The sequence below is a fragment of the Callospermophilus lateralis genome, chromosome 2 (assembly GCF_048772815.1).
Source record: "Callospermophilus lateralis isolate mCalLat2 chromosome 2, mCalLat2.hap1, whole genome shotgun sequence".
Classification (NCBI taxonomy): domain Eukaryota; kingdom Metazoa; phylum Chordata; class Mammalia; order Rodentia; family Sciuridae; genus Callospermophilus; species Callospermophilus lateralis.
Genome location: NC_135306.1, coordinates 63,277,162 through 63,565,519, shown reverse-complemented (window position 1 = coordinate 63,565,519; position 288,358 = coordinate 63,277,162). Strand labels below are relative to the sequence as shown.

The window sequence follows — 288,358 nt, the reverse complement described above, 5'->3', positions numbered from 1 at the left end:
AAAGAAAAAAGAAAAAAAAAAAGCGGCTCCAAAGATAGTCTTATACCATTCTTTAAAAAAGGAACTGTTCCTTTTAACTTTACACCCACCCCACACCCCAATTTCAAAACACATCATTTAATTGTCTTGGTCATGGACATGTCCAAGATGAGATTTTATGTTTCATTCCCATCGCTTCTGGTTATCAGAAAACCCGTGCTTTCCTTTATTGAAAGAGTTTGGTCCAACTGATGTTGGTGTATCCCTTCCAATATTCTACATCCTCATCTTTGCTCCTGGAGTCATTTCCTCTGGTTCACTATCTTCATCTTCATTAAAAGCTGCTGCTACTGGAAGGGTTTTTGGAGCAAGAGATGGAACAGTTTCTTTAGGCTTACTTGATCCAAGTTTGATGGATACGACTGACGCTTTCTTTGTTGTCTGACTACCTATGTCAAATCCAAACTTGGAGATCTTTGCAGACTTTTTTGGGAGGTCTACAGCTTCTTTTTCGACTGCAACTGGAACTTTTCCCTCCAACTCGCTGCGGCTTTTCAGGCTTCTCCTCTCCTGCCTTCCCATCTGCCATTTTCCCTGCCTAGGCCTCCCCTCAGCAAATTTTTAAATACCATGACAAGTTGAGAAAGAGATTTGGAAGAAATAATGGAACCCAGTGCCTTGCACATGGTAGGCAAGCACTCTACTGCTGAGCCACCACCCTAGTCCCTTGAGGACTGAGGCACTCTTTCCCTTTTGAACAAATGGCCCTGCATTTTCATTTTCCACTCTACCTGCAAATGATGTGAACAACTTTAGAGATAAAGGACATCATTTACTATCCTGTCACTGAACCCCTAAAATACACTGATAACAGTGGACATGAGGGAGAAAGTCTTATGGAGTGCCTAATATGAGATGTTTTGGTCATTGGAATTAAGAATAGGACTTGGTTAGAAAAGGGACTTCCTGTCCCTTGGCTTCCAGCAAGTTCATCACCCCCTGTTGAAGGACACATCCTGTTATCACAGGCTGCTCCATACCTAAGGGAGAGTAGCCGAAGACTCATGGAGAAGGTCACCCATGCACAGTAAAAATAAAACAAAATAAAAATCATGTGGCACTTGCACTAAATTCTAACTGGACATTCCTGGCACCATGATAAGCCTAGGGACACACAATATCGTTCTCAGGCATCATTGGTCACATTCTGCATTAAACATGGAGCGGGAGCAGTTAACAGTTTCCTGGCCTCAGACAGCTGACTGTATTTCAAAATCACCTAAGAAAGTTGAAGATTTTCAGGACCCACTTAACTGTTTAATGAGAATCTGGGAATATTGTGAATATTGTGGGAAGGTTTTTACAAAATTTTTTTCATGTGATTCTAATACAGTATTCCACAACCAGCATCTGGAATGACAAACTGTTGAAGCTACATATATTTTAGAACTATTCAATTTACACCAAGAATCAATTTCAATTATATAAACATTATGCAAAACCTGGTGAAATTCTCCTTTTAGAGTCTGATAGAGCTTGAATCTTAAATGTCCTCCAAATACCCATGTATGGTTGGTCCCTTAGTGGGAAGTGGTAACACCTTCAAGAAATGGAGCCTACGTCATCAGGAGCATGCCCTTAGAGGGGGACCTGGCCTTCCTCTTCCTCTCTTTTCCTCCCTGGTCATAAGGAGAATGGTTTTGTTCTACCATGTGCTCCCATCAGATACAAAGCAAGAGGGCCAACCAGTTGTGGATTGAAACCTCCAACCCTTTCAGTCAACACAAACCTTTTCTCATAAGTTAATTGTTATAAAGGCTTAAAAATACTTCCTAACACTGGAAATCAATGATTTTTATTTATCTGAGAGAAAAAAAAAAACATGAGATTTTCCAGCTGTGACTACTGAACCATTTGCACCATATTTGCAAAAAGGTGTGCACCCTTTTGACAGATACCTTTCACATCTCCCCAATAAATAGAACAGTTAATGGTAATGCTTTCATATAATACAAGAAAGCTCTCTATGTGCATTCTTCTGATATTTAATTTCGCTGCTGAAATGCAAAGAAGGACAGGCCTATTGAAACTGCCTCGGTATCATGCCTTCTAATTGGATGCCATCACTACCAGGTATTTCTACTCCAAAAGTTACAAAGTGCGTCAGTACAACATGGCTTCTCTGAAGAAATGGCTGTTAAAAGCAAGACCCTCTATGGCCACTTCTGTTCTACCCACTCTTCCAAAGCCAATAGATAGAAAGGGCTGGTGATCAACTTTGGGCTCTGTGTTCCTTGCTATCCTGAAACTTCCACCCCATAGCATATTTTTTGGGGGGGAAGGTGGTAATGGGGATTGAACTCAGGGATGCTTGACCACTGAGCCACATCCCCAGCCCTATTTTGTGTTTTATTTAGAGACAGGGTCTCACTAAGTTGTTTAGTTCCTTGCTTTTGCTGAGGTTGGCTTTGAACTCAATATCCTTCTGCCTCAGCTCCCACCCCCAACTGCTGGGATTATGGGTGAGTGCCACTGGGCTCAGGACATAGCATACTTTAAAATAACCAATATTAGGGTTAGTCTGGATAAGACTTCCGAACAATTATTAGCCAATCTCTAAAAAAGCATTTCACATAGGCCCAACTAAGGGCCTCAAGACAGCAAGGCCAGTCCAGGCAATGCTTACATATGGCAATTGTCTCCTCTCATTCCTTTCTTGGGGAACTATCCCTCTCCTAACTCTGTATGATTCTTATGAGTCTGTCAATCAAGGCATCTCAACTTCTCCACCAAAGAGAGAGGAGTGAGAGCTAAGTTGGCAGCAGAGCCCTCTCATCTCCTGGATGAGTGATCACATTCACAAGGCAGAAAATGCAGATACCACTCCAAAACAGTAAATCGGCTGCACTCAGGGAGAACTACTGTTACTCATTTATTGTGTATCCCTCCCATCAGCACACATACACACAATTGAATACACTGTTTTGCAATCTATCTTTTTTCACTTAATCCATATTGAATTTTTTTCCCATTTGGTAAAATATTCTTCTGCATCTTTTTAGTTATTATCTGCAACAGCATGCCTCTATATGGTTGTTCCAGCCTACCATGGGGCATTTGTGTTTTTCTGACTTTTCACTATTATAAATGACGCTCTAATGGCTCTCTGCTTAAATCCAAATCCTGTCTTTTCCTAATACAATACCCTGCTCTCAGTCATTTACCATTTTTCTAAAATGAATTTCAAATTTTTCTGGAGAGCTTACTTCTTTTAATTGGCTCTTTCTATAAGGAAGGGACACTCGAAGGCTTGGAGGGAAGAAGAATTTCAGTCAAGTCTAATCAACTCCCAAGGTTAGAATGATAAATTTCCTTCAGTAGACGTGAGGAGATCATAATGTTCTCGTAGAACAAACAAATCCTTGACATTTTTAGGGTGAGAGTGTGGGTGTACAGAAAAAGCTTAGATCAAATTATCATATATACAAGTTTCCATTACACTTTTAATGAAGAATGAAAGTAATATTTATCTATTTTAGAATATGAAAGTAATATTTATCTATTTCTTCTGTGTTTGTGTTGCATTTAACCTGGTATTAATTTCCTTCTGTTGAGTTCACTGCTGACTGATGCTCTCTCTAGGCTGTGCAATGGTACCATCTTGTGGCTGACACAAAAGATAATCAGAAGACACATGGCTTTCTAGTGTGTGAAGGTATGAGAAATATCAAGGACCCTAAAGTCCTTATGTAAAAAAAAATGCAAGCATATTTCTGCAGCAATACAATGTGTGCACGTTATTTATTGACTTTTTTGCAAGTGTGTATATTGAGCAATTGCTCAGAGAATTCAACTGATGTCAATCTGGCATGAGTGGAAAAGTTTCAGAACCTTCTAAAACACTATCAATTGACAGGAAAAATGATTATATGAATATTGAGCTCTCCTGCTGTGATAGTAAATCATTCATAAGAAACTTTGGAATAGTGAAGACATCATAAGAGCTGATGATGGAGTAATTGGGTTCCAGTGCCAGCTACCAGTTCCAGTGACCTTGGGCCACTCAGAGTACCTGAGCTATGATACTAAGGTCACATACAAGGAATGTGCTGAAATCTGCTAAAACATCAGGCAAAAATTTTAAAGTTTATTATTATTGTTCAAACAGCTGGATTAGCAATCTGATCTTTTTAAATAAAAAAAGAAGGTTTGTATATATTTACATGTTCTCAGGTGTGATCCCATAGATTGTCCCTGAAATAGGAGCAAAGGGTGCTCTGAAGGGAAGATGTTAGAAAGAAAATATGGTTAACAGCAAAAGGTTCAAAAAGAAAAATTAATCTATTCTTTCAAGTGTCAAACATTTCAAGCATTAGTAAGATCCATGAATAGCAATCAGAGGCTGAAGACTGTTTTTCTATGTAGAGCCTTTGAAAAACAATGGAGGACAAAACCCTATTTAAAAAAACACAAGAGCAAGGGAGAAATCACAAAAGAATACAAACAAATTTCTATTTATAATTAAAATTCATAAGCCAAAGATGAAAACACACAACTGAAAGGCAAGCATACTTGACTTTTACAAGTCATTTGCCACAAATGGAAATAATAATTGTTTAACACTAATAGGCCAAAGGGATACAAATGCACCTTAAAAAGAAGAAATATGATTTAAATCATATTAAAAAGAAAGTCCAACATGTTGCAACCAAATAAATGCAACTTAAAAACTAATTAGAATAAGTTATATTCCATGTATGTATGTCAAAATATACTCTATTGTCATGCATATCTAAAAAGAACAACTAAAAAATTTAAAAAATAAAACAAACTATTAGATATTATTTTCCACCTATCAAATATCAGGAAAAAAATCTTTAATGAGAAAACTCTGTGCTGGAGAGCTTCTGCTGAGACTATCAGGTGTTCCTGGTGGAACAATATGTAAATGTAGCCTCCTGACATCATACATCATGGTCCTTACAAATGTATATGCTTTTAAGAAACATCAGTTCCACTAATGGATGTTGAATATTGCAAGGATGGAGAATGCATGGTCTGAGCCACACACCTGAAATTGCTTCCCAGCTCCACAACTCACTAGGCAAAAAATTGGACAGGAAATTACTTGACCTTTATGTGCCTCAAGTCTCTTATTTGTAAAATGGGCTAATGCTATCCATTTCACGAGGTAGTAAAAATACATGTCTAAACATACATGTCTATACAGTAAAACATTTTAAAGCATATTGTGGACTACTCTGCAGCTAGTAAAACTTATGTTTATAAGGCTTGATTTCTTCATCTGGTAAAGGGAAGGGATATGGCAGAACTATTAAGAGAATAAGAATGACAGTGAATATGAGAGGGTTTTGGAAATGGTAAAGTCATATAAAAATTGCTATTTATTACTATTTGTTATGGTTTATAGGAAATCAAATATGAAAGGAATTATAATTTTAATGAACATTTGCTCCCTGCCAGAAACTGCACAAATTATCTTATTTAATCCTCAGTCTGAGTTGCCAGTTTTCAATCATAAAATCACACAATGCCAGTTAAATTTAAAGTTCAGATAAGCAATGATTAATTTGTTAGTATTCAATTATTCTATGTTTATCTGAAATACTTTGGATATACTCATACTAAAACCTTGTTTATCTGAAATTAACCGGGCATCCTATATTTTATTTGGCAACCTTACATCAACCTAAAATCAGGTACAATAATTATATATATAATAAGAAAAGAGAGAGTGAGGTTCAGTTTGGGCTGTATGATGGGAGATCCCCTTCCTAGTATGTTCTATGTAGAATAAAAAGTTTTAACCTAGAGACAGAATGAGAAAGCCAGATTATTATTATTTTCCGGTTCTCATGACTGTGTCATTGTTATTTAAAATATTCTAATTTCTCACAATACATGAATCCCAAACCCAAATACAAAATATAAGACTGTGTTGCAAAGCCAAATCTAAGTGATTTTGGAATTTTCAGCTATTTTGGAGATGGACAATATCAGCCCCTTCTCTTAGTGCAAATTATCTATAGAGATGGGAGAGTAACCATGTAAATACTCATAGGCCATTCCAAGCTGATAAGATGTCAGGGTCTGGGAACTAAATCTGGAGGTGCTTCATTTCCATTGGTTGGTGTCAGTTGACTTGTTTTTGCTGTTTTGGTGGACCCCGAAATGATCATGACTGTTTGCTTCACTTCAGTGTGCACCATCCCTCCCCATTTTTAATCAGTGCCACTCAGAGGATAAGATGTAGCCCTAGTGATGCAGTGGCATTTTCAATGCTTTTTTTTTTCTCCTGGAGAAAGGGTGTCACATTACTTTTGCAAAAGTTGGGTACAATATAAGACCAATATTCGATATTATACTGCAAAAGGGTGGAAGGTGTGTGTGTGTGTGTGTGTGTGTGTGTGTGTGAGAGAGAGAGAGAGAGAGAGAGAGAGAGAGAGAGAGAGAGAGAGAGAGAGAGACAGAGAGGAGGAGAAACAGAAAGAGAGAGAGGTTGGAAGGTATGAGTTAGAGAGAGAGAGAGAGAGAGAGAGAGAGATTTAAATTGGAGACAGACCTAGTAAGAGGGCCTTAGGAGACCTGGTTCCAATTTCAGCACTTCAATTAACTATTTGTGTGACCTCCCACAAGTCCCCCTATTCTTTCTGAGCCTCATTTTTACCATTTGAACAAATAAATACCTGTCTACTCTATTTGGGAACAAAGTTTCAAACCTAAAAGGCATGTTGATTGTATGTTACCAGGAGAAGAAAGATTATAATTGGTTTATGATTGACTCTCCCTTAAGAAGCTGTAATAGAATATATTTTGCCTTCTTGATGCATGCTAATTAGACAATTATTTAACTGTTTCTCTTTTAATGACTTTCTACTGTTTTTTGAAGACTTCTGTCTATTACATGTAATTAAAACCTCTATCTCTCTTACACATAAATATAATAATTGGTTCAAAGCAAAATAATTTCAGAAGTAAGGGGGCAAATTTCAAATCACCACTGCCCATCTGGAAAGTTTGGTTATAAGAGAGTATTCTGTTAAAGACAAAAATATTTCCAGAAACACCAAAGGAAATAAGAATGAAAAATGTCAGAGTTGAAGACAAAGGCCTTTATTAGTGCATCTCACTCTTCTGAGTGACCAGAATCACCTTGTGAGCTGGTTAAACTTTCAATTTTCTGGGGTCCCATACCAGAGATTCTGATTCAGGAGGACTGGAGTTGGTAAAAAGAAAAAATTGTGTATTTAACACAATATACAAACATCTAGGTGATTCTGATGGGAGTGATCTACTGTGGACATGTTGAGAGATGCTTGTCAGCACCAGTAAAATATAAGATTCTTAAATAAATTAAAGTAGAAAGAACTGGTAGAAGGCAGAATATGGACTTAATTCAATACGAAGTTCTGGAACAGGAAAGACAAGACCCTCCCAACAATGAGGGTGAGGAGAGAATTCACAGAAATAGCTTATCTGTCAAAATGTCTCTAAGGTTGATCTACAATAACCAGTTAGTGAAGACAAGGGCAGACAACAGACAGACTTAACAGCCAAATGGTCCATGTTAAGTTTGAAGAAAAATGTGAGAGGACAGATGACCCCAAGATAAAGAGTCTCTGAGATGGCAGAATTGTTAAAGCCTAACAATATTTGGAGCAAACCAGGAAAGTCACTGGCCAGATGGGGAAACCTATACATCAAAAATGAGAGTAATAAGAAACAAAAATGTGGGTGTTCTTATAGTTATTAGAAACAGGTATACCATGTTCATGGAAAGTTTTTTTGGTGGAAAAATAAATCAACATGTGTTTAGTATGAGAACATTCTTACAAATAATTTTTAAAAGATGTTCTGCAAGAACTATAGGATAGAACATAATAAAATATTTCATAGGCATAAAGAATGAATGATAAGGGCCTGGGGACATAGCTCAGTGATAAGGCACTTGCCTAGCATATACAACACCATGGGTTCAATCTCTAGTACCTCAAAATTTAAAAAAAGAAAGAATGAATGTTATGGTGATATTGTTTGGATCTGAAATGTCCCCCAAAGACTATTGTTAAAAGACTTGGTCCCAGAGTAGCACTACTTGGTGGGGTGGGAGTGGGGGTTAAAAGGTGAAGACTAGTTGATTTTAAGATAATTTAGGGCATGCCTTTCAAGGGGACTGTGAGACCCTGATGTCTTCCTCTTCCTCTCTTTTGCTTCTGACCATGAGGTGAGCAGTTTTGCTCTGATATATGCCCTCACCATGATTTGCCGCTTCACTGAAACCTTAAAGTAAAGTACTAGAGTCAATTGGACCATGGGCCATGAAACAGTGAATCAAATAATTTTATCATTATAAGTTGACTATCTCAGGTATTTGTTATAGTGATGGAAAGCTGACTCATAAATATGGTTATTACTTATAGTATTTTACAGTTAAGAAGGACTGTATGGCATTATCTTTGGACCTCAGCACCTAGCACAGTGCCTTTCTGTTAACCTACCTTTCAATTACATCCTGGCAAGAGAAAGACCTGTTATGTATTTCTCATACACTTTCTTTTGGATGATATCTGTGAAAGCATGTGTGTCTCTTCAGTGATCCAAGTTTCTGCTATAACTGCTTTCTTTGTTGATCCCAGCACCTAGCCAGGGAGACCATTCTCAACAGTCCTAGCACTGGTTGGGTGGAACACCTAAAGTCTGATATTATACTTTTTATAACAACTCCTCTTCCCATTTATTCCCCCAAGTCCCTAAGACTAGCAGCTGCTTCTTACAGATTCTAATCTCTGGGTTTCACTACATTTCCCTTTTCAAGCTCCTTTGCTTTTTATCTATAACCAACTATTCTGTCCCCTCTAGTACCCATAAGACCAAGATCTGTACTATGCTCCTAAATCTAGAGTGGTTTCTGTTCTTCTGGCCAGACCCTGTCTAATATATTTGGCAAAATCATAGGAAATATGATTACTAAGTTCTGAAAGCACAGGCCAAAGAACAGTCCATTTGTTTCAGAAGAATCCAGAATAAATGATCTAATAAATTAAATTGGAGAAGTAGATCCTTATTAATAGCATATTGTTATAGTTTGGATTTTTAAATGACCCCATGTGTTAAAGGTCTTGCTCTTCACTTCTTGACCACCATGAGTGAATAAGCCACATCTGTCACATGCTGCTGCATGTGAAAGATGTTCTGGAAGCCACAGGACCAAAGCAACAGGGCCAAGTGACCACGGACTGAAACCTTCTAAATCATGAGCCAAAATGAATCTCCCCTCCTTGTAAATTGATTATCTCATGTATTTTTGTCCCAGCAACAAAAAACATATATATATATATACACACACATACATACACACATATGTGTGTGTGTGTGTGTGTGTGTGTGTGTGTGTGTGTGAATGTGAATGCTTCCCCCATCCTGGAATAACTCCTTACATGTATTACCTTAACATGGTTGCTATTTTTGACTTCTCTGAATTTTTACATAGATCTCCAAGAATATCATAGAATCTTCACAGAAGTCTCTCCAATTAACACTGTTAACCTTGATCCCGAGTGTTCTGAATTCTAATACTTCTTTGTTTCCACAATTTTTTGAGTATTTTACCAGGTATGTTATCATTCAGAGCCTTCTCATGGATCACTCTCCAAATCTGAGTAGCCAACAGAATTCTTAGGAAAACATAAATGCCGGGAACCCACTTCCTCTCCTAATCTGAATCAAATTTTTTTTTTGTAGCGAGGAGAGACTGGTGTAGGGTAGGAAAAGCTTCTATGTATTTGTTATATTCTCCAGATGATAAATCCCTCAAGATTGGGGACTTTTTATTTCTTTTTTTCTTTTTTAATATTTTTTAGTTGTTGATGGACCTCTATTTTATTTACTTATTTATATGTGGTACCGAGAACTGAACCAGTGTCTCCCACATGCCAGGCAAGCCTTCTACCACTAAGCTTCGACTCCAGCCCCGACTTTTTATTTCTTTTATAGCTTTCACTGTGCTTTAACACAGTGTAAGCAGAAAACAAAATCTGTCCATTTTTCCAATGAATTGTATGAGGAAATATTCCCAAGAAGACCAGGTGGTGTCACTAGCGCCTAATTAATATATTTGGCCCAGTGAGCTGCATCTCACACAGCAGAATTTGAGCTTCCCTGGACTCACTGATTCTACACTTGAATTTGCCTTCCCATCTGTCATCTTTCCCAAGAGGTAGTTGCATAAACCTCACCATGAAAATAGCAAAACCTAAGCAGGGCTAATAATGTGGGTTCTCTGAAAGGAAAGGACGGCATGCCCTGAGGCCACTAGGTTTCATGACACAAACCAAAAACAAAAAAGTGCAAAAGTGGGCCTCCTGTTGGCCCAAGGCCCAAGATTTCATTGCACTGGATTCTTGGCATTAGTGTTCTGAAGAACAAGATTCAGAATGAAACTCTTAAGGAACTTGCAAGAAAAACTAACTCCATCTAGATTACATTTTATTAGCCTTTTGCAATCTCGTTAGTTTTCAATAACATTTGAAGTAGTTACTTGAAGTTTAGTTTTTTCTTTTTAAAAAAAATTTTTAGTTTTTTTTTAATATGCCTTCTGTTATCTCATTATTGACTTATATCTTTCCTGATTCCTAAATTAGTGAATTAATCTAGCTTTACCATGAGCTGTTTATTATGATACATCTAGGTGACATAGAACCCTTCATGTCTGGCAGAAGTTGTAATTACTTTTAATTACTAACAGCTTCAGAACAGCATGTGTTCCAAAAGCAGTTTCTATACAAGTTCAGACATGGCTATACTTAAACATTCCAGAACTCCAATTCTGTGGTTGCATTAAAAATTCATTACCATAGTTGAAAGGAAACAAAAATTAAGATTTATGGTACCTTAAAAGTACCTTAAAAGTACCTTAAAAGGTACCTTAAAAGTCCCTATTACCTTTCTTAGGCAACAACTATAACTTAATCTTCTCCATTTGAGTATCTACTTGGGAAAACAAGATTTTCTGGATAATCGCCTCCTTCATGTTAATTGACCACAAGTTCATCTGTGTTTAGAGTTTAAGTTTCAGTAAAGAGGGAGGCATTGAATGGTAAACAGATCTCTAGTATTAAGAGATCTGTCTGAGGGGCTGGGGATGTGGCTCAAGCGGTAGCGCACTCGCCTGGCATGCATAGGACGCTGGGTTCAATCCTCAGCACCACATAAAAAATAAAATAAAGATGTTGTGTCCACCAAAAAACATTTTTAAAAACTCACTCTCTCTCTCTCTCTCTCTCTTAAAAAAAAAAAAAAGAGAGAGAGAGAAAGAGATCTGTCTGAAATGAAGGCCTTTGCTAGCTGGTCCTGGAGAGAACCTCAGTCTCTACTCACCCCTACATTCCTCTCCTTCAAGACTTACACCCTTAAATATCCACTTGACTACCTCTGTCATCTCAATGAACATCCAGTCTCTACACACATTTCACAACAACCTGCTGGAGGAGTTTGTGTGTCGGCAGTTACTAAGCAATCATACTTCCTGGGCATTAAGACAGTCCCATCTGTTCCCTACTTGGTACAGAAGAAGTTTTGGTCTTCAAACATTAACCAGTCACTGCCCAGCACTCTATTCAAAGATCCTGTCAGAGAGGTTTACAAGTTCTTCTCCCACTCACTTTGTGGAACCACACTATGGTGAACTCAGGGTGCTGAACTTTGATGATGTGGATTTCCATCACATTCCATCACATTCTCTTGAAACAATAGCAATGCCACCAGGAAAAAGAAGAGGAGAGAAGAGAAAAGCTGCTTTTTAGGCAGTACACTTCATTTAGTCAGAATTCACCCTCATTGCAAATGACTTTCTAGAAATCCTAAGTGAAGATCAAAGATCATTTTCTAAATTGTCAATATCAGCTTTGTTTCTCTAACAGGGTCTCTTTTCCATGGTCAAGCATTTGCTAATGGCATTGAGATTCATTCCCCCTCTCTCTCTCTCTCTCTCTCTCTCTCTCTCTCTCTCTCTCTCCGCCTCTCTCCTCTCCCACTCCCTTGCCCTCTGTCTTAAAAACAATGTCACTCTCTCATTTCTTCTCTGCACAGTAAGATGCTATCCATTGCCTTGCCTCCAGACCTATGCCATGTTTTCCCAGCTTCCAGCATGTCCAAAGACTGGTTAGTAAAGTGTCATTCTGTGGGGAAATTTCTAACACTAGCAGGCTAAGATCCACAGGGTTGTGTGCCTTCCCCTCACTATCATCTACTGCCCCCACACTCCCTCCCACTCAACCTCTAGCTTCCAAGTGTATCTGAACTGTATTGATGTCCAAAACATATCAGCTAAAAGACTTCCCATTCCCCAACATCCAAAATGAGAAACTGGAACCTTGGGCCAGACACTGTGGCATAACATATTCACGATTTCGGTGCACCTGTCTCATTCACCTACTCCAATTTTATGATGTTTCCCTGCAAAGGATCAGTAACCAAAGGCAGATGCCGCAACCTTTTAGAAATTGCTTGTAAAATAATGATGGAGCAAGAGATTTTGAAGTGGGTTTCAAATTTCTACATAAATGAACATCTCCTGACATACATCAGGGACAGTTTACTGTACCCAGTGAACTGAGTGCAGCTAGGATGCCAGTTGTTGCAGTGTGACTGCAGGACAGTTTTTGCCATTTGTATTTTTCAGTTCTTCTTCAGCTTCACTCTACAAATAAAAATTTCAAGGATTTCCCAGACCATAAAGGTAAAGGTGATGCCGGATACCCAATTGCTGTATTTTCTAAGCCATGTAGATGTTAGACTCCTTCATGGACCTCAGAGTTAGCCTGGGATTCTAGAAAAGGCAGTTCTTTTTTCCTGTTCTTAAGATTCATCTTGTCCCTTAGCCCATTTTGAGAGAGATTCTTCTAATCTCCTGTAGCACCTCTCCCATACCATTTGTACCAACAATTTGACACTTAGAATTAAAATGCTTCAGGATACAAAGAAATACTTTAAGATTATCCACTGACAATCCCACCTATTGGTGGCATCTTCTCTATCTCACCCCCGTGGCCAATTAATGATGAGCCACACTTCTGTGGATGAGGAACTGACTCCTTCCTTACATAGTTTGTTTTCATTAATCTCTCTTTTTTAATTGATTAAAAAAAAAAAACAAATGACAGTGGAATGCATTACAATTCTTATTACACATATACAGCACAATTTTTCATATCTCTGGTTGTATATAAAGTAAATTCACACAATTCATGTCTTCATACATGTACTTTGGATAATGAGTCCATCACATTCCACCATCCTTGCTAACCCCCTGCCCTCTCCCTTTCCCTCCCACCCCTCTGCCCTATCAAGTGTTTGTTTATTCCTCCCATGCTCCCCCTCCCTACCCCACTATGAATCAGCCTCCTTATATCAGAGAAAACATTCGGCATTTGTTTTTTGGGGATTGGTTAACTTCACTAAGCATTATCGTCTCTAACTTCATCCATTTACCTGCAAACACTATGATTTTATTCTCTTTTATTGCTGAATAATATTCCATTGTGTATATATGCCACATTTTTAATCCATTCATCTACTGAAAGGCATCTAGGTTGGTTCCACAGTTTATCTATTATGAATTGTGCTGCTATAAACATTGATGTGGCTGTTTCCCTGTAGTATGCTGATTTTAAGTCCTTTGGGTATAGACCGAGGAGAGGGATAGCTGGGTCAAATGGTGGTTCCATTCCCAGATTTCCAAGGAATCTCCATACTGCCTTCCATATTGGCTGCACCAATTTGCAGTCCCACCAGCAATGTATGAGTGTACATTTCCCCCCACATCCTTGCCAACACTTCTTGTTGTTTGTCTTCATAATAGCTGCCATTCTGACTGGAGTGAGATGATATCTTAAAGGAGTTTTGATTTGCATTTCTCTATGAAATGGATTCAAACTAAAAATTTTCTTCTCAGCAAAAGGAACAATCTGTGAGGTGAATAGGGAGCCTATATCTTGGAAGCAAATCTTTATCCCTCACACATCAGATAGAGCACTAATCTCTAGGGTATATAAAGAACTCAAAAAGCTAAGCACCAAAAAAACAAATAACCCAATCAATAAATGGACCAAAGACCTGAACAGACACTTCTCAGAAGAAGATGTACAACCAATCAACAAATATATGAAAAAAAGTTTTCATTAATCTCTTTATTAAAATAACATATACCTATAGTAGAAATTTAAGAGGAAAATAAAACAGAATGAATAAAAATAAAATTTTCCCTAATCACTCCACTCAGAAGGAACTTTAGTTTTAAGCATCATTAGGGTGTTATCCTATTATAGTTAATAAAAATTATGTAACTAAACATAAATTTTAGGACTTCAATGAATACTTTAATCACTAGGTAGCCATGAATAGCTTAAAAACAAATTCTTAGAATTGAAAGATCAAAATTTTAAGTTGTCTAATAATAGTAATCTCAACAATACCTTTAATATTAATGACAAATAGCTCATGTGCACTAAGTGTGCTGTACACCAATTACTCTGTCCAATACTTTTTTATTTACAATAATCCTAGTATACATGGTATATCTTGTAGCACACAAAGACTGAGGCTTGGAATGTTACCTGTATTCTCAAAGGTATCTATGCTTCACTGATGCTTGGAAAGTTACCTATGTTCTCTCAGAAAGTATGTTAGAAAATAACAGATCAGGGTTCAAGCCCAGGTCTGTTTCCATAAACCCTTTTTTTTTCCATTAAACATATAAAGGAAGATTCCTTCACCATATATAATGAAAAAATGACTAGTGTCTTTACCAAGAGAACTCTAGCTCAGTATACCACAGGATGCCATATTGGGAAGAGACACAAAAATCTCTAAGTTCAACCTTCATCTGATTTGTGAATCATTCTTTCAAGAGTCCCATAATGAGCATTTTTAACCTTTACTTAGTTACTCACACTGAGAGCAAACTGTCTCTTACTACACCTTTCACCTTTGGACTACTGTAGCAATTAGAAAATGCTTTTTATTTTAAGCTAAAACCCATCTCCTTTTAGTCTCCATCCATGAGTGCTAGGCCTGGGCCCCACAGTCACAAAGATACCACTTCTCCCTCTGTGAGGTGACAGCCCTTCCCATGTGTCATCCATTTCCTGTGCCCTCTCTACTCAGGTCTTTTTCAAGCCCAGTGTTCCCTTAAATATTCTTCCTATCACAGACTGTTGAGTGTCCTCTACTGACCAGGCTTCAGGCTGTATCTCTTTTGGCAAGGCCAGACACCAGCTGAGACACCATCACGGCCATGCCTTTGAGTAAAGAGCATTATCCAGAGCAAGGCTCACTCTGGACTCACCCTAAAAAATGCTTGTATTCATTCTTGGCAAGATCCACAGAAGAGCTAGAGATTAGAAGTTGAGTCCTGCCAAGTTAGATGACTGTGGAAAACATCTTGGACTTTTAATATATCTTCTCTAACAAAGCCTAAGGACAACATCAAACATAAATTTACCATAAGAACTTCATAGAAGATAGAAGGTGGCAAATAAATCAGTGACCTTGAAGACAGATGTACAATAATCATCTTAAGAATAAGGTGGGGGAGATTGACAAAATATAAAAAAGTTTTCAACACCATGGGACAATATGAAATTGTCTCACAAATATATAATTGAAGTCCCAGAGTACAGAATGAGGAATAATGCAGAAAAAGCATTTGAGGAAAAAATGGGCAAAGTGTCATTAGGTAGCTTTGGATCTATGAGTCGCTCCAAGAAAAGAAGAGATGTCCCAGACAACACATTTGGAAGAAACAATTCCCAGATTTTCCAAGGAGGTAGAAGTAGAAAAGGGATTAGTGTAGGGGTACCAACAGATGTTAATTTAGAAAAGACTCATACATATGAAATTAAAGTAAGGTCACTTAAGCTCAGTGAAGTGCCAAAGCCTCATTCTGAACTTTAATAGAATGATCTAGCAGCTAATGAGTGTCTATTCTAGGCGGCATGTTTTATATACATTAACTCAATGAATCATTATGAAAACCCTATGACATAGATATTTTTTATTACCCTACCCCTCTCCCCACTTTTCAGATGTTATCTCTGAGGCAATGAGAGCTTCAGTAATTTTCCCACAACTGCACATATAATGTGGGATGGAGCTGAGATTCCATCCCAGGGCTGATTCCAAAATCTAGTCTCCTAATAGCTTTGCTATCCTGCCTCATCTGAATTGCTCATTCTCAATGTCTCTTCCAGTAAAAGGAAGCAATGGATTTCCCTCCTATACAAATGTGGCATGGGTGGGGAGGCATGACTCACAGCCCAGAACCTGTAGGCTCTGAGGGAAGAGGATTCAACCTACCTGGAGGTCCACTGTGCACAGAGGCACATGGGCCTTCCAAAGGCTGCTGAAACTCAAAAGCCTATGTTTGTGAAATATGTTAGATTCTGCTTTTCCAGAGGCTCTTTGGATTTTGAGCTAACTGAAAGTTTAGAGTTCAAGAGAAGGATCTAAATTATAATTTACCAGTTGATTATACTTCTTGATCCTAGACCCTAGTAATATGTTAATTTCTTCTCAGGACAATCACATTATGTGAAATCAGGAAGCCACGCCATGAAGACACCTGCATTTGAGGACAGATTCATAGACTGCACTAATGCCCAAATGTAGTGGATAATCAAATTTCCAAGTGCAAACAATGGTTCAAATCAATTCAATGAGAATTTGTTGAACATCTACTGTATTTCAGGTATTATTCTATTTATTCTGCCAGACAATAATAACAACCATTTAATCTGTCTACAGTAAAGATACAACCATACGTGAAATGACTGACATGTTAAAAGATAAAGATAAGGGAGAAATTAACTCCATGTGGAGATGAAGGAGCCATTCATTCATACAATTGTTCATTCATTCATTCATTCCATAAATACTCCCAGAACAAATACTATCCATTGCAGTTAATTAAAAATTAACTAAAAATTAATTAATTAAAAATTAATTAAAAATTTCCAGTAGAGAAGAAAAGAGAGACATTCTAGGTAGAGGAAACCAGATACATATATAGGTTCCTGAAAGATCATGGTTTGTTTAATAAGCTCTAATACATTCCAAATTGTAGAGAATAACATTTGAAGGGGGAAAGTAGACGATGTGGATGAAGTATGCAAAAATCTTCTATGTACTGTGTACAATAATTCATACCATGTGTGGGCTGTGATAACTCATACTATGTTCCAGAAACAGCATGAGTAGATTTTGTGGCAGTTTGAACCCCAGACCTGTATAGATTAGGCAATACATAGAAGTCCTAAACTGCTTGTCTGACCCTTCTGGCCTCAGTTAGATATTTCCAAGAGTCTCTGGAGAGGTGAACTGGGAAGTTAGGGGATCACCTTACTCTCCCTCAAACTACAGGATCCTTAGCTCATGATGGTTCTTACCCTCCCTGTAGTCAACTGTGACTCTGAGCAGGTGCCCATCAAATACATCAGTGCTACTTCTTCTTATCCTAACTTTCCTACCTTCTTATTACTCTTAATGGGAAAGATGAAGGTCATTGCCTTCCTGAAAGATTCACATATGACCCAAAGCAGTAAAGAATCAGGAGCAGGAAAAAGAATTATATCTTTTTTAAAAGTGACCATTCTTCTTTATATCCTCCTTGTCTGGGCCTTTGAGAAAGGATCTTCAGGAACATTCGCTTCCTGCCTGACTCTTCATCTATCTCTTTATCTTCCCTCTTCTCCTCTGTTCAGGCATCACCCTTTCCCTGTCTACCTCCCCACCCCATTTCTGTCTTGCCTACTCTCCTGCCAGGATATAGAGATTTGGGTCCAACCCCTTCCTGAGTCTGGAATATTCTGCCACCTCTGGTTTCAGCTGGATGCCCGTGGAGACTTCCTCTCTTTCCTCTCCCATAGAAGCTATCATATACCATGTTAGGAAGAGTGAGGGCTGAGGGCACTTCACCTTCAACAGAGCCTGCCTCAGGTTTGCTTTCACAAGTTCCTTACAGACAAACTTTGCAAGAGAAGCAATTTCTCCCAAAGACTGTCTTGTCTAGTCTACATAATGGTGTGTTCTGTTCTTAATATGGCTTGAACTCTGCCCTTTTTGAATTAATAACACTCGACTTCTTTCCCAACCCTGCTTTCCCTTCAGATTTTCCAAGTTAACTGAAAAATCACTTCACCTGGTCACTTGGCTCCATATTCAAGCAGTTTCTTCTTCATTGCCAGGTTTCTTACATGATAAGAGTGAGTGTGGGGGGGCCATGGGAGTGTTAGTAATTCTACCAGATATATAAAGATTTATTTGAAATCTGAAAAAAAAAAAAGAAAGAAAAGAAAAGAAAGAAAGAACACATTTTTCAACTCCAATGAGGGCAAGGAGTTCAGAAAGAGGCTCGCCCTATCAAAAGGGTTTTGGAAAAGAATTTGGCATCTAGTATGTTGTGACTATCACTATTCATAGAATAAGAATCTCCCCAGGGGACCTCAAGATGCACTGGTCTAGGCAGAATCTACCTCTCTCCACTTAGCTGAAGTCTGTACCCCTTTTGGAAGGGAAAACTAAAGTCAATTGTCCGTCAGTATTACCCCAAACTTTAGATTCTAATGGGGACTGTTACAGTTTTTTTTCTTCTTTATCTGGTCTAGGTTGTTAAAATGTCATCTTTTCTCTCTCGCAGAAACCCTACAAATACAACATTCTTTGAAGTATTGAAGCTGAGGGAGGAGGACACATTGGTTATGACAATCATTTGTTTCTGGATGAATTAATCATTTGCTTCTGCTACCATCCGAGAGAGCACCTCAAAGCAGCCCTTCTCTGAGTCAGTCCAGCGGTGCTTATAATATGAGTGAAAACACACAAGACTATGCATAGATGCCATCTGCAGAATGAAATGACCATAAAAAATCCAGAACTACTTCTTTTAGTCATTATTTTTCCTGAATTGTTGCTTCTATTATATTCCCTACAAATAAACTTCATTTGCTTTTTAAAGTAAAGGAGTTTTCCTTGATCCCTTAATCTCAACTTTGGGGACTTAGTAGAAAAAAATTATCTTTATATTATAGTATGTGTAAGAATTGTTTATTGTAATCAATTAATGGCAGCCTTCTAACATTATAAAATTTTATGTTTTGATAATAGTACCAAGGATTTCTGTACACCTTTACACAGATTAAACAATTGCTTATATTTTCCGTAATTGCTACACACACACACACACACACACACACACACACACTTCCCTCTATTTCTATTTCTAGCTCTAGCTCTAGCTATGATTCTCCCCTAGATCTGTCAAATATAAATCTGGAAACATTAAGCTTCTTTACTAAATAATTCAGTGTGTATCTCATAAGATAAAGGATATTGTATTATCATAGTATGATGATAAAAAACAGGAAATTTAGCATTAATACAATGCTATTATTACACACATTCCATACTCATTTTTCACCAATTGCCTAATAACACATTTTCTAATAATTTGCTTTTTTTTTTCCAGTCCAAGATCTAATCCTGTGTCACACATTGCATTCGTCTCCATGTCGTCTCATTAGTCTCCTTTGGTCTGCAATAGTTTCTCAGTCTTTCTTTCTGTTTTTGGCCTGAGTACTTTTTAAGACTACAAATTGACCACTTTTTAAAATGTCTGTCAGGTTGGGTTTGCCCATTGATTCTGCATGAGGTGATTCAGGTTATACATTTGATGCAGGAAAACTAAAGATATAATGCCATGTCCTCTGTACATCGCCCATCATATCAGGAGACACACAGTGTTAGCTTGTCCATTTCTAATGATATTCACTTTGATCGTGGAGGCAGTCTTTTTAAAAAGAACTGTTGTTAAACATGTGAGAGAGGATCTATTTTAGTGATTCTCTTTTTACTGCCAATAATATTATCATCTTTTCTGTGAGCTTCATGGCCCACTAGGTCTGAGTTTGAATTTTTCATACTAATCACAGAACTATCAAGTCTGGATGAACCAGTAGGGAGTGGAACATGGACTTGCTGGACTCAGTTCCATTAAAGGCCCAATCCCAGGAAAAATAGCTCTCCATTAAGAAAAAAAAATCTTTTTTTGACTCTGAGTTTATTTTTGATTGAATTTATCTCTGAATTTATTGTAATGGCCTTGGGCAGCTAACCCTGAGGCCCAAGGATTCTTCTCAAGGAACAACCAAAGCACAGAACAGCTTAAGATGGGGGTTGGGGCTTCCATATTTTTCTTCCAGGAGACTTCAATTTGATTAAGACATTTTTAAAAATTATTATTTCAGAACCCCTTTCTCAAGGACTAACGGAGCCATCTGGAGCTAGTCTAAGCCTTCAATTTATCAGGGGATGTCATGTTAGAATTTAGGATCTGTGCATCACATACAGAAGAATTCTTTATGGTCACAGTCATGGAACAGCAAGCAAAAGGAAACTATAACTTCCTAAGCTTCAGTTTGGTGGATCTGTATGCCATTGAGTGGGTAGAACAAAGATTCACCTTTTATTTTGATCAACAATATGTGAGAAACAAGTGATCTTCCAAAAAGTCGACCTTGTTGTATCTTATACCGAAGTTTTTCAGGAAGAGCAGCCCACTGCATTCATTTGATTTTTCTGAAGAAAATCTGATTTTGCACATTCAACACTACATTTGTTTTTACCAAGTACAGACTTTTGCAAGCACACTTTTCATTTCTTTTACCACTAATGAGAAAGATTACAACCTCATATAGCTCTCCCTGTATCACAGTGACAGCAAAACACTACCAAATATAGCCATGTCTAACTATTATGAATATCTTTAAGCTCAGAAACCATAGCTGCAACAGCTAGCACTATAATTAGCTACTTAATCAGTCTGGCTCAGGAAAACACACTGTGAGTACAATGCTTGCACTGAATATCCAGTAGATGACTAATTGCTGATTTAAAAATTCAGAACCACAACTTTCAAATGTCTATAACAGTATAAAATGCTTCCTAATTATTCATTAAGAATCAAATGGGCACCTATCCCATGTTTCCAACATACAAAAGGTTAATGTTCAGGGGTTTATGCCTACCATGTTGGTAAATTTACAAATTGTTCCAATGAATTTGAATTTTAGTAATGTAGCTCATTAAACTCCAATCACATCTTCTCCCTTTCAAAAGACACGATTTTACAAATAGAATATAAATGTATTCATTGACTTCATCATTATTTGTGTGACCTCCAAAAAAAGGTGAATCTCATGTGGTGTGATTATTTTGTTGAAATGTTAATATGGTTTTCTAGTTCCCCTTTATTACTTACAATATTTCAGTGTGAACATGTGACCCCTAAAGAGATTTCATTCCACTTTTCTTCTTTTGTTTTTTTCCTTTCTTTTTTTGTGCGGTATTGGGGATCCAACCCAGGGCCTCACACATGTTAGCAAGTGCTCTACCAATGAGCTTCCTTCCAGTCCTTTTATTTTATTTTGAGTTGCCCATAGTGGCTTTGAACTTATGATCCTCCTGACTCAGCCTCCTAACTAGCTGGGATTACAGGTGTGCACCACCACACCAGCCTTTCCTTTTTATGCTTCCCATAGGTGGCCAAGATATATGGGAGTTCCTGTTACCCAGGCCCAGATGTGACACTCTAACCAAAAGAAAAGGATCTCTATAGCCCCTTAGTCACTTTGGTAGTAGTGCCTGAGAAGATGACACCTCTCTTTCCAAAAAGGGGCTGGACCAACTCCACTGATTCTTGGAAAGGCTTATATAGAGGGTTCCTTATTAGGAATTGCTGCTGCTTTCCAACAGGCTCTTGCTGCCACTCTGGCTAAATTCCAGACCAGGGCAATTGCCTTCCTATCTAAATCTCTCTACAATTTCATTTTGATAAAATATGATTATCCCTCTACCAAGAAAAGCATTTGACCCCAGAGGCAGTTAAATTAGTGGCAAATCATTTTATTAGGAATATCTACAAAATGTTATTTATTCTACAAACACCTATGAAGTGTGTGCTACATTCTGGGAGCTGCAAGGATTATGTGAAGTTGAACAAATCTAGTCTCCTTTATCATGTCAACTTCTCCATAGTGCACCTCAACTTTGCTGAAAATTATGGTTGTTTTTTTTTTTTTTTTTTTTTTTTTTGCAAAGTAGGGGTGAGATTCTTCATCATTAAAAATCACATGGAAGGAAATTTGACAATTGCTAGGATGCTTATTTCAGTTATTCATACTCCTCACAGTCAGGAAGTCTGCACTTTCTCCCTCAATCTCAGCACTATTGACATTTTGAGCTGGACAATTCTGTGTTGTGGGGAAGCTGTCCCACCCATTGTTAGAATATTTAGCATCTTTCAAGGCCTCTATCTACTTGGTGCCAGTGGCATCTCCCTAGTAGAGGCAACCAAAAATACCTTCAGACATTCCTAAATTCTCTCTTGGAGACAAAACTTCTGATCTAATTTGAGTTTGTTTTGATAGAGTCTGATGTCATGTTTTATTTTTGTATTTTACCATGAATATGAAGAATAAATAGCCTCTATTTTCTGTTGAATATCAAGGGAGACTAATGACTTGTCTAAAAAGATATAAAAATTCATCATCCTTTGTTTGCATTATATAATTTTTAAATGAATGGCAGTGTAACACTGGACCAACAGTTTTTAATTTATATTGATAAGATTTCCTTGTTCTCTTCCACTTTTCATTATTTTCATAGGCAAGAATATCAAAGATAGATTTCTCACTAGCCTCATTTTTACTTCAGTGGTTCTGAATCACTTTTTATAACACCATGTGATATGCAATTCAGTGAGAGCCAAGCAGCTTCTCCCTAGAAAGATATGCATATGCATAGACATATAATTTTAGGAGATTCAAAAACGCTATCTCTCAAAGTCCTTTCATGGATCCCAGGCTAAAATTTTGTTTTAAAACTTGTACCATTTCCTGGAGTTATGGTTTCATGAGGTTATGAAATAAAGCAAGCTTGAAAATGGCTGATAAAGTTTGATTTCACAATGGCTTTGTTTCTTAGACTCCTCTCTTCTAGGTAAATGCTCCAGGCACTGCTAACATTTTCCAAGCATCCTAATTCTCTTGTCTCCCTTATCATTGTCTTTCTCTGTGGTTTTGCCAACCTATTATTGCTCTTTGCTTTAATTACTGATTTTGATAGCAGTAGAGTCAAATTACTCAGCGATAGAAGATGAGATGTGTTCCACCCTCGCCTCCTACCTACCCACCACTCGCCAGCTGCTAAAGAGAACCTAGCAGGGGCCTTCCAGGCGAGCATAATCCTGCTGTGAGCTGTCCCCTCATCCCTCATCGCCTCATCAAACCTGCTCCCTCTGTGAAGAATAAAAACTAGAAATTACCTACACAAAACCTTTGGTGAGCAAGTCAAAGGACTCCTTGAAAGGAATGAAGGGAAATGAGTATATTGTCAATCAAACAAATTCTAAATATCTATATGCACATTTATGTGTTCCTATTTCTGTGGTTCCTCATTCAGCCTCTTTTCCGTGGCTCCCTTTTCCTTCTGTGAAGAGTCATTCTGCTCTGCTCACAAACCCAGATAGCCCACTCATCCTGATGGATAGATAAAAAGGGCTTGGAGTCAGTGAGACCCTCAAACTTACTTATTATTACTTCAACTTGTATTTTGGTGAGTCAACTCCAAAGTGGCTTATTAGAGAATTTTTTTAAAAAAAAATTCACTGAGTACTCTTCCCCAAAATAATTGTGTCATTCTAGGAAATTAATGATTTTTCCATATCATTACACTAATAAGAAGGAAGATACATGATTATTTCTACATCCTTGCTATTCAAAATATGTTCAGAGAATCAGCAACATCAGCATTACCTGGGAACTTGTTAGAAATGCATATTCTCAGGCCCCACCCAGATCTACTGAATCAAAATTTCATTTTAAACAATATCCTCCTGTGGTTCATATGTCCGTTAAAATGTCCACTACCACTCTCTTTGCATCCTTTCCACCCATGGTGGAATTGCCTTGGGGTCCTGGACTTTGCATTAGGGTCATAAAGAGCACCACCTTCTTTCTCCTTCACCCTGAGCCCCAAACTGCACAGTGCATCAATTTAAAAACAAGGTTGGTCAGTTGATTTGTCTTTTGCTAAAAGTGATTCCCTAACCCATTCTTTTACCCCATATCCACTATCATCCTCTGGAATTTTACATAATTATTCAAATTCTTAGATTCTGTTGATTTTCTTCTATTTGTCCTCCATATCTCACATTTTAAAAGGGAGGGGAACCACCTCTTATAAGTAGTCTAATATGTATCAGCTATTGTGCTAAGTTTTTTTTTTTCTTTTCTCCTTTTTGTGGTTCTCGTGCATGGTAGGCAAGTGCTCTGCCATGGCTATATTTCCAGTTCTTGTGCTAAGTTCTTTATATCATTTTTATTTAACCTCTTATGACAATATTGAAAGTAGATAGCCTATCCCCACTTACAGATGAGAAAGCTAAAGCTCAGGAAGAGTAAATAACCTGTCCAAGATCTCATTCATAGCTGTTGAGGAGGTAGAGGCCAGATCAAGCCCAGTGCCTTTCTTTTACAATCACAATGCTAGGGAATTTGTTGCTGGGTGCTCAAGGTCAAGTTATCTATATTTTAATTTAAATATCAGAAAGGGTTTTCTTTTCCCTTCAAGACCTTATCCTTTTCCTCCAAACAGCCCACATCTGGAGGCCATTACTGATGAGTAGATTGTAACCGTGGTTTGCGCTACAGAGTGAGAGGCTATGAGCCCGGGTGGGAGGAGCATCTAGCCCCAACTTGGATACCAGAGGTGTAAACTTATTCCTAGTAGTGACACTGTGGCAGAGACCTGATGACCTGAAGGAAATGATGAGGAGAAAAGAATTTGAACAGAGGAAACAAATATCATGAGATCAGAGGTGAGAGGCCACATAGCTGTTTGAGGAATAGAGAAAAATACAGTGTGATTTGAGCAAAATGTAGGAGGCTGTAAAGGGGAAAGGGATGGAGGATAGGCAATGGGATAAGAAAAATCTAAAACAAGTAAGATTAATATTATGAAGACCATAGAAGTCACATAAAGAGTTTGCTCCTAAACCTGGAGATAAGGAATGTCATGAAAGTTTACAGCATAAGAAGGATTTAATCACAGTGTGTTGCAGAAAGATGACTCTTCCACGTGACTGTGGCTTGAAGAGGGCGTAAAAAGAATAATGAAGAAGAGTCAGAAAGCAGTTGAAATAATATGGACAAGAAATGATGGTGGCCTGAACTAGAATAGTAGCAGGAAGTATAGAGAATCAACAGGTAGAGCTTTTTAGGTGGTAAATCTTAGTAGGACTTGATTCGTGTTATGTGAGAAAGATGGGAACCTCAGGATGATGTGCTCAATTTTTGGTATGGATATTAGTACCATGTAGGTGGTTATGTTGTCAAATATTCCTACCAGTAATTTCCAAATTCAGACATGAATATCACTTTATCTACCAATGTACTTATGGCTCAATTTGCCTTTGTCACAATTATAGGAAGTCCCCTACATCATTTCCAGCAGGTAAACATGCCCTCTTGTGTAACTGGATCATCATGAGGCACACAGTGAGAACTGCCATCACAGTATAATATCTAAACAAAGATAATTTAGACAGGAAAAACACTGAAGACAGTCGAGTCATTTCTATCCAATCATGCTTCTAGCTAGAGTCATTTGGTTGGGGGATTATTAAATAGATGTTGAAGAAGCAAGGAACAAATGATAAAACAGAAGCTATCAATGTCAAAAAACTGGTGATAAAACTGGTTATAAAACATAAAGATTGTAAAATATATATTTTTATATAACTCTGCTTTGGTGATCATGGGATATATATATGCCACAGGGAAAACAAACCTGGAAGCTTACTATTAGAACTTGCATGTTATTGGCTAGTTCCAATTTCAGGAGCTCCTCAGTTCCCAAATGACTATAAGTGATTTTTAAAATCTCTTTTAACTGTGCACAGAAATAAATACAGGAAATTTCTCTAAAAACATGTGTATTAAAAATCTGAAGGATTGAATTCTATATTAGGGTTCATATATTAAGAAAAGGCTGGAACAGTAGAGAATCAGTTGCTTTTATCTTCAGCAGATGGAGAAAAGTCACTGTAATTTCTTTAGTATAGGTTTTGGGCCAAAAGTTTCAAATAAGTTATGGATATTAATATTGGGATTTTAAGTATGTACAAAGAATTAATGCATCTGTTGAAACTATGATTGAAAAATTCATAAAGATTTCATATAAGTTAGGTACGATTTTATTGAATTTATTTTAAAAAAATAAATTACAGTAGATGGGGTAGAGAGAGAAGTTGGGAGGGGAGGGGAGGGGGGATAGTAGAGGATAGGAAAGGTAGCAGAATACAACAGTTACTAATATGGCAGCATGTAAAAATGTGGATGTGTAACCGATGTGATTCTGCAATCTGTATTTGGGGTAAAAATGGGAGTTCATAACCCACTTGAATCTAATGTATGAAATATGATATGTCAAGAGCTTTGTAATGTTTTGAACAACCAATAAAAAAAAGGAAAAAAAAAGATCAGATGGTTGTACCTTTCCTTTGGTCCACCACCAAGTCATTTAATACCATGTGTCCTCCACTGTCTTCTATCAAAGGATGTTATAGAAATAGTCCTCTTCAACTCTGCTTTGGTGATCATGGGATATTGTCCAGGATGCTGAATTTGCATTGATCAGCATCAATTTGATAGCTACTCTGCAGCAAAATTTAGCTCATATTTAACGGCCAAACAAAGTTCTCCTCCTGAGCCAATGGGATATTTTAACTTACAGATAAGAAGAATCTTTAGATTATCTTTTTGTTTTACCCTCAAGGAAGGTTCAATGCAGATTTTACAGTTTGCCTTCAGTCATCATGTGGGACATAATTCTTAAAAACTCTTGAATTTTTCTTAAATTATGTACAAGTTTGAAAAGAGTCATACTTTTCTTATGTCTGGACTCCTTATATAATTGTAAGAACCAAAATCAATACATAAAATTTAATGCAAATAAAAGGACAGAATTCATGCAACTCATATTAATAGTCTTAGTAAACACAATGGATGAAGATACCTTGTCAAAACTGATCACCATTTGGTGCCCTCTTGACTTGTGTTTGACGTAAGGTATTTGCTGTGATCATTCTCTCACACTTTTTCCCCACTTGATAAAACTTTCACTTATACAGTGTGTTATAATGACTTCTGTCTTTTGGTGTTAACATGCCCTCTAGATTTTAGGTCCTTAGTCTATGCAACTACCCAATTTTAAACATAAACATCCCAGGAATGAATACTTCACAGCAGTCCTAGGTTATGAGATTGTCATGCAAATGACCCAGAAAGTTCTAATTTTTTTAGAGCAGACAAAATCATACACACAAGGAATTTGATTTCAGTCCCCATTCCCTCTGCATTCCTTCCGATTCTCCCTCCCCCTATTCTCCTTCCTCTATTGATCTTCCTTTCACTCTTTTATTTATGTATATATTTTGATTGGTACATTCTACATATATACAAAGGTGAAATCCCTTTGGTACATCTACATATGCATATAACATGGTTTTGTTAGATTCATTCCGTACTTTCTCCCCTCTCCCTTCCTCCTTCCCTCTTGATCTCCTTCTACTCCATTGATCTTCCCTATATATTTATGATATCCAGATCACCTCCCCTACCACCTTCTTTTCTTTATTTTGCTCTAGCTTCCACATATGAGAGAGAACATTTGATCTTCAATTTTCTGAGACTGGCTTATTTCACTTAGCATGATATGCTCCATTTTCATCCATTTATGGGCAAATGCTGTTATTTAATTCTTCTTTATGACTGAATAAAACTTCATTGTGTGTATATACATATGTGTGTGTATGTATTATATATTTATCTCACATTTTCTTATTCCATTCATCTATTGACAGACATCTTGGTTGATTTCATAATTTAGCTATTATGAATTGTGCTGTTATAAACATTGAAGTGGTTATATCTCTATAATATACTGATTTTAAGTTTTGGATAAATGCCAAGGAGTGGGATAACTGGATCCTATGGTGGTCCTAATGCTAAATTTTTTGAGGATTCTCCACACTGCTTTCCAGAGTGGCTGTACTAATTTGTACTCCCACCAACAATATATCAGTGTACCTTTTCCTTCACATCCTCACCAGCATTTATTATTATTTGTGTCTTTGATAATTGCCATTCTAACTGGAGTATGATGAAATCCTAGTGTAGCTTTGATTTACATTTCTATAATTGCTAAAGATGTTGAAACTTTTTTCCCATATACTTGTTAACCATTTGTGGCCAGAAAGTTCTTACATTATTTTTTTAAATTACCATGAAAATTAAACATAAAACAATTATTAAATGCTCACAGAAAACTAACATTCCCTGAAACTGTATTTGTGTATTCCATTTTGGGAAGCACTGATGTAGGGGCTAGTGGTATTTCCATTTTCTCCTTAGTTCTTGCTGGGAGCCATCAGCCAAGTAGGTATGACAAATTCCTTGCCAGCTTACTCCCATGCTGTCTAGTGGAAGGACTTCTGAAAGGTGACCTTGCTCAAGGACCAGGGCAGGATCTGTGTTTAGGGTGTTCCCCCTTTAGAATAGGGCGGTTTAGCATAATAGGAGATTAGGGTGTTCCCCCTTTAGAATAGGGCAGTTTAGCATAATAGGAGATTAGGGTGTTCCCCCTTTAGAATAGGGCGTATCCTGCTGCTGAGTTCCTCTTGAGTGCTTAGGGTCAGACAGTATATTTTGGGAGACAGAAGCCCATGCGGTGTGGATTTGGGCAGAGAACGTGGATTCCCCCAGAGCGTGTTTGTAGACGGCCAGTGTGAGTTCGGGAATAAAGAATTGCTGTTTGAATCTACAAGCTGTGTAGAGACTCGTGATTTGTGCGCAGCCAGAGACTGCGGCAAGTCCTCTCTTCCCATTCTACTTATATTTTCCACTTGACTTCATTTTTTAGAAAATTCATATTTTTTATTTACAGTGCTGTATGTTCTTTGGCAAACTACCTTAATTCCTCTTTTGAGGCACAGAAAATTAAAATTCCCACCATTTATGATTCCAGGGAAGGTGGGTCCTTTTGGAAGGTGCCACCTAACCTTTAGACCAGCTAGTAACTGGGCTGTGTGGGGAACAAGATGAGCAAGCTATTCTCAGAAAGCCTTTGAGGATGGGGGTATACTGTTTTGAGACTTAGACAATTTTGTGAGAGAAAAACTCTTCTTAATAACAGTACACAAATTATGTGCTGTCTCTTAAAAGAAATACTCTCAGTGTTTAAAACTCATCTGTTATTAAGCTAAGAAGAGTTTTTCTCTCACAAAATTGTCTAAGTCTCAAAACAGTATACCCCCATCCTCAAAGGCTTTCTGAGAATAGCTTGCTCATCTTGTTCCCCACACAGCCCAGTTACTAGCTGGTCTAAAGGTTAGGTGGCACCTTCCAAAAGGACCCACCTTCAGGCTTGGCAAGGAAGTCCTTTTATCCTACTAAAATACAGCTTCATAATGTGAAACGAAATTGTGGGAGGTACACAGTGTGATTTTCATGTTACACTAGGGTATCTACAAATGAGTTTTTCTAATTGGAGTTTTTCATTGGGGTAAAAGTTATCCTATATTGAGACCTAAGTTTAGATCCTGGAGCAGAAAATTCTAGGAACTCAAAAGGAGCCAAATTATTAATTCTGAATTATAGAGTATTCCACCATTTATACATGCAGCCTAAAAGAGAGTCTAGACAATAGTAAAAAAAACAGCATGGTATTGGCACCAAAACAGACTGGCAGACCAATGGTACAGAACAGAGGACACAGAGACTAATTCACAAAATTACAATTATATTAGACAAAGGTGCCAAAAATATGCACTGGAGAAAAGATAGCCTCTTCAACAAATGGTGCTGGGAAAACTGGAAATTCATATGCAACGAAATGAAATTAAACCCCTATCTCTCACCATGCACAAAACTCAACTCAAAATGGATCAAGGACTTAGGAATACAACCAGAGACCCTGCATCTAACAGAAGAAAAAGTAGGCCCTAATCTCCATAATATGGGATTAGGCCCCAACTTCCTTAATAAGACTCCTGTGGCACAATAATTAAAATCAAGAAAAAATAAATGGGATGGACTCAAACCAAAAAGTTTCTTTTCAGCAAAATAAAGAATCTGTGAGGTGAATAGAGAGCCTACATATTGGGAGCAAATCTTTACCCCTCACACGTCAGATAGAGCACTAATCACTAGGGTATATAAAGAATTCAAAAAACTAAGCACCAAAAAACCAAATAATCCAATAAATAAATGGGCTAAGGACTTGAAGAGACACTTCTCAGAAGATCATGTACAATTAATCAACAAATACATGAAAAAATGTTCATCATCACTAGTAATTAGAAAAATGCAAATCAAAATCACCCTAAGATTTCATAATTGATCTCAGTTCTATACTAAAGTCACTTTCCTCCATTGCAATAGTTATTAATAAAATCAGTTTTACCACCTCAACTATTATCCAGGACAATTGTTTTCTTGGACATGGTTAGAACGTGCATACATCTTCTGAAGGACCTCCTCACCTATCCAGGAGGCCTCCGAGACTATGATAGAAGATAAAAACCTTTGTTTGGATGGATTCAGGGATATGTGAGCATCTTTTCACCCCATGGACTCTCTCAGATCAAATCCTATTTGGCCATTCTGGGTCAGTGGCTTGTCCCCAGCCTTATCTCTATGGGAACTTTCATTCTCTCATGTCTAAGTCCTGGCATAAATGTACCAGTAACCTCAAAGTTACTTCTTCAAATGCTCCTCACTAGGTATTTGGCATTTGTTTGCCAGCCAGTGAACTTTCATGGCTGTGCACAAGGTCATACTTTTATTCAACCCTACTGCCTTCTAAACAGATGCATGTTAGTCACCAGACATTTTAGAGGCATTTTGTCTAGGGCATCTGTCTGCAAATTGCACTTGAACGTCACCATCAGCTGGACTTGTTCTTAAGCCAGTTCTCCCCACAGACAAATGAAATTAACAACTCAAATCATATTTATGCCTGAAAAAATTGCATATTTTACAATTTTTGTGCTTGGGAATAGTATAAAAGTGACCTTGTAGCAATGGATCTTCACTTTTTCGGTGTTATAAATCTTCTTGAAATTCTTAATAAAATCACAAACACAAATCATATTTATACATTTTTAAAATATATTATCTTTCTCTTTATATTTTTTCTTAAGGATTATGTTCTAAAGAAAAAAGTCAAAGAATTCATGAGGATATAAAATGAACATAAAATTTTTCTTTGCCTTCACTTTCCCTCAGCCCCACTCTTTAGAAGTAACCACTGTTAACAATTCCATGAATGACACTGTCATTTTTTATATGTGTGTGTGTGTGTGTGTGTGTGTGTGTGTGTATTTGTATTTTTATATTCAGGCAGTCCTCATGCTGCACATTAACATGGGATCAAATGATGGTGCAAACTGAAACCATAAAAAGAGATCCTAATATTCAATGGGGAAAATTACACTATTCCATTATCTTTAAAATTTTTTGTTGTAACATCAAAACCTCTCTTACGGCAGGTTATAAATGTAGGGGAAAACAAAACAAATAGTAGTACTATTGTTTAGTCCACTGTAATTTAAAACATTAGAAACGCTGGGAATTAAAATGTCTTATTGCTTTGTGAAAAAAAAATTATCAAGATGAATTTGAATAGTGTTTGCTTTCTTTTGTTGCATGCCTTTATGATATAGAGTATCTTTTTCAAGACTTGGTAAAAAAAAAATGTCCTATTTCTAAATTTAAGTCAGTTTCCAATACTGTATTCTGGCTGGCATCACTTCCTCTGGGGCACCACTGTCCTCCTTGTTACACCACTTTCCTCACCGTTGTGAATGGAATCATCTCCATTCCTCTGGCTGCATATCTAAGAGTGTCACACATGACAGCTATTTCTTCTATAACTCCATTTAAATTTATATTCCAGTGTTAGCCCTGTTTTTTCTATGTTCAGTTTAATTCCCTCTTTCAATTATCCATTTTTGTAACATTACATGGGTTTGTCGTTGGAGACAGAGGCAACACAACCATATACTTTGGAATTTGTGTGAACTGAATAACAAATGCTGTGGCCAATCTCCAACAGACTTGGAAGGAAATCTCAGTGACTGGTCACTGCTGATAAGAGGCATCTATTATTTATGTCCTGATTTGTAGACTGAAGAGCTGGGGGGAAAACTTGTACTTTAGCCAGTGGCTCATAGATACTGTGGTAAATGAATTTGAAGTATGTTTTGGGGGACCAATATTATTTAACTAAACCATAAATTTGTTTATATCAGAACTACATAAAACAAAAACAGTCTCTTGTGTAATGTGTAAATTTATGTATTTTGAAGCTAGATAGATCATATCATATACCTTTCCACTTAAAATATTTTGGTACTCTTTCCTTATAGTCACATATTACCATTCTATGGATATACCAAAACTGATCTTACCATTCTCCTTTTAATGGACACACAGATTGTCCTTTCTTTTTTGTGATGATAACTAATGTTGCAAAGAACATTCCTGTCCATACAATTTTGAGCTTTTAGGTAAATATACCTGTAGGATAAATGTCTAGCAGGGAAATTCCTAGATCAAAAGAAATGTGCATTTTATATATTGATAAGCATTCTTGTTACATTATGTAATATTCTCATCTATATGATATGAGATCTCCTGTTTCACCAACCAGATATCATCAGACTGTATTCTCTTTATCTATCTGATAATAAGCCTAGGGCATTTTGCTTATGACACAGAATGAATTTTAGGAGCTTCCTCTTTTTCTCTAAGTCAAATTTTTTTTAAAAAAAGTATTCTATGATGTGGATAGAATATGCCAGGGTGGATATAGAGGGTAAAGAAAATTGGTATTTTGAATAGGACAACCTTTGGGGGACACTTTGCAACATCCCTATCCTTCCCAGCTCCTGCTCACTAAATGTCAGTAACCCTGCTAGTCTCCATAATAACTGAAGCATTGCACATGTATTTCCAAAGCCATCTTAGGGAGGACTGCCCCATTGAGTGTCATTGTGGTAGACATCTCAATATTCTTACCAAGATGTAACACTCACTTGACAGCCATGCTAAATAAATACCAGATGGTCTTTGAAGAAGCTATTTAAACTTAACTGAAACTTAAAACATGCTAGAAAATACTGAGGTGATTTTTCTTAAAATCCAGAATATTTATTATAGGAAAAAAACTGGGCGTGAACTACTGAGGTCATTCCCCTCAGGTAAGATAGAATTGTAGCTTGTAAACTTACGCAAGTTATAACATTGCCCAAAGGAGCAGGTTGAAATGAAAATGTTACAGGGTTTGTACTCCCTATTGTAAATGCTTCTGAACTAAGTATTAGAAATGACTATGCAAGAATTTGCAAAGACTAGTATGGCAATTAAAGTGGTATTAAAAACTCATCGGAGGGGATGGGGTTGTGGCTCAGTGGTAGAGTGCTCGTCTGGCATGTGTGAGGCACTGAGTTCGATCCTCAGCACCACATAAAAATAAATAATATAAAGATGTTGTGTCCATCTACAACTAAAAAAATAAAACAAAATGAAAAATTGGAGAAAGATGCTGATTCGGTTCTTATAGGGAAAAAAGCCTCCGTGGGAAAAGGATGAGCAGGATTTCAAATGGTGGAGCTAGGAGAAAAGCATTGTTGATAGGGTCTTCTTCACTAAGTTCCTCTGGCTGCACAGTCTCACAAATGGAAGCACTGTCAACATCCCTGTGGTCAGCTATATGACTACAATGTAGAAGGAGCAATGTGAACCAGGACAAGGGGTGAAACCATTTAGACCCTCTTCAGGGAACAAGTTGTTGCCCCGCATGGCAGAATTATGAGTGTGGAGCACAGTCAACTCAGGGTAAGACTGAAGAGCAAGGTGAAGAGCAAATTGCAAATCTTTTGGGAATATGACATAAGCCCTGAAATCTGTCATTAAGCAATTAAACTATAATCCAGTAAATTGCAAGATACTCTCTCCATTGCTGAAGGAGGGGATTTAAAAGTCTCTTAGAAAGAATTAATTCATGAATATTGTTTTCTGGCTTCAAATAGGGAAAACTTAAGCTCACTTTCTCTCCAAACATTTAATCCCTCTGACTACATAAGGGAAGAACAGTTCATTATTGTTCATCTGGTTCTAACAACTGCTAATCTCTTTTGAACAAGGACTGTGAGCCTTAGGCTGGGAGTCATCTACAGAGATCTGAACAGGAAAAATCATGGCGAGTCAGAATTTAGGATTTAGAGCAATCATCCTGGAACCTGCTGGATGTTGCCCATAAACCTCCCAGTTTATTCTAATGGGCAACTTGGATGGAAAGCCATAGATTTCTGAAGAATTACTGAACAGAAGGCCACTGATGCCCCCCAACCCCCACGGAAAAGAAGCAATTTGAGAATCCACAAGCCCATTGATTGCTACATTTGCAGAAGTTTTGTGGAGTTTTAAGAAGGGATGGAATTTTCTTCCATCACTTAATCCATATTATAATACATTTCTTACAATATCTGAAATCATGCCAACCCCACAAACCTAAAGAAGAACAATTAGATGATAATATAGCCCCAAACCATTACCTGTAGTGCATTGTGATCTGAGAAATGTATAATTAGTCACCACTTAGTATCATGTTAAGCAAGCCAGTAAAGTAAGGGTAAGGCAGATGAAGAATACCAGAGCCTGTTTACTATTTGATCTGCATGATAATATTGATAAGTGGACTCTAGTGTGTGATCACAATAAAGCAGGTCTGTGTGTAACATCTAATTTTTACAGCCATCTTAAATTGCTGATGATTTCCCCAAGCTATCTATCTTCCCTCTATTAAGAAATGAAACATTCATTTTTGTAGCACTTGCATGAATATTTATTTATCCTTTACTGCCTTAGAAAACATTCCAAAATTTTAAAGAAGTGTTGGCTACCAAAAGATGTGTGCTGCCTTCTGCATAGCTGATATGTCAGGACTTTTTTGCAGGATTGAATTGTGAATTTGATCTCATCTCTACTAGCACTGAGTTTTCATGAGTCCTATCAGTGTTTGCTGACTCATAAGGCACCATGAGAGCAATAATCCACATAGGGTTGATCTTTCCAGTTGATATTCATGGGAGCCTAAGATAATCTCCTCCCTAACACAGGAACAGATTCCTGGTGAGTCTACTGCCTGCCCTCAGGGGTTTCTCTTCACACAGGACAGAAAAAGGAGTTCACTCAAGACCTTTCACCAAGAGCAGGTGGTAATAGTGAGACTGGTTCTAAATAAGAAGTGCTGTCATGGTGAAGGCTGTGACTGGCAAAAGCTGTCAATCTTCCTAATGGGAAGGGAGCCAAAGGCAGTCCAAGGAGAAAGCTGATTGATTGGTTTGAAGAAAGTCTCAAAGCTCTGATCCATCATTCCTGATTAATTACAGGTGGTTTTTGTCTATTTCCACTGAAGAGGTGTTTCATCATTTAAGTCTGTATTTTGTGTCGGTCGCAGGTAAGACCCTAGGGTTTCAGTAGAACACTAGGACCTCACTGGAGATGCAATCATTATTGGAACTGGTGGCGGGAGGGGTGTTCTCAACTTATTACTGACTAGCTCGCTAGTCAGTCTGCAGAACTCATTCATCCATTCAGCAAGCTTGTTCTGAAGACAGCTTCAGGCACAGAAAAATTCCTTTTTCCTCCTTTCACAAATATGTAAGCACTACTTTACTATATCTTAGGAGTTTAGTATTTAAAAAGCTAAGCAATATATTCTGTTGAGAGCCACAGCCGAGTTGGAATGGCCTCTGGCATTTTGCCAGAAGTAATGGTTGAGAGGGGAGCTATTAAGATGATGATAATTAAGTCAAGCTGTGTATAATTGCTGTGACTGGGTGATCTTGGATGGAAACAGGCTGTGTATTCAATTGTACATAGACCCCTACTGTCCGCCTCGGCGCCCACTACTTTGGAGTTCTCGCGGGGATTCCTGGGGAGTTCGCGTTGGTTGGTGAGGTTCCGGTGGAAGGAGTTCTGGTTGGTGTGTGGTGTCGCTGGAAGGACTGCGTGGGTAGCGTTTGGGGGAGTTTGGAAATAAAGTTTGTTCCTGCTTGAGTGGCTCATGATTTGTGCCCAGCCAGACTGCGGCAATATTCTGGTGCAGGAATTCTTAACCTGGGACCCAGAGACACCCTCTAGAAGCCGTGGGTAGGCTTCAGAATCATTACATGTGGATGGGGGAAAAAAATTATATCTCTTTTGAGATTTAACATTTGATCCCATCATGAATGTGGACAACAAATGACAGCAGTATTGACGGTATCTGTGCCTTCTGTTTTTAAAACACTGGGTGGATCACAAAGAAAATAAGGACATCTTCATATGAACTCACTTTTTTGCAGATAGCTCAAAAAATCAACTGTGCTCATCCCCACTCAAAATTTGTGATAGGTTTTAGTTCCACCACCAGATTTTGTTCTGTAATGTGTTAATGAAGAAGCACATATGTAACTATATCACAAATTTGTATCTTAACATTTTTGGATAATTTTTGGGTATGTGATGCAAGTAATCTAAACAAGGGCATCCAGCGTGCTGAGCACATCCTCCACCACTGAGCTGTATCTCCAGCATTGTATTTTAATATTTTGATTTTATTTTATTTATTTTATTTTATTTTTATTTTTTAATTGGTTGTTAAAAACATTACAAAGCTATTGACATATCATATTTCATACATTAGATTCAAGTGGGTTATGAACTCTCATTTTTACCCCAAATACAGATTGCAGAATCACATCGGTTACACATCCACAATTTTACATAATGCCCTATTAGTAACTATTGTATTCTGCTACCTTTCCTATCCTCTACTATCCCCCCTCCCCTCCCCTCCCATCTTCTCTCTCTACCCATCTACTGTAATTCATTTCTCTCCTTGTTTATTTTCCCATTTCCCTCAAAACCTCTTACATGTAATTTTGTTTAGCAATGAGGGTCTCACGCCATTTCCATGCAATTTCCCTTTTCTCTCCCTTTCCCTCCCACCTCATGTCTCTGTTTAATGCTAATCTTTTCTTCCTGCTCTTCCTCCCTGCTCTGTTCTTAGTTGCTCTCATTATATCAAAGAAGACATTTGGTATTTGTTTTTTAGGGATTGACTAGCTTCACTAAGCATAATCTGCTCTAGTGCCATTCATTTCCCTGCAAATTCCATGATTTTGTCATTTTTAAGTGCTGCGTAATACTCCATGGGATATAAATGCCACATTTTTTTATCCTTTCATCTATTGAAGGGCATCTGGGTTGGTTCCACAGTCTAGCTATTGTGAATTGTGCTGCTATGAACATCGATGTGGCAGTATCCCTGTAGTACGCTCTTTTAAGGTCTTCAGGGAATAGTCCAAGAAGGGCAATAGCTGGGTCAAATGGTGGTTCCATTCCCAGCTTTCCCAGGAATCTCCATACTGCTTTCCAAATTGACCACACCAATTTGCAGTCCCACCAGCAATGTACAAGAGTACCCTTTTCCCCACATCCTCGCCAGCACTTGTTGTTTGACTTCATAATGGCTGCCAATCTTACTGGAGTGAGATGGTATCTTAGGGTGGTTTTGATTTGCATTTCTCTGACTGCTAGAGATGGTGAGCATTTTTTCATGTACTTGTTGATTGACTGTATGTCCTCTTCTGAGAAGTGTCTGTTCAGGTCCTTGGCCCATTTGTTGATTGGGTTATTTGTTTTCTTATTGTTTAATTTTTTGAGTTCTTTGTATACTCTGGATATTAGGGCTCTATCTGAAGTGTGAGGAGCAAAAATTTGTTCCCATGATGTAGGCTCCCTATTTACCTCTCTTATTATTTCTCTTGCTGAGAAAAAACTTTTTAGTTTAAGTAATTCCCATTTGTTGATTCTTGTTATTAACTCTTGTGTTATGGGTGTCCTATTAAGGAATTTGGAGCCCGACCCCACAATATGTAGATCAGAGCCAACTTTTTCTTCTATCAGATGCAGAGTCTCTGATTTGATATCAAGCTCCTTGATCCATTTTGAGTTAACTTTTGTGCATGGCGAGAGGATGGGATTCAGTTTCATTTTGTTGCATATGGATTTCCAGTTTTCCCAGCACCATTTGTTGAAGATGCTATCCTTCCTCCATTGCATGCTTTTAGCCCCTTTATCAAATATAAGATAGTTGTAACTTTGTGGATTAGTCTCTGTGTCCTCTATCCTGTACCATTGGTCCACTCGCCTGTTTTGGTAACAGTACCATGCTGTTTTTGTTACAATTGCTCTGTAATATAGTTTGAAATCTGGTATCGCTATACCGCCTGATTCACACTTCCTGCTTAGAAGTGCTTTTGCTATTCTGGGTCTTTTATTTTCCCATATGAATTTCATGATTGCTTTCTCTATTTCTACAAGAAATGCCGTTGGGATTTTGATTGGCATTGCATTAAACCTATAGAAAACTTTTGGTGATATCGCCATTTTGATGATGTTAGTTCTGCCTATCCATGAACAGGGTATATTTTTCCATCTTCTAAGATCTTCTTCTACTTCTCTCTTTAGGGTTCTGTAGTTTTCATTGTATAAATCTTTCACCTCTTTTGTTAGGTTGATTCCCAAGTATTCTATTTATTTATTTATTTTTTTGAGGATATTGTGAATGGAGTGTTTTTCCTCATTTCCGTTTCAGAAGTTTTGTCGCTGATATACAGAAATGCCTTTTATTTATGCGTGTTGATATTATATTCTGCCACTTTGCTGAATTCATTTATTAGTTCTAGTAGTTTTTTGTAGACACTTTTGGGTCTTCTAGGTATAGAATCACGTCATCCACAAGTAGTGATAATTTAAGTTCTTCTTTTCCTATTTTTATGCCTTTAATTTCTTTCGTCTGTCTAATTGCTCTGGCCAGTGTTTCGAGAACTATATTGAATAGAAGTGGTGATAGAGGGCATCCCTCTCTTGTTCCAGATTTTAGAGGGAATGCCTTCAATTTTTCTCCATTCAGAATGATGCTAGCCTGAGGCTTAGCATAGATTGCTATTACAATGTTGAGGTAAGTTCCTGTTATCCCTAGTTTTTTTAATGTTTTGAACATAAAGGGATGCTGTGCTTTGTCAAATGCTTTTTCTGCGTCTATCAAGATGATCATATGGTTCTTATCTTTAAGTCTATTGATGTGGTGAATAACATTTATTGATTTCCATATATTGAACCATCCTTGCATCCCAGGGATGAATCCCACTTGATCATGGTGCACAATTTTTTTGATGTGCCTTTGTATCCGATTCGCCAGAATTTTATTGAGGATTTTTGCATCTAGGTTCATCAGAGATATTGATCTGTAGTTTTCTTTCTTTGAGGTGTCTTTGTCTGGTTTCGGAATCAGGGTGATGTTGGCCTCATAGAATGAACTTGGAAGAGCTCCCTCTTTTTCTATTTCCTGAAATAACTTGAAAAGTATTGGTATTAATTCTTCTTTAAGGGTTTTGTAAAACTCCGCTGTTTACCCATCCGGTCCTGGGCTTTTCTTGGTTGGTAGTCTTTTGATTGCTTCTTCTATTTCATCCATTGATATTGGTCTGTTCAAATTATGTGTATCATCCTGAGGCAGTCTGGGCAAATCATATGACTTAAGAAATTTATCCATGTCTTCACTATCTTCTATTTTATTGGAATATAGGTTTTCAAAATAATTTCTAATTGTCTTCTGTGTTTCTGTAGCATCTGTTGTGATATTGCCTTTTTCATCCCGTATGTTAGTAATTTGAGTTCTCTCTCTTCTTCTCTTCGTTAGCATGGCTAAGGGTCTGTCGATCTTATTTATTTTTTCGAAGAACCAACTTTTAGTTTTGTTAATTTTTTCAATAGTTTCTTTTGTTTCAATTTCGTTGATTTCTGCTCTGATTTTAATTATTTCTTGCCTTCTGCTACATTTGCTGTTGTTTTACTCTTCCTTTTCTAGGGCTTTGAGATGAAGTGTGAGCTCATTTATTTTTTGGTTTTTCCTTTTTTTGAGGAATGACCTCCAGGCGATGAATTTCCCTCTTAAAACTGCTTTCATTGTGTCCCATAGATTCCAATATGTTGTGTCTGTATTTTCATTTATCTCTAAGAATTTTTTGATTTCCTCCTTTATGTCTTCTGTAACCCATTGATCATTCAGTAACATATTGTTCATTTTCCATGTGATGTAGGATTTTTCCTTTCTTCTTTTATCATTGATTTCCAGTTTCATTCCATTATGATCAGATAAAATGCATGGTATTATCTCCACCCCTTTATATTTACTGAGGGTTGCCCTATGGCATAATATATGGTCTATTTTTGAGAAGGATCCATGTGCTGCTGAGAAAAAGTATATCCACTTGATGATGGTTGATATATTCTATATATGTCAGTTAAGTCTAGGTTATTGATTGTGATATTGAGTTCTATAGTTTTTTTATTCAACTTTTGTTTGGAGTATCTGTCCAATGGTGAGAGAGGTGTGTTGAAGTCACCCATAATTATTGTGTTGTGGTCTATTTGATTCTTGAACTTGAGGAGAATTTGTTTTATGAACATCGCAGCACCATTATTTGGTGCATAAATATTGATAATTGTTATGTCTTGTTGGTGAATCGTTCCTTTTAACAGTATATAATGTCCTTCCTTATCCCTTTTGATTAACTTAGTCTTGAAGTCGATTTTATTCGATATGAGGATGGCCACCCCTGCTTGCTTACGAGGACTGTGTGCGTGGTATATTTTTTCCCAACCTTTCACCTTCAGCCTATGTATGTCTTTTCCAATCAGATGTGTCTCCTGGAGGCAGCATATTGTTGGATTTGTTTTTTTAATCCATGTTACCAGCCTATGTCGCTTTATTGGAGAGTTTAAACCATTAACGTTTAGAGTTACTATTGATATATGGTTTGTACTTCCTGCCATGTTTGATTATTTATCTTTTTTTTCTAATTTAGTTTGTTTCACCATGATTAGCTTTCCCCCTACCCTCTGTCTTTACTGAGACTCTTCCCACTGATGGTTTTGGTTATTGTTTTTCATTTCTTCCTCGTGTAGTGTTTTGCTCAAGATGCTTTGCAATGCTGGTTTTCTGGCTGCAAATTCTTTTAGCTTTTGTTTATCATGAAAGGTTTTTATTTTGTTGTTGTACCTGAAGCTTAATTTTGCTGAATACAGAATTCTTGGTTGGCATTCATTGTCTTTCAGTGTTTGAAATATGTTGTTCCAGGATCTTCTTGCTTTCAGCGTCTGTGATGAAAAATCCGTTATTAACCTTATTGGTTTACCCCTGAATATAATCTGTCTCCTTTCTCTTGTATCTTTTAATATTTTCTTTTTGTTTTGAATATTGGATATCTTCATAACAATGTGTCTTGGCGTTGGTCTACTGTGATTTTGTGTGCTCAGTGTCCTGTATGCATCTACAATTTGTATATTTATTTTCTTTTTTATTTCTGGAAAGTTTACTGTAATTATTTTATTCAGCAGGTTACTCATTCCCTTGGTTTGAATCTCTATACCTTCCTCTATCCCAATGACTCTTAAATTTGGTTTTTTATGTTATCCCATATCTCTTGGATGTTTTTCTCGTGATTTTTTACCAGCCTTTCTGAGTTGGCTAGACTCTTTTCAATATGATATATTTTGTCTTCATTATCTGACGTTCTGGCTTCTACTTGCTCCACTCTGTTAGTGATACTCTCATTTGAGTTTTTAATTTGGTTTATCGTTTCCTTCATTTCTAGAATTATTGTTTGATTTTTTTTTATAATCTCCATCTCCTGATAAAGATGCTTAACTTCTTCTTTTATCTGTTTATGTAATTAATTTTCAATGTATTCTTTCACTGTTTGAATTTGCTGTCTTGTATCCTCTTTAAGGTTCCATTCCATCTGTCTAAGGTATTCCTTGAGTTCCTTATATGACCATTTTTCTGATGACTCTAGGTCCTCCTGAATATTTAGGTTGTACTTCATTGTTTGTACTCCTTTTCTTCCTTGCTTTTTCATGCTGCTCATGTTACTTCTTGTTCTGTTTGACTGCTGAGTTACTGTTTACTCCTATAAATTTATTTGATGCTTGGGAGGAAAGGTATTAGAAGGGAAGGGAAGAAGTCACTAACGAGAATGAGAGTAAGCAGGTAGAATTCAAGGAAGGGGGAATAAGAGAATTGAAAAGAAATGAAAAGACAAAAGAAAAAAAGAAAAAAATTTAAAAATAATAATAAAAAATTAAAATTAAAATTAAAAAAATAAAAAAAAAATTTAAAAATTTAAAAAAAATTTTAATAACAACAAAAAAAATGAAAATGAAGAAAAAAAATTAAGAAATGCAATCTTAGAGTTTGATTAACTTCTCTTCCAGTAGGTGGAGCTGTGCCCACTAGGCCAAGCTTCTCCTCTCAAAATGCAGGAACCAATCACTGTGCAGCAGCTCTTCCTCCCAGACTGGGTGGGTCTCCAATCCTGAGTGCCTAGGGCCTTCTCTTGTGTTTCCTCAAGCCAGGCCCTGCTCATTGGTGACGCTCACCACAATACTGGCTACACGCCAGGTCTGCTGCTCCTGGGAGCACTGTTTTCATGAACTCCTGGGCCACTCCTGATTCCCTCGGTTTGGCTATCGCGCTCACGGGAGAGCTTGGAGGGGCACGAAAGGTTTCCCCGCTGTGTGGAGAGGGAAGGCTAGGGGATTACACACCTGTTGCTGCTGGTTTCAATGAATTTATCTCCTCCACCACATTTTGGTGACGTCAGTTCTCTGCCATGGTGGTATCCCATGCAAATGGTGACAGTTTGTTCCCTTTGCCAGGTGACCAATGCAACAGGTGGGTCCTGACTGTCTCTCCCAAGCCCCGTTTCAATCCTGTGGCCACTGCCTATGAAGGCTTGGTTGGCGTTTACCTCCGTAGGATCAGAAGGGCCAACCAGTTGTTTCCGCAGGATCGTTAGTGCTGAGACACAGCGGTTTGGCTGCGAGAAGCAGGCGAACAGGAGCTTGAATGCAGCCGATCTGGGCTCGGTGTGTGTTCTGAGAGGCCCTGACTGTTCGCCCCAGATCCACGTCAGCTCAGCATTGCCTAGTGATCCTGAGCAAACAACATTTAGACAGTTTACGACTCCCTATGCCCGCGCAGCTGAGGAGGTCAGAGACTTGATCTCTCCGCGCCCACCGCCATGTTGGATCTCCCTTGATTTTATTTTAATATGGTGGGTTTCCTTTATAATCCTGTGTGTTTTATTTATGCATTTAAAAACCTTTTTCTGGGAAGGAGTCCACAGACATCACTAGATATCAGAGCAAACTCTCGCACAGTAGGAGTTCTTATCCTCATAAGAGAGATAGGACTTAAAGAGTAATTACAGACAATGATAAGAGCTCTAAAGAAAACGCCCAGATGTATGAGATGCCAAAAGAAGCAGACACGGGCCCCAGATGTAGCCTAGTGGGATCCATCTGGATTCTGCTTCCCCAGGAAAACTTCATACTCTTCTGCAGTGAGCATCTTTCCTGTGCCAAATCTGGAGTGAGCAATGGGAATATAGCATCCCTGCCTGCCAGCCTACGGGGACAAGTCAGAGCAAACCCCAAGGAAACACAGAACCCAGATCAGTTCAGTTAGAGATCAGAGCCCGGAAGAGAGCAAGCAGGTATAATTAGATAAAAAATGAATGCCAGGGCATGCTGTGAGACATCTGGGGGGACAGGATGGTCTCCCAGGGGAGGAGGTGACATTTTCACTGAGACCTAGAGGAGGAGATTTGGGAGATAAATTTAACAGGATGAAGATCCAAGATGCAAACAAGTAAAGTGCAGTCCCTTTCAATCTAGGGATCCAGATCTCTTACATCATGGTAACTTTTCTCCCAACTTTTAGAGAAATAAACAAATCACAAGAGTTAGAAGAGGAGTGATCTAAGAATTAAAGGGACACAATAGGCCAGAGGCAGGGCAAGGTCACTGATCAAGTGTCCAAGTACATGCCTATCTGGACCCTTCACATTTAGGGTTCCATCCTACTTCTGGGTGACCCCAAGCCTTTCCTAGCCCAAGGACCTTTCATACAATGCCTTCCTATTACCAGAGGATCCTCATTTTTCCCAGAGCCCATCCACAAATATTTATCACCTGAAATCAGGGAGCTCTGGATCCTTGATTTTCAGAGTGTGAGATAGTCAAATATCCTCTCCACAACAGAGAAAGGCAGCTATTTGTGCCCCATTCACAGCTCAGTCTCGCCTTCCAAGGCCTCCTTATGGGAACAAGAATTCTGCTCAACCTATCTTTTCCTAGCCAGATCCAGGGAAAGCTACTCACTTACCCCCCCCCCCACATTTGACCTCTAGGAAAATCACTGTTTCCTAATGAAAACTAATATCAACACTCTTATCTGGCAGCAGCCCATAAGACACCACTGTATTTTATTAAAATTTATAAAAATCCTACCCAGTGGCTACTAAACAAGCTCATATAAAGGATTTACTTTTTGAAAATCAATAATTTTAAAAGAACATCACAAAGTCACAGGATATTCCATCATTGTCCTATAATAAAAGTTATTGCACAAATGCCCTAAGAGAACATAGAATCATTTTTATTAGTAAATGGGTCAACTGTTTCTACTAGTCTTTTTTTTTCCTGATACTTATAAACTGTTGACTGCACCTGCACACACAGACATACATGTAATGTCAAGAAAATCAGTGGTTTGTCACCTCTTAAAAAACATTGCCTTTTTTCCAAATAGTCTGTATGCATACTTAGTTCATACTGAGATGTGAAATGTGAGCTATGGTGAGACAATGAACCTAATCCACTGCAAGACAGTGTAAACTGAAAGCAAATCATATCTGGTGCATGCCATTGAAAGAAGATGGGAAGGTGGATTAGTAAATGTTAGGAAATATTTTCTAAAATCTATGGTTAAGGCAGAAGAACTTTGGACAGAAATTTCAATCATAACAAGATCCACCAAATTTTTAGATTTCCATCAATGTAAAGCTTTTTTCCTTCTAAAGTGATAAAATAAAGAAAAGTGGGGAGGAAGGAAGAAACAAAATAAGGGAGGAGAATGGGGGAGGAGGGAAGAAGGTAAGAGAAGGAAAGAGGGGAAAAAGAAAACAAGGAAGACTAGAGTAGCAGAAAATCTGAGGTGGCAGAAAGAGCTTTAGACTCAGATTCAGTGGATGGAGGTTCCAGATCTAATTCTGCCACTAAATCTCTTTGTTAGTCAATCTGGGCTCTTCTCTATCTGTAAAATTATAGAGTTAGATTACCTCTTCTTCTCCCTCTTGTAACTCTAAAATTCAGCCTCTCTAATTAGAATAGGCCTCTAGGTACCAAGCAGCAGATTCCAGCCTAGATCCCAAAGAGGAATCTAACCCTAGAAAAAGAATTTTTGAACTTCCAGTGTGGTTTACTAGAGAGTGCTTGACCATTGCCACATATATATGGAAAGTTTAGACAATTGGCGGATTTTTTTAAAGCACAGATTTACTGATTAAAAGAACATCAGGCACTATATTTATGGCCAAAGTCCTCCAGATGATGGAATGCAAATAGAATTGTGAGTTGGGACCTCTAGGGAAGTGTTCTTAAAAGAAGGGAGCTCCTTCTTCCCTTTTTCTTCCATGCTCGAGGCTAATGTATCAACATAATGAGTAGAAGTTGAGGAGCTCTCTTGAATTGTGAAGTAGATCCTAAAGTTGGTGGAAGAACAAGGTAGGGGGAGCCTGGGTCCCTGCTGGTCTTGGAATTTCCAGACCAGCCCCACAGATTGCCCAGCTCCATATTTAGTTTCCATGGGACAGGTATAAATTTATAAGCCAATTTTGTATTGAGCTTTCTGTCATATGTAGACAGTTGTAATTCCAATGGATACACACAAGACCATTTCCATTTATTAAAGAGTATCATGATGCAAAACATACCACTAATGACTAAACCAGGCTCTATTACAGCTATTTCTGTAAATCAAATGATTTGCTTGGAAACCTTCCTTTCTTGCATCATTGACATTTCTTCCTTGGGTCATCGCAGCTAGAGTCAGGGATGGGAGGGCCTGCTGGGCAAGTTTTGAAATGACATGACAAAGAGGAGGAAATGAAGGATTTTTCTCACAGGCTTTGCCCATAAATTGCCTCATTCTCAATACTGATTTACGGCTCGGTGACTCTGGTGAATTGGGTTTCAAATGCCATGGGCAGTGATCCTTCCAGAGAGCTGTCATCTGCCTATAAGTTTCAACTTCCTATTGCCCTTGTAAACCTCCTATGGCAGAACCTGAATGTGACCCAGTTCCTACTGACAGTTTAGCAATGAGATTTGTCTTTGCCAAATACCAACCCTGTTGGAACTTCTAGCCCAAATAATCCATAGTCCTGGGATGAAGGCCCACACAAGATGGGCCTTTGCTGATGCACATTGATGAGGCTTCTGTGAAAAGGTTTGCTTGGGGTCTGGAATTTAAACTCAGTTTTGACTTCTGTAGAATCCCAAAATATTAATAGGACATTGGTTCCAGTCCTGGCTCCAAGGAAGGCCCCACTGAGATGGCTGCCACCTCTCTCTCCCTAGAACAGTGGTTTGCAATATTTATTTGGTCATGAGACCTTAGAAAAAGTGATGCACCTTATGGACTGTTAGGGGCCACAGACAAGTCAAGATGGCACCTGGCACTTTGCCAAAAGGAGTGGTTTGAGAAGTAAGCCAGTGAGCCATTAAGATGATAGAGATTCCTTAATGACTGACTGCTGTGTCTAGATTATGTCAATTACGTTAAGCTGTGTGTAATCATTAAGATGATGAGGAGTCCTTATTGGTTGACTGCTATATCTAGTTTATGAGTTTATGTTAATTAAGATAAGCTGTGTGTAATTAGTTAAGTATATATACCTCTGCTGTCCTGCAATAAAGAGGCTCCTGCTGTATCAATCTTCACAAGTTCCTTGTCACTCACCCCCCCACCCCCGTTATTTCGCCCAGTCAGACTGCGGCAATGGACAATCTCCCTAGTCAAGAAGTGAACATGTTAATGCAGCAAAAATCTTTGGACTCATGGATGGGTGTTGGGGTCCAGGAACTTCAGGGAATTGTGGGTAAAATCCCCAGGTTAGGAAGCCTTGCCTTTGAACCACAGAAAAGATTTGAAAGCCTTTAAAGTCATCTAATTTCCTCCCAGTACTGCCCCTGCACAGAAAGTAGATTTTTTTGATACCAGAGGCCTCAATTATTCCCTGACTTTGCTGTGATTTATGACCAGAGGTGAGAGAAAGGCCATATACCTCCTCCCCACTTCCTGCTCCAAAGTTCTTTATCCAAAATTTAAGCCCAAACCAACTCTCCTTTCTTGCCTTTTCTCACACAAAGAACCCACCCTCAGCCATGCTGGATTGTTTATTTGAAGTTTCTCAAACATGATGTGGTGCTTTCTTCTGCCTCCTGATTTTGCTCTTGCAATTTCCTACTCCTGGGACATTTCTTTGTCCATCACTGTCTGTCAGAATACCACTTAGATTCAAGACTCCATAAAGCTTTTTCTGAACCTTCCTTTGTGCTCTCCAACTGAGGTTTACCTATTGAGGGAACACATTACTTTCAGTCATGGGTTATTTGAGTGACCATGTGGCAGAGTATTTGAACCCTTGGGGTTGAGAATCAGAATGATTAGGCTTCCATTCTGACTCTGTGTCTCTCTGGCTTTGCGACCTTGTATATGCCCCTTAACCTTTCTGGGCTTTAGTGCCCTCATTGATATAGTGGAGATAATAATGGTTTCCACTTCATAGGGTGTGTGGTGATTAAATGAGCTAATTCATAAAAAATATAGCACAGCATCTGACACATCAAAAGTATTTGATAAGGAATAAGTACTTTTATTTTAATTGTGTACTTTTGCTCACACCCCATAAACTATAAAGTATAAAGTAGCTGCGTATAGAGCCTGTGTTAGTCATCATTTTATACCTCTGAGGACCTAGATAAAAAAACTGCATATAATAAACAGAATATGTTATTTGTATGAAAATGAATCATTCATAAATTTCTTACCTAAGAATATAGATTGTTGTCATCAATATTTTATGAATGGGTGAGAAATCATGACACAGTAAGATGGATGCTGTATTGACAGTACAAATTCTTTGGGTTCTTGAAAAAAACATCCTGATTAAAGCTCTCTTTTCTAATACCAAAAATTTCATACTATCATAAAGTACATGCAAAGAATTCTCATCATCTCCAATTATAATTTTTTTCATTTATTGTTTGATTATACAGATATTTATTTACTTAGCAACTATTAGGTGCCAAACATCATGAATAAAAGATAGAGATTAGAGATGTTCTTGGGTTCTTGCAAACTAGCTATCATCTGATATGGAACTTTAAGTTTAGGACTCAGGATATAATGCACATTTTTATATTCCATGGGCTTGAAGCCCAAAGCCGGGTGGACACTGGCTATAGGATTCTCCTCCCTTTCTAACTAGAAATGCATGCTATGTCAAATGGCAAAGTGGCATGTCATATTTTATTATAAAATAATTGTATAATAATTTTATAATATGTATAAAAATTTTACTAGACTCTTTCAGCCATTATAAAAAATATTTTCCACTGGACTAAATTTGATCAGTTAAAAATAATCCCTAGGTACCAGGAATAGCATGAAATAAAGTCAGAAAAATAAATATAAGCAGATTGTAGGAGCAGCCATCACAGTTTAGGTGGACATATCGATCTCTGGATCAAGGGACCTGAGTTTCTAATGCCCATTTAAGATTAAAAAGAGGTTCAGACCTTGAGGAAGGCAAGAATGTAATTGAGCTCCCTGAATAAATATAACTTCTGCCTGAGGTTTTAAGATGGTAAAAAGAAAACAAAATCACGAAAACTAGACTCTGAATCTACATCACACATTTGGAAGACCTTATCTTACAAAATGCCCATGATGGTAATTTAACTAGTACAGAGGTCATTCAAGCCTTCTAATTTTAAAACACTGGGTGGATCACATAAAACATATGTCTATAGGATGAATAGGGGTGCCAGTATGCAACCCCTCATCTGACAAATAGGAGGAGGTCAGCAGAAGAAGTGTACTATTGTCAGTACTCTTGTGTTATGCATGGAAAGCATCTGGGTGGGGATCTCATAAATAATCTCAGCAGTAGTTATCCAGCTTGAATTTGATGAACTTCCATGAAACTGAGAAGCTAGGTTTAGTTAATCTGTAACTAGCTTTATGGTTCCAAGATCATGATGTCCTATTAAAGCAAAGGAACAACAACTAACAGGAAGTAAAACATCTCCATTCCATGATCCCTGAGGAAGGCAAGTGGCAAAGAATCTTCAATGATCACCAACAGAGAATATATAGATTCCTGATTACCCTGTTGCCCTTACAAAGAATATACAGTTCAGACAATGACTGATCGTGGCCCTTAACTTTATTCAAACTCGGTTGGAAGTGTAGTCACTCCCAGTATGCCAAGGAAAAGTTCATCTTTTTCTCTGGGTTTCTTTCCCTAGTGGTTAGTGTTGAGGAATAAAAGGATATCACAAGCTGTTCTTCTAAGAGAGATGCTGTGATAAAGGGAGTCAGGATGGAAGCTTCAGTTCCCCTAACTCTAGGGGGCCTGAACCTATAAAATGTTTTCAGAGAATTTTTCAATTCATCCTTTCCCAATTGACCCCCAACCAAGTACAAGTACATGCCTCAGTAATAATTGGGATTTTTTTTCCTCTTTGTATTTACTTAGTTAAACCACTAGCAATTCAATCGCCATGGCTTTGATGAAAGTTGTTTTACAAAACATATTCCTGACTTGAGGTCTCAGAATTCCTCTAATCCATATCTGTAATTTATATTTAAAAAAAAACCAGAATCCAGTAGAACAACTGAACATCAACCTTCATTTATCCCTGGGTCATGGAAGGAGGACTTATTGGATTACTGTCCTGGAGAGTTAGCATACTTACATCACTCCTGCGTTAGTGAGACTAGGCTAACTATTGAAACAAATAACCAGAAAGTTTGGTATATAACAGAGAATTCATTTCTTGCTTCTATTACAGTTCAAGGCATATTGTTAAGGTTGGTGAAGCATCCTGTTCCATAAAGCCAAACAGGGACCCAGATCCTTCCATCCTGTGGTTCTACCACCTTCTCAGTCTAGGTATTGGCAAAATTTTTCCACAAAGGGCTTTTTAGTAAATAATTTAGGCTTTGTGGGCCATACCATCTCTGTTACAACAATTTAACCCTGCCATCATAACTCAAAGTAGTCATAGACTGTTGAGAGCCACAGCAGAAGGGGCACCAGCAAACTTTCAGACTACCAGCTGATGATTGGCTCACAGCGGTCCCAGCAACATCTAGCTGATTGGCTCCTCTATGGTGATGCTCATTGAGCTGTTTCCCTGCCCTTTCAGGCCACGGAGCTGCTCATTGGGGGACTTTTTTTGGCTCCGCCCATTCGACCCAGCCAATCGGCCTCAAAAGCAGGAGGATTGTGGGAGGTGGAGAGGCTGGTGGTTGGGGGAGTGGCTTGTGGGAAGCCGGTGGTGGCAGTTGGGCTCTGAGGGTTTTTCTTGGGGAGCTGTTTTGTTTGGCTTGTGTGATTCTAAAAATAAAGTTAGTTTCTTTTGACAAGTGGCTCCTGAATTGTGCCCAGCCAGACTGCGGCAATAGACAATTAGTAAATGAAAGGATGTGGTCATCTTCTAATAAAATTTTATCAAATCAATTTGGCTAATGGGCCATAGTTTGCCAAACCCTGCTCTAGGTCCTTGGTTTTCTCTGCATTCAGCCAGTGAGTAGAGAAAGAGGGAGCATCACAGAAGAGGAAACTTACAAAACTAGTACCTATCTCCATAAAACTGTCATGAGTATTATATTAAACAATATTCACGAGTACATCATGCAAAGGTAAGTATAGGAATTGCTCAATAAATGCAACTATCATCATTTTTAAAATATGGGAATAAGTAACTTTGATATCTATGGGAAGAAGTGATTGGATTTAGTTGAGGGGGATGGGGAAAGACTAAAGATAATTCTCAAAGGTAGATAAGAAGTTAAACAAAATGAAGTGGTGGGACTGCATGAGCAAAGACAAAGCAGGAAAGAATTGTATTTGGTAAATGCACATAGTTCAGTTTGGACCTATAAGTCTGTAAAGGTAGAAAGGCCTTGAATACCAGTTTTAAAGTTCAAGCGATCAGTGGCAACAGGGAGCCATGACTATTGTTGAGAAATATATACATAAACCCTGTCTTCCAAAAATCTATTTGTAAATCTGTTATTGAAACACGACTGTTTTCTAACAGCAAGGGAAGTTATCTCAGACTGATCCACAGAAGTCTGCTTCTCAGGTATTTGTAACTATCTATAAAGGCAAATTGTGTTATTCAATCAGCATGCCTGGATAGTCAGCTAGCTACAAAGCAACATAAATGTTGCTAAGACTATCATTGCCTTAACTAGTATAAGCTTTCCTAGCAAATGTGCGCCAGTTAACACATACCAAGATTAATAGCCAACGACTGAAATTCCTAGAAGGCTGTGCCATGATAAAATACAGATTCAATTTTTTTGCCACTCCTTTGGGCCCTGGGAAATTATTTACATAAAGGTAAAATCATGGAGTGGGAAGCATGTTTAGCTAGGCCTACTTTTCTAGATACTAAAAAGAATCACTTATCATTACTTGATGCAAACCTTATTTGTCAGAGCCTGTGTGAAAGCATTGACTTTGGCTTCCCTTGCCTAAAAATCCCTAATTCCACCAGCTGTTGTCCTGATATTCAACTATGTCTGATCTAAGTTGTAATTGAGTGGAAAGCCTCAAAACTGGGGGACCAGAGGCTGGTGCCTCATTCTGATATTTAACATGTATAGTTATTTATCTCTTCATTTATTCCACATCTGTATATAAGCACTTTCTGTGTATCAGATACTGAATTGGTGCTGAAGGTAGTAGAAATAGTTCATGAGAGCCAGAGCTGAAATAAATGTTTGCCCTTTCATTGTGTATTGTTTTATTAGTCTCCATTTTATTTGTTTCTGCTCTGATCTTTATTATTTCTTTCCTTCTACTTCCTTGGGCTTGGTTTGAACTAGTTTTTCTAGTTCCTTGAGTTGCAGTGATAGATTATTTGAGAGCTTTCTATTTTTTTTTTTTTTTTAATGTAGGCACGGATTGCTGTAAACTTCCCAGTTAGTGCTGCTTTTGCCATATCCCATAGATTTGGGTATGATGTGTCTTTATTTTCACTTGTTTCAAAAAAAAATTTTAATTTTCTTCTTGATTTCCTTCTTGAGCCACTGGTGATTCAGAGTAAGCTATTTGATTTCCAGGTATTTGTATAGTTTACAAAATTTTTCTTGTTATTGAGTTCTAAATTTATTGCATTTATTGAAAAGATGCTCAATATGGTTTAAATATTTTTAAATTTGTTGAGACTTGTTTTGTGACTTCTCATATGATATAACCCAGAGAATATTCCATGTGCTGAAGAGAAAAATATGTATTTGGTAGCTGGGGGATGGAATGTTCTATGGAAGTCTGTTAAATCCATCTGGTCTAGGGTACAATTTAACTCTGCATTTATTTGTTGATTTTCTGTCTGAATGATGTCCATTTCTGAAAATAGGGTATTAAAATGCCTAATTATTATTGTACTAGAGTCTATATATCCCTTTAAGCCTTTAAATATTTTCTTTATGTATTTGGATGCTCTGATATTGGGTACATATGTATATAGAGAATTATCTCCTCTTTCTGAATTGACTCCTTTGTCATTATATGACCTTCCTTGGGCCTTTTTACTACCTTTGATTCAAAGTCTACTTTATCTGATATAAATATGGTCACTCCTGCTTTCTTTTGGATTCTGTTTTCATGAGATATCTTTTTCCATCCCTTCATTTTCTGTCAATTTGTGTCATTAAAAGTGAAGTGAGATTTTTTTAAGTCCCTGACTTCATTTTCTCTGTATATATTTGTTTGTATATATTTCTCTGTATATATTTGAGTTTCCTATTATCCTTCATTGCTGACCTCATGTTTCTTTCCCAATATCTTTTTAAAAATGTATTTATTTTAATTAGGTATATATGACAGCAGAATGCATTTTGATTCATTGTACACAAATGCAGCATAACTTTCCATTTCTCTGTACATGATGTAGCATTGCACCATATGTACAGTCTTACATGTACCAAGAGCAATAATGTCCATCTCATTCCACCATCTTTCCTGCCCCCATACCTCCCCCTGCTTTGTCCAATTAAAGTTCCTCCATTTTTTCCCATGCCCCCCCCACCCCATTGTGGATCAGCATCTGCTTATCAGAGAGAACATTCAACCTTTGTTTTTTTAGGATTGGCTTACTTCGATTAGCATGATATTCTCAGACTTTATCCATTTACCTGCAAATGCCATAATTTTATTCTCTTTTAATGCTAAGTAATATTCCATTGTGTATATATACCACAGTTTCTTTACCCATTCATCTATTGAAGGGTAGGAAGTAAATTTTTTTTTAAGCAACTTAGAGTTGAGTCTTATGGATGTTTTTGTTTGTCTGGTTTTTTTTTTTTTTTTTTTTTTTTTTTTTGTGGTAATGGAGTTGAACCCAGGGCCTTTTGCATGCTAGGCAAGTGCTCCAGCTATATCCAATCTCAGCTCCAGGGTCTAGTCTTTTTGTGCTTTAATTTATTCAGTCACCTGATGTCTTTTAATTGAAGAATTTAATCCATTTAAATTCAAGGCAATTAGGTAAGATCTTACTATAGCTATCATGTAACTTGTTTTCTAATTTTATGGTATTCTTTTCTCTCCCCACCCCTATAGTCTTCCTTGGTGGGTAAATGAATTGTTCTAGTATTGTATTTTGATTCTTTGCTTATTATTTTGGTTTTGCCTATTATACACTTTTGCTCTGTGGTTATCATAGGCTTAGAAAGAACGTCTTTTACTTATAACAAGCTATTTTGAAATGACAGCAATGTAACATGATTGTAAAGATAAGAACAGAAACAAAAGAACAAGAGAAAATATACTAATAAGAAAACTCTTCAGTTGCACTCCAATCCTCCCCACAATTTTGAATTTATCTCCCATTAATATTCTTTCTATATTATCTCTTAACATATTGATGTAGTTATTATTGTTTTAAATTTTGTTTTTAGTCTTCATACTATAGATATGGTTTACACATCATGCTTAGAACATTAGAGCATTATTTTTACTCGTGAGTTTTATACCTTCCCATGTTTTCTTCTTACACATTAATGTCCCTTGCTCTCAATTTGAAGAGCTCCCTCTAGCAGTATTAACTCCTAGCAAATCTGAACCTGGGCACCACCCAGTGCTGAAATAGTGGAAGTTAACTAATGACTCAGAGGAAATAAACAGCCTGCTAAGAATTTCAGGAACGACAGACACAAACAAGGCCAGATTTGAAAGATCGGAATAAATAGTAGTCCTTTAAAGCCAAGATGATGTTTCACACTGACAAGCATCAATACTTAGTATTGGGCTGGAGAAACTGAACACTAGGCAGATCCTAATGGACCCTATCCCAGGCTTGCTTGTGAATGGAGCCTCCGGAACAGTTTCAGTGCTGGGGAAGACACATGATCTCAATTGATGGCACTTCTATTCCAGGTAGCATCACCTGTGCCTGGTTACAGCAGTCTTGGGCCAGGTGTTGCCTAAGGGATAGGAAGCCCACAGCAAGAAGAGTTTTGATTCTATCCCAGTGTTGTGCTGGTTTTGGTTAGCCATGAGCTCAGGGTGTGGCATGCTTGATGACATTGGGAGCCACAGCTGTGACCTAGGAGCCTGGAACTGGTCCATACATTGTTATGTCCCAGAGCCAGGCAGAATTATTCAGTGTCTGAACCCAGGCTGGTAACTGCAGATGAGGCACTTGGGCCTAACCTGGTCCCAGGCAAAGGCTTGTAGGGTCAGAATACTCTTTTTGGTTACTATCCTTTTTCTTTTTGAACAACATATCAGTGTATACTGAGGTCAAATCTGGCCTGGGATAGGGTCCATTAGGATCTACCTAGTGTTCAGTTTTTCCAGCCCAATACTAAGTTCCAGGGCAAAGTCTTCTTATTACCCTGTCCTATGCCTAGCAGATGGGCTCTTGTGCAATGTTATGCTGCCCAAGTTTCTAGTAGTGGTAAAGATAGTCCCTTGAGTACCTAGGATGATTCTAAACTGGGCTATGCCTACATCCCAAAAGGAGCTGCACAGTCTCCTGGGTGCACCAGATCCCACACCATAGCTAGTGGTGATGTAAATCAGAACACAGATCTGTCCCACTGGTGCCAGGGCAGTGCTAGAGCCTCAACTATGAGCACTGACCTGGTGATAGCCGCGCTGCCTGAGGTTGGGAGATGGATAGTAGAGAGAGTTCCTTGGCTAGCAAGGCTGAGTTCTCATAGGTACAGCAGCCTTCTGTCTTCAGAAGAAGGCAGATGTGTCCTGGGACCATTCCAAAGCTGGAAATGATACATGCCCACTGGCATATAGGCCTCACTGGCATACAGGCCTCTCTGCCTGATGCCAGGGCTGGGCCAGAGCCTCCATTTGTGAGTTCTGGCCTGTGCATTGGGGTCTTTAGTTTCTACCAGGTTCTGGGGTCTCACCGCGGAGGGCCTGGGACTGGACTCCAAGACAAAGATCCACACTAGCTTTCATGACCTATCCCCGGAGCACGGAGTCCTTCCACCAAATTTGGGGGAAGGCTGGTAGAGACAGTCAACCCCCTGGCCTAATACAGTTTCTGTGTTTACTCTACAGATATGGGCCTGGGAGTAGGATGGGGCTTTGACCAGCACTGAACTTCACAGTAGCATTTCTGATTTGGGGTTTCAACTCTAAGGCCTGGACTTAATTCTCTCTCATTCCCCACACTGGGAGGTATCTGTCTTTGTGCTGGGCTCCTTGGAGTTGGGGGACAGGTGACACGGGCAACTCTTTCCTCCCTGCCTTCTTAAATGCATCCTTTCATTTCCTTACACTAACCTTAGGCACTCTGAGCTCTCACCTGATATCCTTAGTTCTTGTGAAGTTAGTTTGGTGAACAGCTGTTTAACCAACTCTGTGGGGAGATGATTACTGGAAGATCTTACTCAGCCTCCATCTTTCTCCACCTCTCCTAAAGACACCTGTTCTACAGGTGATGGAGGTGTAGAGGGATTTGGAAATTTGCCCACAGCCATACAGCCAATAGTTGAGGTGTTAGGAAGTGACTCCAGGCAATCTGGCTGCATATCCAGTGCTCTGAACACTCATTCTAACTCCACGGCTTCTTTTTATTTTTTATTTCACAAATTTATTTGCAAATGAAATATTTCCATTCAACAAACAAGTATAGTAATGAAACACAAATGATGAATGTGCACGAATAAATCTGAACATTTTGCCATATTTTCTTTAGATATGTAATATTTAAGAAAATCCAGATATAGCTAATGTTTGGTAATGAAAACTATTAATACAAGCAATGAAAGGCCAGGTGAAAAATAGACTGTATTCATCTATGTCCCAGTGAAGCCTCCCTAATACATAACTATTTTTCTGCAAGAGGGTAGAATGAACAGAAAAAATATGAGAGGGTAGCAATATGACACTTTTTCAGCCTGACCCATTCTATTTTAGAAGAAACAGCTTTTCTTGAATTTGATATTTATTAGTCCTTGCAGACTTTGCATAATCCTACTACACATGTAGATCTTATTTAAATGTAGTATTCCTTTTAAGAATTATATACATAAGGGTCATAATGTGCCATCAAAATGTGCATAATGGTTGATGTTGGCCCTTTTCATCATACCATCTAATGTCTCTTCAGAGTGCATTCATGTTTTTATTCCCTTATCTTTCTGAGGTGCTTTCAGTACTACCTTCCAATTCATTAATTTCCCTTGCCAAGAATGAAATTTTGTATTTAAAAGATTATACATTTTTCTTTTTTCCCAAGTTTTCTAATTTAGTCTTTCAAGTTTCATTTTTGTTACTTTTGTCTTATAATTCTTTGTTTTTGATAAATATTGTGCCTTCATTTTTCTCCTCAAATATCTTAAACTCTTTTCCAAGTCTTTGTTAGACTAAATTAATAAAATTAAATTAGTCAAGGATGGGGTCAAGGTGAAACAATGTCACACTGCCACCATGGTTTATCAACCCATTTCGCCGGCCCTAGGGAAATGATTATGGGGTGGGAGGCTCACTGGGATATGGATCAAGGTAGTCAGTTTCATTGCTTTAATTAATATGATCTTCATTACTAAATCATACATTTACTTAAGATGTTGCATATACATATATATTTAAGATATTATATATCTAAAGAAAATATAGCAAAATGTTAACATTTATTAGAATGTTATGATGGGTAATTGAGCATTCATCATTACAATTTATTAGAAATTGATCCACCCGTAATAAATTATCATCTTTCCTATCACTGGATTCATTTATATGTTTATAGTTATTGATATGAAGACTTATTTTAAATTTCATAGATATTGTTTTTATTTTCCCTTTCTCCTTTTTTCCCACATTCCAGGAGTTCTGAAGTTGCCTCAGCCTGATGTCCTAGACTCTAGTTCAGAACACAGCCGCAGAGTGACAGTTTAGAAATACCCTGGGGGGTAATTGATATGCTGAGCTCTAATGCATTGAAGCTTTAACTGAGAAAACTGTGCCTGGTCCTCCAGCTTCCATGGAATATTCTATGTCCCTATGTCTAATATTCAACTACTGCCTTTTCAGTCCCAGAACTGAGTAACCCTGTAACTCCAATCCCACTGGTCCCTTTATTTCCATTATGAAAAAACATTTATCTATTTTTTTGTCCAGTTATATTAAAGTGAATTGGTTAAAATTCCTAAAAATTTTTACCATTTTAATCTATGAAAATCACAAAGAAGTGTTACCCAACTAAGGAGACGAAAATGGGAGAGAGCCTCCATGTACCTCAAGACTGTGTTACAGCATCCAACTTATAATATCTCCCATCCCAGTGGCATAGTTCACCAAGTCCCAGTGGGCATAAATCCCCGTCTGTTACCATCCCCAACCATTCATCAGACTCAATACAAACCAATCTTCCCACCACATTCTTACATTGCAGCATCACCTGCATATACTGGATTTCCATTGAGTCCAACAAAACTCAGTCAGTATCCATATATGTGAAAAAAAAAAGTATATTGAGGAAGCTCAATGATACAAACATATGATTAAAAATAAAAACATGGTATTTAATAAAAATTAGCCATGGCACAAGAAAATTATTTTTGAATCATGTAGACTTGGGTGCAATTTAAACAACTTTGAGCTTTAAAAATCTCACTTTTAATGTGTTTTGCACATTTGGTATAACTTGTCTTTGGTCATGTTATCTTCTTATGTAGTAACTCTAGACAGGTGACTTATGGGAGCAGAAGTCCAGTTTTGCTCCTGCTATTTTTTATAAAATTGCCTTCTAACTAGTGCAAGACACGTCCACATTTGGGAAGCCATTCTGTGTAGAGCAACAGATGCACATATGTCAGAATTACAGCATACAAGTGAATTGTATTATCTGTGCCTTAGTGTATAAATGTTGGGTCACTTAACCTGAGAAATTGAGCTATTGTTCTTTACATTTGCATGTGTCTTTTGCATGGGCAAAATGTTGCCTAGACTTTGCTCTTAATGTTGTTCTAATAATCTCAGCTGCATTGTAAATCGTTCCCACACATAGTGCCTTAAATATTTGAGGTTGGTAATGTTATTACCTATCTATAAATGTTGAGGACTGCAGCACTTAAAATTCAGACCTACTCTTTAGTTTTCTTTTGATAGAGTAGTGTTCATTTTTGGTTTTGTGTGGTATGATTTCAGATAGTAGCTGTTTTTTCCTTATTAAGAGGGCAGCATGTTTGCTATAGCTGAATTCTGCTGTCTGATTTTTCAGAATGATCTAGCTTCAAGAAAAGCAAGCAGTTAGTAGTGCTTAAGAAAAATTGATACAGTATCTAATGGATAGTTGATAACTGTCACAGCACAGCATTTTATATACTGTTAAGTGAAACTGCAATACAATCTAAGTTTATTTTGGAAGTGTTTGCTGTATAATTGGACTTAATAAAATGTTTAGAGGTGCAGTAGGCATGACATTGAGTAGATAATGAAAGAAAATGCAAAATGCTCATTGATTCATGATGTGGTTTCATCTTAGCTTGGGCAAACCATGCAGTATTTAATAAATAGTAGCAGAATATTTACTACTGAAGCTTGAAAAGATGTGAGTTCTTTGTGTGCAATTTTTCATTTATGCATGTGAGACGGTTTTTGTTTTGTTTTTTTTTTGTTGTTTTTTTTTATAGTATTTTTACATTGTAGTACTTGTTTTGCTTGTTGGTGGTGTTGCTTATTTAATACATTCCGTCAGGGACAGAAATTACATGCTTTTTTCCTAGGAAGTGTGTCTTGGGTCCCCTCCCCCTCTTTTCCCCCTTGGTGGTGATGGTGGTGATGTTTAAATGAAGTTGCTTTTATAGCACCAAAGACTTAATCATCCATTTCCTATATAAAAGGTAGCTACTTTTTGCATAGACCTCAAGTATATTGTAGTGTAGAGGTGGAATTTAAGGAAAGGTATTAAACTGAGGCTGTGTTTTAGCTTACAGACAAGTAATAAATTGTATCATTTATCTTGAATGTATCATAGATAAGCTGCTATATAACGATTGCCACTTCAGATAGCTGTGAAATTAGGTGATTAACTAGTTGTTATTTAGCCTTCTAATTTCTGTATAAGTCTAATTACATGAAATAGAAGTTGGGGTTTTGATTTTTTTACTTTGCTTTTCTGTTTGAAGTGTCATTGTAACTACTGTATTGTAAATGATGGAAAATAATTGCATATGTTATTTTGGGGTGTGTTATTTGCATCAGTATTTTATCTCTATTAATGTTTGTGCTCATCACTACATATAAAAAACTTGGATGTATCAATGTAACTTAATTTTTTATTTTCATACTGGCATTGTAGACACTTGAGAAAGCTGTATCTTGCAGGCTTGACTTAACTTTTCTTCCTTAAAAATCTGGAATATAATCTTATAACATTTACTGGAATAAACAGTACCAAGCAAAAAAAAAAAAAAAGAAAGAAAGAAAATAGGAGAGAGCAATGATGAAGAAGAAAATTACCTGGGTTGAAACAGGGAGCAAGATGGGATTAAAGGAATGCAGACCATATTGTTAAAGAAACCCCTGTGAAGCAACTTTCCAGAGGCCAGTCCAAGAAGTGGGTGTAGGGTCCAAGGAAAGGAATGATAAGATTATCTGTCAAGTGATTGCAAAGAAAGCAGCTTTTACCTAAACTCCAGATTGCCCTGAGAACTCAGAAAAGTCCTTGTTTTTCCCAAATCCAAGAGAAAATTCCTTAGCTGGACTTTAGTCAAAGACCTTGGCCCAAAGAAGTCAAAATTATGTTAATGTGTCTCAGGCTCACACTGCCTTTCTGCTGTGTGTGCCCTTGTTCACTGCCTGACTGTGGAGAGGTTATGCCGCAAACTTCTCTACAATACAGTCAAAGAGACTTTATTCCCCAGACTGTGTGATGTGTTGGTTCACCACAGAGGAGGAACCTCAGGAAGAAGGAAGGGATGGGACCATAGGCAAAAGAGGACAAAACTCTTGGTCCAGAGGTCCATCACTGGAGTAATGACTAGAGAAAGTGATGACAGCGAATTGTCTGAAATGTGATCTCAGGTTTTCATGCAACTCAGAATGCCCTTAGACCAATCAGCATCTCAGACAAACAAAGGATCTTCTGAAAAATAATATATACCACTTATCTTAATTCACAAGAGCATTATAATAATTATCATGCTTCTCACATACAGTAATATACACCTCAGCAATGTTATTCTGTTTCCCATTAGAGGTGATAGGTAATCACATGCTAAACTTATTTTATCCCCAGCCTTTCTGTCTGGGTTGATTAACATCATTATCTCAATTATCTTTCAGTTTACATACTTTTCTTGAATGAATAGGAAAAATAAGTTCTTGGCTCTAGTATATCTGTAACATGTGGATTACTAAAGCTTGACTTCTATAATCCCTTTGTAAAGCAGACCTTTCTCTCCAGCAAATTCAGATTCACCTGGATATAAAGCAAAACATTTGGTCATTGGACAAAATTGCATGACTTGCAATTCTGGTCTTCTAATTCTCTGTTGGTTTTCATAAAGAAAAGAGCCATTCCAACATCAAAAATCTGGCTTTGAGGCTTGCTCTCTCTTCAGATGTGTACAAAAGGAGAGTGAAAGCCCCCGCAATATACGAAACCAGTGACGTTTACATTCCCTGCAGACCCACACTTTAACTACTACAGGATTTACCGCATCTGGGTATTGAAAATTTATTTTCAGACCTGGTCACAAAAATAGCTGCAAAGATTTCATGTTCAGATCAATTATCTGGGAAAGGAAAAAACGGTGAGTGAAGCCCTTCTTACAGGCTGTGCAGTTCCTTCTTGTCTAGGATGCCAAAACATATTGCAAGAAATATGAGGATTAAAATCTATATAAAGCTACTTTGTGCTTTTCATATGAAATCTTTCTCATTTCTTTAGATTGCATCTCATACATGCTAGTTAGTTGAATTTCATTTTTTTAATCATTGTGTACCACAAAGCTGGAGAATATCAGCAAGATGGAAATTCAAGCATCCTGGTGTAGTGGTATAGTATGGTATGGAGAAAGGGTACAAAATTCATTTCTTAGCCTCTCTGGGGCTTAGTTTATTAACCTATTCAATCAAGAACATTATATTTATCTAAGAGGGACTATGAAAAATGTATATGAACTATTTTAAAAGTATGAATGACTGTAGCAGTTTTTATTACTGTTTTGATTATAGTAGAACCATAACTTGACAAAGCAGGAAGGAACCTTAGAAAGAGATTAGTCTGGATTTAAGAGCTAAGAAAACCAAGAACAAAAAGGAACAAATAACCTTCTCATGGACCTACAACATGTTGGGAGCAAGTCAAACTTTGAATGCTGGTATTTTAATCCTTCTCAGCTACTCTCACCATTACAAGGGCAGTACATAAAAGAGTGAGGAAGCTGCTGGCAGCTGAGTAGTGAGGACTGTGAGGAACTGGAAACTGGAAATGGACCTCCCCTGTCCAGAGAACACAGCTGATATTTGTCTCCAGTGTAATTTTGACCATATCCAACTTTAGACCTAGGATTGTCAGATTTTCTCATTTTTTCCGTAGAAAACCAGAAAATTAGAGTCTTTGATATGTGAAACTTCCAAAAAAACTTTAAATGGTTTTCAGTCTTTTAAATAATGTGTGTTAACGAAATAAATTACACAAGGCCAAAATCAGTTCATGGTTTTTCCTGTTTGTGACCTCTGATGTACCAGGTGTTATGCTCTGATATGTCCCTCCAAACTGCTCATTGAGACAAAATCCCCATTATGGGAACTGGAAGATGAGGCCTTTTGGAAAGTGATTTAAGTCAAAAGGGCTCTATTCTCATGGATTATATTAGTGCTCTTATTATAGGGATGGAAGTGAGCACCCTTTCCCCATTCCACCATGGGAGGATGTAGCCAGAAGCACCATCAATGAAGCAGAGAGAAAGCCTTCACCAGACACCAAATCTGCTGGCACCTTGACAGTGGACTTCCCAGCTCCAGAACTGTGAGAAATATATTTCTATTATTTATAAATTACCCAATCTAAAGCAGTGTATTGTAACAGCTTGAATGGACAAAGACAACAGGCAAACATCCAAATTCTTTCTCCTGGTGTCAAAGATGTTTCATGATCTAGTTCCTGCTTCCTTCCCCATCCAACTTTCTATCTCTTTCTACCTTGTACTTAGGTTACTGAATAGCTTATAATTCAAAAATTGAATTATAATACTCCCCAATTCATGCCCACTGGTGGTTTTTTTTTTTGTTTTTTTTTTTTTGGTCATTCTGCCACCTTTGCTGTTCACTCATGATGTGCTCTACACCTGCTGTGAACCTATTTACCATAAATCTTGTATTTCTTTTAAGATGGTTTGGATCTTATTGCCCACCCACCAGCAAATAATCCCTGAACATTTTTCCCATCACAACATCACCATCCAAATGTTCATCCATTGTATTCTCACAATATCTTGTACAACCTTTTCTTTTTGCCCTGTAGTCCTGCATGTACTTGTTTTATGTCTTTTGTCCCAACCAGAATCTTGATTGATGTTGAATTGAATAAACTCTTCATTCTTGCTCAGAAGTGACCACTGATGTCCCTTCCTGAACCTCTCTCTGCATCCAGACTGGTCTTTGACTCTAACTACTGCAGGTCTGTGGAAAAGATGTTGAAATCTTCTCTCCAATGAATGGCTCCACAGAGGGAACCTTCCCCAGGGTCCCGGGTGACTGTACCTCTTCATTTGACTCCAGGTTGGGGAAAGTAGCCAGCCTCCTGTGCCCAGCCCTTTGTTCAGTACCAGAGAACAGTCTGTTTCATGTGCAGATCCTTTGTTCCTGGCTCTTTTTTACACTATTTTTCACTGTTCATTTCTGTCCTGCTTGTGCTCTGTTGCAGTCTAGCTTTCCCTGACTGTTGCTAGTCATTAAAGTCAACTCCCTGGAGCTCTCATATGTTTCCTTGTTTCCTGTTCCAACCTAAAGCTGATTGTCTTTCAAGACCATCTCCTCAGCTGCAGATCTGATCTGATTCCCTACTAACTTCACATCCCATTTGTTTATCCATTAATCTGAGATCTTTCACCTAGATATTGAGAACCTAGTGGAAGATTCATTCCCAAAAATCTCAATACAAATTGAGTCAGCCAGCTTAGCTCCACAGATTGCCAGAGCCCACTCCACACCTGTGAGCACTGAGGCTGGGAGTGTCTACTAGGCTTCATCATCTTCTATTGGTAGAGAAGGAGCCACTTCTAAGCAGGCTATGAAAGTGACTTAAAAGCTGCCGAGTCTTTAAGTGGTCTCCCTATTTCAACTTAATGCTGTTTCTTTTGCATGTTATGGTTGTCCTCAGAGACACTTAGGGATATTTCCAGTCTCTTCTGGGCACATAGTGGGATGTACTTCTCCTCCTGCTTTGAAATAGTTGTGGCTTTATAACTTACTTTGGACAAAAACAAAACAAAACCTCTAAAAGTCAAAAGTAATTTAGATCACTCTAGAAGGGCCTGTGTGAGAATCATTGATACCCTTTTGATTCCTGACTCAACAATCACAGAATCAAACCATTCTGAACTGCAGTCTCCAATAGCTTGGATCTCTAAATGACTATGACAAATTTTGTTCTAGCCTACTTTGTACACGCAGTTTGAGATATAAATAGCTTTTTTTTTTTATAAAGACATAGATATTTTGAGATTTCTTGTCACTGTGGCCTATCCCATCTTGGTTATACACCCATAACTGTCGATTAGGGAGTCATATAACTTCTACATGAACCTCACCACAAGAGTGCATATTTTCCATATTCACATAAGAATTATTTGGAAGATTATTTTTAATGTGTTTTAAAAATCCCAAGTGGTTAAGGTTTTTAAAAAATTATCTATCATAACTTATTACTTAGAGAATGTAACCTGAAGCTTTCCACTTTTGAGAGTTTAATAAAGATTTCCTTTTTTTACATAATGCTTGATCAATTTTTATAAAATGGAAGACACATTCCATGAATAACACCTATACTCAGAGCAGAATAACTTTCCAACCTTGATAAAACTGCCTCCTGACAACTCTGCTGCAATGAAGAGGAACGTGTTACAGCTTTGATTTTAAAATGTCTTTTTTCCCCTTGTATTAATATGCAGAAGTTCAGAGTCAAAAGATCATACAAGTTTTTCATGAAATATGCATTCTGTAGCCATTGATGTCTTCAAGGGAAGGAAATTGAAAAAAAAATAAGAACTAGAAGTACCTCACCTATTTATAATTCACAGAGTATGCAAGATAGGGTACAGTTTAAATTTTACTTTTATGTGGCAGTGAAATTATTTTAAAAATAAAAAAAGTAAGGAAAAAATTTAAGACTCTATTATAACACATGAAAGAATTAAAAAGTATAGGAATATAATGTGTTCTTAGGAAGGAAAAAATATTTTTTTTGGTAAGTTAATTGATTTCTTGAATGTTTAAGTTTTTTATCTAAAATGAATTTAGTTGAATTTGACTTTAGAACTGATATAGTTGATTCATAGTAGGAAAATTATTTTTTAAAATAAGCTTGTTTCCTCAAATACACATAATATTTTAGGTATCTTGGCATTTTTTTCTTACAAATGTGCGATTATAATGTCTTTTTAAAAAAAAAAAAAATCCTGCTTTCAGGCCTGGTGGCACATTCCTACAATCCCAGCTACTCAGCGGAAGCAGAACTATCACAAATTTGAGACCAGCCTGGACAACTTAGGGAGACCTTAGAGAGTCTTAAAACAAAAATATAAAAGGAGCTGGGGATGTTGCTGAGTGGTAGAGCCCTTGCCCAGCACATGTGAAGCCCTGAGTCCAAACCTCAGCAACTCAATAAAAAAAAAAAAAATCCTGCAAAAAACTAAATCCCACTTTTACAAAGTGGTTACTATTCAAATAACTCACACCAAGAATTCAGTTTCTGACTTCTGAATTGTTGGTGAAGAGGAGGAATGTGATTATTTTTCCTTGACACTTCCAACATCCTATACCTAATCCTCTCAAGCTAAATGTAATCCTCTCTAACCTATGGGAGAAATGAGGCTCACCACAGTAAAGTATTCATACATTTAGTAAGTGGGGGAATTGGGGTGTAAAACTACAGTGGAAGTTCTTTCCAGCCTCTCTCTTTCCATTATGAATCACTGGCCCCCGCCTGTTGATCAGAGCCTAGATAAGGCAACAGAAGAAGTTACTGAAGCTTTGAGACCCATAGGGTCAGATATAAAAAATAACCAACAGAAAACCTGTATTAACCTTAAGTCTATGCAATGCTCTGTGCTAGCAATGTTGAAGTAGAGAGGTACAAACACAACTTTGTTCTTTGTCTCAAAAAACTTATACAGAGAGGATAACTAGAGATACAAAAACTAAAGTTAAAGGAAATATATGTGAGGAGGTTAAAGAAGCAGAATAGGGACAGAGAGAAACATGAATCACGGGTTAGGAGACTTGAGAAGACTCAACTGGCATTTGAGATGGCTCTTACAGGAAACAGATGTTAATAGGCAGAAATAGAAAAAAAGGAGTGTTTTATCTGGTGTAAGGAATAGCATCATGGCCCAATCCTCAGAAAACAGAAAATATAGACTATGCTGAAGAAATGAAGAGTAGCAAAACTTCTCTGGAGAAAAGGTGGTGAACGAGCCAATGGAATTAGGAAAGATCTTGAGTTCACTTCATACAGTAAACCAAGGAAAATAGGTAAGGGACCCACCCTGAGTTGTATAAAGATTGCCCTGGTAGAAGTTTGAATGTTAGATTGGAGTTTACACAGGCTAGAGACAGCAAGGAGGAACACTACAGCAAACTTGGTGTATGCACTAAGGGTTCTTTAATTGAATAATAATTAAAAAAAAAAAACCATTCTAGTTAGCTCACACCAAAATGAAAATGTTGGGAGGATATCAGGTGTTTTGGTGCAAATTAATTAAGCTATGTTGTGATAACAAATCAGCCTCCTTATCTCATGGTTTAAGATAGCAACTATTTCTATTTTGACCCCTATATTGTTGAAGATTGTGCTGCCAACTCTTTGGAATGATTCTTCTGCATTTGGTGACTTTGAGATCCAGGATCATCCAAGTAGCATAAGCCAGAGAATCCATAACCATTCTTTTTTTTAAATTGATTTTTAAAAAAAATAAATGACAGCAGAATGCATTACAGTTCTTATTATACATATATAGCACTATTTTTCATATCTCTGGTTGTATATAAAGTATGTTGACACCAACTCATGTGTTTATACATGAACTTTGGATAATTATGTCTGTCACATTCCACCATCCTTGCTAATTCCCTGCCCCCTCCTTTTCCCTCCCACCCCTCTGCCCTATCTAGAATTCATCTATTCCTCCCATGCTCCCCATCCCTACCCCATTATGAATCAGCCTCCTTATATGAGAGAAAACATTCAACATTTGGTTTTGGGGATTGGCTAACTTCACTTAGCATTATATTCTCCAACTTCATCCATTTTACCTGCAAAAGCTATGATTTTATTCTCTTTTATTGCTGAGTAAAATTCTATTGTATATGTATGAATATTTTTTTATCCATTCATCCACTGAAGGGCATCTAGGTTGGTTTTACATTTTAGTGATTGTAAGTAAATTGTCCTGCAGTAAACATTGATGTGGCTGTGTCCCTGTAGTATGCTGTTTTTAAGTCCTTTGGGTATAGACTGAGGAGTGGGATATCTGGGTCAAAAGGTGGTTCCATTCCCAGTTTTCTAAGGAATCTCCATACTGCTTTCCATATTGGCTGGACCAATTTGCAGTCCCACCAGCAATGTATGAGTGTACCTTTTCCCCCACATCCTCGCCAACACGCCAACACCTATTGTTGTTTGTCTTCACAACAGCTGCCATTCTGACTGGAGTGAGAGGATATTTTAGAGTATTTTTGATTTGTGTTTCTCTAATTGCTAGAGATGATGAACATTTTTTCATATATTTGTTGACTGATTGTATATCACCTTCTGAGAAGTGTCTGTTCAGGTCCTTGACCCATTTGTTAATTGGATTATTTGTTTTTTTGTTGCTTAGCTTTTGAGTTCTTTATATACCTTAGAGATTAGTGCCCTATCTGATTGTGTGAGGGGTAAAAATTTGTACCCAGGATATAGGCTCTCTTTTCACCTCACAGATTGTTTCTTTTGCTGAGAAGAAACTTTTTAGTTTGAGTCCATCCCATTTATTGATTCTTGATTTTAATTCTTATGCTATAAGAGTCTTATTGGGAAGTTGGGGCCTAATCCCAAGTGATGAAGATTAGGGCCTACTCTTTCTTCTATTAGATGCAGAGTCTCTGGTTTAATTTCTAAGTCCATGATCCACTTTGAGTTGAGTTTTGTGCATGATGAGAGATAGGGTTTTAATTTCATTTTGTTGCATATGGATTTCCAGTTTTCCCAGCACCATTTGTTGAAGAGGCTATCTTTTCTTCAATGCATGTTTTTGAAACCTTTGTCTAAAGATAATTGTAACTTTGTGGGTTAATCTCTGTGTCCTCTATTCTATACCATTTGTCTACCAGTCTGTTTTGGTGCCAATACCATGCTGTTTTTGCTATTATTGCTCTGTAGTATAGTTTAAGGTCTGGTATAGTAATGCCACCCGCTTCACTCTTCCTGCTAAAGATTGCTTTAGCTATTCTGGGTCTCTTATTTTTTCAGATGAATTTCCTGCTTGCTTTTCCTATTTCTATGAGGAATGCCTTTGGGATTTTGATTGGAATTGCATTAAATCTGTATAGTGCTTTTGGTAGTATAGTCACTTTGATGATATTAATTCTACCTATCCATACCCATTCTTAAATGCTATGTTACTTTCACTTATAACTCATTGGCCAAAACTAATAGTATAGTTCATCCTAGACATGAGGAAACTGGGAAATATATGTGTGCATACAGCATAAATAGTAAACACAGTATCTCTGCTATGCTGTGTTATTCAGTGATTCAAAGGAAATGTTGAACCATCAGGTCAAATGATATAGTGAGATATAGTAAGGTGAAATGGTCCTTTGAGTGTCTTAAATGGGATGTGTATTCCCTGTGTAAGAATTATAGATGATTTCTTTTAAAAAGAGAAATATAATGAAAATCTACCCATCCTTCCTATAATAAGGATTTCTGACATAAATAAACATGATTGTAAACACAAATGAAAACGAAGTTCAATCTAATACTAACTCAACTTATGCCTGTCATTCTAAAACTTCAATGTCATTTATCTTGATTTGCATGTCTCATTTAGAAGATGAGGATATCACAGAAAAAAATAATATATTCATGCTCTGAAACTTGTCAGAGAATTCCTAACTTAGTAAAATACAATAGGACATTTCTAAATTCAGTGAGACTGGTCATAGCAGTTCTTTTTTTTCTTTAAATTTCTTATTCTAATTTGTTTTGTATGACAGCAGAATGCATTACAATTCATATTACATATGTAGAGCACAATTTTTCATTTCTCTGCTTATATACAAAGTACATTCACAACATTTGTGTCTTTTTCATACATATACTTAGGGTAGTGATGTCCATCTCATTCCACCATCTTTTTTTACCTCCTTGCCCCCTCATTCCTCTCCTTCCCCTTTGCCCTATCTATAGTTTGTCTAATCTTCCCATGCTCCTCCTCCCAACCCCACTATGAATTAACCTCCTTATATCAGAGAAAACATTCAACATTTGGTTTTTGGGGATTGGCTAACTTCACTTAGCATTATATTCTCCAACTTCATCCATTTACCTCAAATGCCATGATTTTATTCTCTTTTATTGCTGCGTAATATTCCATTGTGTATATATACCACATTTTCTTTATCCATTCATCTACTGAAGGGCATCTAGGTTGGTTTTACACTTTAGCTATTGTGAATTGTGCTGCTATAAACAATGATATGGCTGTGTCCCTGTAGTATGCTGTTTTTAAGTCCTTTGGGTATAGACTGAGGAGTGGGATAGCTGGGTCAAATGGTGGTTCCATTCCCGGTTTTCCAAAAACTTTCCATACTGCTTTCCATATTGGCTGCACCAATTTTCAGTCCCACCAGCAATGTATGAGTATGACTTTCCCCCACATCCTCGCCAACACTTACTGTTGTTTGTAGTCTTTTTTTTATTGATTTTTTTAAAAATACATGACAGCAGGATGCATTACAATTCTTATTACATATATATACCACAATTTTTCATATCTCTGTTTGTATATAAAGTAGGTTGACACCCAATTCGTGTTCTTAATAGCTGCCATTCTGACTGGAGTGAGATGAAATCTTAAGAGTAATTTTGATTTGCATTTCTCTAATTGTTAGCGATGATGAACATTTTTTTGTATATTTGTTGATTGATTGTATATCACCTTCTGAGAAGTGTCTGTTCTGAGAAGGGTCCGTGGCCCATTTATTGTTTGGAATATTTGGATTTTTTTGGAGTTTAGCTTTTTGAGTTCTTTATAGATTATATCCCTAGAGATTAGTACTGTATCTGATATGTAAGTGGTAAAAATTTGCTCCCAAGCTGTAGGTTCTCTATTCACTTCACTATTTCTTTTACTGAGAAGAAGCTTTTTAGTTTGAATCCATTCCATTTATTAATTCTTGTTTTTAATTATTTCCCTATAGGAGTCTTGTTAAGGAAGTAGGGACCTAATCCAATATAATGGAGATTCAGGCCTACTTTTTCTTCTATTAGACACAGGGTCTCTGGTTTAATTCCTAGGTTCTTGATATACTTTGAGTTCAGTTTTGTGCATGGTGAGAGATAGGGGTTTAATTTCGTTTTGTTGAATATGAATTTCCAGTTTTCCCAGCACCATCTATTGAATAGGCTATCTTTCCTCCAATATATGCTTTTGGTGCCTTTGTCTAATATAAGATAACTTGAATTATGTGGGTTAGTCTCTATGTCCTCTATTCTGTACCATTGGTGTACCAGTCTATTTTGGTGCCAATACCATACTGTTTTTGTTACTATTGCTCCATAGTATAGTTTAAGGTCTGGTATAGTGATGCCACCTTCTCCACTTTTCTCACTAAGGATTGCTTTAGCTATTCTGGGTCTCTTATTTTTTAATAAGAGTTTCATGACTGCTTTTTCTATTTCTGTGAGGAATGTCATTGGTATTTTGATTGGAATTGCATTAAATCTGTATAATGCTTTTGGTAGTATGGTCATTTTGACAACATTAATTCTGCCTGTCCAGGAACAAGGAAGATCTTTCCATCTTCTAAGGTCTCCTTTAATTTCTTTCTTTAGCGTTCTGTAGTTTTTGTTGTAGAGATCTTTCACCTCTTATGTTAGGTTGATTCCCAAGGTCTTTTTTTGGTTTTTGAGGCTATTGTAAATGGAGGAATTTTCCTCATTTCCTTCTCAGAGGATTTGTCATGGATATACAGAAATGTCTTTGATTTAGGGGTGTTGATTTTGTATCCTGCTACTTTGCTGAATTCATTTACTAGTTCTAGAAGTTTTCTGGTGAAATTTTTTGGGTCTTCTAGTTATAGAATCAGACTGTTGGTAAACAGTGCTAATTTGAGTTCTTCTTTTCCTATGTGTATTCATTTCATTTCTTTTGTCTAATTGCTCTTGGTCAGCGGTTCTTAACAGTCTTGATTCTCTGTGGATAGGAACAAAATTCCCTCAGAGCTTTCTTCAAATAGGAATCAACTGTATCAAAGATTTAACAAGCCTTCTTAAGTATGTAACATCCAGCCAAGAAATAACTGGACTCAGTGGAGGTTAGAATTCTTCAAGATCTCCTTTTATTTATAAAAAAAATATCAGGTTTGAAATGCTTTGCTGGAGCTAGAAAGAAAGAATAAGTGAAAATCTTAAAGGCAGCAGATATACAGAAGGAAAAAAGCAAAAGAAACTTCTTTATTTGCCTCTTTCCTTTCTCTCCTTAATAGTGCTTTCTTATTTTTTCTTTTGATCCTTATCTTGTATTCCTTTTTAGTTGATATTGAGATACCTTTTTCTACTTTGTTTTGTGAGATATTAACAGCATGTTTTTCTAGAGCTCCCAAAATTTAAACTCAGGAGGGAAATTGTGCTTGTACTTACACTAGCTAGAATATGCAGCTGTACTTCTTTTCTATGCCTATGGCTTCTTTGTGGAGCACAGCGCAGGCGGAGAGTGAGGCTGGAGAAGGGCCAAATGGGTGTGGACTTCCATCTTGAAACATGATAGTAATTCCTATGCTTGTTATGAGAATCTATTATATTAAAGTTACAGTATATGCAGATGACCACATTTCCCATGTCCCCTGGTCTCTCTCTCTTTGAGATGAGCTCTCACTATAGTGCCCAGGTTGGCCTCAAATTTGTGGGCTCAAATAATCCTGCTGCCTCAGCCTCCTGAAGTGGTTAGGAATGCAGGCACAGCCACCATACCCAGCTCACACTCTCTCATTTGATCTTATTTTGACACCCAAAACTGGAATTTCCAGCTCCATCTTTTAATTTAAGGCTAAGTGACAGATTGAATGTGAAGGAAATCCATGGTGACCTCATCTTCCTCCTATTAAAATTGGCCTCCTCACTCCATCCACATATGTATCTAAGAAATGCCTGAGTTCTAACATGACATCCTGAGATCCCTTACTGTTGATCGAGAAACCAAACTGCTCTTCCATAAGGTTATAATTGCTTGGTCTAAATATGGATACCTGGCCTGAACCAGGTTAATTAGGGTCTGTCTTTGGGGTTGTGTAAGCTGGGACTAAAAATTAAGCACCTCTTCAGTGGTAAAAGCTTTTAGAGTCTTGGTCTCCACCATTCCACTGAAATGGTTTTTGTCAAGCATCACCAATGGCTTCCCTGTAGTCATATCCATTGGTCAATTTTCAGGTTTCATATTTCTTCAACATTCAGCAGCATTTAGCATGGTTGATCACTTCCTCCTCCATTTTCTCCAGGTGACTTCTACAAAACCACTCTCTTCTCGAGTCTTCTCCTACCTTGTTGGTTATTCCTTCTCAGTCCTCTTAGAAGATTTGTTCCCAAATCCCCAACATCTAAAGTTTGAAGAGCTGTAGAGCTCAGTCTTCAGATTGCTTATATCTTCAACCTACCTCAAGGTTTGATTCTGTTTTCCTTTTATATGTTAGTATGCAATACTTCAGAATATAATGTTGACAACCTTGAAAATATATTCAGTATATGGCCATTTTCGATAATTTTACTATCTGGACCAAGTCCATAATCTCTTACAATAATTATTCAAAACCCATTTTAAATAATCTCTCTGCCTCCACTCTTGACCTTCTATTCACTACAGCCTTCTATTCACTAGTAGCCATACTCTACTAAAATAAAACACTAGTCAGATCATGTTACTTCTCAGCTCAATACTTTCCAACCACTTGCCACTCCAAAGTGAAAGTCCAAATCTTAACAATTATCTTGGGTCTATATGGTCTGACCATTGCCGTTTCTGTTCTTGCCTCTTAGATCTTTCCCTTTCTCCTAAACTCATTCTAGCACGCTGGTTCCCATGATTGTCCTTAAACATGTCAAGCATGTTCCCATCTCAAGGTCTTTAATTTGCTTTCTCACCAAATGCATGCATTACTTGTTTCCAAACTTCTTCACTTGTTCAAATATCACCAAATGTTAAAAGCCTTTCCCTGATCAGCTTCTATAAAATAAGACATATGGCCCTCAGCCTGCACCATGGCCACCAACACTTGGCATTCACTAGTCCTCTGATTTTAGCCCTCTGGTTATTTTTTTTCCATAGTAGTTACCACTACCTGGCATATTGTCTTTACATTTGTTTATCATGTGACTGAGTGTCTCCTCCACTAGGACGTGATCTCCCCAAGGGCAGACTTTTACCTTGTCACTATTAAGTTGTTAATGCCTAGAATAGTACCTGCCATGTAGTTCAACTCAAAAGCAACAGGTGGTCGAGTGAATAAATTAGTCTGTTAATAAATTAATAAATAAATCTAAATCTGTAGCAACCACATTTCCTATCAAGTCAGGAGAAGTAGTCTGCAGTAAGTAAAAACAAAGCTGGTATGTCCGGAGCAGCAGAGACCAGGTGGAAGACGAGTCCTGGCTGAGCTTCAGTCCCTATTATTCCTTGTGCTCAGATGTGTTCTCTCCTGCAGCTTGATGGTTCAACCCTTCCATGGAGTCTACAGACCTTTGTCTTTAAGTAGCATGGGGGTGGGAGGTTTTGAATCTAGCAAGATTCTAACAAATATACCAAGGTCATTTATCTAGAAGGAGCTACAGGGAGGCCAAGAACCCAGGTCTTTGAAATTCAGTCTCACATCATCCTGCAGTTTCTACTATTCAAAGTTATTATCTGATTAAAGGGTCCAAAGATGTATGTGCCCAAAACTACCTGAAACAAGATCACAGAGGGTGTCAAGGATGAATGATGTTCTTCTAGAACTTGCTAAATATCTGCTTTTCTCCTTCCAGAGAGGTACAATCAATTCCCCTATAAATATATATTTTCAAGATCTTGAAAGGAACAACCAACATATTATCTTTGAGTGTCCCATTATTGATTATCTCATAAAGATATTAAAGATAGTTTTTCAAAAAATTAACTGCAAAAATGACCGAAGACTGATTTAGTAGACCAGTTCATTTACTGCATAGAAACTGGACTTGCTTTATGTTTTTAATGTACTTTCACTTTTCCTTAAGATATGAACTTATTCTCTTGAAACTGAACTTTCTTTTATTAGCTAAGTCATTTGTGTATATCTGGTAAATTATCACCAAATTTTTGTTAGATTGCATACAGTAAATTGAAATATACATTTGGTATATTATGGGGAAAAAAGTGACTGAGGAAGCTCTACATTAGGCTTGAGAGGAATGTTAGAGGCAACTCTATCTGCCCAGAGAAACTATATGATCTAGATAGAATAACTTGTTAGTGACATGCTAGAACTAGAATTCTAGGATCCTGAGTCTTTTAGACCTTTAAATACAGGCTCCTTTTACTACACAAGATACCTTTCTTCTTTGTCCTTTCACTCTCATCCTGTTCTCTGAGGTTATAGCCACACATACTCTATTAATAATCTAATGCTATTTAGTTGTCTACCCAGAGTGTGGTGATACATTCCAAATGAACTCAGGGTGACTGAAAACCACAAGATGGAAGTCAACCTCACAGCAGCTGTCAATTAAACATAAATCAATACAAACTTGGCAATTTATGGGCTCACTCATGTGAAAGAATAATAACTTTAGAATGTACCACAAAGGCTGGTTTAAGGCTCGTCACAAACAAAATTTTTATACCTCTATTTTAGAAGAAAAAATTGATTATTATCTTGGAGCTAAATTCTACTTTGTACTATCTGCCAAGACCTCTAGGGAAAAATATAAATTGTTTAGAAAAATTGAAAAATGCTAAAGACTTCTTAATTCTTGATACTTTGGGGGGAGAGGTTAATGGTATAAGAACAAGAAAAAATTATAATAAAAATTAAGAAAAATAAAATAAGGGAAATATATAATAACAAATGTATTTTGTGTATATACAGATATATGTGGGTAGGTATAAAGATAGACAGACAGACTCACACATGCAAATCCTAGGATATACCAAATCAAAATTTCTCCAAATTTTGAGATCTACCTGTTAAGGCTTCCAGTAAGGGATTGTATTGCCTCCAACTACATGTCCTTTCTTGAATAACCCCACTTACTTTGAATTCATGGGAGAGAAAACCTAATTAGCCTAGCCTAGAACATACCACACCCACTGACCAGAGCAGGGAATGGTATTCCCTGCAATAGAGAAAAGTATCTCCTCAAAAGAAAAAGTGGAGATTCACTTGCCAAAATCAGAGAAGATGCATGCTTGAAAGGGAAAAATACAGGTGTCTCCTACAGTTCCCTAGACTTACCCTTTCATCTTCTCTCCCACACTATCCTAATGTGTTGGGAAACAATGAGCAATAGGCAAAGGGACTTGGACTTGGATTTTAAAGACTCAGATTAGACTTTCAGCTCTCTATAACCTGGGGAAAATCATGTAACCTTTTTGAGGTTTTATTTTTCTTATCTGTAAAATTAATGTGTTTAAAATATTATTGCAAAAATTTCTTCGTGCTTCAGAAGAATTTTATCATGCAAACTTGGGTGCTGTCCATGGTTCTGCCAATTCACAGTAAAATTGTGATAACTGTAGTTCAACGACTTTAGAGTTTACCCTGGTTAAACTGTAAGACTCTGAAGGCAGGGACTTAAGTGGCCACTCCTTTGGGGATGACCAGGTGCCCCAGCAGATATCTTGGCCCGGGAATTAGAAGAGGTAGTGTAATGCTTATTTCAGTCGGAATTTTTTTTTTTTTTTTTTTTTTTTTTTTTTTGTCACTGTGATCAGAAGACCTGACAAGAAAAACAGAGGAGGAAAGGTTTATTGTGGCTCATGGTTTCAGAGGTCTCAGTCCATAGGTGGCCAAATGCATAGCTCTAGGCTGACAGTGAGGCAGAACCTCATGGCAGAAAGGCAGGGTGGAGGAAAGCAGCTCAGGACATGGCAACAGAAAACAGACAGAAAGCTCCACTCACCAGGGAAAAAATATAAATCCCAAAGGTAGCCCCCCCCCCGTGACCTACCGGCTCAAGACATATCTTACCTACCTACAGTTACCACCCAGTTAAACCATATCAGTGGATCAATCCACTGATTAGGTTCCAACTCTTATAATCGAATTATTTTACCCCTGAACATTCTTGTGTTGTCTCTCACATGAGTTTTTGAGGAGCATCACATATCCAAACCAAAATAATGCTCATTTGTGCTTTTGTCTGTGTCTGGTATTCATTTAACCTCTCCAGTTAATAACACCACCGTTTCCCTTATGTCAATCATCCTCCATAAGTCCTTGTGAATCAGGTAGGGAAGATCTCTTCCCCACTTCTCTGTACTCTCTTTCCCCTCACTGCTACTTTGGAATCTTTATATAATTCTATACAAGAGTCCAAATGGGGCTGACCAAATACTCTTTTAACTCTAAAAATGTCAGTATATACGTCTTTAAAACAAGGACATTCTCTTATGTAGCCATAGATAAACTATCAAAAATAAGAAATTAATATTTCTACAACACCCTCATGTAATCTACAGATCGTATTCATATTTTATCTGTTGTCTCAATGATATTCTTACATAGTTGCCTCATTCTGATGATTGTTCTGTAAAGAGACAAATCATTATGAGTTCTTTTTCTTTAAACTCTGGAGCTGCCCTGATTTAAAGTGAATATCCTTGTTTTGATATGAATAAATCTCAAATGAGAAATATAAGAAAGTAAAAAGAAAATGTTTAGAAAAAAAGACTAAAGTCAAGGTCAAGAAGGCAAATGATTTTTGTCTGAGTCACTGTTGCCCAAGTACTTCCTGCTTTTCAGCTTCCCCCGTTGCTATTTCTTACATAAAATTTCCATGTTTTTTTAACAGTGATATTCATCATTTAAAGGGGAGTTAGTCATTGGCAAAAAAGAGTCATTTGTAAATGAGGTGATAGTTGATAAAACTTGGATGAATGAAAACTGAAAGAAATACAAAATACCTCAGAGAAAAAAAAATATTTAGAGCACATAGATGTTGTAAGATGAAAAAGATCTTGGAGATGATCCAGCCCAGTCAGTGTATCCCCAGATGCAGTACATGAGATGTCTTTAGATGGTATGCTGGTAAATCATTAGATGAGATGAGATCACTTGATGAAGAAATCACCTCATTTTCAATTTTCTTTTGGGATTTCTTTTATTATATTAAAGGCAACAACTCAGCTTATGTGGGCTTTAGAACCTTTCTATTACATATTTTAATGAAGAGAGCAGGCCTGCAGCTCAGAGCCTTCAATAGGCAATAGTCTCTTTGTAACACTTAATAAAATGGTTTTTTTTTATTATTTTCACGATGACTTTGAATAATGTTACTGATTTCTAACTTACAGCAGTGATATTAGATTCTTTTAAAATGCATTCCTTTAAGAAAAATAAAGAGTGTTTAAAGAAAATCTTAGGTAAATAATATAAGTGGTACATATATGTGTATGTGAAATATTGAAGTGAACAAATACTGAACTAACCCAAATGAACTTCACACTTAAGTTTAAAACTGATGTAAGCAATTTGTATGAATATGGTGCAAAAAATGCAGAAATGGTCTAAAGATAAGACCCAGCTCTATCCTCTGTAGTTAATATAGTTAATTCCTCTGAACAGACAGATTTGCATAAATGAAAAGTGATGAAGTCGCAGAGTTAAAGATGGCAAGTGTCAGTGACACATCTCTTAGGAAACTCTGTTTACATTTGCACACCTAACCTACAACATTGCCAAAATCAGGGCATTTCCTCCTTGTTTCCTCCCATGTGACAGAACTTGAGGATTTCCCACCATTTGTAGAGATTTTCAGCACATTTTTCTGTTTGTGACCAAAGAGAGTATAATCTTGTAAGAATGCAATAAATTTGTACATAATGTTGCATACATTTTAGTTTAAGTAATGATAATAAATAACAATTCAGCATGTTCTTGATTAATTCAGATGTTATCAATAATCTGTGCACCTAGTATGCATTTACTCTGGAGTCAGTATGTGAGAATTATAACCATTAATGCATAAAGCTTTGGTTGAGCTTAACAAACATTTATTAAATACCACAATATGTTCCGGAAACTGCGATGTACTGTGGAAAGATAAAAAAGACACAGTCTCTCCTTTAAAGGCATTCACATTTTTTTAGAAATCAAATAAGCCATACTATATTTATAAAATTTGTCATAGCTCATAAAAAAGTCTCACTTTGAATTATTTTAACTTAATTCTTACAGAAATGTTGTGATATAAGATATTATTATCCCTACTTTATAGACAAGGAAGCTAAAGCTTGGTCAAGTTAGATGACTTGCCCAAGGTTATAAATAGCAATATTAAATAATAATGGAGAAATTCTTGAGCCTAGGAATCCTGCAATACCAGCCATCCAAGACTATTCTATTAGATTAGTGTGGCCAATTAGTGCTCCTGCTGAGAATAAACTGAAAAGCTAGAAAATACAGTAATAAAAATCTGTTTGAAGACTTTAGATCTATTTGAACTTGTTAGAAAATTGCCAGCATTTGAGAGTACATAACCACAGAGAAGAGGGAACTTTCAAAATGTGGCCCACCAAAATGAGAAATGTTACAGAAAATATCAGTGAACCCCAAAGTTGATTCTTTCAGAGGAAAAACGACAAAATCCCACAGACTCCCAGCTTGAGTGATAAAAAAGAAAAAAGAAAAAGAAAACACAAGTTACCAAAATCAAGAGTAAATAAGAAAGCCTCACTGAATAGCTAAAGGACAATAAGGATACAAGGGTATTTTATGAACAACTTTATGCTGTGAGTTTGCCAATTTAGATAAAATAGACAAATTCATTGGAAGATATGACTAATCAAAGCAGATCCAAGAAGAAACAGAAAATTCAAGCAGCTTAATACCAATGGAAGAAACTAAATCCATAGTCAACAACTTCTGACAAAGAAACACCAAACCCAGATGGCTTCTCTGGTGAATAGCACCCAGTATTTAAGGAAATAATAACAGTCCTACACACATTTTCATTTTTTTGGAAAATAGAGAAGGAAGAAATGCCAAATCATTTGATGAAGCCAGTATTACTCTACTTCCAAAATGAGACAGACTCATTATAGGAAAATAGAATTATAGAACATTAACCCTCAAGTTCTAAATGTAAACTCTAGCACAATTAAGTTTGGATTAAATTTGCATTTTATTTTTGATGTGGTTGTATTATGACCTATGGGTTTTATCATCCTGGGAATGCAGGTTGGCCTATCAGTCAGGACCCAATCAATAGAGAGAAATCACACAGTAATTTAAAGAGGAAAGTTTGATATAAAGAATTACTAATTCCAATAATGTAGTAATGACAAAACTATGAAGACATTGCTAAAGAATACACCAGCTCTGAGAAGAGTGCCTAATAATGGATAAACTTAGAAGGATTTCTCCTCAAGGCTAATATTCAGACCTAATTAGAGAAGTTGTGGTTGTAGATGAGGAAGAACCTCACTGAGTTGTTCAGGCAAGAACTGGTTTACTGGCAAAGCAAGAAGCACACTTCTGAAGCTCACACAGGCCAAAGCTGGCGGGTAGGTGGGCATTCAAGAGAGTCAGGCATCAGCAGTCCAGTCACTAGGTGGAGGAAGAACAAGACCTAGGGCATGAATTGTCTGTACTGGGAAGGCCAGATGAAATGTCTTCTCTGGCCAGAGCAGGGGATGAGAGGAGAGGAAATGCGTTCTTCAAACGTGAAATAAAGATATTTCCAAAGTACATTCATTACCATGAGTTTGTCCTGTAGGAAATGTTAAAAGGAACTTTTCAGGAAAAAGAACCATGATTCCATGTAGAAATGAAGAATGAAAAAAAGAATTACTTGCATCAGAAAAGGTAAATATGTGAGTAATGCTATATTTGTGTTGTACATTTGAAAATACCAGTACTACCACTACTAGTACTAATTCTATATTGTGGGTTTCAGATTTATGTAAAATTAAAATGCATGATGACATAAACATTAAAAGGAAATGGAGTTAATATGTTCTAAGTTCCTAATACTATTTGGGAAGTATTAATTTATATTAGACACTAATAATTAAGAAATGAATGCAATAATCCCCAGTACAACCACTAGGGGAATAAAGAAATGTCTAACCAACAAATTGATGAGGATAATAAAGGAGGCAAGTAATGGGATGGACAGCATAAAACAGGTGAGACAGATAAGTTGATATAAATTCAAATATATGAGCAATTGCATTAAACATAAATGAATCATGAATTAAATACCCAAATGGAAAAACTAAGATTTTCATCCTGAAAAATAAAATAAAAAACTACTATTTCTTGTTTTCAAGACACACACTTTAAGTAACAACACAGAAGTTTAAAAAGGTATATATCATGTAAACACTAATAAAAATAAAAGTGGTATAAATAAATGAATATTAAGACCAATGTGGTGGCACATGCCTATAATCCAAATAGATCAGGGAACAGAAGCAGGAGAATTGCAAGTTCAAAGCTAGATTCTGCAACTGAGCAAGGCCAAAAGCAACTTAGCAAGACCCTGTCTCAAAATAAAAAAAAATAAATAGGGCTGGGGATGTGGCTCAGTGGTTAAGCACCACTGGGTTCAATCCTCAGTACCAAAAATAAATAAATAAATATTAGACAAAAAAGACTTTTAGATAGGAAGCATATCTAGAGATTAAGAATAATATGATATCCATATGAAGAAAAAGTATAAGATAAATTTAGAACAAACCCAGAAAAGTGAAATAATAAAGTTTTTAGAATAAAACATATCATATCTTCATGGCTTTGGGGAAACAAGTATTTATTATGAAGAACCTGAAATTCTCCAAAACTTAAAGGAAATTTAAATAAATGAAACAGTGTTAAAATGTTTAAATTCATAAAATCTGAAGAAATCATTAAGAGAGTGAAATGACCAGCAAAAGTGAGAATAGATTTGAAAGACATATATCCAGAAAAGGGTTCATATCATATTGAGAAAAGATTAAGATGGACTAATGGAAATGTGAGAAGACACTTAACAGACTCTTAACCAAAGAAGAGATACCTAAATGCCTGTTAAGTATGTGAAAAGATGCTCAATCTCATGAGGTTTTTGAGAAATGGACATTAAACCACAATGAAACACCATCACATACCCTCCAGAATGGCCAAAATTAATTTTTAAAAAATCAGATAATACAATCTTAGACCAGGTTCTCTAGGAAATATGCTTTCCATGCTGTAAAATGTGTTCAAAGGAAGTTTGGGGAAGACTACTCTTGGGAAAACATTTATGGATGTGAGGAAAGCAGGATTGGATATGGGGAACGATCCTGCAATAGAAGCCTCAGTTACTCTTGCAGGGAGCATTTGAGTTGTAACAGCAATTGTTTCCACCCACCATAACGACATTCATCACCCCCACTCCGCCACCATCCCCACCACTGTCCAATGGGTACTATCACCACCACCACAGATGAGTCACTGTGAGTAGAGGCCAGGAGTAGAGGCATGACCTTGGGTATGGAATCATTCTCTGCTTGAGGTTAATTTACACAGAGGATGTCAGTGGCAAGCTGCTGGCCACCAACACTACCAGAAGTTATGTGAATGAGTACCTCAGTCCCAAAGCAGGGGCTAGGTGAAGTATCATAGAACAGCCTGCAAATATCAAATACTGAGAGGAATGGGGTGCAACTGAAGTGTCACTACAGGTGGGAGGGGAGCTTGGTACAGTCACTTTTTTTTTTTTTTGAAGTTTCTAGTAAAGTTGAACATATGCCCTGTGACCCAGCATGTCACAGTATATAACTTATAATTCCACATATATCCAACACATACATGTATGTGTACCAAAAGGCAGGTATAAGAATATGGCAGGACTATTTATCATAGTCAACAACTGGAAACAACTCATATGTCTGTCACCAGTACACAGATAAATAAATTTTGACATATTCACATATGAAAACTACTGCTGTACAAAATAGCATGGATAAAATTCATGAACAGTGAATGAAAAAAAGTCAGACTCAAAAGAGTCTGCATGATTTACTTTTTATAAATCTCAAGGATAAGCATAAGATGTCAGTAGTAGGTAGAATAATCGGTATGTACCTAGAGTCAGTCTGATGATGTGGAAATCTGACCCCAACTTAAGCTAAGATAAAACATTGACATCCCATTTCCTCAGGTTTCTGTTTACATTTAATCAGAGAAAGGAAGAAGTGATAAAAGAAAGGAAGGGAGGAAGGGATTGAGAGAAGAAGGGAGGGGAAAAGGATGTGTACACAGTAAACATTTCAATTTTTAGTCTTTCACCTGACTGTTTCTTTACTTCTCCCCAAAATACTGTGTAGGTACTACTATTCTCATTTTACATTAAAAAAATTGTAAGCTATAAGAGAAGCAAAAAATACAAACCTGTCCCATATTTATAATTGCAGATTAGTGAATTAGGAAGGGGAAGCCTGACATACACTTGAAACACCAAAAGAATAGTAGAAGAAATGATGTGATGTTGTGTGCAAAACAATTACTAGAGCACAAATGGGAAGAAATGTAGTTAGAAAATTTTTTGGAGGGATGGACTTGAAGGATTTAGTTAGGGGAAAGAGTCTACTAGTTCGCTACCCAATATTCATTTTCTATTTCTTATTCAAGAAAGATAGAATAAACACACACCCTGATTTTATTTGGGGGAAGCAATCTGCATATTGGCTCTATTTCCCAGCCACTTTACAGCTAGGTATAACCAAGGAGCTATGTGCTGTCTGGTTAATTATAAGCAAAAGTACTATATGGGGCCTCCGGGAAATATTCCAGAAGGTAGCAGAATCACTTAAGCAGTGCAAATTGTTTGCCTTTCCCTCTTTGTCTTTCCTATTCTCTGGCATATGCACATGATGTCTGTGTACCATCAGCCGCTTTGGGCCAAGAGGCTACTTACTTAGATGATAGAGCTAGAGAAGAAGAAGGAACCGGGGATGCTGACAGGGCAATTCCACACAGACTCCAGGCTATCCTTGAATTTCTTAAGGCAAAAATAGATCCTTATGCATTCCATGATATTCAGATGATGCTCATGCTAGCTAATTTAGGGAACAGAAGGAACTTCTATCCAGGTATTGAAGAATAGTGTAGAACAATGGTGTGTTGAACCAGTTTATCAGACTCAAATTTGTTAAGTTTTCAGAAATATCTGTAAGTTGGTTTTAAAACATTTCCATTTTTTAAAATAAAATCAAAACACAAAACAAAATAAATTATAGTTAAAACAAAGATAATAACAACTTAAACTCACTGCACCCTGATTATTTTGGTTGCAGTAAATATTTTCATTTCCTTGAGTTTGTTTGCATATTATCTGTATGTCAGAAATACTACATAATAGTATATTACTCTAAGTCTCTGACTCCACCTTCACTGATGTCACATTGGTAATCTGAAATTGACCATAATGAAAATAATTTGCTATGGTATTTGGCAGAGATTACATATCAGGGTTGTTTTTCTGTTGTTGTTTTGTTTTTGTCTTTTTTCCCCAGAGAGTTTGTCAGTAAACATTTAGCAGAGTACTACTAAGTAAGGTCAATGCTATTAGCTGTGGTATTATTTACAGCAAAGTATTAGAAAACCAAACAGCCATTGCTAGGGAGCTTGTTAAATAAACCATGGGTATATCCACACAGAATGGAATTCTGCTACAGTGCAAAGAAAACAGGAAGAATTCTTTATAATCATAGTCTAGAGGAGTGTTAAGGAGAAAAAGGAATGAGGAAGATTTCCGCATTGTGGTAGTGTGTGAGCACCAGGATGTGTTGTTCAGTGATAAAAGTGAGGCACAGAACAGGGTTTGTAAATGTCACCTTTGTGCAGTAAAGGGAGGGTGGAATATGGATTTTAAAAAATCGTCTATATATTTTTAAAACAAAGAAAATAGAAGGATAAACCAAACACTAATTGATACTTGACTTGTTACCTATGGTGGGAGGGAAAAGAGAAAAAGAAGAGAAGGGATGGTGATTTCAGGGAGAATTCTCTGATTATGCTGTTTTTTAGTTTTGACTGAACTATGTAAATATTTTATCTAATAAAAAATATTAAAGTTCTTAAGCCAACTTCTGAAAATTGAAAACAAATGGAAAAAAATCCTAACTCTATGTCAAATTGATGGAATAACCACAATAGAGAAAATAATTATCAAATCATTTTTTAAACAGTCATTTGATCATATGTCCCAATGGTGTAGACCCTGGAGCCATAAAAGCACAAAGATATCTTAAGCTGAGTCTTATTTTTTAAGGTAATATGGTCCTACTTTTTAAAAACTATTATGTGTATATTATAGGAAAAAGGTACTTGGATTAATGCCTTTAAGAACAAAGATTTTTAAAGTGAAGAGAAAAGAAATAGAAGAATAATAATTTTTAAATTCAATCAAAATCCTAAAACCTTACATTTTAATTGTTTCATTCACATTAGAATGGCTGTTATTTTTTATTATATAATTTTAAAAAAATAACAAATTTGGCAAGAATGTGGAGAAAATGGAACCTATGAATATCACTGATAAGAATAGTGGTCCAAGCACAGTTGCCCAACTTCTGTAAAAAACCAGTATGGCAGTTCCTCAAAAAATGAAATAAAGAATGACCATGTGCTCCAATAATTACACTTCTAGGTATATAATCCAGAGAATTTAAAGCAGCAACTCAACTAGATATTTGTACACTTCCATTCACAGCATCATAATTCATCACAGCCAAACAATGGAAGCAATCTAAATGGATATCAGTGAATGAATGGTTAAACAAAATGTGTGCTCACACACACAAGCATTATTCAGCTTTAAAATGGAAATTCTTGTACCTGCTTCAATATGGATGAACCTTAACAACATCAAGTTAAGTGAAACAAGCCAATCATAAAATGACAAATACTCATAGATACAGAAAGTAGAATTATGGTTGCTGGAAACTGGAGTTGGGGGCTTGATGGTGGGGAATAACAGTGTCCTAGTGTTTAATGGGCATAGAGTTTCAGTCTGAGAAGATAAAGTTCTGGAGACAGAGGGTGTTGATGGTTGCAGAGCAGTATGAAAATACATAATTTCACTAAGTGGTACACTTAAAAATGATTATGTGGGCTGGGGTTGTGGCTCAGCGGTAGAGAGTTCGCCTAGCATGTGCGAGGCACTGGGTTGGATCCTCAGCATCACATAATAATAAATAAATAAAATAAAGGTATTGTGTCCAACTACAACTAAAAAATAAATATTTTTAAAAAAATGATTATGTGTATTATACCACAATAAAAGATGAATTGGAAATAACAACATGAACTTGCTTTTCTCTCTCTTACGATTAAAGGCCCATTTTTTAACTCTGTCATCTGAAAAGGCCTAGAAGCAATGACAGTGTCAAAGCAACAACTTCCCTATCACCAAGACTATAGCTTTAAATACCATTCTCCACACACACACACCAAACACACACACACACACACACACACACACACACACACACAAAAACCAACCAACTAACCAAACAAAACAACAACAAAAAAAACCCTGAACTTTTTGAAGAAATAAATGCCTGATTTTGATTCCAGGGCAAGAAATACACAAAACAGTTTTGGGGAAATCTTGCTGAGCCAAAAAAGCAAAGATACTATTGGAGACAAATGATTGTCAAAAAGACACAGAAGCCAAAGTGAAGGGGCTTTTGTTGGCCAAACATGGGATGATTTGAGCATGTGCCTAGAACGTATAAATCCATCCAAAACTCATGAAAACAAAACCCTCAGCAGTCCCCATTGGAAGCTGCTAGGGTACCAATTCACTGTTGAGAAAACCAATAAGGAGAAACAATTAGGCACATATCCTGCTTTTTCTGTATAAACTCTACCTCTGGGTAACCAAGTAGTTGATTCCAGTGAGTGTATTCAGAAAGAATGAAAGAATTTGAATTCGTAAAATGAAATGGTCTTAAACAACCATCACCTACAGATGCTAAAACCATAGTTAAAGGTCAATGATGTGGGGCTGTGGATGTGGCTCAAGCGGTAGCGCGCTTGCCTAGCATGCGTGTGTTCCAGGGCTCGATCCTCAGCACCACATACAAACAAAGATGTTGTGTCCACCAAAAACTAAAAAAAAAAATAAATATTAAAATTCTCTCTCTCTCTCTCTCTCTCTCTCTCTAAAAAAAAAAAAAAAAAAAAAAAAAGGTCAATGATACATTTATCACAGGTTAATCAGGCTGACAACATCAGAATCCAATTGTTCAATCTTAGCACTGCCAAACCTTCAGATCTAAATATCAGCTAATTGTAGGGGATAGAGAAATTAATTGCCACCATGAAGAAACAATTAGTCAAATTTAGAATGTGGCAATTTTGTAAGATAAATAACCCATTATCTTTAACAAATATATGAGACAAGAAAGATTAGTTATAGAATATAAGAGACTTAAAAATTAAGAACAGAAAATAATATACAGACTTATCTAGATCCTGGTATCCATGTGGTTGCCCTTGGTGGTTCTGATTACAACTTGCCCTGTGGCCTTTGTGGTCGATATCTGCAGCTATGGAGATGTATTCTGTCCTGTCAGTCTGCTTGGTTAGGGCCCAGAGATGTTTACCAAACCCTCAGCCTCACCCCTGCTACTGCCTGTAACAAATATGCAAGTGTCTACAAAGGTTCAGTTCCCATGCGACACCCCCAGCACCAGGGTGACCCTGAGAAGGCTCAACTTACCCTGTCATGACCATCCTGAGGCTCTGTTTTAGTCAACTTCTTCACTGCTGTGACTAAATGACCCGACCAGCACAATTGTAGAGGAGGAAAAGTTTATTTAAGAGCTCACGGTTTCAGATGGCTCAGTCCATATATAGCCAGTTCCATCATGGTGGAAGAATATGGCAGAGGGAAGCAACTCACATGATAATCAGAAGGCAGAGAGAGTGAGTCTCCACTCTCCAGATACAAAATATATATTCCATAGCCATGTCCCCAGTAAACCACTTCCTCCAGCCACATCCCACCTGCCTCCAGTCACCACATAGTTAATCCCATCAAGGATTAATCCACTGATTAGGTAAAGGCTATAACCCACTCATTTCTCCTCCAAATCTTCTTACATTGTCTCACATGTAAGCTTTTGGGGGACACCTCACATCCAAACCACAACTTTGGGAAATGAAATCTCAGAGCTTCTCTCTGCCTGACCACTCTGCCCTGCCCCATTTGCATTAATGTGGGTGCACCCCAGGTTCAAAAGGGCTAGTGTAGAGGCAGCCTCCTATGTAGGAAGGGGGAGCGGAGCTGCCATCCTCTTTTCTCTAATGTCCAAATACTTCCTGGACAAGACCTAAAGAGTGAGAAGATAGACCACCATCTCTTCTTCTCCTTCTCTTTCTTCTTTCCACCAAGGCCTTGAGAATCCAGTGGTGAGTTTTTCTTCTCATTTCCCTGTGCTTTAACCACCTGCTGTGCAGGCCCACACCTGTTCTAAAAGGAGGGGTGTTTTTCCTGCACTGCAGAGAATGCTATGAGCTGGATCTTCTAGGCTGGGCTTCTGATATTCTAATAGGAAGACTAGAAAACAGGACTAGAAAACAGTCTGGCTTCCAATAGTAGTGTTTCCTGCTTGCTGTATGATCCTATATATTAGCAGAAGTGGAATGTTACCACATTTTTAAAATTCTTTCTGTAACAAATCCTAATCTCTCTCACACACAAATACCTTGGCGTGGCAGGGCAAACAGCATGTGCTCAGAAAAGCAAAAGAAAACCACACATTAATAATTTTCAAATAACCACTTTTACACACATTTAAGTATAATTATAGTGGGCATATTTTTGTTTTATATTTTCAAGACTACAAGTAGTAAGTGACTACATCCTCATGGCAAAAACCATCCTGACCACTGTTTTTTTTTTTTTCTTTTTTTTAATTGGTTGTTCAAAACATTACAAAGCTCTTGACATATCAAATTTCATACATTAGATTCAAGTGGGTTATGAACTCCCATTTTTACCCCAAATACAGATTGCAGAATCACATCGGTTACACATCCACATTTTTACATAATGCCATATTAGTAACTGTTGTATTCTGCTGCCTTTCCTATCCTCTACTATCCCCCTCCCCTCCCCTCCCATCTTCTCTCTCTACCCCATCTACTGTAATTCATTTCTCTCCTTGTTTTTTTTTCCCATTCCCCTCACAACCTCTTATATGTAATTTTGTATAACAATGAGGGTCTCCTTCTATTTCCATGCAATTTCCCTTTTCTCTCCCTTTCCCTCCCACCTCATGTCTCTGTTTAATGTTAATCTTTTCCTAATTTACTTTTGTCATTTCAAAACCGTCTTTGCCATTTTCCAGTGTAATTCAATTTCCCTTTGTAATTCCCATTTAATTCAATATTCTACTAAAATATGCTTTTCATTCCCTGATTGGTGTTCCATTGTCCAATGTACTTTTGCACATTTAATCTTTAGCCAGTGTACTTTATGAGATAGTTGTTTCCAACTGACTGGGGATGAACAGACTTTGTACACATTTTTGAGTACTCCGGGGGACATAAATGTCTAGAGGTGAAATGGTTGAGTTAAAAGAATACACATGGTTCTGGTAAAAGATGTTACAAATTACCTAACTATCCTCAGAAAAATCAGTATTTTCTAGTTCCATGAGCATTGTTCTCACCACTCCCCATCATATAAGGCAGGAAGCTGAGAAGATGGAGGAGACTCTGGTCCCCCTAGACCTTCTCCACCGCCATATTGTGAGACAAAGCAACCAACCGTGACTGCTTTATGAAGGAGACTATAACCAGCAGACTACTTCAAGAGATGCTCAGAAGCTGATGCTTCACTTTTTTTTTTTTTTGGTTCTGAATGTCTTTTTCATTTATTTCTCAATTGATATATAAGGCCCGACTGTCACATGATGGTTTAACCTTGTCAGATAAAGTCAAAGTCTCATTTCTTTAATAACTAACTGGAGAGTCCATAAGTCAACATGTAAAAAAGAAAAAAAAAAGGTGGTTGTAGAGGGGGAACAATAAAGGAAAACACCAGAATTACTTAAATGTTAGAAGAAGATGATGATGATGATGAGCAAGATGTAATCAATAAAAATCAGCCACAGGAAGGAATTCAAAAGACTTACAGGAAAAAAAGAAAAGAAAAAGAAGTTGTTAACATTTGTTGGAAGAAAAAAAAAATCCTAGCAATTTTTTCTACTTGGCTTCAAGTTCTCATCCTAGCAGAATGAACTCTTTCTTCCAGGAATTGGCGGCCAAATTCCCCCTAGGTGGAGCTTACAAGGGAAGTGCTTCTAACTCTCCTGCAATCTGGGATCATGTGTGTCCATGATTCTCACAAGCCAAGAAAGTTAAAAAGAATAGGAATCAGCAGTAGGGGTCTCCAACTTTCCCTTTCCCCAAAGAAACACTTCATACATTGCTTGTCTTAGGCAGAGAAATCCCACAGAATTAGGTACCAGCAACAGTGACAAAGGATTCAGGACTACCACTCCATAAAATGTATTCAATGTCTACTGGAGTGTGGCATATTAGAACACCAAAGTGTCTCCAAAATATGAACAGACCTTGCATAAAACATGTAATTCAAGAGTAATTTTCCTATTGCAATTCTGTATTTGTTCCTCATGAAAAAGGTGCTGGCTAAAAGCAGAAATTCTAGAAATACCTCATAGTTCAATCCTGATCCTCTTAGGAACAGAACTTAGATCTATTTGCTTAACCTCTTTGTGTCTCAGTTTACTCATCTGTAAGATGAAGATGATGACACACAATATCTCATTTGATTCTTCTAACAGTCCCAGAAGGTAACAACACTCCCTACTTCACTGAGTTGTTGCACTGACCAAGTGAATTAATGTGTGTAAAGTGTTCAGAACAGTGCTGGCACATGCATGCTTTGTGTTTGCTTATTAATTTTTATACTATCAGCTAAATTGGGGCTACTATGTAGCAACTGTATAAACAGTGTAAAATTTACTTGGCTCTGGGAGATTTTTATTAGTTCAAAATGTATGTAGTTAATGGGACTTCATTAATCTACACTGCATTATTTTAAACTTGCATAATGTAAATGAGTATGCACTATATAGGCTTTAAGTGCAATGGGTAATATTCAATTTCTTGTACTTTTAAACAGCAATTATTATTGATGAATATGTAAGGGCTCTGGTGGGTCAGATGAAAGGCAGGCTTCAAAGCATGGGGAATATGAAGATGCCTGTCCAGGTTGACCCCATGAGAAACCAGTGATAATACTGTGTGCCAGGCACTACTCTATGGCTTTCAGATATATTATCATATTCAATTCTTACTATAGCCCTACAAAGTAATGGTTATCAGAGCCCCATTTTACAGATGAAAAGACTGAGGCAAAAAACCTTAAGCAACTTGTCCAAGGTCACCCAGCTGGTAAGTGGTGGCATGGTATTTAAACTTAAGTATATTACCCAAAGAACTCAAGTGTAATTGTCTTATTACAATTCAGAAAGTTATGAAGTATGCCAAGTTCCTCTTAGGTTCTTCTATTTTTTTCTCCCTTCAGGGCTTATTTATTTTGTAAATACAGTCCTACCAGCAACTATTATGGCCATGGTATTCTTAAAGCAGACAATTTGAAAATACAGAAAAAAAGAAAGAGAAAAACTTCAAACATAATATTTTCACCCAAAGATGACCATTGTTTAAATTTGGGTGTATTTTCTTAATCTTTTCCTAAGCACATGGTTTTAAGTTTATTTTACATACGTGATAATTTTATATACACAATTTTAAATCTTTCTTTTCTCTCCTATCTTATATTAAAAACTTCATAAATTTCCTTTAAATAGACTTCATAATCTGCTGCATGGCAGTTCCAGAATATATTTATCATTTCTCTCATGTTGGATGTTGGAGTTTTTCAAGTTTGTTCCCCCCCCCCCCCCCCCCCCCCCCCCCGACAGTGGAATGAATCTTTGTCCCCTTTCTTGATAGTTCTCCTTTTCTGACAGTCTTCAGATCCCCCTCGGCCATCCAATGATCCTGATAAAACACTTTCCTTCCAACAGTCAAAGTTTACTTTCTAGAAGGGAGCTTATCAAACTCATTCATTCTAAAGTATACATGGCTGATAAAGCTTATCTTCTTTTTAATCCTGCTTTTATCAATCTAAGACAAGGGAATGAAGCTTGAATTGTTGGGTTATAGTCATCAGATAATGTAGTGAAAGATCTCTTCCCAACCCCCAACTAGAGAGTAGACTCCACACTGGCAAAAAGTTACAGGGCTCACCTTAATTTCAGTAAAGTTTATGAAAAGGCAGTTGAAAACTGAGGAGGTGGTAATGTGCTAAAAGAGATGAAAAGAATTTAAGTGAGAGTTTAAAAAAATGGGTAGAAGAATGAAAGATTTAGAAATTTCACTTAGCAGCACAAAGTATATTTGGCATCGCTAACCTAATTTCTCCAGCTCTCGGGTTTGTCTTTCTAACGTGCTTGGCCTTAAGAGATGGGCCTGCCCACCTTCCTAGAACAGTTGGATGGGTTCTCAGCCCTAATTACCAAGCGTTGCTGAGGAGCAAGTCACCAGGAGCAGAAAGTAGAGTTGTGACAGGGATCATCATCTGCAGGTGCAGGGAACACTTCCTAGTCTGTGTCCACAAGCAAATACTGTTGAAGCCTCGCCTCTTAAGTCTCAAAATTCAAAGTAATAATCTCTGCGGGGGATTAGCGGCCCTGTGTGAAAGTTCCGGAAGCCTTGTTCTACTGCCAGTGCTCTTTCCTTTGCTCACCCAGAGGCTTCAGGTTTTCCAGGCGTTTGCCAAATCACATCCTGCATGGAAAGCAAGAGGGACTCAAGGCAGAACCAGTGTCCCCCAACTCAAAGCCTCTCCAACTCTCAAGGGCAGCGCGTTCTCCCAGTGCCACCAGTGGGAAGGCTGGTGTGTGTGTCGTGGGGAGAGACACAGAGACCGAGAGGGAGGGAGGGCGGGGCAGTGACTCCGCCCCCTCTGGATAAGGGGCCAAAGGAACCCTAAATTCCAAGACCTAACACGAGGGGGGGGGGACGAGCGATAGCCACTCTAGCTGAAGGCCATGGGGCAGACCAGGTTCCTGGAGAAGCACCCCCAGTTCCAGCCGGTGCGCTGGGCGCCTTCCCACGCCTGCTCTGCGGGACCCCGGGCGCCCCACGCACGCACCCACCCGCCTCCCTAGGGCCGCCGCTCCTCCCTCCTTCTTCACTGGTTGGCCGGGTCGCTGCAGAGAGCAGCGGCAGCGGGAGGAGCCGGCGCGCCCGCCACGCAAAACCACCGCTCTAGCTGGGTGGCGAGCAGGCTGCGCGATCCCAGGTGGCAGCGGTGACAGTGACAGCGGCAGCGGCAGCAGTCTGTGCGCTTCCTCTCCCAGGAGCACCCGCATCCCGCCTCCGCGGTGCCACTGAGCTGCCGGCGATCCCGGGAGCCCCGGCCCACGCGCCCACGGCCGAGCCCCGCGCACAATAGCGGCGGTCGCAGCTGCGGCTCCGAACCTGGACGCCAGCCATGGGGAAGACGGCGAGGAAGGGATACGACTACAAGCGCTTCCTGAAGAATAACTGGTTGCTGCTCTCCACCGTGGCCGCGGTGGTGCTAGGTGAGCCGCGCGGCGGGTGGGCGATGCGCGCACCCTCACGCGTGCCCAGAGCCCAGGCCGCGTGCGGGGTGTGCGAGTGCAAGGGTGGGCATGGCGCGGGCGCAGTCTTTGCCGGGGCCACCCGCTCCCCTTGGACCTTGGCCTTGGACCCCAGACCGCCGTTTTCCCCCAAGCGCGCAATTTATGCAGGCGAAGAATAAAGCTACTCGGGGGACTCCGTTTTGGGTTGCTTTACCCAAAATGATCAAAGGGGATTTAAAGGTGCAAAGGGAAGCAAGTGGCTCTGTTTTCTGTCCCTTTGAAAGCAAGCGTGGCTTAATTTGTTTTTTCCATCCTATCTACCCCACCCCCCGCTTTTTTCCTCCCTGAACAGCGTTATCCCACCAGTTACCGGAACGGATTACAGTTCTTTGTAGGACTAGTAGAGACACCTTAGCCTGCGGGCTGGCCTAGCCTCCAGGGGAGATAAGGAGTGTTGCCGCCCCTCACCCTGGGCGGTGCACGGAAAGGTACCTTCCGAGGGAGTGAGCGCCTGCTTTCTGCACTGGGGCTCTGTAAAACTGCCAGATGCATGCCTGAATTCAGGGACGTGCAGATCACAGGGGAAAAGATAGAACTCGCATAGCCCAGTCTTCCTGTGCTACCTTGCTCTCCACGTTTTCTAATAAAAATAATGTTAAGCCAGTTTTACTTGTTTTTAAACATTTAAACTAGGGTGTATTTAAGTGATTCACTCCGGACAGATCACTGGACTAGGCTGTTGTCGGAGCTCGGAGGAACGGGTTATTCGTATTTTAGATCCTTAATTTCTGCCAAGGTCGTTTCTTTTCTCAGTTGGGCCCAGGGATACCCTTCTTTGAGCTTGCACAGGTGGAGAAATCCAGCTGGTGCACCCTCTGGAGAAAGTGGATTCCTTAACAGGCTCCACCCTCTGCTTGGAAACCTGCTGCCTTTAAGAAAGGCAGGTGGGGGCGGGGCACCCTGTCTCCCTTCTAACCTCATGCACCTTCCTCTCGGTCTGCTGCTTCTAAATCTGAGGGTTTGGTGCTGCCTGCCCCCTTCCAAAATCCACCCCATCAAAAAGCAACAACAGAGAAAAACCTCTGGATGTTAATGGGATACCTGGGGTCAGACAGGCTCCTCCTGAACCTTGTGCAAAGGAAAGTCATGTTTCTGGTAAATAAATAATATCCTGGAATTGCCTTAGCAGAGAACATCTGTGGGAGGAAAGAAGACAAGTGTTGACTTCTTACCTCTAGAAATTGCCAAGTGACTTTGGGCATTTTTAGAGACAAGTTTGTCCTGCCCTACCACATGTAAATAGCAATTCTACAAAGAACGATTTGATTTCCCTTCAGCCAAATAGAAGAGATGCCATGTTTGTTTTCCTAGTAAATAATTGGAATTATTAAATGCCTTTATAAAGACCTTAGGGATAACCCTAGTCAGTGTCTCCCTCCAAGTCCCTGTGCAAGTGCAGTGTAATGCTGCCTTTTCAGCCCTGAGCTCTCCAGACACTCATTTGTTAACCAAGTGATCACCACAGCCACTCACTAGAGGCCAGTTTGAAAGATTTTGAGTAGTTGCTCCCTGACCTTTGGACTCAGTTGCATAAATATATCTTCAGTGTCAAGAGTGATTTCGTGTACATTTGCAGGTGTCTTTTGGTATCAGGTGGACCTTTCTCCATAAAGACATTTCACTATTTAAAAATTGTAAGTGCCTGGCTAAAGTATTTAAAAATTGTAAGTGCCTGGCTAAAGTATTTACAAATTGTAAGTGCCTGGCTAAAGTATTTACAAATTGTAAGTGCCTGGACATTTGCTCCTCTAGACTGCAACCCTGGAAAGTCCCTCCACAAGTTTCTACTTCTAATCTGAGAAGTCTCAAGATTAGACCATCCCCAGTGTGCCCATCCTGGCACTTCCTGGGTTCCTCCTCTTTTCCTTCTTTTTGGAATGCAGTGGGCCTGAGTGAAAAATCATACCTCTTTTTGTGTGATTCATACCAGCTCACTTGCTTAACAAGCAGTGAAATTCTAGCCACTTGACAACAGTGGCACTGAGTATCCATTAGCCCTTTGCTAGGTTATGATACTAAGAGTTTATAACTGCCTTAATTGATTCAGAAGAATCACAGAACTCTTCTGCAACCATCTTTTCTGGACTTTTCTTCTTAAAGAAGAAAAAACTCTCAAATTTATTAACTACTCTGTTGAAATATCATCTTATTACAGTCATTGAAATGTTTGGTTCTTGCTGTATGTAGATCAGCAGCCCTGACTTTAAAGATCATCTTATTAAATGAGAAATTAACTCTTTTCATGGACAAGAAGATGCTAGGAACTAAACATTTCTCAAATTCTTATTCACAAAGTGAAGGAATTAAATAGTAATAGAAATAGTAGGAATTAAATATTAATAATAGGAATTAAATATTAAATATTAATTTCTGTGAAATCCTACAGGATCCTGAAAATAATATCTTGGATTTTCACATGAAAAGCCTTTCCTAAAATGCCATGAGGATCATTTCCATTGCTTCTATTATAATTGTTATAGGCTTTTCCCTGCTTCTCTAGTAAAAGAGAATCAGCACAGAACTTGGAGATAGGAGTCCTGGGCTTGAATTCTGGTACTGTCAAGCTCTACCATCTAGACAAATTGCTTACTTTCTGGGACCCTCAGTTGCCTTATCTGGAAAATGGGGATGTGTTATTAGGGTTAAGATAATGTAAAAATACTCAGTTTCGTGGCTGGTATATGATAGGCACTCAATAAATGTTATTTCAAGGTAAATCTGAATGATTTGATGATGAGAAAATTAATATTTTCTTATGAAATAAAGTCTCCCAAGCTATGTCACTGTCTTCTTTCCTCTTAGTGTTCAGCCTATTATTTGGAGCTCTAAACCAATACCTCTGTAACATTATTCCTTTTTTAAGGGAACTGGAAAGAATTAATCATTTTGCTTTGTGCCCTACAGCCTGATCCTCAATTCCTTTAACAAGCAGAAATTAAGAAGGAAGAGGTTTTGTGTTGTAAGTGGGAATGCTGTCCAAGCAGAATTACCGAGTGAGAGAATTCTGTGAGCACTCTGATCCCAGTTACCCCAAAGCAATGATATCACATGAGGTGTTGGTAGGCTATTGTGTTGCCCTTTAACCACCTCGCAGTATAAAGCCTCATCTTCCTTTCCAGACTGATTAAGTGTCATTTCACTCAATTGAAAAAATCTGTGATTTCCAGCTTAGGCATCTTGGGAGGAAGCAATAGGTATTGTTTACACAATGGCGCAAGAAGGTCTACTGTTGTAAATCATTTCCTTTGGAGCCCTGCGGAAGCAATCATTGATAGATTGCAATTTTCCATGGTCTAAAATAAAAAACAATTCCCTCACGTTCTTAGTAATACCCTTGCCTCACATCTCCTCCTCTGGAGTTTTTGTGACATATACCTGGCGGTGTTCATTTGAGACTTGGTGTCTGCTTTCTTTTGTCTGACTTTATGTCTGTCTGTGAAGTCCCTAAAGACAGGGCCAGCCGTAACTCATGGTGGTTCCAGGACCAGACCCTCACATCACAGAGCCTCGGCTCAGCAGGGTTGAGGAACCAACACTTACATCATTTGCTCAACAAATATGTAATGGGTACCCACTGTGTGCAGGATCTATTTTTAAAGCCAGGTCACACAGCAACTGTCAAAATTCCCTGCCCTTGTAGCACTTATGTTCCAGTAGAGAGAGGTAGAGGGTAAACAGTAAGTTGGCAAAATACAACATAGAGTATGTGACATGTTGATAGTGCTCTAGAACAACATAAAGCCAGGTAAGTGGTTAGGGAAGTTAGGGGCTACAATTTTAATAAGGTGACAGGGAAGGCCATACTGAGGGTGATGGTTGAATCAAGGCTGAAAAGAGGTGAAGGAACAAGTTTTCACAGATATCTGGGAAATACCACAACTCTGTCATTAAACAGCAAGGAAAGGAGTGAGGTGAGCATAGAGCGTAAGGAGATGAGGTGGAGGTGAGAAGGGGACAGACCAATAAGGTAGGTCAGGCACAAAGTCCAGGCAAGAAGAAAGGGTGCCTCAGTTGAGCAGCCTGCTGTGCAAGTGGAAGTGGAAGGGAAAAGGCAGGTGTTCAGTAGGTTAACCTGTGCGGGCTTGGAGGATTTGCTCTGAAAGAGAGGCAGTGGTCTCCAGCAGGAAAGGGAGTCCCAGAAGGTGACATCTTGGAAAAGAGTATGACACATTGTTGCAATGTGAACATTGAGAGGTGGAGGAGCCCAGGGGGCATTTGGTAAAAGTAGACAACAAGCAGTTGGATGAATGAATCTCCTGCTTAGGAGGCAGATTTGGAGTGGAATGTCAAATAGAGAGCATTTCAGGTACAGAAAGAAGTTAAAACTTTGGCAAGAACCTATCTGGGGAGAAGACCAAAGACAGTGCCCTGGCCACTAAGCATTAGAAGTATGAGTAGAGAAGGGGACTCAGAGAGGGGAAAACAAAGGAGTTAAAAACTGGAGGGAATATTGGGCAAGAGGCTTGGTGAGAAAGAGGAGGGTGCTTAACAGCATGGGAGTGAAAAAGGAGAAGTGACCTTTCTTTGGAACTACTTAGGTGTGATAGAATTGGGAGAAAATGGTAGTTAGTGTAAGATCCAGAGATGTTATTTTTTTGTTTTGTTTCACTTTTAGGAGACTTGATCCTGATTTAATCTGAAGAGAAACAATCATTACAAGTAAAGATACAGGGGCTAGGGTTGTGACTCAGTGATAGAGCCTTTGCTTAGCATGTGTGGGTCACTGGGTTCAATTCTCAGCACCACATATACATAAATAAATTAATGACCATCAACGACTAATAAAAACATTTTTTAAAAAGATAAAGATACAGACAGAGAAGGATGAATGATGGATGATGAGGCCCAAGAGAACAGAAGACACTGATCTGTGGGTGGAGTGGTCTGGTGAGGGCTTACCCTGGGCAGGGATGGGCTTCCACACTCCCAAGATGGAAGGTGAAGAGTTAATGTTGTATTCATTTCCTGTGACTACTGTAAGAGCTGTAAACAGGGTGGCTGAAAACAACAGAAATTTATTCTCACCAAGTTCTGGAGGCCAGAAGTCTGGAATCTGGCAAGGCCACACTCTCTCTGAGAGTTCTAGGGGCGGGGGAGGTATCTGCTTTTGGACTCTTCCACCTTCTGGTGGCAGTCCCAGCATTCCTGAGCTGGTGGCCATACCTCCTTTTCACACCACTTTCTTCTGTGTTTGTGTGTGTGTGGTCTCCCACTACTAGCTCTGTCTTCTGTGATGGCGTTTTGAGCTTGCTTGGAAAATTCTCCTTTGAAGATCCTTAACTAAATCACATCTTGCCATATAAGATAATATTCACTCTTCTGCCACACAGGCTACTATTCACAGGTTCCAGAGACTAGGGCATGGACCTGTTTGTTTGGAGACCACCAGTCCAACCCCTACAATAATTAATCGTTGAAACTGCTATTAAAGTGACCTATCTCTAAGAAGTAGGCTGGATCATAGTGCTCCGGGGCTTAAAACAGTGCAGAACTGCCCACTGCTCTCAGGGTGGAGAGGATGTCTGTTTTAGCATGACATCCACAATCCCCACTGTCTGCATCTAGCCTGCTCACCTCATCCTTCAAGACCCAGATTAGACCCTCCCTCATCTGGTTAGCCTCCCCACCACTCCCCCCAAGGTGGTACAAAGTGCCCTCCCTTCCAGTTTCACATGTGAGATCTAAGACTTAGGGTTGCTTACCATATGGCAAGCACTGTTCTGATCCACTTGATCTTTCTATCAAGCATATTTTCAGGAAATTGAGGCCAAGAGAATGAAGAAACTAGCCCAAGGTCACTGATCAAAGGCAGAGCTGGGATTCAAATCCTGGCAGTCTGGCTCCAGAAACTGCTCCTAACCATTATGCTTTCCCACTGCTGTTTCTAACTAGTATCTGCCTGGTATTTATGACCCTATATTCTGGTTTCTCTGCTTCCCTATCAATCCATGAGCCCTGGAGGGAAGGAATCCTGTGCTGCTCCTCTCTGTGCCTAGAGCAACCGTCTCTGTGCCTGGTAGGTGACATTCAACATTTATTGAATTGTTGAACATTTAAGACCCAGAGAGTTAGTAAGAATAAATCAGTGAGCACAAAACTTACATAAAATTTCATTTTCTCCATGAAGTCTTCTCTATCTAGTTCAGCCCCATCTGATCTATGTCAGTAGCACAGATTAACATTTCCCTTAGTCTACATTTATATTAAGCATGCTCATCTTTTCTTCCTTAAACTGGATTATAAACCCCTTGAGGGAACTCCTGCTACACCCAGAAGTCGTTTGGAAACAAAATGAGACCTTAAAATTGTGCAACTGGCTCTTAAAAAGCTATGTTAAAAGTATATCCTACACTTATACTTTTTGGATCGTTGTTTCTTATCAGAAAGAAAGGGAAGAAAGGGGTTTGGATTAACTGGAAAAGCAAAAAGGATTCCATTCATGTGCTGACTCCTGCTTATAGGCAGTAGGCTATTTGATATGATATTTATTGAGAAAGAAATGGAAACCAAAGTTCTGAGATGGATTACTGATGTCTGTCAAGGACATAGCATTGTAGTATAGTGGTACATGTGCTGCCTACTTGTAGACCCTGAATTAGAAAATCTCTGAGGTTGATAATCTTTAATTCTATGATATAGTCATTCCTCAGGTCACTACTGGCAGCCAGAGACCTCTGTAGGGCACTAAGGAGATAGGGTTGAAGGATGGTTAAAAAGTATTATATGAAGATGGAATCACCTGGATCTTGAGTTAACTATTCTTTGATTTATCTATCTATCAGTCATTTATCAACCTATCTATCTGTCATACATATATGCTTAATTAAGAAGCTTAAAGAAAAGGTCCTTAGCTGGATTGGCCCAAGTTCTACCTAATTAGGAATCAAGAAAAGAAAATTAGGTTTTGAATGCCTATTCCTGTTGCTTTCATTTTTAAAACTAAATCACAACCAGAGCTGGGATTGTGGCTCAGTGGTAGAGTGCTTGCCTAGCACATGTGAGGTGCTGAGTTTGATCCTCAGCACCACATTTAAAAAAAAATAAATAAACAAACAAATAAAATGAAGGTATTGTGTCTATCTACCACTAAAAATATTTAAAAAATAAAAAAAAATCAGAACCTACCAGATTAGAAGAATCACTGAATCATTGAAAAGATTCTGATTTGAGGTTGTTCTATGCAAGGCATATACATTAAATCTATCAAATAAAAAAACCCAAAATAAATTATCTAAATTTAAAATTATAAAATTAATTATAAAATGAACCTTAAAATGATTATTCATATTAGATGCACATCAGGGCGTACATTCCAAATGCCACCTATTGAGGACTTTGAAGTAAATTGCTAATAGTTGACATATATTAAATGTCTTGTTAAGTATTACTCAATCTAAGATTTAATGTTTTATTTAATACAGTTGAACTATAGAGTAAAAGTTACCCACTTGTCAAAATTTGAGCACCATGGGCTGGAGTGTATCTCAGTGATAGAGCACATGAAGACCTGGGTGTTCTATCCCTGGCACTGCAAAAGAAAAAAAAAAAAAAAAGGAAAGAAAGAAAAAAGAAAAATTTTGAGCACCAGGCACAAGAAATAAAGAAAGTTTCAACAGAGAAACATTATGTGTTAAATTTTTTGTGTGCTAATTCAGGAAGTAGCTCAGATGAGTAAGAAACCAAAGTTAAGTCAGACAATGTGTAAACCAGTGGGATTAGGACTCAGCTTTTAAGAGCATATGAATGCACGTGTGAGCTCTTGCTTATACAGAGAGAGCTTTCTACATTAATTACTTGTGAGAAATTGTGATTACCTTTAACAGAGTTGAGACCAAAAATAACTCCTGGAGAGTCAGTGATTTGCCAGGCTGCTGCCAGGGAGGCTGTATTTGCCTGAGGAAATCTGCAGTTCTCCCATGTCACTGGAAATCTCGGGTCACTTAGACTGTGGGGACTCAAGCACTACTTAAGAAAATGTACTCATTTTAGATGACATGGAATGGACCACATAAACCCCCCTGCAGCATCATCTGTTGAAGTAGCAAATGTTTGAAATGGCCTTTCCTATTTTGAGTGTTAAACATACATTCAGTAGAAGACAACATTGGAGACAGTTACTGTGAAGCCCTAACTCACTTTGGAGGTATAGTACAGCTAAGCTGGTACTTTTAGAAGGAGCTAATTCATTATACTTGCTGGGGGAACAGCCTTAAACTGCAACAGAGAGTGCTCTGTTGTAATTAATACACTCCACAGTATCACCTCTGTTAATGGAAAGGAAGTGTTTTCAATGACTCATTCCTTGCCAGAAACGTTGTTACCTTGCTTCAGAAACTATCTGCTGACTGCCTGTTCCTTTATCACAGGGAGGACATTTTCTTTCTAACAAATACCCCTATATTTCTCAGGTGAGATAGAGCTTGGGTGCGGGGGGACACTATGCCTCATTCTTCACCACTCAGACCCAGACCAGCACTGAGGAGTAATAGCCTCCACCAGTCCATCTGCTCAGGCTGAAGTCTTAGTTCTCAGGCTCCTTCTTAGTCTCACAGCCCCTTACTGTATCCAACGATGTGACAGTGGCCACAGTAAATCTCCAAGTATCTTGCAAGGGTCTTAGCACCAGCATCATGTGATCTCTGCTTAACTCCGCCTGTTGAAGCAAAGTGGTGGCTTTTGGGACAGGAACTTCAGCTCAGAAATGACCCCAGAGATGGTCTGAACTGCATGTTTATTCTTGTAACTGTTCTGAGAGAAATATTTGAGCTCAGCACTTAGATGTTTAAACTACAGCCCTCACTCAACCAGGGGGAAAATTTTAGGCAACAGAGCTCATGTGAGATTTTGCAATTAAATTGTTTTTCCACCACTGTTCCATTGCTTAAGAGTTAGCTGGTTATTTAAAATTTAGTAATGAATTAAGTCAAAAACAATAAGTTTAAAAAAAGATCTCCTTATCAGGTATGCCTAAACAAAAGAAAGCCTAATCTCCCAGCCTCTGCCCATTCCCGGAAAATAAACTGGTTTTGCCCAATTTGCGTGCAAACTCACATACTTAATTGCTTTCTGAGGTACTTAGCCACTTTACAAATGTCACATAAGATTCCCTAAATTATAAGACACCACAGGAAGCACATTTTCTCCTTTGAAAAGTTCTTTTTCTTGTGGCTAAGTGAGCTTAATACTAATATATATTGAGGACTTACTTGAGTTTATTGTATATTGATTGATTTCCTCTTTGACTCCCATACATTAAATGAGTTGGGGGGTGGTTCCCATTTTGCAGATGAGGACACAGAAACGTATAACACTCAGGTCATGTGCCTGAGGACACAGAGGTGAGGTTTGCATCCAAGATTGATTCCAAAACTTAGGTTATTAACCACTAAGCAAGGTTTCTTCCTCCCTAACAAATCTAGATAATCTAATTGCTAGTTAAAAGCGTTCTTGAAGACTTCATTCTTTATTTAGCTAAATAAAAACTATTATCTTGCTCCCTCCTTTCTCTCTCTTGACTCTTTTTTGTCATCTTTATTCAGAGCCTGCCACAGTGATCAGTCCTGTTTCCTACGTAAACCTTCTGTTTGAGCTTATATTTTAGTTGAACTTGTCTATTAGTTGCTTTCCCGTGGTGGGTTGTACTTTTCCTTCATGAATACTTTTGCTCAGATGTTTCATCCAATGTTAGTTATCCTGTGCATCACTGAGGATAGATCTCATTTCCATTTTTATTGTATAGATTTCTCTGATTGTTTAATCAGAATTAATCTCTCTTCTTTAAATTCTTATACTCCTTAATTTATATTCACAAATATTCAGTACTCACATCACCACTCCCAACCCTGCCCAGTAGCAGGCATCACTAATTGATTATAGCTTTTCTTACTACTAAGCTCTGTCATGGCCTCAGAATCTTCAAAACTAGGCTCTAAACAACCTAATCAAACAGGATTGACATAAAAGGTTAAAAGTATTGTCTGTTGCTAGAAAAATCTATTCATTTAGCAACCAATTAGGCACTCAATTGAAATTAAACAAGTATGGAGTCACTGGCAAGAGATGCAAAGTCTAAGTTTTGTCTATTGGTGATAATACATGCACAAATATCATTAACATGAGCCTTCAAGTGTGGCAACTGCTACCTAAAAGCTACAACATGCCTTGGGCCTTAAAAAGAGAGTTGGAATTGGGGAAAAGTTCCTGGAGGAGTTCATAGTTGGAATGGCTTTGAGCAGGTGTGATAGGATTTTGGGGCCTATCAGAAAGATGGAGTCCAGATAAGAGGTGTTGATGGGATTACAGAGTCTTTATCCTGTCCTGTTCCATTTGAGTGTTGCATGAAACTACTCTTTCATATTCATGGCTTGGTTCACTTGAGACTGGGTAATTTATAAGCACAGAGGTTTGTTTGGGTTCACAGTTCTGGAGAATGGGAAGTCCAAGAGCATGGTGCCAGCAAGGGCTTCATGCTGCTGCTTCAGCTCATGGTGGAAAAGCCAAAGGGCAAGCAGGTGCAAGTGAAAGAGAGAAAACGCAAGGAGCAGCCTCACTTCAGAACAAACTGTTCTTGTAGTATCTAGTCCAGTCCTGCAGGAGCAAGAATTCATGTTGGGGAGAAAGGCATGAATCTGTCGTCACAATCTAACTGCCCCCCAACACTGCCACAGTGGCAATCAAATTCCAACATGTGTTTCAGAGGGGCCAAACTGTATTCAACTCATAGTAACATGTATTGTTGTGTTTTCACACTTCTCTCTTGCCTCAGAATGCTGTCCCAAATGAGCCCTAAAATATTTTGACTGATTACAAAACCTTCTTCATTGAAAAATGAAAGATAGGGCTGGGGATGTGGCTCAAGCGGTAGTGCGCTCACCTGGCATGCGTGCGGCCCGGGTTCGATCCTCAGCACCACATACAAACAAAGATGTTGTGTCTGCCGAAAACTAAAAATAAATAAATAAATAAAAATATATTAAAAAAAAAAAAGAAAAATGAAAGATATAAATTATAACAGCGTATGTAAATCCACTGATTTCCCTAGTTACCCACTAAGTCCTATGGATCTTTAGAGACCCTGGGGCACACCTGTCCAAAACCCACGTCATCCCAACATATTTAATTTCTACTTTGGAGGCCCCAGTAAAAAGAGTAAGTCTGGCTGCTGCTAACAATTCTGAAGCCATTTTTGTGTGATTTCAGAATAGCCCTGAAGCTCTCAGCATCTCTCTTTCCTAAGGAAAATCTGATATCCAGAGAATTCTCTGAGTTAATTTGCAAAAGTGGAATAACTGGAGTTGGGCCATGGATTAGTGCTGAATGAGTCTTGGATGGTAGAACCTTTTAAAATGCGATATTCAGCAAATCCTACACTTTTTTTTTTTTTCCCATCAGTGCTGGAGAAAGAACCCAACATGTTAGGCAAGAGCTCTAATCCCGACCTATAACCCCAACTCACAACTCCTACATCTTTTAGTGAATTTCTCCCACTCCAAGTATTCTTCCTTTAACCTACTTATTCATAGTCTTCTCATTTCTCTCCCTGTCTGGAGATCATTTCTATGATAAGAAATTAGTTTGCCTGTCTGTGCTACCAGTTCCAGTAGATCTCAAGCACGGCTTGGATAAACACTAGACTTAGTTATTAAAGATTCTAAAGATAGAATTTTTTCTTTTTTATTAGAAGTTAATTGTCAACTAGGAGATGAAACAGGCTTGCTCCATTTGTGCTTCCTCTCCCTGGTTCCTTTCTCATGCCAGGAGAGTTTCCTGAGGTTTCACTAACTAGATTGTGGACATTCTGAGATCCATGGAGGAATGGAGTTCAAACTTCATGGCCAGTTTAGAAACCACAGAACTGAGAATCATGTCCAAGTCTCTTCTGTGACTGGTTTGACACCTACATTGAAAATATTGATATTTTCCAGTAATTTCCAACTAAATTATTTTTTTTTAAATTAGAAGTTTAAGTAGAAATGATTGAGTAAGGTTTAGTTGTTTCTTAAACCTCAGATTGATGTCTACAGAAGACTGCATTTATTGTATCCTAGATATAGACCCCTGAAGTGGTCTGAATCAGTACTCATCACCAAGTTCCTGTAGAGTCCCCTGAATCCTACTCCGGTCCTGTGCATTAAGGAAAGGGGTTGGCTGATTACTGTGGGTACGAAGCTGTGTCTTTTTGCTTAGATTCTATTGCCCAATCTCTTTCCCCCTTCCTCCACACCCTCTCCACTTCCCCTATTGCCTGAGGGAACATCTGTGGCCCAGGAGGACAGACCTGAAAAAGGAGGCCCAAGAGTCTCACACACATACACTAGTCCATGAGCAAATAAAATGCTCAAGTGTTACTGTGAGAAGGAGATCCCCACCATATTTGATTTCTTGATCATCTTGGATGAATTCACATTTATTTCTGGAACTTTAATCTAATCCTTTGTTGTCATCATATGACCTGACACATGTGGAGGTACTTTATAAAATCATCAAGGGCCTTATGAATGCTTATTATTGTTTCTCAGAAACAAAAACAAAGGAGGATTGCAAATAATAAAACTTGGATTCTGAGTAGGATGTTATTCCTTGGAGGCATTGGCCTGAGATGTCATCTTCACCTATTTTCTCCAGTCCTACTCACATCCTGTATGAAAAGGCTTCTGGGCTTCTTTTGGTGGCTGTTGACATGTTTAATATTCCATATATGAGTGTTCTTTCCTTTCAAAATGAGAGCCTAACAAGCTGATCTGTCTTTGCCTTTCTTCTTCCAGTGAGGATTAAGAGAAGCTTCAAGGTATTACAAATAGACTTCAGACCTAGCCTTTCAGCACTGGAGCTGCCTCATTTTAATTTAAGAAATATCACAAAATTCTTAAAATATATCTTAACTCATTTGAAGATAAAAGTAAATATTTCTAAGCTGGGCATGATAGCACATGTCTATAATCCCAGCAGCTCAGGAGGCTGAGTCAGGAGTGTTTTGAGTTCAAAGCCAGCTTCAGCAATTTAGCAAGACCCTAAGTAACTCAGAGAGACCCTATCTCTAAATAAAATATTGAAAAGGGCTGGGAATGTTGCTCAGTATTTATGGCCCCTGGGTTCAATTCCTGGTACTAAAATAAATAAATAAATAAACACATATTTTTACGATCCTTCTGGGAGTGAAGAAGGAGTAGGGTTACAGCTTCCCAAAGTTAGGACAAAAGGGTATACAGTTGGCAGGGAGACTGCATGGTTAGCATCGTGAAGAAGAGAGTTCAAGGGGACACACACTTTGTAAGTGGAAACAGATGGAGAAAAGTTGGAATGTCTCAGTTTCTTAGACTAAGATTCAAGGTTCATCAAACTGGGAATTCCAGGCTTGTGGCAGGTCTAGAAAATCTGGGGTGACTGGCTCACTTCTTTCTTCCAGAGTTCATTCTGATATCAAGTTGCTCTTGACTAAACCTCCTAGGAGGGAGAGGGTCAGATTTTGTGTATATGGAGAGGAGTGTTCCTAACATTGTGTAATGAACTGAGAAGGTGTTTTATAGCAGTTATGAAACTAGCTATTGCAAAGAGGTAGTGATCAGGGACATATGGTATTAAACTTGAGAAAGAGTTATGACCTTCTCCAAACCATACAGGTGTGGGTGATTGCAGGCTCATGTTTTCTGAGGAGTGGATAGAGTGGAATATGACCACAAGGTACATGAAGTTATTTCATAGGAATGCATAAAATCCATTGATAGCTTGAATTACCCTTGATATTATCAGACAAACTGTTTTACGAGGAGAAAAGTAGAATAAAGAGGTAGAAAATGGGATTTTAGAGCCTACAAGTCAGGACATAGATATGTATCTCAGGAAGTAACCAACCATGCATGCAGGGGATGGACGTACTTCCCCGGGAGAGCAAGAGTTTGGTCCATCTAAGATTGAAAGGTTTATTCACCAGCTGGGTATCTGAACCCGTGGGATGATTGCTCTAGAGACTGGAGTACTGATGGTCTTCATTTTTCCCATTTAATCTCACCTTCATTTGAACCCAGAGGGCTCCTCAGGCTTCAGAGGTTCCAGAAGAAGTTCCCAGATGTAGGAACTTGGCCCTTCATTTCTTATATGCACAGAACCTTAACTTTTGTTGATGGAGACTGCTGGGAGCCATCAGCCAAGTAGGTATGACAGTTTCCTTGCCAGTGTACCCCCATGTTTCTTTAGTGGAAGGACTCATGGAAATAGGACATTTTGCAGGACATTGCATGTAAGGTGACCTTGCTCAAGGACCAGGGCGGATCCTTGTTTAGGGTGTTCCCCCTTTAGAATAGGGCGGTTTAGCATAATAGGAGATTAGGGTGTTCCCCCTTTAGAATAGGGCGTATCCTGCTGCTGAGTTCCTCTTGAGTTCTTAGGGTCAGACAGTATATTTTGGGAGACAGAAGCCCAGGAGTAGTGGATTTGGGCAGAGTGTGGATTTGGGCAGAGAACGTGGATTCCCCCAGAACGTGTTTGTAGACTACCGGTGTGAGATCGGGAATAAAGAATTGCTGTTTGAATCTACAAGCTGTGTGGTGACTCGTGATTTGTGCCCAGCCAGAGACTGTGGCAGGAGACCTAGTCCATGAGTCAAGAGTTACATTTTTTATGATGCATTTCCGGGTTTCATGGTCCTGGGATGATGGGAAAATTTGTACCCACATCCCTATAGCCCAGTTTTCATGCCTTGCAAATAGCATCCTCCATCAGCTGTTTTCTCCTGCCCTTCTTAACCAGGTTTCATGAGCAGAGGGTGGAAAATGCAGTGACTTCCTGGTACATACATTGAATTGCAATTGTTCAGTTCAATGCAGCAGGTGTCAGACACCTACAGTGTGTCAAACTCAGGGCTGGGACAGTGGTGGGGGGCAGGGGTGTGCAGGCATGAACAGGAGCAGATGGTGCTTCTGCCTCAGGCCTGAAATGAGATGGGAGGGGAGAGAGAGAAGAAGTTGGACAGAGGGGGCAACAGAGATGCAGCTAAAGCTCAGTAGCGCCCAGAGGAGAGACTCAGTCCTGAGGAGAAACCCTGGGAAAGGCTTTCTGGAGGAGGTGGCATTTTAAGTAGGTTTTAAAGAATGCATAGGTGTTCTTTAGGCAGCAATAGTGGCAAAGGGTTTTCCAAAGAGATGGATCTGTTTGAAGATGGGCATGAAAGCAAAAAAAAATTTTTTAAAATGTAAAACATTTGTGACAGCTGTATATGCCGATATTGAGGGTGGGAAGGCCATGCAGACCTGGATCAGAGACCTGTCAGGAAACAGGTGGTAGGCTCACTCAGTAGGGTTCTACTGAACAGAATTAAATCAGGGGACTGTATATAGAGTTAGGCAGGATTAAGGGAACTAGCAAGGAATGGACAGGTACCTAGGGACTAATAACTATGTACTCTGTTAGCTCCATTGGGCCTGAACAGGGGAAGGGGGCACTCGACCACAATCCAGTGAAGACTGAGGCAGAGGGAACAAATGACAAGACCCGTGTAACCACTAAGGAACACAGATATTGCCAGAATCCTGGCAAGGCAGGGAGGGAGGGAGAAAAGAAATTCCACAACTTCAATCTTTCCACTCTTAGGATCTACCGCCAGTGCCTCCCCTTGGCTAACCCCAGCCCAAACCAGAGGGTAAGGAATCCTAGCTCAGCCTGTCAACACACAGCCTAGGGCAAGGGAGGACAGAGGGCGAGTCTGGAGGACACATGGAGAATAAGCTGCACAGAAACATACGACATTGAGTTCCACACTGAAAGGTTTTTCAAGACACCATTATCAAAAAGAAGTGTTGAAAAGATAAAGTCTGTGAATGGTAGCATAGAAATCTTTTCATGATTCTGGTGATGACTGTGGCTGCCACTCATGGCCACTGTGGGAAATAAGAGGAGAAAATGGCTCCCACAACATCTGTATGTATGGCCACCCTCCAGCATGGCCACCCTCCTGCCTTTGCCCTATCACATAAGCCTCTCCCCTTGGCCTCCACATCTGAAGGACTTGTCGCACATCAATTGTTCTTTTTTCCATGTAGTAGGGTAGATGTATTTGATGGAGAAGGTACCCAGAGTATCTTCTGCTCTGCCCATCTGTAATTTAGGACTCTTTTAGCTGGAAGTGTCATAAAATCTAGTTCAAATAAGTTTAAGCCAGAAAGATGAGAGAGACTTAGAATTTATGGCACAGATAGTAGTACCAAAAGTAGTACTTGGCTTCAGGTATAGCTAAATTCAGGGGTTCAACAATATCATTGAGACCTGTTCTTTCTTTACATAGAGTCTCTGCACTTTGCTGTTTGTACTTCCAGCAAGACTTCTATAGATGGTGAGAAAGCAGCAACCACAGCTCAGGGTACCTGTTTCCCAATTACACATGGAGGAAAAGAGAGAGATTCTGGTCTTAAAAGATTCCAACAAGACTCTTGGGCCTTAGTCTGAGAGTCCCTCCGTCCTATTTGAGTCATAGACTCATTTTCAGTAAAGTCTTGGGACCAAAGAAATGTGATGAATGACAGACCAAAGTCACTCTCAATCCTGTGCTGTTCCCCAAAACTTCTGAACTATGGTTTTGGGGTCAGGTCCTCCTGAAACAGATTAAGAGCTGAGAGGTGCTCTTTTAACAGTGTACCAAGAAGAGAAACCAGTAGATGTTGGCGCCTCTCTTTCCTCGCCTCAGACTCCATGCCGTCTTACTGCTGTTGCATTCTGTCATATCAGGCAAGCAAAAAACTCACCCAGGTTCAAGCAAAGGGGGCAAAGACCATTACCTGATGGAGAGAGTATCAGAGATCATGTTGACATATTGTAAACCACCTGGGAACCCAGGATGCCAAGTCTAAAATTTTCTGGGGAAAAGGAAAAACAAATATTTTCCCCATATTGGGTTCCATGTTGAAGTATATATATCCAGATAGAGAACCCCCAGAAAGCAATTGTACATGGGATTTTGCACTTGGGAGACAGAGATAGGAGATAGAGGTGGAAATTGAAGCTGTAAATTACCCTGAGAAAGTGTGCAGCTCAAGAGGAGGGTGATGTTGGAGCATCATGGAAGGCAGGCCAACAGGTGGAGAGAGTGCTTAGTAAGCCTGGCTGGGCTTCTCCCAACACCCTTATGCTTTTAGCCCTAGAGTGTTGTTGTCTAAACATTCATCCTTTTGCAAAAGAAGGGTCATCTTTCCAGCAAGACTGTCCAGATCAAGTGTCTTTTCCCACCACAGGCTGCTGATAGTTGGGCTGCTCCTCCCTTTTTCTAGGACCAGGCTGTGCCTTGCAGGGAGTGCAGGGATTTTGATTGCTTCTGTCCTGTAAGTTTCCAGAATGGGACAAGGAAATAGATCCTTCTCCCTGCCCCTAGTCATTTGTTTTCCCTGAAGTCAAAGAGTCTTTGAACAATTGTTCCTCTCCAACCACTTCAAAATGTTCTTCTGAATTCAAGCCACATCCCAGTAATTAGCCTTCAATTCTTTTGGAGAAGCACATTGGTACAAGTGCTAGCCTGTTTCCTCTTCTGTGACTTGCCATAAGGGAAGAGGAAATGACCTGCAATTCTGTGAAAGAGCCCGGTTCCAAAACAGGTGTGTCTGGGCTCTTCACCCCAGGCCTCTTTCCAAGAGAAACCTGTGTGAATTTGCCCCTAAGGGGCCTGAACATGTGAATAACCGAGTTCGGAACACACCAGCTGGCTCCTGACAGATTGGGCTCCAGTATGACAGGTTTAGTTTGAGCCAGAAGTTGAAATAAAATAGCACTTGCAGGGGGAACATGAGAATCAGAATGGCTTCACTGGACCTCCCTTTCTCTATTGGAAACAAGATAAAGTAACAAGCTATCTCAAACTCTCTCCCACCCAGACATAAACCAGCCTGTCATTTCCGGAAACCTTTCCCTGACCCAAGTCTTGAGTCTGGGATCCTCATTCTTCTGCCTTCAACCTTCCCACTGAGGATGAGGCTCCTTCCTGTCTTTTATTCTCCCTATTCTAATGCTTCTTACACACCTTAGCTGGCCTTTTCTCTGCCCTAAACCTGGCCTTCTGCAAACTTGTTCAATGGCTACTCACTATCTCTTCCACTAGCTAATCTTTAAAATCTATATTACTTCATAGTTCAGCACATGTTTATCTCATCTAATCCGTATAATGAGCTGGTTCAATAAGGAAGGGAACAACCAGAGATATGAAAAATTGTGCTCTATGTGTGTAATATGAATTGTAATGCATTCTGTTGTCATATATAACAAATTAGAAAAAAATTTAAAAAATAAATAAGGAAGGGAACAAAGGATCAGGGAAATATAAATTGTCCACCCTGGTACTGAAGGCCCTTCATGGAATGCCCCAGACCATGTTTCTAGTTTTAGTTCTCTAAACTACCCTCCCACGCATCAGCCAAACTAGTGACTAAACACATTCATTACTTCCTTATGGAAAAACAGAACTTTGGGGTCAGACAATCTTGGGTCTTGAGGATGGCTGTGACTTGTAGGCAAGTTTTCTAACATTTCTTGCATTATTTTCTTCATCTACAAATATGGTTTGTTATATGAGACAATTAAGTAAAATTCAGGTTGAGAATTCCGGACCTCAAATCCAAAATGCTCCAAAATCTGAAACTTCTTGAGCACTGACATGACATCAGAGGTGGAAAATTTTACACCACAGGACTTTGTTTCATGTGCAAAATTATGTATATACAATATAACAAAATCCCTAAAAATTCAAAATCCAAAAATAATCTATAATGTATCATAAAAGTGTTTAGAACTATAGAGACTTGATGCAAGTCAGTTTTTCTCTTGACCCCTTTTCTTTGTATTTTCCCCACTCTCCTTCCTTCTCCATAGTCCCTCCCTTTTGAATTCCTATTTGCACTCTGAAGGCATATCCTGAATTCGTCCACTTTTCCTAATCCTCATCTAACAGGGATTTTAAGGGTATCCTTAAACTCCTACAACTTTGGGGTGACCTTTCCAAAAAATTAGCAACACCTCTTTATGTCACCATGAGCTTATCTGGTCCTGCCTAGTAGGTTGTAAATTCTGGGTGTCAGGAGCCTTGTACTGTCCTTGGGTGTTTGCATTCTTCTGTGCCAACTGTGGAAGTTGTTGATATGCATTTAAATTGTGTCTTTAAGAATGGAACTTTTTCCTCTTTTTTATTTTCGACAGATGATCAAGGAGGTATTATTTCTTAGAGTGGTAAAAAAGTTTCTTCTATTGCATGTGTTTTTAAATGTCTTTGTGGCTACCATCTGCAGACTTCTTGCATCTGTTTAGAATCTGTGATAATGGAGACCTCACACTCTGTTCCAACTCCAGCTACCTGTCCATGCAGTGTCTGCGGCTTCTATCAGATAGAGGATCCTTCAGTCCCACTCTGTCCATCTGGGTAGAGTGAAAAATTTCAGGACACTCTGCTTCTGCTATTACCTTTCAGCACCATCCCTACTCCCTAAGAGGAAAGGTGGAAGTGACTGGGAAGGAATGAAAAGAAAGAGGAAGAGAATTATCTGACTTTATGGTTTATCACCTTTAACATTCAGACCCTGAATCTCCGAGTCAGGTATCATCTTCTCCTGACTAATGACAAAATTAAGGCTGCCATTTATGCTCTGTCCCAGAGCTAGAAAATATATAATGAGTGAAGTTTGGGCCTCATTGTGTCAAATTTATGTCATGTTTTCCCACTGTTCTGCCTGCATTAGGGTCTTCAACATCTTTCTCCTGTGCTTCTAAGACTGGTATTTGCATATATGTTTATTAGTTTGAAGACAGTTATGAACTAAAAATAAAACAGGTTTCTTCCTGCTCTTAATAGGAGTTTTTGTTCAACCCTCCACCAGGAATGTGTCTTTAGGCCTCCAAGTTTTACATAAATATCTATAATTTGAATGGTCTTTAAGGAAATGGGAGCAAATAAGAATAATAAAAATGGAGGAACTTTGGATTGGGTAGTGAGGGGAGGGGCAGAAATATGGGGGTTGGAAGGATGGTGGGATGAGACGGACATTATTACTGTACATACATGTATGATTACATGACCAGTGTGACTCTGCACTATGTACCGCCAGAGGAATGAGAAGTTGTGCTCTGTTTGTATGCAATATGTCAAAATGCATTGTACTATCATGTATAACTAACTAGAAGAAACAAAAATAAAATAATTAAAAAAATAAAAGACATGTACATTCTAAAATAAGAATAATGGATATGTAGGTTTAGATCACAAAGTGCTTCTTCTATACATTTACTTGTTTGGTTTTCACATTTCTGAGGCATGTTTGTTGAAGTTTTTAGATGAAGCAACCAAAAGCAAAAAGATAAAGTGACATAGCTAAATATGTGATAGACACAAATTAAAATCCTGATTTGTGATTCCTCTTCTGTTATCTCCGGAGTAGTTTTGATTTATGCCAGGGCATCAGTTAATTTTGAAAGTGCTGTTCTCTCAATTTTTGCTGCCATTAGTGTCATCTGTTGTCATGTTCAATCATAGCTAACACTTATTAAGCCTTCCTGTGGGCCAAGGGCAGGGCTAAGTCCTCTGCATTCATTATTTCACTTAATGCTCCCAATGGCAATGTGACATAGGTTCTCTTTCCCCTCTTTGACGAGGATACTTCAGCTTAGAGGGTTAAGTGGCCTACTTACTGTAACACTATTTAATTGGTACAGGAGACTCAACTCCAAGCTTGGGAAATTCCTGGAAATTTCTGCTATGACTTAGAAGAAATAAGACACCTAGACTGTAAACCACGTGGGACTAGGCTCTTGTAACCTCCACAGAGCTTACCAGACTGGTTGTATATAACATGCAAGTCATTCATTAATGACAGTTGATATTTATCCAGGCTGTTAATTTTTAAAATTTGTGGTTTTTTTATATATTTTTATATTATAGGTTTCTAAAAATATAGAGTCTCATATTATGTTGTCCAGGTTGACTTCAAACTCCTAATCCTTCTGCCTCAGCCTCCTAAGTAGCTATTACAGGCATGTGCCAACACACCTAGCTAGGTCATTAGTTTTGACTTTTCATTTTCTCCAAGGATTTTCAAATCATAATCTTAGAATAGTTCTGATATAGTGTTAGCTGTTTTGATTCATTTTTATACTATATAATTGAAAATTAAGCTCTCAAACATCTCCTTATGAACCACAATATGTAATTACAATTTTTCTTTGAATTGATCATCTTCTTTTGAGCTATTAATAAACATGTCTGGCTTCATTTGGGTTTTCACATTATTGGTGAGACTTTCAAATTTAATAAACTTACACACATCTTGCCAAGTCTGAACAAAAGTCTGATCACCACATCATTAGTGATCTTTGTGCTATTGATATGATGATTAAAAGAAAAAGAAGTTTCCTATGTCGTTGTCATCTCTCCTATCCCATAAATAAACCATTGAAATAATCAAAGTGTAAATTAATCATATTTAATATTATTATTCTCTGGTTCTTTTCCCCCTTTTTAATCATTTAGTTCATTTAAGAGGGTGTGTATGCTTTTAAAAATTAAGGTATAGTTTATGTTTTTACCATTTTAAAGTACACTGTGAGTGGTTTTAGTACATTCATTGTGTTGTACAACCATTTCTGCTGTCTAATTTTCATTCATGTCTCAAAAAGAAACCCCATGTCTATTAGCATTCAGTCCCAATCCCTTATCCCATTTGTAGAAACTATGAGTGTCGCAGTCTGGCTGGGCACAAATAACCGAGCCGCCACAGAGCCTTGTAGATTCAAACAGCGACTCTTTATTCCCCCACTCTCACGGCACTGCACACACCACACAGGACCATACTCCCTCCACCAGGCTCGTCCAATCTCTCCGAACCCCCCCTGAGAACTCCCAACTCCAAAGTAGCGGGCTGAGGCAGCAAGAGCCGCCCTGTTGCCCGACAGTAAAGGTCAAATATACAATACAATCAATCCAGCATCACAGCAATTATATATAGCTTAACTCAAATCATCATCTCAATAGTTCCAGCGTCACCTTTCAACCATTTCCTCTGGCAAATGCCAGGCATCATTGAGTGGGCTGTGGCTCTCAACACATGAGTGTACATTTTGTCTTCATGGGTTTGCCTATCCTGAACCTTTCTCATAAAGGTAATCATATAATATGTGGGTTTTTGTGACTGGCTTTCTTTCACTTTGTATAGTTTTGAGGTTCAGCTATTCTGTAGCATTTATCAGTGCCTTATGCCTTCTACAGCTGAATGATATTCCCTTGCATGGGTATACCTCATTTCGTTCATTCAACAATAAGTTGATGGATATTTAGATTGTTTTAACTTTTTGGCTATTTATTAATAATGTTGCTATGAACATTTCATGTATAAATTTTGTGTGAAGGTATGTTTTCAATTTTCCTGAATGTGTACCAAGAAGTAGAACTTCTGGGTCATGTTAATTGTATGCTTGACTTTGTGAGGAACTGCTGAATAGTTTTCCATAGGAACTATGTCATTTTGCATTCCCAAAAACAATGTAGAAGAATTCCATTTTTTTCCCCACCCTCACAAAAATATATTATTTTTCTACTGCATACATATATATCCATCCTAATTAATTTGAAGTGGGATCTCTTTGGGATTTTGATTTACATTTTCTAATGACTAATGATGTTGGACAACATTTCATGTACTTATTTCATTTACATATCTTATTTGGAGAGATGTATTCAAAATCTTTGCACACTTAATAAAACTAGGCTCTTAATGTTGAGTTATGAGAGTTTTATATGTTCTAGAACTTTTCCAAACACATGCTTTACATGTCTGCCATTCTTGAGTCAGTTGAAAAGCAATGTTTTTTTTTTTAAATGTGTTTTACTGCCATATTGTGAAACTTAGTGGTTTCTGCCAAGTCCTGCCTTATATTTAATAATTGGTGTTTGGAATGTCATCAGAATTTGTGCTCAAACATAGGGATTGAGGTGAGAAGGAAGCACTTCCTTTGCAAAGGGTTTTACTGTTGAGGTCATGCATTAATCCCTCCACCTTGAAGAAAGCAGTGGTCACCATCTCCTATAGTAGAAAGTGTCATGGAGGCTGAGGATGGGGTTGGGTCATGGCAGAAGTTTATGGGTTTATGTTCCCAAAAAACCTGGTCTCAATGTGTGAGAACCAGGTACAAGTTGCCATGAAAACAAAGAAAGAGACCCAGGATTGCAAATAATTCAATTTTCTGGGGACTTACTGATGGAAGCATGATCCTGGGCAACAGCAAGACCAATGGATCTTTCCAATCTGGGTCAGAGGAAAAGGGCGTATAAAAGTGATCAGGACAAGAGTGACTTATCCATGCCAAATGTACTTGATTTATATCAAGCTAGTATCAGGCACATTCCTTGTACTGACAGCTCCAGAGTCTGATCATAAATCTCTACATACCTCTGTAAAGGTTTTGCTTATTTATAGTACACTGGGAAACAATGCATGGAAAGCCTATCAGACGTAGGGGCAATATTGGCAGTTATGATTCAGGTGGCTGAAGTCAGGTCAGGCTGATTCCTTACAGTTTATCTTATTTTTAACCCATGGTGGGAATGGAAACATTGTTTTTGCTTCAGAATTGCTCTTAAAAAACAAACAAACAAACAAAATGTCTGAGCCAGGCATGGCGTAGGAGCCTATAGTCCCAGCAATTTGGGAGGCTGAAACAGGAGATTCACAAGTTCAAGTTCAGCCTGGGCAACTTAGTGAAACCTTGTCTCAATAACAAATGAAAAGAGATGGGAATATAGCATGCCTGGGTTCAATCCCCAATACTGGAAAAAATAAAAATAAAAAACAACTCTCTTCCTTCCAAGGAAAATATTTACAGCACATTCTTCTTGTTAAGATGGATTGGCCTGACTGGGATAGTAAATTGGCTGGCTGAAGTCTATTTTCCCTCATTCAGGATCAACTCTGCCATCATCACTGCACATCTTTGGGAAACCTCAAATTCTGCCCTGCGACACAACAGGGAAAGGGAACCACAGCTGAAATAGTAGACTGTGTAAGAGAGAAAGAGCGGGCAAAGACAGCTGTTAGTTCAGGACATTTCCAAAGGGAGCTGATAACCCAACTTGTTTGTATGTTGCATACTCCCTGTACTATTGCTGGAGGCCTGCATCAGGATCTTTCAGCTCTGTCAAGATGGACATTGTCATTAGTGCAAGGATGCCCTTGCCCCTGCTAGGCTTCTTTACATCTTTGCTACGCGAGGCATAATATCACTAAATTTGAAACTTGGATGAGTTCCCCATGTGATTCATATGCATATCAAAATTTGGGCATCATAGATTGATATCCTCCCTGTTCCTGCCCACTTCACATGGTTATTGAATCTGAGTCTGAGTCAGATTCATCTTTCTTTTTTCATGGCTTTCATGAATTCGGCCTAGTGTACTCTTGATGTCATCCTAGTCTTGCCTGTACTTCTTCTCATTATTGGATGAAGAAAATTTCAGTCACTTAACATTTCCCTGAAATGTAAACAATTCTGTAGAAATTCCCACTCTGCCCCCTGTCTTAGGCTAAATTGCATCTGTGATTGGCCCTAATTAACCATGAGCTCCTTGAGGGAAGGGGTCTTATATCATTCATTTTAGTATCATTACTCCCGCATGTCTCCTAACCCAGATCCTTGGACATGGTAAATATTTGCAAAATTTAATTAGGTTACTGAATCACAATAAGAATTATTTTAGAAGACACCAAAAATTTAAAATGCCTTTTCTTTTAGTCCCATTCAGATCTTGAGACTCTTATTTCAGTAATATCAAGTTGTATAGAAATGAACTAAGATCACATTGGGTGTACTTCGTGAGTCCTTCCCATGTCCTAACTTTAACTCTGAAACTTTTAAAATGTATAGAATAAAAGTAACTATTTATCTACCAAAATAAATTCAGTAAACTAAGTGAATAACTGGAAATTTAGTCTCACTGAAAATATTTTACATTAATTTCTTCTGATTCTGTTGCTTTTCAAATTTGTGACCATGATTCAAAGCCATACTGTTCAAAGCCATACTGTTCTGAGGATTTTATGAGAAAATCTATGAAGAGTACATAGCTTATGTTCCCAAACTCTGAGTTAAACTGGTAATACAGCAGATAATCGATCCAAACATATCCTCATTCTCATATTGGACTTTTTCTTTCCACATTGCCTTCAGGTGTCAAGGAGATCAATAAAGGAAAGGGACCAAGGGATGGTAGGTAGAGGGAGGGAAGAATACTGGGGAGTGATATTGGTCAAAATATATTGTTACATTGTGTGCATGTATGAATATGTAACAACAAAACTCATCAATATGTACAACTATAGTGCACCAATAAAAATGTGGAAAAAAAAGAGTGCATAGCTTATAGTAGCAAACATTAGATGCTTTTACTTCGTGAACCAGAACTTTACATGCAAATGTAAAGGTTAAATTTAAATGAAATTTAAATTCCTAATGACTCTGGGGTTGTATTTTATTATGCTTCTTGTGTAGATGAAGAAACAGGTACATGCATCAGGATAAGTATTTTATCTACAATTACACAGCTAAATAAAGTGTGAGGCCAGGATTTGAACACAGTCTGAACCCAGAGCCTTCCCTCTGAGTAATTGTTAATTTCTCCCCTCAAAATATATCATGTTATTTAACATACTTATTTCATTATGTAGATTAAAGGCCCCCTTGAATATGCATTGCTCTCATCTATGTTTTTCCATTGACTAATGTCTTTTTAAGAATTTGTTGGTCTGTAAATGATTATTGGCTAATTGATTCCATGAGTTTACATGGAAGTATTTGGAAAATCAGAAATTGTTTTAATATAGCAAGTCCTTAATATAGCAAGATCTTTTCTATATTTTGTGGGGATTTCAGTTTTAATCTTCATTGAGTCCATTACCCATCTTAAAATGGTCACACTGGAAAGGATAAGGAATAGATCATTGGTAATGGTGTAACATCACATAATGGTTAATCTGGATGGATTCTCCTACCATCTCACACACACAAAATGTAGCACTTCTCTCCAAATTAATATAGAAACAATACATAAACCCAAACTCAAGAGAAATAAAGGAAAATCTTCAGGTGCCAGAAATTAAAAGGGAACTGTCACTGAAAACAAAGTACCTAATTTGAGTTATAAGGAGGAAAGATTTAATTAATTCACAGTTGTGAAAGTTTCAGTCCATGATTGCTTGGCCCTGTTGCTTTGGATCTGTGGTAAGGCTGACATCATGGTGGTAATATGTGACAGAGGAAGCTGCTCACCTCATGGCAGCCAGGAAGCAAAGAAAGAGGAAGGGGCTGGGGTCCCAATATGGCTTCAAGGACATGCCTCCAGTGATTCATTTCCATACACTAGGTCCCAACCTTCTTTAAATGTTCTACCACTTCCCAACAGCACCACAGGCCTTCAATACATGGGCCTTGAAGGACATGTTCAGATGGAAACTGTAGCAGAACTGTAAACTGTAGCCCAAACTGTAAATGAGCTGTGCCAAGGACTAGACTCAATGATAAGCCTTTATGATGGGAGACTGGGGTTTTAATATTCATATGAGAAAAAGAGATGATCTTGATCTGCATGAATAAAGGAACCACAATCAGACCTCTGCAGAGAGCCTGAAACCTCAAAATTTGACCCTGTCCTTAGAGTACAGAACAGAAAAATTCTACTCGGTGACCTCAGGAAAACCTTGAGAAATCTTGCTATCTGCCCATGGCAAAAAGTGAAGGGAGATGGGGCACTTATGAATAAATTAAACCTCAGACTTATGCTTTCCTAGGTGCATGATTTAAATTAATACCACCATGTAATCCTGATTTTTCTAAGCTAAAAAATCTAATATGAAAACTGTTCTGGAGGCCTCAAAACTCCTGAGTCCCCAAGCCAAGTGAGTAGCTAATAAAGACACTTTCACAACTCACAGGAAAAAGCTACCCCTCACCAAAATCCTACAATTAAAACATACACACACACACACACACACACACACACACACTCTGCAGGAAAGGACATGAACAGGAGAATATGTGTCCCCAAAACTAGACATGATAAAACATTCTGTAAGAGTACATAATAAAAATGTGTCACATTCTTCAAGAAAAACAGATGGAACAGAAACTGGAAAATAGAAAAAAATGATTTAGACATAGTATGAGGAGATAAAATGAAGCTAAAAGACAACAGGATTAAAAATCTGGTAGGTGAATTAAATATCTACTAAATAAAAACAAAGATTAGTAAACTGGAAGATAGGCTTGAGAAAACCAGTCAGCTGCATCACAGAGGGAAAAAAAGATTCCTAGGTATTTGGGTACTGAAAAGCACATTTTAAAATAATTTATAATTCAAAGAAGTCACAGTAGAAATTATAAGAAGTAATCAGCAATGAAAATACTACATAATAATTCATGGAATACTATCACAGAATTTAGAAGGAAGATAGTATGAAATGGGTGAAAAGGCGAATGTGCTAAACAATCAATTTATAAAATTTAGAAAAAGAACAGATAAACCTAAAACATTAGAAGGAAATAAATTGCTAGATAAGGGTGGAATTTAACAACAAAACAAAAACAAAATAGGAATGTGAAATAAATTTAGAAAAAATGAACTAGATCTTCTCATATTAACATACATAAATCTCAAAAACATAATGAAAACATTCCCAAACTAAAAGGCATATTGAGAAAGGAAACATACATTTAAACAGATACAATTTAAGTAATATTCTCCAACACAAACAGCATAATACATTTCAAGAGATAGACACAGATATGTAGTATGTATATATAGAGAGAGAGACAGACAGAAGACAGAAAATAGACTCAAAATAGTGATGTCCTTGAGGAGAGAATAGAATAGAATTGAGGGAGCTACAATGGATCCTCAACCATAAGGATTTATTTAAATCAAAGAAAATCTGTAGCAAATTTGATAACATGCTAATGATTCATTCATTCTGGATAGTGAGTGTATGCGTGTTTAATGCTTTTTTACTTTTCCTTGAAATATTTAAGTATGGCACTTTTTCAAATAATTGACAATCTGAATTCTATGCTACATGGCATGGAATTCTAACACACTAACTGTTAAGCAATAGAGGTAATGCCAGTGCTACCGAAGGGTTTTACTCTATGTCATTAGGTTATGGGAAAACAACTATGGTAGGCAGAATTCTAAGATGTTTCCCAAGGTTCTCACCTTTAGTACACACGCTCTATATAATCTCCTTCCCATAAATGACATTATGATGAGATTTCACTTCTGTAATTATTTATTTTATCTGGCAAAGGTGAGATATTACCTGAATTTATCAGGTAGTTAGGATCCCTATTCAGCTGGTTTTACATTAATCAAAAAGGAGAGTATTCTGGGTAGAGTTTACTTCATCCAGTGAAACCCCTTTAAAAGACTGAGCCAGACCTGAACATATAGTTCTGCTGACTAGGAAGAGGTGTGGGCCATGTTGTGGGAAGGCCATGTGGTAAGGAATGGTGGAAACCTCCAAGAGCCCAGGGCAGCTCCAAGCTAATAGTTAAGAAAAAAAAAAATCAAGGACCTAAGTTCTACAACCACAGGGATGTAAATCCTGAAAACAGTCACATGAGCTTGGAAGAGAACCCCAAGCTCCAGAAAGGAATGCAGCCTGTGATGCACTGAGCAGAAGACCCCCACGAAGCTTTGTGCTGTGCCCCGGCTCTTGACTCGTGGAAACTGATGATAAATATGTGTTGTTTTAAGCTGCTAAGTTTGTTGTTTGTTACACAGTAATAGAAATTATTCCCATAGATGCTGAATGTACCTTGTAAACTGTGGCATACTCCACAAACAATGCTGGTTTTGTTACCATTGATTATTCTTCCTTTATCTGAACCTCTGTGATCAACACACCAGAAGATCAAACGTGCTGCATTTGCTAGCCTGTTATGTCTAGTCTTGGAATATAATTTTGATGGAGCTCTTCAAACCAGACTCATTTTAGACAAAAGTTCCACAGAAATTGTTTCTAAGTTTACATAATAAAAATAAAATTAAATAAATAAATAATAAATAAAAATTAACCTACCCATCCAACCCTAATGTCTGCTGAGGTCTGCCAGTGGTACCCAATGGGGGACAGAGTTTCAGAATGTTTTTGTTGAATGTCATTGTGGCTCACTACTCTGAAGGAGAAAGTGGTGAACCTTCTGAAAAGAAGCAGAAATGTGAATTTGTACTTGAGCTTCAGAACATGAAAGAAATGAAACAACTCCTGGAGTTGATTCCCCTCAGGTCGCTCCCTCGCTTTCAGCAAGGTCTCATTTAGGCCTTTTAGTCTGGCTTTTGCTGTGCTGGGGTATGAAGAGAATGATACTTTAATTATTGGGCCACAGTGTGGGGATGCCAGTGCTATTAGTGAAAGTTCCCGAAGGGAAAGGCATCTCCAGGGACAAAACACCAAGCCCTAAGGCCTACCTATCCTTCCCGGCGGAAGATTCTCCCTCCACGGACAATCAGGGAGAACTGGAGTCTGGTTTTATTAAAAATGCAAGTTAAATGTTCTCATAGTTTGAGAGTCTTATGATTTAAGAAGATAGGAAGAAGGAAAACAGGCTTGTAGTCTTACACAGGAAAGCCAGAATCTCATTAAAGTGCCTCCTAACTTACAGTGTACCCAGGTCCTTGTAGCACTGGCCGTGTATGCTTCCTTAGCCATGACCTGAGGTGGCTGACGTGTGGCCTCAGCTGCCCTTACTTTTCTAGTTACTTTTTTGCTGGTGTCACCCATATTAACCCACCCACACCACTTTCCAGTGTTCTGTACCCACATATCCACGTGTCATTAAGCATCTTTCTCATCAAAAAGTTAATTCATCACCTTTCTCCAGAATTATCCAAATTCCCCACTGGGATAGGTACCAATGTCCACCCTGTTGACCAAGCTAGAAAACTGGCAAGAATCCCAGGGCCTCCCTTTCTTCCTCAGCTGTACCACTCTCTACCCACAAATTCATCACCAAGTGCTTGCACTTCTACCTCCTAAGTCTTCCCAGTTCTCCACTCTCTTAAGACCTCTCGCCAGGATCACGGCAGTGACTTCCTAACTGTTCTCCCTGTTTCTAGGGCTCACACAGCTCTCTTAATTCAGAACTCCTTCAGATGAATGGGTAAATCTGTCAGTGGTTTCCTACTGCCTTCAGGATCAATTTCAATTCCTTAGCATAGTGGGTGGGACCCGTCTCAGTCTGCCCTTCAGCAGCTGCCGGTCCTCCTTCTGATCACTGCCCACACTGAATGGCTTGAAGCTGTTCACATGTACTAGGATTTCTAAACTCCATGCCTTTACAATAGTGTTCTGTTTTTCTGAAATGTCTTTTTCTTTTTGGTCTTATTATTAGTCCTCCTTTCCCTGATAAACTTTCTACTCTCTTGAAGAAACTGTTTATCTTCATTCTAACTCTTTTTTTTTTTTTTTTTTACCATTAAGTCCAGGGCTGCTTAACCATGAAGCCCCAACCTCAGCCCTTTTTGTTTTATATTTTAAGACAGGGTCTTGCTAAATTGCTTAGGGCCTCACAAAGTTGTTTGAGGCTATGTGATCCTCCTACCTCAGCCTCTCCAGCCACTAGGATTTCAAGTGTGTGCCACCACACCAGGCTCCCATTGTTTTAAAACAGTTTGTCCGTGTGCCTTACAAAGATGATTCCTTGAGGACAGGGCTGGACATTGAGTTGTCCTTGTAGTCATGCAGTGTGTTATGGTGCCTATTTGTTTAGGTGCTCAGTAAATATTTGATATGTGCATATTAGTGAGTGGATGTTTTAGTCAGCTTTTCATGACTGTGACCAACAAGAACAACGTAGAGGAGGAAAAGTTTCTTTGGGGTTTACAGTTTCAGAGGTTCAGTCTATAGACAGCTAACTCAATAGCTCTGGGCCCAAGGTGAGGCAGAACATCAGATGGAAAGGCATAGTGGAGAAAAACAGTCAGGACATGGCAACCAAGAAGCAGAGAATGAGTGCCATACACCAGGGACAAAATATAAACCTCAAACGCACGCCCCCAGTGACCTACTTCTGCTAGCTATATCCTACCTGCCTGTATGTACCCAGTTCCTCCATATCAGTAGATTAATCCTCATCAGTGATGAGTTAAGGTTCTCATAACCCAGTCATTTTACCTCTGAACATTCATGCATTGTCTCACACTTCATATCTAGATCATAACAGTGGAATAATAAACCTATGTATAAGGGAACAGATTAAAATGCAGATGAATATAATAAATGGTAGTCTCTAGCATCAGCTCTCGTTTTTTAAATGTATATTGGTTATTATTATATCACCATAGTCATTTTACTCATGGTCTGTGGAGCTAGTCCCTTTTAAAGTTCTCAGTCATTTGTAAAAGGAATGCTTTGAGTGCTACCAGATGATAAAATTGAATTGGACAATAAAACAAATATTATGCATGTGTTTTATTTATTTATATCAAGTAGGCTGAAAGAATAACTTGAGTGTTTAATGTCCTCCTAAAAATACACAATAAATAATGAAAAGTGAATGACCTGATGCCTTCCCTTATTTTCTCTAACTTTTATTTGGAGTGACAGAAGGTTTGGTGAGATGAGGGGGAATAAGGAGGAGCATGCAAAGAAGAGGGTCCAATTCTCCCCTCCCTCTCAAATTGCATATCACAGATTCTGATATTTGACATATTGGATGGTGGAATGTTGTGGGTAATCAGAAACCTGGATTATTGCATTATCAAAACTCTCCATTATGGCCCATTAGTTTTTTGAAGCATTGGAAGCATAACTAAGGGCACTTGGAACAGTAATAGTGCAGAAAAAAGTGTAACCTTTGATTCCAGAAGTTACTTCAATTTCAGCTGTGCTAGGAGGAGAAGCAGTCACTCTTTAAGGCATGGTGATGCTGGTTTAGCTCAGTAATGTGCCAAACAGAAACTGTTTTTTCTGTGGTCCCAAACCATTATCCCAGAGAAACCCATGAGATCCTCACCAAGATCAACTTTATTCTTGAGTCAGACTGAATTAATTGTAGGTGGTAGACACCAGGAGAGATGACTCAATGGAAGCAGTCACAGCTATTGACAAAACAGTGCAAACCACATTTCCTGTTGATAGTGGACAGAGTTATCCATGAAGGAAAACATTTATTATTGCAATAACAACAAGATTGAACTCTTTTTAACTCATGCTTTTCAGATCCTCTAGCACTCAATGTAGTGCTTGGTATGTAATTGGCATTAATAAATGTTAATTTGTTATTGCTTTTTCTTGAATTCAGATACTACAAAGAATGTGTTCAGTGTGCCTTCTTCCCTGAAGTCTGAACATGTATGATAATATTAAGGCTTTGCATCACATTTGATGCTTGTCTTCTTTGGTTGTTAGGAAAAGTCAGTAACAAAATCAGGAATTTTTTCTAGGATTGAATGTCTAACAGTTGGTTGATGGTCAATAAGCAAGTCTATACAAACTTGTAATATTCAACACTTACCAACAGTAAAAATGTTCAATATGGGGAAATGTTCATGATATCAAGTTAAGTGAAAAATGCTTTCTAACCCCCCTTTACATTCTGCACTGTGTGTGACTCTAGAAAACATGCTAAGTGAAAGAACTGAGACAACCAACCACATATTGTATGAATCCATTTCTGTGAACTGCCAGAACAGGAATCTATGGAGACAGAGAGTAAATTAGTGGTTTCTAGCAGCGACTCCTGACAGGTTTGGGTTTCTTTTTGGAGTGATAGAAGTGTTCTAGAATTAAACATTGGCAATGGTTCTACAACATTGTGAATATCCACAAAACCACTGAATTGTATACTTTAAATGGCAAATTTTGTGTTATATGAGTTTTATCTCAATAAAAAATACCAAAAACTTCATGATGATATAGCCATTAAAAATGGCAAGAAATAATATGATAATTTATTTGAGGTGTTCAGTGCAGCTCCTGACAGGAACACAAATGTGCTCATATTATGGTTAACTGTAATAGAATATGTAAAATAAAAACAATTTCACTTTGCAGGTATTCAAGTGAGTTGGTAGTTTAGGGTGAATTTTTTTATACTTTTTAAAAATTTCTAGTAGAGCTATTCTAATATTGCTAGTATAGTAAATACTTTTTTAAGAATTTGAAAAAAAATAAGAGTTTTACAAACCCAAGCATCTGTTTTTTAAGATATACTTCTAAGAAAGGCTTGCATTGGTGGAGCTACTCATCTTTGGAGAGCAAGAAAGGGATGAGAAAAAGGTCCAGATGTATTGCAGTGTAAGGGCATTATAGAGAAACCATCCTTCCATTTATCCAGCGTATACACATTGTCATTATAGGAAGTGTCCTTTTATGCTTTTTTTTTCCTCACCATTAATGTTCATCTCAGAGTAGCTCCAGGAGGGCAAAAGGGTGCATGGTTAATTGCTTACTGTAGAGCTTAGCGTGTGGCAAAGCCTGATAAGTATTTCAATGAAAATTAAAATATTTACCTTTGTCAATAATTCTTATTTAATCAAGCCAAAATTAATTTGTGTAATGGGAAACTTGTGGGGAAAAAAAAACACAAAAGATTCTAATCTCTGTCCTTCACATCCCCTCAAACAGTAACAATGCTGCTTTCATAAATCTAAGTCAAATGCAATTCAGCTACTATCCCCAGGTTAATTTTATAACTCTAAAAAGTGTGAGCTCCTGAGAACAAGGACTGGTGAGGACCTGGAGAAAATAGAGAGGAAGACAGACTGATGTACTGATACATGGCTTTTTTCTCCTTGTGATTTCCAGTATTCCTTCCTGAATAATAATTTTTTTTTTATAAACTTAGAAAGCAAATCACCCCAGAACCCTGGGGACAAGTCTGTGGGACTTGCAGTTGTTTTCTCACACAATAGAGACATAAATAGACATAAATGCTAGGTATCTTCTCTTTTAAACTTGGGTCTTTGAACTAAAGAATCCCTAGTTGATTGTTTTCTTCTTGTGTTTCTTTCTCCTCTGTGTTACTAACATATTTATATTTAGCATAAAACCTGGAGAAAGTGTGGACAGCTTTCTTGGAACTGAGACCCTGTGACCCCCATTTTAAAGTGGAGGCTCAAAGGTGCTCATAGCCTCTTGGGCATCAGAGGGATCTCTGAAGGTCACTAACTTAACCCTTTCCCCACCACTTAATAAGAGGACTTAAAATTTATGGCCCTGCTTACATGCCTCACAATTGGTGGAACCCAAATCCTAGCCTGCTCATTTAACACCAGTATTCTTTCCACACTATCTCTCTACCTGCTTGGGATCATCTTGCCTATGTAGGGAAGAGAAGCTCAAAAACAGTGTCCTTGAGTCCCTTGCTAGGGGTACAGTGTTCTAAGCTACTACCTTACCACTAGGGAATTCCTCGCTGGCCTTGCCAAAGGCCTCCATAGCACTCTACCATTCAAGGAGACTATTGACCTTTACCTCTCTCAGGTGGGCATAGCCCTCTCAGGGAGGCCTAACCTGCACACCCTCTGGAGGGAAGTTATTCCCAGCAAGCTTTAGCTTTTGAACCTTCTCCATGCACCTTAATCCAGCCCAAGGTTCCAACTCTGTAACAGGTAGGGAGGGGATGTGTCCTGTGAGATCCTGACCTGGTCTAGGGACCCAGAGATCTTCCAGGGATTATCTTCACCTTGATCTGAATCTGATATTTCCAAATTTGATTGGTCCCAGCTGAGGGCATTCACCAAATACCTCAGGTACTTGAGTATCTCGGGGCAACAGCTATAAACCTCCTAACTTGACTGGCATTTCTAATTCTTTTCAGTAAAATAGAGAAATGTTGGAGTACAATTTGTAACAATGACCTTCAAGAACAAGCTTAATAGAAAGTTTTAATTGCCAAATGCAATAACGCATTTCACCTTTCAGTTTACCCTTGATTGTTTTTAAACTACTCCAAGTTACAACTCTTTTGTTTCTCCCATAAAAACCCATATTTCACTGGAGTCTGAAAAAATAGTAAGTACTTTTCTTTCTAAGCACACTGCATTCATTTTGATGGAGATGGGTAGAGGCAGTTCATCCTTGGGAATACAAACCCTCAGTTGGGCATAACATAGGACTTTTGTGGCTGTTTTTTTTTTTTTTTTAACACAAACACATCTTTATTTTTACATATTGAAGTTTCTTTGACATTTAAGCCCAAAATTTATTTGAAGCAATATAAATAGCATGAGAGAGAATTAAAAAAAAAAAAATCTTGAGCATTATGGATTGTCTTTAAGGCATAAGTATATGCATATAGAACAATTGAACCCAGACAATTAATAAAGCAGGAAAGAAGTATATAATGCATTTTTAGTTTACTTAAAACATTTTGAATCAACCACTCATGAGTTTCTAACAGTAGGTTTTAATATATGAACTAAATTAGAGGGGTAATAGATTTGTTCTTTGTCTTAGCTACAATTTGGGAAACATTTATGACCAGAAATGCATTCTGTATTATATGCACAAATAAAGAGATCAAGGAAAAGATAGAATATGTAGGAAAACAAAATTAAGGATAGATTTAAAACACAAAATGCACCAAGTGAGAGGTTCATGTATTTGGTCTGAACCTCACTAGTGGGTAAAGGAGGAATACTTGAAATTAAATGGAAATTCTAATATTGATTATAATTCATATTTCTTTTCATTGTCCTACAGTCAAATTTTCACCAGCTGATAATTTGAGTTTATGAATTTGCATATCCAGATATATCCTGTTTGACTTTTCCTGCTCTTTAATCATTTTATTTTCAGTTAGCATCACTCATCAGAGGTTAGTGAAAGAAAAAAGATATGAGTCATCCCAATTCATTTATTTTGTGGTTTAAAAAAAAAGTGTATATGTGTATATTGTGGGGAGAGGTACAAGGATTTAGAACAGTTTGAAATATGATGAAGAGGATATTGAAATTTTGTGAGTTTAGTTATCAAAGTTGTCATTAAATTGTTTCCTGCACACTTCATATAAGCATCTTGTTAAGGCAGAATTTCAGGGAATATATAACATTTCTTAAAAGTGAATGTACCCCTGTAGTCAATTTTATGTATAAGAACTCAAGATCACAAACTTCATAAAATGGCTCTTGATCAGATAAACTGGAGCATGCCATTACTTAGAAATAACTGGACAGAATGCAAAACAATGAAAACATAGTTGTTCAGTAATATAAAAATGTCAAATCAATATAATATTAATTTACTATTGAAATTACAAAAGTTGCATTAACAGAAAAGCATCACAAAAAATCATCATTAAAAGTGCTTATAACAAAACTATGAGAAAATACAAGTGGATATGCAAGCTATGAAATATGTAAAATGTCTCTGCTGATAAACAGAATAAGGTGGTTTGTAAAAATAAAAGTTATACTGTTTTTTCTAAGATGGTGGATTACTTTCTTTTCTACAATATTCTTTGATATTTTGTGATTATTATATATAGAATTGATGGGAAAGAAATGCAAACCAAAGCTTTTATGTGAGAATTTTTTTTTACAGATTAATCAACTAATATTTACCTTCAACTTATTTTCTTTTAAAATACATTTTTTTAAAGTCTAAATTTTACAGATTCATGAGTGATGTCTTCTTGCCATTAAAGTTTGTAGTTTGGGGGATATTTTCCCATTGAAATGTAGATGGGAGAACTCAGCAATGTTCCTCTTTTTTTCCTTGTTTTTCTTAGGCATTGCCATAGGAGTCTTAGTTCGAGAATACAGCAAGCTCTCGAATCTGGAGAAATTCTACTTTGCTTTTCCTGGAGAAATTCTAATGAGGATGCTGAAACTCATCATTTTGCCATTAATTATATCCAGCATGATTACAGGTACCTTGATGTTCTCTATGATCCTTTAAGGAGTCCAGCAGAATCTATGTTGTTCTTTTCCAATTATGGAAAATTGAATGCATTAGAGGCATCACACAAATCACACACTCATATACACTCCTCACTTGGAAAGTGCATATTTGCTTAGATGAAAACATTTCCTTGGTGTCAGAGTGGTATGGTTTTGTCATGGTGCTATTCCTCTAGCACTGTCTCAAATCTTCATTTGTTCAACAAATGATATCTTGTGAGGGGGATGCTATTTCAAATATATTGTAGATAAAACTCCATCTGGGGCACAGAAGTGGGGAAAAGGCATATTTGGTCCCTGAAATGTCAGCTAGTGTCCTTGGGGAAAATGTGGTTGTCAATTTTGATCATGTTTTCAGTAATTCACTCATTTGTTTCCCAGCTGCAGCTGAGCTCTCTCAGCAGCTGCCTTTAGGGTCCCTCTGTTCCCTACTCCTTGCCTATTTCTACTCCTCCACAGGACTCAGAATTTGCTACATACCTGTCCTGCAAATTTGCCAGGGAGCCAGCAGCCAGGTACTGTGGAAAAGATCTAAGTATGGGTTTGTACCATACTTTACAAGGCCAGCATTTTTAAACTTGTGACACAGTTGGATCTGAAAATGACTTTTCTCTTATTGGTCATTATATTGTAGGATTTCTTCAAAGAGAAGGAATTCCAAACCATAATTGAATGCATAAATAAAGATTATTAAATGGTCTCTTTAGGTTTCTAATAAGCTAAGAACACCAAGGCCATTTACGAACAAAGAGAAGGAATCCTATAATATAATCCTGCAATATATCTCCTTATCTAGATAGAGATTAACCTGATTGACAAAATGCCATTTATCTGGAAATAGTATGCTGCCGTATACATTCCATCACTGCTTGTACTTATCTCAATTCTGGCAATTGAGAAAATGTGGCATGACATTAGTCACTTCTGTTGTCAGCTTCAAAATCAAGGTTTATGTAACCATGCAATTAGGAGACTTGTACGTCCTTTTCTAGAACACTTTTCTCCACTGCCACTGAAAAGATCTGATCTTGTCCAAAACATGGGCTGGGAGGAAGGGAGGAATCTGCTGCACTCAGTAATTCATTGTTTGAAAAGCTGCCACATTTGACCAATGAACTTCACAAGAGCGAAACTCCAGTTAGATTCGAATCCCTTAGGAGCTTTGTTCATAAATGGTCTTGGTGTTCTCAACTTATGAGAAACCTAAAGAGAACATTTAATTATCTTTATTTATGTATTTAATTATGTTTTGAAATGCCTGAGTTCTTTCAAGCCTCATAGCCTCAGGAACAAATCAGCATATTAGTTGTTTCTCCCACATGATTTTTATTTTCATATTATTGGAAGCATTTAAATTTGGAATAATTTTGTATAAATATACAGATTTCTGGCTTTTTCTGGAAAAAAATTAAGATCTGGATACACCACTCATACACACCAAAAGCAATCAAGAGCCAAGAGACAGTGGTTCCATTTAATTGGAGGAAATACATTTGAGGATGCCACAGTCCCCATTATTCCATATTCCCTAACACCCTGTCCACTTCTCTCTTTTATATTTGCTGACTGGTTCCTGTAGGCACTGCAGTTATAACACCTTAGAAATTTTCCCCATATCAAAGATTCTTAATCTTTTTTTCTTTTTGTACTCCTTCAAGAGCAAATGAGAATCTTGGATTCTCTCCTAAGGAAAATATTCACAATTGTATGCATATAAGATATTTTGCATACTTTTACATATTTTGCACAAGATTCATAAGCTGCCTGATGAGTGACACCATTTAATTCTTGTGTCTATTGGGAAAGTAAAGAAAGTTAATCCAAATTAAGCAGCAAACTCAAAACTCATGTAGTAATCCAGGTTCTAGAAGAAAAGGTAAAAATACATGTATGAATATACTAGGAGTGACACCATTTAATTCTTGTGTCTATTGGGAAAGTAAAGAAAGTTAATCCAAATTAAGCAGCAAACTCAAAACTCATGTAGTAATCCAGGTTCTAGAAGAAAAGGTAAAAATACATGTATGAATAAACTAGTTCTGTTTGAAAATATGGGCTGTTGGGAATCACTTAGTGATATGTATTTCAGGCTGGTTGTTTTGTGTATAGCTCAGCTTTGTAAATAATCTAGGGAAATAAATTATAATTTTCAGTATTTTAGTGACATAGCTCAGCTGTTTTTCAAAGCCATAGCACAGATTCTGGTAGGTTCTATACCTTTCCTTTACCAAATCCCAAGTAGCTAGTCAGGAGCTAAAGAGAAAGAAAAACCACTGCTCATTCTTTTGAGTAGTGACAATGAAATGGTCAGAGATTCCAGGGACATGAGCAAAAGCAGAATAGGGAAAATGGTTCCACTTTCAATGTTTAAAATTGTCAGATTAAAGGAAAAAAGTGGCAGTACTAGTATTGACAATGATGTGGGAAAATTCATACACTTTCATTTCCCATCAAAATTGGAACAAACTTTCTGGAAGGTGGTTTAGAACATGTTCTGATCTTTCCACCTGGTAATTCTACTTCATAGGATTTATCATAAAGAAATATACAGAGACATATTCACAGATTTAGGTACAAGAATATTCATGGTAGCATTTAAAAAAATAATGGCAATAAATTATAAGCAATCTAAATACGTGGTATACCCATAAGTTAGGATACTGTGCAACAATTAAAAACCTGCTTGGATACATATTTAGTGACAAGTGGAAATTTTCCTAATACGCGCCCAGTGGAAGGATAAAACAAATTACACAACATGATGTTGTATAAATGCCAGGCTTTTGTAAAATATGTATACATTTTTAAAAGTTGGGTTAAAACCAATAGGTTACAATGGTTCAATCTGGATAGTAAGAAAACATGATTCATTGTACTTTCATTACATTTTCAAGGTGAACTTGTGTTATTCTGTTTGTCTTGTTTTGTGTTTTCCCCTTTCTTTTGTTTAATGGCAGAAAGTGGGATGAATTCTACTCTGTGCTCCACAGACTTTGCCTCTGGTAATTTCCCTACTCCTCTTCTCTAAGCTCTGCTCCCTGTCCCTGCCAGCTCAGGGCCCCTTTTAGCCTTGTGTGCAGGTCATTCACCCCAGCCCTGCAGCATCATTCCATTTCCCCACCCAGATGATGGCATGGAGAATTCACAGGAAGGGCAGTTTTCACATTGCAAAAGCCTTGGAAAACCCAGCAGGTCACTAGCCTAATTGATACATTTATTAAGCCAAAGGAGGATGTTGTGGAAGCTATGCAGATTGAATGCATCCCTCAGGAATACATGAATTAGAAGAATAAATACCGCTAACACTGAGACCCAAGACTAATAATCTGTGCTCCTGAATATTCCTTGCCAAATTAACAGGTTAAAAAAAAAAAGGTCATGAAAGCCTTTGGTGACATAAAAATGCTTATTACTTTATAGCTGTTTTTTTTAATAGGATGATAGTCTTTTAAAATAGGATGATAGTTTTTAAATAGGATAATTTATAAGAAGATGATGTTAAGAAACTATCTTAATCAGGTAAATTTGAATATAGGCTTGATATTAGATGATATCAAAGATTTCTGATCATTTTGTTAGAGATGATAATGGCATAGAGTTAATTAAGGAAAATGTTCTTTTTAAAAAAATGCATGTGGAATTATGTGGGGATGAAATAACATAATGTCTCATATTTGCTTTAAAATAGAAAAATGTAAAAGAGAAGGCACACTCGATATAATCTGAAGGCATTTTCAGAGACAAACAGACAGTGGGGGCACTAACACAATCTTCTCCATGACTTACATTCTTAAAAAAACCCACCTTTCTGCCATGGTGAGGATGATCTGTGCTTGGGCCCTTTTAACATTTAGGTTTCTAAGCTGTTTTTACGTCAAACCACCAGCAAAACAAAAAGAGGAGATGGCTTGTAGATATGCCTGAGTACTGTGACTCTGGAAAAATACTGGCCCAGGTTTAGTAGCCAGTGAGTTTCAATTCAAGTCCTAGTATCCCAATTATTCCATTTGGGGGGGTGGGGGCAGGGAAGGGGTGGGTACTGGGGATTTAACTCAGGGACACTCAACCACTGAGCCACATCCCCAGCCCTATTTTGTATTTTATTTAGAACCAGAGTCTCACTGAGTTACTTAGTGTCTTTTGCTGAGGCTGGCTTTGAACTCAGGATCCTCTTGCCTCCTGAGCTGCAGGGATTAAAGGTATGTGCCACTGTGCCAGTGCCTGGTATAGTACCCCATTCTGATGACCAGAGCCCCTTGTGACCAGCACAGGAACAGAAGAGCCCCTCCAGTCCCAGTCCAAGATTCCCCTGCATATGCCCCTGCTCTTAGCCCTACTCTTCCATTCATACTTCCTGGGCTGGAAGTGCTCCAGGGCACTACCGCGCCCCCTGGTGTCTGCTGTGGTTGTCACACCTCTCTGTTCATTCTTAAAAAGGAGCAACTGCTTAATTCTCCATGGTGTGGGTAAGGGCAGACTGTTACATAGACCAGAAAATTACTAAAGGTTTTGGGGTGACCAAAAGCAGATGAAAAACAAATGGAGACATCCAACTGCTTCCTAAAAGGGATCTTCCAAGGGTCCTAGAGTTCCTTAACAGGAATACCCCTCTGTTTAGTTGCCAACCTGCCTCCAGGAAGCTGGTGCAATTTATGTCTCCAGCCAAGCATTGCTGCACCCCAGGCCCCAGCACCTGACACCAGGTTCTAAGAAGGAAGAGTTTCACTACCACATAGGCCTTCCTGTCCTGACCCAAATGCAATTATTTCCTCTAAAGTTTGCCATTGTGGAATACCTACTCCAGAGAAAAACTTGCAGGCCCAAGGGGTAGGTCCTACCTTATGGGCTCCATCAGGGAACATAGGTAGAATTGGCACACTAGTTGTACCTTTTGGGTTATTGCCTTCCCATCCAGCCCATAGAACTTGGAGTCTGACCAGGTCAGGATGAGCTAAGTCCATGCTGGTTCCTGTGGACATTTCCTCCTGCAAAGAAGAGAAGCTCATTCCTAACCATTCCTGTGACATCTCAGTCTGGATTTCCTGCAAATGCCTACTCAGACTCAAGAAGGAGCTCAGTGTATTCCAAGTTCATACCAAGACAAGAAAACTCTCTCCTTTCCCCACACTCCCCTCTCAGGCCACTTTTTGTGGATCCTAGGACAGAGTCTACTTCCTGGGCAAATCACATTTAGATATCAGAAGAAACCATTTACCTTCCATGTATCAAGGACTTTACAGTCCCCAAAAGAACATTAGTTGGGTGATTGAATTTACATTTGTGGGGAACTTCTTCAAAGATAAAGTTAAGGACTGGGATTGTAGCTCAGTGGTGGACTGCTTTTAGCACCATATAAAAATAAATAAATTTGGGGCTGGGGATGTGGCTCAAGTGGTAGCGCGCTCGTCTGGCATGTGTGTGGCCCGGGTTTGATCCTCAGCACCACATAAAAACAAAGATGTTGTGTCTGCTGAAAATTAAAAAACTAAATATTAAAATTCTCTCTCTCTCTTTCTCTCTCTCTCTCTAATAAATAAATAAATAAATAGATAAATATATTTTAAAAGTAAAAGTATTGTGTCCATCTACAACTAACAACAACAACAACAAAAGATGAAGTTAAGGCCTAACCCTCAGAAGATTAAAAAAATAAAAATACTCCAGGCTTTTGAATGCTAGTTACTTCAGCTTCTACATCAGGATCTCAAAGTTTTTAAGTCTTGACCTTAACCTTAAGGGCAAAAGTTTTCCACTACTTTCTAGCCAAAGGAAAAAATGTTTAAAGCTTTATAAAAGCTTAGACCTAAAGAGTGTTTATTCAGTAACAGATGTAGAATACATATGTGAGTGATTACCTTTCAAACAGAGGTCACTAAAGTTTCTCCATAAGGAGCCAAACAGTAAATGTTTTAGGCTTTTGAGGCCATTCATTTTCTGTCCAGTTTCCTAACTCTGGTTACCATGGGAAAACAGCCACTGACAATATGTAGATGATGTTGAGTGGCTGGGTGCCAGTAAAACATTTATTTACCAAAACATGAGACCCCTGATGCAGATGAAAGACAAGACTGGATCCTGATTCTCTAAAAACAATCTAATTGAGATTAAATCCATGTGGCAAAATAAACCACAACACTGAACATGAGTATAAATGCCCTGGAGAGATACAAAGAAATAAAGAGGATGGAGAAGAATAAAATGAAATGGGCCAGAGATTTTGAAGACCCTTATTTTAAAATTCAGGATTTGCAAGAGATGACACACTTGGATTGTTTGGGCTGGGAAAGGCATTGGTTGAGGCTGTGTATTCATTTACTCAAAGGCAGCTGTGTACCTGGAAATGATCCCACATCCGCCAGTGGAAAGAACCATGCCATGTGCCTCCCTGAGACAGGGTTCAGTTTTATTCAAAAAACATTTATTAATACCAACTGTATGAAAACTAACAGAAAACCACCTATAAGAGGGTGAAGTCCTATCAACCATCTGGTCATGGACCCACAGTCTTCCAATAGCCAGATACAGGAATCTTCTTGTTGGCAAGAAGACACCAGAGTTGCACATATCATGTGGCTATACAACTTGCTGTTAATTATAAGCCACTGCTTGTAAACATAGGTATCTAGGAGCTGTAATGCCAACTTCAGCTGTGGAAGTTGCACTCTTTCTTGAAACTGTGATGGTCTGTTATACAGTTCAGTTTTAATGAAAATTACCACTTCAAGGTTCTTTATAAAACTCCACCCTGGGGAAGGTTGTGGCCTAATACTGCAACACCTGGAATCAGTTGTCTCTTCCTGCCTTCTAAGTGCCCCCTGGCCCTATCCCCAGCCTTATTTGGGAACCAGGAAAATAAGGTAAGTTAAGCAGCTTTTTTCACGAGTTAAACCTTTCCCTAAGATCATCAATATATGTGTTGAATAAGAACACACTTATTAAATCCAAGGGACTTATATTAATTTGATTTCTATAATGCTTCCCCCCCCCCAAAGACAAAAGGAACACAAAGTGTAAAAGCAGTAAAGTTTCCTTAATGGATGTGCCATTTGCCCAGTAATAACATGAAAGTGGCAGGGGATAAACATGCCCTGCTTCAGTCTCTCCCTGAGACTCTGAAGCCCAAGAATCAACCATGAATGAGCTTTCTTATGCCTAAACTGCTACTTGACTAGTTTGCAGCCCTGTTTTTACTATAAGATAATCCAGTTGTACTTCTTGAAAAAGGAGAGAGAAACCCAGCAGGGATTTTAATGATCCTCCAGTGTGTTGAATGCATAGACCTAGGAGACTTCATTCATTCATCCCATCTTCAGTGAGCCAGGCTGTATGCTAGGCATGCAAGACATCAAGTTAAATCCTATCCTAGCAAGAAAGAGAGACTGTATTACAATGCTATGTGGTAAGTGCTGTGTGGGAATGAGAGTAGTGGAAGGAACAGAGAGGTGGGATTTTGAAGGAAAGATAGGAATCAAGAGAAAGGAAAAAGGATATTCCAGACAGAAGAGAATGGCTGAATGCATAGCATCTGGGAAAGCAGTGAGATTTAATTGATGTACTAGAAACACAGGGAGGAGGAATGGGATAGAAGAGTGAGCATGTGGCTGCAGTGGCTTTGTGTGGACCTGAGCCTATAGGCACAGGAAAGTTATAGCAGTGACTGCCGCTTGTGCCATTTTCTACAAAGGGACACCCTGAATAAGCTTCGGGTGGGGAAGTGTCCATCATAGAGGGGCAGGAGAGTCTAGTGGTTAAGAGTACAAACCCAACTACCTGGGTTTGAATCCTGATTGTGCCATTTACCAGCCTGAAAACCATGCATGAGTTACTTAATGTGTCCCCAACTCTAAATTAGGAGTAATACTAGTTCTGTGTAATAATGCATCTAGAATACTATGTAATTTTTTATTTACTTTCTTTTTGTCCACTGTCAAAAGTTTCTGGAAAATCCCCGAATTGGCACCAGGAGCTACAAGTTTCATTATTAGGATTTAGCTACATACATGTGAGGCACCAAATGCCTTAATTCAGGAAATGAAAACAATATAAAAAAGACTTGATCTTCTAACAGTTTGTGAAGTTCACCAGCATACAAGAAGCTTCTGCCTAGAAGCCTTAGCTACCAATTTTATAGGATAAGGAAAAGCAAACCGTCAAATAATGATAATAATAATTATGTTGTGGCAGAAAAATAGAAACCTCCCATTGAGCCTTAAGCTGGCTGCTGATGTCAAAGCATTCATGAACTTTAGAGGAGAACAGTTAAATACCTTGGATCCTCTGGGGTGTGTTTAATGTTTTTATTGAACAATAAGCCTCCTAAAAATGTTATGGGATTTTTCTGAACAATTGGTCCCAAATCTAAATACCACAACACTCCATGGTATTTAAAAATGTTAAAACAGCCCACGGTCTACCAAAGAACCAAGAGACCAGCCACTTCTTGACACATGTTTTGAACATCAAATGTGAACAGTGGCTATAAAGTGACCTTGCTTGATTCTGCCCAAGAACTGGTTTATTTGTTTACTTCAAAGATTAGTCTAGGGTGATGATATTACCTATTTTAAGGAAGTTCTTTATATTAATGTCTCTAAGAAATAAAGATGTATAGGTGAAGTGCGCACAGAAATATGTTTTGCATACTCCCCTCTGCCTTTTCTCTTGCCTTTTAATCTCCCAGGGGTATTAATCCAGGCTGTCAGATTTCCCTGTGCCCTGGACTAACAAAGTGAGATCATATCCAGCCTTGTTTTCTCCAGGGAATTAAAAAAATTTTTTTTCATAGTTCAAAAATCATGAACTTGTTTGTTGACTCCTTGTAACAACCCTGTGAAGTAGTGGAGTAGGTGGGGTCCTATCTGCATCTTTAAGGATAAGGAAACAAGAGGTTGGAGAGGGATTAAGCTACTTTTCTAAGATCACACAGATCATAAGGGCAACACCTGGGCCTGATGAATTCCACACTGGAACATGCTGCTGCCCAGTGGCCAGAGCCTGGGAGATAAATCTGAGATAGGCAACGATATATGTGTAACCACATTATTTATTCAATTAACATGTCTGATGTGCTGGGCACCAGGTATACGTAGGTGGACAAGGAGATATCTAGGTTTCCTGACTTCATGGAGCTTACCATCTAGTGAGAAATACAGATGTTAAATAATGAGGTCACTGATGAAAAATTATGAAACATGATATGCACAGGACTCCAAGCAAGAAAACCAGGGTCTGCACTCAGAGAAGTACCTTAAAAAAAGATCTTAAAAGCCAAATGAAGAGTGGAGTAAAGCAACTCAGGCAGAGGAAAGAGCCTGTGCAGAGGCCTGGAGGTGGGAAGGGCATGGATTGCTCTAGAAGAGGGATGGGAAGTGATGAGGTGGGCAGTTGACACATGTTGGGACTGGAAAGGCACATAGGTTCTCATTTGCTGGGTGAGAATTTTCTCTTTTATCTTCGGTACCATTGAAGGTTTATACTAGAGTATAAAACGACTTCATTTATATATTCAGAAGATCTCTTTAGTTATTATATAGTGAAGGAATGAAAGAGGGAGGGATATGTTCGTGTTTGTTGTGCCTTTCATTGCTCAGTGACATGCATCATATTGATCATTCATTCTGTAATATTGGGGACTGCTTGCCTAGCACTAGTCTATGCACTGTCCCAGGCATGCTACAGACACTAATTCTAATCCTCATGACAGCTGTGCAAGCAGAGGTTGTTCACTTTGCTCCTCACCATCACCCTTAAAGAGGGGTAGACATTTAAAACCTCCACTGTGTCAATGAGGAAACTGAGTCTGGGAGGAAAAGGCTGGGATTTGAGCCCAATCTGTCCCAGCAGAGCCCATGCTTGTTTCTCTCTATGCAGGTGGACTCCCCTGGAGATAGATAGGAGTCGTCCACATAGCAGGCTCTAACTCCTATGCAACTCTGAGATTCTTGAATGTTGTGTCCATTCAGAATTGTGAAGCACCATCAAATGACAGACTAAAAAGCTTCCCAATGACAAAGTTAATTTTGATACCTTAACTGCAAGATGGATAGGGAATGTCATGAAAACTTTGTTCTCCTGTGGGAGGCAGCTTCATCAGAGGGCTTTCTGACCAGTCTTTTGCTCTTGGATGTTTATTTTTAAAACCTGCTATTGTTTGGCCCAGGCACTGCTTCCTTTGCAGTGTTTTTATAAAAAGTTCAGATGGTTACTGCTTTGGCCAAGAGCCAACATCCCAGCTCTTCAGAGCCTCCTCCTGGGTAAAGAAAGCAAATGCTTTTTCCTAAAATAAAGCACTAGCAGGTACCCCCAACTTCCAAGGACAACCATGGATCTTATCCCTGTTTCTAGGCCATAGCCCAACTCAGAACTGTCCTGGTTCAAAGGATGATCCTGGCCTTATTGGTAACTGGAGTCCTGTGCATTTTTTTTTATGTCTAATTCAAGTGCTCCATCAAGTCTCACCTGCTCCATCAAGTCTCACCTGATCCTCAGAAAGTCCACAGTACCTGTTCTCACACCAGGGCTTCACAATATATCTGGTTCTTAAACTAGATGAGAAAATCCAGTTTTTAAAATTTCTAATCTGTCATAGATCAGCAGCCTTTATAAACTATAATAAAAACAATTTACCAGAAAAATGATACAAAAAATACATATAATACTCTAGCCTTATTTTTTATTATTGTAGTCAACAGGATCATTACTGTAAATGCTTTTCAACACTTGTGTTAATGTCTGTGCAGATCCTCTTGCACCTGCTTTGTGATGGATGTACACACAGTCTACTATATTTGTCAGTTCTGGTGGAACAGCCATTAGCTCCCAGGAGGAAGGAGTTTCTGGAGTGAACTATAAATTGAGGAGGTCCCCTAGATTTCCCCAGGCACCAGGCCTGAGAGCAGAAAACCCAGGTGGATGTTGAGAGTAAAACCCAGCATAAGGCAGGGCCACGTTTCAGCCATGTGGGCATGCTGTCCTACCTATCTCCGCTAAGGGAGAGGAGAGGCACCTCCTTCAGAGTGTGATCCCTGGATTATAGTGCCATGTGCATGGCAAATATTCACTAAGCTTGACCACTAGTTCCCTAAAGGCAGCAAAAGCTGATTTGAGGTGAGCAGCAGTGGCAGGGAAGGGGAGGGATTATATTCTATGTAAAAAGCAAATGTAGTCATTTAGTACATAAATACATAATTTGTGGCACTAAAATTTCATGAAGGTGGTTATTAAGGGGAAAACGTCTAAAAGACTTTGTGGGAGGGAGATGAACCATAATAAAGAAAAACAAGTTGTGAGACACAGAGATGCTAAACATGTTTTCGCCTAGAAGCTTTTGGCAAGTGTTTTTCTTGGCTACCCTGAGAACCCAACCTAACCACTATGTACAAGTGATTCTAAGGAGGCTACCTGCTGAGTTCTACTTTTTTGACACACAAATAGACTTTTAGAATGGACTCAGTTGATAAAAGGAAGATGACCTATAAAAAGTGTAGCTCTCCCCATCATGTGGAAAGCTTGACATGAAAACATTCATAAAGTACTTTTTGAATGTTCTGGAGACCCAGAGAAGAATAAGCATCAGGCTTTGGAGCAATATGGCACCACGTGCCCAGAGATTGTGCCTTATCTCTTCCTCTCCCTGCCCCTATGTTGGCAAGGTCAGGAGGCTTCACCAAATTTCATAATGGAGTTAAACTTGAGCTGTTCATTCAGTATTGTTGAGCACCCACTAAATGCTGAACACTCCAGTAAGGTCTAAAGATTGAGCTGTCTAATGTGATAACTATTAGTTGTATGTGGCTATTTAATTTGAAATTACTTCAAATTAAAATTGAAATACAATTCCTCAGGCACAGTAGCCACTTTTCAATTGCTCACTAGCCTTATGTAGTGGCTTCTTCAATGGATGGCACAAATACAGAGCATCTCCACATCCCAGGAAGTACCACTGGATAGCACCAGTCTAGAATTTTGCAGCACATGAATGAAACCACAATGGCATAGTGGTTAAGAATATGGTCTTCGGGGTCAAACCAGGACTGGGATCCCAGCTTCACCACTGACCTCCTCAGCTTTATATTCATGGTGATTACCTAGCCTTTCTCAGCCACAACTTTCTCCTCTGTAAAGAGGATAATAATAATGCCTGTCTCTGAGGATTACAATGTGAATTAAAGGAGTTGACTGAGTAATATGCAGTCAATACAGTGGCTTCTGCCATCATTATTATCATTTTTGTTATAATTGTCATCATCATCATCATCACCATCATTGTTGGCAAGTGGGGTGTTCAGACCATCCAGACAGACATTCATAGTTATTAAGTTCTGTAATGTTCTATTATATAGGGTTTCAAAGGCTAGGCTGTTTTCCTTGTATATGTCCCTTCCCTCTATAGTGCTAGTCACCATATCCCCAAGAATGCATTATAAATCATCCAAGAGTCTGGATTTGGGGTGCTGCTCTGCCCCACAACCAATACTGATGACTGGAGAAGTAGAAGTGTAACTGTAAGAGCGTAGAAAAGTACAGAGTTTTCGGCTATATCCAGGAATACTGGAGGCATGAGATCGATGAGAGGAATGGGAAGTTAAGCCCTTACTAACAGTGACTACAAGATAGTTGCCGTGCTCCTGCTGAGAGGAGCTGATTGACTGCTCCAGGAGGTATTTGCCTAGATATTTCCACCAAGAAGCTCATTATTCTGAAGGCTTTTATTGCCAGCTGAGTCCTGAAGTACAATCGGAAGCACCAGCCCATGGCCAAATCATTAAGACAAATTAAGACATATTAACATATGCTGGAAACAATTACCCACATAGATTTAATTTGTTTCACTGCTGGAAGAAAGTCCTGAGAGGGTACCAAACACATACCAGGGAACGGTTCCATAACCACCCTGTGAATCTGTCACTTATCAGCCCTTTAGGGGCTGGAACATGCTTATATTGGACATCTACCAAAGAAGGACAGTATATCTGAAAATACATCCTACATGAAGTCAGGATTACAGGTGCTTCTGTAGTTTACATAGGATTGTGTTAAAGTAATGAGTTTCTTGTTTCTTTTTAACCTACCCTTATTTTTGTAAATAATTATAATTGTCAAAATAATAGACTGAGCTCTAAAATGAAATAGGCACATTTTATAATCATACAGTATTAAAAAATCATAAAATAACAAACATTCAAATTATTGTTTGGTATTTATTAGAGAGATCTAAATTAAAAATTAGATTGTTGGTTCTTTTGTGAATTGTGGCCTCCAGCTTGTTATTGTTGTTCTTTGCATAAGTGTCATTTTTCAATGCCTTACTATCAGGAAAGAAGTTCCCCTCAGCACACCAAATTCCATTTTTCCCAAACAAGGAGAGAGTCTATACTCTATCATCAAGGATATTCTAGGATGTGACTCTTGTAACATGCCTGTCATTTGTGATTGCGCAACCTTGTCCTGGAGGTTGCTGAATGGCCCTTTAACAACTTCCTGGGTAGCTGCTAAAGAGGCCAGGGCTCCCTTTCTCAAAATATTAACTTCCAGAAGAGTAATCAAGCCCAAGGAATAGGGTGTGTAAAGGGAGAAATGACTTAGATCTGTCATCATAACGGTGATACTGTCCTTGCAGATTTTTCCTAACTGTCACGTATGTAGCATTACATGTGAGGAGCATAATCCCCCAGTCACTTAAAAGAAAGGGTAAGCCTTTTATAGTGGAAGGGGAAACCATAAAACTGCCTGAGCATCCTGTTAGCCATACAGGTTTACTACCTTTCCCTGGGGATTGCCTTGTGACAGCCTCTTCTTTTTTCCTGTTACCCTTTACTTAGGGCTTTGCAAACAGTTATAGGAAAACTCATAAGTGTTGAAAATGCAAAATAATTTTCTATGATGATAATTTGACTCAAAAACATGATCTTCATTTTAGAACTTTTATAGGTTAAAGTCTGAAATCTTAAATGACTGCTTGCTTTGGTTGTTTCTCAATTTTTCCCATCCCCTTCATAGAAGTCCATTTAGAGAGAATCATTTGCCTTCATTTATACAAGCATTTTTATTTATTTATTTTTATGTGGTGCTAAGGATTGATCCCAGTGCCTCACAGATGCTAGGCAAGTGCTCTACTACTGAGCCACAACTCCATCGATACAAGCATTTTTGATGGAGGGCAAAGGTTTCTAGCAAGCAGAGATATATGCCTTCCACATCTAATATAGCTGTCCTTGGCATTCCAGAAACCCCCCTTAAATTTAGGCAACACTCCTCCAAGACTATTTAAAACTAGATCCAATGATGTGGCCATAAGTCTCTTAAATTACCTGTGCCTTTGGAAACAGAACCTGTGCCTTTTTCAAACAGCAATTTTAAGGCATCTCATAAAGTTGCTCAATTAGAAGCAATTTGAAAATTATGAAAAGAGGAAGCAAATATGTTAGGAAGGATGGATAATGAAATTACCAAGAATTATTATTGAATCAGGTTCTGAGACAGTCTAAAGATCTAGCAATAAGTGAATGATGATTTAGTACATTAGGATCCAGGGAGATTATGTAGCCATTAAAATTATCAGTAGGGTAAGTTTGTAACAATGAGAGAGAATGCTTATAATACAAAATTAAGAAGACAGTGGGTTAAAAACATCAAGGAAAAAAATATTGGAGAAAATTCACTGGCTTATTAACTGTGGTTGGTTAGATAAAGTCTTTTATTTTCATCTTTATTTTTGTTCTAGTTAATTGTAATGAATATCCATCCCTTTTATAATCACACATAAATGTTACTTTTTCACTTGACTGAGCTTCCTGACAGAAAAGACAGACATGAAAACAGTCATGACACCCATGATTCTTATTAAGCGATAAAGAGTACTGTCTCAGTTCTTCAAGATAAATTGTTACCTTAGTATGGAATCCCAGGAAAGTTTTATCAGTTTATCATAAAGGATACTGAGTGACATAATATGCAAATCCTGGTAAGGTTCTTAGAGCACTTGCAGGTCTCCTCATTACAGTGTTAGAAGAATGCACCAGGATGCCAAATGTTCTGGAAGGTTCTTTGTAATTGCTTCATGACTGCCCTCAAGAACAACAGAGACCAAAGCTGTTTGCCTGCCCAGGGTCTCTATCTCTTAATTTTTAGCTTGGGAATTTTTAAGTGCTTCTTTTGCCCATTGTGTCTTATCCAAACTGACTCTATGAGATGGGCCTCATTTCACACCCTAAGAATTGAATTGCCAATCCTGGAATTCTGTCTTTTTTAGGGGGTGGGGGGTATTACTGGGGATTGAACTCAGGGGCACTCAACCACTGAGCCACATGGCCAGCCCTATTCTGTAATTTATTTAGAGACAGGGTCTCACTGAGTTGTTTAGCGCCTCAACTTTTGCTGAGGCTGTCTTTGAACTCATGATCCTTCTGTCTCAGCCTTCGGAGTTGCTGGGATTATAGGCCCAGCTGGAATTCTGTCTTTTAAAAATGAATTAATTTGACCTTTCCCTCCTCTCCTTCCAGGTGTTGCTGCACTAGACTCCAGTGTATCTGGAAAAATTGGACTGCGTGCTGTAGTATATTATTTCTGTACCACCATCATTGCTGTGATTCTAGGTAATATTTATTTCTGAATCCTTATTCCCCTATACAATTGTGACTTTTCATCCAAAAAGTAGTTGGAGTGTTAAAAATGAAGATTATTTTAAATCAGAAAGTAATATGTCAAACTACCCTGGAACTTTTTGCTTTGAAGTCTACATTGCACCTGTTATGTGAAGGCAATGCAATGCTGACATAGACATGGTACTGCTTATTAGAGTCTCTACTAAGAAAAAGGAAGTGGATGACAGTTCCATACCTTATCAGAGTCATTGGTTGAAGAAAGTGAAGCCAAGAGATTATGTAATCTTAAACTGGATAATTAATCTATAATAGTGGCACTGAGTATAATGATACATATTTCCAGATTTCAGTGCATTTTACATTTTACCAAATGCTAACAGCTGACAGTATTGCTTCACTTATACGAGGGAGAAAGATAAAGTTTTAATAAAGGAAGAGCTATTCTTATAGCTTCAAGATCTTTTGTGACCTAGCATGACATTTTAAGAAGGGTGCCCAGAGTGGGAAGAAAGGAAGGAAATGTTCTCAGATGTTGCAGCCAGCCTGATCCTTGCAGCCCTGATTCAGTGAATGGGTAAGAGGTGGGATATGGTGAAGTTTTAGTGGTATTAGGCTGAGGGGCTTAGGAGGGCCTGAGCCCAGCCCTAAACCAAAGTTGTATCTCTTTCAGGGGATCCAGCACAAAGAAAAAATAGCAGAGAAAAAGCAAGATATTGCCTTATAATTAACTGGGTATATATCCATTCTGCAGCCCTGACAGGGGAAAGTGGGCCATAAAGAAAAGATCCACAGCCCTCTTACTGCCCAGCGACTGGTCCCACAAACAAAACTGACCCATTCTACACTCCAAAGTCCCCTTAGTACTTCCTCCTCTTGGGAAAGGAGCAAGAAAGGCATGGAAATATCTTTTCTTCCTCTCTTTTAGTCAAACAACCCTCAATGCCTTGGTCTCTTCTACAACCTCCCATTTCTGCTAGACACTTGGAGAGACAGAAACTCATTATTTCCAGAGATCACAATGGTGCTTTTAGATGACCTAGCGTGCAGACAGGTCTTCCTTACAGCATGAAGCACCTTCCCTGCCTGCATTTCCTATCTATCTATTCTCCATTCCACCCCTGAATGACACTTGCCCACAATACAGCATTCTAGCTCTTCCAAGGCTTTTGGTAAAGAAGGTAGACAAGACAAAGCTTGTTCTGTATGACCTGCAGGATGACCAGCGTCTGTGGGCTAAATTACAAAAGATATCAACAGGTTCCCTGGGCCAGGAAATGAAGTACCTTCACCCACACACCTGCCTAGGTTGATCTCATGAATTGAAGAAAAGAATTCTCAACAATAGGTATTTCCAGAAGCAATTCTTAGATGCTTAAGGTGGGGGGGAGAATTCCGTCTGCTTATGAATTTCAATGGGGAAGTAATTAAGGAAGCCACAAATGTCTCAGCATTTAGCTAATTTCAGGTCTCCTCATTACAATGTTAGAAGAATGCACCAGGATGCCAAATGTTCTGGAAGGTTCTTTATTTTTTATTTTCACATTTTTGGTACCAGGGATTAAACCCAGGGGCACTTAACCACTGAGCTACATCCCCAGCCCTTTTTATTTTTTATTTTGACTCAGGGTCTGACTTAAGTTGCTTTGGGGCTTGTTAAGTTCCTGAGGCAGGCTTTGAACTTGTGATTCTCCTGCCTCTGCTTCTCAAGTTACAGGAATTACAGGTGTATGCCACCACACATGGCCTCGAAGTTTCTTAATGCACTGTGGATACTGTCCTTGATCATAGGTATTGTGCTGGTGGTGAGCATCAAGCCTGGTGTCACCCAGAAGGTGTCTGAAATCGACAGGATGGGGAGCACCCCGGAAGTCAGCACAGTAGATGCCATGTTAGACCTGATCAGGTGAGAGTCTTAGCTTCCTGATTGTGCCAGCTGTGTAGTTACAGGAGGCCAAGGCCATGAGCATGCTTTAATACTCTTCTATCTTGACATTTTTAGTAATTTTTAAAATTATTATGCATCTTCATTTTACCTTGGACCCCACAAATTACATGGCAAGTAATTATTGCTTGTTGGTCATGGTTCCAAGAGGATTAGAAGCAACAGTGTCCTCTGTAATGATTTAGGATGGACAGAGATGCAGAAAGTATCTTTATTGTATAAAGATGTCGGACTGGGTTGTATGGTAAGTCCGTAGCACTCTTGGAGATACACATTGTTTTTAATTGTAGGGAGAAAACCTCACATTTGGAAAAATACATTTTTTTTTAACTGTACAGGAAAAATCCTCTTATCTAAAACAGAGCCAGAAATAGGTTTGTCGATTTAAAGTAGCAATTAAATCAGAGACTCACAAAAGGTGTTCTAGGAGAGCTGGGTGTGACACGGTGATAAAAGTATTTGTCTAGCATGCACAAGGCCATGGGTTCAATCCCCAGCAACACCCCCCCCACACACACACACAAAAAGTTATAGGAGCTGTATTACATATTTTTTCCTACCTAAAAATTAAAAGCATTTATTCACCAATTTTTTTAATGTAGGATCACAGTCTTTGTTTCAATGTATCATTTCATTGTATTTTCATAATTTCTGTTGTATATGGTGCCCTTATAAATGCATCTTTTACAATTTCCAGGTTGAGTTTCTGTAGAGTGAAGCAACCCAAACCCTTCAAAATTGCAAAGAAAGTCAAGTGCCAAATCCTTCCACTTTTTATTTAAGTTGTCTCCTCATATCAAATTTAATAGTGAAAATTTTAGTCATTGGCCTCTATTGAGATTCCAGGCATTCAGCTTGGTTTTTAATAGAAACCATACTGTCTTTTTCACAGCCATATTTCAATGCTTTAACATTTAATTCAGTAATTACAATAATATTTGCAATTGGCATAAAGAATTTGGGAACAGATTATTAGTAGAAATATTGTCTCATGTATGAAAACTGAAATGTGCAGAAAATTAAAGAATTGTCTCTCAACTATAAGTGTCTACCTGCCAGCTTTTCACTGGGCTCAGCACTGTTGTTACTCAGTGAACTGGTTTGATTAGGAGAACATTCTATACTCAGTTAAGGCTCGGCAAACAAGAAAGAAATCTTATTACAAGGAAGTGTTTTTCAGAAGAGAGGCCAGAGGAGAAATCAGAGTACTCATTCTATATTACACTCATTTTTTATCAATGTATTTGAGTATGATAAAAAAACCACTTTCTTGCCATCCTATAATACTGCTTTTCATGTCTCCAACAGAAATATGTTCCCTGAGAACCTTGTCCAAGCCTGTTTTCAGCAGGTAATATTAATGACTTTTACCCTTGAGTTTCTCTCTCCTTCCCATTACCAGTTAAGATTTTTTTTTCCTTCTATGACCCAAGAAATGGAAGTAATCCCATCAAACCTGGCAGTGGGCAGTGCACCTGTGAATGAAGAGTTTCAGTGGCTTTTCTGTTTTGTATTCTTGCTTTCAAACCAACAGTCAAATGCATGTCATAATTTACACTGCTTCCTTTTCCCATATGCAGTTTCCCTCAAAAGGGCTCAAATGGAGCAATTAGTAATCTTTCAAACAATGAGTGGCTTAAAATGTGGCCTTCAGTACCTATTCTGGAGAATCATGTTACTTTTGTAAAGAAATGTGGACTTTCTGTTGATGCAGTGCAATGGTTAGAAAAAGAGCTTTCTATCTCCTCTTTCTTGCTGCTCTGGTGTTGGCAATCTGTATCTAACACACATGACATAGCTAGCATTCCTGAGATTAGTTCTTTTCTTTAGCCATTATATGCCCATTGCCCATACTCTGAAGAGCAATGTAACAAAGCCATAGGGTTTTTTTTCCCCTCTAGGAAAGTTTGACATCTCTTCACTCTACGGACAAGTCTTTTTCTTCCATTTGTCAAGACAGCTGAGTCTATCACAAACTGCTGTATTCATTTACATAAATTACATGAACAGAAACTTCTGTGTATACCAACAAAAATGGCAATTATATTGCTCCCTGCCAACCTCCATGGGGCACAGAACCACCTCTATATCAGGGGTGCCTTTGCAGATCAGCCACAGTGGTTATTTGTAAGGTTCTCAGTGTTGGCAGAGCCCTGTAGGAGGGACATTTGCGCCTGGTATAATAATATACTAGCTCTTTCTTAAACCTCTGTGTCAAGGCTCTACAGATCCAAACAGAACTGAAGGAAACAGAAATCTCACTCACTGAATAGCCCTAAAGGGACTGTTGATTTGGATGCAACCATCTTGTTAAAACTTTTTGGATATTTATTAAAGTCCTGGGGACTACTTTTACCAAAGTGATGAGGTATTTTTTCCAATTAAAAAAATTAATTAATAAAAGCAAAAGTGATAGGAATCCCTATTGGGTCTTTCTGTGAAAGCGCCTGTGGAGAAAACATCCTTTCTTTCACATTATTTCTCCATTGATTTTGTCCTTATTATGAAAGTGAAAGAACGTTCTGACATTATTGAATGGTGGTTGTGGGAGTCAGGGATTTGGATTTCTCAATCCATTTTTAGTTATAAAACCTCATGGGTGGTTTTATCAAAAACTAGAAGCAACAGAAGCACTGAAGGTAGAACTCTTTGGAGGTACTTGTTTGGCAACAATAACTTATTCCTATGGTGTAGCATCAAAGATGCTAAAAATCTTATTTGTTTGCTTGTCTTTGTTTTTCTCCAATATGCAGTACAAAACCAAGCGTGAAGAAGTAAAGCCCCCCAGTGATCCCCGGAGGAACATGACAGAGGAGCCTGTCACCACCATGATGTCCGCAGTTTCTGAGGTACCATTCTGTCACCTGCCTTTTCCCCCCAGTAGGCAGATGCCACTCATGAGTGAGCAGAAGATGAAAGATAGTCAGTCTTTGTTATTTACAGAATCCACATTTGTGAATTCTCCTTCTTGCGAACTTACTTGTGACCCCCAAATCAATATTCATGGCACATTCATAGTCATTGGCAAAAAGCAGCACAAAATTTGAGTCGCCCACTGTGCATGTTTCCAGGTGAGGCTGGACTAGGCTGGACCTGCCTACTTTTGGCTCTCACTCTGCAAGCAAATGTCCATCTTGTGATGCATTTAGTGCCATTTTTTTCCATTTTTGTGCTTTTTCATGGTGATTTCACTATTTAATGTGAACAGAAACAAAGTACTAAAGTACTTTTTAAGGGTTCCTAAACACAAGAAGGCTGTGATGTGCCTTAAGGAGAAAATATGTGTGTTAAAGAATCTTCATTCAGGCAGGAGTAATAGTGCTGTTGGTCATGAGTTCAATGTCAGTGAATCAGCAGTATATATTAAATGAGATGTTTTTAAGCAGAAACCCGCATAAAAATGTCACCTATTGATTGTTTGATGTGACTAGTAGCAATCGTTCAGCATTTGCTAACTCAGTATGTTGGTGTGTGGGGGGGGACTATACTACATAAAAACTAGTAAGAACAAAGGGTTTCAACTGTATACATAGGGAAAAGAATGAGGCTTGTTGCCACTGAATTTTTGACACCTTTTACAACTGGGTACCTTGAGGACTGATTTAGTTTTATAAAGCTACATAAACACAGGATACAGACCCACAGTTCCATGTCCAAATCTTTTTACCCAGAAATGATTCTAATTTCAAATCTTTTAAGACTTTAGAAGGGTCATACAACATATACACTGTATGATAAGTAACATCTGTGAGATTGCAGCAACACTCCAGAGAATCAAACATCATCAATATTTCTGTAGCAAACACGTGGATACTCTGCAAAGTTAGAAAAACAGATTATCAGTAGCCTCATCTCTGTTCAGAATAGGTTTTGTCACCCAGAGTTTTCTATAAACTTACCAATTAGATCAATGGACTTTAAGATCTTTAGGGATTTCAGAACTGGAATGTATGGTCCTGAATTGATGCCTTTGTAGGCCTCTAATAGACATCTCCTGAATGTCCTCTGCCTTCACATAAAAAGGAAAGATTTAAGGAAAAAGAGAAATATTCCATATATTTAAGAATTCAAATGAAGTAGACTACAGATGGCTCCTTGCTTCCTACTTCAGAAAGCCTTAGCTTCTTGGGCTTTGGGTAGAGGGCCTTCATGACCTGACTTCTCTGGAGTCTTCCTAGCTTTCTTCCCAACAGCCCCCTCTCTTATATCCAGATCTGCCTCCTCACTTACCCCTTATTCCTGCCTTTTGATGTGCTTCCAAAGTATTTTTCTGAGCACCTTCCATATGCCAGGCCCTGCTGGGCCTTGGGATTATAATAGTAAAAAGACAGATAATGCATCTGTCCTCATGTGAAGAGTGATGGATATTACAATGGAGAAGAACTGGGTCTTTTAGGGTCATCCAGCAGAGAGGTTTAAGTTAGGGTGGCAGCCATAGGAACAGATATGTAAGAATTATCATCCAAGCAAGTTACAAAGGCCCATATGCCATGATTTTTGCCTGTGTGTACCATTTTTTCTGGAACATACTTTGTCTCCTGGCTGCCTACTCCTCAAACTTAGCTTTCCCTAACCTTGAAGTTCTCATTCATGTCCCAGTCTCTGTGTGATGCTTGTAACTCATAGCTTGGCTGTGTCTTTAATTACACACCATTTTGCTATTGGCTCATGTTTCTCACGGTTGGTCTCATCTCTCCAGCTGAATTTTAAGGCCTTGCACTATAGCCAATGCAGTTAGAACACTCTAGCTGCTCCATAAATATTTGTTTCATCATAAATAAGAAATGACTGATACCCTAGTGGCTTGTTAACCTAATTCTTTATCACCCTGGTTTGCACCAATCAGGTTATGTTTTTTTCTCAGTGAATCTCAGGGTATTTTTACTCAGGATAAATTGAAGAAATGGCTCATTGTAGTAGGTATCTGGGGCTAATTTTATATCTATCTCTAAAATCCTGTTGGTCATACAAGAACAGAGACAGTGAAAAATGTTCCTGTGCTTCGTTATCAGGATAAAACAGATGGTAGTTTGTGCTTCCTGTGTTACTAATTCCCGTCTTTCTTTAAAAACAAACTCCAAATGTAGCTAGTAGTTTAAATAACCCTGAAAAGTGCTCTGATTCTAAAATTTATAACAAAAATTGAAAAAAAAATAGAATTATAAATCTTCAGAAAAAAATATTAAAATATGGACTTGTTAAGGGGGGCTGGGGCTGTAGCTCAGTGGTAGAGCGCCCACCCCGCACGTGTGAGGCACTGGGTTTTATCCTCAGCACCACATAAAAAAAAAATAAATAAAAGACAAAGCTGTATAGTCAGGCTTTAATATTTAAAAAAAATAAAAAGGGGGACTTTAAATTTCATTGGGGGAGGGGATTTGATACTTGTATAGGGTTTTTAATAATTATTATATTTCCTAAAGTATTATTGACTCTAATAGATCACTGTGATTATCATCATGTATCAATATATTTTCTTTGTTTTGATCCACAGAACAAAACAAAGGAATACAGAATCGTGGGCATGTATTCAGATGGCATAAATGTTCTAGGCTTGATTATCTTTTGCCTCGTCTTTGGACTTGTCATTGGAAAAATGGGAGAAAAGGGACAGATTCTGGTGGATTTCTTCAATGCCTTGAGTGACGCAACCATGAAAATTGTTCAGATCATTATGTGGTGAGCAGACACTATTTGAGACTATTTTGCTTCCCCTAAAAACTCTGTATCCTCAAAATTAGAAAGATGAGGCTTATGTTCCTCAACTGGTCTCCTCCTGGAGATGGAGACATTAGAAATCAAGACACTGGAGTATGAAATAGCTCCATATACTTCTCAGTAGGTAGTTCATTAATAACTGTCTAGCTATCAGCCACTGTCTTTTCCGTCAGAGGCCTGGCAAGTCATCTTGCACCCAACCAACACTCAGGTCAGAAGTGCTCCTAAAGGGATGATCTGGAAGAGCTCCTCGCAGATCAGAACAGAGAGTGCTTTCCTTCTTAGGCCCCATGCAGAAGTGAGGTTCAAAACATCAAAAATGCTACAGCAGGGCCACTAGCTCACTCAAAGGAAAACTGCCATCTGAGCATCCCAGAGACACCACCTAAGTATCCGCCCTGTCACTGAGATGCCAGAAAGTCCACATTTCCTGGGAGATCTCTGCCTCACGTATCTCACATGGAATTGGTTCAACATTATTTAACCCAAAAGTGATGTAAAGTGTTCAGTAATAACAGGCAAGCCACTTAATCCTGTAAAACCCTCAGCTTTATTATCTGTTTAAAAAAAAGTAATAAAACCTAACCCCAGGGTTAGAAGAACATTAAGTGAGATGATGCATGTAAAATACTTTCCCCAACACAAGATCTAATGAGAGCTCCACAAATAGACATATGGTGACCACTTCCACTGTTATTACTGTTGCTTCAATTGCTGGCACCTGACAAATGAGATGCCATGGCTAGAAAGAGCTCAGCATCCTTATTTTGTAGGGATGAGTGGAGCTCAAATGAGCTAAGCAGATGTGACAATCAGTAGGATGTGGGGGTGTATATGGTATGGGGTATGCACCAATCTCACTGCATATTTATGTCATATTTGCAAAATACCCTTGCAGTAGTTTGGGTGGGTAGACTGCAAGTTGCTTGCTTGCAGGTACTGGAAACTAGAGCCATTAGTCTGCCCAGGACTCGAAGATGAGCGCTTGCTGTCTTGCAACCATGTCTTCTGTACTTCCAGTTGCAAGCTGGAGCTGGGGTGCATTCACTGGCTTGTTTCCTCCCCAATAATCCCAGCCTGAGAAAACCCCAGTGATGGCATTGGGTTTTTGTTGTGCTTACTTTCTAGTTACATGCCACTTGGTATTTTGTTCCTGATTGCTGGGAAGATCATAGAAGTTGAAGACTGGGAAATATTCCGCAAGCTGGGTCTTTACATGGCTACTGTCCTGAGTGGGTATGTCTGATTCAAGAGAAAAAAAAAAAAAAACAGAACCTTCAACTGGGTTCAATAGGATTGCTACAGAGAGACTGGGGTTTGGTTGGTTAAGGTCGGCTTCTCTCATAAGTACAGGAAAAGATACTTTAGAGATAAGAGAGCAGTGAGCAGGGCTGCCCTTTAACAGCTGTACTGTAGGTGGATCACACTGTGCTAATTGCCAGCTTTTGGCAGAACAGCCTGGACCAGGCTTTACCACTGCCTTTATTGGTTGTGTTTAAATCATTTTTAAAACAAGAGAGAAACCCACTCGTAGCCTCTTTTGGCTGTCTCCTGCCCTTTACTTTCTCAAGAACATAAACTAACCGAGCAGGTAGGAATAGCCCCCACATACCCTGAAGTGGAAAGAAATTAAGAAGGGCCTAAATGAAATTAAATCAGAGCAAGTAGTAGCAGGAGAACAGGTTGGTTCAAATGCTGTCACTGAGGCTGGTAGCTATTCCCTGCCTTGAGTCCTCAGTGTGTCGGGGATGGTGATGGGGAAATCGTCAGGCTAGTTGGAATCATGTGGGGCTTTTTAGAAGCCACAAATAGGAAGGGAGTGGGGATATTGGTATGGTTCCTTGAGAAGAAATGCAGTGGGGTAGATTACAGAGGGTGCCCCCAGACACTCACCCAAGAGCAAGATACTTCATATATGCTAAAACATATGGAGCAAGGGAATGAAGAAATGACATTGATTTGACTCTCACAGGTCAAACACCCAACTTGAGGAATTGGGTCACCTTTTGGAACTCAATTTCCTTGGGGTTTCCATTGCACAGCTTTTGGTTCATAATCTGTTTTTGCCAAAAGCACAGCCCGGTCAGCTAACACAGAAGCAACCTGGGTTCCTATAGTGTGGGGATCAGCGTCAAATCTCCAGGCCACAGAGGTCAGGGAGGCAGGGCCTTGGCCTCACCAGAGGCCAGCCCTGCTCTGGGACCACTGAAACATGCAGGACCAGGATCAAAGTCTTGGCAGTGATGTGACTGAGGCTTGTGACACTAAGCCATTTCTTAATGGCGTTATGCTGGTTTCTTTTCTCTTGCCTTCTCTAGGCTTCTAACAGAAAACTAAAAGTCCTAGCTAAGAATTCACAGTTCTTAAGTACAAGCTCTGTATTGAGAAGACCCTCTCTCCAAACTTCCAGGATTGGTATTTGCAGTGCCCATTTCTTATCATTTCAACCTTGTATAACTGATCTGTCAATTCTTAGGTTGCCACTTACACATGCATGCCATCCATCAAATGAGTCTCATTTCTTAAGCCCCCTATTTTGGGTACGCTGTTTATTTCCATGTAAAATAAGGTGCAATTTGAGAAGGTAAGGCTAGTAAAGGGGGCCAGTCCTAAAGTACAACTGTGGAAGAAGAGAGAATTTTTCCTTATAGCCACTCTGAAGAGCCCAGGGGACAGAGAAGGTAAAGACTGTGACAAGGGCTATAATGAGGTATCACGGTAGGGGATAAAGAGAGTGCCAAGTAAGAAAGGGTAAGCTTTTCCTGGGAAAGTAACGGGATGTTTCCTGAAGGAGGGGGAAATTTAGCTGAGTCTTAGAGAAGTCATAATTCAAAACCAGGAATCACACAGACAGGAGCATTTCAGCATGGTATAACTCTGTTCTGTGAGCTCTGAAATTTATATTTGGCTACTGAATTTGTCATTAACTTTGACCAGATCTTCATTTACTGAATTGGCCCCTATGTCCTCATCTGCAGCATGGGAACATATATTTCCTAGGCAACTTCTCATTTTCTCATTGGGTCTTTAGGAAAGCTGAACAACGTCATATTTTTAAAAAACTGTTTGAAAAAAGAGTGAAGTATGAGAGTATTATCTTTGAAACTTTTCCCTCTTGTTTACAGGCTTGCCATCCACTCCATTGTAATTCTCCCACTGATATATTTCGTAGTCGTCCGGAAGAACCCTTTCCGATTTGCCATGGGTATGGCCCAGGCTCTCCTGACAGCTCTCATGATCTCTTCCAGGTAACTATAAGAGGTTTCTAGAAGAAGCCTCAGGCCACACTTTACTAGCTCAACCCTCACTTGATGGAGCAGACTCCAGCCTGTTTTTTTTGTACCTGCCTTTAACTTGAGAGTTGACTTCCATATTCTCTGCCCCATTTTTACCATATTTCTTCACACTATTGAATATCTCCTGCCCTCAGCATGGCCTGCAGCCAGGGAGGAGTTCTAGAATCACTGGGGGGCAGTGGTGGACACAGCACCTTCTGATCCCTGGACTGGCCACAATACCAACCTGTTTTGGGTCCTTTCTTTACTTTTGTGGAAGAGATGTGCCTTTTCAGGTGGGGATTGAGCATCACCATCCTAAGACCATAAGTTCTTTTCTCTCTATATCACACAGTTCAGCCACACTGCCTGTCACCTTCCGCTGTGCCGAAGAAAAAAACCAGGTGGACAAGAGGATCACTAGATTTGTGTTGCCCGTTGGTGCCACAATCAACATGGATGGGACTGCACTCTACGAAGCAGTGGCAGCTGTGTTTATTGCGCAGTTGAATGACTTAGACTTGGGCATTGGGCAGATCATCACTATCAGGTGGGGCCTGGTGTCACTCTTTTGCATCACTGTTATAGGAATTGCCTCAAGTAAAATGGTCTGTGAAGGGAGATCAAGAATGGCCTAATGATGTTTTTTCTTGGCCTACCCAAGTTTCTTCCCAAGATGAAGTATAAGTAGTGGACTTGTGGTATACAAGATTTCTGTTTCAGGGTCTGGCTATCCAGAGCACCACTCTGTGCTCAGTTCAGAGTAGGCACAGAGGGGGCATCAAAGACTCAAGGTTGAATAAAGTCTAGTCTCTGCTTTCTAAGGGCCCTTGGTGGATGGGGAATAGGTAACCAAGTGAGTGCTGATATCTGTGATAGCAGCTATCCAGAACTTGCTGTGGTGGTCACAGAGGGTACCAAAGAAGGAAGGATCAGCTAGCTCTACCTGGGAAGGTGGGGGAAGGCTTCCTGGAAGAGGGGGAAATGTAGCTGAATATGAGATGAGGAGTAAGAATTTAGGTGAAGAAAGACACTTTAGAGCTTTGGGTAGCAAAAATAGTTTATTCAGGGATTGTGATATAGCCATGACCCAGTTACAGAGTACAGATTATTTGGTGTGGCTGACATAAGGAGTATAACATGAAAAACATGAAAGGATGAGGAGAAAGGGGTCATCTGATGAAAGGCTTTGTATGGGATGCTCATAGAAGGGTCTTAGATCGTTTATAATATTATGAACAGATTTGCATTTTAGATAGGTAACTGTCAATGCAGTGGATGGATTGGATGGAGACAGGGACACCAAGCTAGAAGACCAGTTAGAGGCCATTTGGAGAGGTCTAGCTAAGGTCTTAAAAGGCCTACAACAAGGCACTGAGTACACTGGGGATGGAAAGGAGCTAATACATTGAAGAGTTATCTATTGGATTCAGAGGGAGGAACAGAGGAAGACTAGTGTGACTCCCAGGTTTAATGGATGGTTCTGGATTGATGGATGGGGCTTATCATAACAGGGACTAGCATGAGAGAAACAAGAATAAGGAGAAAATAAAGAGTTTATATTTTTGACACATTGAATTTGAAAGCCTTTAAGATTTTCAGGAAATATACAGTGAGAAATACAGGTCTGGATTGAGAAATGGAAGTCAGGGCCATCATCTTAATGGTGGTCATCAAACAAGTAGGTCACAAGTCAGGTGTCTGTTCAAATCTCAGGGACACTATGATTAGTTGTGACCTCAGGCAAAAGACTTGATTTCTCTAAGCTTTCTTGTTTTCTCACCTGTAAAATGATAATAATAGTGCCTACAATTTATTCAGGTAGTAATGATGAAGTAGGATGATGCATATAAAATGCTTAGTGCCTACATAGGGAGCACATAAATGTTAGGAATGGAAGGCATTGCATAGGGAGAGTTTATAGAGAAGACAATTAGGGCTGAGCCTTGGAAAATTCTAATATTAGAGGCAGACAAAAAAGGGAGAATTCAAGAGAGAGAGTGGGAAGGAACAGAGTGATGGGAGACAGCCAAGAATCATGTTATGAAAACCCAAAGAAGGTTTTCAAGGTTGAAAATGATTCACAGAATCAGATGCTAAAGAGAATTCTCATCAAATGAGGACCAAAATAGTCTGTCTGCTCAATCAGGTAGTAGAAATGTCATTAGTAAATCTTGCCTGAGTTGTTTCTTTAGGACAGTACTAACCAATATGGTTGTTACCGGTCATGTGTGGCCAATGGCTGACTGAATTAAATAGCACAGCTGTATTACAATTCCATCACTGCCAAAAGTTCTTTTGGACAGTACTATGTACGAGCAGAGCGACAGGCTTGGATTAGAGATAACCATTTAGTTCAGTTTGTAATATGAAACTTAGTCCCTAGGCCCACTCAGGATTGACTCTCAACCTTTTAGAGTTAATTAACTGTTGTGTCCACAGCATAGACATAAATTCTGGGGATAAGGAGTTCATTAACTGACAATGTTCTAATATAGTATATTTTTTAAAACCCCCTCCTCAACCCTATAAACTATTGCTATTTGCCTGAAATTCACTGAAAACAAGTGCAAAATGTATCATTTGGAGGGGCTTGGATTATGGCTCAGTGGTAGAGTGCTCTCCTAGCACAGGTGAGGCACTGGGTTTGATCCTCAGCACCACATAAAATAAATAAACAAAAATAAAGGCATCGTGTCCACCTACAACTAAAAAAATACTAAAATATATATATATCATTTAGCACATCAGCTGGTGGGAGTAGGAGGTAGTATACAAATGCTGCATAATCTATGAAGTGTGAGTGGCTAAAAAAGCCTGTGCCAGGGGCCGAGGTTGTAGCTCAGTGGTGGGGCGCTTGCCTAGCACATGTGAAAGCCATCTTAAACTAAAAAAAATAAATAAATAAATAAATAAAGAAGGCTGTGCCAAAAGAGCTTCAGTAAAGTCCTGTACTTACAACAGCAGAGACTGTGTTAAATTAAGGCCTTCAATCATGCCGGAGAAAGCCCCCTGTGCTTCAGCAGTTGCTGCTTTTACATTTCCAAGTGTTTTTCCCCATCTCCCTCAGCCTGGCCAGGGGAATCAAGAGTTTGCACTAAACGGCTCCAAGGAGTAGTTGTATGAGGTGGTGGCTCTCAAGTGTACTGGCCACTTTTTGATGAATCCCCTCCGTCTTCTTTAGTCATACATTTTATAGATCTTTCTAACATTTTTTAAAAACCTGACTGCTAGAGGAATCAACTGTGGGCCTAAGAAGCTAACTAGCAAAATCACATTAAAACCTCCCTCCCTGTTCTGGCAAATCTTGGTGATAACTAGTGTCTCAGAACTACAACAACTGTGAAGTCCAAAGTAATCATTGACTTAAAAAGTCCTCTCTGGCTCTACCTGGCAAATAAAAGTTAGCTTTAACTTTATAGGTTACAGTTATAGCTCACATGGCTAATGGTTAAAAACTTTTAGACCCATACACAGTACATTTCTTTCTGTGGGTTGGACATCAAATAACATAGATACCATCATTTTGTGGTATCTTTTTATCTAATATTCACTTATCACAGGCTATAACTGATTGAAAATAGGATAAATTATCTTATAAAAACAGATAATTACAGGATTGGGGGCCTAGAAAGGGCTCAGAAGAAAAAAGTACCAATAATAGTAGTTGCATTTGTTATAATAGTACAGGTGGAATATCCTTTGTCAAAAAACTGCTTGGGACCAGAAGTGTTTGGGATTTGGGAGTTTGAAATATTTTCATATACATAATGAGATAGCTTGAGAGTAAACCAGTGTCCAAACACAAATTTCATTGAAGTTTCATGTATACCTTATAAATATTCACAGTATTTTTTTGTGCCTGTGTTTTGACTGTGACCCCTCATATGAGATCAGGTGTGGAATTTTCTACCTGTGGCATCGTGTCAGTGATCAAATGAAGTTTCAAATCCTGGAGCATTTGGATGTTGGATTTTTCAGATTAGGGATGCTCAACCAGTGTTTTTGCCTGTCGTCATAGTGACATTATTATTAGTGCTAGCAGTACAACAACAGAAGCTGAAAAATTTGCAGCAGAAATGGCATGTTATAAATCTACTATCCCAGATATGCCCGGATTCATCTTCAGAGAAGCATCATAATACTGTCAAGGAATTTAGATTCAGAGAAGTAACCTGCCCATGAAAACTGTGAGTAAAATGGCAGAGCCAGAAGTATAACCCAGGTGTGTCTGATTCCCAAACCTTCATTCACTACAATTCACACCCAACCTGCAATCATGTTGGACTGAGTTAAAAATGGCCTGTCTTTAAAACTAAACCTTGGTGCTAGGAAAGAACTTTGTACCTTAGAGAATGAAAGTCCTCTCAGCCAAAGTAGTATATGTTCAAATAACAGGAATAGGATTTTATATTGTTCCTGCTTATAGTTATGTATAGTTCCAAATTTCAGACCAAAGCCAGTCAGACTGCTGACGTTTAGCAAACAACATGAAGGCTCAAGGGCAGAGTTTTCTTTGGCTCAGTGGATTTTGAGTTTCCAGTCCAGCCTCAGGCTGTAGGGACTTGGTTAACAATAACATGTTGAGGCTTCCAAGAGGGATCAGAGGGTCTGGGCATAAATCATTTCTGACAAAGAAAACCCATTGATTCATTCAATTCAACCAGCATTGAAATAAAATTGGGTTTTCCAAAGAGTATTAGGTCAGAACAGATCTAAAGAATTATGCAAAGCTTGAAACTTTTAGAGAAGTTGGTACAGCCCCACAAATTGGGGGCCATAGCCACTGAAGGAATAACATAATCATCAAAAAACTCTGAACTGCATTTAACCACTCCTTAAACCCTGACAGCTTATCACTAGGCAGATGAATGGGCAGTAGAGTCAGTTGCCTAAGAACTGAGACTTTAGAGCTCACTAAAATATGGGTTTGTAGATTAAATTAGGGATTCTTCTGGTTTAAATTGAAGTTCCTATATTTTTATCTTTCCACCCAGTGACTTCTTGGCAGCAGTTCATTGGCCCAAGGGCAAGACTATGTCTCTAGAAAGTGTTGTGGCTGTGCTCTCATGCTCATCCAAACCAAGGGACTTTTCAGGGCATGGTGAGCCTTGATTTCCTCCACAATGATCCAATTAAAATATGAAAGATGCTGCTGATGAAAAACTGCACATTCTGAAGAGAAAAACCCCTAGTACCACATATCTTCCCAGGAGAGATCTTTTTAAATACATAGTAATAAAGTTCATTTTGCTGCCTTTTCTGGATTCCAGATCTCACTTCTCTTGCACAAAGAGCATCCACTGGCAAAAGGAGTAGTCAGGAATAAATTCTTGTACTTTGGACAGGAGTCATGGTTTTTCTCAATTCAGTGCCCTGAAACCTCTGAGAGACAAGAGTCTTATGATGTCCATAAAGTGCATAAAACCTGCTTAACAATTGCTCATTCCTTTGCTGCACTCAAAATGCCTTTGTCCATCTACCCTGCCACTACCTGTACTAATCCTTCAAGGCAACTTAAATTCCTGGAACACATTAGATATTCAGTAAATGACTGGGAAGGTGAGTGGAAGGGAGGAAGACAGCAGAGGGAGACGTACTTGGAACTTTGGGTGGATGCATGGATAGATAGATAAAACCTTCCATAAACACCCCTGTTGGTAAACTCTTGCCCTCCTCTTGAATAACTCTCAGGCTCATTTTTGCTGCCACTCAAGCAGTTCTTCTATATGTCCTTGCCATATCTCCTCCTGTCAGAACCTGGCATCATGCTTCTCTCAGTCCCCTGCAGCACTCATTCTATAATGAGGCAGAGCTGGGGCCTAACAGATAATAGATTCTGCCTGCCCAATTTCAGGGCAGAGCAGTAACACCCACGGAGACCATTTCAGACCAGGGACATTAAGGGGAGAAATTGGGTCTAACTCCTCTCTGCTGGTGTGTTTTGACTACAGCATCACAGCCACAGCTGCAAGCATCGGAGCTGCTGGTGTGCCCCAGGCTGGCCTGGTGACCATGGTGATCGTGCTGAGTGCTGTGGGCCTGCCTGCCGAGGATGTCACCCTGATCGTCGCTGTCGACTGGCTCCTGTGAGTTGGAATAAATGCTCTGCCTCAGCCAGATGAGCAGGCAGCTTCCTACCATTCACAGTCTGCAGGCTGCCATCATCCCTGCTTAGATTGCCTAATGAGCCATCTGTTGCTGCTTTAATTTCCCTCTGACCAGGCTATCTGATAACATGCTTAAAAATTAACTCCTCCTAACTTTAAATAGTGATTTTAAAAAGCCAGTGAGCCCCATTACCTCATTATACCGGTGATACTCAAGATTAGAAGCTGGGTGTGGAAGAAGATAAACATAGGATAAAATGGTGAAGAAGCCAGGGAAAGGCCCCTGTTCATCCTGGCTTCTCCTAACCTGATTTGGCACCATGTCCTGGTTCAAAATCTGTGCATCTTATCAAGCATCTTTGGAGATGACAGGGGCAATGGTGTGAGCAAAGACTCTGGGGTAAGTTTGACTTGGGTTTGAATCCTCATCCGATGTCTTATTAGCTTTTGAGCTTAAGCAAGTTCCCTAACCTCTCTGAGACCCATTTGCATTATCTGTGAGACAGGAGAAATTCTGCCATTGACCAAGTGAGTTCATGTGAAGTGAGTGTCTAGAATCACATCTAATAGACAGTACATACTCAAAATATGGCAAATTTTATTGCTACAATTCAGATGAATTGGACCATTTAGGCCCCAAACAACTTCTCTCTCTCTCTCTCTCTCTCTCTCTCTCTCTCTCTCTCTCACACACACACACACACACACACACACACACACACACAAAATACAGCAGAGCATGAGAGTGAGAATGGGCCTTCTGTGATTCCAAAGTTAAAGTTGGAACTAGCCTGGCTCTGGGACTTATCCTGGATGTCCACTTCCAGCACCTAGGTCTGGCTCCATCCCCTGACCCTCAGGGTAAGTGTAATCTCCACATTGAACCTTTAACTTAGAGCCGGTGGGGTTGACGGGGAAGTCCAGTGCTGCATGGTTTGTAGGTTGCAGGTGAGATGGAGGAAAGGAAGCAGGTATTCTAGGTATGTCCCAAACCCTGCATCTGGCCTGGAAGCTGTCCCATACACAGTCCCCTCAACATTCACCAGACCTTAATAAGCCAACTGAAATGGTGCCCTTCTTGCAAAAATACCATACCACGAGGTAAGCTTTAGTTTTTCCTTCCATTGGTGATGATGGATTTGCCCTCTTCTCCTTCCCCTAGTTCTTCCTGAAACCAGGGACCTTCACTGTCACGAGAGCCAGATGAACCAAAAATCCAATCTGAAGTCATGGGATAGAAAGAATCTAGGGCCATTTCAATCCCTGGCCTTGCTCTAAATAGCAGAATGGCATGCAGAGTAGATATGTGTAGATACTTTTGGCCTTTTCCTTCCCACAGGTATCATTTTCATAGGAATACCTATGTACACATTTCCTGCCATCAAAGCTCCAGTGTCAAAATGGATACTCCCCTCCCCAGTAGGCCTTGTCTTCAGACCGTCCTGCCATCAGCCTCTTCACTAGGCTGTCCAGAAGTTAGGACTGGCTGCAGTTGCCTCAAGGAGAATCCATTCCTGCGCTGACCTGTATTTTCTGATCCTGTGCTCTGCCATGTTCCTGGTAGCTTACTCATAGAACAAGATTCATTTGGTAAAGAAAGAAATACACCAGGAAAGGAGAAAGTAAAAGAGGGGAGAGAGAGAGAGAGAGAGAGAGAGAGAGGGAAAATAAGTTCTCTCACTTAGCCAAAAGAGAACCCATAATGTCAGTTGCATTTAATCTGGATAAATCATGAGTTTCCCTCAGTCCTCCAAACATCTCTGTGGAGACTGTATTCATATTTCTTTAGAAGAAGAAATGAGAACTTTAGGAGATTTAGGGAAGACATTGCTACCTATTGGGAGCACAGACCCAGTGGAGCCTGTTTGTTCTTTCTGTGGCTTTAGAATACCCTTCTGCCCCAGGCCTGTGAGGCACCTCCAGCCAGCCAGCCATGAAGACAGAATTTTCTGTATTGATTTAAATCTTAACCAAACACATCAGGTCCTTTCCTTTGTCCTGTCAGTGATGAGGGAAAGTGAAATCTGAGCCCTCTGCCTGACTTTCCTGTCTCTTCCCCAGGGACCGGTTCAGGACCATGGTCAATGTCCTCGGTGATGCATTTGGGACTGGCATTGTAGAAAAGCTCTCTAAGAAGGAGCTGGAGCAGATGGATGTTTCATCCGAAGTCAACATTGTGAATCCCTTTGCCTTGGAATCCACAATACTGGATAATGAAGACTCAGATACAAAGAAGTCCTATGTCAATGGAGGCTTCGCAGTGGACAAGTCCGACACTATCTCCTTCACCCAGACCTCACAGTTCTAGAGCCCTTAGCCTCAGATGACTGGAGTGATGAAGGACATCTCCATGAGAGTCATCTCTTAGCGAATTCAAACATGAAGAAAAACGCTAATGGTCAATTGTACATGTAGTTTGATAAACAGACCTCCAGATTATTTTCTATATTTGGCTTCATAGCCTTTGTTCTCTGGGTTTTGGGATTTGGGGTTGGGGTAAGATAAAAGGAAAATGATTAAAAGAAAGTTGTATTATCTGGGTTTGAAAATTTCTATAAAACAAAGTTTGGAAGTATATGAGGTAATAACTTTTTAGAATTAGGTAACAGATGTGGAAGAGAGATTGCTTTCTCATGCATAATCAGTGATTTGGGGTTTTTAAAAATTTCTGTCATTGGTTACAAATTTTTACTCAGACTTTCTATTGGCATGGATTTCCTTTGACTTCTCACTTTTTATAGATTCTAATGCATCTGAAAAACCCCACCTGGTCAATGTGCCAAATTGTCCATTTTGAACTCATCTCCAGCCAGTTTCAAAGACGCTGTTTTGGAAGACAAAACAAAACAGACCAGCACAGTTCTGCAATAACAGTTTTAACTTTAACATGGGCATAGCATTTAGGGAGAAGGGTTCTTTATTCAATGTACTGTATTGGGACGCTGGTAACTGTTAACCCAGTGTTCAGTATAGAACTATATATATATATATGTATATATTTATTATTTTCATATAATTTACAAGACAGAGATCAGGATTAAACTGTCAATGTGAAATAAGGAACTCTCCTTGTACTTGAATAACCACAATTCCAACCCAGGTCTGCTTCACGGCTTATCAGAACTCCTTTCTCAGGAGCACTAGAATGAGAAATCGTGTTGTTTGATCACTTCACATCTGTGTGTCAGCCCTAAAGCAGAGATGTACTATGGTGATACTCCAGGGTGGCATAGCCATTCATTTACAATTCACAGACCTTTTGCGTTTTCTGGAGGAAATCCACACCAGCCCTCTACAAGATGATGTGCAAAGGTGTTGTTCCCAGAAGGCTAGATTTGCTTGGATCTGACTGGAAAGCTTCATCCTTCCAAGTTCACTCACACCCACTTAAAGAGGCCAGTATTTTGCTGCCCTTGGATTTTTTTTTTTTATCCATCAGGGACCAGACAACAATGGCAAGCTACCAGCTAAGTTGTATTTTAATGTAGATTCCAGAGGTTGAACAAGACACATTGCCTAAAACAGCCATCCCTACCCTGGATTCTTGCAAAATCAATCCCACAACATGAATGGTTCAGGGGAAATTGTTCCATCCTCTGACACTTGTCTCCTCCTCCAACACTTGTCTCCTACTCCAGAGAGGACTATTCTAACTAGTAATCTTGGCCCTGCTCATTAAAATTCTCTACTTGTCATTCTCCTGCTAATGAAGGAAGATAGCTTATTAAAGTCTGTACTTCAGATCCCATCTTGTAAATAATGCTTAACATGAACTTGTACTTACATGGAGATAGATCCAAAATAGTCATGTTTTGCAATATTGTGTAGCCAACCTAAACCTGTACTTTTCTATTTTAGAAACCAGAGATTGTGCCAAAGATAGCAGAAAAGTAAATAGTATCGACCACCTGTACCTGAAATCTACCAGAAAATAATACTGAAATTGTCATGTAAACATCAAAGTGAAATTCAGTGTGAATTTTAAAATGCAAATATTGGTACTGTTAATAGGAATTAAATTGAAATATACATGGAGTTGAATCAGTAATGTATTTTTGGACTGAATGGTTCTATCCTCTTATCAGGTGGCTCCAATTAGTGGCACCAGAGTTGGCAGAGCTCTTCATGAACTATGGGTCATCTTTGTTTTGGAGTTTGTAACCAGCCTCTTAACACACTGTGCTGTAAACTCATAGAAGAAACAGTATTCCATTTCAGTCTCAATAAACATTTCCTTCATTCTTTCTTCCTGGCCTTTTCCTCCTACCTTGTATCTGTTCGTTTATGTTACCCGGGTGGATGTGGGAAGGTGGAGATGTGGCCAGCTGAGTCAGATTGTACACAGTATATTGTTTTCAAAACCTTTAAACAACCCCAAAATGAAAAAGCCTGGCCTGAGAAAATATAACCTTCATGTGAACCAGTGAGTGTTACATAGTTGAAATACAGTGCCATTATGAACAGCTGTGCTCACATTTTGTGACAGAGATGTAAATAGACCTTTGTTGGAAATTAATAGGAGACAGGCTTATCTCAAGAGGATAGTGACTTGGTTTCAAAGAAGAACCAGTCCTGCCATCTGAAATATGACTAATACAACCCAGCTAAAGGCTGGGCTGAGAGTGCTCTTTGAAGGGATGGCACTGTCCTGTGTGGAACACTTGAGTCATGACTATGTTCTGTAGGACATGATGGACTCATGATAGACATCAAAAGTACAGACAGAGCCTTGGGCCCCACTGAAAGAAGTCAGTGTATGAATGCTTATCACTATCTGGCCAAAGGAAATCAGGAATGTTTCTTTTGATTGCATCATGCGGGGAATACCCAACCACACAAGTCCTCAGAGAGATTTGTTTGGAAGAATTGGTGCACCTGAGCAGAGGACCTCCATATGATTTTGATCTTGCCCAAAGTATACTCGGGGACAGAGGATGTTTTTATTAGCCCTGGAAAATGGCTATTTTTTTTTCAACAAATATTTGGAAGCCCTCTGGGTACAAGGGCTTTTTATTTAAAAAACACCTCTAGGGCTGGGGTTGTAGCTCAGTGGTAGAGAGCTTGCCTAGCATGTGTGAGGGTTCAATCCTCAGCACCACATAAAATAAATAAAAGGTATTGTGTTCATCTACAGAAAACAAAACAAACAAAAAACACTTCTAAGAATAGCTACGGGGAATGTATTTGGTTTATAATAGAACAGTGGGCCAGCAGTGGTGTTGGCTTTACAGATGTTTAAGAATTTTCCCTGCCACAAGAGGAGACAAGAAATGGTCCTGAGGAGGCTTGGAAGAGTGCTAGAAGATGCCATGCAACAGGACTGATTTTCTGAATTTAACTGCCCAACAGTAAACTGTGGAACACAAAGGGTGGGCATGATGCAATTGTGATGACATGTCACCTTTGGGACCCTTGCTAATAATCTAAGACTTGATTTCTTCTTCTATGTAATAAGAATGACAATCCTTGCCTCAGGAGATTGCTTTAAGTATTAATGAGAAAATGTATGGGACATGTCTAGCAGAGACCCTGTTAGTATCTTACCTCGTATCCCAGCCCCTGGAGAAAAAAAATAGCCTACACCCTTTCCCTCCTCCCCCATTTACATGGGTGATTATCCATAGAGATGTGCTGTTGTTGGATGTGTCCCCCAAACGTCCATTTGCTGAAGGTTTGTTCACCAGCCTAAGGCACTTTAGGAGGTGGAGCCTTATGGAAAGAAGTTAGGTCATTGAGAACATGCCCTTGAAGGGGATATTGGGACCCTGGCCCCTTCTTGTCTCTCTTTTTGCTTCCTAGCCACCATGAGGTGAGTAGGCTCCTCTGCCATGTGTTCCTGCCATTATATACCACATCATCTATCACACTCCCATTAGCAATGGGGCCAATGGAGCATGGTCTGAAATCTCCAAAGCCTTGAGCCAAAATAAACCCTTTCTTAATCTCAGGGATTTCATCACAGTAACAGAAAGCTAACATAAGTTGCAACTACAATTGCTACTGCGGTGTTTCAGTGTCACTGCTGCAATTAGGGAATGTGGCCCTAATTACAAGATAAATATCCATACCATATTGTTATTCTGGTTGGAAAAAGTGGGGAAGGAAAACCATTGCTCTTCCAGAGACATTCCACTGATTTCTAGAAGGCCTCACCTGCCTGGAGCTGGGAAGCTCCAATCCCACAGAACACCATCGGGATATTACCTGGAGAGAAGATTGACCTGCACAAGTACTGTGTATCAAAAGAGAGGCAAAGGACCCTGGAACTAAAATACAAAATCAAATCCCTGAGCAGTAGTGTTTGAATGCCAACACTATTTTCTCTTCAAAAAACTGCTTATTCATGGCAAACTAGAGGCTCTGGTAGCTGCCATTCCTCCATGACTCAGGAAAGTCATTAGCTTTATGACATGGCATTCTCTTCTTTCACTTCTGGGTGTCTGGAGACTGCAAAGCAGAGTTGTCATCTAGGCCCTTCAGATTCAAGGGTCTGGCTGCCAGAGGAAGTCAGGAGGATTTGGAGATCTGACTCTAGCCAGGTTTTACTTTATTTTGTTAGGACTCTGTAGAAAGGTACATTTCAAGATCAAGGTAAGATGGGTTGAAATGAATTGAATGAACCTGGGAGCACAGTGGCTACAGAAAAGGCACCCCTTGCCCCCACAAAATGCTGAAGGCATGAATATTTGAAAGATGACTTTGATCCTCCATCCAGCACGCAGACATAATGTTCATTTAAAGAGCCCTTGTGTTGTATTTCTAAAGTTATCACTTAGCTTGGCAAGAATAATAAAAGGCCAGCAGAAAGGTTTTGTCTGAACCAACTGGAGTGAGGAAACAGGGTCCTAAAAACCTGAATCTGAGGATAACAAAATTTCCAGGTCTTTAGAAAAGAGAGTGTGTGTGACTATGTCAGAGAAGTGCTACTGTGTAAACTTATATTATTGCTGGGAGCCATCAGCCAAGTAGGTATGACAAATTCCTTGCCAGCTTACTCCCATGCTGTCTAGTGGAAGGACTTCTGAAAGGTGACCTTGCTCAAGGACCAGGGCAGGATCCGTGTCTAGGGTGTTCCCCCTTTAGAATAGGGCAGTTTAGCATAATAGGAGATTAGGGTGTTCCCCCTTTAGAATAGGGCAGTTTAGCATAATAGGAGATTAGGGTGTTCCCCCTTTAGAATAGGGCGTATCCTGCTGCTGAGTTCCTCTTGAGTGCTTAGGGTCAGACAGTATATTTGGGAGACAGAAGCCCATGCGGTGTGGATTTGGGCAGAGAGTGGATTTGGGAGAAGTGGATTTGGGCAGAGAACGTGGATTCCCCCAGAACGTGTTTGTAGACGGCCGGTGTGAGTTCGGGAATAAAGAATTGCTGTTTGAATCTACAAGCTGTGTGGTGACTGGTGATTTGTACCCAGCCAGAGACTGCGGCATATTATGAATAAAAGAAGTACCAGTTAGCCACAAAGGAGCACTGGCTGACCCTTCCTCAACACTTCTGTCTTCCCAGCATGCCAAACTGGCTTTACCTCCCAGGGCTTCCCAGCTAGTCCTCCATTTCCATTTAGCCAGAAACATTACAATAGACAAGAATTTGTCAGCTTCACATTAAACACACACACACAAACCCAAGCAAGACTCTGACAGGAGGGGTTAGTTAAGTCAGCAAAACATGCCACCTTCAATCAATGAAAAAATTAGAGATGCAAACAAAGCAGACTTATGCTGCAAGGATCTGTAGTCTGCTCTTCTGCCCCTAGGACAAGTTCGCTCATAGATTATCCCAGCCAGACAACTACCTACTCTATTCTGGTGTATCATTATCTTACAGAGAAATGACATTAAGGCAAGTAAGGGTCCCATTTTTTAAAATTAAATTTTATTTTTTTTATTAGTTGCTCAAGACAATACAATGATCTTGACATATCATACATTTGACTCAAATAGGGTATGAATTCTCATTTTTCCATGTGTACAGATTGCAGTATCACATTGGTTATACATCCATGTGTATACATAAACAATCCTAGTGTCAGTTGTATTCTGCTGCCCTCCCTACCCCCCCTCCCCTCCCCTCCCCTCCCCTCCCATCACTATTCTCTACCCATTCTACTGTGAGGGTCCCATTTCTTTAAGAAGTTGACCTAATACTTAATAGCTGTAGGTATCAAGTGAGATTTCTCCCTGCCCAAACGAAGGGGGGATGGAATGTCGTGATACTAGAAGAAAAAATGACAGGACAGAGGATTTTTATTCACTTGACAAATATTGGCATTGTAGTTATGATGTGGCAAGCACTGTTCCTAACACCTAAACAATAACTCATGTAATCTCATAACAGCATCATGAAGTGGAAGTATTATTATCTCCTTTCTATAGGTGAGGAAACCTGCATGAAAGGTTAATTTAAGCAACTTGGCTAAGATCACACAACAAATAAGATGGCACAGCAGTCCTGCTCCAGTGCCAATGTTCTTTACTGAGCACTATAAAGCACAGAGAGCCAGGAGTGCTGGAATATTAATTCTAACTCAAATCTGAGTGGTCCAAAAATTTCAAGACAAAAAAGAAGCATTGTAAAGATCTACTTTACAACATAGTATCTATAGTTAACTATATGGTACTGTATACTTACAAATTTTGGTAGCTCTGATAGTAAGTGTTCTCATAAAAAAAAATATATACACAAAGAAGAAAAGAAAGGGAAGGAGGGAGAAAGAAAACTTGGAGGTGAAAGATTTATGATATTCACTATGGAAATGGTTTTATAGGCATAAAACTCTCTCCAAACTCATCAATTTTTACACATCAAATAGGTGCAGCTTTTTGCATTTCAAACATATCTCGATAAATATAAAATAAATTTTAAAAAAGAATCATTGCAAACACCAAGTGCTAACTATGTGCTGGTACTGAACAAGATCTTGTCTATACATACTTTTATTTGTTCTTCTCAATATTTCTATTGAGCAAGTAATATTACCCTTTGTTTTCCAGATGAGGAAACTGTGGTTTAGCAAGATAGGTACCTTGTCCAAGTTCAAAGAGCTGGGACTCCAACATGATTCCAAAGTCTTTGTAGAGCAATCAAGATTTGGGGTTTCAAAAATGCCTACAAAGCCAAAGGCTGTGCATGATAGTATTCAACTGTCACCTCATTAAAAGCTGTTCATCTTTTCTAATGATGGCCTTTCATTGGCTATGATCAAATTTACTCCCTCAAATTTGTTGTCACATTCTAACAGAGATGAAAATATCCCTATTATCCCCTGTCACCTTGTGACCTTACCTCACCTCCTCCATGGCTGATACCATTTCATCACATCACTCTCCCCTCATATCACCTTTAAATCCTTCATTCAAAACCCAATTCTTCGGGCTGGGTTTGTGGCTCAGAGGCAGAGCACTTGCCTACCATGCATGATGCACCAGGTTCGATCCTCAGCACTGCATAAAAATAAAGATATTGTGTCCAACTATAACTAAAAACTAAACATTAAAAAAAAATCAGTTCTTCCAAGAAGACCTACCTTTTCCAAAACTAAAGATGGGAAGGTATCAGAATAAAAACTGAAACTATATATCTCTTTCCTTTTCTTGACAAATGTTTGGGGTTGCTTTCTGGTCTTCATGCTCACCCTCCATTTCCTTCCCATTCATTAACACCCTCACCCACAAGAGTCTGGTTTCCACCCCTACAGCTCTCCTGAAATCCCAAGGTAACCAATGCCCTGCTTGTGAAATCCAAAGGGCATTTTCCCAGTCATCAGTGTTTACTCTTCTGCAACACTTGTCACTGTTGATTAGCTCACATACCACTATGTTCTCTCCCCTTGACTTTGGGGACACCACCAGGGGCATCCCTGCCTGCCTCTTTCCCGCCCTGTCCCATCACCTTTGTAACCTCCTCCTGCTGTTGCTTCCTGCTGTGATTCTCATCTCTGCCTCTGCCAAACACACAGGGGCCCCTCAAATATTTGAGAAATGAGCGAGCTTCCTTTCAATGTTCTCTATACTCTCTCCACCAGAAAGTCACTCATTAATTTGGCTTCAAATACTATACTCCAACTACTTTATGTAGATGATTACCAAAAATATGAATCCACAAAATGTAACTAAAACCCTTGATTTCTCTTGCCTTAACTTCTTGGTCAAACTTTAGATCCCATTTCTAACTTCTATTGGGCATTTTCCATTTTCCATTTTCTACTATCTTTTTTAAACTGAACTTACTCAATATTAACCACATAAATTTCTACTTATGTCTCTCCTAAATTGAGTATTGTGTTTTTAAAGTCAACATTATTTCCCCTGCAAGTGTCTTCCTGTTTTTGACTCCACTAGGTTTGATGCTATAAAGCAGGTCTATAGAAATTAGTGCATTTATTTGAATCCCTCTGCTCTGGGCTTTAGGGGGAAGCTGGAGTGAACAATGTTGCCTCTTTGTGAAGAGCTGGCCCAAAATTTAGCCTCCCTTCAGAGTGAATAACTGGATGTGGTATGTTCCTTCATTTTCTCTTCCCATGCAGTCCTTCAACAATCAACTTGTACTTTGATGATCTTCTACATTCTACTACAATAGAACCTTCATAATAAGAAAGATTCAAAGAAAAGAAAATGATTCAGAGGAAATTAAAAAAAAAAAAAAAAAAAAGCTAAACTAAATCCAAGACAAGGCCTCCATTGTCCTTAGGACATCTATTATGCCTCTCAGCAATCCCACTCCCTAGTATTCTAAGTGTTCCCTATCCCTCCTTGCCAAAAAGAGACCATGAAAAAAATCCTCCCCAAAAAGATTTTATTTGACTTCCTATTTTTTTTTCCTTAGTTCTTGAGTTCATCTTGCCTCAGGTCATGGAGAATATAAATCTCACAAAACTAAGGACTCTGTATCCTTGGATCTGCAGGGCAATTATTCTCTTAATCAATACTTCACTCTCAATAAATGAATAGTTTACCTTGGCTTCACAGTTCAGCCAAGGCCACCTGACTTAACTGCTTCTTCCTGAAAGGAATCAGATCTTACCCCTAACACACACACACACACCCATAGGCTTCAAAACATTTCATAAAGTAAGTTGTCTCATTATTTCTTTCCACCCCAGATATTGAATCAATCCTTTTATCTTCTTTGGCCTCCTACCCAACTCAGGATAGTTTCTGGACTTCTTCAAAGGCTTTCTCAGAGTCTCCCTGCCCCTAGTCTCTAACCTACTTTCAGACTATCCTAAATAAGATCGTCAGATGGACACTTGACTTTCTTGTCCCCAAGCCCTAATGTCTATAGTACAAAGTTTAAAATATGAGTCCTAATATTTAATAAACTTCAGAATATATTCCTATTGCACACTTCCTTCTCCACATACATCCTCATTCTCCCCTCTCCAATTGCCTCACTTTTTCCAAGCAGCTTCTCCATATGTTCTTCCTTTTCTTCAAAGTCAAAAGAGCCTCTTAGCCCTCAGCCTAAGACTCCAGTGTTTCTTATCTCCTGAAATCTAGAGAAATAACAACATCTTGGTAACTAATCAGATATTACCTGATATTATAACCTTATATTATTATTACTTTATTATAATCAATATGAGACTTGATTATAAAGGACTGAAATTGATTTCCACAAACATCACCTAATCAATATCATTATTTCATACTATTAAACAGGAGTCAGAACTGATGGTTGTGGGCAAGACATGGCTTCACACCAGCTTTATGTGGCAACAGAGCCTTGTTGCTTTACATTTGAATCTGAGGAATTCAAACAACCTGTGGGAGTGGGGGAGTAGGTGTCACTGTGCCCATTTCACTCCAGTTTCCACCACTCACCTTTATTTCAAATCCCAGAGCATCAAAGAGTCACAAGTACTGCCTGATCCTGAAGACACTCAAGTTTGCAATATTTTTTGAGAGTCACACTTGAATTATCTCATTGCCCTAGTAAGTCTGGAGACTTCCAGAGGTACCTGCTGTGTTGTACACCTCTAGCCTGACCTCTGCTACCCCACAGGTTCCAGTACTACACTAAGCACATAGTAGGAACTTGGTGAATACAAGTTCAGTGGACCCATGCAAGTCTGTGGAATAGATTTGGTTGTCAGGGTTGGGAGATTGAATGACTCAATGGACAAAGAATGTCATCATGCGCCTGAGATGAACTTCCCTTACGCAATGCCAGATGAGCTTTCATGACCAGGAGTTCCCACCATGAATCCAGCACTTCCAGCAATAACACCTACTGCTTACGATCTGTTCCTGGAAGTCATCCCATTAAAACAGGTGTGGTATTTATCTCAGTTCAAAATACCAACTTAAGTGTCAATTCCTGGAGGAAAAGGAACAGGGAGGTTTATTTTGAAGTGAGGGGGAAGGAGAACTTCCTAAAAATGCTATTTACAAACATAATCTTCCAATGACAGGAAATAGAAACAGAAAGCACCTCTTGTTGACCTAAGCAAGAAGTGGTTAACCTCATTCTAACAACTGTCAAAAGACCTTAGTTGCCCTGTCACTTTGACTGAAACGCTGAGTTTATGTTCTTCAAACCTCAGCTAGAATTTCCAGGATGCACCAGCCTCAGGGACAATAATGCCCATGTGACAACCAGAAAGTGGTAGAGGTTTGGAAACAAGACAGACCAGGGTTTGAAAATTGACTCTGACACTTGCTTTTAGTGAGCTTTCGTGTCCTTAGTGAGAAAATCTAGGAAATAGTGCTTTCTCCTCAAATAATTAATTGAGATGAGAATAAGAATAGCAAATACTTACTGAGTGCTAATTTTGTGCTAGGCACTGATTTAATGAGCTTTCAAAATGTGTCATCCACTTACAACAACATTATAAGGCAGATACTATTATTACCTCTGTTTTACACATCCGTATACCGAGACACAACGAGTTAAATTATTTGCCCAAGGCCCTCGGCCTATAAATGGCAGGATTTAAATCCAGGTGCTATTGCTTCTCAGTCCTCAGTCTTCACACCTATAAGTGCCTAAAACAGAAAGATATGGAACACTTCCAAATTTACTCTATAATGCCAGTATCACCCTGATAACAGAACCAGAGAAGGACACATTAAGAAAACTACAAACCAATATCCTTGATGAGTACAGATGCAAAAATCCTCAATAAAATTTTAGTAAATTGTTATTGTATGTCCTGCTTAGCCTCAATGTGTGTAGAGGGTAATTTTTCCTATGTTCTTCCATAGAGGGGGCCAGGTCAAGGGCAACTTTGGGGTGTTTGAGAGAGGCACAGTCTTAGAAACCTTATTATCATCTACTTTTGGGGGACCTGGAATGCCAATAAAGAAATAGGATAAAAGTTCTCTCTCCCTTCCTCCCCCAATACTCCTGCACTCCTTCTCTCATTCCTTTGTTCAGCATCTCAGTTTTCCAGGTGCTCTACCACGTACTTTACATGAGTTACACAGAGTAAATGAGCCTCAACTGTTATGGGTAAGTGAAGAGAGGTCATATTATACTATGGGCTTCAGAGCACTTTAAAAACAGAGATATGAAAACAAAGGGAAAAGAACATATAGAGATAGATAGATAGATAGATAGATAGATAGATAGATAGAAGACCCAAGGGGGTATTTTTGGATCTGGGAATGCCTCACTCTGCTGAAGAGGCTTTGTCAACCCAGCCATCCTAAAAAGGACCCATCTGTGCCAAGGAAGAGTTTCTGTCCTAACCATGTTCCTGTTTTGGCCAGATTCCCTAGTTCTGAAGGTGAAAGTAAGCATAGGCTCTTTCCCCTATAACGTAATTTTATTGCCATAATGAAACACCCAGACCCAGTGTGGAGGATGGAAGGGTCCCAGACCAATAGAACAGAGGATTGCAGCTCTTGTCACTCTTGTCAGGATTCCCAGGGCAAGGCAAGTGATGACAGGGAATTTCCCCCAAGATCAGTGTTGTGATTTGCATCTGAAATGAATGCTAAAGACTCAGGTTGTTAAAGGTTTGATCTCTGATGCAATAATATTCAAAGCTGGGGCTTTGGCAAGTGACTCAATCATGATGTCACTAACCTCATCAATGGATTAATCCATTGATGAGTTCTAGCTGAATGGGCTACTAAGAGGTGAGGCCTAGGCAGAATAAGTAGGTCACTAGGGGCCTGACTTTGAAGGGTACATCTTGTCCCAAACCCCTCACATGTTCTTTCTCCCTACTTTCCTGACTCCATGAGGTAAGCAGATCTGCTCCACAACACCCTCTCCGCCATAATGATCTGCCTCAACACAAGCCCATAGAATGGAGCCAACTGACCATGGACTAAAATCTCTGAAACCTCGAGCCAAAATAAAGCTTTCCTCTTTTAAGTCGTTTGTCTCCCATATTTTGCCACTGCAACAGAAAGCTAACACAATCTGAAAGTTCCCAAGTAGTTCTTGATTGGAACCCCTAATTAGGGAAGGGCCAGTAGTCCACTTGGAAATACTAGATTTGTTCATCAGAGCATGGACTAGAGGGAATGTCCTACTCCTCAGAATGTCCATCAGAAAGATGAGAGGACCCTTTAAATGGAACTCATTGAGTGGTGTCATGGGTATGAGAATAACATGGCATTCAGGGGGAGGTTGAACTCAAATACATAACACATCAAGCTTCTCACATTTTTCACTTAAAACCTCTTTTATGTCCTACATATCATTCACACTCTCATTTTTAAAAATCTCTTTTATAATACAGGCCCTATAAGCTTCAGCTAGCCTAGTAGCCATAAAGGTCTCATTGTACAAGCAGCATGTACAATGATTTTCACCAAAATCTCATGAAATATATTTGTAAATTATGGTCCAGGATTTGACAGATCTTCATCTGTGAAAGTCAAGAAATAAATTATAAACTGAAGCAATATAAGTGGAGATTCTTTTTTTATTGTGTTGAATTACACAGATCTTCACACAGCAATCCAAACCCCAATACATGACAAAATTATTCATGCTGTTACATAATCCAAAAGCAAAATATCTGAACCACAACCCTAGCCCTAAGATGACTCCTCAAAACAACGATTCTTTGAGAAATAAAAAGTTAAAAAATAATAATATAAAAATAGAATTAACAGATCAGAAAGTGAGAAAAAAGGTATATTTAGTAAAAAATGACTTAGTAAAAGCAAGCATTCAAGATCTTATTAAATTAAGAAGTTATGCACAAACCATTTTTGAAAAATGAACACTGAGTTTCATGTATTTTAAAATAACTAAAATGAGATATGAATTCATTAGGACTTATTTCCCTAACTACTTATGTAAATGGACCTTTTCTGAGAACTGTACCATAATCTTTTTTTTGGGGGGGGGGGTACAGGGGATTGAACTCAGGGGCACTTGACCAATGAGCCACATCCCCACCTCTATTTTGTATTTTATTTAGAGACAGGGTTCTCACTGAGTTGCTTAACACCTCACTTATGCTGAGGCTGGCTTTGAACTCACGACCCTCCTGCCTCAGACTCCCAAGCCACTGGGATTACAGGTGTGTGCCTCTGAGCCCAGCATACCATAATATTAATGTAACAGTATTTTTTGAAATTTTGATGACTTCTTAAAGGTAATATCAAAATAACAAATTGATAAATGGTAGTTCCAAAAACATCAAAAACATTTATAAGTGCATGTAATTTAAGCCTGCTTTGTCTGCTTCTAAAGGTGGAATGCTTATTAGAATATATGCTTTTAATTGACTAGAATTCTTTTTTAATTTATTTTTTCAATATTTTATTTTTTAGTTGTAGTTGGACACAATCTTTGTTTTATGTATATCCTTTGTGTATTACAGCATATTTTACCTTTAAAACAAATTTTGCACAATATGTTCAACTAAGAAGTTGAACAGTGGTTTAAAAAAAAAAAAAAAAAGGTAAGCATATACCTAAGACTTAGTTTCATGCCATTATCATCTAACTACTGGGGGGAAAAAAAAACCCTGAATTACAATAACCCATCTCAGCAAAATTTTCCAATTCAAATTAGAAGGGCTTAAGTTTACAAATCTCATTTAAAAGGGTAATATTAATGCAATTCACATCAGAATATCCAGTTAATACAATTAACAGCAAACCACAATCTTGTTATATATTAGAACTTTCTACTGGTCTTTCAATTACTTCAGCCTTCTGATTGCAGACCTGACCTTGACGGCAGATGTGGTTTTGTAGGTCCAGGCACCACCAACCACTGTTTTCATGCAGAAACCACAGTGCCCAATCCCCACAGCCCGTCTCTTCATCTTGGTTTTGCTACAGAATGAACAAGTGTACTTGGTGTACTGGCTGATTTCAATTTTCCTCACCATTTTCCGGAGGGAGGCACCATAATGGGTCCCATATTTACCCACGATTCTGACTTTCTTGGTGCATTTAGCCATGTCGCATGACTAAGGCCTGAGCCCGGAGAGGACAATATCTTTATTTTATTTATTTATTTTTATGTGATACTGAAGAGTGAACCCAGAATCTTGCATGTGCTAGGCAAGTACTCTACCACTAAGCCACACCCCAGCTCCAACTGACTAGAATTCTGAGATGAGTTAAATGAGTTTTGTTTTTGTTTTGGGAGTTTCTTTTTCTACTTAATTTTGTTTTCCTAACAAACCAATTTTTGTGGTCATAATGAGAAAAGAAAACCTAGCTCTCTCTGTATCTTGTAAAAACTAAAAGAATTTTAGTATATTGTCTTTGTTCATTTGAGATACTATAACAAAATACCAAATACCAGGCAGCTTCTAAACAACAAATTTACTTCTCACAGTTCTGGAGGCCAGTAAGTTCAAGGCCAAGGCACAAACAGATTTGGAAACTGGTTAAGGGCCCTCTTCTTGGTTTGTGGATGATACCACCTCACTGCATCCTCACTTGTGGTGGAAAGGAGAAATAAGCTCCCTTGGGCCTAATTTTCTAGGATACTGATCCCATTCATGAGGGCTCTACCCTCATGACCTAATCACCTCCCCAAAAGCCCCACTTCCTAATACTTTCACCTTCCAGGGTAAGATTTCAACATTTGAGGACATACAAACATTCAGATCATACCAAGTATGACAGAAGAAGATGCCTAAGTCATAATATGAATAAAAAATGAAGATTTCCATTTTTCAGACCCCCTTTTTCTGGGTCTGTGCCCATGAAAACAAACGTGCTTCTAATAACCTTTCCTCCCATCTACTTCCTCTTCCTGCTCCCCCCAACTATGTAAGCATTTCATAAAGGCACCCTACTAATTAATTTAAAGTCTGTTTTTTGGCAGACCTTTCTGTGGAACCTATTTACTTAATGTAGTTCTTTTGGAGAAATGCTTGAGAAAGATTTTGATCTTCATCTAAATTTATTAAGAATTACTAAGGGTAAAAAAAGGAAGGGATGGGAACAGAACAGTTTAAACCACAATCCAAAGAAACTGCCTCCTCTTACAAATTTATCATAGAAATTCAACCATTAAAACAAAATGTGAATTTTTCCAGAAATAATTCTCTTTTCCTACATTTTAAGAGTACTTCATATAAATCAAGCCTAATATTAAAAACAACAATAACAACAAAATCAGATTTGCCAAAAGGAGAAAATCCGGTTGACAATTGTTTCCTGCAGGATTTATCAGGTTATTCCCCCAATTAGCAACTTCTGTTGCATATAAAATTTAAGAGGAAGGAAGGGAGAAAGGAAGGGAAAGAAAGAAGGAAGAGGGAAGATAAGATTTTCAAGAACACATTCACTGACAAAAATAAAGAATAGCTGAGAAAGCATCTTGACCTTTTTGTCAGAATTCTAACACGTGCTTTGCAAATGGAAAAGCACCTGCCACAACAAAACACAATGTTCCAGGTGACAAGAAAATGTGAGCCCCAAACAGCAAACATTTTAATCAATAATTCTTACCTGGGCAAAAAAGAATGAATACAGGGTTTGATATAAAGGGGATTAGACACCAGTAAATCAATAGAGACAACAAAGATCATTGTTCATTTCTCCAAGGATGTGTAGTTGTCTTGAGCAAGCTCTTCGTGATCCTCCTCCAGCCTTCATCGTTTTCCCCTGTGAAATATGAGACATCACATACTCCATCACTACAATCAACACAATCAAGGTGAAAAAGAATATTTCATACTATCCTTCTTGGCATTTAGCTTTTCTCAGACTATGCCAATGAAAACAAATGAGGTCATTTGCTTTCTGAGTCTCTTTTCCCAAGATTCCCAGTGCAGAATAACACCTGTGTGACCTTGGACAAGTTATTTGACCTCTTTGTAAAATATCAGTTTGACAATACTTGAAGTATCTACCTCCTAGTATTATTGTGGGCATTGTTACTAGTCGTGTGTGTGTAGCAAATGCTTGGAACAAACAAAATAATTGTTGAATTGTCCAACATATTCCAATCAACTGTATTCTACAGAGCAATCATTATTGAGCACAGAGGAGGTTAAGTATGGAACTTGGGGGTGTTCCAAACTCCCCATCCTCAAGAAACTCACAATCTATTGCAGAGATTCTCAATCCTAAATGTGCATCAGAATCTCCGAGAGACCTTAAAAAAATACCAGTGTTAGGCACCACCTATACAGACTCAAATTAAATTGTTCTGGAGTGAGTGAGGCCCAGGCACTAAAATTTTTCAAAGCACTCCCAGTGATTCTAATGCTCATTCTTCAACTGCTAACCCATAAGTTTGCTGCTGATTTGGGTGGGTAGCCACTGCCTGTGTGGTCTGTTAGTCTCTGACAGGACAGAAAGCTCCTAGGATGAAGAAAGGTACACCATTATCCATTGCTTCAATCCTCACAAATCACCAAATCCCTCAGAAACTGGTGACCAAGTCAGAGAGAGAGCCCTGAACAGTGGCATGGCTCAGCAGTGAAGGCGGAATTGCTTTCAGCTTGATTTCACAGAGGTGTTTGGGCCCTTATGAAAGAAAGTCAAATGGCCCCTACCCAGTGGAGACAGGTGAGATTAGATGCCATACCAGCTACTGTCTTAGGAACTAGAGGCAATGAGCTATGACAGGATCAGAAACCAGTACTTCAATTTATTTGCGTCCTTTATCTTTTCTTGATGTATTTCCTTTTTGTTATTCTTCAATTTTCGAAAAAGTTCAGGGATACAATTTTTCCTAGTGTCTGAGGAAATCCAGGCTCAAGTTCCTCACTGACCGGCTGGAGGCAATACAAGAAACTTCAATCTCTCTCTCCCTGAGGGCAAGCCACAGGGTGGAATTTGGAATCACAGGTGGGCAAATGCTCACAGGGATAGAGAGTCCAGTGGGCCAGATCTAGTGCAATTTGCTAAGTCTCCGCTTCCTGCACAGAAGGCAGAGGGCCTGACTGCATAGGAATCAGGAGTGTTACAGAGATGGCCTTGTAAACCCATCTCCAAAAATGGATTCTCAGAAAGTGTACCAGACATGGGCAGTTAGTTCACACATTGGTAAGGGATATGGAATAGAGGCAATCATGCCCTCCCTGTCCAAGAGAACTATGGATAACCTGAGGAGTTCAGAGTTTTTATTGTTGTTGTTGTTATTTTTGTAGTAAAATTCACAATTTTAAAGTATACAAGGGATAATCTGTTTTATGTCAAAAGTACCAAGTCCCAAAACATCCAGAATAAGGAGGAAACAGATGTATTCCAGTGTCTTCTACCCATTTCTTCCCTCTATCCTCTCTCTACCTGGCAAGATAGTTGTATTTAAGAATCCCTCATTTTTTTATGGTTAAGAATCCACTTTTAGGTTTCCCTGAGATCTTGAAACCCAGGAGAGGAAAAGCTGACTGACAATGAAAGAGCTGATATGGAGAAGGGACAGGACAGACATTTATGCTGCAGTCAGGAGAGTCCTCGAGGAAGGTATCGACCAGAACACGTGGTGGAAATGCAGCACAGTGTGCCATATGCATCCTCTCTGGGATCTCGCTTCCCAACCCACAGGAGTGACGATAGCTGTGCTATTGTGTCTACCTGACTTTACTTGTTTGGATATTCCCTAGTTACACAGCCCTGTTTGCTTAAGACTAGCCAGAATCACCCAGGTTTTTCACAAGAACCTCCCTAATATGATGACGCTCCAGGATCCTGCCTCACTAGGAATCCATAGCTGAAAAAGTGGAATGGATAATTATGAATGTAATGCACTCCACTATTGTCAGGTAAGAAATAAATTTTAAAAATACAAAAAAAGGAGGGGGGAGTTAGTAAAAGGATAGAATGGGTAGTTTCCGGAAAACACTCATGAGCATATTCCAAACCCCAGGGGGGTGGTGACTCCTGATTTGTAGGAAATCCATTTTCCAAGACAGAATTTATAGCTTTTTTCTTTTACCTCTTCTGAGTCCCCTCATATCAATGTCCACACCAGCTGGTCAGGCTTTAGGTAACTTGATGTTACCCATGTTGAAATTCAAAGCAATTTGGCATTTCGTAATTATGTGGGCTATGTTTGTTCTGTGCCACAACCTAATAAAAGCCTAGATGACTGTTTTCATGACCATAGATTAAGTGGCCTAGAATCCTTTAATCTACAAAGCAGAACGTTCTAATGTAGACAATTACTGAGCTGTCCTCCACATTCCTCTGTGATAAAGATGAGGAGACCTGGCCAGCCCTGGGGCAAGGTGAATTGTGACCTAAAGCAAAAAATGATCCTTTAAAGCAGACTTTCAGGAGCCTGACTATAGTGAAAATCTAGCAGGTTATCCCATACTCCTTTATTGTTTAAAAAGACTCAATTATTTTGATGTGGCTGGAGTGAGAAATATATAATGTAACACAATAGGATCTTACTGGGAGACATCCAAGGGCAGTGTCTGAAAACGCTGCTTGGGTATCAAAGGGCTCTTGTTTATATACCTGCTGTCTTTCTTCCCAGAGTTCTCCTATCACACGCTCTAGCTTTGTAATGGTTAAGAGGATGGTCTCTGAAGCCAGACTTCCTAAGTTTATGTTGTCAGTTCCATCATTCACTAGATATGATACCTTGAGCAAGGTACCTAAATCTCTCAGTGCCTCAGTTTCCCTCTGTAAAACAGAACTAATAATAGTACCCATCTCATATGGTTGTTGTGAGAAGTAAGTATCAATTCATTTAATACATGTGAAGTGTTTGGACCCATTCTTGGGATTTAGGAAGCATCTGATAAGGAAAAGCTGAGACTTTGGTCAGCAGGATGGCAGAAAAGGAGTTCCCCAGCTTCACACTCATCCACAGAAATAAGCTTTCAACTATCCACAGGCAAGAATACCATTCTAAAAGTTATATTATTCTGGGCCTGGTTCAGAAAGGAAAATATAAGAGAATACCTGAGAAATGATGAACAGCCCATAATGTGGCCAATCACTTTACCACATATCTGAATTGAAATATGAGATAGAGTTACCTTATTTGACATTCACTTATAAGAAAGTTTACTAAGTAGCCACCACAGGGAGGGCCAGATGATGTGAGAATAATGGCAGATGAGGGTGGCAAGGCAGGTTCTTGTTTGGGACACACAGCCAGTATGTCCAATTGAAAAGTTAAATGGGATTCCCTGTGTTGCACAAAATGCTAAATTTAAAGTGGCAAGTGACAAGAGATACAGTTCTGGATATCATGAAGGTTTCATTCTAGTAGAAGAGACTGATTTGAAACAATAATAAAAAGCTGTGTTGCACTTAATGAAAGATAAGTGCAGGGTGTTATAAAGGAGGGAGTGTCATGGAAAGTGAGGAGAGCTGAAGGACAAACAGAAGTTACCCGGGCAGAGGCGGGAAGAATTCCAGATGGAGAAAGCAACAGTGCAAAGGCCCCTGGTTCAAGGAAAGGGACTGGTTCAAGGAGCTCAAAGAAGCCCAAGGGTCTTTAGATAAAGACAGCAGGCAGGATAGGAGGCAAGAGAGCTGGCAGATATATGTACCTTCATTCTTTACTGAGTTTTACTGGGTGAAGGAAGAACACCGCCCTTAGGTCTCCTCCACATTTTCTGTCCACAACATTTTTTAGTTACTTCATTGGTAGAAAACTTCAATTTTTTTCACAAAAGGATAATAAGTACTGAAGCTTCTTACTTACTTATGACAGCAGTTAAAAATATATCTCTTCATGCAGTGGGTATTTCGTTGGAGAGCAGCCTGGTCTTTCAAGGTTATCATTTATTTCAAAGGTAGAATCTTCCTATAAAACACATCCAGAAATTGTACTAATAGAGATCAATAATACCCAGATGTGTAGTTTTTGTGTGAGCATCCCATACATTCCAAATCTGTGGTGTTCACTGTATGTGTGGGTATGTAGCTTCCCTCCCTCCTTCTTTTCTTTCCTTCTTTCTCTTTCTTTCCTTCCTTTCCTCCCTCCTTCTTTTCTTTCTTCCTTCTTTCATTCTTTTTTCCATTCCTTTCTTTCTTTTTTTCTTCATTTTAAAGAGAGTCCTTTACTTGGAAAGGTTGCGAATTAAGGTAAAACCAATAACTTCACGAAGAGGAAGTAATCCACTACTCTCATCGTTACAGTAATCAATATCCACCTGTAAATATCATCCCATAAATTTAGTACATGGCAGTATTTAACAAGCCAAGGTGACCAATTCAACTATATATGGCATGGTTATATTCAGACACCGAGTGTACTACTAACCTTTCATTTGTATTCTTTTGCATTGTTAAAGGTGGCTTAGTTGTAGGTCTGTGGTACACATAAAGTCCTGGATATTTCTACCAATGGATCAGAATGCTCCTAACACCCACATGTAAGTCAAACAGCCAAAATCACCTTATTAAATTTTAGAAAAACTTTCTTCAATCTTACATGGACCACACACACACCCCATATTCTTCTCTGAACTGGGGTCCCAAGTGTAGAGGAAATATGCTACAGACAAGTTAGACCATCTTCTCTCAGTCCTTTAAAAGGACCCCTTCACGGGACCTCCACTCCATGAAAGGTGTGCACCAAAGTAGCTGCCACTCATTCCTCAGATCTAAGCTCCTCCTCCTCCTCTTCCTCCCTGGCTCTTAACTACTCACATGCCCCTGCTGCACACTCTCAGGTCACCTTGTACTCTCCATGGTAAATGTCACAGTTTTACATTTATTCCTGTAGTTACTTAATTAATGTGTGTTTCCCTCACTAGATTGCAAGTTCCAGTTCCCTTATTACTTTGTCAATAAAGATTTAGTTTCATCGGAACTCCTAACCTTGTTCACATGTTGCTGAGCTCTATGGGATGTAAGAAGACTGCATACCCTTTCATGGATCTTCTTCCATGTGGGCTGAGAACCAGGATGGAACCTGCTCAACAGAGTAAACAGAGTGAAGTATTATACAGCTACTAAAAATGACACTGTCTTGGCTGGGGATGTGGCTCAAGTGGTAGTGCGCTCGCCTGGCATGTGCGAGGCACTGGGTTCAATCCTGAACACTACATAAAAATAAAAATAAAGATATTGTGTCCACCTAAATCTTTAAAAAATAAACATACTTTTTAAAAAATGACACTGTCTTAAGAGTACATAACAAACACGGGTTGATACTAAAAATTTAATCATAAGAAAAACAGCAACATGCAAAATGGTATACATAGTGTAATTTCTTTTTAAAATTTTTTTTAGTTATACATGGACACAATTCCTTCCTTCCTTCCTTCCTTCCTTTCTCCCCACACCTCTCTTTCTGAGAGGATTGAAAATAATGCCTCACACCTGCTAGACAAGTGCTCCTTCAATGAGCTACAACCACAGTCTAACATGGTATAATTTCAATACCTTTATAAAACTTACACATAAGAAAACAACTAGGGAACAGGAACAACCAATATATTTTTTTAAAATGGTTGTATGTGAATGTGGGGCTAGGAGAAATTAATTCTTTTCTTCTTCAGACTTTGCTGTGTTTTTCAGATAGTTCTCTAAAGAACAAATCTTGCTTTTACATTTAAATTTTCAATCCCTCAATTTTTCATATAAAATTTAAGCCCTTATTTTCTATCACAAGGATTTCATTTTATATCTCATTGCATGTTACCTACAATCTATTCTACATTTGAGATTCTATTCTTTGAGAATGATGAGCCAGCAAACTGGCTCAGTGCTGTTTATTTATTAAATTAAGTAAAGACTACCTAAATTAAAGACTACCTACACCCCAAACTTAACCACAGACCTGATAGTATCCTTCAGTTCCTCAACATGAAGCATTTTTGCCCATCCACTGGCATTCGCCAAGACCTCTGCCTACAACACCACCACCTCCCAAACCCTATCCCTACTCTTATTAACTCTTTACTATACTTCTGGGCTCAATTCTTTTGCTGACTTCCCAAAGAGTCTCACCTGAGCCGTCTTTTGTAGAGGAGGTCAGCTGACCTATTATATGCACTTAGAGTTCCATTTCCCAATACCACATTCATAGTACTTCTACCAGTGAACATTTTGTTATTATCTGGTTAATGTCTTTCTCCACTCCTAAGACTGATATTGGAATGAGACTCTGGTTAATAGCTCATCCCAGGAATAGTAGGTATCAAATACCACAGTAAGTATTTAAAGAATATTGCTTGGTGGTGAATTCATTTATTCATTCATTCACTCACTCATATTTGGGAGGGGGTAGATACCAAAACCTAAATTCTGTGGTCAAACTAAACTAAAAGTGTATATAGCAATTTGATGATGAAAAGATACTGTTTCCTAAAAATGCCTAAAGAATTTCAGCAATTTAGATGAAAGCATTCTCTACTGTTATTTATGACAAACATTGGAAATGCCAGGAGCATTTGGGAATACAGTTATTATAACCACTAAGCTAATAACTCCTGTACAGTTGCCCTTCTGCATAGCTCCAGGTCCATCCAGCTTCTGATCACAAGTCTCTCTGTAACAAGCATGTCCCACTGGTTTCCAGGGAGACAAGACCAAGAGTAGAAATGACTCTACTCCAAACCATTACCAACCCCAAAAAACAATTCACAGCAAACAAAAGCTTCCCCTAAAGTACTGCTATATTTAAGAAATGACCACACATATCATTTGTAAATTTCTCCAAGAATTTTTAAGAGGAAGAAATAGAAATATTTTGAAACTATAAATCAAATTAACATTTAAAAATAGCTACCAGCTGGACACTGTGTATGCTTTTTTATAAGTCTCAAAATACCAAAGGAATTCCCACATTCACATACAGTATAAATACATATGTTGCATGTTACCTACAATCTATTCTACATTTGAGATTCTATTCTTTGAGAATGATGAGCCAGCAGACTGGCTCAGTGCTGTTTATTTTTTACAGCTTTGTCCATGTTATTCACCTTCTCATGTGGAAGGAAGAGTGAGGATGTACATTGAAGAGGGTGTGACACTATCCAGATGGTAGAGATGGGGGTTGGGCTGGAGAGTGTTCCTTTCTCCTTTGGGACTACTATTTTTACCTTGATAGTCAAAGGACTTTGCACTTCTTCCATTCAACACTTAGGCTGAATCTCAATCCAAAATCTCACTCCAAACTATCCCTATGACCTCAGACCTTACTGATTTCAGTATTAAGATAGGAAAATCTCAAGAGGTGTTTCTCATGCACTCTTGGGATCTGGGCACAGAGACTGGTTCTGATGGTACTGTTGTGAAAAGAATCATTGGTAAGGTGGGGACAAGGTGCTGATAACCCTTCCTGTTCAGAAGTCTGTCTTTGTAATTACTCTAAAATCAATGGGGAATGAGGTGTTCCCCAAGTATATGACAGGTATATCCTCCAGTCAAAACAGCTGCCTTAAACTCCTCTGGAGTTCAGGTGACCCCATCTCTTGGATTGTCCAGGACCCAGAGGTTTCCCAGGAAGCAGAACTTTGGGCTCTAAAGTCAGGACAACCATGGGCAAACTGGATGACCTTTCTGTGGCCATGGCATTCTTTTGTCATTATGGATCATGGCCTCATTTACAAACTCATAGTCCAATTAGGTCCAAAGTTAGTTGCTTAGAGTGACTCTGGACACACAGAATTCTCTGTCTCATTATAAATAGATAATAAAATGCTGGTCTGAAGACTCACCTTCCTAAAGGCGACATTGCAAAAGCTTCCCACTCTCTTCTAAGCAAAGCCCAAATTCCTCAGATTGGCATCCTCTGCCCCTCAGATCTCTGAGCACTGACACTCACTATCCCCCGCAAAACTCAGAGACTGACAGTGCCCTGCAATCTTATCTCCCAGTCCTCACTCCCATTAACTCTATCATAAACTAGTCTCCTTCCTTGGGGGCCACATGAAAATGCTCCCTCTTCCACAAAACATTCCAGAAGTGCCATTCTCCTCCTTTATACTCTAGTAGCATTCTCTTCCTTTATACTCTAGTAGCATTTTGTCTGCTTTATTCACAAAGTTCTGCCTGTAGAAAGCTCTTTGTATATTTTTTCTTTTTTTAAAAAAAAATTCTGTGCTAGGTTCAAGTTCTCAGAGATCAGGAGAAATAAGTTAAATGTTAAGTATTCCCATTCCAGGCAGAGCAGATTGGTTAACAGTCCTGTTTTCCCTCTGAGACACTCTTTTAACCATAGAGATTCCACACTCTAACCATACACTCAATTCTAATCTCAGTATATACTGATACTGACTCAAAAAACATGAGCAATCATGTCATCCAGAGAATCTCTGACCTGCTCTATAAAGACAGTCATAAAAGTCTGGTTGAATGAATGCATAAGCCATTTCATATGGCAGAAGGAGAAATGAGGCCTTCCCAGATCTCCCTCAGGAAGGAATTAATCTCCTCCTGCACTGTCTTTCCCCTTCATTTGGAATGTACTCCCATTAAGTACATAACACAATCCATTTCATACTTAATGGGATGGGATTCTGTCTGCCTTCTCATCTAGTGTGTAAGCAACTGGGAAGCAGACATGTCATGACCGTGTAAATGGCACATAACAGTTGCCCAATAACTGCATACTCAGTTCAGTCTCTCAGAAAAGCTTGCTGAACTGATTTCTAAGGAATTTGGAAGATGTACATAAATACAACACATGGACAAAAGCTGTGGGTTTTTCCTAGTTCTGGCAGCAGAGAAGTAATTGTTGGTTGAAAGAAGATGGATCTTTGATCATCACATTCATCTTAAGGATGACAAAACTGAAGTCTAAAAGGTTGGAGATTTGTGAGAGATCAAACAGCACTTATATAAAGACAAGCATGAGAGCCAAGTCTCCCAATTACCATCAGTTAAAGGTTCTTCCCACTCTCCATTTCAAATCAATCTCTACCAGGGGTGGGCTTGTGACTCAGTGGTAGAGCACTTGCTTAACATGTGTGAGGCACTGGGTTCAATTCTCAGCACCACATATAAATAAGTAAATAAATAAAGGTCTATCAAATCAATTCTCTGCAAGTTTCTGAATTTGGGATAACCCCCCATTTTGCCAACCTGCTACATTCCAGTCTGATGGCAAAAGTATAAATCAGGAGTCAATGGAGACTAAGCACAGAGACAGGTATAAGTGTGTGGTCTAACCACCTATCTCAATGTGCCAATGCTGGTTTTCAAAAATCTATATTATATTATTTTCCAATAAAGTCAATAATCAAGAACTCACCATACATTAATAGATATTATTAAAATAATTACCTTGTTTCCTTAAATGAATTAGCATTTTAATATAGTTATTCTATCATTTCTGAAAAACACTAAAAATGGATTGCCACTTTCCTTATGTACCTCAAATTTTACATAGTTCCTGTTAAAATCTCAGGGCCTATTTGGTTCTGGGATATATTTACTATGAATTCCTTTGTGATCAACAGTATTCTTTTGGTATGGGCATTTCTTTCTTATTCTGTTCACTAATAACACAGAGAAAAGAAAATGGGCATATCTTTCCCATTTAAAATAAAATAACTATCTTTAAAATATTATTTGCAGTTGAGGTGATCACCTGTGCTGGCTTGCCTAAGACTCAGAGGATTCCCAGAACTTAGAGGGCTCAACTCAGGGCAGACCCAAAGAATGTGGGCATTTGGTCACCTTCCCAGAGTGCAGTTTGGCAAATGCAGATTCTAGCTTTTAGCTCTCTGGTCTGTCCTCCAGACATATGCAAATGTATTTTGATTATCTGTGATAATAATGTAGACAAAGAAAGAAACTATCTCTAGAAAAAGAAAATACATCCACATGTTAATATACTTGTCTTTGGCAGGACTATGAGAAATTGTTTTTCACTTTTTTTCATTATTTTCTAAGATTTCTATAGCAAAGATTTTTATACTGATGAAATAAAGAACTTTAATTTTAAAATTTATAATAGATAAAAATGTATAGATAAATAGTATCTGTACCACTTAGTTGTCTATTCATTTCTTAGAGATGTTTTCCAGAGGCAAGAGAAAAGGCTCAATTCTGACTTTGGGGTAAATTTTTAAAAGAACAGTCATTTTTTTTTTCATATCAAGGTATCCTCAGAAAGCAAACTAATGAAGTGACTGGGCTTTTCTGCTGCCAGACCTCAGTGCTCTCTTCAAGCAGAGATGAGTGCTAACCTTTCTCGGAGAAAGGGCTGATCCAGAGGGCTGGTAGAGGTGGATTGCTGGGAGGTGGCAAGTGAAGCTTCCCGGTGGAAATCGGCATCCCCTTGGTTCTTGGGCAAGGGCTTTCCAAACTTACTTGAATTTAAACTTGATGATGATTCATTCCTTAAGACAATCCGTTCATCTGGCTCTTTGATAACCTGAATGACAATAGTTGTGCATTATTCTTTATTTTTTTGTTTTGTTTGCTTAATTTAGAGCCAGGGGTGGGGTGGGACAAGGAAGAGAGCTGGGAGTAAGATGATAAAATATTTGTCCCTGCAAATGAAAGAGGAACTGCAATGCAGAAGACTATAGAGACAAAATGCTCAGGAGTCAAGGTCAAGGAAAAATAACCCATAGCCTGTATGTTTAGCATATATTAATAGGGCAAAATAAATTAATGCTTTGAACTTTGATTTCTGAGGATGGGGGATTATTAGTCTGGAAAACATATATATATATATTCAAATTTTTTAAATGCTATGGCATAAGAAGCATAGTATATTCAATTTGCTCTGCACATATATATTTTCAAGTCATACCATAGAAGTCTGAGCCTTCACTTTGACAAACCAAACTTCAAGAACAAGTGATTTACCACCTCTATGTATAAACATTCAATTACAGAAAAAGCAATGAAAATCACTACTGATAAAGTAGGTACTGGGCCCCTATATACACCATCCTAGGTAACTCATCCTACAATTGAAAAGAGGAGAGGAAACTAAAAAGTCCCAAAGCAAAAGAGTACAGTGGAGCTTGGGCACCTTTTTGCATAAACCCTAGTTAAACTAAAGCAAGTCCACATAAGCAGCACTAACTGGAAATACATTTCCACAACTGATTGCAGAAAACCCAGTAATTGACATAAGATAGCTGGAAATTAATCATTTTATAAATGCTACTTCTAAAATTACCTTTACGTTTGCTGCAATGCTGTCAAGAGAAGAAGCTAGAAGAAAGAGGAACAGGTGTTTGAATGACTCATTATTAACATTAGCCCTAAAACTGCTGTTACATTTATTCCACAGCAGTATATAAATTTTAGACCATGAATGAGTTATTAAAGAACTTAAATGCTCTCTTGTAAATTACACTATCACTTTTAAATCTCCATTTAGTCACTGCAATTCTATTTCTGTCTTCTTGAAGTCAAAAGTGAGGTTATAATTTAATGACACCACGTATGGGAAGGGTTAAGGTAAAGCAAACCTAAAGTGAAGCAATAAGTTCAATACCTCTATGTAGCCTTATGCAGAAAAAAATATATTTGCCTAGATGCTCAGAACCTAAAAAAAAGTGATGTGGGTCTAAAAAAATTCATATACTCTGCCTCTTCTGCCATTTTCTTTGGTTTTTATAGGATTATATGCAGGAGCTCTTGAGTATATTGTCCAAGGTAGACACAAATGTTAAATTGAAACAATGAATACATAAGAGCTTAGAGAAATATAAAGCAGCAACAATGGAAATCATTATCACCCTAAATAAATATGAGAAGTATATAGAATACCAAAAATGCTAAGGATGATAGGAAGTGAAGTAATAAATTCACATAGAGAAAACTAAGGTGAAGTTGGATTTTTCCAGGCTGGGAAAAAAATGATTTTGAAATAAAATATTTATAAGATGATGTTGATGCCAGTGTGACTGGGGGTTAGGCAGTAACAAGGACCTTTCCTGGATGGAAAATTCCCCCTTGCCACTGGTAATAAGAAAGAAGACTTGGGGCTGGGGATGTGGCTCAAGCGGTAGAGCGCTTGCCTGGCATGCGTGCGACCCGGGTTCGATCCTCAGCACCACATACATACAAAGATGTTGTGTCCGCCGAAAACTAAAAAATAAATATTAAAAAATTCTCATTCTCTCTCTCTCTCTCCTCTCTCTATCTTAAAAAATAAAAAATAAAGGCATGTACCACCACACCTTTAAAAAAAAAAAAAAGAAAAGAAGGAAGACTTTTAAAAAACAGAGTTTTCAAAGTCTGGTAGTTTTCATATCTTCTGAGTCACAAATATGTGCATATTCATCTCATCCCAGGAGCTCTCCTCTGCCACCCTGAGCTGGACAGGGCATTGGCAGTGCTAAGGTCCTTGCAACAATAGCCACAAACCTGCCCTGGGGCCTAGGAACCCCCTTGCTACTGATTTTGAGCACTCCTTGCACAGAGGGCTGGTTTTTGTTCCCTTGCTTCTCAAAGTGCAGCCCATGGACCAGCAGCATCAGTATCACATGGAGGCTTATTAGAAAAAAAGGATCCTGTAACTTTTCTAGAACCTTAGTTTTCCACCTGCCAGGATAAAAAAACGACAAAGGCTGAGACCTTGTGATATATGAGTCCTGTTGTATTCAAACCAGCATTAAGCCCAACTTGTCCTTCCCAGGGAAGGACATTTGCTTCTGCTTGATTTCACTGTAATAGGAAAGACAGTGCTGCTTTTACAGGCCATGTGGATGATTTCAATTCACAGAACTTAAATTAAATGTCAGAGGTGATGAAGCACTTTCTGCTTCAAACCCTATACTCTGACTTTGGTCAGCTACTATCAGACAGTCACCATAATCTCAGAATACTGGCCTGAGTTGCCATAAAAGACTCTGCAGCCCTCTAAGAGTACAAAACTTTAAGCCTAAGACAGAGAACTCTATTGTCAGGAATGGGATAAGACGAGTCCTACCAGGAGACAAGGGAAAAGGAACCACCACAATCCCTTCCTAATCAAATAATTTTGATTACGTTCAGGAATGGTTGAATGGTTGAATTGGCTACCTTGACCTTCACTATTGACATGACTCACAAATCAAAGTCAAAAGGTAAAGGACACCCAGGAATGCCTTAACCCAGCAATTCTTCATGTGTACTCCAGGAACCTCCCTAGGGGTTCCAGAGACCTTTTAAACAATTTTCAAAGTCAAATTGTTTGCATAATAATACTAAGCCGTGATTTGTTCTTTTCACTTTTATTTTCTCACAATCCTAACAAAGGCTACCATGACATGTCATAATATCACTGTGCTGATAGCTAATGGAATTTGTGTTAGTGTTTTATATTTCTTAAATGTCTTAGTTTTAACTTCTAACATGCTAAATATTGATAGACATTATCCACCTCAACAAAAGCTCTTTGGATAATCAATAATATTTTAAAATGGACAACTGTCCTGAAATCTAAAGTTTTGAGATCCCTGCCTTAACCAAACTGCTTCAAATAGAGTTGGCTCCCTCCTCACTGATAGGGAATCTTGTATAGCAAATGCTATATCTCCTGATCACCATCAATCTTTTACTCTTTCCCACTTGGAAAAAAATGGCAGACAAAATAGCTTTTGTTAGCTATTAATGGTGCCTTTGCAAGGAGTTCACACCAAGATATACTGCTGTCTGCTTTTTCAGCTCTGTCAAAGGACAAATGCAATACTTTGTGGGCAATAATACTTAGAACAGTCCCCTTCAATAGAAGGAGGACTATACAATTGATGGCTTGGCTGCCTCAGCTCCATGGGAACACCTCTGCGAACATCACAGATGGAGAGTCCTTCATAGTCAGGCCCATGGTGTCCAGTGTAACTTTTGATTCCTCAAAATGAAAGAAAATAAGTAGGATGCACATGCACTGGTTCTCATAAGAATATGTACAGGTGTAACAAGAAACTTGAGTACCTCTTCTTATTGGAAATGGGAAGTTTGGAAACTTAGATTTTCTTCTAGACTTTCGTGAATGATGCTCTGAACTATTTTCACCAAAGGGCTTTGCACTGTCCACCTGAAAATAAAGAAAAAATAAGACTACAATCTAAAGTAGGTTTTATCCCTTATCCCTATTATCCCTATTACCTAAAAATGCCTTTCTCCTCCTCAATCATTGATTAGATAGCTCGGAAAAGAGAAAGTTGAAAAACAAAAAAATCACAGTCTCCAAGTATGTTAGAAAAAATGTTTGTCCTTGTCTTCACTGAGGCTTCATTGAAGCTAGAACATGAGGATACAGGCTACAGGTTAGCATAAGGAACTAAAGTTGAACACAAATTACATTCTAATAACTGATAAGATGGAGCAGAGTAGGAAGCAAGCAAAGCTTTATTTTGATCTTTTAAAGAGAGGACAGAATTTCATGTTTCTAAATAGTATGAACACTGCTTGCTCAGGCAGGGACCTCTCTGAGAGCAAGAGATTGCCACAAGGTGACATTTCAGCCTTCTACATTCCCTTCCAGTCTGAGAGTATTTGTAGGTATGTTGTCTATTTGGTAGTTTCTAGCAGTAACTTCTGACTTCCTAAAAACTAACTACTTTAACATCATCTTAACAGAACCTTGACTTTCAGACTTATCATGCCTCACTAAATATATGTCAAATACAGAAACATTTCAACTAGCAACTTTAATATCAACTTAACATATTATCAATATTTAATATTCTGGAGAATAAGTCACTAACTAGAACATGGAATGGTGTTTATGAGGAGTATAAAATAATATAGAAAATTCTTTAAAGCAATGTTCATGGTAGCTCACACCTGTAATCCCAGCAGCTCTGAGGCAGGAGGATCACAAGTTCAAAACCAGCCTAAGCAACCTAGCAAGGCCCTCAGCAATTAAGCAAGAACCTGTATCAAAATAAAAAATTAAAAAAGCAGGTTTGGGATGTGGCTCAATGGTTAAACAACCCTTGTTCAATCCCTGGCACAAATAAATAAATAAATAAATAAAAAGCAATGCTAACTAAAATATATCAGGAAATGAAGGTGTATATACACTAAATACACTAAAATTATAATTCGATAAAACCTATGAATACAAAAAAGATGGAGAAAATGAACCAAATTAAATTAAATAATGATTTTACTATGTTAGTGAGCCTATGGGTAATTTATTTTCTTGAACTTTGTCATATTTTCCATTGTTTTTATAGTACAACATTTAAAAATTGTAAAAAGATTCAGAGAACTAAAGCAACTTGCTCACTACTTCCTAAAGTCCCTCTAATTAATGGCTGTGAATATGGCATATCCTTGCTTCTTCCTACAAACATATTCTCCCTGCTCTTCAAAGTATGGCTGCTGGGACAACAATCTCATTGAGAAAACCAAAGCAGTTTTCTTAACTGATGAAACTTCAATTTTGAATTGATAGAGTACACACCAGCCTATCTTCAACTCCCAGCAGTTCACAAACTCTTGAAATATGCTCTAGGAATAATTTTTTTTAATTAAAAATAGGGATGTTGATATTTGCCAAGCAAGTTCTCTGTATAAGATACCTTTAGAGGAGCTTCCTGGAAATTATTCTAAGAAAGAAGATAATTTACTCACAGTTGTTACTTAATTTGAATTCCCTCTTTATTTACCACTACTCATTTGTTTTCATGGCCCAACCTTCCTTTATTCACACCATCATCTACATCCTGACCATTCCAAAGTATTCCAAAAAGTAATTTTAGGCTCACATGTCTAACCACGAAAGGAGGCTTCCCTTCTTCAGAGATTTTGAAGTTGTTTCCAAGGTTCATCTGAGCTGGTTTGTCAAGGAAGAAACGTCTGGTGGAATATGGAGAGGGCGTCCGGGGCTGAGTGCCTCTGGGCTGTCTATCAGGACTATTCTCCTTTGGCTTTTTCTTTTTATTATTTAAGGGAAACACTGGTCGACGTGATGTGGATAAAGGCATTCGTGACTTACATCTTTCTTCCTGAAGTAAAATAAATAAATAAATAAATAAATAAATAAATAAATATATATATATATATATATATATATATATATACATACACACACATATATATATTACAATAAAAGAAAATTTAATCTGAATATAATAGTATTTAACTGAACTTTTGAAAAATACTAGTGAAAAATGTACAAAATGATATGCACATGGTATGATTCAAATCTTTTAAAATAAAAAAATATATGTGTATGTGTACTGAATATAATTTTTTTAAATTCAAGCTTATCTCTAAATGGTAAGAATTACAGGTGATGTTTGTTTTTATCTTGTCCCTTTTTTCTTACCTGTATTTTATCATTTTCTAAAATAAATGTGATACTTTTGTTAGTTATTCATTTTAAAAGTTCACATTTAGAAGGCAGACCTACAAGGAAGTTAAGCAAGTTAAAATGGTAGAATGGAAGAAAAAGATAGACTGAAAAATTGCCATGAACATATCACAAATAAACTGGAGAAAATGGAGGACTAATAAAGAGAAATTTAAAAGCAATTACTGTGTCTGGTAAGGTGGCACACTTGTAAGCTACCAGGGAAGCTGAGGCAGGAGAATGGCAAGTTTAGATCAGACTGGGCAATTTAGTGAAACCCTATCTCAAATTAAAATAAATTGGACTGGGGATATAAATCAATGCCCCTGGGTTTAATCCCCAGTATAGTGGGGGGAAAGTAGCTAATGCCGTCCTTAAAATTAATTACTGGTCTCCATTCTGTGAGAACTGATAGATTTTCATAGATTAGTGGCCCTTCTAATAGTGCCCCTTAATCTGTAGTTCATAATTTCAAGGTATTTTCTATGACTACTGTGAGATTAGGGATAAGCACTTTACTATTAATTTTTTTCTACCTTGTCCTAAAGTATTTGAAGAAGCTTTACATTTTATCTTCATTTCTTCTCCATTCTGTTCTAGAAAGAATTTCTAATGGCTATGTGCATTAAGGTAAAAGAAAGTCTGAAAAAAATGAGGATGAAGAGAAATTAGGAGTGAAAAAGATGGTAGTGTGGAGGTGATGAGCACAGATGCCCTGAGCTCTTCATACCTACTGAAGATGGACTGCAGAAGCAACTCTGAAGTTAAGCCTCAGCAGAAGAAAGAAGGAAACAAAATGTTCACAAGACCACCATTTGACCCGGTTATCCCTCTCCACGGTCTATACCCCCAAAGACTTAAAAACAGCATACTACAGGGACACAGCCACATCAATGTTTATAGCAGCACAATTCACAATAGCTAAACTATGGAGCCAACCTAGATGCTCTGCAGTGGATGAATGGATAAAAAAAAAAAAAAAAGTGGCACATATACACAATGGAATATTACTCAGCAATAAAAGAGAATAAAGTCATGGCATTTGCAGGTAAATGGATGGGGCTGGAGAAGATAATGCTAAGTGAAGTTAGTCAATCCCCAAAAAACAAATGTTTTCTCTGATAAAAGGAGGCTGACTCATAGTGGGGTTGGTAGGGGGAGCATGGGAGGAATAGATGAATTCTAGATAGGGTAGAGGGGTGGGAGGAAAAGGGAGGGGACAGGGGATTAGCAAGGATGGTGGAATGTGATAGACATCATTATCCAAAGTATATGTATAAAGACATGAATTGGTGTGAATATACTTTATATACAAACAGAGATATGAAAAATTGTACTGGATATGTGTAATAAGAATTGTAATGCATTCTGCTGTCATTTATTTTTTAAAAAATCAATTAAAAAACAAAATGTTCACAAGATCAACAAACAAACAGAACAATACCTGATCGATTATGTCAAACTTGTGATTTTAATGTCTAAATTATCCACTTCTACACCATACCAAATACATGCCAAACATATCCACTCTAATGTGATAGGCTGAGCGAACAGTGCGAATATAGAAATCTAGCAAAAAACTTTACAGGTTTCTATTTGTTCAGTTGCATTTAAAATTTAAGTTTGTGGAAAAAATTCTGTCATTTCTATTGCTGTCTTTTGATTATACTTACATGAAATCTGTTTCTATGCAGAAACATACATTCTCGGATGGCTGTCCTTGTAGAAAACTCTAGTTTGGGAGCAATGCCCTAAAAATAAAATAGCATAAGAGAATCAATTAAATTACTAGAAACAGTTCTTTCCATATCTCATCCTAACTTGAAATCATGCAAGAACCTAATTGCCCTTCTGTGGTTGGCATAATCCACATATATTATCTAAAATATATACATAATAAGAATAGCTAAAGACTTACATAATATGTATTATTTACTAGATCCAGAACTAATTATTTTGAAAATATTAACTCCTCTAATCCTAACATAACCCCATGAAGCAGGTCCTAATAGGATCTCCATTAGTAGATGATTAAACTAATATACAGTTTGAATAACTTATCCAGTGTCTATGCTATTAGTTACTCTGTTTATCAAGGGACAATGAAATTGAATGAGATTACTAGAAGGAGGGATAGATAAAGATTCTCTTTTCCTGTCTTTGAAAAACTTGTTTTATATCTTATATCAAATATTCATGTTCATCAGAATTATTTCCAAACTCAAAATGAATTTTGTTTCCTAAACTGATGCTGCTATTTTTCCTCATTACCATACTGTCTAGAAGACTGTTAAAGTACCAAGTGAAATTTAAAATACATATATATGGAAATACAAAAAAAAATCCCATTTAGTAAAGGAGAGAAATCTAATTATTAATGAATTGATAAATTAAGAGAATAAAGTGAATAACTTCCTATAATGTTAATGGAAAAAAGTAGAAGTGGGCTGTAATAAATACAAGAGAATTAGCATCATGCATTAAGAGTGCCAACAATGAAACATAAGAACCCCTGATCTACTACTCACCAGCTCTATGATCTTCAGTACATTTCTGAAACCCCCCTAAACCAGCTTTCCATCCACACAATAGGAAAAAGAATAGCAGAACAAAGTGCTCACAAGGTGAAGAAGGTTTTAACGAGAAAATCCATGTAATGAGTTCAGCATAGTACCTGCTATCTAGTGAGCACACAATGAACAAGAGCTATCATTAAAACTTCAGCCACGGTTTTTATTTTGTTTTTTGGAATATTTGAGAGAAACAGAGCCCTTCTTTTTTACAAACTGTTTAAAATATAGTGCGATTAATGTAATTGTAAGAATTGATAGAATTAATGTAATTATAAGAAACTATTTCCATACATTTTTAAAATTCCTTCTCTGATGATTATGTACATTTATAAATAACTATAAACACAGCATCTTACAGGTCCTTCTTTCTGTTTATGCCCATAAAGTTAAACAGATAATGTGAAAAACATAAGATAGTGTGTTTTTCCTTGTCTCGATACTTTGCTGGATTCCAGCCCAGTGTTTAAAGATGACTTGTACAGTGGCATGGGAGGCTGACGCAAGAGGATCTCAAAGCCATCCTCACCACTTTAGGGAGGCCCTAAGCAACTTAGTGAGACCCTGTCTCTAAATAAAAGATTAAAAAGGGCTGGAGACATGGCTTAGTGGTTAAGTGTCTCTGAGTTCAATCCCATGTAACAAAACAAAAGACTTTTATTTAACAGAGAATTTGGGCAATATAAGAGTTTCTCTAAGTTTTATTCCCTTTTAATTTATTCCCTTTTAATTTTATTCCCTTTTAATTTCTGAAAAGCGATATCCCAGTAACTCACCATAATAAAGGCAAGCATATCATAAGACCATGAGTATAATTGATACAAGATAATGATGTTAGGAGAAAAAATAGTTTCAGTAATATTTGCCAAAATCTCAAAAATATTGAAGGGCTTAAAGATACAGACATTAGGCTGGGCACGGTGGCGTATGCCTATAATCCCAGGGGCTCAGGAGGCTGAGGCAGGAGGATCACAGGTTCAAAGTCAAGCTTAGCAACTTAGTGAGGCCCTGAGCTACTTGTCTCAAAATAGAAATAAAAATGGCTGGAGATATAACTCAGTGGTTAAGCATCCCTGGGTTCAATCCCTAGTACCAAAAACAAACAAACAAAAAACCAAAACACACACACAAAAAAGAAAGATCCTTCAGTAATAACAATTAGTGGGCCTCTGTCAATTTCCCCTCTGTTAAATAAAGGCCATAAGATCTGCCTCGGCTAACTTGAGAGATGTTAGGAGAAAAATATTATGCATAAAAAGTTGAAGGCACAAAATAAATGAGAGATAACATTACCACTATTGCTTCTTTACTTAGTCATAATTGCTATGACTAAATAAATCTTTCTGTTAATCTACAATAAGAAGTTGTTGAGATATCAATTTGCTTGTATAGCTATGTGATAATGCAACTATGTCAATGATTTAGCCTGAATGGATAATAAGACTTCCACCATCAGATCAATGGTAGAAATAAGTATAATTTGGTATCTTGAGCAGGGCATCTAAACAGGGCCACTGAACAGCAGTGAGGTACTAAGCAAGATAAAGTTATCTGTCCAAGATCAACACTGTTGAGAATAAAATGTTCATGTTGCAAGAATTTCTCTCCCAATAGAAGCCCAGATGAGCAAGATCACTTACTGGAAAACCTATGGCTGTCTTCATAAGCACCTCTCTGTGTATTCCAGGATGTGAAGGTGTCAACTTGGGCTCAGGGAAAAGAAAATCTCGTGTGTTTTCTTCATAGTAGGCCAACTCTTCCCACACTAGAAAAGAAGGAGAAAAGCACAAATATGTGTATCTTCACCCACGTTCAGCAAAATAAAAGTTCAGACAGACTATGGCAGAGATGCAAATAAGTAAAAATAGACATTTTGGTACCAGCACTTGTTTTTCAAGGGGAAAATAATTTCTACTATTTTGTTATCTCATGGATAATGTTTAACAATTCTCTCAAGTCATAACAGATTAAAGAGACTAAAGGGTTGCTCCACAAAACAGAACAAAGAAGAGAACCTATCTTTCCAACCATCCTTTCATTCTTTCCCTCACCAAATATTTACCAAGGACAAACCTTGGCCACACCCCAGGAATAGATAGGAACAAGGCAGACACACCCCTGCATACACAAAGGTTACTTATTTAGATTGGGTTCATTGTCTGCCATACAGGGTGCCACTGGCCCAGAGAACAGCTAAACCTGTGGTTCTCATAAGGGGCAGCATCAACTCCAGGGACATTCTGGTCATTTGTGAGGCATTTTATGGGCAGGAGCCAAAGGTGGTAAGGTGTCCTGCAGTGTTCACAATACTCCTGCCTCTTGGACAATGGGCTATCTGCATGATTTTCTATAGTCCTATAAGACATTCTTTCAGGCTAAAAATTGCCTGATGAATATCTGAGCCAAGACCTTAAATCTATGTTACATATAAGTACTAAGTATTTTTTGTGTGATTTTAAAAGAAACTGAATTTTCTAAGAATGCCGGTATAGCATATATCAAGGAAAAATTTTACTTTGTATTGTTTGAATCTTCATCAAGACCTGTCTAGCATTTTGAAAACCATGTCACATTTAAATACCTCACTATGCTCAGTTTTATGTACTGATATGCATATCATTTTATTATAAACATCTGTCCTTTTATTTTTCCCTTATATTACGGTTGGAATATTATATTGATTTTCTTTCCACTTGCCTTCCCAGACATGATCCAGCTTATGATCCACAACAACTGATGATGAATCTTCCCTCAATCTTCCCTCCTCTGCAATGTATTCCCCACAGATTATGCTATTCCTTCCTTCTCATTGTGTTGAGATCCTATTCATCTTTCAAGCTTCATCCTAAATGCATTATAGTTTCTTCATCTTAACAGGTCCGAACCAGAAGTCATATTTTCCCCCCAAAATTCAGATCTCCATTAGCAAGTTCTGTTGACTCTATCTCCAAAGTAAATCTAAAATCTGCTTCCTTTGCTTCATCTTTATAGTTACCACCCTAACTCCATGCCCCACCCCTTAACCTCTCCTGGGTCACTGCTATGGCCGCCTAGGTGATCCCCCGGCTTCCATCGCCCACGAAACCTATTCTCCACACTCTGTGTTATTTTAAGTACATCAAACTGTGCCTTTCATCTGCTTAAAACCTTCCAATAGTCTTCCCAAATATTAAAATAAAACTTAAGCAACTTACCCCAGCCTTCAAGACTCTACATAATTAGGCCTCTTGTCACCTTCTCCTACTTTATTTATTACCCTCCCCCTGGGTTGTTTCCTGTCATCACTGCTGCCCATCCTTGCTGTCCCTAAAACATACTAAGTTCGCCTCTATTACAGAATTTTGTCCTACTGTTCTCCCTGTAGTATTCCTCCCCCTGACCCTTGAATGGCTGGCTCCCTCCTATCAAATGATAGACTTGACTTTAAGTATCATCTCATCAGAAAGTTAGCAACTCAGCCCAAAGGAGTGTTCCACATTACATCACTCTATTTTATTTTTGATATTTTATTTTGATATCATATTTATCACTGTTGTTGTCGTTGTTCATGTATTTATTCATGATCTGCTTCCTTTGTCTTTTCTGTTCACTATTCTATTGACAGGGCTGCCCCTAGAAAGGTGTGAACTCAGGGCAGTTCAACAATTACAGGGAAGACTAAGACAATCATCTCTAAAAAGGAGTCACAATGTCAGCATCTTTGACAGACCCCTTGAATTATCGTTAAAGACAAACTTTTTTAATATCTTTATTTCTATTTGTTTATTTTTATGTGGTGCTGGGGACCGAACCCAGGGCCTCATGCATGCAAGGCAAGCGCTCTACCACAGAGCTACAACCCCAGCCCTAAAGACAAACATTTTAAAACTGAATTCCAAAGATGTTCAGAGAAGAACAGTAAAGTATAGCATACTGGATGCTGCCTTCAGAACTACAGAACAACATAATTCTAACACAGTGAATACTTGATAAATGTAATCCTCATATTCATTCAAGAAAATGAATGAGTTTTTTGTGTATATGGTTCTGTGGACTTAACCCAGGGACACTCTACCACTGAGCTGTATCCCCAGTCCTATTTGATTTGATTTAATTTAATTTAAGACAGGGTCTTGCTGAGTTGCCCAGTCTGAACTTAAATTTTCAATTCTATCTCAGTCTCCCAAGTAGATGGGATTACATTCATTTTTCAATGATTTTTTTCATTCATGATTCAAGAAATATTTGTTGAGCACCTACTATGTGCCAAGGTGAACAAGATAAACACAAATCCTGCCCTTCTGGAGTCTGTAGTCCGCAAGTGCTAATACATTAAATATTACTAAAACATTAAAAATAATATATTTAAAATTAATGCATCAAAACCTCAAAAAATAAATGTATAGTTAAAAGTTATAAGTGCTGGGCTGGGGTTGTGGCTCCATAGCAGAGCACTTGCCTCACACATTTGAGGCACTGGATTCAATCCTCAGCACCACATAAAAATAAATAAACAAAATAAAGATATTGTGCCCGTGTATAACTAAAAAACATTTTTTAAAAAAAGATTTATAAGTGCCAGGAGTGAAAAGAAGTAGATTCTATGGAAGTCAATTACTGGGAGTAAAGAGATAAAGAGGAGGTGAGGAGACAGGTGGGCAGGTGAGTACAATTCTGAGATCAGTCTTCTGCTTCATTTACTAGTCTTATCCCAGCCTCCTTTTTCATCAGTGCTCCCTTTAGAGTGTTCTCTGTGACAGGGGTGACCTCTCCACCCTTGTTGGCCCAAAACAGACTCTTCCTCCAACTGAACAATGAAGTACAACATAAAAATGGGAAGTGGTGTACCAGTTTCCTTCCCTATCACTAGCAACACAAAAGCAGCTGTCTACTGAAGACTGTGGCCCACTGGATAAAAACTCAGGTTCCAGAGTCAGTAAAAGTTGGCTTCAAATCCCTGCTTTACCACCTATCAGCTATGTGACCCTAGGTAATTATGCAAATGTTATAACTTCAGCTTTCTCTTTAGGTAAATATACAAATCATCCTAGTTACCTAATCTTAGGGGTACTGTAAGGACAATGACAAAACACATGTAACATGAAGCAGAGCATCTGACATTACCTGTCATTGTCATGATTGCCCCCCAAAACCTGCCTAAGGGTTGTCCCAGCGCTACTCTGGTCTCTGTGAACATGGTTACATTCCTGATGGGAACAAATACCTAGATGTGGGTTTGAAAAAGGCTTTTCCTTTGTCCTCTTACCTTTCAAATGTTGTCAGCTAGTTCTTGTCACTGCATCCAAAATGACAAAACTAAATTATTATTTCTATATGCAGCAAGAATTTAGATTCAAATACGAGGTCAAAGAAGTGGAAGTGAGCTCATCTACTACATTCAGAATAATAAGATTAAAAATAGACCAAGGGGCTGGGATTGTGGCTCAGTGGTAGAGAGCTTGCCTAGCACGGGCGGGACCCGGGTTCGATCCTCAGCACCACATAAAAATAAAGGCATTGTGTTGTGTCCATCTACACCTAAAAAATAAATATTTTTTAAAAAATAGACTGAAACAATTTAGAAAAATAAATAGAAGGCTATAAAGCTTCTTAATACAGTTTCTCTGGTTTGGTCATTTTCCAGACACCCAAACTGCCACCAAGTGTGAAAATGTCAGCATATTAAGGGGAAGTTACAACAAGAGTCAAAGTTATAAATAATGAACTCATTCACAGGCTGAGCAAGTCTCAGGACAAATGAAGTGTCTGAAAGAACTCAGTGTTCTCCATAGGCTAATGGCATAGATAGTAGCATCATCTAACCAAAAAAAAAAAAAAAAAAAAGGGAAATGAATGGGTCTTTAAGAAGAACAATAATTTTAATAACATTGGTTTTATAAATCTTTAACATTTATAGAGCATATCAGAATTGACAATATGATTCTAGAGAGAGAATATCATTTGATTCTCTCTTTACAGACAGGGAAACTGAAGCTCTCAGAATTTAAGACATTTCATGATGCCCACATGGCAAAGTAAGAATTCAAAAGCAGTTCAGCTGAGGCAAACAAAGTAAATGAAGTAAACGAAGCTGAAGACTAATCTTAGAATTATACTCACCTTCCCACCTGTTTCCCACCTCCTCTTTATCTCTTTACTCCCAGTAATTGACTTTCATAGAAACTACTTTCCGTGCTGGCACCTAGTGAACACAACTGGTGAAGTATAAAATCAAGCTCTGATTAAGTAAATGGGTGCCCATTAAAATAGGATTTTACAGTTATACTGAATATACGTGGATTACCCAAAGACAAGGTATTTGCTTAGGAGATTAATAAAAAGTACTGAGCTCACTGTCAAACAGGATTACACTGCCCCCCTGTGTCCATAGTTTTTTTCCCATCTTTGTAAACTAAGAGCCAAAGGGATCATTAATTTTTTAAAGCAAAATCACTGGACTTCTTCATTCTTTAGCATAAAGCCATATGCAAATCTTAGTAACACTATTTGTATTCCTATTCTAATGGTAAAATGTCTTTCCATGGTTAAGTGAAAGAGAAGCAAAAAGTATCAAACAATAAAGTACTATATACAGCAAAATACAGCAAGATAACAAATCAGCCAAAGAAAAATTGGTCTAAATGTAGCCTGTGTGACCCCACAGTGCAGCCCACACAAGACTTTAAGCAAGAGGTTAGTATCAAGGACTAGCAGATCCAGAGGGCTCACTACCTCCAATTAGTGCCTGGAGTCACTAGTATCATACCAGAAAGACTGGCACAGGGTAGACACATGTGAAGTATACCCTCAATAACATATGCTGAACAATTAATCAGTTAATCTGCATGGCATCTGTAGCTGAGTGAAATTGTTATTTTGTAATTTAAACTTAATTCCACTAAAATTATAATCTGAAATTGGAGGATTGTGAACAAAAAGAAAACAAGCATAATAAGGCTCCCACTTTGCATAACTTGTGAGTTAGAACCAGTATGGATGCACTCAGCTTAAATATTCTCCAGTCATCATTATTTACAGACAACTATTTTTGTAGCCTTCTCAAAAATGGATTTTGGTTACATAAAAAATATGCAGCGGTTCAACATGAATTAAATTTTAAAAGCAAGTTGCAAAATGCACATATATTTAACATACACCACATCTACAAAAATATAGTGTGCACCTCACATATTCAGTATGTAGAGGTGTGTGCATGTGTTATTTTAAGGTTGGTTAAATATATTAAATATACTAAATGCATGATATATACCAAATGCATTTTAAAAGATCTAAAAACATATGCAACTAATTATTAGTGAAGTATCTGTTAGGAGTTGTTGATGAATGAGTCTATATACTTCTATGTTAATTAAATTTTGTACAGTGAGGTATTTAGGTAATTTTTAATTTTTAATTCATGCAAAATTAAATAAGACCAAAATAAGCATACTTCTACCTTATTAGTATATTAAAATATAACTTGCCACTTAGCAGTGATATATGTTTGAACATAAAATTAGGTTAAGTAAGAAAAAAAACTTATGGAAAAAAACTCAATGGCCTGATTTTAGCCTGTCACTTTTTGGCTGAAAAACCTTCACTAAGAATTTCTGAACAGCAGGTAGGAGGCATCTATCTGGCTCTGTTCTGTCTGTCTTAAAAAGTAACGACATATCCAAGAGTGTCTATCCCTAAATTCAGACAGAGTGGGGTTCTTTTCTGTTTGCAGGGGCTGACCAAGAAGTAGAAGAAAGAACGATAGCTGCCTGGGTCTACATCACTTCACAGGGGCCCTTGACTTGCTCTGGTGATATATCATTATGGGTAGGAATATGATCCTCACTCAAAATCCTCCACTGCCCCCATTCTTTAGCTGAGGCATCTGCCAGGTTCACCTTCCCTCTCTCATGCTCTCTTAAGAAAAAGGATGTAAAATACCAAAACACTGAATCAAAAAAGAGGAAATATATATGTATTGACTATAACTAACTAAAGACATAGGTCAAAATGTCAGGAACTTGCAACCAAACACCTCAATTAATCAAGGACATTGACAGTCACTTCATATAGAAGAAAAGGAAGCAAACAATTCACAATATGGTAAAATGGAAATTTTTAAGAAGCCAATTTCAAATGTAGGATTTTCACAAATCATCTTTTTTTAAAAGGGACTATAAAACATGGTAAAATATATCTTAAAGAAATTATTGTAGGAACGATAGTAGAATGAATTGGACATTATTACCCTATGTGCGTATATAATTACATGACCTGTATAACTACATCATGTACAAACAAAAGAATTATGGAGTTATACTCCACTTAAGTATAAAGTGTCAAAATGCATTCTACTGTCATGTATGACTAATTAGAACAAATTAAAAACTCAATCTAAAAAAACAAATTATTATACAATTTGTAAACACAGTAAATCCAAATGACAATATTCAGCTGAACCTTATTATCTGCTGGATCTGGGGAATGGGTATGCTCTGCTTTGTAGATGCGGATGTAGCAGTGAATCTTATGGCTGATCAGTTAACCCCAGATTCACAAGGCACAGTTTAATTTAGTAATTCTATTCTTCATAAATAAACCAAGGAAAAATAATTTTTATAAATATGTGAAAGACAAAATCTAAATGCTCAATAAAATGTAAGGATAACACTATGGAAAAATAGATATTGAAAAATTATAAACTATGGGTAACTAGGTGAACTAGGTAGAATAAGAAAACCCAACCCAAAATATTGCAGATATTCTGTTTATAGCCCTTTAAAAACACATAAGTAAATTAATTAAGGTTTTCATGGCTATCAAAAATCAAGGAATAGATTATCATTAGAAATGATGGAATATTATTCAGACTTAATGAAATTCTGTCATTAGCAGGAAAAATGAATGAAACTGGATGGCATCATGCTAAGAGAAATAAGTCAGACACATAAAGAAAAGTGTTATAGTTTCTCTCTCTGATGTGGAAACTAAAAAAAAAGTGAACCTGGCAATGGCCACAGTGGTGTACACCTGAAATTCCATCGACTTGGAAACTGAGGCAGGAGGATCACAAGTTCAAGACCAGCCTCAGCAACTTAGTAAGACCCAAAGCAACTTAGTGAGACCCTGTCTCAAAATAAAAAATAAAAAGGGCTGGGTATGTGGCTCAGTGGTTAAATGTCCCTGGGTTCAATTTCCAGTACCAAAAAAGGAAAAAAAAAAAAAAAAAAAAAAAGACAATGAAACAGGGACATAAAATGAGGAAAATCTAATTTTCCTTTTTCCTTTCTAGCTTCTATGCATGAGAGAAAACATACAACTGACCACTGACTTTTTGAGTTTGACTTTTTAACAAGAATAGAATATGTATATAACACATATAAAAAGTCTGTAACAATGTGCTCTAATCACAGAGAAATACCAAGAAACATGCTTAAGGGTTCTTTCAGGATGATGTGATTTTTGGATACTTTTTGTAAGTAAAGACTATGAAGTTATTTTCATCTCAGGAAAGAAAAAAACAGAAATGTGTAAATAGCAAAGATCAAAGATCACAAGAGAATTTTCTGGGTTTTAGATTCTCTCTGTCTCTTTCTCTCTCTCTCTCTCTCTCTCTCTCTCTCTCTCTCTCTCTCTCTCACACACACACACACACACACACACACACACTACAGAGATATAAAGCCCTAAAATCACAGAGCCATGCTCAAAGACTATTTATGAGATTAGCTGGTTGTACCCTCTCTCACTAGCTCAGGTCTCAAGACACAATGCAAAAGCATCAGAGAATAGGTTCCTCCTAGAGTCCCATGATTGTAGCAGAGGGGTCACAAACTTTTTCTATAAAGGAACAGATAGTAAATATTTTAGGCTTTGCAGGCCATCTGGTTACAACTACTCAACTCTGTCACTGTGCTGTGAAAGAGCTACAAGCAATACTTAAACATGAATGTGGCTATGTTCCAGTAAAACTTTCTTTTAGATGATAAAATCTGAATTTCATATAATTTTCACATTACTAAATATTCTTCTCTTGAAAATTTTTATTCAACCATCTAAAAATGTTGAAAAACCATACTCAGTTTGGCAGTTTCCCAAAAAGTTTGACAGAATTATTGTATAATGTAGAAAACCCACACTCACCAAGAGAACTAAAAGAAATACACAATGATGTGTATGTGAATGTTCATAACAACACTATTTATAATCTCCCAAAAGTGGAAACAACTCCAATGTTTATCAACATATACATGTATAAACAAAATATGGTGAGTATACAAGAGTATTATTTGGGCATAAAGAGGAATTAAGCTCTGATACATGTTACAACATGCCTAAACCTTGAAAATATTAGGCTAAATGAAAGATCCAGACCTAAAAAGCCACATAGTGTAGCTTTCCATTTATATGAAATTCTAGAATTGGCAAATCAATTGAGACATAAAGTAGATGAGCAGTGCTCAGGGGCTGGACGGAAGAGGGAATGAGGAATAACTGCTGTGTATGGGGTTTATTTCGGGGGTGACAAAAAATGTCCTGGAATTGTCAATAGATTGGCAGAGGAGAAGTATATATTATGTACACTTTTTAAAAACTTTTTTCTACATTTTTATTGATGCATTATAGTTATTCATATTGATGGAATTTGTTATTACATATTTACACATGCACACAATATAACAATATCATTTGGCTAATATCACTTCCTAACTTTTCCCCTCTCCCTCTCTGCCTCCCACCCCTTACTCCCTTTGGTCTACTGATCGCCCTTTGATTTTTAGGAGATCCACCCCGACCTTTGTTTTCCTTTTTCCTTTCTAGCTTCTATACATGAGAGAAAACATACAACTGACCATTGACTTTTTGAATTTGACTTGTTTCTCTGAAAAAGATGGTCTCTAGTTCCATTTATTTTCCTGCAAAGGTCATAATTTCATTTTGCTTTATGGCTGAATAAAACTTCATTGTGCATATATACCACATTTTCTTTATCCATTCATCCATTGATAAGACACCTTTGGCTGATTCCATATATACTTTTAATTCTCACCACAACCCCAAGATATAACAGCTATCCTCTAATTTTATGAATGAGACAACTAAATCTCAAAGAGAAAAACACAGTAAGGTCACATATATAACATATAAGCATAAGAAGTTATGTGTTATATAAAGGCTCAGTGTTTAAATGCCAGCCCCCTTTTTGTCATGTAAAAATCCTCTTAAATTAAGTTGGTGTAGAAATGCATTTCTGGCACATTACCTGGAGGCACTAGCTGTATTAACTCAAACCTGGCTAGGAAGCCTAAAAAGGAAAACAGTGGAATTTTAATACTTCAAAAAATTGTCAGAGTTTTTTATTAAATGTTTTAATTTTATAAATTAAACTACCATAACACTCCATTTACATTATTAATAACAATAATGCAGCTAGCCCTCCATATTTATAGGTTCTATTTCCATAGGTTCCCCATCCACATATTCAACCAACTGCGGATAGAAAATATTTCTAAAAATGCATCAGTACTAAACATGTACAGACATATTCTTGTCATTATTCCCCAAACAATACAGAATAACAACTATTTACACTGCATTTAAAGTGTTAGATATTATAAGTAATATGGCTATGATTTAAATATATTGGAGGGTGGGTATAGGTTATAAGTCAATACTGTATCATTCGTTATAAGGAAATTGAGTATTGGTGGGTTTTGGGATTCTTTGAGGTCCTGGAACCAATTTCCCATGGATATCAAGGAACAATTATAATTAAAAATTAGTGCCACACCAGCAAGGTCTCAGGTGTCAATAAGTTGAGGGAGTAGAATAAGAATATCTGAGTTATAAAAATATCGTTTCAACTCCAGGAAAGTACAGACAAAACATGTAATATTTTGTCTCTTAAAAGTGTATTCATGGGGCTGGGGATGCGGCTCAAGTAGTGGTGAGCTCGCCTGGCATGCGTGCGGCCCGGGTTCGATCCTCAGCACCACATACGAACAAGGATGTGTCCGCCAAGTACTAAAGAATAAATATTGAAAAATTCTCTCTCTCTCTCCCTCTCTCTCACTCTTTCTTTAAAAAAAAAAAAAAAGTGTATTCATGAGGGCTGGGGTTGTGGCTCAGCGGTAGAGTGCTCGCCTAGCACATGTGAGGCCCTGGGCTTGATCCTTAGCGCCACATAAAAATAAACAAAATAAATGTATTGTGTCCAACTACAAGTAAAAAATAAATACTTAAAAAAAAAGTGTATTCATGCCTGGTGCGGTGATGCAGGCCTGTAATCTCAGCAGCTGGGGAGGCTGAGACAGGAGGATCAAGAGTTCAAAGCAACCCTCATCAATGGCAAGGCACTAAGCAACTCAGTGAGACCTTGTGTCTAAATAAAATACAAAATAGTGGTGGGGATGTGGCTCAGTGGTCAAGTTCCCCTGAGTTAAATCTCTGGTACCAAAAAAAGAAAAAGTGTTTTCATAAGAGCATCAAAATGGGGGGCTGGGGACATAGCTTAGTCGGTGGTAGAGTGCCTGCCTTGCATGCACATAGGCCCTGGGTTCAATCCCTAGTACCACCAAAAAAAAAAAAAAAAAGAGTACTTTTCATCTTAAAAATTCAAAATCTAATTGTGATGCATTAACATAAAAGTTTATCTTACCTAAGACAGTGTACCAATGACTATATAAATTAAAACATAAAATAAAACTTTATTATTATTTGAGTTCAAAATACATTTAGAAATAATGATCTAATCTATAGTATCTCTAGAGGCAAGAATAAAACTCAAATCATAAAGGTGAATTAAAACAAATGGTATTACAATACAAAATTAATAAAGATAATAATTCCCACAAAATAATATTATAAGTAAAAACATTTTAAAATAGATAATAGAAATAAATTCTCACTTTGTACATTTATGAAAAATATGCATTCATAAAAATAGATTTATGAATGCATAAGAACAAAATTTAAATTCCAAGAAACTAGCCAAATGTTGAGGCGCACTCCTGTAATCCCAGTGGCTTGGGAGCCTGAGACAGGAGGATCATGAGTTCAAAGTCAGCCTCAGCAAAAGCGAGGCGCTAAGCCACTCAGTGAGACCGTGTCTCTAAATAAATTACAAAATAGGGCTGGGGATGTGGCTCAGTGGTTGAGTGTTCCTGAGCTCAAGCCCCAGTACCCCCAAATAAATAAATAAATATAAATTCCAAGAAACTTAAAAACCAAGATAGCCTGAAATTTTACTCCAACAGTCCCATTAAGCACTTAATTTGTTTTAGGTTCAAAATTCATTATTCAATGAAACACCTCCATTTAGATCTTACACTGACACTCTAAACTCAATCTGTCCAAAGTTAAATTCCCTCCACCAACTCTTCTTTCTGACTTTCTAGTCTTAGTGAATAGCATAAATAGGATCCAGGGTTTTCTCTAGATGCTGTGAGTTTTGAGCACACCCACATGCCATCAAAGTTTCACTTACTGTTTCTGATGATCATAACCTTTGATTCCTGTAGATTTTCTATTTATTCTACACCTGGCTTTCTGAACCCGTTTTACTGTTGTACCATTCTGTTTCAGAACATTTGTTCAGTGGCCTCTAACCTGCACTATCTGTGGACACAGACTCACTAGATGCATAATTTCAAATTTCTTTTTTTTAAAATATATATTTATTTTAGTTGCAAATCGACCTTTATTTTATTTATATATAGTACTGAGACTCAAACCCAGGGCCTCACACATGCTAGGCAAGTCCTCTATCACTGAGCCACAACCCCAGCCCCTCAAATTTCTTAATCCACCTAGTATGTTGGCCGGATACCTAGCCTGCTCCTGATTCTGTCCTCTTTCCAGCATTGCCTCAGGTCACCTAGCATTTAATTCTTATTATTTCTCTATGAGATTCTGCTATTACCTATGACCTTGGTCCTAATTCTTTCAACTGAATAAATCTCGGTTGAAAAATTCATAAAGATTAAGAAAGTGGTTGTTGGTTACCTACTAATGAAACTTTCATATTAATACACTGGGGAAAAAAGAGCAAACTAAATCTAAAGCAAACAGAAGGAAGAAGATAATGAAGGATAAGAAGAAATTAATAAAATAAAGAACAGAAAAACAATAAAGTCGAATGAATCCAAAAGCTGGTTCTTTAGAAGTCAACAAAACTGAGAAACCTTTAGTTAAATTCATCAAGAAAAGGGATGATTCAAATTACTAAAATCAGAAATGAAAGAGAGGATATTACTACTGATCTTAGAGAAATAGAAAGGACTGTAACGCAATACTATGAACAACTTTATGATAACAAATTAGATAATGAAATGGAAAAATTCCTAGAAATATATAATCTATCAAAACTGGTTCAAGAAGAAATAGAAATACTGAAGAGACCTACAACAAGCAGAAAGAGGGGCTGGGGTTGTGGCTCAGTGGTAGAACTTGCCTAGCATGTGCGAGGCCCTGGGTTCGATCCTCAGCACCACATAAAAATAAATAAAATAAAAGTATTTTGTCCAATACAACTAAAAAATTTTTTAAAAATCAAAATAAAACAAGCAGAAACATTAAATCTGTAATTAAAAAACAATCTGAAGACAAGTTCAGGCCCAGGTGGCTTCACTGGTGAATTCTACCAAAAGTTTAAAGAAAATTAATACTAATAAACTAAAGAGGAAAAAGCATTTCCCAGGCTGTGGGTGTGGCTCAGTGGTAGAGTGCTTGCCTAGCATGTGTGAGACATTGGGTTCAATCCTCAGCACCACATAAGAAGACAAATAAACAAAGATAGTGTGTCCATCTACAACTAAAAATAAAATAAAATAAAAATCCCAACTCATTCTATGAGGCTAGTATTAGCAAAACTTGACCAAGATATCACCAGAAAACAAAACTGTCAACCAGTATCTCTTTATGACTGTAGATCCCAAAATCCTCAACACAATCCTAGCACATCAAATAACGCAATATATGGAAAGGACTGTATGCCATAATCAAGTGAAATTTATTCCAGGAATGTAAAATTGACTAAATGTCTGAAAGCAAATAAACATATGAACAAAATAAAGATTAAAAAGCTTGTGATAAAATTTAACATTCTTTTGTAATTAAAGAAAAAACTCTGGGCTGGGGACATAGCTCAGTTGATAGAGTGCTTACCTCGAATGCACAAGGCCCTGAGTTAATCCTTAGCACCACAAAGAAAAAAAAAAAAAAGACAATATATAAACTAGGAACAGAAGGAAGCTTCCTCAATCTGATATAGGGCATCTATAAAAAAATTGACATGTAACATCACTTTTATTGTCTTTATTCAATATTGTTCTGTAAACTCTAGTCAGGGGATTAGACAAGAAAATGAAATAAAATGCAGACAGACTATAAAGGAAGAAATAAAGTTATTTCCATTTGTAGACAATCTAATTTTGTGTGTATAAAATCATAATAAATAAATAAATAAACAAAAACTAGAATCAATAAATGAGTTTGGCACATTTGCAGAATATAATATCAGAGAATAAGTTAGCTAAATTTCTATACACTGAAATAAACAATCTGAAAATGGAAAAAAATTAAATTTAATTTACAACAGCATCAAAAAAGAATAAAATACTTAAAACTTAACAAAAGGAATGCAAGAATTGTACACTGAACATTATAAACATTGAAAATAAGCTTAAAATGACCTAAATAAATGGAAACACATCCCATGTTCATGATTGGAAGACTTAATATTGTTAAGAGGGTAATATTCCCCAAATTGATCTATAGATTCAATGAAATCCCTATTAATATCCCAGCTAGATTCTTCATAGAAAGTAACAAGTTGATTCTAAAATTCATATGAAAACTTAAGTGATCCCCCTGAAAAGAGTCTTGAAAAAAGAACTAAACTGGAGGCTGGAAAACTCACATTTTCTGATTTCAAAATTTCTCACAAAGCTACAGTAATCAAGATTGTGTGTTGGCATAACAATAGGCATATGAATCAATGGAATGGAATTGGGAGCCTAAAAATAAACCTTCACATTATAGGAACTTGGTTTTCAATAAGAGTGCCAAGAGACTTCAGTGACAGAAACAAAATCTTTACAGTCTTTTTATCAAATGATGCTAAGACAAATGGATAGTCACATGCAAAATAATGAAAATAGGCCCATAATTCACACCACTTACAAAAATCAACAGAAGACATATTACAGACCCAAATATAAGAGTCAAAATTATAAAACTTTTACATGTAAATCTTTGTGACCTTGTATTAAACAATAGTTTCTGAGATATGACACCAACAGTATAAGTAATATAAGAAGAACAAACTGGAATTCACTAATTTTAAAACTTTTGTGTTTCTAAGAATCCCAACAAGAAAATGAAAGCCAACCCAACGAACAGGAGAAAAATAACTGGAAATCATTTATCTTATAGGGACTTATATATGGAATACATAAGAAACACTTGTAACTCAATTTTTTTTTAAAGACAACCTACTTAAAAAGTAGGCAAAGGATCTGAATAGACAATTCTGCAAAGAACACTCAACATCATTAGCCATCATGGAAAAACAAATCAAAATAATGATGAGATACCACTTCATACCCACAAAGACTGCTACCAATCAAAATGACAAATAATAACAACTGCTGGCCAAGATGTAGAAAAGTGAAATCCTCAGACATTACTGAAGAGATGTAAAATGATTCAGCTGCTTTGGTAAATAGTGTGGGAGTTCCTTAAAAGTCTAACCAAATAGTTATTATATTACCTAGTGATCTCACTCCTGGATAGATGGATGCATAGATAAATGATAGATAGACAGATTAATAGATAGATAGATAGATAGAAAGAAAGAAAGAAAAGAAAACATAGGTCCACACAAAAACTTGTACATAAATATCCATAGCATCATTATTCATCATAGCCTAAAAGTGAAAACAACCCAATTGATAAGTAGAAAAACAAAGTGTGGTATAATTATACAATGGAATATTATTTGGCCATAAAAAGAAATGAGGTACTGGAACATGCTATAACACAAATGAACCTTCAAAATGTTATGCTAGGCAAAAGAAGTTAATCACAAAAGACCACATATTGTATAATCTTATTTATGTGAAATATCCAGAATAAGCAAATCTATAAAGACAGAAAGATCCATATTTGCATTTGGCTGGGAGGGTTAGCAGGGAATAGAGAGTGATTAATAATGGGTATAGGATTTCTCACTTAATATTGATAAACAACCAAACAGAATTTATCATCTTGAAAATTCCATCTATATTTAGAAAAAAGTTTGTAATGGGATCAAAAACATGATTCAAAATTTACTATAAGGTCTCTTGAATGTAAACATGATCAAACATGGAAATATCACAGTTTAGAAAAACAGCAAACAGCATACTATTATACCTGTGAATTACCAGAATAATCTTTTTTTTTCTTTAATGAGTACCTACTTTCTAAAAGTTCTGCTACAGCTCCAGGATCTATTGCATTTTCAAATACCTGCAGAGAAAAATATGGGAAAAACATTTTTAAGTTTTTTAATAGGTACTTACAGAAACTGTAGATTATTTTCTTCCTAATAATTAGGATGTTATTTGGTAAAATCCAGCCATATAATATTTTAGGACTCAACAGAAACACTTTTAACAAGTATGATTAAAAGATCAATATAGTACAAATTCATAAAAATAGAACATAGAACAAATTCATAGAAATTAACAGAACAATAGCATATGCAAGGAAATCTGAGTTGGCTAAATCTACCACATGCTTAAAATGTCATCAACTTGACCTAGTTCTATTTGTTGCTAAAAGCACATTTTACATTAACCTGAGTCTTGAGTACCTAGAAAAACATTCTGCTTACAATAGATCTCACTAAATGTTAACTGAATGATTTCTCTTCCCAAGCAATTAGTTCTGCCAAGAAGGAACATTAAAATAGAAATTCTGCCTACATATTAACACACACACACAAAGTTCACTACTAGGAGTTACGCTCTCACAGAATCCAGAGGTGGGGGAGAGAGAGCCTCTTAAATCTATCATGAAGCACATGTGCTCTGTTCAGTTATTGCCAAATCTGCATATTTTGTTTTTGACAGTAAAGGCCCTGGGATAGGACTAAAACAAAGGCCTCTCCCACTAAATTATGCAACCCAGTGGAAAACATTTTTTTTTTTTTTTCAGTAGACTTTGATTTCAGGCTTCAGAGTTCTCATTTAAACAATGGTAAACATGGTTAAAAATCTGTCTTGGATCCAAAGCCAGATCTGCTTTAAGAACAAAAATGGGAGACTGTATGATTTCCCTGTAATCCATTTTTGTCTTACTGAGTTGGATTTATTAAGCAAATGTAATTTTTTGCCTAAATTATTTCAATAACTGCATCTTTTACTATTGTTATGGTTTGAATTATGTCCCCCAAAATGTTGAAATCCCAACCCCAGTACCTCAGAATGTGACCTCATTTCCAATTAGGGTCATTAAGTAATTGTTAAGCTAGAATGAGGACATACTGGAATAGGTTGGATTCCTAATCCAATATGATTGGTGTCCTTATAAAAAGGGGATATTTGAGCACAGAAGGTATTAAAAAAAATTTATACAAAATAAATTCAAGAGTTTATTTGAGCAAAGAATGATTCATGAACCAGGCAGCACTCAATCAGAAAATTGCTACCAAGTGGGCAGAGAGCTTTTATAGGTGACATGGAAATAAAACAAGAAGATACATTTGATTGGTTGGAGTGGAAAGACCCTGGAGAGTGGTTAGTTGACAGTTTCTGATTAGGAAAGTCTCTAGTTAAGAGGACAGTTGACAGTTTATAATTGGTAAAGTCTCTAGTTTGATTTTACACTTTACATTGGGCTTCAGTTTACTTATGGAGGCACTTAAAGCACTGGATCTGCCCCAGCCTAATAGCTTCTCTGCCCTCAATTTTTTAAACAGCATGCACACAGAAAGAATAAATAGCCATATAAATATTAAAATTATGCTGACAAAAGCCAAGGAACTATCAAAAGCTAGGAGAGAGGTCAAGAATTGATCCTTCCCTAGTGCCTTCATAGGCAACATGACCCTGCCAACATTCTGATCTGACTGCTAGCCTCCAGAACTGTGAGACAATATGCTTCTATTGTTTAAGTCACTCAGTTTGTAGTATTTTTGTATACCAGCCCTGGGAAATGAATACTCCCTTATCTGAGGATTTTCTCAAGTGTGATCTTGAGTAAATGATCAACACAAACTGTTCAAACACAATAGTTCATAAATTTTTCATGAGGAATTTGTTTATTCAAATGCTTTAAAACATTCAATTCTGCATTACACAGAAGGTCCAAGGAAGAGAAAATGTCGCTACTTGCTGAAAGTATTTGAAGAAGGATAAGTGAACAGATAAAAGAAGAGCTGGAATTGACTAGGAGAAAACTACACTATGAACCCAAATAACTCATACAAAGAGGGTAATTAGTTTCATTTAGAAAAAAAAATGGTTCTGATATATTTGACTAGTAATATCAAATGTGCCACTTTTCAACAGAGCAGTAGTGACATTTAAAATGTGACTCTAAGACTCATTCCTTTCTTTTTTTAAACAAATCAAGGAGGTTGGACTAGACGACCCCCTGCTCAAAGTCATTTGCAGATTTATCATTCTAGGATTCCACAATTTTGTATCTTTGGGCTTCTTATAAAAAGATTTTTAAAGTCTTCTACAGATTAAATTGAAAACTGATAAAACTAATATGAAAATTCTTAGGAGGAAAAATGGCTGCATTTTCACTACTTTCAACATCTAAATGTGAGAAATAGATTCCTGTGGGTTCTGATTGTATGTTCTAAGATAACACTGATTTATTTCTCTTTTTATCCAGTCAGTTTAGCACATTTTTAATTTAAATTAATAGGCTGTGATTTACAAACATATTGCATGCAACCCTGGCCCTTCAGTGAATCAATCTTGATCTTCTCTCCCATCCTCAGGTCAAAACAGGTCACTTTCTGGGCACCATCTTTCAGAGCTATCCTACCAACCTTCCCTCTGCCCAAAAGATCTTAGTGACACTGTTTAGAGAAACATCATTAGCTTTATTGAGGTTAAAACTGATTCCATCTCCAAATGCAAAACAAAAAGTTCAGGGGATTGCCAGTAACTGCATAGTAATCAAATGAATATTCTTTTAAATACTGAGGTGGGAAGTGGGTGGGTAGTGTTTGGGCTATTTGTGTCATGACTGTATTCATTGCAACAGGAATCTAGCCTTATCACTATAGCTACATAAACCAGGTATGACTTAAATAAACCAGAAGAGCCTTTTTGTCTCCTTACAGGATTTTGGTTATAAGATTTAACTTGATTTGGTTATATTCTTTCATTATTTTTCCGGGTCTAAGAAAGTTTTTTTTTTCTTTTTTGCTAAGGTCTGCAATTTATTAAATGTAATGCAATTCTAACACCTCCAAGAACATTCAGAAATGATCTCTTTGCTCCAGTTAAAAAATGTCATGGGAGTTCCAAGAATAGAAACCATTGACCAGGGTATTTAGCACTAGATTGACAGAACTTGGCTGGGACTTGCAAAGCACAAGCAAATCTTTCAACTGTGATTTTACTTCAAGGCTGACTGTAGTTTTGCACTATACTTAAATGCCTTTGGGTTGTTTTTACAGAAAATTTACAAAATAATTTTTCAAGAACTATTAGATTATCTTCAGACAGTAAAATACAATGAGAAAGTCAAGATCACCTTTTTAAATCTCAGGATTTGCTGAATCACAATAGGGAACACAGAGGGAAAGCAGGCTGTCTCCACGTACTGATTCAGGAGGTAAACCCCGAGGTACACATCTTGTTTGTCTGGCAGGAACACTCCCGGGCAAGAAATCTTAGGGGGGGGGGGCGGGGGGAGAACAAGCAAAGTTTGTTTTATTTAACAGGGCTGCATTCCTCCTAGCCTTCCAGAGGCCCTGAAATGTCCCCCATCATCATATTCCCTCACGTGTACCTCCCAGCATCAACATCCTCCCCTGTTCTCTCCTATTTCATATTGGAAATTCCAATTCCCTCCCACGTCTCCGCCAGGTGTCACAATCGCGCTCTCGCCGGCTCCTCTCCCCGCCCCTTCAGGATGGCTGTACGGAAGCGGAAGAGGCTGCAGGGCCGGGAGGCCTCTCTCTAGTCCCGCCCGGTCCCGGGGTCCGGGCCGCCCGCCGCGATGGCGAGCCCCCGGAGGAGCGTCGAGGGACGGCCGCTGAGCGCCTCCGCTTCGAGCAACACCAGCAACCCTGGCAGCCCGGCCCATGGCGGCGGCAGCAGCGGCAGGTTCGAGTTCCAGTCCCTGCTCAGCAGCCGAGCCGCGGGCGTCGACCCCACCAGCGCCCGGCTGCGCGCGTCCGAGAGCCCGGTGCACCGGCGCGGCTCCTTTCCAGTGGCCGCTGCGGGCTCCTCGCAGGCGCCCCCTCCTTCACTCCCCGAGGAGGACCGCATGGACCTGAACCCGTCCTTCCTGGACATCGCCTTGCGCTCCCTGCTGGCCATCGACCTGTGGTTGTCCAAGAAGCTGGGGGTGTGTGCAGGGGAGAGCTCGTCTTGGGGTAGCGTGAGGCCCCTTATGAAGCTGCTGGAGATCTCGGGACACGGCATCACCTGGCTGCTGGGCACCCTGTACTGCCTATGCAGGAGCGACAGCTGGGCTGGGCGCGAGGTGCTGATGAACCTACTCTTCGCCCTGCTGTTGGACCTCCTGGTGGTGGCCCTGATCAAAGGGCTGGTCCGCAGGCGCCGACCGGCCCACAATCAGATGGACATGTTTGTCACTCTCTCGGTGGACAAGTACTCCTTCCCCTCGGGCCATGCCACAAGGGCCTCCCTGGTGTCCCGGTTCATCCTGAAGCACCTGGTACTGGCCATTCCACTGAGGGTGCTGGTGGTACTGTGGGCCTTCATCTTGGGTCTTTCCAGGGTCATGCTGGGGAGGCACAATGTCACCGATGTGGCTTTTGGCTTTTTTCTGGGCTATATGCAGTACAGCATCGTGGACTACTGCTGGCTTTCACCCCACAATGCTCCGGTCCTCTTTATACTGTGGAATCAACAGTGACACCATCTCATTGATTATGGCAACAGGAGAGCTGAAAGTTTCCACAATTTGATGATGCCAGCCTAAATCAGCCACCATCCCACTTGCCCCTCTTAGACATTTCAGGCTTCCTTAGGATTTCAGATATCCCACCATCTTGATGTGTTGCTAGGCCAGAGCACGTGCTAGCCCTTGGAAGACAGCCATAAAAAGGGAAGCAAAAAGAAAAAAAAAAATCTATTGTATATTTATTCAACTGTTTATATCTCCAGGACAATAGCAAAGAAACCAAGCTGGGGTGGTTATACTGTTGCTGGTTTTGACAGTAGGATTTGTGTTGTATAGTAATCCTGTAAGTTAACATCACTTGTAAATTGAATTTTTGAGAAACACCATCTTCATTCCATAAATATACGTTGCAGATATTTCATGTACTAACCCTAGTCCTTTTTCTGAGTTAGACTTTAAGCAGTACTAAACAACTATTTGTTGCCACCATCAGGGAGATTTCTTCTTAATCCTGATTTTCTTGGTAAGCCTTTTTACTTTATTATCTCTTCCATCTTTGTGGACTAGGCAGTGAGAAAGATTATAGTACTTTCTCTCCTTTCCCTACACCCTTTCAAAAGGTCTTTAAATATTATTTTCCAGTATTCTCTAATACTGTTTTTTACCACTCAGAGAACAAACCAAGAACTACTTGAAGAAACACTTAAAAGGTGGGCATGTCTAAGGTGCCCACAGAAAAGTAAGTATGAGACTCTGGTTTCATGTCTAATTCTATTGACAACCAATAGCTGGCGCAACAGAGGACAGAGAAGCTAAGCTGCTGGGGAAAGTCAAAAGAACTGAGAATTTAGGTTATTATGTCAATGACCAGCATGGCAGGAGATGAGACTCTGCTGCCCATCATCTCTACTGAATAAAAAAATAACATTCCTCTATCCATAAATTTTAAAAAAAGGAAAATAATGTGATTCTTTTCAATGTATGTGCAAAAGCTTTTTCATATATACCATGAGGATGACCCTGTATATTCTATAGTTTTATAAATGGAATTCAGTTTTCCTGTATAAAGCATAGTTTATGTAACAGTATTTAACTTGAAATTCACCAGGGGAGCTTGCTGCTATATCAGACACTAGGTAAAACTCCTAAATTTCTGTTTACATTGACCTTTACATTTAAAGCTGTTCATCCATGTTGCCTCAAATCATAAGACCAAAGACTACCAAATGCGTGGTAGGCTTTACTCATTTGACCTAAAAAGAGGTATGTGCTTTAAATGTTGCTCTACCTGAAAAGAAAGCCTACTTTTGGAACTAATGTCTTCAGAAAATAACGAACAATTATTTTGGCATTTATAAATAGAAGGACTATGGACTTTAAGAGATGCAGACAGGAACCTGGAGAATGACTGTGATAGATAAGTAGGTTCTGGTTGGGGAGAAGCATGAACTTTCTGAGAGTGAGAGGCACACTTAAAAGAGGAACGGCTACTCCTAAATAAAATAATACACATTTCCACAATATCCTGAACACGGACTACCTCTTCACTTGCTGAATCAGCCAACAGTGAATCTCTAAGTGGTTTTGGGTTTGTTGTTCAATCTTAGACCCTTCATAGTAACTGCAGCAATATTCAGTCCAGATATTTGAAAGCAATTGTATTTCTTCTTGCAGTGTCCACAAGTCTGAATATTGGGGGCTTAACTTCCAGTTTGTAGTTATACTTATGGAATTCCCTGTTTTAGCTGTTGGGATCTGATCAATTCAACTGATTTTCTGGAACATCCTAAGTACTGTAGAATAGAAAACTGATTTCATTGTTAATTATACACTGAGGAATGCCTTTTAAAAATCAAAATAAAATTAACCAATAATTTTGTTAGATGAAAACTTAATTTTTGCCTGTATGTAAGAAATATCACTTGGCTTCTCTCCAGAGATTCTTCACCTTCTGCAGTTTTGAGAGCTTGCAATTAATAAAGCACAATTGATATGGTCTGGCCTTATTTTCTGTCAGCAAAATGGAACAAAACCAGGAAAATTGTATTATCTTTGTTTCACAGCTACATGTCTGATGAAACTTTAGCATTTGCCAATTGTATGGAAGCTAGCCAGAATCCACAGCAGTGTCCTTTTAGTCTTATAATCTAATGGTAACCAGGAGAGAAGTCCCTAGCACCTTGGAGACAAAGCTGAATATTAGTCTGTCACTAACTACAGAATGATGGGAAAATGGAAGCAGAAGAAGAATGACTCTCTCCCAAATAAGAACAATGAAGCCCCCTGCCCCAATACCTCATTTAGGAAGGATGTGGTGGATAATTACCGATCATTTGTTGACTGATTTCCTTTTTGAATTAGCAAGCCAAAGTCATAATAATATTTGGTTGGCTCATAAATGTGACATTATCAGGAAGTAATGGGGCTTTTTAAAAAATAAATTATTCCATGGTTATTAAAAGGAGAATTTAAAATTCTTTCACAAATCTTTATTCTGAAAAAAAGAAAAAATCCTACTTGGACTTAAGGTAGTGTTGTTTTAAAACAACAAATTCAGAATGAAGCTAAGAAACATGTTGCTTTGGGGGAAAAAAATAGGAACAGGTTGATCTGAATTAAAGGTTAGGAAGTCCAGGAATACAAACGTATATAAAAATCTTAGGACAAAAAGGTACGATCTGTCCCCAAAGAAAATAATGTATGTGTGTCAAGTGGGAGAAGAGCGGTGAAAACTATGGGGCGGCGGGTGGGGAGACCATTTAAGAGTCTGACTTGGAGTTAAGGAACAGAGGTTTGCTAATCTCTTACCGCCCGGATCTGCAGCTCCACCACCGCCTCCAGAGGCATCGTTCCCTGCGCGGGCGAAAGGACTGGAATGACAAGATCCTTTGTGCTGGGTCTTGGACCAACTTTCCTTAGTTTAGCTCAACCCCTGGGGAAGTGTTCCCAGAAACTTCCCCAGCCCCCCACCCCCTCGATCCCCCATCAGACCCTCCCAGCCCGGGTCCCTCCCACCGGGACCGGTCTCTCACAACCGGCGCCAGAGCGTAGGCTTCCAGAAGGCGGAAGCGTCGCGTTGCCATGGACACTCAAACGCGCAACATTCGACCCTAGAACGCAAGCGAGGCCCCGTACACCTCCTGGAACGCGCGTGTGGGGCGCGGCTTCCTGGGCAGCAACCGTCTGCAGTGACTTACTGGGTGTTGTCGAGGGAGCAGGATCCTGGTCAGGTGTTTGGAGCACTAATTTCTTTCCATCAACTCTGTGTGGCCCCAATCACTATGTTTAAATGTTTACAATTTCCTTTTTAACAGTGGAATGAAATCATTGCTCCGATATAATTTAATTACTACACATTTTAGTAGTTACTACGCCCCAGGTCCTGGAATTTCTGTTAACAATTTTCCAATTTAATATAATTGACTGTCCCAGAAGGTACGCGTTTGCTCTTTAAGAAGCTTACAAGAAATCAGTGACCTCTCCAATAAGAGTTGAGTGGAGAAAGGCTGACTGATAGCACTCCATCCCTCATAGTGATATATGCCAAGCAGTGCCTCCTCTCCCTCACGGTGTTCTGTCCAGTGGCAGAGCTGGATGAATGAAATGTATCTTTCCCGCAGTGCCTTCAGTTCTGTTTATGTCTCCATTCACAGAGGGGTTTTAGGTTAGACCGCAGAAACAATGACATCATCACGTTAGCTTGCTTAGTTTGCTTCTATTACCAGCATCCCAAGGAGCAACTGTCCTGGTGAACACGCAAAAAAGTAGCTTTCTCAAATAACACTCACCCTAGTTCCCGGTGTGCATAAGAGAAAGCCAGTGTCCTTCAAGATAAAATGTGTCTGGATTTTCCAGACCAAGATTTCTCTCATTATTCCCTTAACTTGGCTAGATTTGGGGGAACAAAAAAGGGAATACAGGGACATGGTGTGTTGTTTGTTCCAGTCCCCATTTGCTTTAGTGGCAACAGAGCCACGGTCACATTGTAAAAACCTGTCAGAGATGACAGGCAAAGTAAGAGGTCTGAATTGGTAAAGGAAATCATGTTTTTCCCCCTATTCATTGTATTTGATAAACAAAAATGAAGGAAGAGAGGTAGGATCAGCCACTTCTAGCCAATCCAAAAAATCTGGGAGGAACAATGCTATCTCTGAAAACAGCAACAAAAACATTTATGTTATCATTTATCATTAATATTTTGCATTGGAAATTTATGCAATTGGAAATGGTACAAAAAGACGTCCCTAGAGCATAATTGGGTCTTCATTTTGGTCACTGACATTTCTTTCCCTGGAAGGGAAAAATACAGTGTGATGATGATGTACTGTTTACTCTTCTGATTCCTAGCATATTGTGCTCAGCTCCCCTCCCTCCCCCATACCAAGAGATACACAGGTGGATGCCTGGTTTCCTATAATCCAGAGATCTGATTTGTTACCTTACAACAGCTAACTGGAACGAGCCCTATGATGAAGTCATCAACACCAATACTAACATATCAAGGAGAGTGACAATAAAAACAGATTTATGAATAAGTAACTAGTGTAAGGCAAGGGAAAATCAACATTTATTGAGGATCTACAAAGAGCTAATTACTCCCACAATAACTCTGAGGGAGATGTTATTCCCTATTTACAGATGCAGAATCTAAAGCCAAATAAATTGCCTTTTGCCCAAGGCTACACAACTAATAAAGAGAAGTTATATTTAATCAAGGTGTGCCCTACCACATCACTGCCCCTAAAACAAGAACATCCTATTGATCCTTACAGACACACTGTCCACCCTCCCATCATATGCTATTTTTAATCTTTAACTTTTCAACAATTGGACTCTCCTTGCTTGGTTTCATGGCCCAGCCCTGTTATGGTTTCCCTCCATCTCTCTGAACATTCTTCTTGTCTCTGTATCCTATTCTACCTAGCCAAACAGTTTTTCTTGGTCCTTTGTTTTCCTCACTCTGTATCCTTTATCTAGGGATGTCAGCCAATGTAGGTATTAATTAACATGTACAGATTTACAGATCCCACACAACTTTCAATCTTCAGCTTTCTCTGATAGGGTGGAATCTTACTATTTTAGATGATTATATTCATCTATAATCCCTTTGGACCAATCCCCACAATAGTAGTTTCACATTTGTTCCTGTGATTGCTGATTACTGTTTATCTCCATAATCTGTTAACTCTACATGGCTAAGTGTTTGAACCCTGATTAACTTTCATTGCAGATGCTCAATAAATATCTTGGAATAGATATTAAGTGTAGAGATGATCTACAGTCTGTAAGGGTTAATTGTGTGAATAAGGGGCAGTCTCACCACATGAGGGCAAGCTAAATATACCCAATGAGAAGGGATCAGGCACAGCTGTTTTTGCTAATTTGCTGTGGGGATATTCAGTGAATCAATACAGAATATATTTAATTTATATTTTCTTGTAAAGTGTTTCTTGTAGAGTGTTTCTGCAGTGCACCTTGATCAGCAGTGACATCAGCATTGCAGAAAGGCACATCAGTACATCCTGCTTATTTCCTGGCCCCAGATGAGAAAATTAAACCTTTCTTCAAATGAGAATTTGCCAAAGTGCAAAGAACAAGAATGTGACAATCATGACTGAGATTTTCCTTTTAAACAAAAAGCTAATTATAAGACACAAAATTATAAACATTTCTTTTCAAATAATTGTATTCATATGAAGGGAAGAAACTATTTTTTTAAGGCACTAATGGACAGGGTATGGAGAAACATTGCTGGTTGGAATGTAAATACATATATTTGTTTTCTCTGGCTACTATATCAAATTACCACAGACTTTGGGGCTTAAAATAAGACAAATTTATTATCTTCCAATTTTGTGGACCCCACTGAGCTAAAATTGAGGTACCAGCAGGGTTACATTCCTTGCCTTTTCTGCATCCTTGCATTTTCACTTTTAATTAAAAGCTGCCTGAATTCCTTGGCTCCAAGCTCCCTTCCTCCATCTTTAGAGCCAGCAACATCAAGCCAAGTCTTTCTCTTGCTGCCATATCTCTCTGGTTCTCTACTCCATTTTTGAGGATCTTTATGATTACATTGGGACCAGTCAGACAAAAAGGTCCCTATATTGAGGTCAGCTGATTAGCACCTTTATTCCTTCTGAAACTTTAATTTCCCCTTTATTGAGTAAGATTATAGGAAATAATATAGGAAATGTCTTTGTGAGCCGTTATTCTGTCTACCACATATAACTTCTTAGGAGAACAATTTGATAATGTCTACCAAAAAATTTAATTTGGCTGAGTGATTCCACTGCTAGAAATTTATCCCATGGGAATGTTTTCACAAAACACTGACATATGCTGTACCACTATTCACAGTTAAAAAATACTAGAAAGAATAAATGTTCAATAAGCAGTGTCTGATAGAATCAATTATGAATGAGCCACATGTGGAAATATTACACAGCATGGCAAAAGAATGGGGCAGAGCTATAAGACCTAACAATAATAATCTCTAAAATATAGAACTAAGAAAAAGAGCATGGCACAAAAATGTGAATGATATGCTGCCTTTTGGGAAGGCAGAATATTATGTGTTCCTACATGCTTAAATATTCCTGAAAAAATACAACAGAAACTGCTAGTAATATTTGCCTCTGGGAAGGGAATCTGGGGTACAGAAGTAAAGAGGAATCTTTACCTAAACAAACAGGAAACATAAAACAATAGAAAGGATGAATCTGGGAATATAGGAAGGAGCAAGAACTGACTTCTTCAGATTTTGGGGCCATATTTTATGTACTGCATGCTACAAAAGTATCCATGCAAAGTATGTCTGCCACTTCCACTTCCACTTCCAGGGCAGAGGATTTTTTGTTTGTTTGGTTTTGTGTTTTTTGTTTGTTTGTTTTTTAATTCTGTAATCCTATCCCAGAGGCCCTAACATTCCTGAAAGGATAAGCAAACTTTCTTGCATGTGCAAATGTGTATTGTTCTGGGAAGAGAGCCTGTAGGTTTCTTCAGCATCTAAAAGGGTAGTCACATCAGGTTTTAGAGCTACTTCTCAGTGCATACTGAGCCCTCCAACCTGCTATCAGTTCCCCATCAATCACAAGAAAAGGGCCACCTGGGTTATCTGATGAGGCAAAGACAAGGAAAGAGGGCCTTCTCTCTCCATCATAGTCATACCTCCTTATAGTTGTCTCCAAAGGCAGCTACATTCCATAATAAATGATTTTTTTTAAAAGACCATCAATTCCTGTCTTAAGCCATTTATTTATATCTGAACTCAGTGGAGAACACTTGAGTTAGGTCCTAAAATCTTTGGAGCCAATGAATTACTCATTAGTATGTGTAAAAAACACTAACAGATTAGATTTCCAAAGTGAGTTGTTATTCATCAGCATTTGTGAAAAATGCCTGCAGAAAATAAAAAAAGGAAGAAAGAAAGTCCCAAGTATATAGAACAATTGATTGCTTCAGGAGTAATGCATTTCCAGAACACTGATTTTGTTTTGTTCTGTTTTTAGGCACAGTGTCCAGACCCAAGAAATAAGTGTATTTTATATTATCCTTCGAAGACTTTCTTTAAAATATTCTTTCACAGTTTAGCTTTCTCACAGTCTGATATAAGAGAACATTTTGTCTTTTTGACTTTCACCGTGAATATATATGAGTTCAATGAATTGCACTGGGTTCTTTCCTTGGTTCCCACAAACTGCATAAAGATGTAATTAATGTTTCTTTTTTTTAAAGATTATTGTTAAGCCAGGTGCAGTGGTGCACCTCTGTAATCCCAGTGGCTTGGGAAGCTGAAGCAGGAGGATGAAGAGTTCAAAGCCTGCCTCAGCAAAATCGATGTGCTAAACTCAGTGAGAACCTGTCTCTAAATAAAATACAAAATAGGGCTGGGGGTGTGGCTCAGTGGTTGAGTGCCCCTGAGTTCAATCTCCAGTCCCCTCCCCCCGCCCACACACAAAGGTTACTGTTAAAATTATACCCTTTGGGAAAACTTTCCATGAGCAGGATCAGTCCTAATATCACTGTACATCATTATTGGTAACATCAAGTATCTCCCTGCATGATTCATAGGAAGCACCTATGAAGCACTTTCGCTAAGTTCAAGTTGAATCTAATCAAGCTACTAGAGTTGCATTATTCAATATGCTAGCCATGTATAATTATTTCAATGAACCAAAACTAAATAAATTTACAGCTCAGTTCCTCATTTGCACTAGTCATATTCAAAGTGCTCAATAGCCATATATGGCTAGTGACTATGTACTAGTGAATGCAAGTAGAATATTTTCACCATCACAGAATATTCTAGTGGGCAGCACTACTCTAAAGCTAACTTTACTTGAAGCGAATGGGGGAGGAGAACATGTTAATAATAGTAATATCTAGAATGTGGGACACTGTATAGGACAACTGCCTCAGTCTGCAACAAGTCAATGGTATTAAAAGTGAAAAGGAGAAGGAAAAGAAGTGAAAGGAGAAGAAGGAAGGAAAAGCAAGAAGTACTAGTAGTGAGGAGAACTTCTCTAGATAGAAGATAGTTGAGACCTAATAACCAATTGTAATATATGGGCTTTAATGGAAAGCTAATTTGAATAAACTAATTTATGGAAACTATCAGGAAAATTTGATTATGGTTTAAATATTAAATACCAAAAAATTAATTTTTATAGGTATGATAAAACCTTTGTGTTTATATAAGACAAATATTAACATTGTTTAGAGATGCATATTAAATTATGTAGTGATAAAATGATATAATGCTAAGGTTTTGTTTTCAAGGATTCAGTAAATGCATTAAAGGAATAGATACAACAAATGTAGAAAAATCTTGATAATTATTGAATCTGGGTGATGGATATATAAAGTTTCTGTACTTCTATCATAATATGTGTTTAAAAATATTCACAACTGGGGGTTGTGACACTCACCTGTATGTAATCTCAGCTACTTGGGAGGCTGAGGTTGGAGGATTGCAAGTTCAGTGCCAGTGTGGGGCAACTTAGCAAGATCTTGTCTGAAAATAAACTGGGGTTGTAGTTCAGTGGTAGAGTAGTTGACTAGAATGGATGAAGTACTAGGTTTGAGCCCCAGAACCAGCAAAAAAAAATTCATAATCACAATTTTTAAAAATCAATATAGTTAAATTAAAAAATATCATAGCCTTTTGTGGAACTTCTGTCCTAAAATAGTCCATCAAAAGGATTCTTGGTGGCATTACATGCAGTTCTCTTTGATAGAAGTCTCACATATGTATACAAAAAAACATGATGGATCTCTTCACCTCTAATATAGGTAAGTTAAGCAAATTATTGTGGTGTGTAACATTTTAAAGTAATTGAGAGGGAAATTCATTTAAAGGGGGAAAGAAGCACTGTGTTGTAAGAACAGTGGTCTCCTAATCCAAAACAGGAGCTGGAAGTTTGTTTCTTTAAGTGTACCCACTTCTCCAGAATTTCTTCCAGTACTAGGAGTGTTTTCAAGAGAAAGAATCAAATTACAACTGAATGGCTTTTAACAATCCTGAAGTCATTTGGGATCTGGGCCCGCACATGACAGCTATTTCATAAAACTTATAAGAGTTCAGGAGTCAGACTATGTTACTTTTTGCCTTGTGTTTAATACACTAGCATTTGTAGGCTTAATATTTAAATAATTATGACTTCTCTTGGACATTTTGTACTATATAGTTCTTCTATTTAAACTTAATTTATATTCAGAAAGAAACTAATTTGCTCCTTAAGTTTCAGCTGGCTAGCACTATATCTTTGGGAGTAGTAAGCAAATTATGACACAAGCAATTTCTCAGAAACTTTATTTTGCAAACATTAAAAAAGCAGAAAAGAGTATAATTAAGTTCTAAAACTTGTTAAAAAAAAAAAAAGAAAGAAAGAAAAAGACGGAGGAGGCCTAGGGTTTGGGGTTGTTGCTCAGAGGTAGAACACTTGCCTAGCATGCAGAAGGCCCTGGGTTTAACTCCCAGTACCATATAAACAAAGAAAACTTGTAAAATTTTAAAAAGTGTGTCTACTGTTTTGGGACATAAGATGCATGCTTTGAAGCCAGCAATGGCTCAAGATGAGGTTACTTCTTATGTGATTATATGTATTTGTCTCCTACCAAAAATATACCTCTTTGTGTTCTTTTTTGGTTCTCTTCTGTCTTTATTTAATCTTGCATTTTTTATTTTTATATTCATATCCATCTATTTACTCCTATTTCCATCCATTTATTCACGGCATATTCATTGAACACCTACTATGTACCAGGCACTGTTCTGAACAATTTAGGTACAAAGGTGAATAAGAAGCAAACTATGCTCATGAGCTTACATTCTACTGCAGGAAGAAACTTAATAATTAACAAGTGAGAATAAATAGAAAAAGTATTATGAAGGGCAAGAAGGAAATATCCAAAGTGATGAGATAGAAGGTTACAGGTTAGAGAGCAAATGAGAATCTGGCTTAGATTTTGTGGCTAGCTTGGCTCCTCAAGGGTATGACATTTGACCTAAGACCTTAAAAGAGAAGCGTGACCACTAGCCAAGACTTTCAAATGAAAAGATATGCAGGTGAAAGGAATATCAAATGCAAGGGCCAGGAGTCAGGAAAGAAATTGGTATATTTCAGGAACCAAAAGGAGGCCAAAGATCATACAAAGAGAACCCTGGGGAGGGGAAAACTGTGAAGGGGAAGCTGGCAGGAACTGACCCTCACTCAAATTACACTACCACTAGCTTGCACAGGAACTTAGTTGTGGCACACAGTGCCTACCTCATACTTGTAATATCTTCTTCCTTGCTAAAAGAAACCCAGTTTTGTTTGGGTGGCAATGCATTCAACTCCAGGGAATGAATTATTATTCGTAAGTTCTAGCCAATGAGATCTAAGACAAGACAAGAAGAAGAGGTTTGGGGAAAGGAGTAGGATCACATAGATATGACTTAAAATGTGATTGAAATATTCAAATAAAAATATGAAATAAGTAAGTAGAGGAGTTTGAGGGACTGGGGTAAAGTCTGGGCTTGATTTTAGTTTGGTGGCTGTGAATACAAGGGTTTTTTTTTGTTGTTGTTGTTTTTTAATTTAAGGTTACAGTGATAGATAAAATCTCTACTAGTCAAAATCTGAGGGATTCCAAAATTAGAGATCAGATAGAGGAAGGAGATTGAGAAGAATTTCAGAGGTAGAAGAAAAACCATTGCCAATAATAACCCTAACAACAACTTGGCATTTATTTAGAATTTAGGATTTATATAGAGCTTACTTTTTGCCAGGAACTGCTCAAAGCACTTTGTGGCTTCAAAAAAAGCAAAGAGAAAAAAGTGTTATCTTTTCTGTTTCTCATTTTCTCCTTTGGCTTTCACTCCTACACTCAAAAGGCTTAGGTGCAGTGTTTCTCCACTTTTACTCATTCATTGAAAATATCCAATTGACACAATACGGGAAAGCTAACTAGAAAATAAAAACCCTCAGAAACTTTCCTCCCCAGCCTTACCCACCAGAGATAATCAAGTTTCTTGTATACCTTCCAGAAATTTTACACACACACACACACACACACACACACACACAGAGACTTGTTATTGTTTATTTGTATGTTTTTGGTATTTTGGATTCCACTTAGGGGCGCTCTACCACTGAGCTACATCCCCAGTTCTCTCACTAAGTTGCTGAGGCAGGCCTCCAACTTGTGTTCCTAATGCCTCAGGCTCTGGCATTGCTAGAATTAAAGGGATCGGCCACCCCATTCAACTGGTGACTCGTTTGGAAACAAATAAGATCTGTACGGATTCATACATATATATCTAATTCTACAACTTTTTGCTATTTAACTCAATTCACTTTTGAGATATTTCTAAATCAGCACATTTGTTCTTTATAAGACTAGTATCCCATTGTAGCAATATGACATAATTTAGGTCCTCTATTGATAAACAATTCTTTTTGGCTTTTTCTTTCCACTGAAAAACATCTTTGTATATGAATCACTGAATATTGGTGCAAAATTCTTGGATAATTTCCTGGGATTGAAATTACTGAATTGAAGCACTTAAGTCTTTCATGTAATTAATTTACTCCTCCCAAAAGGTTGTACAACTGACATTCTCTCCGACAGCATTCCTTGTATTTTGGTCAACATTATTTATCAACTTCAAAAATGTGCTAATCTAATCGACTGAAAGAAAGAGTGGCGTTTTGCTGTTCTTATTTGAGACTCTATGAGTAGGGCAGCAAGGTTTGATTATTAAACATGCAGATTTTGAAATTATACTTGCTTGGCTGGATTCTAGCCCTTCCTCTTAAATTAAATGTGTGACCTCGGGCATGTTCAGTCTGTTTCTCCTCAAAAACAGGCGGCGGCGGAGAGCGGGGTGCCTGATAGTACGAACACAAATCTTTAGAATTAAATGAGACACGGATCACACGTTCAGTAGGTGCGGTACTAGTCTTAATTTTTTGGAGCCGTGTTCACTCCAGTGTTTTATCTAGGGCGTCCCTGTCCTCCCAAATTTTGCAGAACTCTCTTGTTGCGGGTAATTCGAAATGAGAGGTAAATTGGCTCTGCTTTTAAAAAATTAGCCCCCTCCATTTCCGCCTTAGACCTGCTGGTTTATATATCAGTTGTACAAAAACAAGTTGCAGCTTTAAAAACACGCAAAGTGGACTCCGTCCAAGTAACTCCCGCAGGCTAGGATCCGCCGTTTATAGGGTAAGGAACACTAAACAACAGTATCTAACGCTAACTAACGTCTCACCACCCACGGAGCCATCGCGGACTGACTGGCAGGCTGAAAGACTTCCGAGACTTAAACGAGAAAGCGTTCCAGTTCCACGCGCGAGACTCAAGACCTGGGCCGCGCCCCAGGCCACGCCCACCAGGAAGTGACGCACCGAGCTGAGTACTTCTTCTTCCGCTGTCCGCCAGTTACACGGCCAGGCCAGCGCGGGTGTGCGTCGGCGTCGCTGCCGGCAGAGGGATTCTGGGTAACGGCCCCGGCTGGCTGGGGCGGCTGGCTCGGTGCAGTAGGTTCCATTCACGCCAAGTTCGTTGGCAGTGGCGGTTGTAGGGCTGCGGCCAGTTGGACATGGAACAACCGTGGCCGCCGCCCGGACCCTGGAGCCTCCCTCGGGCAGAGGGTGAGACTGAGGAAGAGAGTGACTTGGATGTGTCCCCTGGCTCCCCCCGCTGCCCGCCGGTGCCGGGCGGTGGCGCCCAGGTGAGGGGGGCCCACGTTTTGCTGGGGGATGGGGAGATGCTAGCGCCAAGCCCCCTAAAATGTCGCGTCTCTACGACCCGCTTCTGTGCCCACTTCTGCACCCACTACAACCCCGGGGGCCTGATGCCATTCCTCCGCTATTGTAGCATCTTTTGGAGTGAAGAAGCGGTAGCCATATATTCATTCCCAACCACCACCTCCACGCACACATTTTCGCTTACCTTGGATGATTTCTTCTCATCCTTGGAATACATTCCTCATTCCCTCTCTCCTGACAGCGCCCAGATTTGGGGCGGCACACCCGGTGTGACATTGACCCTTTGTCCTCTCGTGCGTGCATTTTTGTCCGAATACTTTATTCTGTTAAAGGCCCCTGTGTACTTATGCACGGCTGATAGGAATAGTTAGTGCTTATACTTCAATGTTACACTGAGTCCTCACATAAAGATTTCACGTGCTCTTTAACCCACGTTAACACCTGAGCAAATTTTGTAAACCTCGGTTTTGATGCTGGCGCACACCTTCCAGTCGGGTGACTTTCCCTTGCTGTTTTGTTTTTAGTTCTGACTGCTTAATGACATTCTCCAGTGAAAACATACAGGCACAACCTTTCTTTCTTTCTTTCTTTCTTTTTTTTTTTTTTCCAGACTCTTTGCTAGATTCCTAATGCTACTTGTTTTCAATCCAGACTTCTTGTCTCTGCAACTTAACCAAATATGATATTTAGGATTTTTCTGGGTCCCATCGTAGGTAGTGCTTACATACTCATCACCTTTTCATATTTTTTCTCTTAACCTGAGTGTTTTGGGCTGTATTTCGGGATCATAGACTAAATACTATTATGTTCAACGGAATGGATTGTAGATGTCTGCCTAGGCTTTCTGCAGACTGAGGTTCAATAACAGCATAACAGAATTAATAGCAGTTTTCCCTCAAAACTCATTGTGCTCAATGTTAATGAAGATGAGTGATTTAAATTTGTTTTTCTAGTAAGTATAGGATCATCAGTCTTATTTCAGCTAATGGAGTTGGTTGGCTTCACACAGAGAAAAATGCTGTTTCATAACCACAGTCTGTACTTAGCCAATGGGTCACTGGGAAAGTGAGGCAGAATAAGAGTTGATGTGTCAGTAGTCACCCACTAATTATGGATCACTAGTGTCATTTTTATATTCAAAATATGTTATGAGCCTATAATGCATTACAGAGGTGGGGGAAGGAAGGGAGTATGAGAGAATGAACAGCAGTTGCTGTTGTCAATTTTAAAGGCAGATGGAGAGAAAAAAGTCTCAAGAATTTCAGTACATTATAATTGAATCACAAACGTTACTTAAGAGAAACTCTTAAAAATGTATATTAATCTTTTACTTGTGCACTTACAAACTCATAATAGGAGAAAAATATTTTATAAGTGAATAGGCTTATCTCCTTCACTAAATGTGATTTCCCTGAGGCCATATAGCTAATTGTAGCAGAGTCAAAATTAGAATTTATGACTTCTAGTACAGTATTTTTGCCCACCTACTACACTACTCATCCTAGGAAATACTATAAAACTGTGTAGCTGAAATTACCTTTAAATAGTCTTCAGATTTGCAAAGTGATTTCTAATTTTAAGTTCAGGTGTTCATTACAACTCTGCTTATTTTTTCTTGCTGACTTTAGGACTTAATTTTTGAATTGGAATATTCGAGAAGAATAAAATGTTTAATCCAATAAATAGGCACTTAAAATTAATCTTTAAAAAAACTTTGGATTAATTTTTACCAAATATGATAGATTTAGATATCTTAATGTTATAAGCAGTGTATGATTCTGAGATCCCAATTAAGGTAAAAGCAAATTAGAATATAGATATCCTTTTTGAGAATTTTTAATGCAAAGTTACTAACATTAGTGGACTTTAGCAGTTCCTTTTCAGAATTTATGTTCATTAAAAAATAATTATATCCGTCTAAGACATCAAGGTCGTGGATTAAAATATGACCTAATATTTTACTTAATCTGAATACATCCTAGATAGTTTGCCCAAGTAGTCAAATGGTATCTCTAATTGCTATGGAGAAGAATTTAAGTAGAAATCATTTTTAGAATTGGTTTGATTTAAAAAAATTTTTTTTGCTTCCACATAATTTGAAAATGTAAGGTGTAGTATAGCTTTGTCTTTTTATAAATTAAGTTTTATAGTTTCATTTTTCTTTTGTTGGCCCCATTTTTAAACATAGCTAGTTTCCAGTTTTTTCTTTGATCCTATTCTAAGATAGCCAAAAGTAAAAATAAATGTTTTACTTGATTTACTTGTAGGGGACCTGGGCTACAAATCTGTTGAATGAGTAAATAAAACATCTGCATTATAACAGTGTAGGAGGTCTTACTTGCTACTTGCCTTAGAATTCTTTACCACCTGACCAGTCTGTTCTAAGAAGTGAAGATTCATTTATTCCTCTATTATTTATTGAATGCTAGCCCTTCAAGAAGCTTAGACGCTAAAAATACAAATAAGTACAATATTATATGAAAAATATTATATAAAATGTGTATTATATCTTGGGTAGGAACAGAATGAATAAGAAAAAGCTTATGGGTTGTTCGAATCTGGAATGGAGATAGTAGTTTACCTAGAGCAAGGAGGATTGCCAAATTGAAGGGGGCAACAGGTTGAAGGTGGGAAGAATAATAAGCAAACAAATAGAAGAGTACCTAGAACTGAGTCTGGAGAGATTATAGGAAATGAAATCATGAAGTACCATGCTATGCCACAGAGTTTGCATTTTATTCCAAGAGTCTTAAGAACGAGTAATGTGATTGAATTTGTTTGTTTTTTTTGGAAAGATGACTCCAGCGTAGTGGAGTAGAGAATAGCTTGAAATGAGACAGACTATTTGTATAATTTAGGTATAAAGTTATAAGAGCTTTTGAATAGTGAGATATATATAGGAACAGATTGAAGAGAAATTATTCTGAATAAGTGGTTTGAAGTTGATTTATATTTGGCCAAGAAATCATAATATGCCTTCCTCTTTTTGACTACCATATTGCTTTACACACAGCAATTAAGTAAATATCACTGCTAACTCGATGGCACATGCCTGTAACTTCAGGTGGAAACAAGGCAAAAGGATCACAAGTTCAAGGCCAGCTTCAGAATTTTAGAAAGGTCCTCAGCAACTTAGTGAAACACACATACACACACACACATACACACACACACACACACACATATATATGTGATAAAAAAATTTAAAAAATGTAGCTTAATGGTAGAGTGTCACTGTATTTAATCATTAGTACCACCAAATAAATAAACAAACAAATAAAACACAGTATTAAAAATCTGTAATTATTACTCTGAGTAGGATAGAATCACCAGGATAGAACAGTTGGCAGTTATTAATTTAAATAACTTTGCCTGTTTTTATTAGGATAAAGTTAAAGAATATCTGTCTGATATAATCAGTTATAAATAGAAATTTCTATTAAGATCTTCTCTGATCACTAGGGATTGGGATAATACACAAAGAAAGCAGAAATCAAGAAATAATTATTTCTAAACAAAAGGAGATTCCTTACTGTGAAGAACTTGCAGAACAAAACTCTAAAGATCTGGTTTTCAACACGTGGAGTGTTGAGGTGGTAAGCTAGATTTAATCTTTATTCTCATTCTGTTGGTCCAGGATTATGAAGACTGTGAGTCAAATGTTGAGTACCAGCTATATGCAAGTCACTGTGATAGTTGCCAGACTTTGTGGTGTTGTTAGTTGTTGGGGGAGGGACATAGGTTAACAAAGAAGCTTAGAATCTAGTTGATGAAACAAGGCCTATAATATAAAAATGTAACTTGTAGACAAAGAACACAGGATAGGCTATGCACCACAAACATTGTACAGAGATCCTTTGAATAAAAATTTTTAAAAGAGTTGAGCTGTGCTGCACAAATATATCCATTGCAATCTTCATTTCTTACAAATACTGTTTTTCTATTCAGATGTATAGCCATGGGATTGAGCTGGCTTGCCAAAAGCAGAAAGAGTTTGTGAAGAGCTCTGTGGCGTGCAAATGGAATCTTGCCGAAGCTCAGCAGAAACTTGGTAGCTTAGCGCTGCATAATTCTGAGTCCTTGGATCAGGAACATGCCAAAGCACAAACAGCAGTATCAGAACTAAGGCAACGAGAAGAAGAGTGGCGACAGAAAGAAGAGGCTTTAGTACAAAGAGAGAGGATGTGTCTGTGGAACATGGATGCCATTAGCAAGGATGTTTTTAATAAGGTATGACCTTTTATTGGGCTATAAAGAAAGAAGAAAAATTTAAGTATTTGTACGTTTTTGATAGCAAAACAACCAAATATTTGTAAAGTGTTCAAATTTTGATAGTTTATGGAAAGTACGAGTACTCCAGCATTGTCTTAATTCTAGTAGTCCTTAATATAAATATATAACAGTAGCATGACACATGGTATAGTGCAGTTTGGGCTCTGAAATTAGACTGTCGTAAATTTCAACTTTATTACATGCTAGCTTTGTGACCTTGGATAAGTCACTTAACATCTCTTAGCCTTTTTAGCTTCAAATAAAGTAATGTCTTAAAAGTGTGGTAGCATAGAACCTGGTATGTGGTAAAGCTCAGATGTTGCGAGTACTTTCTGACATTGCAATGCTGCCTGCTTGCTATCAGTTTGGTAACACATTTAGTTATTGGACTTAATAGATAAAAATCTTTTCACTGTTTAGTTACCAATATTTAGTAAATTTAGGAGGTAATCTAGCCAATGTCATAGTACTGAAAAGAACTTTTTAGAAATAATTCAGACTCTTTTGTCTCTTAAAATAGTGTAGTAGTTTGTCAAGTTGTTTTAAGAGCAGTATTGTGTTTCTCATTAGAATATATAGGCGTTTTTCTTTTACTTTTGTAGCTGAAGAAGAAAAAGTCAAAGACCATTTAATGCTGGGAGAGTACAGAAGAACAATATTCTTCAGACCATGGGGTCATGACCAATTTAAGTAGGCTATGAAAACAATTGGTGCATTCCAAGCAGCATTTTTTCTTTTTCAAGTAGAATCTGATAGAAAAGATCAAAGTGCATCCCACTTAGGGTCAATATTGTATTGAAAAACTAATGTTTTAGGTATTTGTGTGCATGTTAGGACAAAAATGTACAATCTATTTCTTAATCTAAACTGTGGTCTAAAAGTTCGAAAGTTCTTACTCTAGAGCTGCAGACTACAGGCAGGTTTGTTACACCCACCTCCCAATGCCCGCCTCCCATCCCCACCCCCCCATATTGGAGAATGAACTCAGGGCCTGGAACATACTAAACAAGTGTTTTACAAACACTGAGATACATCTCCAGCCCTTTTATTTTTTATTTTGAAACAGGATCTCACTAAGTTGCCCAGGCTGACCTTGAACTTGCAATCCTCCTACCTCAGCCTCCCAAATTGCTGGGATTACAGGCATGCACCACAGCACCCAGCTTTGTAGGCAGTATTTTTTTTTTTTTCCATTTTCTTTTGTTTGTTTTTGTGGTGCTATAGATTGAACCCCAGGCCTTATGCATATTAGGCAAAGTGCTCTGTCACTAAGCTATATCAGTAGCCCCTACAGGCAGTTATAATTTACCAGGCTCAATTAATTGTTGATGTAAGATAATGTTGAACAAATACTATATATAAAAAGCATTCTTAAAGTGCTTTTAAGGATTTAGAAATTTTAAGGATGAGAAAATATCTAAATCAAAGTTAAATTTTCTCTCACATCTCATTTTGTACCCTATGTTTGGTGGTCATTGCATTAAGAGTTATTTTCATTCAGCCATCTTATTTTATAAGTGAAGAAATAGAAAAGTAAGTACAGTGACTTGATAATATAACAGTGGATTAAATTTGAAGAATGAAAGCCTTACTCTGGGATTTGAAGACTAGATAAGGTAAAGAAAGGTGTTGAATATCCTTTACTAAAGATACCTTTAAGAATGAAAATGATGATGGGGCTAGGGTTGTGGCTCAGTGGTAGAGTATTTGCCTAGCACGTTAAGGCCCTAGGTTCAATCCTCAGCACCACATAAAAATAAATAAATAAAATAAAGGTATTGTGTTCAAATACAACTAAAAGGAAATAAATAAAAAAGAATGAAAATGATGTCTATTATTAATGAAGATAACAGATAATAGATATTAATGATAGACTTTTAAAACCCCATATTTCTCACACTGCTCAGGGGTTATATGTTTGTTTTCCATTTGAAAACTAGAGCTTCTTCAAAACGCATGAGAAGGAGGAGAAAATCAGAGCCTAATAACTTTTGGGGGGCAGTGAGTGGACTGGGGATTGAACGCTGGCACTTGACCACTGAGCCCATCATCAGCCTTATTTTGTATTTTATTTAGAGACAGTGTCTCACTGATATCCTTAGTGCCTCACTTTTGCTGAGGCTGGCTTTCAACTTGCAGTCCTCCTCCCTCTGCTTCCCAGGCTGGTGGGATTGCAGGCATGGGCCATTGCACCAGGCTAGAGCCTAATAATTTTATGAATTAATGATTTTAATATGGGATAAAGTAATATTATGTTGAAGCATAGCATTCTGTATTGAGCCTTACTCTATAGAAATGTAATGAAATCTGTGAACATACTTATAGGCACAAATATTTTATGTTAATTTTTTTCCAATTTGCTAAAATGGCTAAAGGAAACATTTATCAGAAGCTAAAAGCTTTTGCCTTTACCACAAAGGTGGATTTTGTATATTATCCTCTATTAGTGTTCCCTGAACTTGAAGCAGGGATGATGTAACTACATTTATGTAGAGAATAGACAGAGATAGACATTCAGATGTCATCACTTTCCTTAATTAACCCATGAACATATAATGTAGGAAAGAATTTGGTTCTTTTTTAGCTTTTTTAATATGGAAAATATTATATATATATTAATATTTTAATATTAAATATACATTATAATATATATGAACGTATATATCAATATACACAAAGTAAACAGACAAACCCCATGTTGCACATCAACACCGTCATCATTCTGTCATTCTCATTTGATCTGTACCTTCACTTGCTTGATTATCCCTGAACCTATCCCTGCTTGATTGTTCATTTTTTTGTTTGTTTGTTTATTCTTTGGGTAACATTTTACTTTGAGGTACACAAATCTCATGTGTAAAATTTTAGTAAATAGCTGGTAGCCCACACCTGTAATTCCAGTAACTAAGTAGGCTGAGGCAGGAGGATCACAAATTTGAGGCCAGCTTTAGCAACTTAGTGAGAACCTGGCTTAAAATAAAAATATTAAAAAGGCTGGGGATATAGCTCAGTGGTAAAGTGTCCTTTGTTCAATCCCCAGTAAAAATTAACACTCTATTAAGATGTATAAATTGGAACTTAAAAATCAAGTATTTGATTTAAATCTTTGATCTGCAACTTATTGGGGCAATGAAAGACAGTCATTTTCTATTAATTTGTTAAGGGGAATTTTTTTGTATTTGTTCTAAATTTAACCCTTGGGCTATAGAGATTGGCTGCTTATTCTTGTCTAAATCAACATTCACCCTGTCTTTAATCATCATTATTTTCTAGACTTCTCATCCTATAACTTATTTAATTTCTGTCTTCCTGGCATCCACTCTCACCCACTCATTGAGCACTATTTATTAACTGCTTCTTCTGGACCATCTTCGGTTCTACTACAGCAGTCAGTAAGACACATAGGTAAATGTGCATCACCACTAGCCATATCAATAATTCCTTCTTTGAGAAAATTTTTAATAGTAAAACATGCTTATTGATAAATAAACAATAAACAAGCATGTAAAATAGAAATTCAAAGGCTCCCTTTACGTTTAGTTCCATTTTCCAGACATAATCTCTGTTGAGTCATTTCTTTCTAGACTTTCTTTGTGCCTGTTCTAATTTATATATATTTTTCTCCCCTACAACAGGATCATTCTTCATTTAAATAATTTGCTATTTGTATAAATGTATTAAGGGGTGTGTCTTAAGTGTTATTTTACTTCTGTTTACATTATACCCTCAAAATATCTAAAATAATTAAAAAAATTTTACTTCTGTTTACATTATACCCTCAAAATATCTAAAATAATTAAAAAAATTTTTTTTTCTTCCAGAGGGAACAGTCAAAGCAATGTTTATTTTATATAGTTAATGTTTCTTAACATTAATGTTAATGTTTCTTAACACAGTGCTCACAAAGAAAATATTTTCATTTTGTTTCTTTAAACTTAATTTCTAACATAGCCTACATTTATATCACAAATTAATTAGGACTGTTTTTATGTTCCAGTCATTTGCTCAAAATCGTACATTGGTTTTGTCTGGGAGCTTGAGACTTGAGAGGACTGGTCTAGATCTGCGCTGTCCAACTTGATAGCTACTAGCCACATGTGCTATTGAGTGCTTGAAATGTGGCTAGTCCGAACTGAGATGTGCTGTAAGTGTAAAATACACACCAGATTCTGATGGCTCAGTATCAAAAAAAAAAAAAAGTTAGATATTTCATTAATATTTTTTGTTGCTTACATGTTAAAATGATAATATGTTGGCTATGTTAGGTTAAATAATATAGTTATTAGTTTCATCTGTTTCTGCATTTTAATGTGGCTAATAGGAATTTGATATTTGTGACTTGGATTATATTTCTGTTGGACAGTGCTGGTCTAGATGGCAGAATATATAAAGGGAAAAATGCTTTTATTTTGAAATGTATAAACTTTTGTGGGCTTCCTGGTCATAAACTGACAGAAAGCTGGTTTTACTTTTTATTTTGGGCAGTGGTAATATCAGGTTATAAATGTAATCACAGAATGTTCTGAGAAACTATGCTGTTAGTTTCGCTGGCTAGAGATAAAAACTTCATTTTTGGTCTGTTTTAACTGAAAATAAGCTCTTCTTTAATAGAATTTTGTACTTGATTTCAAGAATCAAACTTGCCTCTTAAGAAAAATTCATTAGCAATACAACCCAGATGTATGTTTTGATTTATCTCTTCTCAAAGAATTTATAGTAAATACTTTACTCTCTCTGTGCTTTGAATTTCTGAGTTTATTTCCAGCAGAATCCAAAAATTAGGCTAGAGTTGCAAATGTTCACAGGAAATGAATAGTATAAACCTAAATTATTCATGTAAAGAATCTTTCTGAACCTAGCTTTAGTAGGGCAACCATTTTAACAAAACGGTTTAAATCAGTTGTTTTTTTCTGTATGATTTTCAAGATAAATCTATAATTTTCCAGACACTCATTACTTAAACAAAACTAAGCTCTCAAATGAAAAAAAAAATTTACCTTTTTAATGAAGAACTTAATAATGATATAATAGAATCATATTATACAACATTTTTATATTGTTTATTGGAAGAATTGCTAGACATTCAATGTCTAAGAAAGAAGATTCAAGAACATAAAATCCAACTTTAATTTCTAAATTATTTTCATAGAGTTTTATTAATCAAGATAAAAGAAAAGAAACAGAAGATGAAGATAAATCAAAATCATTTATGCAGAAATATGAACAAAAAATCAGACATTTTGGTAAGTCTACTCTCTGAATTTCTTCTTTATAATATTTGGTATCATATGTATATGTGCAAAAAATGGATTTATAAAATGGGAACCAAAAAAAGAGATATGTAACAGACTCCAGTTATGTAGCTACTTCTGGAGATGTACAAATCTTATTGTAGACATTTTTGGGGGTCATAAATAATATAGATTGATAGAACAAATCAAATTGTGAGGAAAAGCAAAATTCAGTCTATTAATAATACCTTCTGAAACCATCTTCTTTATTCCATGGTCTCTTTCCAATCTTGACTAGCCTCTGCTTTTTCTTTCTTTTCTTCCTTGGTATCTGCTTATCCCTTTGTTAAAATATTAGCATTCTTTTTTTTTTTTTTTTTATGCTGTGTAGCTCAACAGGTTATTTAACAGTTACTCAGATAAATGTAGTGATAGAAATATGTATGCAAAGAACTGATAGTTTTTCTATTGGGGGAAGAAGACTGGGATGAGGTCAATGTAAAGTGAAGGCTTCCCAAGAAAGGTGACATCTGAACCTGCCTATGAGGAACAGATAAAGAGTTTTCCATGTAGCAACCATAGCTGCATGTAGAAATGCAGCCAGGCAACAGTATGTTGTATTCTAAGAATTATAGACAGTATACTGCTGGAATGAAAATGCTATTGGAAAGTTTTAGGAGTTAAGGTTCAATTCATATTTTTTTTTAAATCACCAGTAATATGTTAATTTAGCAAACAGTACAAAAGAACACTATGTTCACGAATATTTTAAATGGCATTTTGAAATATTTTTTTTTTCCTGTTGGCATTTCTCCCAAAGTATTTAAAATTTCATTTATGCTTCAGTAATGTCAAGACAATGGATAGTATTGTCAATGTTTTCCCATCTGTTTATTTTTTCATGAAGAATTCATTTTTTCATACCTCTTATTTAAAATGAAGAAAAACTTAGTACATGAAGAAGTATAGACAAAGTCTGCATTTCTACATATTATTGTTGTGATATTTTTTATATTTTTATTTTTTAGTTGTAGTTGGACACAATACCTTTATTTACTTATGTGGTGCTGAGGATCTAATCCAGGACCTCACATATGCTAGGCGAGCAATCTACTGCTGAGCCACAACCCCAGCCCCCATTGTGATATTTTTTATAATAGAAAAAATGAATAAGCAGTCCTCCCTTAGATAGATATTGAAATCTTTAAATGAGTAGAGCCTTATGTCATAATTTTTGTAAAAACTGTTTGTCTTAGTTGTATTATGTGAGCTGCCATTCCCACCTATAGTCCCTGCTTTCTAGGTCTATGTGTTCTGCTGTAAGAAAAAATAATGCATCATCTACTGGTTGCTCTTTTAGAGCATACACCGATTCTGGTAGAACAGCATCCCTGAAGATGTTTTTACCCATCTAGTATTCTATAGGCTAGTTGCTTTGGAGCCATGGAACCTAGTAGGTGAGAAACAGTTCCTTCATTTTTATTGTAAACTGGGTGGTCTGGTCAAAAGTAATTTTATGTGGGAAAATATCCCAGTTTTCAGTTGTTGTAACCCACCTGGTACTATGACTGAGTCTTTAATAATTTCATCATTCTATAAAACCTCCTTCTGAGTAATGATGTTCAGGGTAAGACGAGTGATTTCATAAGCCTACAGTCATCATTTCTTTTGTTATAAATAAACCAAAGATCATGTGGGATATTGAATAATTCACTTAGTAGGACTACAGATATATTACTGATAGAAACATGGTAAGCAGAGAGGGCAATTCCAGATCTAGAATGGACTTTCTCAAGTGAGAAATTACTGTCTTCTTTAAGATGAAATGGGACCAAAATATGTAACCTGCTTCTTGATGACTGTATAGTTTCTCTTGTGTATGTTGCCATATTGAGGTTTTGGCATTGGTTTCTGCTACTGGCAGATTAGGTATCCATTGGCTGTGCTGAGTTGGGATACTGGAACATCCCTGATGAGGAAAATCCATACTGTTGAATCTGTGCATAATCTCAAGCCTGTGCTGCAATGACTCCTTAGTTTATGAAACTATTGTACGTGTAATGAGGTAGCTGAGGGTAAAAGCTAACTTGACACCTATAGGTCATTGATAAGCAAAATTGTTTTGAACATTGCATGTTGTAAACATCCACTACCTCATCTTGTAATACTAACCAGAGCATTGCTGTCTTCGAACCCAACCAGACTTGATAGCCACTCCCAGATTCACATTGTGCCTGTCTCTTAGTGGAAATACATATTGACTTTTCACTTTGGAGGAGATATCCTACTTGCCGCAGCACATTGGATCCACAGAAATGTTACTAAGGTAGTAGGCTCCCAAAATTTTCATGTGTTTTTTTTCTACTCTCTGGCATGCATGTATCTTACCAAGACATCTGAGGTACCCAGTACTTCCTGCTCACCAAGTTCCATCAGCATAGAGTGGACCAACTTGCAGTTGTGGGATGATGAGTCAGTCAAAATCCTCACTGACTAAATTTGTGGCACAGAGATGATAGAGCCCTGAAGCAAGACAATGAATGTTTGATGCTATCCCTGCTTGGAAAAGCACATTTTTCTAGTGTTGTATGCGTATTGTAATGAAGGAAAAAAGCATTTTCGAGGATGATGACCACACTGATATACTCCTTTAAACACACCTGGAATAGCAGCTGTATTTAAAGTTTTCAAATGGAGAGACTTTCCATACTTGGATTGCATTTCAGACTCTTCAAAGATGAGCCTGGTGCAAGAGGGACTGTTTAGGATGTGGGGCTTCGCACCAGTACTACTTTCTGGTCTTACTCTGTACTTAACATTTTTTAGAGTTTTTCCTAACTTTCCCTTATGCTGTTTGTTGGCTGTCTTTATTGTGTTGCTTTTACCCTTATAATTAGATGGAATTTACCATCTAATGATAAATGGTACAATGCTTATTGTGGAGTATTACGAAGTATTGAAATCTTATTTTTCTACATTTATATTTGTTAGTTTAATTCACATTTTATAACAAAATACTTATTTAGATAAAAAACCCATTTTTTCTTAGATTTCACTGTACAGTTTTATTCAAAGTTATATGTATCTTTGACATCACTGTCTTTGTGATCTACAGCGCTGTTTTTGGATTCATTTAACAGTTTTTCAGAGCACGTCATCTCCCCATCCAGCCAAAAGCAATGATTTGTTATTTTTTTGAATCTGGATGAATTGTTATCAAAAGCTGTAAAAATATAAACTATAATAGGATAATGTATTCTTGAATAGACTATGAAGTAGGACAAAGAGAAGATTATGATATGATTTTAATTTTGTTTCTCTAAAATTCATTTTCAAATAGGCTGGGAGGAAATACATAAATATTGTTAATATCGCTTGTGGTAAACCTGCAATTGATTTCTATGTTTTGGACTTTTCATATTCTTCATAATGTATACACTTCAATTTTATAATCTGAAAAATATTTTTAAGAGTTCATCCTAAGGGATGGGGGCTGTGGTTCAGTGGCAGAGCACTTGCTGAGCGTGTGTGAAGCATTGGGTTTGATCCTTAGCATCACATATAAAAATAAGCAAATGGGCTGGGGATGTGGCTCAAGCGGTAGCGCGCTCGCCTGGCATGCGTGCGGCCCCGGTTCAATCTTCAGCACCACATACCAACAAAGATGTTGTGTCTGCCAAATACTGAAAAATAAATATTAAAATTCTCTCTCTTCCTCTCTCTCACTCTCTCTCTGAAAAAAAAAAACATATTAAAAAAAATAAATAAAAATAAATAATAAAGGTATGCTGACCATCTACAAGTACAAAAAAATAAAATAAATTAAAAAAAAGAGTTCATCCTAAGAATTTTAGGATGGCTTAACATTAGAAATTTATTAACAGATTATGGAATTATAACCATAGAACTTGATAGTCAGTTTTAATGTCAGAGAAATGGAAATGTCAGAGGAATTTCTAGGATGTTTGAGTGAGTAATAGAATCCAGGAAGCCTGTAGAAATGGAAGAATGGGTTTGATTTTTAAGTAAGATGAGTTTATGTAGTCATATAGGTAGAAATTGTTGGTGCATAGTTGATTGGAAATACAGGGAATTTGAGGCTCTGGAAATATACACAAAAAAAATAGTCTAGTCATATATATGTCTTTCCTCAATAAATTAACAACCTAGCCGGGGCATTATAGATGAATAGCGTAAACTGTTAAAATGTTTTCATTCTGTAAGTATAGTGCAAAAAGGAAAGAGAAATTAATAAGGATATGCATATTTGGGGACCATTTTAGGAAACAGGTAGAATATGGAGAGATGGATAGATTGAGATTTAGATAGGTGTTCACCAGGGAAATACATAAATTAAAGCATATAATTGAAATAAATTGTCCAAGTGAAGTTTATCAAGCTTTCAAAGAAATTGGTTGACTAGTTTAGACGACTGGATTATCCTTGACCAAAGATTTAGCTTAATAAATATTTCTTATATCATGTTAGTAACCTAATACTTATTATCTATTTAATATGTGTCAGGCACTATTTCTAGTGCTTTCTATGAATTCATTTTATATAATTGTTTAAAAATCCTGTCAGGTATTATTTACTTATAGCCCTATTCTACAAGGAAATGGAGGCATGTAAAGGAACTTGCTCAAGTTAGTAAATGGTGAAGCGGTTATATTAAAAAGCAGTTTAGAATCTTTTCTTCCTAGCCATCCTGCTAGATTGTGTTATTCTTACATTTATTTACAAATTCCAAAATAACATCAATAGTTTTAGTCATGTTCTGTTCCTGTATTGATTCTCTTTAAGTATTTTATTCATAAAATTCCGTACTCCCTCCACAGAGATTTGTATGAACAACCTGTAACTTCTCAATTTCCTAGTAATTCAGTGTCTGTTTTGTTTTTTTTTTTAAGTCAAGTGATGACAATATTTCTCAGTTACAGAAAATCTGTTTAATTTCAAGTGTTAATTTTGTCTTGGGTATTACATAAGTTGTTAAAAAAAAAACTTAACATGTAATGACACCTTTCCTCATGACCCTTATAAGTGCTACTAACCCATCAGGGTTCCCTACAAGTATTTTTATTAACCCTTTCATACATTTCATAACAAAAATGTATAGGATTTTGATAATTCATGGAGTCACAATGCTACCATGGAGAAAGAAGAAAAGCAATGCTTTACAGATGGTAAATAGAGTTGAAGTATAAGAAGGTTAAGCCAAAACTACTTCATAGGATTAATTTTATGGTTTCAGGTATAAGAAATAAGGATTTTGCTTTCATTTACTCTGACTTCCAGGAGTCATTATTAACTCTATACTTTGAGAAGTAGTTACTTAAACTTTCAGTATTCTGTTTCTTAGAATCTTAAATGACCTAATAATCATTGTCATCAAAGTGTTGGGGAAATAACACAAAGCTTATAAAACGTTTATAAGAAATGTTAAAACCTTTTTTATGCCCCCCCTTTTTCTTTTGAGATCATGTATTTTCAACTGATTGCTGTATGTTACTGTGAATTTTCAGCAATAGTTTTGTTTGTTATTGTGTTCTACTTTAGAATTTAATATATAGAAGTTCATTTTGTGTCTAGACGAAAGTTTATTGCCAGAGTACTAAAACAGCCCTGTAAAATTTCCATGATGATTTGGTAACATCCATATTTCCTTGGGTGGATCTGAGGAGTGTAAAGCTGCTAACATTGTTATGTTGAAGTTATTCAAGTATAAAGCCAACTGAAAAAATTAAAAGTACAATACTTGTCTGGTTCTATGATGATTTGGTCATATTGACTTTGAGGAGATGTCTTATAAACATGCATATACTCTTAAGGTAGTATTTGTATTCATTTGACATCTTGAAAAAAAGCCATTTTTAAGTACACTTAACTATTTTTTAGAAATTTTTATTTACTGTGAGTGTAAACAGACATCATGAGTAAAAAAGCTAAAATAATTTAAATGATTATTTTTACTAGTATGATACTGGCTTCATTGCTTTACCAGTAGATAATTTTCTTAAATTGGTAAATATCACCATTTTAACATATTGTCTTAAGTCTTTAAGTGTGCCAAGTGCAGTTTATTGAGGTTTTGCTTTCTTTTCCATCGTTTGAATAGAAAAGATTCTGTTCTCTGAGTAAATCAGGTCTTTTACTTTAACCTTAAGATGACCACTTGTCTCGATTTGTCTGGAACTGTGGGCATTTACAGATGCAAGACTTTTTGACTTTAAACTGGCCTTTCTACATTAGCTTCATTATCTGAAAGAAAACTTTCTGTGAATTTTGGAAGCTATTTCTAGTGTAGCGGCTATTGCTCTAAGAGTGTTATCCCTTTTCATTTTCCCTTTTACCATAAACACTGCTTAGGTAATATGAATTACCTTTAAAGAGAATAATTTTACATTTTCTTCACAGGAAGAAACAAAATATTTAGCATTCATGATTTCATATATATGTATATGTGTGTATATATATATATACATACATATATACACACTCATATATATGTATTCTTTTTTTTTTTTTTTTGCAGGTATGTTGAGTCGATGGGATGATAGTCAGAGGTTTTTGTCTGACCATCCATACCTTGTATGTGAAGAAACTGCTAAATATCTTATTCTATGGTGTTTTCACCTAGAAGCTGAGCAGGTATTGTGTGAATCTTAAAATTTCAGTGTGTTACTTGGTTATATTGACTTTGTGGGAAATGTTAGTGGAATTCTGATTTCTTACTTGGTGTTTTGTTTATTATGTTATTTACTTTAAATGAAAGCAAGAAGGTCATTAGAATTCTAATTGTTTTGGTTTTCAGACCTACTTGAGTTTAATGTGGGAACTTAAAATAATTGTTTGTTAGCATATGTAAACTTTTCTGGTGTGTTCTCTGCCGCCTCTCAACTGCTTTTGCTCCTATATCTTTTTTATTTTCTAATTAGAAAGTGATGTTTTAAAAATCCAAATGGTAATCACAATTTAAGTCAGACCAATAGCATGGTCCCCTTTAATAATTCTGGTCACATAAAAATAGTAAAGAATTGAGATATACTCTTTATATGTCCACATAGTATTTGACTTATAACTAAAAAGAACAAAATCAGTAACCCTAAAGATTTAAAATTTGAATCAGTATCCCAATTAAATATGTTCTAGAGGTTTCTTATAATTTTATTTATTTTCAGAAAGGGGCTCTAATGGAACAAATAGCACATCAAGCTGTTGTAATGCAATTTATTATGGAAATGGCCAAAAACTGTAATGTGGATCCAAGAGGGTGTTTTCGTTTATTTTTCCAAAAAGCCAAAGTAAGTATTTTTTGTTGTTGTTGCTGTTTTAAGGATATGCCTCCCCCACACGCACCCGCCCACCCTCCCCACCCCCGCCTACTCCACTGGCTGTACTAGGGATTGATTGAACTGAGGATCTTGTGCAAGTGTTCTACTACTGTGCTATTTCCCCAACCCAGTTATTTTGTATTGTTAAATGGGAAGGTTAGGTCATAGCTGAGACCCCTTTGTTCTGTACACATCAGGAGAAACCATTTAACCAGAAGGCCACAGACTAATTGAGTCTTAAAGGAGCTATTCTTATATAATCTTTTATGTATTCATACATACTTTTTTATGACTTCTACTATAGCATTTATGTGAAATTGAGATCCATTCAAATGAATGTGTATATTGGATAGTTTATCATTTATCCATTCAGTAACTATTGAGTACCTGCTAATGGAAAGCAAAACCATTTCATAAGTGGAGGATATAGGATATTCACAGTTTAATAAGAAATCAGACTTTGTAATGGAAAAATAAGAAACAACCCCAAAATTCAATAGTTAGAGAAATGGTTAAAAAAAAAAAAAAAAGACCTGTAGTGTACATAAATTTATACAGCCATTAGGTATTTATGGAACATTTTTAATGCTCTAAGAAATGTTTATGCTCTAAGTTTAGAGGAAATGGTACATGTTTATATAAACACAAAAATGCTGGCTATGTCACAAAAAAATAGATAATGTCTGCAAAGCTTACCATTTCACTAGATGAGTAAAAATTTGAAAGTTGCCCAAGAAGTAGAACAGTTAGGACTTGAATTCACTGCTAGTGGGAATATAAATTCTAATAACCATTTGGGAAATTTTTCTAGTAAAATTGGACAATCACATATGTGAATACCCAAAAATTCTTTTTAAGTTTATACCCTAGAGAATATGTTATCAACATGTAGTTGAGGGACCCCTGAGAGTCTTTAAAACCTTTTCAGGAGGGCCTTGATTAGAAGTATTTTCATGATAATATTGATGGTATTTGCTATTTTATTCTTATTCTCTCACAAGTGTACAATTGAAATTGATCCCAAAGCAGATGTGATAATCTGTTTTCTGTTAAGGTAAACCTTAGAGAAGTTTGCAGAAATTAAAAATGGCCCTAAATTAGTTTTGGAGAATACAATTTTCACATGCTTTTTTTTTTTTTTTTTTTTTTTAAAGACAGGTTCTCACTTTGTTATCCAGGTAGATCTCAAACTCTTTGAGATCAAGCAATTATCTTTTCTTAGTCTCTCAAGTAGCTGGGACTACCAGCATATGCCACCATGCCTAACACTGAAAAATAGTCTTTTAAAATAAAAATGTTATTAATGGTAGTATGTAAGGAGTTTTTTACTACTATTTTTATTTTCCTTAATTCATCATTTTTAATTTCTAACAGCAATATTAACAAATATAACCCACACAATTACAGGTCCTCAGTAATTTTCAAGTGTTAAAGAGTCCTAAGCTCCAAAGTTTGACTTAGTGCAACTCTTATACCTATACAGTATATGCCAAAATATGTAGCTTTGTTCATAAGAACAAAAAGCCTGAGAACAACTCAAATGTCTGACAACAATAGAATGAATAAACTATGCTATATTCATTTGGTAAAATACTAACCAGTATCAGTATGGATAAAAAAGCTGGGAAGTGAATAAAATAAAATACAGAGTGATATAACCAGTATCAGTTTTTAAAATATATTTTGATAAAGATCATATATTTAAATATTCTGTATTTTATAAAATATTTTTATAGCAGGCAGAGGTAAGCAATGTGTAGTTGAGGGATATGTGTATAAGCAGTAAAATTAAAGAAGCAAAGGCCCGAGTCTAATGATAACTTAGGTAGGGAGGAAAATTTCTCTTCAGAATTGGTTTATAAAGTACTAGTAGTGATCTATTTCCTAATTTTTATGAGTACAAAGTTGTATTTTTGCTGAATAAACTACACATGTGTATCTTACATGCTCTTTTGCACACAGGATATGTTTCAGCATATAAAATTAGAAGTTAAAAAGAAATATACCAAAAGGTGTTTTGGGGGGATGGGGAGAGTGCTGGGGGTGGAACTTAAGACCCTGGCAAGCACTTCACCATTAAGCTACAACCCCAGTCCTCTATTTTTTAATATTAAAAAAAACTTACAAAGGTGGCAACAGTTCTACCTTCAAATACCCTAAAACCTTCTGATGTAGAGTTTTGATGAGTTGGTGTTTTAGCTAGGTTTATGGTGACTTTTCTAAATTTTTATATGGCACATAGGAGCTTTTTTTTTTTCATCTTGTATTAATGGATGTATTTAAACTGGTGATTAATATGATAATGGAACATGTCCAAACTGTGTATACATTCTTTGAAAATTTAACAAAGTAGAAATGAAAGGCACTGAAGTCTTCGGTCTTGCATTGTATTTTTAATATATTTTTAAATTAAGCAATAATATTCATAAGATGCTTACTTTGTGCAAGGCACTTTATATGGATTAACTTATAAATCTTTTGTCATGTTTTATGAGGATTTCTGTTCTTATATTGTAGATAAGGAAACCTGTATAAAGAAATCAAGCACTGTGCACGGTGGTGCATGCCTGTAATCCCAGTGGTTTGGGAGGCTGAGATAGGAGGATTGCGAGTTTAAAGCCAGCCTCAGCAAAAGCAAGGCACTGAACAACTCAGTGAGACCCTGTCTCTAAATAAAATACAAAATAGGGCTGGTGATATGGCTCAGTGGTCAGTTGCCCTGGGGTCCTCTATTTTATGCACTGAATCTCTTCTATCTCAACCCCCAATACCCTGCCACCAAAAAAAAAGAAAAAAAAAAAGAAATTAAGCAAGTGGCCTGTATGGATCACTTAATAAAACAAAGCCAAATCACTCTAGATCTGAATCCTTAGGCCTTACGCACAGGGCTAACATTCTGTTTGTCCACATGACTCCCATATATTAACTAAAGTAAAGGTGCTAAAATATGATTAAGGAAATTATTATGAAATTTATGAAGATGGGAAGGCAGTAGAATACTGTTTGCATTATTTGTATGCTGATGCTAATGACTAATTTATAGAGGTTTTAACCTGGTTATATAACCTAAACTTCATTTGATAAGCTCTCTTCCACCATTTGAACATAAAACCAACATTCTGTTGATATAGAATATGTTACATGTCATCATAAGTCATTGTATTTTTTTCTTTCCATAATGTTGGGAGAAAAAGATGTACCTGTTTAACTAAAAACACAAAGGTGTTCTCCTAATGAAGTAGAATGTTGAGTTTTATTTGGTTTTCATAGAGAATAAAGGGTCAGAAAATTATTAGAAGTAGGCAATAGTTCCCCCTCATTAATTTAAATCTTTTAAAAGAATATCCTGTGACGGTTTGGCAATGGTAAGAGAATGGAATGAATGTGAAAGGTGAAATGAGGATTTTGGGGTCCTGTTAAAGTTCCAGATAAATCAAGAGAGATAAAAAAAACGTGTTTTACTTTTGTGTGTTTCTATTAGCTTGTTTTATTTTGCTGAAGCAGTAAGAAATGGAACAAATTAGTCATTAATGTTTCTATAAAACAAGTAGATGTCACAGATCTGAAGAGGCCATAATGGTTTCTACATTTAGACTGTTCACCTTTTCTTTATTTCCTCAACCAGCTGTATTGTAAGCTTTTTAGAATTTACTCTGGTTTGAAAAACAGTCTGTTTTTTGTGTTCTAGGCAGAGGAAGAAGGTTATTTTGAAGCATTCAAAAATGAACTTGAAGCTTTCAAGTCAAGAGTAAGACTTTATTCTCAATCACAAAGTTTTCAACCTATGACAGTTCAGAATCATGTTCCCCATTCTGGTGTTGGATCTATAGGTTTATTAGAATCCTTACCACAGGTAAGTTAGAGAAGTTAATATTTATTTTGTAAACATATTAAATCATAGTTTTTGTTATTTTGGAGTATCTTATATGTGATACACGTGTGACTGTTTTGAATATTCTTGCCTCAAAAGGTAATCCTTAGTCCTATTTTATGCATTGAATCTCTTCTATCTCTTTTCTTAAATGGATTAGCTTCAGAGCATGTATGAAAGTGGTAATCAAGGTAGTCTGCTACATGGGTTTATATAATACCATCTCTAGTGGTAGTGTTACCTATCAGATGTAACACTTAGTTCACATTAATATAGCTTATAATGTTGTGTCTGGTAGTATCAGCAACTACTTAAATCAATCTTTAGATCAAGATAAAAACCATGTCAACAGCATCAGAGACTTTATAGCAAAAAGAAGAAGGAATCAGACCACTCATCTAGCTGATACTATTTAAAACTCAGTTTTAAATTATTGGTAGATAGTTCCTTCCCATTTGATTGTAGTGGAAGCATCTTAGTCCAATCATCTCTCATTTCCATGTGCCAGGATTTTAAAGACCAGTTTATTCTGTTGCCTGCATTGTGAGATGGAAAGTCTCATTTAGTAGACAAGATGAGGAGAGTCCTAGATTTATTTTTAAACTTCATAAGGTGATAAAAGATTGAGATTTTTCAGTGTCTTGACTTTGTCACTATAATTTCACCATTCCAGTCACATGTATTGTAGACTGTATAAGGAAAGCAATTGATCATATTCAACTCAATCAAAAATATCATTTTCAAGGATGGAAATCATCAAATTCTAATTTTTAAACAATTAATAGTACTCCCCCCCCCACAACTTGTAAGAAACATTACCTCTAAAGATTTCCTATATAATATCATATCTTAAATGGTATTTAAATACAATGGTGAATTTCACTTCCTGAGATATAGCTCATAGGGAATTAGCTTTTCCAAGGGAATTTTATGACTTAAGTCACTGTCATATCCAATGTATAAACCTCCTAAAATTAAAATGTTACATGATTCATGTGGAGAAATAAAGAGACTTTGAAGGTGTTTGATTCAGTAAAATATCAAAAAGTTGCCTCTGGAATGGGGGAAGTAAGTTTTTGGTAAATGTAACAGATAGTAACTGATAATAACTGCAAGGCATCCGTTATACTTATTTGGCTGGGTGGGGGGTAGACTCATGATTCTGACTTAATTGCTAACATTATCAGGGTTGCTTAGACTTAATCTGGCTAACAGAGCAGTTCCTCATAGAGTGAGAATTTTAGTATCCTAACCTAATCTGCCTGAGGAAGAGGAGAGCTTTAAGATTTCAGCTAGATGCACAGTATTGTGGACTGGCTGAGGGAAACAGGATGAGGGGCCACTTGAGGGCCCAAATTGTCAATTTAGAGGAAGTTGGAAAGAAAATCTTGCCACAATAATATTCCTTTTTATATCAGTTTACAGGTTACAAAACACTTTCATGTGTTTTATTGTTTAATCTTCTCAAAAATACTATGGTTCATTTTCATTCATTTTTATGGATAAGTAAACTGAAACTTAGGTTAAATAATTTGCCTGAAGTCAGTTGAAGTGTATGATAGAGCTAATATTCTAATCCTGAATTTCCTGCTTCACGGCCTATTCACCTGCATTACAGACTGTTGTCATGTACTACAAATAGTGCAAGATAATCCTGTGCTTTTAGAGACACTTGTCACTGAAACAAGAAAATTTTTGAGATGAGAATATGAGCCAACCAGTGTAATTTAAGCAAAGTCAGGTTAGGCATATCAATTGCTTTTTGTTTTTTCAAAGTGGGAGACATGATAGCCTCAAGACAAATGAGTTCTGGAGAATCTCCTTAGCCAACTCTCAGAATACAGGATAGAGGCAAGATTAGAACTGAAGTTCACGACGAATGTCCCAGACCTCAGTCAGTTATTGGTATCACTTCTTTCATAAAGATCTGCTTGGGAATATTTTATCTAGCTTTTTGGCTTAAAAAAAAAAGAAGAAAAAAAACTTTATATAGTATTATACTTTATTAAAAAGTTTTTGAAAACCCTTTTTCCTTAAGGTATGGGAAGGTTTAAAACATCTGTGCCATTTGGACTTTCCTCATTAGTGTTTGTTAAATAAAAATAAATTAAACTAGGTGATGACAATATTTGTAAAAGTATCTAGCAGATATTTAGAATAACTGGGTAGACCAAATTGAATTCTGGGGAAAAATTTTCCTGAAATCCTGGATCTTAAGGCCTTATTTCCTTAATAGTAGTGCTTTAACAAATCACGGTTTTATTTTTGCATATATTGGACAAGGTTTTGGTTTTTTATCTTAGTTTTAGAAATGGGCAAACATAACATTTATGAATTGTCTTTCTATTTAAAAAACAAAATCTCAGCTGTTCTTTTATTTTTTTTAAAAATATGGGTCTATGTACTTCAGATTTTTTATTCAAGCTTATTTTACTCAGTAAGTGAATTTTTCCTCTGTTAAGATGTTTTGCATTTTTAGCATTTACTGCTATAATTAGATAGTAATCTTCAAAATTCATTGCTGCCTTCAAGCTACATTTATTATTTAAATTATCAATAAGTATATACATATGTTACATAGAAGATTAGCTGTATACCTGGCCTAGTATGAATAACTAAAATGATAGTTTTGTTAAAAGGATAAGAAAAGGTGATGTCTATTACATTTCTGTTTGCACATATTCTGTCTTTATCACATCTCTTTGGGTTAAGCAAATAATAGCCTATTTTTTATTTATTTTTCCAGTTTTAGCTGGTCTGACTCCAAAGTCTATCTTCTTTCCTACTTTGTTATACTGTAGAGAATTAGGATGTGAAAATGCATATGTGATTATGTGTACTGGCATAAAACTGGTTATTATATATATTTTTTTCTTCCTTCCCCAGAATCCAGATTATCTTCAGTATTCTATCAATACAGCTCTCTGCAGTTTAAATTCAGTGGTACATAAAGAAGATGATGAACCCAAAATGATGGACACTGTATAATTTGGTTAAGACTGCTGAGGCCAAGTGCTATTTTGTTACAAGAAAGGAAGAACTTGGCTATTTTCTTGACACTTTTATGGGTGCTGCACTTTATTTTTGTTCGGTTTTTGATGGGAGGGAAAAAAGAGTACTGAAACGTTTTGTAACTTTTTTTATGTGCTGCTAGGTTTTTTATTTTGTTTTGTTTTGTTTTTGAAAGGAGAAGTGGTACCATATGTTGCAGGAAGTCAAACTGAACTCTTTTTTTTCCCCCTGGGTTGGCTACTAAATTTGCCTTTAACCTAATTCTCAATTTTGGAATCAAAGTATGAAAATCTGCACAAATGCAATGTTTACAAGAACTGGCTGATTCTAGGAGGCATCTGCTACATAGTCTCTTTTTATATGGATATGGATATGTCCTATTCTACAAAAATAATTAAAGATAAAAATGTACTTGTATCCCACTGCTAACTTAGCTGTCAAATCTGGTGTTTCATCATATTAAAAGCAATAAATCAGTAGTTGCTAATCTACTTTACTAAGAAGCTGGGTGGCACAAGTTTTTAAAAGTCGTTCCTTTTAAAATAATATGTATTTTCGGCACCATCAGTTAAATCCTTGACTCTATTACCCCTCAGTGTATTCTCAAAGCTGTTCTTTAGAAGTTGATTTTACTGTTGACTTTCTAAATACTAAAGACTATAGTGATGAGCTCATATAGGGCTTTGTTTTTTTAAAACAAGATAGACTACAAGCTTACTCTTAATTTCTTTACTTGACATAGTCTGGGATCTCTCAGGGACTAAGTTTTAAAAGAATACTAATGACCTGTAAGAACAAACTGGAAGAATAATAATGATAAATCTTGTAGAGCTAACTTTCTTAAGCTGCCAACTATTCATATCTAAGAATTTGGTAACCCTTAATGCTAATAATGGCTTTTACTCCACTTGTTATTCCTCTCTAGTTTAGCTACCATAGAATGTTATTCTTACTAATTCTTGCATAATTCACTTCAAATGTACTAGAATATTTGGTGGCTTGTTTTATTTAGATTAGATGACAGTGCTAATCATGCTGTCCTTATTATTTGAAGATTTATCTTCTCACAGGAACATGAGCTTTGATTGTATTTGAGTGTAGTCTTTGGTACCCATTAAGACCAGTAGCAAATATTTGGAAGCAAACATGGAATTGGGAATACATGTCTCAATTCAAGAAACCAAATAATGCTAAAGGATCCATATGGGAATCAGATCTGTAACTGAGGTGATTAGGCACTAGTACCCATAGAAACAGGCTGGAATTATTGAATCCTACTTCTGTAATGTCACAATTTTCCTGTTTTTCAGAATAAGTCTTTTTTGTGCTTTTGATATTATTATATACTCTATAATAAAATGTTTGATTAATTTATATGGTAGTATTCATCAGCCTGTAATTTTTTAAACCAGTGACCTAGTCATAGAAAGTTTTCTTTTCTTCTGGAGTGTGCTGTCATCTTTCCCTTTGTCCTAAATGGAGAGAATGGACACAAAAACAATATACTACCCCCGTTTCCCAGAAATGTTATATGAACCATTATTTACCAATTCTTCAACTTCACTTTTCCCCTGAACTTGCCTGTAGTCATCCAAATTGTTTTGACTTTCATTTTGTCTTCTTCCAAGTTAGAGCTATTAATGGCTCTGGCTGACAGAGCCATTAATAGAAGAATGGCAAGACAGAAAGAATCCACAAATTGAGTAAACTATTTCTGAAAGTTTTTTTTTTTTAATAACAGGAATTACCTTAGAACTATTCTGTGAAATGTCACTATTTTTTTAATATGGTTCTTTTTTAAAAAACTTTATTTTGTTTCTATGTGGTGCTGAGAATTGAACCCAGTGCCTCACGCATGCTAGGCGAGCACACTACCACTTACTTGAGCCACATCCCCAGCCTGACTATTTGTATTTTTTAACTATCAAAAGGAAGTGATAACTTTTAAGTATAGAAAAGTGTGATTTATTTGAGAGGGGGGGATAATTTGCACTTTAAGTATAACTTTTATATAATTAGTAATTTAGTACTAAGAACAGTAAATTGACATCTTGTTTTTTTCATTTCAAAAATGTCCTCTTTAATACTGAGAACTAACTCCTATCGAAATAAATGTACTCTTTTCTGTTTCTTAAGTAATGAGAGATATACTAAACAAAGGGATAATTATATTTGAAGTTGAACAATTTTCCCTAAACAGGCTAAGCCATGGAAAACCCAAACTGAGGAATGAAACATTTTTGACATTAAAATATTCAACAGAATCCTGTTTTACTTGATAAAATTAATCTTCTAATAAAATATTTTTTAAAAGGATGAAATAGCTATCATTCCATTTATTCTGGCAATTATTATGTCAATAGTGATGAAGACAATACTGGTTTTAAATTACTGCTCTAAGATAGATGGCTAGCATTCTTTTCCAGTAGTACCATTAGTGGGCTCTTTCAAATTGTTGCCTAATGGGCTCACAATCTCAAAAAAAAAAAAAAAAAATTTTTTTTTTTTAGGAAAATCAGGCTCTTTTCTTTCAGAGTAGCATTCATATTATCCTTTAAAAATAAATTAACATGTTATCTATAGATTAGTGGACTTTCTTACAGGATGGAAAAAAAACTAGTTTTAAGTTTGTTTAGGAAAGGTATTTGGGAAGTAAGTCTTGGTGTATTTTCAGGAAAAAAACACAAAAAACAAAATGTCAATTAACTATGCTTAAACTCATATATTTCAGTTCTAAATTCATGTGGGACAGAAATAGTATTTGTCTGGTTTGAGGTTAGATTTCCCATTTCAATTTTGCTACTATGTCATACACATTTAAAGACCCTAAAATCCTATGCATCTGTTCCCATCTGTAATGACCATGCGGATACTATTTCAGAGGTCTTCTGAGAAGCTGAGTCATCTAGTAAGTATTTGTTTACTTACTATGTAAGTGAATTGGGGGAGTACACAGAAATAAGTTGTTCATGGATTACTTAAAATCTAATAATGAAGTTGAAAATATTCTTATAACCCTTGAAGAATTAGATTGAAGTTTTGTCTTTTCTAAAATTCCCACATCATTCACTTTTGTTTTTGGTGGTACTAGGGATTGAACCTGGGGCCTGTGCTTGCCTACCAAATGCTCTATCACTGAGCTACATAACTAACACTGCTCCCACAATTTTTTCTCAATTTTTAATTTGCAAAAGGGTCTCAGTTGCCCAAACTGGCCTTCAGCTTGTGATCTTCCTGCCTCAGCCACCCAAGTATGTGTCATTTTGCCTGGTTCAGTTGGTTCTTTGAGCAGTATGATTCTCAGAGGCTGTTCACTCTTCAGACAGTTAACTTGAGTCATTGAAAATATGACACAACACTGTACTGATTAACACTTTGGCCTTAACATTTAGTTTTACTCAGTGCTACATATGGACAAACTCCCAATCATTTGGAAGCTAAAAAGGAGGGAAAGAGGTAAGTAGACACTACAGATCATACGGCTTTTACTAGTTTTTAAGCACAGATTATTTTAACCTTAATTTTTTTTTTTAAACCATAACTTCCAGGACGAAAATCTTTAATTGCAAGGATAGGAAAGCTATTTCTGTAGTTTATCAGTGAGGATGTTTTATCAATGAGAAGACGTAGTTTATAAGTAAGTTTTAAAATTATTCTTGTTGTTGCTTGTATTACAGCAATTTAATATAATCTGAGGTCTGTAATTGCAATGATTTGATGTTAATATGGGACATTTTAATTCCAAACCATGAGTGTCCAAAATATTTTGCTAAGATGCCATTGTATGTGGCTGGAGCAGGCAAAAGTAGCCATAGGTTTGGTTTTAGTAATTTAAACAATAATTAACCTATTTGAGGTGGAACCGAGAGCTAAACTAAAATTTCTGGATGGTGCTAACAATTGCCTTTATGCATTTCCCATTTCATACTGACTTTCCAGAAAGGAGGGTGGTTTCAGGTACTGTTCTCCTCATCTTTTAATCTCAAGTGTAGTATCTCCTCCTAAACCATGCATTCAGCTCCAGACATATTTCCATGTGGTACATGAATGACCATTATAAGGTCATCACAGTATGATTTTTTTTTCCCCTGCAGGAGGCACTTAGCAACAATACCCTTAATCAGCATTGTCTGTGACATTAGCTCATCCAGCAGAAAACAAGTTCTTTTTGCTTGTTTTAATTAAAAAAAAAATCATACATATTTCCCATAAAGTAATGCATGCATGTACAAAACTTTGGTTATGGTTAAGTGTTTAGTAGTGGGGAAGGAATGTTCACAGAAGACAGTCTTAATTTTCATAGTATATTCTTTAATTCTTATTGATTTCCAGATCTAAGGCTGTCATAAAAGCCAGTGTGGCTACATACTGTATAGCAGGGGATAAAGAATTGTAGAAAATCAGCTTTAAAACCTGTTTTAAGACAATTTATTAGAACAAAGGCAATGAGATGGCAGGGTAGCAAAAAGGAAGGTGGGGTGGGGTGGCCCTTGCGAAGTATCAAAGATAAAGTAAGTAATAGCTACAGTGCTGAAATTTCATTACATTCTAATAAGGACTGTATGCATGATAACCAAGTGGTAATTCCTAAGTTTAGTAGTTTTGCAACATTTTTAGGAAAAACATAATAGTAACATGTTTTAAATAAGGCATTGTAAGAGTGATATGATTACTGTAATCCTTTAAAAAAGCCTTGGTTCATTTCAAAAGATCAACAATAAATTTTAAAAAATCAAGAGGAAAGAAAAATAAGTTGTATGCCCCACCCCAAATACATAAGAACCACTTGTTGGCATTTGTTTTGTATTTTAAAGGCCTTGGAATAAGATGGGCCAGATTTTCAAAGGCAATTAATAGCTTGTACAAGGACTTGATTCATTTGATTTTAGCACCAAGGAAAATAAGAGTCAGTATCCCATGGAAGACACAGTGGGTTTTTCCTCTACCTCTCAAACTGCACAACTTTTACCAGGCCAGGATATATAAGCATGCATCCTTGTTGCCCTGCTAGGAGTCTAAAATGATTTTAAGTTTTAAAATGGCTGCTCAGATGACACCAGCAGGGTTCTTTCCCTTTAAGACAGGATGGCAATGAACACTATTAAGTATCAATTTCTTTGATCAAAAACAAAAATTTCCTTTAAGGAATAGTTACTTTCCTGGTCCTTCTTAACCTATCTTGTAAATTCTCTATTGCAATATGTGTTTGCCAGTTATGTTGGTGTTCCTCAAGAGAACATAACATCCTCCAGGTATGCCTGATCTATTTCTATTTCCATAATGGTAAAGTATGCCTACTTTACATAGTACCATGGGTTTCCTCTTTTCTTTATTTTTTCTTTTTGCTATAACTTGTTTATCAAGGCAGAGTGTATGTTTAGATCAAGAAAAAACTGACAAGTATATCTTAAAACATACATTTCTTAACCTGAGTAATATCTGAAAAACTAAGATTTTATTACATTTTCCACTGAAGTCAGTGTTGGTGCTTACCTAAGAACTTACAATGTCAATTTTGACACAAATCATGTCCCTCAGTACACATGTACTTTTCAAAAGAAAGTAAGTCGTATTAAAGTAATATTTTCTTATATGCTGACATTTTTACAGCAAATTGAAAATTCTGAGTGAACTGAAGGTATTTCTAATGACAAAATAAATATAGTATATGTAGGTAGCTTACATGTTTCTTAGTGTAAAGGCAGCAGTGAATTTGCATCTTGTAACGGATCTGTAAATCTAGTTGCTTTTTTCCTGGAATTTCATATAGTATCTTACCATACTATGTTCCACAGGCTAGAAAACATTTTTTGGCATCAGTCTATGCAGAAGCCTCTGATGAGCTATTTTCCCCAAATGACATGCATTTTTCCAACTTTCCCAGAAAAATACAAAAATTTTATCAACCACTTTTACTGAACAAAAATGTTAGTACTAATTGCTTTTTTAATTTTTACTCTAACAAATTCTTTAAAAAAGTTTTGATATCTGATGTTTTTGAATTGCACACTCATAGAATATAACTGGATAAAATATACTAGATGATTTCAAAAGATCAATCTTAGTATCTGAATCATTTGGCACATCCTTAATAATATCCACAATAAAATCAGTAGAAATAAAACAATTTTCAAAGAATTCATACATGCTGGAATCTTAGTAAAAGGAGTTGCTAATGCAAAGATGAGGAGGTGTTCTGCTCATCTTACTAGTTATACGCTTTTCTCCTCATGGAGTAACTGAGGCTTTCTGGTTTGTTTGTGGAACTTTTGTTTGTAGGAAAGCATAAACATAGGGCCAAATCTTGTTGGTTTCCGTTCCAGAAAATGTTTCCAACACCCCTTTTTTCCTAAAGGAAAAACAAAACAAAAATGAAAAACACAGGTCTCAATTTTCCTAATGAGGTTTTCAAAGCTTTTCTGTAAAACATGACAGTATAGATTTAGGAGTCTCATAAGTATAGATCTAGGTGATTAAGAGAAAGAATTTGGCTAGGCCCTGGAGAGCCTACATTTTAGTTTCAGCTTTGCCCCATAGCATACAGATATGGGCATTTACAAAATAATAGCAGCTGTCATTATTGACTGTGTACTGTGTGTTAAAACCTCTGTTAAATGCTTTATAGCTAATTCATTCAGTAATTTCCAAAACTCAAATTTTCTTACTCTGTTGACAAAATTGTCTCTTTTATAAAGTGACTTAATCCAGATCCCTAAATTGGTAATAGATTTCCAAACGGGGACCATCAGACACCAGAATAGCCATTGGCTGCTTTTGTTCATTAAAGTCTTTTGCAAAAAGAGCTTTCCAGGGGCTGGGGATGTGGCTCAAGCGGTAACGTGCTCGCCTGGCATGCGTGGAGCGTTGGGTTCGATCCTCAGCACCACATAAAAATAAAGATGTCGTGTCCACTGAAAACTGAAAAAGAAATATTAATATTCTCTCTCTCTCTCTCTCTCTCTCTCTCTCTCTCTTAAAAAAAGGAGCTTTCCAATACTGGATTATCTCTCATTTTGCTGAGTTTTATTTTTTTCCTCTATGCTACCCTTGTGAACTTTAACAGAAAGGGGAAAGTGTAAGTTTTATCGTTTTTCTTATTTTCTTCATTTCTCCCCTGGAAAGATTTGTCTTTCTTGTACTGGGTCAGCAGTGAAGAGCAAGAAGCAGAATCCTGCAATTGCTTCTCAACCCATAGAGATTAGTCCAGAGAGTGTGACACTCTTGTTAATATCCCTTTACCAATCCATGCATACTCATGTATACACACTGGCTCAAAGGTTGCATAAAAGCAAATGAAAAACTCTACTCTTTATAGGATCACTGATACCTCTGTTAAACCCTCTTACTAGGTTTTCAGAGTTCTTGAAACCTCATAAGATTATGATAGTTAACACCCACTGTTTTTTTTTTTTTTTTTTTGGTAAGAAATATTTGCTACCAGAGAAATTATATTCAAACAGTATTCTTTGCATGTTAGAAGTCTTAAGCTTCTAAATTCACAGGAATTTAGTAGCTTTCAAGAGAACAACTTTCTTAATGGTATAAGCCTCATGAAGACTTACTTTAAAAATCAAGCCACAATGTCACAAGTGGGTTAATTGCTGAGAGCACAACTAAAGGTACCTATTCAATTCTAAAGCTGTTACCTTGGATGAACATTTGTCATTTTTTGTGAAATAAAATGAAACCAGTTCAAAAAAATTAGTCCTCCAAAGAGTAAGAGCATCCTGCTATTTTTAAACATAGGCTAATTATAAATGTCCCATGGCTGAAAGGAGTTTTAAAATACAATAACAACTGTGGGCATTTTAATATAACAATGTTGTAACTGAAGTCCTTATGGTACCACTTTCAATTTTTAGTGAAATCCAACTTTAGTTTTATGTGTGAGAACTCAGAAGGAGAAACTTGAATTAATGGCAAGAGGTAGCAAAAACCAGAAGTCTAGAAAGAAAAACTAGTATCTCTGGAGTGGGGGGATTGAATCCAGGGGTGCTTTACCACTGAAACACATCTCTAACCTTTTATTTTTTTCAATTTTGAGAGGAGGTCTCCTTAAGTTGCTTAGGGTCTTGCTAAGTTGTTGAGGCTTGCCTTGGCAGACTTGATCCTGCCTCAGCTTCCCAAGTCACTGGGATTGTAGGTGTACCACTACTGGCACTAGGATCTCTCAAGATAAGGACCTGCTTCATTCATTTCTGTAAGATTTCCTCATTTTGGCATAACTAATCCCAGTAGGACTAGTTCTCTATTCAGAGCCTTGCAGTAATGTTATCTGCCCAACAACAGTAATAATCTCCCTAATCAAAGTCCATGAGGTTCAGGTGAGACTGAACCTCATTTCCCATATTCAAGAATGACAAAGTCACAGTAATCTCTGCCAATCACAAGATTTTTGCTGGCAAAAAAAAAAAAAAAAAAAAAAAAAAGACTCTTTTCTGCTGGGGTAATTGAACTGGTAGGAGATAAGCTAGAGTACTGAGCTGCCACACAGAGGGAGCCGGACTGAGGCTTGATGGTATTTCTTCAACACCTGGACCCAGCCATCTACTTACCTTTAGACTTTTTAGGTATATGACCAATAAATTCTGTTTTTTTTTCAATATTTTTTAGTTGTTGATGGAACTTTATTTCTTTTATTTATATGCAGGGCTAAGAATTGAACCCAGTGCCTCGCACATGTTAGGCAAGCACTCTACCACTGAGATACAATCCCAGCCCCAAATTCTGCTTTTCTTAAGTCAGTGTGGATTAGGTTACTGTACCACATCGAATGATAAACAGTACTTTCAGCTTTCCACTTCACCCATATACAGAAGGTGAGCTGCTTGGGGCCTGACAGGAATTGAATCTATTTGTGTGGACCAAGGGCCTGACCCAGGTCAACAGAGTAAATAATAATCACTGACTCTGGGTGACTTAGTAATAGACACCAGGATTGCTTTGAGTCTTTTCACATATCCTCTTCATTCCCTTAAGCCTATGTAGTGGTATTATTTCACATTGCCTGATTTTATAATAAGGATTTTGTATTGTAAGGTTAAATACCTTGCCCAGGGCCAGAGCTGGTAATCTTCGGAGCCAGGCTCATTATATAAATCACAAAATTATAATAACAACTACTATAAAAAGTGAATTACCAGCTATTTTGTAATTTTGCCCTCCAGAAATAACTATTAAAATGGTTTGAAGACTATTGCTTCAGATTTTACTGCATACTTGCCCCTATTTAACTACAACCATAATAATAGCTAATATTTATGTAGTGCTTACTATGTGTCATGCACCATTTTAAGAATTAACTACATATTAACTCATGTTCAAGCCTGTATTCTCATTCCCATTTTATAGAGGAGAAAACAGGCAAGGGTTAAACAAGGGGTTAAGGCCAAATTAATTAAATGATGAGCTGAAACTTGAACTTGTTCTGGCTCCAGAGCCTATGCTCTCACAACACTGGACTGTTTTGACAATCATTATTTAGTAAGACAATAAGAGGGAAGCAGTCATTCTCTATAAGAAGGAAAGCTGACTAAAGAAACAGGACTCTGGAATGGGGATGTGGCTCAAGTGGTAGCGCGTTTGCCTGGCATGCGTGGGGCGCTAGGTTCGAACCTCAGCACCACATTAAAAAAATAAAGATGTTGCGTCCACTGAAAACTAAAAAATATTAAAAAATTCTCTCCCTTAAAAAAAAAGAAACAGGACTTTTTCTTAGCCTGCATCAAATATTAACTCAGTATAGTTCCCATTCTGTGTGTGAACTCCTTGAAGAGTATACCAAAATTATTAACCACACCAGGTGCAGTGATAAACATCTGTAATCCCAACTACTTGAGAGGCTGAGGCAGGAGGATCTCAAGTTCAATGATAGCCTCAGCACCTCAGTGAGACGCTCAGCAATTTAGTGAGATATTCTCTCAAAGCAAAATTTTTAAAAAGGTGGAGGATACTGGGAATATATCTCAGTAGTTAAGACCCCTGGACTCAATCCCCAATACCAAAAAAACCACCTGATTTATTAGACAAATTCACCATCGGTGGGTCAGATGTCAATTGAGAGTCTCCTGTACTAAAGCAACTTCTGTTGGCACATTCAGTGGGCAGGTTTGCCTCCACAGCACTCATTCCAGTCCTCTCTCCACTATATAGCAGAGTTTAGGGTGAGAGTGGTCACTCCTAGCTCTGGGTGTGGACTAACTGGGTATAATCCCTCCCAGCTAAGTGACTGGTAATCCAGGCCTACAACAGTTAGTGCCTGGATTTCATGACCAAAGTGGCTGTTCAATTGGCTTAATCTGAGAGACATTCAGAGCTTTTGTTCACTAGGAAGAGGTTACTCCTCAGCCTTTCATGAAAGAGGAAGCCCTGGCTGTTCTAGCTAATGTCTGCAACCATGCCGGAAGCCTGAGGACAAAGTAAAGACACAAAAGAAGGCAAAGCTAAGACAATGGCAAACCTCTGGTCAGACCTAGGAGTGACTGAAACCCACTACCTTCTGGACTTCTCTATTATACTAGCTAATACATTTTCTTTGTTGCTTAAGCCAATTTGAATTGGGTCTTCTGGAATTTTAGCATATCCAATTGTAAAGTATGGAAAATGAAAAACCCCATGCTTCAAAATGCAAGAGAAGTTCTCAAAAGCAAGAACTCACTGATAATACTCCAAAACTGGCTCCGTTTGTGCTTCATAAGCCTTCAGTCTCTTGATCACTGTGTCTGGTCTATCATCCTCACGCTGAATCAGAGGTTCTCCCGTCAGATCATCTATGCCCTAAACAGTAGTTAGAAGACTGGTATTAAATATCATAATCTTTAAAGGAAATTTTTATAAGCACTTCAGTGAATCTCTGTTCAAGCACCAATTACAAAAATATGTTAACTTCTAAACAAACAATCCTGCCCAAAGACAGACCATTGCAACACAGAGCCAAGAGAAACTAGGATTATTTCTGTAGTACTATAGTTTGGATCTGGAATGATCCCCAAATGTCCATGTGTTAAAGGATTAGTCCTAGCTCATGACACTTTTGGGAAGTAGTGATACCTTTAAGAGATGGGGCTTAGTGGAAGGTCTTAGTCATTGGGGGTTTGCCTTGGAAAGGGACTGTAGGACCCTGGTCTCTTCCTATCTCTTTCACTTCCCCATCTTTGTTCTACCATGTGTTCCCCACTATGATTTGTTGCCTCACCACAGGCCCAAAAGCAATGGGCCAATGGCCTGAAACCTTCAAATTGTGAGCCAAAATCTTTCTTCCTTGTAAAGCTGATTATCTCAGGTATCTGTTACAATAGGGGAAGGCTAGCACAGAAAGTAGAAAGTGACACAGTATCAGTCACCTTAATAAAAAGATTTTCTAACCAACCTCTAAACAATTTCATACACACACACTGATTCAGCTATACACTGAGAACCTCAACTGTCAGTGCTGCAAATCCTTCCTGCCTCTTCTCCTAACTCATTTCCTGGCACAAAGTAGGAAATGAACACATACTTTTGAATGAGTAACAAACCCCTGTTGCTCCTGGAATGACTTTACTACCAACCTGAATGGACTACAAGTAACCTGAAAATATACCCTCAGGAATTTTGGTCAGGTACAAGATTTCCAAGTTCACAAACTTTATGTCCATGCAGGCAAAACGACTCAAGGACAGTCTGCCATATGTCCACTCCACTACAACTACTCACCACAGTTTTAGGAGGGTTGAATTCAATGTTGTAGACTCGGCCACTGGCTGGATGAATCCAGCGAGCAGTGAGGCGTTGTTTAATGACCTCAAAGGGCACATTCAGGTTGATTACTGTGTCTATCTGATAAACTTTATCCAGGGCTTCTGCCTGTGGAAGTGTCCTTGGAAAACCTTTAGAAAGTTAAAAAAAAAAAAAAATGGAGAGAGGAAAGGAGAAAGGAAAGAAAGAACAAAAATTAACATTGGGATGTTGGAAACCAGGCTTGGTGGCCCACACCTATAATCCCAGTGGCTCCAGAGTTTTAAGGCAGGAGGATCACAAAGTTCAAAGCCTGCCTCAGCAATTTACCTAAGCAATTTAGTGAGAGACCCTGTTTCAAACTAATAAATAAAAAAGGGGTTGGGGATGTAGCTCAGTGGTTAAGTACCCCTGGGTTCAATCCCTGGTATTAAAAAAAAAATGCTGGGCAATCTAAACAAAAGAAATACCATAGGCAGCTTGATCATAGATGTAATACAACTGTACTAATTATTTTTTTTGAGAGTGTGGGTCATGGGATCCCTAGATATTTGGTCAAACATTCTGGGTATATATGAAAGGGTGTTTTTTTAATGAGATTAACATTTAAACAGGTAGACTGAATAAAGTATATTGCCCTATAAAGTATATTGGCCTTTCCAATCAGTTTGAAGGTTTGAATAGAACAGAAGGCTGATCCTCTCAAGTACCTTCTGCCTGACTGCCATCTTATTAGGACATTCACACTTTCATGCCTTTGAACAAAAGCTGAACTCATCACCTTCACTCAGAACCTCAAAAGGCTTTTTTTGGAATGTGACAGAAAACAAAGTAGAAGAATAAGCCCTAACAGATAACCAATTTATAAAGCAGCCTAATCCCCAAACCTGAAATCCTAGGATGCTCAGAAAGTCAGATTTCAGAGCTTTTTGAATTTTGAGTTTTTAGATTAGGGATGCTCAAATAGTAGTCTATGCAAATATCCCAAAATACAAAAAACTGAAATCTGAAACACTTCTGGATCCCAGCATTTCACATACAGGATACTCAACTGGTATAGCTAAAGTAGTTTGAACAATGTGATTCAAAAAAACAGAGAAAGGCAAATTGTAACTGGTTAGTGAATCCAGAAACAGATACAAGTATAGGGAATTTAAAATAATATTTTGATCCCCAAATTTTTGACTTTGCAGTGTTTTACTAAGGACATTTTGGTTAGAACACCAGGAAAAATTTAAATTGGTAAAAAAGAATACTTTACAAAAGTGACAAAGATTAAACGTGTACATGCAATAATTTGTTAGAGCTAAAAATACATTTTCTTATTAGCACTGAAAGATGGAAAAATTTTCCTGTGACCTAGACTTTATATAGCTAAAGCAGCAATTATAATGGATAAAACTATACCCAAGAAACCTAGATTTGGGGTAAATAGCCCCTAATAAAAATTTATAATCGCAAAAAGCTCAATCTATATATGGCCCCAAAATGAATAAGTCAGTCATCAAACATTTATTATAAAATTTACAGTGAAGTAAATGATCCTGATAAAAATAATTTTAGGCAAGTGCTTTACCTCTGAGTTACATCCTTATCCCTCTAATAAAAACATTTTTAATACATTTAATGAGAACAAATAGAATATGGTGGCTAAATCTATTGAGTGCTCTCCAAGTTCCAGGATCTATATATAATGTCAAATATTTTATAAAGATAACTTCTTTCAACCATCATAAATGAGGCACTATTATTATTCCCACATTACAAATGAAGAAACTGAGGCATAGCAAGGTTACTTGCTCTTCCTCACAAAGCTAATCAAGCAGTGGGAGTAGAATTTGAACATAAGCTAACCCAACATCTACTCATAACTAAAAGTTGTGCACTAAAAAAAAGTGTCAATAAAAACACTTCTCTATTTGTGTGTTTGGTGCTAGGGATTGAACTCAGGGACACTTTTTCGCTGAGCTACATTTTCAGCCCTTTTAATTTTTTAGTTTGAGACAGGGTTTCACTAAAATTGCTTAGGCCCTCACTAATTTGCTGAGACTGGCCTTGAACTTGCGCTTTCCTGCCTTAGCCTCACAATTTGCAAGAATTATAAGCCTTGCCATTGCACCTGGTCCCCTGACCACCATTCTTGATAACTTTTTATAGCCCATGAAATGATCTTTGTCTTGCCAGCACTCATCATTTAGGACAGTTGGAATGCTGACAACACTCTGCTTACTATAGGACAGTTGGAATGCTCACAACACTCTACTTACCATCCAATAGCCAGTTACATTGGGTGAGATTTTTTAGCTCATGGAGGGCTAGCCGAGTCATGACATCATCTGGGATGAGCTTCCCTTGGTCAATGAAAGTCTTGGCTAACACACCAATCTCTAAAGCAGAGGGGAGGAAATCATTAAGTGCATTTATTTTATCCTAGTGGTTCCTAAAACTGGTTCCCTAAAATTGACCTTGGGAAGCACACCTGTATGAAAATGTGCATCATCGACTTTTCTGCTTAAAAACAGGTTACAACAAAAACAGCATGGTACTGGTACCAAAACAGGTGGGTGGACCAATGGTACAGAATAGAGGACACAGAAACCAATTCACAAAACTACAACTATCTTATATTTGATAAAGGGGCTAAAAGCATGCAATGGAGGAAGGATAGCATCTTCAACAAATGGTGCTGGGAAAACTGGAAATCCATATGCAACAAAATGAAACTGAATCCCTTTCTCTCGCCATGCACAAAAGTTAACTCAAAATGGATCAAGGAGCTTGATATTAAATCAGAGACACGGCGTCTGATAGAAGAAAAAGTTGGCTACGATCCACATACTGTGGGGTCGGGCTCCAAATTCCTCCATAGGACACCCATAGCACAAGAGTTAATAACTAGAATCAACAAATGGGACTTACTCAAAATAAAAAGTTTTCCTCAACAAAAGAAACAATAAGGTAAATGGGGAGCCTACATCCTGGGAACAAATGTTTACTCCTCACACTTCAGTCAGAGCCCTAATATCCAGAGTATACAAAGAACTCAAAAAATTAGACAATAAGATAACAAATAACCCAATTAACAAATGGGCCAAGGACCTGAACAGACACTTCTCAGCAGAGGACATACAATCAATCAACAAGTACATAAAAAAATGCTCACCATCTCTAGCAGTCAGAGAAATGCAAATCAAAACCACCCTAAGATACCATCTCACTCCAGTAAGATTGGCAGCCATTAGGAAGTCAAACAACAACAAGTGCTGGCGAGGATGTGGGGAAAAGGGTACTCTTGTACATCGCTAGTGGGACTGCAAATTGGTGTGGCCAATTTGGAAAGCTGTATGGAGATTTCTTGGAAAGCTGGGAATGGAACCACCATTTGACCCAGCTATTCCCCTTCTTGGTCTATTCCCTAAAGACCTAAAAAGAGCATACTACAAGGACACTGCTACATCAATGTTCATAGCAGCACAATTCACAATAGCAAGACTGTGGAACCAACCTAGATGCCCTTCAATAGACGAATGGATAAAAAAAAAAATGTGGCATTTATACACAATGGAGTATTACTCTGCATTAAAAAATGACAAAATCATAGAATTTGCAGGGAAATGGATGGCATTAGAGCAGATTATGCTAAGTGAAGCTAGCCAATCCCTTAAAAACAAATGCCAAATGTCTTCTTTGATATAAGAAGAGTAACTAAGAACAGAGTAGGGAGGCAGAGCATGAGAAGAAGATTAACATTAAACAGGGATGAGAGGTGGGAGGGAAAGGGAGAGAGAAGGGAAATTGCATGGAAAGGGAAGGAGACCCTCAGGGGTATACAAAATTACATATAAGAGGAAGTGAGGGGAAAGGGAAAAAAAATACAAGGGAGAGAAATGAATTACAGTAGAGGGGGTAGAGAGAGAAGAGGGGAGGGGAGGGGAGGAGGGGAGCGGGGGATAGGAGAAGATAAGAAACGCAGCAGAATACAATAGACACTAGTATGGCAATATGTAAATCAATGGATGTGTAACCGACGTGATTCTGCAATCTGTATACAGGGTAAAAATGGGAATTCATAACCCACTTGAATCAAAGTGTGAAATATGATATGTCAAGAACTATGTAATGTTTTGAACAACTAACAATAAAAATTAAAAAAAAAGAAATGAGAAAAAAAACCCTTCAAATAAATGCATGCAGATAACAAAAACAAAAAACAAACAAACGAAAAAACAGGTTACAAAATAAAGTTAAGCCTATTTCAAATCCTCCAGTGTGAAAAAATACATAAATATAAATGTATAGATGAAAGGTTAATAAAATAGGTACTTGTCACTCTGTTTTTCTGTATGCTTAACAAAACACTGTTGAAATCTTGAGAACTGTTTGCTAATCTTGTTCCCAGAATGTACTGTCCCCAACTGCCAAACTGCAGAATGTAACTTCCCTCCCTGCCCTCTCCAAGGAAAGTATATAAGCTCTGCTTAAGCTGTTCTCAGGGCTCTCTGCTCTATTCAAGTGAGCTCTGAGCCCCAGCATGCTGGACCCCTAATGAACCCTTTGTTATTGCATGAGACAGTCTCTTGCTCCGACGCTCGCCTGAAAAAATAATACAAAGTTATAGACCAATATGCTAACAGTAGTCATTTCTTTGTGATAGAATTGAGAATAGATTATTTTTTACATATTTGTAATTTTCTATTTCTCTCAGGGAAAAATATGGAATAACTGATATTTTCTTCTAAATAAGAGTTTGAAATATTCATTATTTTGAGTTGGCTTAATTTAAATTCCTGCTTTCATATGTTAGTCTAGAGATTTTTCCCAATCTTAAAACAGGTGCTACTGTCTTAATACAATTCAATTTTTGACTGTGATCATATTACACTTTTATTAATAAGATACTCTGGAAAAGAATTTATGAACAATTTATAAATACTGTGCACAACCGTATCATTTTTATCCAAAAAACTTAATTTCCTTATGCTCCCTTAATAATCTCTATATATTCAGAGTTGTAAAACTGTTGTAACTTGTGTATATATAAAATTTTGTGTTCTTTTTCACTAACACTTTGTAAATATTTTTCAGTGATCTTATATAGTCATTTCTGGTAATAGTCCTCTCCATCAATGTATATCAATGCTTTATACATAAAAATATACTTTCTCACAGTGGTACTTTTAGACATTTAAATTATGTAAATTAGTCTTGGTTTTTCCTCATCACTGTTGTTTCTTAAGATCTTCCTTAAGATCTTCTTCTTTCTTCATCCTCCTCCCCTTCTCCCTCTTCTTCTCCTTCTTTTAGTCTTCTGAATTGTTTCTGATGAATACATTCCCAATAATCTGATTAAAGGTCATAGTATATATGAATATTTTCATACCTCTTGGTATGAATTGCTATACTGAACTCAAAACAGATTCCAAATTGTTAAATTCATGAAATTTTATATTTTAACCAAGAATTAACAGTATGGAAACTGTCATTTGAAAGTGTGTTATCAGGTTTACAAAAACATTTGGACCTGGGTGTGGTAGTGCACCCCTGTAGTCCCATCTACTTAAAAAGCTGAGATGGGAGGAAGGCTGGAGCCCACCAGTTCCAGATCAGCTGGCACAATATCATGAAACCCTGTTCCCCCTCACAAATAAAATCTAATACAGATAGCATTGAGAAAGGGCCTAGGTTCCAAGATAGAGAGCTCTGAAGACTTATTAGATAACAGTCTTTGGAAAGGTTTATATACTTCATATGAGTAGACCATTCTGTCTCCAGGTTTTTCACTACTGCTCTAGGGAGGCAGAGTTCCAACCTTCTCAATGGTGTTTGGGAGGAAAAAAAAAAAAAAAGTAAAAACTTTCAATTCTTCAGAACTGAGTCCTAAACAAATGGGTTCCATCCTCATCTCTCTTGCTTCAGACCAACCCCTCTTCTAAACTCCCAACCAATGACAACAAATGACTTTAGGTGATGGAATTAATTAATAAAATGCTTAATGCTTAATTTCATCAGTATAAGAGGAACTTCAAGAAAAGATGATCTGCTCTTGTTACTTCGAGTCAACTAGAGATTCCAGCCAGTGCAATTAGTCCAGAAAGAAATAGTATCCAGAATGGAAGAAGTAAATGCAGATGACATTATCTTATACATAGAAAATCTTAAGGAATCCACTAAGAAACTATTACAACTAATCAATTAATGAGTCCAGAAAGTTGCAGAGTACAAATAGCTAACAATGAACAGTCTGAAAATAAAACTAAGATAACAACTCAGTGGGCTGGAATGTGGCTCAGTGGTAAAGCACTCGCCTAGCAAGCACAAGGCCCTGGGCTTGATCATCACAGGAAGGGGAAGACTGAATTTATAACTGCATAAAAAAATAAGAAAATTAGCAATAAATATTTTAAAAAGTGCAGAACTTGTAACCTGAGAACTATAATATTATTGAAAGACAAGAAAGACCTAACAAAATGGAAACACATCTTATATTCACGATTTTAAGAATTAATATTGTTAAGATGGTAATACTCTTCATAAGTGATACAGATTCAGTGCAATCTTATCAAAATCCTACCTACCTGATGTCTTTGACAAGCAGATTCTAAAATTCAAGGCACCCTGAATAGTAAAAACAATCTTAAAAAAAAAAAAAAAAGAAAAAAGTTGGAGGACACACACTTCTGATTTCAAAGTAACAATCAAGATGGTGTGTTACTGGCATAAGAACACACATGGTTTAATGGAACAGAACTGAGAATCCAGAGATAACCCCTCGACCTTACAATCAACTGATGTTCAATAAGGATGTCAAGACAATTCAATGAAGTAAAACAATCTTTCCAAAAAAAAAAAAAAACCTGCTGGGATAACTGAATAATAATAACTCAATATGGATTGTAGACCTACATTTGAGAACTAAAAGTATAAAAATCTTAAGGGAAAACATGTACAAAAATTCATTGTGATGATGGTTACACAACTCTGGATAGTCTAAAAAAATACTGAATCATACTTTACAAGGGTTAATTTCATGATTATGTGATGGATAGTTCCTAGTAAGGAAAAAAAATCCCACCACTACTCAAAGTCAATTATTATTAAAACTGATAATAGATATTTTGAGTTTTGTGTATACATAGGTAAATATTTATATACAGTATGAAAACCAAAAGCCTATATGTTTCAACTGGAGTTTTTTTAAAAAAAAAAAAAGATTCAACTCTCCACCTCAAAGTCTAAGCAGTTTGCTTTTTACATTTTAAATGTTGACTTACTCCCTAAATTATATATAAAGACTTCCATCCAGGGTGAGCTTTGGACATTAGGTAAATATTTATTTGATTGCCTATAATTTAATATTATACATGTACCTTAATAGACTTCTCATAAGAGTACCATTCACTTTTTGATTCAAAAATTAACAACTGAGTTAGGCATGATGGCACATGCCTGTAATCCTAGCCACTTGGAGAAAGAGGAAGGATCATAAGTTCAAAGTCAGCCTTAGCAATTAATTTAGTGAGTTCCTGAGCAACTTGGCAAGACTCTTGTCTCAAAATAAAAAATAAAAAGGGCTGGGGATGTAGCTTAGTGGTAAAGCATCTGTGAATTCAATCCCCAGTACCAGAAACAAAAACAAAACCAAAAACAATTTGGATGTACAAAGCCCTGGGTTCAAGCCCCAGCACCACAAAAAAAGAAAACAAAAATTAACAAATTTGGGAGCTTTCACATCTCCAAAACGCAAAAAGCTAGTTTATTTTTTTTTATTTTTTATTTTTTTAACCACCGGGGATTGAACCCAGGGTGCTTAACCACTGAGCCACATTCCAAGCCCTTTTTTATTTTGAGACAGAGTCTCACTGAGTTGCATAGAACCTCAATCAGTTGCTAAGGCTGACTTTGATCTCAAGATCTTCCTGCTTCAGCCTCCTGAGCGCTGGTATTACAGGTGTGTGCCAACCATGCCCAGCACAAAAAGCTAGTTTAAAAATAGATTCTTCACAATAAGTTAATTTTCTATAAAGTTATTCACAAATAAAAATAGAAAAGGATAGTTAAGAGGAAAAATAGGGAAGGTCTAAATCAACTTTTAAGGATAAATAACCATAAACCAGGCATTAATCTGAGAAATAACTGCTTTATTACATAAACTACAATTTTTGTTTCTGTATCTCCTTTTAAAATCTGGTCATCCTCACAACATTACCCAAACCAACCTCACATCATATCTGAACAAACATTCAAAATTATTGCTTGAGCAGCCATGAAGTACAAAAGAGGGACCTGAAAACAGTTTTCTTTTACACAGACCAAAAGAAAGGGCTAGAGAGAATCAATCTCCTTCCTACCTAAATTGCTTTCATCATCATTATATAGTAAACAACATGAACTCTACTTTTAAAAATGTGTCAAAATAAAACTAGAAAGATGACAGTGAATGGGTTAAATGACAGCTTTATCCCCCATCCTGGGCATTTTGGAGAAAAACCTTTCTCAAATAATAAAGACTTGAATTTCACGTGGGACAGGAAGAAGATATCTGTGGAAAGGGCACACAGAAGAGCCCCCAAAGTGCCTGGCATTCTCTCCAGGGATAGGTAAATGAGTGTTCATTTAACTCTTCTTCTAACCACACACAGACATTATACTAATTCCAGGCATAAAATATTTCAAGAAATTACACTGAAAACAAAATATTAAAGCTAAAATCTCCCTTGGCCAATGGTCCTTCTTCCAACTATCACCCAGTTTTTCTCCTCTTCAGTGAAACACTTAGAAAGTGTTTTTATACCAGATCCATACACTTCTCTTCCCACTCAACTGTTTTAGCATAGAATTGCAATTCAAAAATTGTATAAAGGTCAGTCTGCAGCTGGCCTCATCTTACCTCTTTCCCTCCCCACTTTTACCCTACCCTCAAACCACAACCCCCAGCCTGGACATACTCTGAACATACTCAGAATCCTAGCCTTTGCACAAACCCTTTGCCCCTTCTTCTGCCTGATGAGTTCTTACTCTGCCATGATATGGATGTGTTTTTTGTTTCTTCTAGAACTTATGTTGAATTTGGTCCCCAACCGAATAGCATTGAGAGATGATAAGATTTTTTAAGAGGTGTGTGGTTCATGAGGACTCCACTGTCATGAAAAGATTAATATTACTCTTGTGGGACTGGGAAAATTCTCTGGGGAATGAGTTTTTAGAGTTTGACTAGCTGCCTTGAGAATGAATTGTAACAGATGGTGTTCTGTATCTTGCATGAAACCACTTGTCCTTCCATATCTGCACATCATAATGCAGCACAAGGCCCTTGCCAGATATAGCCACTTGACCTTGGACTTCCAGTCTCCAAAACCATGAGCTGAATTAACTTCTTTTCTTTATAAACTCAAGTATTTGGCTATTGCAAAAGAAAATGGACTCTTTCAAGAGACATCTTAAAGAGCTCTTCATAGTGAGGCATCCCTCAACCTCCTAAGAAACCAAAATTTCCTCCTCCATACATCTATGCTGTCACAGGCTTGTCTATCACACTACTAAAACTACATGTCTACATGTTAAGGACTGAACTGTGTCAGCCCCAATCCATGTTGAAACCCTAACCCCTAAAGTGACTATAATGTAGAGATAGTGCCTTTAAGGAAGTAATTAAGATTAAATGAGGTCATAAGGGTGGACCCCATAAGGCTTGTGTCCTTATAAGTAAAGGAAGATACCAGGAGTGCCTGGGCACAGAGGAAAGACCATGAGACAACAAAGTGAGAAGGCAGCTGTCTGCAAGTCAGAAAGTCCTTACCAGAAACCAATTCTTCCAGTGCCTTGACTTTGGACTTTAAAGGATCCAAAACTATGAGAAAATAAATTCTACTGTTGAAGATATCTGATCTGCTGTGGGAGGCTGTTACAGCATCTGGAGCTTATGAACACACAGGTCCATCTGTCCACCTGTCCCTCATGCCCACATCCTGATTATTGGCATCTTCAGTGAAATCTATTCCTTTCTGTATGTCACTTCTTATCACATATTAGGTACTTGTTGGATCCATGGATGGATGGGTGGATAGATGATATACGGAAGGAGGGACAAGCTGCTTGGATGCCCTTGGATTCTATTCATGGAATTTCAAAGGCTTTATTTTTGTCAAAAATTACCATCTAACAAAAGCTTAGTTTCTTTGAGACAAAATTAATTAACACACTTATCTTTTAAAAACTGTTCCTTTAACTTTTTAAACAAACTGTCTACACACAGAAAATAATGGAAAAAGAAAAAACAACCCAAATGTCCACCAACTCATGAATGGATAAATCAAATGTAGTATATCCATACAATGGAGTATTTGACAATTAAAAAGGAATGAAGTGGGGCTGGGGATGTGGCTCAAGCGGTAGCTCGCTTGCCTGGCATGCGTGCGGCTGGGGTTCGATCCTCAGCACCACATACAAACAAAGATGTTGTGTCCGCCGAAAACTAAAGGAAGTAAATATTTAAAAATTCTCTCTCTCTCTCTCTCTCTTTAAAAAAAAAAAAAAAAGGAATGAAGTACTAATAGTACAATATGGATGAACCCTGAAAACACTGCACTAAGCTGGGTGCAGTGAGACATGCCTATAGACCAGCTACTAAGACTCAAGAAGGAGAACCCCTTGAACCCAGGAGTTCAGGGCCAGCCTGGGCAACAGAGTGAGAACCTGTCTTTTAAAACACAAAACAAAACAAAAATAAATAAATAAACCCTATGTTTAGTTTAGTGAAAGAAGCCAGAGTGTGTGTGTGGGGGGGAAATACCATATATTATATAATTAATTTGTATGTTTGGATAAAATGTCCAAAATAGATGAAGAAATATAGAGGTGTATTAGTGGTCTCAGAGGCTCAGGAGGGATTAGGTGAGGTGGGGAGGGAATGGGAGTGACTAACAGGAAGGAGATTTCTTTTGTGGGTAATAAAAATGTTCTAAAATTGGTTGTGGTGAGAGATACTCAACTCTATGAATATACTAAAGTCCATTGAATTGTGCACTTTAAATGGATAAATTATATGGTATATACATCATCTCAAAGCTATTAGGAAAAAAGTGAAATGGGGCATTTCTTTTTGAAAACATGTTGGTAAAGGTTCAGAACAATATGTACAGTGTGCTGCCGTTTAGGTAAAACACAAACACAGAGAAGAAAAAATAAACATTTGGTTGCATGTGCATGAAATATCTTGGAAGGATTTTTTTTCATGTAATATCCTTTTTAGACTTTTAGGAATTCTAAATTAAGTAAATGAATCTCCTATTACAAATTAAATTTTTACCGTTAAAAAGATAATTTGCTCTGCCATCACTATCATCATAATTAAGCATAATTATGCTCTGTGTGTATACATAATAATGTTTTGTTAGATATATAGAAACTTGGGAGCTGACAGGGATCTTGATGTTTATATACTGAGTTGGACTCCCACAACTTATAGATGAAAACAAATGAGATTCAACGATTAAGCCACTGAGTCCACACAATACTGTGGTATACATTCTCAAACTCTGAGCAATCTCATATCAACTTTGCAATTTCTATCACAGGTGAACCATTATATATTATAAGGTTTTCTTTAAAGTGACTCACCTTTTTAAATAAATGTCATCAAGTTCATGAAATATAGGTTTATTTTTTTCTCATGCACTTTGAAATAAATATATAAAAATGTCTATCTAAGAATATCTCATGAATCTCAATTTGAGAAATACTACATAATGAAAGGAGTATTTAATTGACACACAGAAGCCCTGGGTTTTCATCCTAGTCTTTCAGTAAATGCTTTTTATTTTCATCTTATTTTTTTTAATGAAGCACTTCATGAATTTGTATTTCAGACTGTGCAGAGGTCATATTAATCTTCTCTGTATCCTTCACATTTCAGTGTATGCACTGCTTAGATGAACAAATAAATGCAGTTTATTACTGACTGAATTCTTAACTTTTCCTGAGCTCAGTTTCCTCATCTTTAAATGAGGATTGGACTAAATGTGTATGAATCATATTCAAGTTTCCTGACTCCAGGATCCAGGTGTGATCTACAGTTACTCCATGTTTGCTATTGCCAATAAGTTGCCTAGCATTTCCAGTGTCCTTATCATATCTCCTGGGTGATTTACCTTTGGTCTTAATAAAGTATATTCATGGCTTATATTTTAAATTGCATTTACAGATGAGGAAAACTTCTAGGCCCAAGGAGGTAACAGTGAAGCTACAACTGCTGGAAAGAATACAAGCCCCCCTCACATTATAAACTTAAAGAGCAGAGATCTCCTGGGATGATTTTCAACTTTAGCTATAAAATACTGAGAAGGGTTATAAAATATAGCACTTTCACAAAGTGATTGTTGAATGCAAGAGATTCCACACTATAAATTTATTTAAAGGGAAATAGTCAAAGATGCTGACAAATATTCACGAACAAGGATAGTAGCACCAGTATTTATTATAGCAAAAAAATGGTTAACAATATGTCCAACAGTAGAAAAACTGTTTACTTATAATCTTACTGAAATTAAATATTTTAAGGCTGCTTAATGATGTGTGAATGAACATACAATAAATAAGAATAAAAAGTATCTAAAATGTAACAATTTTACAAATGCATACAAATACAACAGTGAGCAGAGGGGAAAAAGAGAAAAAAAAAAACAATAAAACACCAAAGGGTCAACTATAACTCTATCTATCTATGTGGGAAGGCAGAATCATGGATGATCTTAATTTTCCTAATAGTCTCATGACATTTTTATTCCTTTATAATAAATACAACTTAGTATCAGAAAGCATGAGCAGTATTTTATTTTTAAAGATTATACCTCTTTTGGCTCTGATTCTGTGGGAAATATCCAACCCATTCACAAATATTTATTGAGAATATAGTCTTAGTTTTGAAATACAGAACTGTGCCAGATCTGTTCTGTGAAGATAATCTGTAATAACAGATCATTGTGCACAACTTTAATAATTAATAGATTATTCACATCTGTAATAACAATTTTATGACATCAAGCTTCATTTTGTTTTTCTTGTTAAAGAACTGCCCATAATTCTTTGAAGAGCTCTAGCAAATGACCCACCCCAGGATATGCCTGTTCTGCTGCTCGGGGCAGCTAGATGAATCAGACACAGTGCAACCATCCCTCAGGATCTCTTTGGGTGCTTCCCTGTGAACTCTGGAATTTTCCTTAGCCAAGTAGAGAAGCCAACGCTTTTATGTGCAGTTACCTTGAACCATGACCCTACAGAGATTGGTCTTCTGACATTCTAGTTCTCCTGACATGAATCTTTAATTTCTTTAAAGAAGTCTTTATCTCTCTTTGTCTAAGAATTACTAAAAAGTCCAGAAGGGGCAGGCACCTGAGGCAAGCTGGACCTCCTTTCATGTTCCCTATACTCCCTTTAGGTTCTTTTCAGATTGTAGAGCTCTAGGGAATAAGACAGCAAGAATGTCAGGGAGTGTTAAGGATGGTTTCTTCATTTTTAAAGTTTATTAAAGCATGGTTTCTTCATTTTTAAAGTTTATTTAATTGATTTTTAAATTTACTTTTAAAAAATATATTGTTTTAATAAATTAATACATTCTTTCCTGAAGGTGCTCTCCAACCACACAGTTATGCCTCACTGCTCAGTAATTTTTCAGATAATCCCTTAAGAATTCCTTACTCCCTTGTACTTTGGATAACCTCACACCAAAAATCAGTCTACAATACTAGGGACTGTTTATTGTTACCTAACTATTTCAATGTGTTGCATCAAGAACATTTAGCAAGAGAGTCAAACAATTTAATCTTTTTGGTAAAGTTCAATTAACTACAAGGCATTATTTTTTAAGATCAATGTTAAAACTGAAAGTAGTAATGCGCCAGATAAGTTGGCTACTGAACCAAAGAACTCCAAGAAACAAACTATAGAAATACTGGGTTGATTCTGGTTTTCCCCCCAATTTAAATATCATTTTTTAAACTAAAAACAAACAAACAAACAAAAAAAACTCAGCTGGAAATAACCTAAACACCCATCAAAAGAGGACTTTTTAAATAAATCAGTAAATTCATCAAGTAGATGCCTACACAGAATGAAATAGAGTTCTATATTTCCAGGGAAAAGATATCCCAGATATAAAGTGAAAACACTTTGACGCAGAGTACATATATGATTGCATATAACACAAAAGATATAGGTATATGTGCTTGTACATAAAAAAACATTTCTAGAAGGAAACACATTGTTCCTCTCTAAAGAACAGGACTGAGACAGGGAATGAGAGAAAGCTTTGTGTTTTATTTTATGTACTTCTATCTGTCCTGAGTTTTCCATTGTTTAAAAAACCTTTTGCAGGCTTCAAAATGGGTTCTGATTGTGAGGTCAACACTTTTGCTAAGAAAAAGAAAAACTTTAAGAAAACTTTTTAAAAATAGTCTTTTAGAGAAAGAATTTACATACCACAAATTCAAGCAATGCAAAGTACACCATTTGTTGACTGGATTTTGCACTGAGTTTTCTGGCTTTATTTGGCATGCAAAACAAAACTATCTTTTATGTGATCAAGCATAAGGATACCTTTTGTGTTTAAGAAGTCTCTGGGGGTATCAAAATCTAAGCCACTGCTCAAAAATTACTCAGCAGTGACTACAACGAGGGTAAATAATCTTGGCCTTGAGCTTACAAGAGAAAGGTCAGAACTACAAGATCCCATAGAGCTTAACTAAATGGGGGTGGGGTAAGAAAAACAGCAAGACCTGGCAGGGCTACGCCAATTTTCCATGTTCAAGGGACCCTTGAAGAAGAAGCTACCGCTCAGCTAGAAGGACCCTCAGAAGCAGCTGCGACCAGACAGGAGGTGCCTCTCAAACAAAGCAAGGTGGTTTCTTTTTATTTTTGAACTCTGAGCGTGTCCGAATTCACGAATGCCCTCCCCCACCCCACGCAACCTACCCAGAACAGCCGGCGGAAACTGGAGTTTTCGGGGTTGTCAGCTGCCAGGGATCTCATATCCCCGCGGCGGGAGGAAAACGCCGCGCCCGCTTCCCAGGACCGCATCCGGGCTCGAATCCCCCGCCTCGGCCCCTCCGCCCGCAAAACCCGACCCGGGCGACAGCGCTCCGCCGACCCCGTGGCCTGGGCTCCCACCTGTGCCTTGAAGCATATTTTGTCGGAGCAGGTCCCCGCTGGAGAGGTGCTTCAGCTCGAAGTGTTTGGTGATGCGCGAGGACACGGTGCCCTTGCCCGAGCCCGGAGCCCCCATGATCACTGCGCGCACTAGCCGCGCGGAAGCCCCCATGGCCGCTGACAGAGGACGAGGCGGGGCGGACAGCGGGACTGCGGCCTGGCCTGCGCGCTCACCGGCTTCGCGGCCCGGGACGGCCGGCTGGAAGCGCTGCAAGCAGGCGGCGGCCCCGGCACCCACGCTCTCCCGGAAGTGAGCGACAGCCACCGGGCCGCCCCGCCCGCGGCCGCCGGCTTCAGCGCCCGCCCCTCGGCGACCCCGGCGCGCCCCCTCCTCGCAGCCCGCCCAGGCCAGCCGGCGCTATCCGCGCTCCCTGGGCACTCCCTCCGCGACCTCGGGGATCCCTGAGGTCTCAGCGGCCCCTGCGCTCCTCGGCGCTGCTTCCCCATCTGCGCCCTCCCTCTGCTCCGCTCCTTTCGCTGGCATTCTTTTGCTCCCTTCTGCCTCCTGGTCGACTCCTATAAAACCCCCTGCTCCCCTCACATCCAGCCCCGAGCCTGTACCCGTCCCTCGACCACTGCGCCTGTCCTGCCAGGTCCCCTTGATAGACCGCGTTTCTCTCCATTCACCCTTGGCAACTCCTAGGCGCCCCCTTTCTACCTCTGGTTGCCCCTTGACGCCTCTTGGTTGCGGGACTCCACTTACTCGCCCTCGCCCCTTTTGCAGCCTTAGCCCCTTCCCTAGTCCATGCCAGTCCCTGACCTGCCCAGTCCCAGCCTCATAAACCGTGCCTTCTTCGGGCTCCTTTGGCAATGTCTGCTGTCCCACCAAGTGCCTTCTCGCACCCTCCACGCCACGCCAAGTTCTCCTGGCTCTCTGGAGTCTCGGCTTTCCCTCCCACTCTCCTTTACTTCCCTTCTCTACCTTCTTCCTCCTCTGCCCTGGAAAAGCATCTGTGTAAAATCACAGTGACTGACGATGAGCCTGGAGGGCCTCCCTCCCTCCTCAGTTCAGTTTTTGAGGGACTTTAAGGCACACATCTAGTGAAAGATGTCTCTTACCTTCTTGGATCAAATATTCAGAATCAAAAGCAGCTGCTACTTTATGGAGTCCAAAAGTATTGATTTCTCAGGCAACATTATTTGCCTTCAGAAACGCTTTCATTCTGCCTCATTATTTTCATTTCATTTCCTACTATGTGCCACTGTTCTTAGGGAGCTCTAAGAATGCTGTGGTTGACAAGGCTTCTTGGAGTTTTAAAGCCCTTGAAGTTTAAAGTCTAGCAGTGGAAGCAGATCATAACCAGGAAACAAATGAGCAAGATAATTTGAAATCATGTAAAATAAAATAGAATGTGTGGAAGTGTGGAGGGAGGTTGTTTTAGATCTGGCAGGTCAGTCATTTGCTGTGTACTGAGTTGGAATATGAAGGGAAAATGACACAGGGCCAGAAAGAAGGCCCTACAATGGAATATTTCATATGTTCCGATAATAGAAATATGAGACAAATATATGAGTAGCATTTTACCTGGTAAAAAGGGCATGGAAACTAATGTGGAATGGTTAAAATAATGTGTGTAAAGTTTTTAGTACAATACCAGCTACAAGGGAAAATGCTCAATAAAGACTGTCCATTGTCCACTTATTATTTTTGTGCTGGGACACTATGCTAAGGCAAAAAGAAGGCTCTGACTACATAAATTCAGTGCTATCCTTCTCAGAGGTTGCCAAATGAATCGTTCAAAACTGCTTTCAATTTTGAAAAAGAAATTGTTTCAGATAGGATGGCAAGGGCAGTTGTGTTCAGAAAGGAATTCTGAGATGAATGATCAGATAAGGAAATTTCAATAAGTGGACAGCCCTGTATTTACAAGAAAATTAGTTCATGTGTGTTTGTTACTAAGCAAATGGAAAGAAAAATTAATTAATTAAATATTCAATTCACATAGTTTGAAAAAGGACATTCTAATGACTCCAGGAAAGCAAAGGAAGGGCTTAAGTAAATAACATATAGAATTAAATAATGAATAAAAATGTCTGGACAAGTATAAATTATGCAATACTATAAAACTTCAAAGTGTGGGAAAGTACTTCTAATCTCCAAAGCTAGGAACATTTGAGATTCCAGTGCCAAAAGAGACTTGGAAAAAAAAAAAAAAGTTATTGCGAAATTGAACTTAGAAAAAAAAGTTCAAACAAAAAATAACTGAGGAATCATCCTGTCACCATGGGGTGAGGTAAGAGATGGTATGCAACTTGTGGTCACAGTTAAAAGGCCCACATACATCAACTAACTTTGACTAAACAAGCTAAAGCTTGTTGATTAAAAATGAGGTATTGACTGCCAAACCAGGAACTCTCTTGGCAACTAAGCTTTTCATGTTCATTTCATCACACTCAGGCATTTGTATGGGTTTGTTTATTGTTTAATTTGCTCCAATGGTAATAACAATTCAAAATTAATATAC

General features: G+C 37.8%; 5 protein-coding genes and 2 pseudogenes across 7 annotated transcripts; 3 read left to right on the top strand and 4 right to left on the bottom strand.

Annotated features, from left to right (window-relative positions):
* Positions 1-117: 117 nt before the first annotated feature.
* On the bottom strand, positions 118-561 carry LOC143386275 (PEST proteolytic signal-containing nuclear protein pseudogene; annotated as a pseudogene).
* A 92,516-nt stretch (positions 562-93,077) lies between these two features.
* On the top strand, positions 93,078-165,228 carry Slc1a1 (solute carrier family 1 member 1). The gene is made up of 12 exons (XM_076843438.2): positions 93,078-93,168; positions 129,982-130,122; positions 145,654-145,746; positions 147,544-147,658; positions 149,006-149,048; positions 150,451-150,546; positions 153,192-153,376; positions 154,544-154,651; positions 156,541-156,663; positions 157,046-157,240; positions 162,645-162,779; positions 164,862-165,228. The coding sequence occupies exons 1-12, from the start codon at positions 93,078-93,080 to the stop codon at positions 165,106-165,108; spliced, it is 1,572 nt and encodes a 523-aa protein (XP_076699553.1). The 3' UTR covers positions 165,109-165,228.
* Positions 165,229-177,742: 12,514 nt separating this feature from the next.
* LOC143392489 (large ribosomal subunit protein eL43 pseudogene) lies at positions 177,743-179,194 on the bottom strand (annotated as a pseudogene).
* Positions 179,195-180,781: 1,587 nt separating this feature from the next.
* On the bottom strand, positions 180,782-233,295 carry Spata6l (spermatogenesis associated 6 like). 3 transcript variants are annotated; one of them, XM_076846012.1, is made up of 12 exons: positions 233,270-233,295; positions 217,366-217,414; positions 211,167-211,208; positions 201,568-201,692; positions 199,031-199,108; positions 196,771-197,010; positions 194,987-195,089; positions 192,243-192,277; positions 191,296-191,483; positions 185,972-186,065; positions 184,851-184,952; positions 180,782-180,841 (listed from the first exon to the last, which is right to left on the bottom strand). In XM_076846012.1, the coding sequence occupies exons 4-11, from the start codon at positions 201,589-201,591 to the stop codon at positions 184,863-184,865; spliced, it is 852 nt and encodes a 283-aa protein (XP_076702127.1). In that variant the 5' UTR covers positions 201,592-201,692; positions 211,167-211,208; positions 217,366-217,414; positions 233,270-233,295; the 3' UTR covers positions 180,782-180,841; positions 184,851-184,862. The 3 variants fall into 3 exon arrangements, with proteins under 3 accessions (XP_076702127.1, XP_076702125.1, XP_076702126.1); XM_076846010.1 differs by lacking the exons at positions 211,167-211,208; positions 233,270-233,295 and adding an exon at positions 220,667-220,694; XM_076846011.1 differs by lacking the exons at positions 211,167-211,208; positions 233,270-233,295 and adding an exon at positions 217,921-217,978.
* Plpp6 (phospholipid phosphatase 6) lies at positions 221,049-224,003 on the top strand. Its single transcript, XM_076846013.1, has one exon. It carries the CDS (start codon positions 221,135-221,137, stop codon positions 222,017-222,019), a length of 885 nt encoding a protein of 294 aa, XP_076702128.1. The 5' UTR covers positions 221,049-221,134; the 3' UTR covers positions 222,020-224,003.
* A 1,647-nt stretch (positions 233,296-234,942) lies between the features above and the next one.
* On the top strand, positions 234,943-259,459 carry Cdc37l1 (cell division cycle 37 like 1, HSP90 cochaperone). Its single transcript, XM_076846009.1, has 7 exons — positions 234,943-235,223; positions 239,209-239,490; positions 244,682-244,775; positions 251,299-251,414; positions 251,945-252,067; positions 255,786-255,950; positions 258,855-259,459. Exons 1-7 carry the CDS (start codon positions 235,092-235,094, stop codon positions 258,954-258,956), a joined length of 1,014 nt encoding a protein of 337 aa, XP_076702124.1. The 5' UTR covers positions 234,943-235,091; the 3' UTR covers positions 258,957-259,459.
* A 3,811-nt stretch (positions 259,460-263,270) lies between these two features.
* On the bottom strand, positions 263,271-286,159 carry Ak3 (adenylate kinase 3). Its single transcript, XM_076846008.2, has 5 exons — positions 285,855-286,159; positions 272,963-273,082; positions 270,675-270,847; positions 269,638-269,756; positions 263,271-265,329 (listed from the first exon to the last, which is right to left on the bottom strand). Exons 1-5 carry the CDS (start codon positions 286,003-286,005, stop codon positions 265,209-265,211), a joined length of 684 nt encoding a protein of 227 aa, XP_076702123.1. The 5' UTR covers positions 286,006-286,159; the 3' UTR covers positions 263,271-265,208.
* Between the last annotated feature and the right edge of the window lie 2,199 nt (positions 286,160-288,358).

Excerpts from the sequence above, each read along its gene's own strand:
- Plpp6 (XM_076846013.1), top strand. The coding sequence starts at position 221,135 with ATGGCGAGCCCCCGGAGGAGCGTCGAGGGACGGCCGCTGAGCGCCTCC.
- Spata6l (XM_076846010.1), bottom strand. Across the intron at positions 199,109-201,567 it reads AGACAGCCATAGGTTTTCCA|GGCATTGCTCCCAAACTAGA; the intron begins GTAAGTGATCTT and ends TTTTATTTTTAG. Across the intron at positions 192,278-194,986 it reads CCCATTTCCAATAAGAAGAG|CTTCTTCTCTTGACAGCATT; the intron begins GTACTCAAGTTT and ends TCTTTCTTCTAG.
- Ak3 (XM_076846008.2), bottom strand. The coding sequence starts at position 286,005 with ATGGGGGCTTCCGCGCGGCTAGTGCGCGCAGTGATCATGGGGGCTCCG. Across the intron at positions 273,083-285,854 it reads AAATATGCTTCAAGGCACAG|AGATTGGTGTGTTAGCCAAG; the intron begins GTGGGAGCCCAG and ends CCTCTGCTTTAG. Across the intron at positions 269,757-270,674 it reads TCAACCCTCCTAAAACTGTG|GGCATAGATGATCTGACGGG; the intron begins GTGAGTAGTTGT and ends ACTACTGTTTAG.
- Cdc37l1 (XM_076846009.1), top strand. The coding sequence starts at position 235,092 with ATGGAACAACCGTGGCCGCCGCCCGGACCCTGGAGCCTCCCTCGGGCA. Across the intron at positions 235,224-239,208 it reads TGCCGGGCGGTGGCGCCCAG|ATGTATAGCCATGGGATTGA; the intron begins GTGAGGGGGGCC and ends TTTTCTATTCAG. Across the intron at positions 252,068-255,785 it reads TATTTTTCCAAAAAGCCAAA|GCAGAGGAAGAAGGTTATTT; the intron begins GTAAGTATTTTT and ends TTTGTGTTCTAG.
- Slc1a1 (XM_076843438.2), top strand. The coding sequence starts at position 93,078 with ATGGGGAAGACGGCGAGGAAGGGATACGACTACAAGCGCTTCCTGAAG. Across the intron at positions 150,547-153,191 it reads TGATGTCCGCAGTTTCTGAG|AACAAAACAAAGGAATACAG; the intron begins GTACCATTCTGT and ends TTTGATCCACAG. Across the intron at positions 162,780-164,861 it reads GTCGCTGTCGACTGGCTCCT|GGACCGGTTCAGGACCATGG; the intron begins GTGAGTTGGAAT and ends TCTCTTCCCCAG.